This window comes from Xenopus laevis, chromosome 5L, assembly GCF_017654675.1.
Source record: "Xenopus laevis strain J_2021 chromosome 5L, Xenopus_laevis_v10.1, whole genome shotgun sequence".
Classification (NCBI taxonomy): Eukaryota; Metazoa; Chordata; class Amphibia; order Anura; family Pipidae; genus Xenopus; species Xenopus laevis.
This window is the reverse complement of record NC_054379.1, coordinates 163780867-164069224: the sequence shown is the minus strand read 5'-3', so window position 1 is coordinate 164069224 and position 288358 is coordinate 163780867. Positions and strand designations below refer to the sequence as shown.

At 41.3% G+C, this 288358-nt stretch overlaps 3 protein-coding genes across 5 annotated transcripts; 1 reads left to right on the top strand and 2 right to left on the bottom strand.

Annotated features, from left to right (window-relative positions):
* Positions 1-78211: 78211 nt before the first annotated feature.
* elp3.L (elongator acetyltransferase complex subunit 3 L homeolog) lies at positions 78212-142409 on the bottom strand (the record flags this gene model as incomplete). Its single annotated transcript, NM_001095505.1, is given in 15 exon segments — positions 78212-78568; positions 100350-100431; positions 101819-102046; positions 103369-103434; positions 103542-103632; positions 107801-107994; positions 115620-115746; positions 124442-124603; positions 136840-136994; positions 138138-138206; positions 138415-138478; positions 138732-138802; positions 139613-139751; positions 141493-141592; positions 142275-142409. Coding segments are annotated over 15 exon segments (1650 nt in total). The 3' UTR covers positions 78212-78491.
* Positions 142410-151356: 8947 nt separating this feature from the next.
* On the bottom strand, positions 151357-193176 carry fbxo16.L (F-box protein 16 L homeolog). 3 transcript variants are annotated; one of them, XM_018264110.2, is made up of 10 exons: positions 192824-193176; positions 186783-186913; positions 184131-184166; positions 174565-174771; positions 172885-173049; positions 172429-172655; positions 161249-161336; positions 159767-159805; positions 155288-155513; positions 151357-152852 (listed from the first exon to the last, which is right to left on the bottom strand). In XM_018264110.2, the coding sequence occupies exons 2-10, from the start codon at positions 186876-186878 to the stop codon at positions 152785-152787; spliced, it is 1152 nt and encodes a 383-aa protein (XP_018119599.1). In that variant the 5' UTR covers positions 186879-186913; positions 192824-193176; the 3' UTR covers positions 151357-152784. The 3 variants fall into 3 exon arrangements, with proteins under 3 accessions (XP_018119599.1, XP_041419539.1, XP_041419541.1); XM_041563605.1 differs by lacking the exon at positions 192824-193176 and having other exon boundaries at positions 186783-187235; XM_041563607.1 differs by lacking the exons at positions 159767-159805; positions 192824-193176 and having other exon boundaries at positions 186783-187234.
* A 131-nt stretch (positions 193177-193307) lies between these two features.
* On the top strand, positions 193308-251169 carry fzd3.L (frizzled class receptor 3 L homeolog). Its single transcript, NM_001090449.1, is given in 7 exon segments — positions 193308-193393; positions 203851-204336; positions 224684-224880; positions 226834-227851; positions 247592-247740; positions 248322-248555; positions 248829-251169. Coding segments are annotated over 6 exon segments (1995 nt in total). The 5' UTR covers positions 193308-193393; positions 203851-204150; the 3' UTR covers positions 249040-251169.
* Positions 251170-288358: the final 37189 nt, after the last annotated feature.

Below are 288358 nucleotides of genomic sequence, written 5' to 3'. Positions count from 1 at the left end.
ACAAGCGCCGTCGAACTCCCGCCTTGCTCTATCACTTGAGCTTTGTTCTTCTTCGTAGCATATTATGTGCTGAGATTTTGTGTAATTGTGACCATTAGGCCCACTACACATTCTCTCCTTCTTGCCTATTAGGTTCTTCATTGCTCCTGTGCAGCGTTACGGCTCATATCTCATTAGGTTGGCTCTTATCATGTGCATTCATGCTGTTCTTATCGCTTTCCCTCTCTTGCATTTATCACTTTTCTGCTGGGAAGTCAGGATCAGTCATTAGATTCCTCCCTGTGTCTGACACAGGTCACTTATAATGGGATGCGTCAGAGCAAATTCTGTTTGGGAGTGTTAGTTCCTCCTCATTTTCATTCAGCCATGTAACGCTGAATATTTAGATAAGTCAGGGCAATAACTGGCCGCACTTACTGACGTTTCATATGCTTGCCATAAACAGAGACACGAGGCCTGACACGCACAAAACACACTGTCATTGATCTTATAAACAGGAACACTTGGCCTATTTGTTTGAGTTGAACCTTCTTAGCAGCTTAATGACATGAAGGAGGTTATCACCCGGGTTATTTACTAAAACTCAAATGAATCCCATTTTTATTAAAACAAAGTCAACCAAACTCCCTGCCATGAATTGAACTCATTTTTAATCATTTTTCCCGACAAAGTGACAAAATCGAGCGGAAATTCGAATCATATGATTAAGGGGACTTTTCCTCTTCAAAAACCTTGACCAGACAAATTTGAGGTTTAAATAAATGGGCCCCTTAATTATGGGTCAGAAGAGGCACTGCCATGAAATAATATGGATTGCATTCTGTGCATATCTAGGGGTAGATGTATTAAGGGTCGAATATCGAGGGTTAATTAATCCTCTATATTCGACTGGGGAATTTAAATCCTTCGACTTCGAATATCGAAGTCGAAGGATTTTGCTCAATTCGTTCGAACGATCGAAGGGATAATCGTTCGATCGAACGATTCAATCCTTCGAATCGAACGATTCAAAGGATTTTAATCCATCGATTGAAGGATTATCCTTCGACCAAAAAAAGATAGCCAAGCCTATGGGGACCTTCCTCATAGGCTAACATTGACTTCGGTAGCTTTTAGGTGGCGAACTAGGGGGTCGAAGTTTTTTCTTAAAGAGACAGTACTTCGACTATCGAATGGTCGAATAGTCGAACGATTTTTAGTTTGAATCATTCGATTCGAAGTCGTAGTCGAAGTAGCCAAAAAAACACTTCGAAGTTCAAAGTATTTTTTCTTCTATTCCTTCACTTGAACTTAATGAATGGGCCCCCTAGAGTCCAGTCTTATTCTTTACTGGGAATCCAGTCATGGGGCACAAGTGAGCTAATTCCAACACATCACACAAGAATATAGGAACACAGAAATCTGATGGTAAAAAAGACCAAAGGACCTATATTTACAAATAACTTTGTTTTGAAACACTTTATTGTTATCCCTGGCATGTCCTGCCACATTTGTTTCCCCTATCTATGTTGGAAGTAAGCTGTAGGTATCCACTACCCTTTCAGTATTATACTACTTTCAGACATTTATGCCTCTGAGGAAGCTCCAGCGAAACGCGTCAGGCAGGAGGGACTTCACGGTGAGCTGCAGGGAAAAGCCACGAGGGAGAAAGAGACACCGGCAACACTCTTAACCCGGATCCAACTGGTGAAACTTGCTAAAAGAGCTTACTGCTTGATTATATTTATGGAAACAAAATGTGAGTGCATTTTATTTCCATTTTTAAAATTTTAGCAATAAAACAGTATAGCGCTATGGAATCTCTGTACTTTTGAATTGGAGCATAACGGAGCCACTAAGAAGAAGGGAAAATAACGGTTGTTATATGCAACAACAAAGCCTACTATCCTGTAAGTAGGCATTCTAGCCAGAACTGGTGGAAGCTTTTAAAATAAGCACACATGCATGTATGGAAGATCTTTTGGTCCGTTTAAAGGGGAACTTATGCAGGACATTTTCTCACCCTTTGAAGTAGTGAATCGTCATTTAAAGGGGAACTAACTTCAAGCATCACTTTCTTTTCCTATTCCAACACATGGGGATAAACTGAGTTATCCAAAAACGACTACACCATATTTTTGCTCTGTTGTTTGTTTTCTCCATTGCCCTGGGCGCTGATCCAACTTTTTTTTAGGAAATTCTTCTTCATCTACTGACGTGTGAGCATTAGGTCATGGTCCCTTATTTTATTTTTCTCCCGTTTACTAACGAAACCTATTTTTGTTCTTTGTAGTACCCTATGCATCAAGTTTCTCCTCTGTTGTCCTTCCTGGATATTATATATATAAATGGATCATGCACGATTTCTGTAGCCCTTATTTCAATATTCTCTCATTTCTTAATGCCATTCTGTAGATTTTAGCCCTAGATCAAAACCCAGTAGTTTTTCTCTAAATCAGTGGTCCCCAACCAGTGGCTCACAAGCAGCACATTGCTCCCCAACCCCTTGGATGTTGCTCCCAGTGGCCTTAAAGCAGGAGCTTATTTTTAATTCCAGGCTTGGAGACAAGTTTTGGTTGTATAAAAACCAGATGTACTGCCAAACTGAGTCTCCTTTAGCTGTCGGTCCACATAGAGGCTACCAAATAGCCAATCACAGCCCTGATTTTGCACCCTAAAAAAATGTTCATGCTTGTGTTTCTCCCCAACTCTTTTTACAAGTGAATGTGTCTCACAGGGACCCCAGGTCTAATTGCAATGGAATTACAACTGTTTATTCACTACTGACTCCTCCTGTACAACACAGGGCCCTTCTGGCTCCCCTATTCATTGGAGGCACAAGCTGATTTGTATTTGTATTAGTCACAGAAAGAAAAGATAAATTATATATCCATACAAGTCATAAGATGTGGCAGCTTTAAGGAAAACAATGGGGCAGGTTTATGAATGATCATTGTAGAACTTCCAATCCATAACAATCATCATTTATAAATCCAAATCAATATATAATAAACCAGTTTTGTTCTCAATCAATCAACTTTCCTCTGGCAGGAAAGCAGAATCGATCAATATCAATACTGATCTAATATCGAAAGTACTTGGAGAAAAACAGAGCAGCTTAGCGAATTGATGGTTGAAGTTTGAGGTCTGAGATGAAGCCGGATATAAATCTTCCCCATAGTTTTGCCATAGTAGTTTTTACAAATCAATGAAAATGCCCCTTTAAACAAGGCCGAATACAGACAGATCCCTCCAACCCTAAAGGGATTCTGTCATGATTTTTATGTTGTAGTTTTTATTTCTATATAACACTGCAAATAATTCACTCTAGAATATAAAGTTTCATTCCTGAACCAGCAAGTGTATTTAGTTGTAATATTGGTGTGTAGGTGCATCTCAGCTCATTTTGCCTGGTCATGTGATTTCAGAAAGAGCCAGCACTTTAGGATGGAACTGCTTTCTGGCAGGCTTTTGTTTCTCCTACTCAATGTAACTAAATGTGTCTCAGTGGGACCTGGATTTTACTATTGAGTGCTGTTCTTAGATCTACCAGGCAGCTGTTATCTTGTGTTAGGGAGCTGTTATCTGGTTACCTTCCCATTGTTCTGTTGCTAGGCTGCTGGGGGGAAAAAGGGAGGGGGTGATATCACTCCAAGTTGCAGTACAGCAGTAAAGAGTGACTGAAGTTTATCAGAGCACAAGTCACATGACTGGGGCAGCTGGGAAACTGACAATATGGCTAGCCCCATGTCAGATTTCAAAATGAAATTGAAAAAAATCTATTTGCTCTTTTGAGAAACAGATTTCAGTGCAGAATTTTGCTGGAGCAGCACTATTAACTGATGTGTTTTTTTTTCTCCCATGACAGTATCCCTTTAAGGCTAGGGCAATACAGGCAGCAGAAAACCGCTAGCGGAAATCCTCTGGCTTTCAGCCCTATGGGCAATAGCCTCCTCTCATTGAGTTGGCTCGGCGTAAACAAACTTCGGCTCAAAATGCAGAGACTCACGGTTCTTCTCCAAAACCCGCCGAGGAGGCTACTGCCGGCAGTAGGGCAGAAATCAGCCAGTGGATTTCTAATAGCAGTTTTCTGCCTTGGGCTTGGGCCAGATTGGGCAGATATAAGCCTGCCCAAATCCATAAAATCCTTGAAATGCAAGTCTGGAGACACAAGGCTTCCAGACTCGAGCAGACAAGAAGATTTGGCTATCGGTCAGAGACTAAAATCAGCCTGCAGATTTCGGCATGCTGATTTCTGCCTCGTCTGGCCCATGTAACTGAAATAGCGGTTTCTTTAGTCATCCTTGGTCATGATATACTACTTAAAATGGTGCCCCTAAAATTCATTTAGTATTAGCATCACTTTGTGCCGACAGAACATTTCTTAAAAGAGTGAATTATCAGTTCATTGAATCAAAGCATTAGCAGTTTAATGCATTGGCTGAACAGCAGCGTCTGGCAGAGAGTGATGGTACAGATAAGATTCCCCATTGCTGAGGTGTGAGCAGGATTAGAGTGATTGCATTGTGTGGCTGGGGACTGCCTGTCACATGGGAAGCTTATCTGGGAATAAAGTAACTAGATATTTATTTATTGTACAGACGAAGCCCCGTGTTAAACAGGGAAATAAAACAAATGTCTGATTCTCAGAGCAAATTGCTCCCCAAAATCATGGGGAGGTCCAGTTATGAACATTCAAATATTAGTGGTTTTAGATTTTTTGTAAAACTATGATTAAACTCTATCCCCCATATGTAATAAAAGGCACTAAGTTTGCCCAAGAGGTGACAGATGTATTAGAGCTCACTCAAATAACTGATTCCAGTACAAACAAAATCTAACAAAATAACTGCCTTTTGCACAAATCCTGCATGTAGAGAGACATGATGTCTGGTGATTTTAATAGAGTGAGCTCTAATACATCTTCTAGGCAAAAGGAGCCCTCCTATAAGATATATTGGATGTAACTGTCAGTGAATATCTGACACCCAACTGCTGCATGAAGACAGAATGAAGAGAAACAGATGCTGAGAGAGGAATAGTGAAGATAAACTTGATTATTTCAGAAATGATGCAGAATATTTAATTGATTGTATTTAGAAAGTTTCTTATTTCAGCATGATGTTTGTATTACATTTTCATTTTCGCGATAGTTCCCCTTCAAGTAAATATTGCCTTTTTACATCTCTTGTCTTGAACCCCCAATTTGTGATTGTCTGTGTGCTGCCTCAGAGATCACCTGACCAGAAATACTGCAGCTCTAACTGTAACAGAAAGTGATCACCTGACCAGAAATACTGCAGCTCTAACTGTAACAGGAAGAGATCACCTGACCAGAAATACTGCAGCTCTAATTGTAACAGGAAGAGATCACCTGACCAGAAATACTGCAGCTCTAACTGTAACAGGAAGAGATCAGCTGACCAGAAGTACTGCAGCTCTAACTGTAACAGGAAGAGATCACCTGACCAGAAATACTGCAGCTCTAACTGTAACAGGAAGAGATCAGCTGACCAGAAGTACTGCAGCTCTAACTGTAACAGGAAGAGATCACCTGACCAGAAATACTGCAGCTCTAACTGTAACAGGAAGAGATCACCTGACCAGAAATACTGCAGCTCTAACTGTAACAGGAAGAAGTGTGGAAGCAAAAGACACAACTCTGCCTGTTAATTGGCTCATGTGACCGAACATGTATTTGTGTGCACCGTAAATCATAGGATCCCAGGGAGCAGCCCTTATTTTTTAAAATGGCAATTCTCTATTTATGATTACCCAATGGCACATACTACTAAAAATTATATTATTCTGAAAATGGTTTATTTATATGAAGCAGAGTTTTACTTATGAGCTGTTTTATGCAATATATTTTTACAGAGACCTACATTATTCAGGGGTATAGTTTTCCTTTAATAAATAGGAAGAAAGGCAAAACTTAGCCTATAACAATGTCTCTGTGATGAACACCATCTAGTACTACAGGAGGGGTGACTTTGTAATGTCCCAGACATGAGTGCAAGAGCACCAAGGGGAAATGATGGGCGAATTTTGACAAAAAAATGGTGAATTTTCCGCAACATTCACGAAACTCAAATTTTGACCCCCGCATCAATTTTGACTGTTGGGTCAATTTTGACAACGACAATGGGCATCTGAATAGTGTTGCTACTCGACTTTTTCGATGCACATCTTAATTTTTTTGAAGCCGTGCTTGGCGAATTTATTCACCCATCACTACTAAGGGGTACATTTAAAGTCTGTGGGTGAAAATTTTCAATCATCACTAGGTACAACATCTCTGCAAGTTGGGGGGCTGGAAAGGGGATGTCATGTGATTTCTCCCACCTGTCCCTCAAGAATTCAAAGCTGCCTAGAGTAGTACCTTCACCCTTGTGGACCTACCAATTCAGCAGGGTTCTTGAACTTTACACACCACCCATGCATGATAAATAAACCCTGGAGAAGTCTCATGACAGGAGAATGAAGTGCAGATGCTGTAGGTCAGGCATTGTAGAGGAACATAATGGAGTGATGAAGGCAGAATGGATGAAATAATTGAACAAGGCTGGTATGCTGAAAAGGACAAGAGTCTTGAAAACAAATAGTAGTTGTTTTAGTAGTAATTTTAATGGTCAAAACTCTTAAATTTGCAGTCCTTGAACCGTGACTATGTATATTTTCTTTTGTCCTGATTTCCTTGTATTGTTTCTGCAAGTAAAAATAAAAATATATATACAAAAAAAACTCTTAAATTTGACTAGGGAATTATCCAAATTTGATTCAAGAATTAGAATTTGACAATTTGCCACCAAATTACTGTTTAAGTCAATGGGAGAGATCCAGGGATCAATTTGGAGATGTTTGCAGTCTTCCTGACTTTTCTGAGAAAAAACTTGAATCGAGATTGATCAAATTCGAATCGAATTCAATTCGAGTTTTCAGGTAGTTTAAATTATTTCGAGTTTTAAAAAAAATTGTTTAACAAGTTTCAGCCAGTTGAATTTCGAATTCATTTGAATTTGAGGGAGTTTAAAAAAACAACTCTTAATTCTTTGATTAATGTGCCTCCAACTCATTAAGGAGTCATTGCAACTCATCAATCAAATACAAATTAAAAAAACCTTTATTTTAATTTATGATTACATTCTTTCCTTTCATACATAATAAAAAAGGGACTATAAGCAACTTTCCAATATCCACTTTCCAGTTATTTATGTAATTACTATTGGAATTTTTACTTTCTTTCTAACTGACTTTTGCTAAATTGTTTCAGGGGTTGGAACTAGTGATGGGCTAATTTGGGGCGTTTTGCTTCGCCGAAAAATTCGCGAATTTCCCGCTGTGTCTGTTTTTTTGGACAGCTGCGTCTGTTTTTGGCGAAATTGTGCTGGCGTACAAAAAAACGGACTCCATTTTTTTTACATTTTCATGGCGGTTTCGCGAATTTATTCGCCAGCTGTGAATCGCGGGAATCTACGCGAATTCGCACCTGCCAACTAAATTCGCCCATCACTAGTTGGAACCAGTAATGCAGAGAATACGAATCGCCAGACATATACTGTTAAGGATAATACTGTAATTACATTTACATACATACATTTAAAACCAGTAGGGATGCACCGAATCCAGGATTTGGTTCGGGATTCGGCCTTTTTCAGCAGGATTTGGATTCGGCCGAATCCTTCTGCCCAAAAAAAACTGTATTTGGGTTTTTTTTTTTAATATCTGTCCTTAATTATTTCATCATAATGATGTCATGAACTCCTTGACATCATTTATACCAGGTTCTCTCATGTAAACATAAACCAAGGAAAATTCAATAAAAATCAACAGAACTGCACACAATGCTTCCTTTAAAGGGGTGGTTCACATTTAAGTCAACGTATGTTATAGAATGGCTAATTCTAAGCAACTTTTCAGTTGATCTTCTTTATTTATTTTGTATCGTTTTTTGAATTATTTGCCTTATTCCTCTGATGCTTTCCAGCTTTCAAATGGGGGTCACTGACACACACAAATACATACACACAAATACATACACACATACATAAACACACATATACACACCAGCTGCTGATTAGCTCTCATAATATGCAATCAAGATGTAAAGAATTTAATTGCTTGTTTAATGCATGGGAAAAGGGGACTATAATGGGCCTCATTTATTATGGCTCCAGGCAACCCAAAAAATCCCAAATCATGCCCCTTAGTGCTCATTTATACAACACTTGTACCATGAGCAGTGCTGTACTCAATGTACATCAAGTACTTAATGTACTTCAATGGATTAAAAATGGATTAAAAATCATTCTTAAGTTGTTATGGGCGAATTTGGGGAGAATGTCCAGCGAAATTTGCAAAACTGCGAAAATTTTGCGAAACTGTGCCATCTCGTTTTTGACGCCGGCGTCCGTTATTGACACAGGCGTCTGTTTTTTGATGCCAGTGTCTGTTTTTTTGAAGAGTTTTGGCGGCGGTTTTGCAGATTTATTCGCTGGTGGTGAATCGCGGGAATAAATTCGCCCATCACTATTCTGCACTGGTGGGCACAAGGCAGCCCTGTACTTAGGGGCCCATTTATTAAACCTCAAATGTATCTGGTCTGGGTTTTTAAGGAAAAACTAAAATTTTTAGACATTTATCAAACCCCAAAGCTGCTAAAATTCCGAATCCAAAAATAGGCCATCTTAAACTTATCGAGGTCATGTAGAAGTCAATGGTCCCCGAAGTTGTTCCTTGACCTCGTGATCTGCGCTGGATAATCCAATAAAGTCTGGGTTTTCAGAACGTCACTCTAACGCTTCAAAATGACGATCAATTTTGTCGGGACATTTTGTCTCTCCCACTTTTACGAGAAAAAATATTGATAAATGAGTTCAATTCGTGGAAGGGAGTTTGTTTTGGATTAAAGGGCATAATAGCCAATTTAGCCAGGGTCTAAATCCATTGTGCCCTCTTGGAAAAGAATCATAGCAAATTAGTAATCATAGTCAAGTGAGACCAAGTGATGAACTGAAACATCTGGGGTAGATGGATTCATTTCTGCAGACACATATTGTACAGGTATAGGACCTGTTCTCCAGAATGCTCAGGGCCTGGGGATTTCCATAAAATGGATCTTTCTGTAAATTTGGATCTTCATACCTTAAGTCTACTAGAAAATCCTGTAAACATTAAATAAAACCCAATAGGCTGGTTTTGCCTCCAATAAGGATTAATTATATCTTAGTTGGGATCAAGTACAAGCGACTGTTTTATTCTTACACAGAAAAAGGAAATCATTTTTAAAATAAATATTATAATCATTTTAAAAATAAAATGGGAGACAACTTTCCATAATTAGGAGCTTTCTGGATATCAGCTTTCCAGATAATGGATCCCATACCTGTACACTCGTTTTTTTTACAGAACATACTATTGCAGCCATTCTTCGTCTCTCTAGGGAAGGGGGATTGGCACAGACTGTAACTCATCGACTTGTTCACATGGTTCATTGGTGGTTGAGTCTGACCATATCCATGGCACATGGCGATACTGTAAGTGTCTGTTGTCAGGGCCTGGAGCCCAGGGTGGATTAACACATAGACAAGCCTCGGTTATAGTCTAGGGGCCCATAGTAGTCAGGGGCCCATGATTTCTTTTAGCTGATGCTGGCTGGGAGAACATTTATAGGAGAAGGAAAGCTACGGAGGCATTTTATTGCCTATAGATTAGCTGCAATAGTGCAAGCTAGAATGCTATATTTATTCTGTAGAATGTTTTACCATACCTGAGTAAAAAGCTCTAGAAACTCTCTGTTTGTTTAGAATAGGAGCTGCAGTATTAATGTGGTATGACATCACTTCCTGCCTGAGTCTCTCCCTGCTCTGGGCTCAGATTACAGTAGAGAAGGGAGGGGTGGGGGGAGAGGAGCAAACTGAGCATGCTCTTGCCCAGGGCAATGAGGTTTAAGCTGAAGACAGGAAGTCTGATACAGAAGCCCATGAGTACACAATAGAAGGAAAGAAATGCAGTGTTTCTTTTGACAGGGGACTCAGAGCAGCATTACTTTGGGGGTTTACTGGTATATTTAGATGGACCTTTCTGATAAGGCTTACTTAGTTTTAACCTTTCCTTCTCCTTTAAGCAATGTGCTGCATGTCTATAAGTCATGTGCGTGCAAATCTCTCTAAAACTGGGCTGTCTTCGGCAGAATTGGCGAGCACCAGTGGCATCACTGGTGTGCACAGAAGCAAACGCGTCACGCTCATGCGGCTTTGGAGAGTTGAGAGTGCACACCCGGTCCGAGTCTCCGGCAGAAGACACACAATCTAATCCACTTCTTGTCTAAATCTATTTAAATCTTGCCTGAATCCGGCCTAAATTGTCTCCCAGCCAGCTAGAAAGCAGATAACTTAAAAATAAAACTGTTTTTGAAATATCAAGCCAGCTATTTAGCAGCAGGTGCCAGCAGCCATTCAGGGTCTCGGCACGGTCCACACCACGGTTTTCAAAAAAACTGACTGCCGTGTAAATACGCTAGCGTCATGTGCCATTGCCTAAGCTTGAAACGGCTAGCGTATCTACGCGACAGACGGCTTTTTTATAAAAACGTGGTGTGGACCATGCCAAAAAGAACATGGTACCCTAGAAGGGGGCCCTGTGGAAAGTGTAGCCTTGGAGCCTCACGTGTCCTTAAAGGGATCCTGTCATCAGAAAACATATTTTTTTCAAAACACATCAGTTAGTAGTGCTGCTCCAGCAGAATTCTGCACTGAAATCCATTTCTCAAAAGAGCAAACAGATTTTTTTATATTCCATTTTGAAATCTGACATGGGGCTAGACATATTGTCAATTTCCCAGCTGCCCCATGTCATGTGACTTGTGCCTGCACTTTAGGAGAGAAATGCTTTCTGGCAGGCTGCTGTTTTTCCTTCTCAATGTAACTGAATGTGTCTCAGTGGGACGTGGGTTTTTACTATTGAGTGTTGTTCTTAGATCTACCAGGCAGCTGTTATCTTGAGCTGTTATCTGGTTACCTTCCCATTGTTCTTTTGTTTGGCTGCTGGGGGGGGAAGGAGGGGGTGATATCACTCCAACTTGCAGTACAGCAGTAAAGAGTGATTGAAGTTTATCAGAGCACAAGTCACATGACTTGGGGCAGCTGGGAAATTGACAATATGTCTAGCCCCATGTCAGATTTCAAAATTGAATATAAAAAAATCTGTTTGCTCTTTTGAGAAATGGATTTCAGCACAGAATCTTGCTGGAGCAGCACTATTAACTGATTCATTTTGAAAAAAATGTTTTTTCCCATGACAGTCTACCTTTAATCTGTCACTGCTGGGGCCAAAGGGCTGCTGTCTAAGGGCCCCCCACCCTGCCGCAAAGCCCCCTCTGAGTCCCCCACCGTAACCCCCTCCAGTCTGCTCCCCACGCATGTGCCTTTTTTCTCCATGTCCCACCAACAAAGTCGGAACCTGTATGTGGTATAGTCATTGCTGTAAGGGTCTGGCCACACGAGCAGATTCGGAGAGTTTAGTTGCCAGTTGACAAATCTCCTCTTCTTCGTGGCGACTAATCTCCCCGATCTGCCTTCCCCTGCCTTCCGCCAGCAAAAATTTAAATCGCCTGGGAGAAAGAACACAGATCGATTAGCTTTCCAAAATCGCCCGAAGTTTCCTCGTGACGCAAATACAGGCGACTTCAGAAAACGAAGCGCTCCGTGTACCTGTCCCCTGGCGATTTTAATTTTAGCTGGCAGAAGGCAGATCAGGGAGATTAGTCGCCACGAAGAAGAGGAGATTTGTCGCCTGGCGACTAATCTCCCGAATCTGCCCGTGTGGCCAGACCCTAACTGTGCCGCACTGTGACTATTTGTTTAACTAGGGGAGCAACTGTAATTTATTGTTTATGGAATGTAACTGTGTAATATCGATCCATCTAATACTCCATCACTCTCACAGTTCAAAGGCGCTAATTGAAATCGAGATGAGTCACGAGGAGACAGATTCTAAATGAAAAGCAACAACTCAATTACTGCAACACACAAAGAGTAACTTTTCCTATTTCCCAGATAAGATATCACAGCCTGTCAAAGATGTAATTTGTTTCTGTGACGAGTATGGGAGCACTTTCTACGCAGCTGGAAAACCATGAATTTTATTTCTTTATTTTTTTAAACCACTGATTTTACACTGATGTAAAACAAGATCCGTGTTTGTTGCACAGCAGGAAGATCAGGGCTGGGCTGTATGAATGCTATTTCTTTATGGTCCATCACTGTTTAGTATATATATATATATATTTAAAACGTATTTTCTTTGACTGTAAGGCAACTTTCCAGATGAATGTTATCTGCCCGGGTGCCATCTCTGTGACGAATGAAAGGCAGGCTGTGATGTGCATGTCACTCACGAGAAAGCTTGCGAACTGAGAGGGAATATTTCCTTACTTCCATTTACTTTTTTTTTTTCTTTTAATTTTTTGGTTTGTAAGGGCAGAGACACACGCTCAGATTCGGGGAGATTGACAAATCGGCTCGTCTCCGGAGCGACTAATCACCCTGAACTGCCTTCCCGCCGGCTGGAATATAAATCCCCGGCAGTATGGCAATCAGTGTGATTCGTTTTACCAAGTTGCTTCACTAGGAAACTTGGGGCAACTTCAGAAAACGAATCTCTCCAAGTGCCATCCCGCTGGCGATCTAGATTCTAGCCGCCGGGAGGTAGTTCGGGAAGATTAGTCGCTCCGATGAAGAAAAGATTTATCACTGGGCGACTAAATCTCTCCGAATCTTCGCGTCTGCCCTTAAGGTGGCCATAGACGCAAAGATCCTATCAAACAAATCGAGGATTCGTACGATTTTCGGACCGTGTGTGGCGAGTCCCGTCATTTTTCGTCCGGCGGAGATCGGTCGTTTGGTCGGACAGGTTTGATTTTATCCCCATCCATTGCGCTCTCATTGTAATCCGATCGTTTGGACATAGGGCCGAACGTTCAGATTACCCCCGATATATTCATGTCCGTTAGTGGCATATCGGGGAAAGATCGGCTCGATGACGATGCCAAAAGAGCGGATCTTTGCGTCTATGTCCACCTTAACCCTTAAGTGCCCAAAGCCTTTCTTGTTCAAAAAGGAAAAGAGAACTTTTTATAATACTGTCAGTTTGGTAACAACAATACATATAATATACATAATATACATAGTATATAGGGAAGCACAAGATGTTGTTTTACAGTGAGTCACTTCTAAATGACGTAATTATATTGAATATTGCCAAAAGTTAAAGCCTGTTCAATACATAGATCAAATGTAAAGGGACTTCTCATTTTATCAGTGACTCCGTTACATTATATTAGGCTTCTCTTCGGGGCCTTCGAGTGAAGGATTCGAAGTAAAAAAACTTCGACTTTCGAAGTGTTTTTTGGGCTACTTCGACCATCGAATGGGCTACTACGACCTTCGACTACGACTTCGAATCGAACTATTCAAACTAAAAATCGTTCGACTATTCGACCATTCGATACGAAGTACTGTCTCTTTAAGAAAAAACTTCGACCCCCTAGTTCGCCATCTAAAAGCTACCGAACTCAATGTTAGCCTATGGGGAAGGTCCTCATAGGCTTTCCTACGTTTTTTTGATCCAAGGATATTCCTTCGATCATTGGATCAAAATCCTTTGATCGTTCGATCTCACTATTTGCGCTAAAATCCTTCGACTTCAATATTCGAATTCGAAGGATTTTAATGTATTTATGTGAATGAGTCTGTCTTCCAGGTTTATGTTAAAATATTGTTTTCTTTGGTTCATCTGGCTTTGCTTCTCATGCTGAGCAGACTTGATAATGCAAGGCTGTCAGTAAGAGATAATTATCACTGTCACACATAATAATATAATATTGTTAAGTCCAATGCCTACAGGATCCTCCAGAAAATCAATTGTTTTCTCAGCAGAAACAGGTTTCTAGACTCGGCTCAACTGCAATTTTCATCTTGCTCTGCTATGGGAGCATGGATATATATATATTAATAGACGTATAGTGAAAGAGAGATAGAGCATGATGACATGCTACTAGTCAGAAATATTGAATAAAACCGAAATTATGGGGTTTATGTGTAAGGGTCCAAGGGTCTGGTTGGGATTTACAGACCAAGGAGGAAGCAACATTCACCAAACACAGATCGCGGTATCCAAGAGGTAGAGAAATAGCGAAGTCAAGTCCAAGCAAAGGTCAGTTCAGGCAGCAAGGTTCTAGTTCTCGTTCTAGTTCTAATAAAAAGCCGAGGTCAAGATCAGGAAATTAGAGTCAGCATTAGTAATATAGCGCACTCAGGAACACACTAAATAGAACCTATAATCAGGCAAGGTTACTAGCTACTGGTGTCTATTTAAAGGGACATTTTCACGCCGAAATGGACGCGCTGACGTTGATGTTGACCTCTGGAGTCGGAGAGGAGCCACCGGGCGATCCTTGCATTATGGCATTCAATGTGAGTGTGATGGCGAGCAAGCAGCCTTCAATTTGCGATTGTCACATTTAAAAGGCTTATAATAGAGGCTCAATTGCTACTTGAATCATTTCTTTTTTCAAGTATGGACAATCCAACAAAAAATAACGGGTGTCTGCTAACTACTACAAATCAAGGAATTGTCCTACAGGAGAAGAGCTATAGCAGCAGAAAATGTACAAGTTGTCAGTGACCAAAACTGGATCTACTATAGGGATATAGAACAGTTAGATTGTCCAAAAGGTAGAAAGTTCACTCTTGGGAAAGTCTTGAAAGTATCTTCTGTTTTGAAATAGAGAATGGGAACAAATGCACTTTGGGGATTTATACCCAATTAATCGTAATTGTGAGTGAAATCTGATTATGCACAAAGCTGCTCTACTGCTCAGTGGGACCTGCCTGGGGACACACACTGCTTACACTACATATTATTGCTACATATTATTGCTACATATTATTGCTACATATTATTGCTAGATTTAAAAAGGGATTACGATCTCAGCCTGGCAATTATAGGCCAGTAAGATTGACATCTGTGGTGGGCAAATTATTTGAAGGCTTGTTAAGGGATTACATTCAAAATTTTGTCCTAGTGAAAGGCATTATGAGCAACAATCAGCATGGCTTTATGAAGGATAGGTCATGTCAGACTAATTTAGTTGCTTTTAATGATGTGGTAAGTAAGATTCTGGACAGTGGGGGGGCAGTAGATGTGATCTATTTGGATTTTGCCAAAGCGTTTGATACTGTCCCCCACAAACGACTGCTTTCTAAACTAAGGTCTGTTGGGCTTAATGAAGTCGTTTGCACATGGATAGGAAACTGGCTACAGGATCGGGTACAGAGGGTGGTTGTTAATGGGACATTCTCTACTTGGAGTAAGGTTCTTAGTGGGGTCCCCCAGGGCTCAGTATTGGGTCCACTTTTATTTAACTTGTTCATTAATGACTTAGGGGAGGGGATTGTAAGTAATGTATCAGTGTTTGCAGATGACACAAAACTATCAGCCCAATTAATTCCATCCAGGATGTGGCACTTGCAACAGGATCTTGACTAACTGGCAATCTGGGCAGCTAAGTGGCAAATGAGATTCAATGTTGATAAATGTAAAGTCCTGCACCTGGGATGTAACAATATCCACTTATACCCTTAATGGGACTGCACTAGGCAAATCCATAATGGAGACGGAGCTTGGAGTCCTTGTAGATAATAAACTTGTCTGTAGCAAGCAATGCCAGTCAGCAGCATCAAGGGCAAATAAGACTTGAGTTGTATTAAATGGGGCAGAGAGTCACGGGAGGAGGGGGTCCCACTGTATAGAGCACTGGTAAGGCCCCATCTAGAATATGCCGTACAGTTTTGGTCTCCATCACTCAAACAGGACATTATTGTATTAGAGAGGGGACAGAGAAGGGCAACTAAGCTGGTAAAGGGAAAATCTTAGCTATGAGGAAAGACTGGCCAAATTGGGGATGTTCACGCTGGAGAAGAGGTGCTTAAGGGGAGATATGATAACTATGTATAAATATATAAGGGGATCATATAATAATCTCTCTAATGATTTATTTACCAGTAGGTCTTTTTAGCAAATGAGGGAAAACAGGGTTATGGGAAATAGCTCATAGTACAAGTTGATCCAGGGACTAGTCCGATTGCTGATGGAGAGGCTTCAGATGGGTTTTTGCCTTCCTCTGGATCAACTGGCAGATAGGTAGTTAATAAAAAGAAAAAAGAAAAAAAAAGGTTGAACTCGATGGACATGTGTCTTTTTTCAACCTTACTTACTATGTTACTATGTTACATATTATATGCCACCACTACAAGCACTGTGTTCCAGATCATTACAGAAATAGATATTAGAGAGCCATACAGTACTTTAAGTGGTCCACTCCAACGGACTCCATTACAGCCAATGTTCACAATGACGTTTTGCTTCTCAAAGCATCAAGGAAGTGGGTTAAAGTCGCCCAAACACAAATATTTTTAGACTAATGTCAATACACTTTGTTGTCTTTGTGGCACTGATGTGTAGATAACATTCTTGCTGTGGCACAATATCAAAAAAAACATGGAACTGCTGTCAATAAATCCAATCAGACTTTCTGTTTTGGACGACTGACTCCATAAATTATTACTCGGATGCTTAAGTGTTTAAGAGGGTTATTTATTAAAATCCAAATTTATCGATTTTTTTAAATAAAAAAAACCATGACCAAAATCCCATACTTTACTTTACCTTATTTATTATTAAAAAAAAAAGCTTAATATAACCGGTTCTGATAAAATCTAGCAAAAACCATGCACATTTTTTTTCCCGAACCGCTCGGATTTTTCTGATTTTTTAGGATTTTCAGGCTAATCCAGTGCAGACCAAAGAAACTTCAAAATAGGATAGAAACCTCTGCCATTGACTTATACACAACCTAGGCAGATCAAAGATGGCGGATTTTCAGATTCAGGCTATTTGCTGCATTGGACTTTTATAAATCTCCAAAAATTTGAGTTTAAAAAAACCCCAGAGTTTTGCCCCAAAAAGCCTGACCAGAGTTTATATACACCCTATATACACCCTAAATATACAGTAAGGTCCAAAAGTCTCAAACCACCACAAGAAACTGTTTTTAATTCTGCATTAATTTAAAAAAAAACCAATACAAATAGTTACCTATTTATTACTCCAAGATTTAATTATTGAGGAATGTCTGGATTTTTGTAAATTACAAAAATCGAATAAAAAAAAATTGCTTCAAGATTCCTGAGAGTGAGTGACGAGAGGCAACAGTGCATGAAAGCTGAAGTCAAACATGGCCTTAGAAATAATCAGGTTTGGGTATGTTCTACCTACTCAGGGGATAATGAATGACAAAGTATAAACTATCCATTGACCAAATACAAGTGTCACTTTCTTTACATGCGATCCCATCCGACTTACAGCTGAAGGGGGGTTTATTTTCCATCAGGACCAGTGTCAGACTGGGACACCAGGGGCCCACCCAAAAACCTTAGACCAGGGGCCCACCATAAAACCTTAGACCAGGGGCCCACCATAAAACCTTAGACCAGAGGCCCACCATAAAACCTTAGACCAGAGGCCCACCATAAAACCTTAGACCAGAGGCCCACCATAAAACCTTAGACCAGAGGCCCACTCTCAGTTCTAATATTCTTCATCTCCTCAATAAACCTCTATTCTCCTAGTCTGTTTTCTTTATACTATAATCTATTATTCCATCTTTGTAGCCTCTTTGTTCTCATAGAAATAGGAAATGGCCAGGAAATAGGCCAAAAGTTTATCAGCAGGAGGAGCCACTGACACATGGGCCCCCCGGGAATTTTCCTGGTATCCTGGTGGGCCAGTCCGACATTGATCAGGACAAATGATCCTAAACAAACAACAGACTGGGCCAAATCCAAGAAAGAACACGGTGGTCTCACTTTTCCTCTACAGTCACCAGACCTCAACCTCACTCATCATCTTTGGGAAGATTTGGAAAAGAGAAAACTTCAGAAGACACATAACGGCATTCTCTATAAAAATAATATGGATTCTCTGATTCTGCTATTACAATATAACAAGCTTTTCTAATTAGCTAGTTTTAATGTATTTTAATCAAAATAAACATTTAAAAAAAAAAAAAACCACAGCTTGTGTCATATCCAGAATATTCCCTATCTGCATGTTTCTGGCTGCCTTGGATACGTGTCAGTAAAAAACACCCCCACTGATGCCCAAAACAGGAGGATTTATTGGTGTAATTTGCCGAATATGACGCAGTACGAAACACCCTATTGTTTCCATTGTAGTGAATGGTCCCTCTGCAACGTCATCATCATGAATCATCATGCGACACTGAGGCCTGAACATGTCACTGCTTTATTAATGTGTTTGGAGGAAGCCCCTGATAAGAAAATCTATTACTGAATCCCCACTCAAGTGCAAACACTGAGACAAGGAATGTGCCTATGAACAATAAGCTTGATTCTTATATGAGACATTCTAGTTATGGGAAAATAACACTTGTTAGCATAAAATAGGGATTTGTATCAGAAATATGTTTTATTATCTTAAGTCAAGTGTCTAATTGCTGCTAAAACTAAAAAAAAAAAATGCCTGGGAAGCTTTGCTCTTCCTTTGGATAATATATTCACTCAAATTGCTAATATTCATTATACTCGTTCATTAAGCTAAAAGTAGTAAAATAAACCAATTAAAAACTTGTTACATATAAAATTGTAAAAAATACACCTTTTTCATTTCGTCTGTGTTTTACTTGTTTTGTTAATGAGGCTTTTTGTAATAAAAATACCTGTGCGGCGGGGACGCCCGCCGCATGGTCCAGCTCCGGCGCCATCTTGCTCCTCTAAGGGCGCGCGCGCTTCCGCGTTTCTTAAAGGCGCAGGTGCGCTGGCTTGATGACGCCAAGCGCAATAGTGCCAAATTCAAAGAGTTTAAATAGGGTGAAAGGGCTTCCAGAGTTTGCCCGTGATACAATTTGGTTTCTAGTGGTTTCCTGAGCCTTGTGCATCTGATCCTGAATCTGTTTGTTCTGATTATCCGTGTTTGACTCCTGCCTGTTCCTGACTATTCTGCATTCTGTATCCTGACCCTTGCCTGCCTACGACAACTCTCCTGCTTAACCCCTTGATTGACAACCCGGTTTTGACCCTTGCCTGCCTGACGATTCTTATATCCGCCTGCCTCAACCCAGCCTGTCTGACCATCCTTCTGCCTAATCCTCTTGTACTGTGACCATCGGCCCAAAAGACTCTGCTACCAGCCGTGCCCCTTTGCCAGCCAGAACATCTCGCCTTGTACATCTCGTTAAGTCCAGGTGGCACCCAAGTAAGCTGAGGGCTCCTCCCGAAGCCCAACGGTGGTCACACTACTGGTGAAGCCGAGCCGAGACCAGGGTACTTGGCACTTGTTCTGGTATTGGGTGCCGGTCGTGACACTTTTACACCTATAGGGTTAGACACAAACTTGTGCCCTGACTATAAAATACTATTTCCTATTAATATGATAATAATTCCCCAATTGGGCACCTACAAGAGGAATGAAATGACGATTGGCTGAACCAGGGTTGCCAGGTTGGCTGGCTTCCATCCAAATTGGGCTATTAATTTAAAGTCCAGGCGGATTTTGAAAGTAAAACTATCCAAGATACGGATTTGGGCGTTTGCCTTGTTTTTACTTTGGAAACCAACCAGTTTTTCTTGCCCTGATGTGCAGAGCCTGTGTCTACCAATGCATGTTGGGTAATGTAGTTTTTGTTTAACAATTTGCCGACTGCTAAGTTTAATGTAAGACTATAATACCCAGCATGCAATGGGATTGCCTTGTGTAGAAGTTGGGAATTACCAGATTTTGGTTTTCTCGCATTTCCCAGTGACTTTCCTCAATTTCCGACAATTTTGGAGCAAAAATATGCTGGCCACCAAAATATCTAAAGGTTGAATGGTTTTACCAATATTTATTGAAATTGTATATGTATTTGGGCCTCATGGGGCCCCTGTACCTCCTGAGCCCCTGTAGTTACACTCCTGGTGAAGGGGGCAAATCTTTCCCATTTTGCTTTATGGAGAAATGTGGAAATCAGCGTATTCATATATTCATTTATTTTTTAGACTTTTTTCACTGCACATGTTGTGTTATTTTGAAGTGTCTATTGACTAGTTTTGGGCTGGTTTTGTAGCTGACTTTGGCTGGTTTATTATTTATTATTATTAGACTGAGCTTTACTCCATTTTTAAAATGTCGGGAGGAAATGGCATTTAAAATGTTGTTCAAAATGTTGTTTAAAATGTTGTTTGAAAGACAAATAAAAGTTTCTGTAAACTTCCTTTCTTTCACTAAAAAATAAAAAGTGGCGGTTGATACGGAATTTAGTTGGATTTCTGTTTGTGAATATGGAGAAAGAATTTTTTTACACCAGTTTATCACCACTTTTACTCCAAAAATGGTCTCTCTCCAATTTTGTGAATTCCCCCCTTAAGGTCAGATTTATCAAGGGTCGAACTGAATTCAAGGGAATTTTCTAAGTAAAAAAATTCGAAATTTGAAGTAATTTTTTGGATACTTCAACCATCGAATAGGATACTACGACTTCGAATTTACTTCAACTTTGATTCAAAGTAAAAATCGTTTGAATATTCGACCATTCGATAATCGAAGTACTGTCACTTCGACTTCGATACTTCGCCGAAGTGCTATGTTAGCCAAAGGGGACCTTCTACAACCATTTTCTAAGTCTTTACACATTGAAATAAAATCGTTCGATCATACGCTAAAATTGTTCCAATCGTTCGATTCGAACGATTTAATTGTGCGATCGAACGATTTTACTTCAATCTTTCGATGGCCAAATTCGGTAAAAAATACTTCGACTTCGATGTATTTCAATTCGATGATCGAATTTCGAAGTATTTTACACTTCGAAATTCGACCCTTGATAAATCTGCGCCTTAGTCTTTAATACAATGGTACTTTTATTTATTATTGTATGGACCCCTGTTTGTTCTATTAATTTATGGTTCTGCTGTACAGAGCTATGTACATACGTTAATCTATATACTCTATACTCTATATATAATTAAAAATATTCACATGTACAATTGACACACTGAAGACAAAGATAATAAAATTGTCTTATGCATTAACACATAAAAGCTTGATCTTCACTTAGACAATTCTGCCTCATTTCTAAAGAGAATGTAATTTATAAATACCTTGATCTCTGCCCCAAGACACTAATAAGTTATTATCTTGTGCTTCATTCACAGCTAAGGGAATAGAGAAGAAATGGGTGGGTGTTAATGTAATAAACTGTATATAAGATCAGGCTCTCCATATCAAGTCATTAGACTAATGGAGGTTTCCAGCTCTATATATATCATTCTACCTTAAGGAGTCTTGGTTACTAGTGATGGGTGCAATACGCTTTGACGAAAAATTAGTGGATTTGAGCGAAAAATGAGAGAAACTCGAAAATTGACACCCGCATAAATTTTGCCGCTTGTGTCAATTTTGATGCCGGTGTTAAAGTCAATGGGTGTCCACATTTTTTTGACGCCGGCGAATATTCGCAGGTGTTTCACTAATTTATTCGCCGTGGCGAAACGTAGAAATTCGTTGCAAATTTATTCGCCCTTCACTTTTGTTGCCTTTATATTGTTGCGTACTCATATTTGTTGGAGCAGCAATAGTCTTTCTCATGTGAGCTTAGAAGACGGTACAACACAAAATCTTCCAGAAAATGTTTTTTAAGAGCTACCCTAGAGTTGTATAGGCTCAATTAAGCATTCTGCTTTGCTTTTCTCATAAACTATGGGGGCAAATTCACTAAAGGGTGAATTTTCGCCTGCGAAGGCTTCGTCACACTTCGTGCCACTTCGTCAGGTGCTAATTCACTAAAATACAAAGTTGTGTCTAGGCAGCGAAGTTTCGCAAGCGTAAATTCATCAGTGTGAGCATTTCATAGCAAACGTTCTCTAACGTTCATATCTGCCTAGCGAAACGTAAATACAGTTACGCTTAGGTCAATTTGAATAGGGCAGTACATATAGGTCGTACACAGTATATGACTTTATTAGAGATGTTGGTGCAAATGCTTGAAGTGGAAACTAAGGGGGTTATTTATCAAGGTCCGAATTTATCTCAGTATCTCAATTTATCTAATATCCAACTCTGAACAACTCCGAATCCCCAATTGGACCATATTTACGAAGAAAGAAGCACAAAAAAATAGGGTCAGGCAAAACTCTGAAAACTTTGGAGCTTTCCCCGAAAACTCCAAATTGTCCGGAGTTTTCCTCAAAAACTGCACCAAAACCCTGAAATCATTGGATATCGGTACAGACATCAGAGCAGACATTGGGACCTTCCCCATTGACTTATACAGGACCTCAAGAGCTTTTAGATGCCGAGATTTCAGATTTGGAGTTTTTAGATCATTGGACTTTAATAAATCTCAAAAAATTCTTAGTTTTTTTTTTTCTTTGCTCTGAAAACTATAAATTATTCGAGGTTCAGATATTCGGAGCGTGATAAATAACCCCCTTATTATTACAAATGTAAAAGGAAGTAAAATAAAGACAAAAGAGATCCTCTAATGTCCTAGACATGAGTCCACCCTAAAACAAATGTGGCAAGCCCCTCAAATGGTTGGGAAAGAAATGTTAAACCAAATTTTAACAGTCACAACTTTTAAAGACAATGCCACTATAAAATATGAAAAAACGTCAGCATTTTTTTTTTTTATAATTTTTGTGACTCCGTTATACAGGATATGATGTCACTGACATAAGATTGAGGAGGAAGTAGCTTCATCTTATCAGTTCGCCAGGTCTCAGCTGATGAAGGAAACTCTGGTGAAAGGGGTAACGGAATGGAACATTCACACTTTAGTGAATTTGCAGAGAAACGATAGTTCACCTGAGCGAAAATGCGCCTGGCGAAAGGGCGTGAAACTTCGTAATGTACTCATTTGCTAGAGAATTGTCCTCTACGCCTGTTAGTAAATTGTCAATGTTGATTTCTGGCGAATTTTCGCTAGCGACGGCAACTAAACTCTTTAGTAAATCTGCCCCTATGAATGTAACTTACAACAGTCACGATCATGTTATTTACACTTATTTATCCAAGTTGTTATTCTCTACACATTGCAAACCATACACTTCTATCATCCACTATAAGTCTCGGCTATTTTATTTTTTCTTCTTCTTGTTTTTCCAGGTATAGAGGAGCAAAGAGACCGACGCCATCGCCTGATCTTATAGTAAAGCAGAAGACACAAAATGATCAGATTGTAAACGTTCGGCTCAGGAAGGCGCGGGTCATGTAACTCATTTCAGTGTCTGTCACTGGGGAGTTATACGGAGAGTAAGAGATAAAGAGAATGTTACCCTAAGGCTACAAACTACACATCCTTTCATTTGTCATTTCATGCTTAGTAGGCTTCATATTTGCAAGAGGCCAAATCACCTGAGCTGGTTAAAATGATAATATTCTTTTAACACTTTCCTTGCCCTAAATGCTCAGTGCATAAAGGGAATGAAACATTTCAGTGACGGAGGTGGCCAGACTTTGATGCACACACAATTAACTCACTGGACGTCTATTCACAATTCATCTTCATTCACCATGTGAAGTTCATTTCCGTAGGAACTACAGACAGGTGTACTTGTAGAATAAAAAAAAAGCTGTGTGACATTCCAGCACATGACAAAATATATACTGTACATATATAATACACAAGAGCCATGATTACCCTGTAAATTATATCCTTATAAACAGTGTTTAGTGATGTCATCGGTTATAATCAGAGCTTAGTGATGTCATTTGTGTCACATGACTCACTGAAACCTGTGTATTATAATAAATAAAGTTCCCAATGCTGCAAAATATGAGGATATTAGAAGTTACCTCGGAGTTCCATCCTCATGCTTTTATATGGTCATTAAACTCCTTGAAAACATATAATATCCTTATATTTTACAAGAGGGGGTTCTTTATTCACTATATATATACTGTATATATATATATATATATATATATATATATATATATATATATAATGTCCATATAGGTGAACGCAGTCTTACCAGATTAAATGAGAGTGGGTGCGTTGGTCAAAAGATTAATGATACATCATGATAAATGGATCCGCACTCCAAGGTTTTTCATGAAAATCGTGTTGTGTTTTATTCACAAATGCATATCCAACATTTCGATCCCCCCCCCCCCCAGTGTTATACTCTACTCATCCTTGGCTACCCAAAACATAACAAATGGCGACAAGGATGGCTCTTCTACCTCTGCAGCAGCCTGCACCTTTTCATCCAAACCGTGGTGAGCCTACCATACCTTTTATTGCTTTGATCCATATGCTGACCAAGGGGAGATTTCTGCTGATAGAAAACGTGGTGCAAGAGAAGTACACTTTCAGCCTGGATCTTTAGTCAGAATTAAGAAGCCAGGAATACTGAAACAAGGACAATCTAAATTTACTACACCACTTAAAGTGAGACGCCAACGAGGACCATACACATATGAACTGTCTGACGGAGGCATATGGAATATGGAAGTCGTCTTGCTCCTGTTAGATATGACTTTGGAGAAGCTCCATTTAATGAAGAACATTTTCCTACTCCTGAAGTCAACTGCAATGGGCCTGAAGAAAGTGAACCTATAAGGCGTACTGAGAGAATCAGTAAACTACCTGCATGGACCCAGGACTATGTGATGTGAATAATGTATAATATTGCTTTAAGATATATTGTTGTTGTTAAGTACATTTACCAAAATGCTTTCCTACTATAGGGGGAATATGTGGTGTTTATACAAATGGCCTGGAGATGTCACTGTGCTCATACTTATACTGTGCATACTTCCTGGTAGCTTAAAAGTGAAAGCTCACTGATGTGTAATGCCTGCATGACTCTTCTAATAAAGCACTGCTATACTCTACTCATCCTTGGCTACCCAAAACATAACACAGTACGTAAATAAATTTCAATAATCAAATTTTTAAAAATAATTTCAAATTCAAATCGAATTTGGACTATTCCCCAGTCAAAGAACACAAAAATGAGCTTGAAGTTCAAAATTTTTTCATTCGAATTTTCACTTCGACCTATGATAATTTGGCCCCTTAGTATATGATAGAATGGTGATTTCTAGGCAACTTTCCAGTTGGTCTTCATTATTTATTTTTACAGCGATTTAATCGTTTTTTTTTCTGACTCTTTCCAGCTTTCAAATGGGGGTCATTGACCCCATCTAAAAACAAAAGCTCTGTTAGGCTACAAATGTATTTTTATTGCTACTTTTTATTCCTCATCTTTCTTTTCAGGCCTCTCCTATTCATATTCCAGTCTCTTATTTATATTAATGCATGGTTGCTAGGGTAATTTGGACCCTAGCAACCATATGGCTGATACTGCAAACTGGAGAGCTGCTGAATAAAAAGCTAAATAACTCAAAAACCACAAATAATAAAAAATGAGAACCAATTGCAAATTGTCTCAGAATATCCCTCTCTACGTCATACTAACAGTTAATTCAAAGGTGAACAACCCCTTTAAGTTATGAATAGGTTTTTCTATCCCAGATGTGAGTTTTCCCGACACTTGTTGATTGGCTCGATCGAAATTATGTTCTCATTACTTTGCATGCTGGGATGGGAAAAACAAGGCAACAACAATTTATTTTTCCCCGAGGAGCCAATTGTTAATTTAATATCTACAATTAAATTTTTTATTATAATCTCTGTCATAGCAAGTAACATCATAGAACCTTTTCCTTATACACGAGAGCAACTATGAATAATCTCTGCTTGTTGAGGATACACAGAGTCTGTCTCCAGCAGGCAACCAGCATGAGTAGCCGCCGGGCAACTAATCCTACCTGGACTCTCTGCAGATCTACCTTGAAGCACAACAGTTTGCCTGTAAGTATTGTGTATATAAATGCTGTGTAGAAGTAAAGCTGCACAGATATTATATTCTCTCATTAGTAACTAATATGTAATCGCTCTGACGGCCGGGGCTATCGCTGACTTGCCCCATTATATAATAAACATTACAGCAGAAATGTAAAGGACTTGCCTAACAGCGGGATACTGTAATGTGTCCTGAACCTAAATAAATGCATTAAATAGAAATTCTTCATTAAATCCTCCAGTGAGCCTGTGTACATCTAGCTGAGCAATTCGCCAGGATTCCTGCAGTGAACAGCGACGCAGATAATTGAAAGCGTGAGGTTTCCTGCAGTTAAATGACAAGACCTGAGCGTCGGTCTCACAGAACTTCCAGTGACATCTGCACAAAATAACAGCTTTCCTCATGATTTTTCCCAGCGAGAGACCTCCGTGCGTCCAACAGATGGTTTGCTTCCTTGTAATGTGATGTTGTGCATACAGGCAATCAGTTCTGTAGTAGAAAATGAGACAACAGGGCCCATCTTTAAAGGAGAACTAAAGCTTAACTAAAGAAGTAGGTAGAAATGTTGTACATGATGTGTTGTGCTTCTGTACCAGCCCAAGGCAACCACAGCCCTTTAGCAGTAAAGATCTGTGTCTCCAAAGATGCCCCAGTAGCTCCCCATCTTCTTTTCTGCTGATTCACTGCACATGCTCTGTGCTGCTGTCACTTACTGAGCTTAGGGAGCCACTCACAATATACAGTACACATAGAATAGAAATGTCACAATATAAGGCTGATTAGTAATTATTTGAAACTAGATAAAGTTTTTAGGTGGACAGGCTACATATGCCTCCCAGACTTCCAGAAGACAGTTCTGAAGTAGCAAGTGGGGTTCACTATTTCCTGGTGAACAGTGAGGTTTCCCAGTGCCATATACAGTATATATATCTATTTACTATAGATAAGCCACATAAGTACCTATTTATTTCACAAGAATCTAAAAGGATACATATATTATAGAGAACTTTATTCACTAATTCCTGGTGATAACCACTCTGCTTAAAGGAAAACTATACCCCCTAAATGAATACATGAGCAACAATTTTTATATAAAATTAAGTGACATATTCAAGAATCTTATCAAACTGGAATATATATTTAAGTAATTATTGCTTTTTACATCTCTTGCCTTGAGCCACCATTTTGTGATGGTCTGTGTGCTGCCTCAGAGATCACCTGACCAGAAATACTGCAGCTCTAACTGTAACAGGAAGAGATCACATGACCAGAAATGCTGCAGCTCTAACTGTAACAGGAAGAAGTGTGGAAGCAAAAGACACTCTCAGGCCCGGATTTGTGGCGAGGCCACATAGGCCCGGGCCTAGGGCGGCAAAATTTTAGGGGCGGCATGCCGCCCTGCCGCATCCAAGGAAGCGTTTGGTGCTCCAATACTGAATAGTGCACTCACGTGCGCACAGGGGCCGGCACTTTGGACCATGCGTCTGGCGCTAGGACCGCGCAGTGAAGGGAGGGCGCACACACGAAGCGTCAGGGCACTGGCCTCGGGGCGCGGCTTTCAGAAATCCGGCCCTGACAACTCTGTAGGTTAATTGGCTCATGTGACCTAACAAGTATGTTTTGTTTTGTTTGTTTGTGTGCAATGTGAATCATAAGATCCCAGGGGACGGCCCTTATTTTTTTTAAATGGCAATTTTCTATTTATGATTACCCAATGGCACATACTACTAAAAAAAGTGTATTATTATGATAATGGTTCATTTACATGAAGCAGGGTTTTACATATGATCTGTTTTATGCAATATCTTTTTATAGAGACCTACATTGTTTAAGGGGTATAGTTTTCCTTTAACAGGTTCAATACCCATCTCTGACTTTCAGGGACATCTTCACTATTCCACAAATCTGATTTATGTATTTTATGACTACAGTTTAATGTTCAGTTTAAATACTGTGGGGCCCATTTACTTAGCTCGAGTGAAGGAATAGAGGAAAAATAGTTCAAAGGTTTTTTTTGGCTACTTCGACCATCGAATGGGCTACTTCGACCTTCGATTACGACCTTCGACTTCGAATCGAACAATTCGAACTAAAAATCGTTCGACTATTCGGCTATTCGATAGTCGAAGTACTGTCTCTTTTCTTCGACCCCCTAGTTCACCACCTAAAACCTACCGAGGCCAATGTTAGCCTATGGGGAAGGTCTCCATAGGCTTCCTAACAATTTTCCTTCGATCAATGGATTAAAATCCCTCGAATCGTTCAAACGATTATTCCTTCGCTCGTTCGATCGTAGGAATAGCGCTAAATCCTTTGACTTCGATATTCGAAGTCGAAGGATTTTACTTTGACAGTCGAATATCGATATTCGACCCTAGGTAAATGTGCCCCTGTGTGTAGAGGAGCAGTTGGGATAAAGATGACAGAAAGGAACAGGGCAGACATTAGTTAGAAAGGCCAAGACCAACTCAACTGGTTTGATGAGGAAAAGGTTAGTGAATAAACACATGTTTCTAGGGCTGAATGATAAGCAGAAGAATTTCATAGAGACCAGATTACCTATCCTGAACTAATTTAGGGAAAATATCTCCCTCTAATCACTTGTTGCTTAGCTCTAGTATTTGGGGGAGTCAAATAGGAGTCCTGGGAAAACCCAAAGTAGCATTTACGCTAGGGATGAATCGAATCCACTATTTTGGATTCGGCCGAACCCCCTGAATCTTTTGCGAAACATTCGGCCGAATACCGAACCAAATCTGAATCGTAATTTGCATATGCAAATAAGGGGTGGGAATGGGAAAAACATTTTTTACTTCCTTGTTTTGTGACAAAAAATCGTGAGATTTCCCCCCCTAATTTCAATAAGCAAATTAGGATTCGGATTCGGTTCAGCCGGGCAGAAGGATTAAGCAGAATCCTGCTGAAAAAGGCAGAATTCTGGGCGAATCCTGAACCGAATCCTGGATTCTGTGCATCCCTAATTTACGCAAACACATAGGGACACAAGCATAAAGGCCATACAGGCAACTCCCCAATAAATGACCAAAGCTGAAATAGCGTTGAAGTATCCTCATCCTCAGATGGTAAGGGCAGAGACACATGGGAAGATTTGGGAGGATGTAGTCGCCTCTTTTTCGGGCGACTAATCTCTCTGAAAAGCCTTCCCACCGGCTAGAATCTAAATCGATGGCGGGATGGCAATCGGGTCGCTTTGTTTACTGAAGTCGCCCGAAGTGGCATGACAAGGAAACTTTGGGCGACTTCGGAAAATCAACGTGCCATCCCGCTGTTAATAACATTCTAGCCGGCGGGAAGGCTTTCCGGGGGGATTAGTCGCCAGGTGACTAAATCTCTCCCCGAATCTTCCCGTCTGTATTTACCCTAAATATATGCGGCAGTACTGAGCCATGAAGCATTTACTGCACTTTTTTTTGTTCCTCCAGGGGATAAAAACATAATTTTAAAAAAAATCTGTCTCAATAAAATTCCCTTTAGCCTAGAATATCAGACAAAAACAGCTTTGTTCTCCTGTAATGCCGTTGGTGTTATCTCAAAAATATGTAAGAAATTCAAGTTTTACATATTTGAATTTGAACAGTATTTGGACTGCTCTAATTAATAATCGTATAGAAAATTTTAATGGCAACATAAAGGAATGAGAAATTAACAAGCCCATTGATTTACGTATTGTTCTGCCTTTTCGGAAAACACAAAATCATTAAATTGCTCATGCGGAAACCTGAATCAGGGAAGCGTACGTCAATGGGGCAGAAAGACAGGAATATTTTCTTGTTAAATGGGCTCAAATGAAGTATAAAATACAGAAAATGTGTATGTGTTTCACTTTAAAAAGCAATCTGCTGGATCTCTTAGGGGCACATTTACCTAGGGTCGAATAATGAGGGTTAATTAACCCTCGATATTCGACCGTCGAAGTAAAATCCTTCAACTTTGAATATCGAAGTTGAAGGATTTTGCGCTATTCCCACGATCGAACTATCGAAGGAATAATCGCTTGATCGAACGATTAGATCCTTCGAATCGAACGATTCGATGGATTTTAATCCATCGATCGAAGGATATTCCTTTGATCAGAAAATTGTTAGGAAGCCTATGGGGACCTTCCCATAGACTAACATTGGCCTCGGTAGGTTTTAGGTGGCGAACTAGGGGGTCGAAGAATTTTTTAAAGAGACAGTACTTCGACTATCAAATAGTCGAAAGACTTTTTAGTTCGAATCGTTCGATTCGAAGTCGAAGGTCAAAGTAGCCAATTCGATGGTCAAAGTAGCCAAAAAAAAAACATTCGAAATTCGAACTATTTTTCCTCTATTCCTTCACTCGAACTAAGTAAATGGGCCCCTCAGTGTTTTCCAAGAAGAAATAAAACAGGGCATATTGAAGCAGGAGGGTTCTTGGTGATGTATAATTCATATATTCCTACATTAGGGGGCCCATTCACCAAGCTCGAGTGAAGGATTCGAAGTAAAAAAACTTCGAATTTCGAAGTGATTTTTTGGCTACTTCGACCATCGAATGGGCTACTTCGACCTTCGACTACGACTTTGAATCGAATGATTCAAACTAAAAATCGTTCGACTATTCGACCATTCGATCGTCGAAGTACTGTCTCTTTAAGAAAAAACTTTGACCCCCCTAGTTCGCCACCTAAAAGCTACCGAACCCAATGTTAGCCTATGGGGAAGGTCCCCATAGGCTTGGCTAAGTTTTTTTGGTCGAAGGATATTCCTTCGATCGTTGGATTAAAATCCTTCGAATCGTTCGATTCGAAGGATTTAATCGGTTTTGTGCAAAATCCTTTGACTTCGATATTCGAAGTCGAAGGATTTTCATTCCCAGTCGAATATCGAGGGTTAATTAACCCTCGATATTCGACCCTTGATGAATGTGCCCCTAGGTATTCACGTTACATTTAAGTGACATAACAGCATATTTGTAAGAATGAAAACTGCCATTTCTTGACTTTGACCGGCAAAATGCTGAAGTGTCACCAGAATTAGTTGATTAAATCAAGTCTGAGACGGGAGATATAAGCAGAAGTTCATTTTGCTTTATAAATAGCCCATGGAATCGTCCAAGAGACTATAGCAAATTTTAGGTATTGTCAATGAAAAGTCAAGTCCTTTGAGCAAAATTTCATATTAAAAGATAAGTGAGGCGGCTATTACCACAGGTGTGTAATTCTTGGGAAGAATTGCTTTTGACAGTTCAGGAAGGGAATGGTTCTCTCATTTATTAAAAATACTTTTTTTAGACTTTCCTGGAGCAGAAGAAGAATGTTCTTATTTTTCAGTGTCTCGTTTGATCTCGGCTCCCAGACAATGCAATTATTCTAATTGTAGGAATCGATTTCAGGCTTCACGGATTGCTGGTTTTAATTCTGAAAATGGGGCTCAGGAAATATCTACAGGCTCCACGTGCAAATGAAATCAGTATAACGTGCCATTTGTTCTAAGATCTAGGGCAGGGATCCCCAACCTTTAGAACCAGTGAGCAACATTCAGATGAAAAAGGAGTTGGGGAGCAACACAAGCATGAAAAATGTTCCTGGGGTGCCAAATAAGGGCTGTGATTGGCCATTTAGTAGCCCCTATGTGGATTGTCAACCTGCATTGAGGTTCTGTTTGGCAGTACATCTGTTTTTTAAGCAACCAAAACTTAATTTAATAGGAGAAGTCCCGAAGATATCCTGATCTGCGCTGGGTTTCGTTCAAAAATCTGAGTTTTCGGGCGGAAAATCCGGAAAACTCGTACGATTCAAATTTTTGGGCGATATTCGCGATTTTTCCGAGTTTTTTCCTTAACTGGATATTTTTGGGAAAATGTATTGATAAATAAGAGTAAATAACCCATGCGGATTTGGTCAGAGTTTATTTCAGATACTAATGAGATGAATTTGGACTTCGATAAATAACCACCTAAATCAGGGGTCCCCAACTATTTTTTTACCCATGAGCCACATTCAAATATAAAAAGAGTTGGGGAGCAACACTAACATGAAGAAAGTCCACTGGGGTGCCAAATAAGGGCTGTGATTGGATATTGGTAGCCCCTATGTGGAATAGCAGCCTATAGGAGACTCTGCTTGGCACTATACTTAGTTTTTATTCAATTAAAACTTGCCTCCAAGCCTGGAATTCATAAACAAGCAACTGCTTTGAGGCCACTGGGAGCAACATCCAAGGGGTTGGAGAGCAACATGTTACTCACGAGCTACTGGTTGGGGATCGCTGTTTCTAGGTGATCTTTAAATTAAAAATAATGGCTCTTATTGTTACATATATCAGCCTAATATATTCCATTAATCACAGCAACGTAACAAGAAAGGTCAGGTCACAAAGATCAAGACGAGTGCAGGGTAAAAATAATACCCTAATAAACCGTGTAACACTTCATCTTGATTATTATATACCACGCCTACTAAATTGATTGACACTCAGAAACTGTCAGTTGCCAAGTGGAACTTGTGTCTAAGGGGGTTATTTATCATGGGTTAAATACAACTCAACCTTTAATAAATCTGCTCCTAAGCGTTGTATTTATGGCTACAAATCAGCTTGTTTATATAAACTATAGTAGTACTTATCTGTTATCTACTGTGTATCCTGTGCTTGAATGGCTGCCCCCATGGCTACACAGCAGCTTGTTTATATAAACTATAGTAGTACTTATCTGTTATCTACTGTGTATCCTGTGCTTGAATGGCTGCCCCCATGGCTACACAGCAGCTTGTTTATATAAACTATAGTAGTACTTATCTGTTATCTACTGTGTATTCTGTGCTTGAATGGCTGCCCCCATGGTTACACAGCAGCTTGTTTATATAAACTATAGTAGTACTTATCTGTTATCTACTGTGTATCCTGTGCTTGAATGGCTGCCCCCATGGCTACACAACAGCTTGTTTATATAAACTATAGTAGTACTTATCTGTTATCAACTGTGTATCATGTGCTTGAATGGCTGCCCCCATGGCTACACAGCAGCTTGTTTATATAAACTATAGTAGTACTTATCTGTTATCTACTGTGTATCCTGTGCTTGAATGGCTGCCCCCATGGCTACACAGCAGCTTGTTTATATAAACTATAGTAGTGTTTCTGATGTAAACACACCAGTTTTACCAATTCAGGGCAACACTGCATTATATTTTCATTACTTTTATTTTTAGATGTTACTGTTCCTAATTTGAGCAATTCGAGTTTTTTTTTTCTTCGGTAAAAACTATTGCATCGAGTTTTCAAGTTGTTCGAGTTTTTTCCATTCAAGTTTTTTCTTTAATCAGAAAACATTTGAGTTCATTCAAGGTATAAAAAAAAAACTCACAAACCTCTAAAACTCGACCTTTGATAAATAACCCCTTAGACACAAGTTACACTTGACAACCGTCAGTTTCTGGTTTGAGGGTTTTTTGGCAGGAACAAACCAGTATCACTGTTGCTCTAAGATTTGCTTCCACCGGGCTTTTCCTAACATCTTCTGTGCCAAATAGAAGGTAGAATTCATGATCTGTACATCTTACCAAAGAAAAGCCTTGCCCACGCTATTCTGCACTCCGTATTAAGAGAGCAACAATTTTTTGCTATTTCGAAAGCTCAGCTGCTGCAATAGGGATCTCCACTAGAGGATCTGACTTGAGATTCAGTTTAGGATTTTACTATCTCTACTGTAAACTCAGGTTCCAGAAGAATGGCCACAGACCTCACTGGTTATTAACCGTAGTTAGTTCCCAGGAGCAAACTGAACATGAATAGTCAATACAAGAAGTCACAAGGCACCAAACATTATTATCCAGATTCCAGAATGCTCAGGACCTGGGATTTTCCGAATAAGGATTTTTCCGTAATTTGGATCTTCATACCTTAGGTCTACTAGAAAATCATATAAACATTAACGGGCCGATTCACTAACTTCGAGTGAAGGATTCGAAGTAAAAAGACTTCGAATTTCGAAGTGTTTTTTGGGCTACTTCAACCATCGAATGGGCTACTACGACCTTTGACTGCGACTTCGAATCGAACTATTTGAACTAAAAATCGTTCGACCATTCGACCATTCGAAGTACTGTCTCTTTAAGAAAAAACTTCGACCCCCTAGTTCGCCATCTAAAAGCTACCGAACTCAATGTTAGCCTATGGGGAAGGTCCCCATAGGCTTGGCTAACTTTTTTTTTGATCGAAGGATATTCCTTCGATCGTTGGATTATAATTCTTCGATCGTTCAATCGCATTATTTGCGCAAAAATACTTCGACTTCGATATTCGAAGTCGAAGGATTTTAATTCCCAGTTGAATATCGAGGGTTAATTAACCCTCGATATTTGACCCTTTGTGAATCGGCCCCTTCTACAAGGTATTAATAAGTACGCCCTAATAGTAAAAGCAAACACATTTTTGTTGATCAGAAATGATCTACCGTATATACTCGAGTATAAGCCGTCCTGAGTATAAGCCGAGGTACCTAATTTTACCTCCAAAAACTGGGAAAGCTTATTGACTCGAGTATAAGCCGAGGGTGAGAAATGCAGCAGCTTCTGGATAGTTTCAATCAAAAAATTAAGGGTTTCTGCTCCCATTGGAGGTGCCGGCGTCTCGTTTTTGGATACCGGCGACCATTCTTGGAGACTATTCTTGGACACCGGCGACTATTCGTAGGCGCCGGCGACTATTCTTAGACGACGGAGACCGTTTTTGCGCTTGACCCGAGTATAAGCCGAGGTAGCGTTTTTCAGCATATTTTGGGGGCTGAAAAACTCGGCTTATACTCGAGTATATACGGTATTAGGACATAATCCATTTTAATAACAATGCAATGGTACAGCCTTAGCATAGTAATGCTGTCTGTTTAGAAATAACTGAACTACCCCATGGATAAAATTCATAATCGGAGAATAAAAACCTTTCTCTCTGCAGTAGAGTCGTGCTCCTCTCTCCCCAACTCTCCCCAGAGCTTTATATCAGCGCTGTCTGCTGCAAGACCTGGTATTTGTATTTGTTTCTTTTATAAAAGACACAGGTTGTGTTATATAACTTAGTTTTTTCTGTGGCAAAAATATTGAGTTATCCTATGTCATAACAATATTGATGCACAGATAGATGAAGGCCAAGAAGTGCTGTTGGGATAGTGGGGGGGGCTGTCTGGTGGTAGTAGTTAGTGGACTAGTAGCAGTGTCGGACTGGCCCACAGGGATACCAGGAAAACTCCAGGCAGGCCCAAGGGGCCCTCCTGCTTCTAAATATTTGGACTGTTTCATGGTCCTTACCTACTTCTGAATGGGAACAAAGACGCTAATTAGATAGAACAATATAATATAGAATAGAAAGAAAAGAGACTTGGAGAACAGGAGTTAAGTGAGAAGAGGAGGAGAAATAGTTTGGAGAGTGGGCACATGGTCTAAGGTTTCTGGTGGGCCCCTGGTATCCCAGTCCAACACTGACTAGTAGTGTCCATGGCATGGAAGAAAAGCAGGAAAGATGGCTGAACAATCCATGCAAGATGCATAAAAATGTACAAACAGCCTGCAGCCACCCAAAACATGCAGTGGAGTAAAGGTGGCCATAGACACACCAATAATATTGTATGAAACAATTTCTCATAAGATATTCAGTGTGTGTATAGTGGGAGACGAGCCGAACAATATCGGCAGACAACTTGGATATCGTTCGGCTTGTCGATTGGGCTGGCTGGCAAATTTTGAAGGCACCTGAACATTGTCCACTGTTACTGCTGAATGATCAGCTACAGGTAGAATTCTATTGTTTCTATATGTATATCTGACCATTCAGCTCTACACGTGTGTATTGAAACGAACAATCTTTCCTCGAAACATCTTTTCCAGGAAAGATCATAATTGTAACATCTATGGCCACCTAAAACCATGGTCATCTGATTGAGGATCCCAGGCCTGTAAAGATGAAGCCCACCTCTTGTCCCCTCTCCCTCTGCTCCTTAACTTTCCTGCCTGAATTCTTATAACCCCTTCCAGTCTCTCCTATTTTTAAAAGTAAGAGTGTTGCATCTGCTCATACTGTATAGCCTTTGGGCATGTACTAAATTCATCTGGGCATGTACCCAATCTCAACACATTCTCAACCAGGGATCTCCTCCCCATTGACCCCGCCATAATCTCAAATATTTTACAAATGGAAAATTAGAAGTTTTCCATTTCCAAGGGAAAGGCAAATAACTGAAAAACCATAAAAAATGAAAACCAATTGCAAATTCTCTACATCATACTTAGGGGCCGATTTACAATGGGTCGAATATCGAGGGTTAATTAACCCTCGATATTCGACTGGGAATTAAAATAGTGCAATCGAAGGATTATTCCTTCGATCGAACGATAAAATCCTTCGAATCGAACGATTCGAAGGATTTTAATCCAACGATCGAAAGGAATATCCTTCGATCAAAAAAACTTAGGAAAGCCAATGCGGACCTTCCCCATAGGCTAACATTGAGTTCGGTAGCTTTTAGATGGCGAACTAGGGGGTCGAAGTTTTTTCTTAAAGAGACAGTACTTCGATTATCGAATGGTCGAACGATTTTTAGTTCGAATAGTTCGATTCGAGGTCGTAGTCGAAGGTCGTAGTGGCCCATTCGATGGTCGAAGTAGCCCAAAAAACACTTCGAAATTCGAAGTTTTTTTACTTCGAATCCTTCACTCGAAGTTAGTGAATCGGCCCATTAAAGTTAATTTGAAGGTGAACAAGGCCTTTAAAAGCAAACTGATGTCACAATATGATATTTTGCCTCCTGAAAAATCCTAGTAGCTGTATTTTCTTATAACTTGAACAGATTCGGCCTTTTCATCTGTTGCCCAAAAAAGTCCTCATTTTCCAGGGCCAGTGAAAACGCCAATTTGTATAATGATGCCCATCTTGAGATTAAATTACTGTGCATTACATGACAGCCAGTCTTGAAAAATGTTGATTTTCTCTTTTTCATAGAGGAGAACTGATAATTCGTAATTTAAGGCAGCAAAACGAGAAATATGTTTAGTCACATAAAAAAAAAAAAGATCCATTATGGTGTCAATAGAGAGGTGGTTATGCTAATAGCACCTGTAACCTAGAAACACGACAGGTAGAAATTCACTGCAAATTCATTGACTTACAAGAACATGGATTTCTTGTTTCCTTATCTTTATTGAACGGCACCAGTTTAGGAGGGTGTGTGTGTGAGCCTTTCCTACAGAACTGGGTTTTACAATGCTTAAGGGAGGTGACACACACTAAGATTCATGGGAGATTAGTGACAAATCTCCTCTTATTCGGGCGACTAATCTCCCCGAAAAGCCTTCCCGCCAGGGGGACGGCACTCTGATCGCTTTGTTTTCTGAAGACGCCCGAAGTTGCCTTTCGTAGAAACTGTCAGAAAACAAAGCACTCCGATTGCCATCCCATCGGGGATTTACATTTTAGCCAGCGCAAAGGCTTTTTGGGGAGATTAGTCGCCCAAAGAAGAGGAGATTTGTCGCTGGGCAACTAATCTCCCTGGAATCTTAGGGGCCGATTCACTAACTTCGAGTGAAGGATTCGAAGTTAAAAAACTTTGAATTCCAAAGTTTTTTTTGGGCTACTTCGACCATCGAATGGGCTACTTCGACCTTCGACTACGACTACGACTTCGAATTGAAGGACTCGAAGTAAAAATCGTACAACTATTCGACCATTCGATAGTCGAAGTACTGTCTCTTTAAAAAAAAACTTCGACCCCCTAGTTCGCCATCTAAAAGCTACCGAAGTCAATGTTAGCCTATGGGGAAGGTCCCCATAGGCTTGGCTAACTTTTTTTGATCGAAGGATAATTCCTTCGATCGTTGGATTTAAATCCTTCGAATCGTTCGATTCGAAGGATTTAATCGTTCGATCGAAGGAATTATTATTATTAACTATCTGCGCTAAATCCTTCGACTTCGATATTCGAAGTCGAAGGATTTTAATTCCTAGTCGAATATCGAGGGTTAATTAACCCTCGATATTCGACCCTTAGTGAATCGGCTCCTAGCTGTGTGTCGCCACCCTAAAGAGCTGCTACATTTTAGAATTCTCCCACATTGTGCCCCTAACTAAACTCTACTTGTGTTGTGTGCCAAATCACCATTGCATTACAGCTTACAATGCGAGTAGTATATTGAGACTTACTATATGTTGTTTGTAGAACTCAATATTGACCGGACTCTCAGCACTTACTCGGATTGGCCATTTTAAAATGAGCTGGAAGAATATAATCTTCAGTAAGGCAGGTAACCCTACCAATACCATTTTAATTGAAGCTTGTATGTTGAGCAATAACACCCCCCTCATATAGATTTTTAAAATACAACGTAACTAGCTGGAAGGGATTTTTTTTTCTCATTCTAAGCTCAGATCAGAGTGGAAATGGATTTGGATTATTTAAATCAGAAATACCCTATAATTCAAAAAAAAAAAAACCTGCCTGGAAAATGTAAATGTAACATTTTAATTCACATCGCCAAGTAAGATACTTAGAAAACTCTTTAAAACACCTTCCTAATACGCTTGAACCCTCTCTCAGACTAACTGTCACTTTAATTACACGCATCGTAAACCTAATAATATTAAATGTACATTCGCTACTCAGGCACCCAATGGATGAAGAAAATGTCCATAAAACTACTTTAAACCCCCTGCTAACCCTCGAAAGCTTTAAATTGGTTATACTGTACAGTATATATTTATGCCTTGCCAACCAGTGTACAATCATATAAATGATATATCATACCCGATCTAACTGAGTAAATAAAAACATGCCAATTTGCCTATTTGTTACCTTCTTATATTAAAAAGAAATGTTTGTTTTACCTTTTAAGGCCTCAAGCACACGGGCAGATTCGGGGGAAATTTAGTCGCCTGGCGACTAATTGCCTCTTCTGTGGGGAGACAATCTCCCCGAACTTCAGAAGTCGACCAAAGTTTCCTCGTGAAGCAACTTCAGGCGACTTTGGAAATCAAAGCGTCGCGAGTGCATTGGCGCTAGCGTTTTGTCATTATAGCACGGGGAAGGCAGTTCAGGGCGATTTTCACCACGCAGAAGAGGCGTTTAGTCGCCGAATCTGCCCGTGTGCTCGCTCCCTAATTGCCTCCACCCCTTCTTGAACATTCTTTAACATTTCTTTCCTTTCTTAAACATTAAAGAGCTCATTTATTGTGGACAGCGCAAAATGATCCAGGCAGAAGTTCTTTTTGAATGAGTGCTAAGGGGCGAAATTTTGCACACAAGCAGGAGCAGTAACCCATAGCAACCAATCAGCTGGTAGTATTTACTGGTCACCTGTTTAAGAGCAAACATCTTATTGGTTGATAAGGGGGTTATTTATTAAAGTCCAAATGCCAAATACAAGTTTTTTGACTCTAAAATCTGAATTTTTACTGGGAAAGAAAACTCAAATTTTTGGGGATTCATTATACCCCAATGATGGAAAAAAAAAACTCTAATTTTTGGGGATTCATTATACCCCAATGATGGAAAAAGTCACAAAAGTTAATAGGAGAAGTCCCAAAGATATCCTGATCTGTGCTGGGTTTCATTCAAAAATCTGAGTTTTCTGGCGGAAAATCAGGAAAACGCGTACGATTCAAATTTGTGGACGATATTCGCGATTTTTCCGAGTTTTTTTCCTTAACTGGATATTTTTGGGAAAATTTATTGATAAATAAGAGTAAATAACCCATGCGGATTTGGTCAGAGTTTATTTCAGATACTAATGAGATGAATTTGGACTTTGATAAATAACCACCTAAGTCAGGGGTCCCCAACTTTTTTTACCCATAAGCCACATTCAAATGTAAAAAGAGTTGGGGAGCAACACAAGCATGAAGAAAGTCCCTTGGGTGCCAAATAAGGGCTGTGATTGGATATTGGTAGCCCCTATGTGGACTGGCAGTCTACAGGAGACTCTGCTTGGCACTATACTTAGTTTTTATGCAATTAAAATTTGCCTCCAAGTCTGGAATTCAAAAATAAGCACCTGCTTTGAGGCCACTGGGAGCAACATCCAAAGGGTTGCTCATGAGCTACTGGTTGGGGATCACTGATCCAAGTGTTACTGTTCCCGGTCAAGCTTTGTGCATTTTATTGCATATAGGGGTAAGTGTTCTATCATTGTATCCAGGGTCATTGTAAATGATCTCTTAGTTATCTATAGAATTTCTTGTCTTCTTCCTGTGTGAGACCAACTACCGTGGTATTATCTACAAACCCTGGCCTGTTTCTTGGACTTCTTGTTGCCTACTGCCTGCCTTCATCCACTGGCTAATTATATGGTATTTCTGTCTACTTGCCACTTATACTTAATTGTCTATTCATTCTCATTTAAGTTCATTAAATCATTTCTGTTTACTCAATAATTTAGTTCTGTATTTATCAAGACGTCATATAAATTCCCAGGTTTACACAGAACGTAAATTCCTTTCTGCCAGTCACATCCCTGAAGTCTTACCTGACAGCTGCAAACCAGAATCCAGTTCACAAAAACTATAATATTGTATTTATTATAAGGAATATTGCATCTCCTACTGTACTATTTAATGTCATTCAGAAGCTATGTGACCATGTAAAGGCAAACTGCTACAGATCATAATATAGAAGTCACTTGTATACTATGAGAATTTATCCTTTTACCATATAAAGGCACAAGGCTGCAGGCTGAGTTATACAGGGAACTCTGAGTATCACTCATGTATTATAAGGGATAATGAACCCCCTACTGTAAATGATAAGGATATTAGAAGTCACTGAGGGGTTCTGTGACCATATAAAGGCACAAGGCTGCAGGCTGAGTTATACAGGGAACTCTGAGTATCACTCATGTATTATAAGGGATAATGTACCCCCTACTGTAAATGATAAGGATATTAGAAGTCACTGAGGGGTTGTTCTGTGACCATATAAAGGCACAAGGCTGCAGGCTGAGTTATACAGGGAACTCTGAGTATCACTCATGTATTATAAGGGATAATGTACCCCCTACTGTAAATGATAAGGATATTAGAAGTCACTGAGGGGTTGTTCTGTGACCATATAAAGACACAAGGCTGCAGGCTGAGTTATACAGGGAACTCTGAGTATCACTCGTGTATTATAAGAGATAATGTACCCCCTACTGTAAATGATAAGGATATTAGAAGTCACTGAGGGGTGAATGGGGGAACCCCTCACATATTTTAAGTGACTGTGTACCCCTTATATAAATGATATCATTAGAAGTAACTAACTTGCAGTATCACAACACAGAGGCACATGTTATAGATGTTGCAACAGTCTCATTTCTATAAGGGATTACTGTATATAGTATATGCCCCACAGTAAAAGTATATCATAAATAATAAAAATCGAGGGACACTTGCGACTCGACAAACAAAACTTTGTGTGAGCCGCAAGTTACCAGCTCAATATAAAGAGGATGCAGAGCCAGGTCCCCCCCCACAACTGCGGGATCTACTTCTATAGTTAAAGGGATCCTGTCATCGGAAAACATATTTCTTTCAAAATGAATCAGTTAATAGTGCTACTCCAGCAGAATTCTGCACTGAAATCCATTTCTCAAAAGAGCAAACAGATTTTTTTATATTCAATTTTGAAATCTGACATGGGGCTAGACATTTTGTGATTAGTGATATCACCCCTTTCCCCCCCCCCAGCAGCCAAACAAAAGAACAATGGGAAGGTAACCAGATAGCAGCTCCCTAACACAAGATAAAAGCTGCCTGGTAGATCTAAGAACAACACTCACTAGTAAAATCCAGGTCCCACTGAGACACATTCAGTTACATTGAGAAGGAAAAACAGCAGTCTGCCAGAAAGCATTTCTCTCCTAAAGTGCAGGCACAAGTCACATGACTGAGGGCAGCTGGGAAATTGACAATATGTCTAGCCCCATGTCAGATTTCAAAACAGAATATAAAAAAATCAGTTTGCTCTTTTGAGAAATGGATTTCAGTGCAGAATTCTGCTGGAGTAGCACTATTAACTGATGCGTTTTGAAAAAAACATGTTTTCCGATGACAGGATCCCTTTAACTATAGAAGTAGATCCCGCAGTTGTGGGGGGGACCTGGCTCTGCATCCTCTTTATATTGAGCCCACTGGTAACTTGCGACTCACACAAAGTCACAGATGACACAAATTTTTGTTTGTTGAGTCGCAAGAATATAAAAAAATCTGTTTGCTCTTTTGAGAAATGGATTTCAGTGCAGAATTCTGCTGGAGCAGCACTATTAACTGATTCATTTTGAAATTTTTTTTTTTCCCATGACAGAATCCCTTTAAGGAGCTTCCGTAATTATTACAGGCATCAGCTGGAAACCCCTCGTCTCAAGGTTTCTGGAGAACTCATTCCGTACCTGTATCGATAATCATAAACTGGAAGGCACATTTAGAGGCAGATTTTTTAAAGGTTGAGGTGAATTTTCGAATTCAAAAAATTAGAATTTCAATTTCAAGCTATTTTTTTGTGTACTTCGACTAGGGAATAGTCCAAATTCGATTCGAATTTGAAAAAATGTAGAAAATTAGAATTTCTAAATTTATCATGTACTGTCTCTTGAAAAATGTGCTGTCTAAAAATTACTGAATTGCTGTTTTAGCCTATGGGGGTCCTCCTAGAACCTACGTGGAGTCAATTGGTGGACTTTGAAAAATCGATGTTTTTTTTGGGAAAAACTTTGATTCGAATTCGATCGAATGCGCTATTACTACGATTCGTACAATTCTAATTTGGCTGAATACGGACTTGTTCGATTGAAAACTGACCTATTCAGCCAAAAAAAACCTTCGACTTAATTTCGGTTGGTCTTTTTGAATTCGAATTTCGATGTTTTTCAAATTCGAAATTCGACCCTTGATAAATATGCCCCTTAATGCCTGGTAATTAGCAGCCCCGAAGGCTATACCAAAGTCAATGTGATACAATCTACTGCTTTTAGTGATACAAGACAAGGGCGAAATGATGGCTAAATGATTATTGTGTCGGTGAGCGAATTTGTTCCTTACTCACGGAATTATTGATTAGGCTAAATCAGTGTCTACTCAGTCTAGAATGAGACTTGTTCACAGGCCATAAAGTTTCTGTGTAATAAGAATTGTGGGCTGATTCAGCTGGCGACAAGTCATCCCAGAATGTCCTTGGAAAGGCATGAAAAGTAAATAGTGATCACAGAAGAAAAGACTCCCCTTGAATTATTGGTAAATCAGATTTCCTTCACAAGGACATGGTGAGGACCTTTTACTCTCCTGACGATATTCTGTGGATTTACATATTTTCATTACTAACAATTTAAGGACAGACAGAATATCTACCTGGTGCCTCCACCCCGAGAGAGGAATAGAAATAGAATAGTAATAAAATAAAACGTGCAAATGTATGGAACTGTGCCAAGTACATATATATATGGGGGTTATTTATTAAAGTCTGAATGCTAAATACTCAAACCATTTGAATTTTTTTTTTTACTAGAAAATCGGAAATTCTTGGTGGAAAAATTAAATTTTTCAAGATTTATTATGTACCGAGGCTGCAAAAAGTCAGAATCAAAAAATCCGCCATCTCAGACCCGCCGAGGTTTTATATAAGTTAATGGGAGAGGTTCCTATCCTATTTGGAAACTTCTGGGGTCTGTGCTCCATGGAATTAGTCTGAAAAAAATATTTCGGGGGGGAAAAGCGCGAACAATTCTGGAAAAAATTCAGAAAAAAATGTTTTTCGCCGATCAGATTAAATTGCATTTTATATAAGGTCAAATAAATAAGGTCAAATCGTGGATTCTAGGTTGGTCGGACTTTTTTAGATTACAAAAATCAGGCCGATGCACTAAATTCGAGTGAAGGATTCGAAGTAAAAAAACTTTGAATTTCGAAGGTTTTTTTGGGCTACTTCGACCATCGAATGGGCTACTTCGACCTTCGACTACGACTACGACTTCGAATCAAAGGATTCGTAGTAAAAATCATTCGATTGATTTTGAACAATTAGATCGTACTGCTGCCAATACGAACAGATGCGGCCGCGATCCGATGGGATTTTTGAACCTGCCAGATCGACATCTGCCTGACTTTCAGCCACATATAGATCGGGGAAGCCCATAGGAGGGCCCCATGCACGGGTCGATAAGCTGCCGACTCAGTCAGCGGCTTTTATTGGCTCATGTATGGGCAGCTTTAGGTTGGAAAAAGACACATGCTCATCAGTTCAACATTTTGGGAGTTATTTAATAAAGTTATTTTTCTGATTGTACTTTTAAAGGGGAAAAACACATATTTTTCCTTGAAAAAAAAACACGAAGTGGCCGATTTACTTAGTTCGAGTGAAGGAATAGAGGAAAAAAAGTTCAAATTTCGAATGGTCGAATATGGCTACTTCGACTACGACCTTCGAATCGAACGTTTCGAACCAAAAATCGTTTGACTATTCGACCATTCGATAGTCGAAGTACTGTCTCTTTAAAAAAAGGCCAATGTTAGCCTATGGGGAAGGTCCCCATAGGCCTCCTAAAAATTTTCTGATCGAAGGAATATCCTTCGATCGATGGATTAAAATCCTTCGAATCGTTCGATTCTAAGGATTTAATCGTTCAATCGAACGATTATTCCTTCGATCGTTCGATCGGGTTAATTAACCCTCGATATTCAACCCTAGGTAAATGTGCCCCGAATTGTTGATTTATTAAACCACAAAGGGGTTAGAAGTCCTGCACCTGCCGGGTTCATGTAGAAGTCAATGGCAGATATCCTGATTTGCGCTCGTTTTCCAAAAAAGTTGCGGTATTTGTGCATCAAATTGAGTTTATTTCTGTATAAGAAATTTTCTGGAAAATGTATTGATAATAGGGGGAGAAATCTGCGCATTTGGTGCGAGTACTTTTCAGATTTTGATAAATAACCCCCTTTATGACTATATAAACTTGCCTAACTGCCAGTTGATTGAGATAAAGGGGGGAAACCCTATGAAGCCCCTGCAACTTGCTCCAGAGGGGAAAAAATCCTTTCTGGTTTCACAATATGAATTGAACCAGTCCCTGCATGGACTCGTACTAAGAGACATTTTCAATATCAGAAACGGCAGATTTTACAAGTACATTTCAGCAAGAAATAGTATGCGCAATAAACAAAAGATTCCACTCATTTATTCCCTCCGTCCTCCCCAAGCCATATATTAGTACTATCAGGCAGCAAAGTACGGCAATAAACATGCACCATTACACTTCAGCTTCTAACGCATGCCCTTTGGAGCAGAAAGATCTAGAAAGATAAAGTTATTTCATTTTATTAAAGGGCCTGAAACACCATGGGATGAAGATGTCCTACAGGCACAATGTTCACTTCATCAATTCTACAAGAATTCAAATATATAGAAATACTATTATCTATAGGCTACATTGCTCTTGGGTAACACTCACCAAGGAGGTTATTTATCAAAATCCCAAAATATCTCATTATTTTCTGAAAGCTACTCCGAACAAATCCGCACAGGTATTTTCCCCTTATTTATCTATACTATTCCAAAAACTTCCTGTGCGGGAAAAAACTCAAAATAATCGTGAACATTTTTGAATTGTTTCGGATTTGACACCCGATTTTGTTCAGATTTTTGCCCAAAAACCACGAAAATCTTCGGATTATTGCATAACACTCAGCGCAGATCAGGATTTCTTTGGGACTTCTCCCATTGACTTATATACAATCTCGGCAGGTCTGAGATGCCAGATTTTTGGATTCAGACTTTTTCCATTTCCAAAATTTGAGGGTTTTTTTCCACTAAAAAATTCAGATTTTATAGTAAGTCTTTTGGCATTCAGACTTTAATAAATAACCCCCCGAATGTCTTGAAAAAGTGCCAGCCCTTAAAGTGCAGTGGGCATGAATCGGAACTTGATTTGAGCACAGATCTTCAAATACTTAGGGTTATACACTGCAAATATTCCATCATATTCCATCATCTTCTCCTACAGTTAATTACATATATAGGACATATTGAAAATGAACTGTAAAATTCCAGGCTCATTACAAATTACACTTGGGGGGTAAGTTACTACTTATTTAAATAAAATCAGACTTTTTAAAAATCATGAATTTTTCGGAATTTATTAAACCCCGAGGATGGAAAAGTTTGAATCAGAAAATCCGGCATCTCAGACCTTTCGAGGTTGCATATAAGTCAATGGGAGAAGTCCCAATGATTTGTTGATGTGCGCTGGGTTTCATGGAATACCCCAAAGTTTTTCGGGCAAAAATCAGAGTTTTCCGGTGAAAATCCAAAAAAATCATGAAATCTAATTTTTCCCAACAAATTTTCGGGAAAATTTAATAATAAATAAGCGTAAATAACCCGCGCGGATTTGATCGGAGTTTGTAGCAGAAAATGTTGAGATAAAATCAGACTTTGTTAAATAACCCCCTTGAACTACTTGCAAGGTACAAAACAGTGGTGTAACTATAGAGGAAGAAGACCCCACAGTCACGGGAGTGGGGGGACAGGGGCCTGGACAGCAGGGTCTGTTTCCTCTGTAGCGTTCAAATCCCCCTCCCCGTCAATTTCTTCTACATTTAAATGATGTGCTCGCGTCTAAGCGAGTATGCGACAGGGGAAGAGGGTTTCAGAGAGGTGCGAGCAGGAGCAGCTATGTGTGCCGGACCCTCTGATCATTTTTCTGGCGGGGGGCCCGGCAAGCTCTTGTTACACCCCTGGTACAAAGAACACCTTCCTAAGGGCTCTTACACACGGCAGTTTATCCTGCGCTCCTCCTGCGCAGGATTAGATGCAGTCAATTATTGTGAAGGAGGCTGTACTCACACAGACACATGTATGCGCCGGACGCAGGTGAAATGCAGCATACTGCGTCCCACCTGCGTTTGGCGCTTATATGCACCTGTGTGAGTACAGCTTCCTTCACAATAATTGACTGCGTCTAATCCTGCGCTCCCCTGCGGCTGAATGGAAGAAAACGCAACACAGGGGAGCGCAGGTAAAACCGGCCATGTGTAAGAGCCCTTAGGATGCAGTAGAAGTTGCAGGGGGTGCAAGCGGGCCAGGGCCCCCGGCAGCCCGTGCGCCACTGACAAATGCGGCCGTACGGAGGGGGGCGGGCCCGGCTGCGCATCACGCACCGGGGCCCGCCCCCCTCTAGTGACGCTACTGGTTGCACCTACACAAGCAGCTGAATTGCATCTAGTAAATCCCATTCTAAGAAATGCAACCATACAAGGAGGTGCCAGCGCATGAATATATGACTAGAGGTAAATAATAAGGACCACTATATGGGACTTACCTTAACGTGGTATCGTAATTATATCTTTGTAACTAAGATCCCCTGTTTTTGAAAATGTATAAAACTTGGACCAGGGAATGTGAATGACTACTCCCCTCTAAAACTGGTGCTACAAATTACACCCAATGATAAATCACAGCTAAGATGTAGTCCAGGTATAGGATCAGTTATCCAGAAACCCAATTTCCAGAAAGCTCCAAATTATGGAAAGGCGCCTCCCATAGACTCCATTTTATCCAAATTTTTACAAATACATTTCCTTTTTCTGTGTAATAATAAAACAGTAGCTTCTACTTGATCCAAATTAAGATATAATTAATCCTTATTGGAAGCAAAACCAGCCTATTGGCTTTATTTAATGTTTTACATGTTTCTAGTAGGGATGCACCGAATCCACTATTTGGGATTTGGTCGAATCCCCGAATCCTTTGTGAAATGTCTAATATTTGATCGAATGGTTCTGATCCAAAAATTCAAAGTCGATTCATATTCAATACGTACGATATGGAGTTTTACTCCAGAAGAAAACAACTTGAATATCAGGAAGGCTATTAACATCTCTAAATGGCTCAATTGACCTCCGCCATTGATTTGTACATGAACTGGGCAGGTTTTAGGTGGCGGATATTTCAATTTGGACTGTTTCCATGGTCGAGCTGTGATAAATCTCACATTTTACATTCAAATTGGGGGATTAAAAATCAAATGTGTGAATTTTGACACTCGAAAATTCGAATTTACTATTTGACCCTTGATCAATGTGCCCCTGAGCAATGAGTTGCACTTAAAAGAAATACTTTGTAAAAGTGAAAAAGAAATAGTTTATTAAAGGAAAACTATACCCCCAAAATGAACACTTAAGCAACAGATAGCTCATATCATATTAAGAGGCATATTAAAGAATCTTACCAAACTGGAATATATATTTAACTAAATATTGCCCTTTTACATCTCTTGCCTTGAGCCACCATTTCGTGATGGTGTGTGTGCTGTCTCAGAGATCACCTGACCAGAAATACTGCAGCTCTAACTGTAACAGGAATAGATCACCTGACCAGAAATACTTCAACTCTAACTGTAACAGGAAGAGATCACCTGACCAGAAATACTGCAGCTCTAACTGTAACAGGAAGAGATCACCTGACCAGAAATACTACAACTCTAACTGTAACAGGAAGAGATCACCTGACCAGAAATACTGCAGCTCTAACTGTAACAGGAAGAGATCACCTGACCAGAAATACTTCAACTCTAACTGTAACAGGAAGAGATCACCTGACCAGAAATACTGCAGCTCTAACTGTAACAGGAAGAGATCACCTGACCAAAAATACTACAACTCTAACTGTAACAGGAAGAGATCACCTGACCAGAAATACTGCAGCTCTAACTGTAACAGGAAGAGATCACCTGACCAGAAATACTTCAACTCTAACTGTAACAGGAAGAGATCACCTGACCAGAAATACTGCAGCTCTAACTGTAACAGGAAGAGATCACCTGACCAGAAATACTGCAGCTCTAACTGTAACCGGAAGAAGTGTGGAAGCAAAAGACACAACTCTGTCTGTTAATTGGCTCATGTGACCTAACATGTATGGTTTGTTGGTATGTTTGTGAGTACAGTGAATCCTATGATCCCAGAGGGCGGCCCTTATTTTTTAAAATGGCAATTTTCTTTTTTATGATTACCCAATGATTACTACTAGAAAAGTATATTATTATGAAAATGGTTTATTTACATGAAGCAGGGTTTTACATATGAGCCGTTTTATGCAATATCTTTTTATAGAGACCTGCATTGTTTGGGGGGTATAGTTTTCCTTTAAATCGCAGGACACACTGCTGCTACGGAGCCATCACTGCAGATACTCAGATGTTCATTCCAGTCGGCACAAGCCAAAAAAGTGTCATTAAATGACGAAATTATCAGCACAGCTAAATGGTTTTGTCTCCTGCTGCTAAAGCACATAACCCCGTCTCAGCATCAGCTCATTTCATAAATTCATGCTCAGTTAAAATACTTATTTGGTTTATTAATTAGATATTTTATGTGTCATTGAGATTTACATGATGATTTTTGTGCCTGTCCAAAGCAAATTCCCTTTGGAGCAAATTATTGTCATTGTTAATTCAGTGCATGCCCCAAAGATCTCAAATCCAGGGCTGGGTTTCTGGGGTACAGGAGGGCCATTCCCCCTTCTCTAATTCGCTGGTCTAACTAAGAAGCTCATGAATCATTGGGCAAATAGAATTCAGCCCCTGAATAAATCATTAATTGGCCGACACCTTGAACACAAGTAAAAAAAATTTGCATCAATCTAAAAACAGACATGAAAAAGAGAATGGGTGATACTGAATGAGCTGAAACACATGAATTTCGAAGTTAAAAATAATTCACAATTCGACCATCAAATTGAAATACTTTGACTTCGAATATCAAAGTCAAAGTTTTTTTCATCAAATTTGGGTATCCTGCGGTCGAAGTAAAAACGTTTGATCGAACGATTTTACTTCGACTTCCAAAAACGTAGAAAAATTCTCTAGAAGGTCCCCATTGGCTTAAGCTGGCCATAGATGTTGAGATTTTAAAAAGATCAGATCCTCATTGTGAGACCACGATCTTCTCAGAACGATCGTACGAATTGACCATCAACTAAAAAGACCAATTTGGCAGGAAAACAAAGGGGAGCTGCCTGCTTGGCCCTGCAAACATAGATACATTGCACTGGGACCGACAAAGATTCTTTGACCTGGCCAATCAATTTCCTGACAGATGTCGGCCGAAAAATCATAAGATGTACGATCGTTCGAATCCCACTAACCGCACGATTGTTCGGGCTTCCCTAAAATCGGTCGTTCGGCAAGAAGAATCGTCGCGTCTATGGGGAGATTGACGTAGCACTTTAATTTGGCGAAGTATAGAAGTTGAAGTTTTTTTTAAAGAGACAGTACTTCGATTATCGAATGGTCGAATATTAGAACCATTTTACTTCGAATCGAATTTGAATTCGAAGTCGAAGTCGTAGTATCCTATTCGATGGTCGAAGTATCCATAAAATTACTTTGAATTTCGAATTTTTTTACTTCGAAAATTCCCTCGAATTCACTTCGACCCTTGATAAATCTGCCCCTTAGAGTCCTGCAGCAGGTTGGGTACCCTGTGGGTTGCAGGTAGAAATTTCGAGAGCAGGTATAAATGCGGGTCGGCAGTTCTCCGGGTTTGCGGGTCAGACGGCAGGTCTTCTCAATAGCGAGTTTTATTCCTTTTTTCCTGATCACGACCACTTCTAATGATGTCACTTCCGGTTTACAATGACAGCACTTCCTGTTTCTGGATGGTCAGTGGGTCGTGGATCGGGTTGTGGATAAGGTACTTGCGGGTTGGGTAGCGGGTCCAAGCGGGTAAGTATGCGGGTCCCAGATCGGGTTTAACAAATTGGTTCCGCACAGGACTCTAGTTCCCGTAGCTCCCCTATGTAAAGTTATTTAAGGGGTGATTCACCTTCACATGAACTTTTAGTACATTTTAGATTGGCTCAATTCTCAACCACTTTTTTTTTTTACAGTTTTTGTGTTATTTGCCTTCTTCTTCTTCTTCTGACTCTGTCCAGCTTTGAAATGGGGGTCACTGACCCCATCTAAAAAAGAAATGTTCTGTAAGACTACAAATTTATTGTTATTGCTACTTTTTTAAAGGCTTTTATTAATGCATTTTGTAACAACAAAGCAAAGACAATAAACATTGCAGGTTCTATCCGGCATTGATTGTAACAGAGTTATGCAGATCTCATGTTAGTGGATTCACTTAATTATTCCTCATCTTTCTATTCAGGCCTCTCCTATTCATATTCCAGTCTCTTATTCACATCAATGTATGGTTGCTGGGGGAATCTGGACCCTAGCAACATATTGCTGAAATTACAAATTGGAGAGCTGCTGAATAAAAAGCTAAATAACTCAAAAACCACAAATAATAAAAAATGAAAACCAACTGCAAATTTTCTCAGAATATCCCTCTCTTTATCATACTAAAAATTGATTTAAAGGTGAACAAACCCTAAAAGAATTAATGCTATTTCCAGAGTCGTCGCACTTTCAGCCTATCATCAAAAAACATTTTCAAACTTGAAACAGTATATTGACAGAGGTATCAAAAACAATGGAGCATATTTACTAAAGTGTACTTTTTCTCACACCTGTTAAATGCTAAAATAACAAGATAGGGAGGCCTAGTTATCAAAATCCAAACATTGCAGCTTTTACAGCATCTCATTATTTTCTGAAAACGACTCAGACCAAATCTGCATGGGTTTTTTCCCCTTATTTATCAATATATTTTCCCGAAAAACTCCAATTCGAAAAAAAACTCGAAAAATATTGAACATAGTCCGAAAATTCAAATCGTACGATTATTTCGGATTTTTGCCCAAAAAAGACTACAGGGGTTATTTACTAAACTCAGAATGCAATAAAATAGGACTTTTAAAAAAAATCACAATTTTTTTTGGAATTTATTAAACCATGAGCATGGAAAAGTCCGAATCAGAAAATCCGGCATCTCAGACCTGTCGAGGTTTCATATAAGTCAATGGGATGTGCTGGGTTCCGTGCAATACCCTGAAGTTTTTGGAGTTTTCAGGCAAAAAGCATAAGAAATCAGAGTTTTCGGGTGAAAAATCTGAAAAAAAATCAAGAAAATCAGTTTTTTTTCCCGCAAAGCAAATTTTTGGGAAAATGTAATGATAAATAAGTGTAAAAAACCCAGGCGGATTTGATCGGAGTTTGTAGAAGAAAATGTTGAGATAAAATTGGACTTTATAAATAACCCCCTACATCTTTGGACGAAACCCAGTGCAGATCAGGAATATCTTCGGCACTTTTCCCATTGACTTATTTACAACCTCGGCAGGTCTGAGATTCTGGATTTTCCGTTTCTGACTTTTTCCATCCTCTGGGAATAATAAATCACGAAAAATTCGAGTTTATTTTTTTTTTTCACTAAAAATTCAGATTTTATAGTAAAATCAGACTTTACTAAATAACCCCCGTAGTGTGACATACAAAAACGGACCAATTTGAATACAAATACTAAATAAGTATTCTGTACAGAGCGAGTTATAATGTTTTCTTTTCGGCTGGAACATTTATTATTTTATGTAGAGGTGATGCGCAGACCTGTCATCTCTGTACGAGTTAAATACAGCTCATTTGATGCTTAACTGCAGGTAATCTGATTGCTTCCTATAGGTGATTACACCTGATAGCATTCCACTTCATTTAGAGTTGGCAGGGAAACCCTTCTTATTTTTGCAAAAAAAATCACAAATTGTAATTATACACCTGTTGTAGGTTCGGATATATATATATATACACAGTACAGGGCAATTTCCATTTACGTAAATCCAGGGCTTCCCGGGGCCATTGTGCACAAATAGTGCGTCACTCCCTGATTGTCAGGTTAATGCTGAACCTTTGGAACACAATGTGGGCTGTTGTTGCTCATCTCTCACATGTCCAGTGAATGACTAGTGACCAGACTGATATTGGAGAGCAGAATGCTGAAACAGTCCATTGTGGGTAGCTATTAGTTATGTGCAGGTCAGGAGAAACTTAACCCACCCCCGATCCTAACCGCATAAAACCTTAACCCAAACCTGACCCTAATCCGCAAAATGTTGCCATTGTAGAACCTGCGGCCAACCCATACCTGTATCTTCTCAATCTGTAGCTACTTCTGTGCCTGGTCCTAACCTTTCGAAGAAGTGGAGGAGTGAAGTTACCCAGTCTGACCCAACCCTAACCCGCAATGAATGTCCAAATTTCAACCAGAACCCACCCAGCTAGAAACCTATGGGTCACCACAAGACTCAGGTCAACCTGCATATGACTGATACTTGTGTTAGATGGACACAGACACAACCTGATCAAGTTTGGGGAATCCTTTGCATTTGTAAATTGGGTCAGTGATCTGATCATCATTTAGGGGCCCATTTACTTAGCTCGAGTGAAGGAATAGAAAAAAAAAATACTTAGAATTTTGAATGATTGAATATTGCTACTTCGACCATCGAATTGGCTACTTCGACCTTTGACTACTACTACGACTTTGAATCGAAAAAATCGTTCGACTATTCGACCATTCTGTCGAAGTACTGTCTCTCTCTAAAAAATACTTCGACCCCCTAGTTCGTCACCTAAAACCTACCGAGGCCAATGTTAGCCAATGGGGAAGGTCCCCCATAGGCTTCCTAACAATTTTCTGATCGAAGGAATATCCTTCGATCTATGGATTAAAATCCTTTGAATCGTTCGATTCGAGGGATTTAATCGTTCGATCAAACGATTATTCCTTCGATCGTTCGAGCGTAGGAATTGCGGTAAATCCTTCGACTTCGATATTCGAAGTCGAAGGATTTATATTCAGCAGTCGAATATCGAGGGTTAATTAACCCTCGATATTCGACCCCATGTAAATTTGCCCCTAAATGTTTAGATAATCCACACTGCCTGGGTGCACGGCACCAACAGCTCCCTCGATATTCCCATGAAGAAGCCGCACTCTCAGCTTTGAGAAACGTCAGATTGAGATGTAAACCTGTTTGAAAAATAAAAGCAACTTTTTTCACTTCAACAACAGTGAGTGCTGATCCTCACTATATATATATATATATATACACTATACACTATATATATATATGTATATATGTATATATGTATATATATATAGTCCAAGAATGAAAGGCAGCACTCACATCATAAATGTTATTAAGAAGTCCTTTACTAAATCATACAGACATCTACGCGTTTCGGTACCTCAAGGGACTGTCATCAGGATATCTATATAAATATAATAGGTGAAGTCAGGAGCACTCACGGGTATCGTGAAATGAAGTTTTACAAACTACCCCACATCAGTATTTTACAAATACCCCACAATCAGGCATTTAAATAAAGCCTTGGTATGCCTGATTTAAATGGGCAATTAATGATGTGGCACTTTGGAATGTATGCCGTCATATTTGGCGCCAAAAAACAAATATATGTATATCTTTAAGAAACTATACATTCAGGGCAGATTTATCAAGGGTCGAATTTCGAATAAAAAAAAAAACGTCGAAATTTGAAAAAAAAAAAAGACCAACTGAAATTTATTTTAAAAAGTTTTTTTCCCGGATGAATAGGCCGTAAAAAAGAAACTTTGATTTTTCAAATTGACTCCAAATAGGTTCTAGGAGGTCCCCCATAGGCTAAAACAGCAATTCGGCAGGCTGTAGATGGCGAATGGTCGAAGTCTAATTTTATCAGTACATTCGATATTCGATTTTTTTTTCAAATTCGAATCTAATTTGGACTTTTCCTTAGTCGAAGTACTCAAAAAATAGTTGAAAATTTGATTATTTTTTTTTTATTCGAAATTTCACTTCCACTCTTGATAATGTCAATGTGAAATATAAAATAGAATATTAAAAAGAAATTAAAGCATTATTGAAGCCAACAAGATTCTTTGTTTCTGCATAATCCTTATACAGTATGGGGCAGATGCATCAAGGGTCGAATATTGAGGGTTAATTAACCCTCGATATTCGACTGGGAATGAAAATCCTTCGACTTCGAATATCGAAGTCGAAGGATTTTGCGAAAATAGTTCGATTGAATGATCGAAGGAATAATCGTTCGATCGAACGATTAAATCCTTCTGAACGAACGATTCGAAGGATTTTAATCCAACGATCGAAAGATTATCCTTCGACCAAAAAAACTTAGCCAAGCCTATGAGGACCTTCCCCATTGGCTAACATTGGGTTCGGTAGCTTTTATGTGGCGAACTAGGGGGTCGAAGTTTTTTCTTAAAGAGACAGTACTTCGACTATCGAATGGTTGAATAGTCGAACGATTTTTAGTTCGAATCCTCCGATTCGAAGTCGTAGTCGAAGGTCAAAGTAGCCCATTCGATGGTCGAAGTAGCCAAAAAAACACTTCGAAATTCGAAGTTTTTTTTCTTCTATTCCTTCACTCGAAGTTAATGAATTGGCCCCTATGCGTTTCTTCTATACTTTAAAAGCTGTTCTCTGTATTTTTTCTATGTTTCGCCGCTTCAAAATAATTGCACAAGGATTTAAATTGCTGTCAGCAGCCTAATTTACTAACACAAAATCCACAGGCAATTTGTAAGCAACAAATGGAAATTCTGCCTCCTCCGTATGAAATATAATCCAAAAACCAAACAATTTCGTGTTATCTTCTGGCAAAATAGTCCCCCTTCCTTGTGATACATTTGTTTCCCGATGAGTAGCGGCGTTATCAGGAGCAGCGCTGCGGCAATAACGGAGAAGCCGCCTGTCCCTTGTTTAAAGTAATAACTTCAAGCAGAGTTAATCACCTCCTGGCGGGGAGCAATTGGAATCACTGTCATTTAATTTGATTTGCAATTAGAATTTTGCTCCCCCTATTAACAGGAACAGTTCATCTATGGCAGGAAGACAATAAACATTTCCTCGAACCACATTTGAGCACCGCTGAGCGTTACTGTCCATTAAGCTATCTAACAATATTCTAATGTTACAACTACTAATATATCATACGATTAAAGGGCACCTATTACTGAAAATATTGTTTCTTCCACTGCAAATGCGAGTTTACATACATGGCCATACTCCAGATGGGAGGAACAATAGTATTTAAGTTTAAAGATGAATTACTAGCCCCCTGCTAAATACTGTGGCCCACACTGGGTACCTCGACAGGTCTACCTTGACTCGTATTATGATCTGATCATTGCTGCAGATCATTGGTGTGGTCTAGTGATGGGCGAATTTATTCGCCTGGCGCGAATTTATTCGCCAGGCGCGAATTCATATATATATTTCACATTGAGGGGCAGATTCGCCGCCAGCGAATAAATTCGCGAAACGCCCGCGAAAAATCGCGTCAAAAACGGGCGCCGGCGTAAAAAACAGGCGCCGGCGTCAAAAACGGGCGCCGGCGTCAAAAACGAGACGCCGGCGCCGTTTCGCGAATTTCGTGCGAAATTTCGCTAATTTTTCGTCGAAGCGAAACGCCGCAAATTCGCCCATCACTAGTGTGGTCCAATTCGGAAAAGATAGGCTTGTTTGGAAACCTGCCAGTTTAAGGGCTCTTACGCACGAGCGTTTTTACCTGCGCTCCCCTGCGTTCTGTTTTTCGGTGTTCAGCCGCAGGGGAGCGCAGGAATAGACGCATTTCATTATTTCCAATGAGGCTGTACTCACACAGGCGCATGTAGGCACCGAACGCAGGTTGAGACGCAACATGCTGCATTTTTCCTGCGTTCGGCGCCTACACGCACCTGTGTGAGTACAGCCCCATTGGAAATAATGAAATGCGTCTATTCCTGCGCTCCCCTGCGGCTGAACGCCGAAAAACAGAACGCAGGGGAGCGCAGGTAAAAACGCTCATGAGTAAGAGCCCTTAGGCTGATTTGGTGATCCCTTTCCAAACTGAATAGCAGAACCTGCCACTCTATGGCCAATTTCAATCTTTTCGAAGGCAGAGAGAAAAGGGGAATCTGTCAGCCAAATCTCTTTGCTTTACTAGAATTCTCCTGATAAAGGTGTTTTCTCTCTAAGGGAGTTATTTAATGAAACCAGAATTTATCTCATAACATTAAGGGGCCCATTTACTTAGCTCGAGTGAAGGAATAGAATAAAAAAAACTTTGAATTTCGAATGATTTTTTTGGCTACTTCAACCTTCAACTTCGACTTCGAATCGAACGATTCGAACTAAAAATCGTTCGACTATTCGACCATTCGATCGTCGAAGTACTGTCTCTTTAAAAAAAACTTCGACCCCCTAGTTCGCCACCTAAAACCTAACGAAGTCAATGTTAGCCTATGGGGAAGGTCCCCATAGGCTTTCTAAGTATTTTTTGGTCGAAGAAAAATCGTTCAAAGGATTTAATCGTTCGATTGAACGATTTTCCGTTCGATCGATGATCGAAGTCGAAGGATTTCAATTCGGCAGTCGAATATCGAGGGTTAATTAACCCTCGATATTCGACCATAAGTAAATTTGCCCCATATAAAAAAAAAAGAACAACCAAACTCGATTTCATCGGATCATGAAAAAACTCCACAACAAATTGTGGTACGCACAATGAGCACACGGTTTTTAAAATGCACTCACACATTTAAAAAGTGCACACAAAAGAGTTTTGTGCCCATAGAGAAGAAGAAATTCAAGGGAACATCGCTTATGACTGCTTGACATTTGACAGATCTGCACCAAATAAAGTCCAATGTCCAGGGTTTGAGTTAACTGTTAGTATGACGTAGAGAGGAATATTCTGAGACAATTTGCAATTGGTTTTCATTTTTTATAATCTGTGGATTTTGAGTTATTTAGCTTTTTATTCAGCAGCTCTCCAGGCTGCATTTTTTGGCCTACGGAAACTTTATTGTAGCCCAGTACATAAGATAAACTGGTTATTTTTGAAACACACATTGTTCTTCCACTGAAATAGCCTCTTAATTTAATGAGAATAGCCGGATGATTCGCGGATTCAGTTGCAAAGTTTGTAACCCTGGTGTAACTTTATGTAGGTCGCAGACTTGGGTCTCAGTAACGTGCGCCAAGGAAATGTAAATATAAACCAGTTCCGTCTCTCTTCAGCCTGTGGGTCGGGTTTGTACTTGGCACCAGAGGTTTATGAAGGTCGTTACACTACAAAAGCGGATATTTTTTCACTTGGTGTTATTTCTTGGGCTACGATTAAATTCATTACCTTCAGGAAAACAGACTCCTTAAAGGAACTGCTCAGTATGTCAATTGTTTTGAACAGATCTGAAAAAATCCAGGCCAAAATCAGTTCATAATATTTGATTTACACATAAATAGCTCAGTAACTTGCAAATAAGGGATAAAGAATACAATGAAATCCGAGGAACCGCTCACAGGCGATTACAAAGCTTTAAATTTCTCAAGATTGGGGTTTATTCCTGGTCTGCCTTGTGTTTTACACCCTGTAACCATAGCGATCAATGTTTTTGTGCAACTGCTGTGAATTGTTGGACCAGGATGAATTTAGTGCATTCAGTGTCAGTCCAACACAGGCAGGTAAGAGACGTCTGGGGAAAGACAAGGATAAGAACAAAGGGGCAGATTTACTCGAGGGTGAAGAGGCTAACGCTTGCCTCAATTCACCAGGGAAATTGCAATCACTTCGCTAGCGAAATACATAGACGCTAGCGGTCATTCATCACCAGGCGACAATTCTCTCTGGCTAATGGACGTTACTCAATGAAATGCGGATTTTACTGAACGTTAACTCTTTCACCAGATTTGCCTTCTCCAGCTCAGACCAGATGAAGTGCATTGGAGTGTATAAATCTTCCTCAATCTTCTGTTACTTACATCATATTTTTTACTGGAAAAAGCTTCTAAGTCCAAAAAAAGATGGCGTCTTTTCCTTATTTCAGATTGACAGCCTGCAAAAGTCCTTAAAAAGTTTTTTTTGGGTGACCGGGTTCCCCCGTACATTTTCTAACATATGGCACAGAAGCTCATGTGAAGGGCAATATAACAACTTTATTTTATTAAGGTTCCCAGGCTTGTGTAATGTAATGTATTTGCTGCAACATATACGTCCATTCAACTTTAACTTCCCGCCAGTATGTAAATGAATCTGAGCGCAAGACCTGTAGTAAATTTGCGCTAGGCAGAGATGAACGCTAGCGCATCTTCGCTTTCAATTCCTCGCATTGCCCAAGTAACACTAGTGAAAATTCGACAGCGTTAGGTGCCCACAATGAAACTCCGCATTCCAGTGAATTAGCTCTGTCTAAGGGAATTTTCGTCTTGCGAAGTGTAGCGATGAGTGCTAAGCAGACGCTGGCAAATTTTCGCCCTCAAATAAATCTGCCCCCCAAAAGCAATGTTCTGATGCATAGATGCAAGCTGGAAAAAGGAGAAAAGGCACAGGATACACAACAGATAACAGATAAGCTCTGTATTATACAATGGGAGTCTTCAGATAGTATCTGTTATCTACTGTGTATCCTGTGCTTGAATGGCTGTCCCCATGGCTACACAGCAGCTTGTTTATATAAACTATAGTAGTACTTATCTGTTATCTACTGTGTATCCTGTGCTTGAATGGCTGCCCCCATGGCTACACAGCAGCTTGTTTATATAAACTATAGTAGTACTTATCTGTTATCTACTGTGTATCCTGTGCTTGAATGGCTGCCCCCATGGCTACACAGCAGCTTGTTTATATAAACTATAGTAGTACTTATCTGTTATCTACTGTGTATCCTGTGCTTGAATGGCTGCCCCCATGGCTACACAGCAGCTTGTTTATATAAACTATAGTAGTACTTATCTGTTATCTACTGTGTATCCTGTGCTTGAATGGCTGCCCCCATGGCTACACAGCAGCTTGTTTATATAAACTATAGTAGTACTTATCTGTTATCTACTGTGTATCCTGTGCTTGAATGGCTGTCCCCATGGCTACACAGCAGCTTGTTTATATAAACTATAGTAGTACTTATCTGTTATCTACTGTGTATCCTGTGCTTGAATGGCTGCCCCCATGGCTACACAGCAGCTTGTTTATATAAACTATAGTAGTACTTATCTGTTATCTACTGTGTATCCTGTGCTTGAATGGCTGCCCCCATGGCTACACAGCAGCTTGTTTATATAAACTATAGTAGTACTTATCTGTTATCTACTGTGTATCCTGTGCTTGAATGGCTGCCCCCATGGCTACACAGCAGCTTGTTTATATAAACTATAGTAGTACTTATCTGTTATCTACTGTGTATCCTGTGCTTGAATGGCTGCCCCCATGGCTACACAGCAGCTTGTTTATATAAACTATAGTAGTACTTATCTGTTATCTACTGTGTATCCTGTGCTTGAATGGCTGCCCCCATGGCTACACAGCAGCTTGTTTATATAAACTATAGTAGTACTTATCTGTTATCTACTGTGTATTCTGTGCTTGAATGGCTGCCCCCATGGCTACACAGCAGCTTGTTTATATAAACTATAGTAGTACTTATCTGTTATCTACTGTGTATCCTGTGCTTGAATGGCTGCCCCCATGGCTACACAGCAGCTTGTTTATATAAACTATAGTAGTACTTATCTGTTATCTACCGTGTATCCTGTGCTTGAATGGCTGCCCCCATGGCTACACAGCAGCTTGTTTATATAAACTATAGTAGTACTTATCTGTTATCTACTGTGTATCCTGTGCTTGAATGGCTGCCCCCATGGCTACACAGCAGCTTGTTTATATAAACTATAGTAGTGTTTCTGAAGCAAACACAGCAGTTTTACCAGTGCAGCACAACAGTACATTATATGTTCATTACTTTAAAACACTTTCATTTTTCTGGTGTTACTGTTCCTGTAAGTGTTTTACCTGCAGTGATTGGCACTGTCTGTACCATAATTGGTAGTAACACTATTTTAGGTGTATATAGATATATGCCAAGGTAAGAATCCTATTTCTGTTGGAGAACCCTAATGTGGAACTGCAAATACCTTTAAAGAATAAGAAGTCAGTAGCACATGAAGTTTACAAACTTATATTGGACACGTTAACTCTGAATTGCAGAGAGAGACTGGATGCATTCCAACTTGAGATTAGAATTAAACATTTGTCCTACGAAGAAAAACTGCAAAGATCTGGGTCATAGTGTCTCACGTCAGTATCAGACAAATATACTGTTTTTTTTTTACTGGATGTTACTATACCGGTTATTAAATCTGACCAGTGTTGAGAGCGTGGGTAAGTTATGCACCATTGTTATACACTTGTTTGAGTCTAGACACACTACCCTTTGGCTCAAAGTGAGCGGATATTAACTCGGTGGATGAGTCTGACAAGAAATGGCTGAGATTTAAAAAAAGTGGAAACATTTCTCTTAAATTAACATTCAGCGGGAATTGGATTTTAATCTATTAAAATGAATTGAATTCCATCACTGAAACGGCTGTTCATTATTAAGAAATGTGATGGTCAAGGAGAAAAATGAATTACTCTGGATCAGTATTGCGCATGATGGAAATTGAAGATCTATACTAAAGGGTGTGAAGCATTCGTCTTTTAAATTCCTCGTTTTCTCTTCTCGTTCACTTTCAGTCCCGTTATTGCAATTGATGCAACACCCTTTTCAACATGCGTTACAGCTAATGCACTTAAACTAATACTGCGAGAGCCATGCGCCATTGGTTGAATGTTTGTGCTCTGATTGGTGGTGTTTGACATCACAAGAACCAAAAGGTCAGATACATTTTACCAAGAAGTTTCTGGATATTTGATATTCCTTATGAGTCGTCATGCAGTTGTATAGCCTTATCTAATCAAAAACCTATATATATATATATCTCCATCAGTGACAGCACTCCATAATCAACCAAACTGGACAAAGAAAGGTCCCAGTGTGGACCGCAACGTTGGATATGCATCTGTCAATAAAATTCATCACTTTTTTTCACAAAAACATTGGAGTGCGGGTCCATTTAATATTATGTACTAGAAACCTTGACCAACGCACCCACCTTGAAAGAAATCCGGTAAGAGTGCACTCACCAAATTGACTTTGTATGTATATATATATATATATATAAAGAGTCCAAAGAGGTGCACACCTTCCCTGTAAGTAACTGCCCAGGTGCTGGTAAACAAATAGTATTATATTGTAACAAAAAAAACGCACTCACAGGACTTCAAAAGAAAGCTGCAAAGGCTGTGATTTATTGATCCGACGTTTCGGCTACAACTCTAGCCGTCCTCAGGATAAATCACAGCCTTTCCGGCTTTCTTTTGAAGTCCTGTGAGTGCGTTTTTTTTTGTTACAATATATATATATATATATATATATATATATATATATATATATATATATATAGTGAATAAAGTTCCCCCTTTTGTAAAATATAAGGATATTATAAGTTACCGAGGAGTTTCATGATCATATAAAAGTACGAGGCCGAAGGTCATGGTTTTTATACAGGTCATGGAACTCCGAGGTAAATAAACGTTTCAACCCTCAATGGGGTCTTTATCAAGATCTTGATAAAGACCCCATTGAGGGTTGAAACGTCGATTCAATAAAGCTTTTTTATTGCATAAGCCCCTAGAGTGCAACAGCATTTTTTCAAAGTTTATTAACTAATTTACTAACTCTTATTTAGGATCCTTGATAAAGGCCCCAAAGTGGGCCGAAATGTTGGAGACACTGTGATATTTCAATAAATTATCGAGTTTTTGGTCCTCTTTACAATTTTTATATATATATATATATATAACACACATCTTCTAAACACAAAATAAAGCAGGTGCACAAATAATACATTTATTCAGTCCATGTAAAGTTTGCCCAAATTCATCTTAACTGATGATTAAAATTATAAGGGAGAAGTTTACAGGGTCATGGAGCAGAGACAGCTCATTTGGCATCAAGTAATTATGTATTTGGATTAAGTTAATATGCTTAAACCATTGTGTTATATACACAGAGCAGTCAGGGTTCTTCTATAATTCAGCCTCAGGCCCTGGAGTGTAAGGGTTTTAGCACACGTTGCTACATGGGGAGATTAGTCGCCCAGCAAAAATTGCCTCTTCTTCAGGCGACTAATCTCCCCGAAATGTCTTCCAGCTGGCTAAAATGTAAACCACAGGTGGGATGGAACTCAGAATGCTTCTTTTCCGAAGTCGCCCGAAGTTGCCTCATGAGGAAACTTCGGAAAGCCGAAGTGATCCGAGTGCCATCTTGCTGGCGATTCACATTGTAGCTTGTGGGAAGTCATTTTGGGTAGATTTGTCACTGGGCAACTAATCTCACCAAGTAGCAGCGTGTGCCAGCACCCTTAGGGCAGAGACACACCTTGCTATTTCGGGAGATTAGTCGCCCAGCGAAAAATCACTTCTTCTTCGGGCAACTAATCTCTCCAAACTGCTGGCTAGAATTCGTCCGAGGTTCCTCGTGAGTGCTAGAATGTAAATCACCGGGGGGAAGGCACTTCGCCCGAAGAAGAAGCGATTTGTCGATCGGCGACTAATCTTCTGAAATAGCAGCGTGTGTCTCTGCCCTTAGGAATAAAATTATTGTACAATGTTGATTTAAGCAATCAAGCACGGCCATTCCTTGTACTTCAGGTCAGTGTCCTGATGGAACCAGGGGCGCGCCACCAATGAGTTGAGTTGAGAAGCTTGTCTCAGGCGCATGCCAGAGAGGTTTCCAGGGGCACCAAAAAGCCACTCCTGGTCCCTTTAAGAGATAAATTTCTGTTTTCCTTTACTAATGCGAGAGAGTGCAATTGCGCTCTCCACATTAGTGTTCCTGCCCGACAGGTAAGCCGGTGACGGGGGGGGCGGCATTGCAGGAGCCGTCTCAGGTGGCGCTTTCCTTAGAATCGCCGCTGGATGGAACGTCTATGATCTGCAACAGAGACCCGTTTTTTTTGGCACTGGGTTTAATATTAGGTTCTAAAATCACTTTGTAATCTCTTGTTTTAATGGTTCCGAGGACATATTCAAGGCACCCAGTTCCAGGGACCCCAAAGCATCCCAAAAACATCAGCCAACCTCATTCATGTTTGCAGGGATTGTGTTCTGGTTTTTTTTTCTCTCTTCCCTGTAAACAAATGTTGTTGTGCTTAACCAAATTATTTTCTACTAATTCTTCTTGTAATTTACAAATTATCTGTCCACAGGACATTGTTTTGACATTTGTTTTTGCAAATTCTAGTCAGGCTTTTGAAACTATTGTAGCTTGTGCCTAAAGCTGACCTTGAATCTGTCTTGAAGGTTCTTTCATCTCAGTCTGAACACTCAACGTTTCTCTTGCACCAACATCCAGGGAGACTTAAGATCCTGAGCTTGTCCTTGTTTTGCTTTATTACATCATTGTCACCTCCTTACCGTTCTCTTAATATTGATAAAAATTGGTTGAATAAACGAGAATCACATGCAAATTTTTGTTTTGGTTTTGTGTTTCCATTGCAAGCAAAAGAAAGACATCTGTGAATGTCATTGCACTGTTATTTTCTGACAGAACTGCTGCATTTTGAAAGAGCAAATTAACTAAGAGTTTTTGGTACAAGTCTGTAGTCACCTAAGGTTCTGACTGTGGTTTAAGTCATGTCTTGCCTTTATTGCATACTGGTAGCCATGTGCACATGGAAGATACAATTACTGAAGTTGCTGCAATTCCAGGATTCCCACTGTGGGTTGTGTCAATAGCCACAAAGAATCATGTGCCGACGTGCTGGAAATGAGGCAAAACACACAGTTTAACACATGCTAAAGTGCTGATCTCCCTGACCTTCTGTTGACTGTGATATGCTTTGGTGCTTTTATATGCATCATCTGCTCCCCACTAGTGTTCCCGGCTAATTCACTCTCAGTGCAACACCTTTGAAACTTGTGCCTTACTGAGTACGTACTTTTTTCGCACCCACTTCTACTCCAACAAACACAACTCTTGTGACTTCTGAGAAACGGTTTTCAATTCTGCTTCTCTATCTCTGCAGGGGTGGCTCTATAAAATTGCTTCAGCAGACGACTCCATAAAGGATCTCGGAAGGCTATTTATGTCTCTGTTTGGCTGCATCTTTTGTCTTTCTCTGTGTTACTAACTGGGCCAGCATGAAATGGAACCCCACTAAGTCACAACTGCCCATGCGGGGTAAAAAGTAACACCTGGAGCACAGACCCTGCTCCAACTCCTGCCAAAATACCTAGCAAAAGGTCCCTTAAGACCACAATAACATCAAGCCAGAGTTAGATTCACAAACTCCTAAATTGTTCTGGCCTTTTCAAGCACTTCTGATCACTGTCAGCTGCTGTTGGAAAGTCTGCAACCCCATAAACCCCCCACCAACTCACAACAATCTCTGCTGTTCCTCCACAACTCCAGCTGCCCCTTTGGAGGATGAAACCCCTTATTCTTCCACAGAGGAAGGGGCCATGAGAGAAGAAGGTGACTGGGAAAATCTGTTTTGCACTCTCCATATCTAGAAAGACCTGAAAGAGACCAAAAACTTGAATAAGCTTTTTGGGAAGAAGAAGAAGAAGAAGAAGAAGAAGAAGAAGAAGAAGAAGAAGAAGAAGAAGAAGAAGAAGAAGAAGAAAGTTTTTCATGTGCATGAGACAGTAGACGACATTATTAAGAAATATAATGGAAGACTCCAGATCAGAGACTGATCAAGGACAAAAGAATGGATGTCCTCTATCCTTATGATCCTATGGATCAGAAAACATAAAACCTTTTAAAAAATGTGTTTTCATCCTCCACAGCGGCCTTCAAACCCACAATTGCATCAGTGTCTCGCGCCCCGCTGGCTGGAATAAGCCTTTTCCGCATTTTCTGATTCAAGCATATTATATGTGCAACCACCTTACCAAAGTGCTCTTCCTGTGTGATTCTTCTGTGTGAAATCCCCTTTCAGTGGGAGCCAAGTGGTCTTTATGACTAAATTCATGAAGTGTTGACTCTGCCTTCATTTCTTTTTACTTTCTTCTGTTAATTCACTATTTGGCCCTGAGCTGGATGCCTTAATCGGCAATATTACAGAAGGCAAGCCAAAAAGCCCACATCTTCCAACACCCAATCTAAACAGCTCTTTCACTTATCAGGTCACCATGGGGAACAAGACAGCAGATGCCCTACATTAGCTCTTCTAAGAACTTACATCCATCCACGAAATCCAACTGGAACTATTAGAGATGTACTCCCAAGGTGTCCTGGGATACCAGCGTGCTCTCCTACATGGTACCATCATAGCATGCATTCTGACCAACAGGTCTATGTTGTGATGTCACTTTGTTACTAATTCCTTTTGTATCCCTTGCCCAAGCTGGCTCTGTTTACTACAGTTCTGCTTTATTTCTGGTTTCTGATCTCCTGCTTGACTCCTGTATGATCCTGACTCTGCCAGCCCTGATTCCTCACGTGCCTTCATTGCGACTCTTTTTAATCATTCCATCAGGACCACTCCTTGTGTCAGGGGGCCTAACGGCTCCCAGCGGGTGAAGTCCGGACCATGGAGGAAGCACAGGGCCAAAAGTCCAGATCGCAGTAGCCAAAGGGTTAAACAGGAGACTTGGTCAATTCTGAAATAATCAAGTTTATCTTCAATATTCCTTTCTCAGCATCTATTTCTCTTCATTCTCTCTTCATGCAGCAGTTGGGTTTCAGATAATCCAATATATCTTATAGGGGGGCTCCTTTCCTAGCAGATGAATTAGAGCTCACTCAAATAACTGATTCCAGTACAAAGAAATTCTAACTTTTGCACAAATCCTGCATATAGAGAGACATGATGTCTGGTGAGTTTAATAGAGTGAGCTCTAATACACCTTCTAGGCAAAAGGAGACCCCCCTATAAGATATATTGGATCTAACTGTCAGTGAATATCTGACACCCAACTGCTGCATGAAGAGAGAATGAAGAGAAACAGATGCTGAGAGAGGGTTAGTGAAGATAAACTTGATTGTTTCAGAAATGATCTAGAATATTTAATTGATTGTATTTAGAAAGCTTCTTATTTCAGTATGATGGAGCTTATATTACATTTTTATTTTCCCGATAGTTCTCAAGCTCAGAGCCATCTTCCTCTCCCTCACTCACAGAGGACAACCGATAAAGATCAAATTGGACAGAGCCACCATGGCCTACTGGGTGGAAATGAACTGTTGTTACTCAGTGTCGGACTGGGGGTCCTGGGCACACTGGGACTGTTACCTCGGGGGCCCCCTCACAGTGTCGACTGGGAAACCAGGGGCCCACCCAATGACCTTAGACCAGGGGCCAACTCTCAGTACTATTATTCTTCCTCATATTATAATCTATTATTCCATCTATTTATCCTCTTTGTTCTCATAAAAATTGGAAATGACCATGAAATAGGCCAAATGTTTATCAGCAGGAGGGACCACTGACACCTGGGCCCCCGGGAGTTTTCCTGGTATCTCAGTGGGCCAGTCCGACGCTGTTGTTACTTGACGGCATTTTTTATACTGGGACAAACCTTAAAATAAAACCTTACTGCAGTCACAGACAGGGCCGCCATCAGGGGGGGACAGGGGGGACTGTTGTCCCGGGCCCGGATGTTTTGGGGAGTTAAGGGGGGCCCGGCCGTGCTGCACTTACTTGCACAGCCGTTCCCCTGCATCCAAGCTCCGAATGACTTCTTCTTGTGTTCTGATTCGGCAGTGAAATGTAAGTCCCGGTAAAGCCACATGCTGATTGGTTGGGAGAAGTTTGAACCTCCCCTCAACTTTATCCAATCACCATGCGCCTTTACCGGGACTAACATTTCACTGGCGAATCAGAGCACAAGAAACTGAAGATACCGGCATCTGAATTCCCTGGCTAAGGTACGTGCAGTTTTTTTTTTCTTTTAACTTGTGGGAGCCCTGACCAATTGTTTTTTGTGTGTGGGGGCCCTTTGCTGTTTTTTTTTTTTTTAAAGATGTGTGGGGGCCCTGGCTAATAGTTTTTTTTTTTAAATGTGTGGGGGCCCTTTGCTATTTTTTTTTTAAGATGTGTGGGGGCCCTGGCTAATTGCTTTTTTTTTTAAATGTGTGGGGGCCCTTTGCTATTTTTTTTTTTTAAGATGTGTGGGGTCCCTGGCTAATAGTTTTTTTTTTAAAAAAAAATGTGTGAGGGCCCTGGCTAATTGTTTTTTTTTTTAAGATGTGTGGGGTCCCTGGCTAATTGATTTTTTTTTTTAAATGTGTGGGGGCCCTTTGCTATTTTTTTTTTTTTAAGATGTGTGGGGTCCCTGGCTAATAGTTTTTTTTTTAAAAAAAAATGTGTGAGGGCCCTGGCTAATTGTTTTTTTTTTTAAGATGTGTGGGGTCCCTGGCTAATTGATTTTTTTTTTAAATGTGTGGGGGCCATTTGCTATTTTTTTTATTTTTTTAAGATGTGTGGGGACCCTGGCTAATAGTTTTTTTTAAAAAATGTGTGGGGGCCCTGGATAATTGTTTTTTTTTAAATGTGTGGGGGCCCTTTGCTATTTTTTTTTTTTTAAGATGTGTGGGGGCCCTAGCTAATTGGGTTTTTTTTTGGAAAAAAAATGTGTGGGGGCCGTGGCTAATTGTGTTTTTTTTTTAAATGTGTAGGGGCCCTTTGCTATTTTTTTTTCAAGATGTGTGGGGGCCCTGGCTAATTGTTTTTTTTTAAAAAAATGTGTGGGGGCCCTGGCTAATTGTTTTTTATTTTTTAAAGATGCGTGGGGGCCCTGGCTAATTGTTTTTTTTTTTTTTTATGTGTGGGGCCCTGGCCACCAATGTTTTTTTTCTTTAACCACCACCTGACCACCAAAACTTGTAGGAGGGGTCTGGGCACCAAAGTTATTTTTTTAACTTGTAGGGGGGCACTTCATGTTTTAATGCCTGTGTCTTGTGTGGCCTTCATACTGAGGGAGGGGTGGCGAGGGGGGGCCCCAGAAAATTTTGTTGTGCGGGGCCCCGTGATTTCTGATGGCAGCCCTGGTCACAGATAAGATGTACAGTTTACTGCAGCTGTATATTTGTCACAACTATATCAGACTTATCAACTATTAGAGGCAAAGTACAGTTGTAGGAAACATAGTTGAGCCTATGAATAAGTGTTTGTTAACACGAAACGCGTAAGGCTGTGGACACAATAGAACTTTTTCACTTGGAAAACTATACCTGGTGGAAGTTTGCCTTTTTGGAGTTCCTGCTTCAAAGAATTTCCGGTTGTCCGCTCCCTATGCTGAGGGTTTGGGGCAGAGCACCTGGACCACTTCCCATATGTGGTGAGTTATTATTTACACACTTGAAGACCCTTATCTTACATATTCTGTAGTAAACATACAGCCTGGTCTGAATAGGGTTTTTTTTTTGTTTTTTTTGCAGTAGCATTGATTTTTATATGCTGTTTTTATTTATTTATTTTTGCATCCCTCTAAGTAGGTTGCATGAATACAGCCATTATTAAAGCAATTGCCTCCTACTGGCCTGTCCCTATGAGCAGATCTCCCTACTTTGCCTAATGTAGGCTTCAAGCAGAACTCATCATTAAACCAACAGGAGGGTTAGTACACTCTGCCGCCACTCTGCTAATATGTCTCATAAACTGTTCAATGTACTTGAACTGGTGAGTAACACAAGCACAATCATCAGCAGTAAATAGGAGCGTTTTTTTTTTCCAGGAACCTGTGTGCTTCAGGAATAACGAGGGAAAAACAAAAAAAAAACAGATTTGAATGTATTTCAAAAACAAGTTTAATCATTTCTACAGAAATGTACAGGAAGAATTGGTCTGTTATCTGTGTTGAAATCCAGACTCAGTTGAGGATAGACAAGACCCCCATAAAAATCATTTCCATATACAGTTTCCTGTTTAAATCCTGTATCTGCCATTTGCTTATGTCACGGAGACCCCCAACGGCCTTATCGTTTCAATCCCAGACTAGAAAGCTGCAGCATGAAAAGCGAAATCACTTTAAAACAGTACAAACATTAACAAATATACAACACTGTGGGGCAGGTTTATTAAAGGGCATGTAAAGGCAAAAAATTAAAATGCCATTTTTACTTTCTTTAATGAAAAAGAGACCCTTCTCCAAAATACTTTAATTAAAAAATTTGCACCATTTTTATAAGAAACCTGACTGTATGCAGTGAAATTCTCCCTTCATTTACTGCTGTGGATAGGAATTGTCAGACGGTCCCTAACTGCTCTGCAGGGAAACAATCATACTTATGAACAGCAGGGGGAGCCCCCGCCTTACTTCCCAGCCATGCAGAACTCAAGCAGCTTTGTTTGTTTCCCTGTTTTGATCATTTATGACGATCCCTAAGCTGCCCAGACCACACTGAGCATGTGCACAGTCTTGGTCTTGCAAAGATGTATAACAAAGTTACAAGATGGTGACCCCCTGTGGCCAACTTTGAAAGCATAAATCATTTGTTTGATTAGGCTTGTGGTGCAGTAAGTTCATGTTTATATTTAGTATACAAAATACAGCATTTCTAGCCTTATTCTATTTTACACTTTACTTACCCTTTAAGGGTCGAATAGGAAAATTCAAATTTGAATTTTTGTTTGGTAAAAACTCTCAAATTCAAATTGTGAATTATCGAAACTCGATTTGAATTTGAATTAGAATTTTCAGATTTATCAAACCTATACCCTGGGAATGATTCAAATTCAACTATTCGCCACATTAAATCTGCCGAGTTCACGTATAAGTCAGAGAGAGTTTCTGCAACCAGTTTGAAGATGTTATTAGTATTCCTGATATTTGAGTTTTTTTCTCTGAAAAAACTAGAATGTCAGGAATTCTAATAACATCTTCAAATTCGGAGGAAAAAACTTGATTCAAGTTTAGTTGAATTCAATTCGAATTTGATTCAAGTTTACGAGTCGGTAACATTAGTTCAAGTTTTAGATATTCAATTTTTTTCTTAAATAACCTCCCAATTGAATTTCAAGTATATTCAAATTTATTAGAGTTAAAAAAACTCACATGAATTCGAAATTGGTCTGGATTATCTCCTTTCCCTAATTTATTAAAGGTCAGGTATTTTTCCGAGTCAATTTTGACTCCAAATGAGGTTTTCTTTGGATGTTATTTTTTTTCATATTCATGAATTGTGAAAATATTTTTTAAGCATTTATTAGTGATTTTTTTGGGGAAAATAGATGTTTTTGCTCTTTTTTTTTGACCAATATTTTTTACCAGAAGTTGGAGTCTATGGCAAAATTGTTGGACCCCAGTGAAGGTAAAATGTGCAAAAAAAAAATAATAATTTGCAAATGAGAAATTCTTACCAATACTCCAGTGTATGGGAAATGCAGGTTAGCGATTCAGCCGACTGGAGAGAAACTGCACAGTAAATAACTTCTTGCAGACATTGTCATCTGTTTTCTGGGTGACCTGTTTCTGTGCTTATTACAAACGTAATACTCGCTGGTAGGTTCACTGGGCCACGAATCTCTCATTTGGCTCAGCTGAAAAGTCCGGAAAACAAGTCTGATCCAAGGTTGGTTTGTACTGTTCTCCAGCCTGCGGCCATGGAGGCAAACATGGATGAATTGGTAGATGTGATGCACCGCTAGAGCCCATAATCACTAACATCTTTTACTATCCTTCATTGGAACATTCTAACATCCCATTTGTCCTTATTAAACAGAAGAGAAGGACTGGCGTATTAATTCAGGATTTACTAAGGGCAGAGACACACGGTCAGATTCGATGACTAATCTCCCTGAACTGCCTCCCCACTGGCTACAATGTAAATCGTCGGCAGGGTGGCACCTGCGCTTCGTTTTCCTAAGTCGCCTTACTAGATAAATTCAAGCACAGGATACACAGTAGATAACAGATATGTTCTGAAGAATCCCATTGTATACTATACAGCTTATTTGTTGTGTATCATGTGCCTTTTCTTGTTTTAGCTTTGAATGGCTGCCCCCATGGCTACACAGCAGTTTGTTTATATAAACTATAGTAGTACTTATCTGTTATCTACTGTGTATCCTGTGCTTGAATGGCTGCCCCCATGGCTACACAGCAGCTAGTTTATATAAACTATAGTAGTACTTATCTGTTATCTACTGTGTATCCTGTGCTTGAATGGCTGCCCCCATGGCTACACAGCAGCTTGTTTATATAAACTATAGTAGTACTTATCTGTTATCTACTGTGTATCCTGTGCTTGAATGGCTGCCCCCATGGCTACACAGCAGCTTGTTTATATAAACTATAGTAGTACTTATCTGTTATCTACTGTGTATCCTGTGCTTGAATGGCTGCCCCCATGGCTACACAGCAGCTTGTTTATATAAACTATAGTAGTACTTATCTGTTATCTACTGTGTATCCTGTGCTTGAATGGCTGCCCCATTGCTACACAGCAGCTTGTTTATAGAAACTATAGTAGTACTTATCTGTTATCTACTGTGTATCCTGTGCTTGAATGGCAGCCCCCATGGCTACACAGCAGCTTGTTTATATAAACTATAGTAGTACTTATCTGTTATCTACTGTGTATCCTGTGCTTGAATGGCTGCCCCCATGGCTACACAGCAGCTTGTTTATATAAACTATAGTAGTACTTATCTGTTATCTACTGTGTATCCTGTGCTTGAATGGCTGCCCCCATGGCTACACAGCAGCTAGTTTATATAAACTATAGTAGTACTTATCTGTTATCTACTGTGTATCCTGTGCTTGAATGGCTGCCCCATGGCTACACAGCAGTTTGTTTATATAAACTATAGTAGTACTTATCTGTTATCTACTGTGTATCCTGTGCTTGAATGGCTGCCCCCATGGCTACACAGCAGCTAGTTTATATAAACTATAGTAGTACTTATCTGTTATCTACTGTGTATCCTGTGCTTGAATGGCTGCCCCCATGGCTACACAGCAGCTAGTTTATATAAACTATAGTAGTACTTATCTGTTATCTACTGTGTATCCTGTGCTTGAATGGCTGCCCCCATGGCTACACAGCAGCTTGTTTATATAAACTATAGTAGTACTTATCTGTTATCTACTGTGTATCCTGTGCTTGAATGGCTGCCCCCATGGCTACACAGCAGCTTGTTTATATAAACTATAGTAGTACTTATCTGTTATCTACTGTGTATCCTGTGCTTGAATGGCTGCCCCCATGGCTACACAGCAGCTTGTTTATATAAACTATAGTAGTACTTATCTGTTATCTACTGTGTATCCTGTGCTTGAATGGCTGCCCCATTGCTACACAGCAGCTTGTTTATAGAAACTATAGTAGTACTTATCTGTTATCTACTGTGTATCCTGTGCTTGAATGGCAGCCCCCATGGCTACACAGCAGCTTGTTTATATAAACTATAGTAGTACTTATCTGTTATCTACTGTGTATCCTGTGCTTGAATGGCTGCCCCCATGGCTACACAGCAGCTTGTTTATATAAACTATAGTAGTAATTATCTGTTATCTACTGTATATCCTGTGCTTGAATGGCTTTCCCCATGGCTACACAGCGCTTGTTTATATAAACTATAGTAGTACTTATCTGTTATCTACTGTGTATCCTGTGCTTGAATGGCAGCCCCCATGGCTACACAGCAGCTTGTTTATATAAACTATAGTAGTACTTATCTGTTATCTACTGTGTATCCTGTGCTTGAATGGCTGCCCCCATGGCTACACAGCAGCTTGTTTATATAAACTATAGTAGTAATTATCTGTTATCTACTGTATATCCTGTGCTTGAATGGCTGCCCCATTGCTACACAGCGCTTGTTTATATAAACTATAGTAGTACTTATCTGTTATCTACTGTGTATCCTGTGCTTGAATGGCTGCCCCCATGGCTACACAGCAGCTTGTTTATATAAACTATAGTAGTAATTATCTGTTATCTACTGTATATCCTGTGCTTGAATGGCTGCCCCATTGCTACACAGCGCTTGTTTATATAAACTATAGTAGTACTTATCTGTTATCTACTGTGTATCCTGTGCTTGAATGGCAGCCCCCATGGCTACACAGCAGCTTGTTTATATAAACTATAGTAGAGTTTCTAAAGCAAACATCCGTTCCAACAATGCATACAATTATATTTTCATTACTTTACTTTTATTTTTTGCTGTTACTGTTCCTTTGAAGTTCAAGTTGTGTTTTACATGAGTTTCAAGGGTTTAAAAAACTAGAATTTTGATTAAAAAAAAAAAAAGAAAACTAGATTTTTTTCAGATTTATTATACCCCAACCCTGGAAATAGCTAGAATCCGGAAATACATCATGTAAAACCTGTCGATGTCATGTAGGAGTCGATGGCAGAGGTCCCTTGAACCGTTTGAAGATGTCAATAGCCTTCATGATGTTTGAGGGTTTTTTTTTGGAGGGTTATGTCAGAAATTCGAGATTTTTCTCCCCAAAACTCTATCAGTTCGAGTTTTTGGATCATTATCACCAAACTCGCCGACCTTTTTCTTAAATTAGAAACCATTCAAGTTGTAAGAGGTATAAAAAAAAACTCTTAAATGTGACCTTTGATAAATAACACCCTTAGTATTTAACCTGCAGTGTCCTGCTGCTACTGCTTGGTGTGTGTATATATAATACACTAAAGCCATGAATATCCTGTAAATTATATCCTTATAAACGGTGAGTTCTGATGTCATCAGTTATAAACGGTGAGTTCTGATGTCATTTCTGTCACATGACTCACTGAAATTTGTGTATTATAATAAATAAAGTACCCCCAGTTGTAAAATATGAGGATATTAGAAGTTACCTCGGAGTTCCATGACCTGTATAATAACACTCGGCCTTCAGCCTCGTACTTTTATATGGTCATGAAACTCCTCGGTAACATAATATCCTTATATTTTACAAGAGGGGGTACTTTATTCATTATATATTTAGCTTGGTTAATTAGAGACATACCAATTCTAGTCAACCAACAAAGCCTGTGCTTGTGAGAATTTATTCCCTGAGTTCATTTACGTCACTTACATTCCGCACTTAATTCTCATCCCCTGACCTTTCTTCTTCTCAAGGTTATTGATCAAAGCCCATTTATTTAATGCATTTACTGCTCAGTTACTTGGGGATGTGTCCCACTATAAATAGTTTGGTCTATTCACAAAAATATTTCTGGTTATTATTTATTTGAATGCGTCAAACCCACTGAGTCAACTGTATCAAGCACAGGTCACAGTGGGTGAGATCTACAAGTATGTGACCCATTGAGCCAAAACAAGAAACAGCAATAATGCAGGAAATATGTTTTGTGTACAAGGCAAAAAGCAATTCAATACAGTCACCGATGAATGAAAAATGGTGCTAGTTCCACAAGGGACGGTGCAAATGAGGACTTACTATAAATGGGCACATTTATAAAAACATGTAAACACAAAAGCATCCCAAAAATTCAATTTTCTACCTTTTGTTACCCAGGTCGTTGCCATGTAAACCAGTGTGTAAAAAGGTTACTCAACACGCTGTACTACATGATACATTTAATTGGCAAATCTACATTTCACTAACTATTCCAGTTTCTATGCAAGTTTACTAGAATTGGCAGCATAGTATTTTGAAAATAGAAAAAGGGCCAAAAAAAATTTGCCAACTCGGAGCGCAGCAAATGTTTTGACCACGCTCATTTTGTGGCCACACCCCCTAATTACCATGTACATTTTTCAAAAATTGGTAGGTTATCAAGTCTGTTGGGACAGAAGCTGCATTTAATGAATATAAACACTATAATAAATGTTGTAAATTAGCAATCCGGAAGGCAAAGAAAAGAAATGAAGAGTGCATTGCGGCTGAGGCTAAGACTAACCACAAAAAGTTTTTTTAAAGTATATTAATATAAAAAATATGCAGGTTGAGAGTGTTGCTCCTTTAAATAATGGTACCAGGATGGTTGTAACAGATACAGAAATGTGCTAAATCAGTTCTTTTCTTCCGTGTATACAATAGAGGAGTCTGAGTTCCCAGGCTCACTTCATAGCTGCACTAATGGCTCAGCTCAATCTAGTCAGTGGCTGACTCAGGATATGATCCATAAAGCTTTAATAAAAATTAATGTAAACAAGGCTCCAGGGCCTGATGGCATACACCCCCGGGTTCTAAGAGAGCTTAGTTCAGTTTTAAACCAGCTGATTTTCTCAGATTCACTTTCATCTGGTATGTTACCTATGGATTGGAGAAAAGCTGATGTCTTTCCAATATTTAAAAAGGGATTACGATCTCAGCCTGGCAATTATAGGCCAGTGAGCTTGACATCTGTGGTGGGGAAATTATTTGAAGGCTTGTTAAGGGATCACATTCAAAATGCTGTCCTAGTGAATGGCATTATGAGCAACAATCAGCATGGCTTTATGAAGGATAGGTCATGTCAGACTAATTTGATTGCTTTTTATGATGAGGTAAGTAAGATGCTGGACAGTGGGGGGGGGGGGCAGTAGATGTGATCTATTTTGATTTTGCCAAAGCGTTTGATACTGTGCCCCACAAACGACTGCTTTCTAAACTAAGGTCTGTTGGGCTTAATGAAGTCGTTTGCACATGGATAGGAAACTGGCTATAGGATCGGGTACAGAGGGGGGTTGTTAATGGGACATTGGAGTAAGGTTCTTAGTGGGGTCCCCCAGGGCTCAGTACTAGAATATGTCATACAGTTTTGGTCTCCAGCGCTCAAACAGGACATTATTGTATTAGAGAGGGTACAGAGAAGGGCAACTAAGCTGGTAAAGGGAAAATCTTAGCTATGAGGAAAGACTGGCCAAATTGGGGATGTTCACGCTGGAGAAGAGGCGCTTAAGGGGTGATATGATAACTGTGTATAAATATATAAGGGGATCATATAATAATCTCTCTAATGATTTATTTACCAGTAGGTCTTTCCAGCTGACACAAGGTCACCCATTCCGATTAGAAGAAAAGAGGTTCCAGCTAAATATTGGGAAGGGGTTTGTTACAGTGAGAGCTGTGAAGATGTGGAATTGTCTCCCTGAATCAGTGGTACAGGCTGATACATTAGATAGGTACAAGGAAGGGTCGGATGCTTTATTCACCAGTAGCTCCTCCCAGCAGACAGGAGGGAGCCAATGAGATTAGAGGAGGGAAAGGGGTGTTACAGGGAGAGCTGGGAAGTGAATCAGTGGTACAGGCTGATACATTAGATAGGTATAAGAAGGGGTTGGATGGTGTTTAGAAAGTGAGGGAATACAGGGATATGGGAGATAGCTCATAGTACAAGTTGATCCAGGGACTGGTCCCATTGCCATTTTGGAGTCAGGAAGGAATTTTTCCCCCTCTGAGGCAAATTGGAGAGGCTTCAAATGGGGTTTTTTGTCTTCCTCTGGATCAACTGGCAGTTAGGCAGGTTATATACAGACTTAAAAGGTTGAACTTGATGAATGTGTGTCTTTTTTCAACCTAACTTACTTACTATGTTAAAGTTTGACCACATTTCTGTGGTTTTTATGTGTTATTACAGTTTTGCTAATGAAGGTGAATTGCCCTTTAAGCCCTTTTAGTCCAAGTTCTCCCACAAGACCTGCTTATCTTAAATTGTTACAAAAGTATCTAAGTATCTATTCTGGACTCTGATAAGAACCAATTAAGAAACTTTGTATCTTTTTCTGGCTGTTCAGTGCAGCAGATCAAAGAGAAAGTTGGGACATTTCAGTAAAAAACTCGGGACCCGGGTTGAGATGCCAAAATCAGGACTGTCTCGCAAAAAACTGTTGGGAGGTATGGTATAGACATGAGATCTGTTATCCAGAAAGCTTCAAATTATGGGAAGGCCATAGATTCCATTTTAAGCAAATAATTCAAATTTTGAAAAAAGATTACATTTTTCTCTGTAATAATACAGCATTACATTGTACTTGATCCCAACTAAGAAATAATGAATTCTTATTGGGGAAAAACAATCCTATTGGGTATATTTAATGTTTAAATTACTTTTTAGTAGAGTTAAGTTATATAAATCCAAATTAGAGAAAGACCCCTTATTCGGAAAACCCCAGGTCTTAAATGAGCATTCTGGATAACAGGTCCCATTACTTTACACAATTTGAGCCATTAGTTTGTACAGGTATGGGACCCGTTATCCAGAATGCTTTGGACCTGGGGCTTTCCAGATAATTAATTTTTCTGCAATTTGGATCTTACCTTATGTCTACTAGAAAATCATGTAACCATTAAATAAAGCCAATAGGCTGGTTTTGCTTCCAATAAGGATTAATTATATCTTAGTTGGGATCAAGTACGAGCGACTGTTTTATTATTACACAGAAAAGGGGAATCAGTTTTAAACATTTGGATTATTTGCATGTAATGGAATCTATGGGAGACAGGTTTCTGGACTTTACTAGACTTCTGCGTTGTTTCCAAAACCATTATATAAGTTGCACCCTCAGAGCTTTTACATATGTAGTTTACGGGGAAGGAAGAGCTAGGGGTTTTATACAACACAGCTTTATAAATATCCCATTCATTTAATGAAAGTTTTTATTGTTTTATTTTTTTCAATAAAATGACTTATTCTTTATAAATATGCCTTAAATGACCATCCATAGCACTTAGCATCTAGCACTTTGCTGGTTCACACCCTCATTCAAACCCTGTGCCCCCAACACTGCCGTCTAATCAAAGCAAGTGGTACTGCCTGATGTCCCATGATGCCTTGCCCCAATGATGCCTTATAAAAGCTTTAATGTATAGAGATGTTTTATGGGCTGATACATTTTGCAAGTAAACAACCCATCCGAGCACTTTCAGTCCAGTCTCTTCACCATGTACGGCCCTTCTAATTCATAACCAATTTTTCTGTAATAGTTCCTTGTCCCGACACCTAGAGAGAAGTAATAAAACAACATCAGTAGCCAGTTACATTCAGTACAGCAAATGCATCACAAAAGTAAAGGAAAAAGTCAGAGAAATTATTATAATTATTGAATTCACACTGTGGGGAATGTAGCCCTTAAAGGGGCAAAAAAAAAATAAAATCCCATTTTTACTTTGTTTAATGAAAAAGAAACCTAACTCCAAAATACTTTAATTAAAAAACATGTGCCATTTTTATAAGAAACCTGACTGTATGCAGTGAAATTCTCCATTCATTTACTTGCTCTGACTGAGGATTGGGAACTTCAGACAGTCCCCAACTGCTCCGCAGGGAAACTCATCATTCTTTCATACAGCAGGGGGAGCCACTGCAACCTTACGTCCCAGAACTCAAGCAGCTTTGTTTGTTTCCCTGTAGAACAGCCAGCGACTGTGTAGAGATTGGTATCCACAGACCCAGTGCAGTCTGCATTTTATGATTATTATTCAGTCTGGCTGTATAGACTTCTATGGCAGAAATGTTTTGATCATTTATGACCTCCCAACTGAAGCCCAGACCACACTGAGCATGTGCACAGTCTTGGTTTTGCAAAGATGTTTAACAAAGTTACAAGATGGTGACCCCCTGTATAGAGATATCATTAATTAGGCTTGTGGTGCAGTAAGTTCATGTTTAGTATACAAAATTATTCTATTTTAGACTTTTATCCCCTTTAAAGGGGTGGTTCACCGTTAAAGGAATTGCTCGGTATAAAAATAAAAACTAGACTAGATAGGCTGTGCAAAATAAAAAATGTATCTAATATAGTATCTAATATACATTACAAAAATGTATAAAGGCTGGAGTGACTGGATGTGTAACATAATAGTCAGAACACTACTTCCTGCTTTGCAACTTTCTTGGCTTCTACTGATTGGTTACCAGGCAGTAACCAATCAGAGACTTGACAGGGGCACATGGGTCATAACTGTTGCTTTTGAATCAGAGCTGATTGCTGAGGATCAATTACAAACTCACTGAACAGTTATGTCCCATGTGGCCTCCCTTATAGCCACTGACTAACTCAGAGTTAGAGAGCTGAAAAGCAGGAAGTAGTGTTCTGGCTATTATGTTACACATTCAGTCACTCCAGCCTTTATACATTACATTTTCGGCTAACTAACTATATTAGAAATGTTTTTTATTTTGCACAGCCTATTTATTTACCCCATTTTTATTTTTATACTGAACTGTTCCTTTAAGTTAACTTTTAGTATGTTATAGAATAGCTTTTATAGTTTCTGAATTATTCCCCTTCCGACTCTTTCCAGCTTTCAAGTGGGGGTCACTGACCCCATCTAAACACAAATGCTCTGTAAGACTACAAATGTATTGTTATTGCTACTTTTTATTCCTCATCTTTCTATTCAGGCCTCTCCTATTCATATTCCAGTCTCTTATTTCAGATCTTAGGCAGGCGTGGGCCCCCTGGTGTATTGCCTGGTACCGCAAAAGGTATATGCTCAGGGGTGTAAGCACTCTACTATTACTTTTGTGTCTTATTCAGAGCAATGCATGGTTGCTAGGGTAAAAAAATAAATAATTTTAATCTATGTCTGCTTGCTAAATTATAGAAAACTCCCTATCTTAATCTGATCTGCATTGGGAGCCCTGGAAGTACTGGCAGCGAGGCAAGGTGGCAATAGCTCCAGTGTACAATCCGGAACAGGTTGTGGGACAGACTCACTATAAGGAAGAGTAAAGAGCATCTTTGAACAAAAGTACCTGTAATGACGTGTATAATGGCTGCAGCCATTTTTTTTTACTGAGGTTGATGAGCCCTATTGTTTTTGCCCCATACACTGTATAAAAGGCTGCAGTCTCATGAACCCCTCATGTATGAGCAGCGTTTATAAAAACCAACTATAGAAATGCATTGCTGTGTGACATTAGGAGCTGGAATTCATTACAACTGCGGCACACACACAGCGACACACACAGCGGCACACACACAGCGACACACACAGCGGCACACACAGCGGCACACACACAGCGGCACACACAGCGGCACACACAGCGGCACACACAGCGGCACACACAGCGACACACACAGCGACACACACACAGCGGCACACACACAGCGGCACACACACAGCGGCACACACACAGCGGCACACACACAGCGGCACACACACAGCGGCACACACACAGCGGCACACACAGCGGCACACACAGCGGCACACACAGCGGCACACACAGCGACACACACACAGCGGCACACACACAGCGGCACACACACAGCGGCACACACACAGCGGCACACACACAGCGGCACACACACACAGCGGCACACACACAGCGGCACACACACAGCGGCACACACACAGCGGCACACACACAGCGGCACACACAGCGGCACACACATCGACACACACAGCGGCACACACAGCGGCACACACAGCGGCACACACAGCGGCACACACAGCGGCACACACAGCGGCACACACAGCGGCACACACAGCGACACACACACAGCGGCACACACAGCGACACACACAGCGACACACACACAGCGGCACACACACAGCGGCACACACAGCGGCACACACACAGCGACACAAGCACAACAGACTTGTGATACAAATACACACGCAGGGAAAGTGTGTCACACCTGCTGGGAAATCCACATGAGACTAATGAGAGCACAAGAACCACAGCCCCAGTGTAAGTGCTGTACTCTGAGCTGCAATAAATCCCTATTTCATGGTTATTATCAGCTTTCAGCTCTGTGCTGGATGACATTGAGCCAATACATGCAGATTCCTTAAATGCTTTCTGTCTGCTACTGTTTGTAAGCGAGGAGTAAGTCTATGGTATAGCGTCAGGAATCTTTGCTAAAATAGCTGCCACATTATTTTTCATTTCTTTCCCTTTTGTTTTTGTTGTGATGAATCATTTCAGCACCATTTTTCTTATTTTACCATGACATGTATATACTAGGGATGCACCCAAAGCCAGGATATTGGACTTTTTCAGCAGAATTCGGGCGAATCCTTGCGTATGGCTGAACCGAATCAGAATCCTAATTTGCATATGTAAATTAAGGGCGGGGAGGGAAATCACGTGACTTTTCATCACAAAAAAAGGAAGTGAAAAAAAAGGTAAAAGTATGCGATAGAGCAGAATGCAAAGAAAAATGACAAGAAAAAAAAACCACATATATAAAAATATAGAATTGTAACAAAAGTAACAATTTTAGAAAAAAAATGGATGAACTATGTACAGAATTTTTGTTTTTATTTTTTTAGAAAACGGAAGTAAAACAACGAGAATAAATAAATCTATGGTTTAAATGAACACATAATTATGCACTAGCACAGTGATCCCCAACCAGTAGCTCATGGGCAACATGATGCTCTCCAACCACTTGGATGTTGCTCCCAGCGGCCTCAAAGCAGGGGCTTATTTTTAAATTCCAGGATTGGAGGCAAGTTTTAATTGCATAAAAACTAAGTATAGTGCCAAGTAGAGTCTCTTGTAGGCTGCCCGTTCACATAAAGGCTACCAAATAGCCAATTGTAGCCCTTATTTGGCACCCAAGGGACTTGTGTTGCTCCCCAACTCTTTTTAAATTTGAATGTGGCTCACGGGTAAAAAAGGTTGGGGACCCCTGTACTAGCACTTTAAATTTATAAAAAAAAACAAAACCATATGGAACCAAATCATGTTCATTTATTTAATTAATCATATACAGCAATGGGATAAAGTTTTAACAGGCTTACATCTATGTAAACGGAGAATAGAAGGAACCAGGAGAAATATATGTCCAGTAAGAACCATTTTTTATAGGCAGTGAGCGTTTAAAGTTGGAACTGTAAGCTGAAAGGGTTGAGCAAGCTTCAGTTTGAATGGCTGCACAGCTGGGCTGGACTCCACGAGCGTTTTTCATCGGATCAGCGCCTGGCGACAAAACGCAGACGACAAGCCGTACGGAGTCAATAATTGGAGTGAACGAAAAGTCGCAGGTAAAAACTTCATTACATTCGAGTGACACGACTGTCAGATGTGAACGCAGAAAGCAGCGTCTTCATCCGACAGTCTGACAGTCTACCTTTTACCTGCGACTTTTCGTTCAGTCCAATTATATCTTGACGCCTGCGACTCCGTCCGACTTGTCGCCTGCGTTTTGTCGCCAGGTGCCACTCCGACAAAAAAAAAAAAACGCTTGTGGAGTCCGGCCCTTACGCAAACACGGAAGTAGCATAAAGCTTGAAAAGGAACTGTGAGACGCAACCTTGGAACGCATGTGCAAATTATTATTTTGTATTTGGCCAATTCTTTCACAAAAGGTTTCGGGGATTCGGCCGAATCCCAAATAGTGGATTTGGTGCATCCCTAGTATATACCACATACATGTATATATCACACAGTCAAATTTTAATCCCCCAATTCGAATGTAAATTAATATTGTGAGATTTATCACACCTCGACCATGGAAACAGTCCTTATTTTATTCTAATTAAAACCTGCCGAGTTCATGGACAAATTAATTGCAGAGGTCCGTTCAACCATTTCAATATGTTTATTGCCTTCCTGACATTCATGTTTTTTTTCGGAGGAAAATCTTGATTGGAATTCAATTCAAATTCGATTCGAATTTTCGGGTCAAAACTATTCGAAGGATTTTAATCCATCGATCGAAGGATATTCCTTCGATCAGGAAATTGTTAGGTAGCCTATGGGGACCTTAGGTGGGGAACTAGGGGGTCGAAGAAATTTTTAAAGAGACAGTACTTCGACTATCAAATGGTCGAATAGACGAACGATTTTTAGTTCGAATCGTTCGATTCGAAGTCGAAGGTCGTAGTCGTCCATTCAATGGTCGAAGTAGCCATATTCGACCATTTGAAATTCAAACTTTTTTTTCCTCTATTCCTTCACTCAAACTAAGTAAATGGGCCCCTAGACATTCAGATTTTTTCTTAACCTCCCATTCAAGTTGTGAGTATATTCGAATTTATTAATAAAATTTATTAAAAAAATGCACAAATTGAAATTCAGCCTTTGATAAATCCGCCCACAAGTGTTATGCAAGTAAATACCCAGTGTAAGTTTATCAATACAAACATTTTCCTTCTGGACTTCAGGCTACTACGCAAAGCATATGTTTTACATTAATCCCAGTGGGAAGGTAATTCGGCCCACAGCCTTTAGTCTAACCCATGCAGTGTCGGACTGGGCCAGCGGGACACCGGGAAAAAACCTGCTGGGCCCCAGTCTCTTGTGGGCCCTGCCGGCCCAGATCCGCTTCCCAGTGGCCCGCGACCCCTCTTTGTAGGGGGTTGCGGCAAAATCAAAATTTTAGTTGATCCAGTTCTTGTGTTTTTCCCTGTTGAGCAGAATCCCAGAGTTTCATTACAGACAGCTGTTAGACTTGATACAATAGTTACTGATACTCCAGAGATGCTGCTGAGAAATGATCAACTTAATGTTGTAAAATTGTATCAGAATCTGCACCTGCACAGGAACGTTCAACTTTAAACTTAGATTTTGGGAAAACGATAAAAAATAAAAAATGGAAAGTAATTGAAAAAAGTATTTTTGGAATTTGGAAAGTGAACAAGCCCCTTTAGGACACAGTAATACGCAGCAATTAGGGGAGATTAGTCACCCGTCGACAAATCTCCTCTTCTTTGGGGCAACTAATCTCCCCGAACTGCCTTCCCGCCGGCTAGAATGTAAATCGCCAGCGGGATGGTGCCTCATGAGGAAACTTCAGACGACTTCGGAAAACGAATCGCTCAGAGTGCCATTCCGTCTGTGATTTTCATTGTAGCCGGCGGGTTTGGGGAGATTAGTTGCCCCGAAGAAGAGGAGATCTGTCGCCGGGTGACTAATCTACCCGAATCTCAGCGCGTCTCTGCCCCTTAGGTATGGAGGTACCAATTACGGAAATTATCTAGAAAACCCCAGGTCCCAAACATTGTGGATAACAGGTCACAATACCTGTACTGCCATTAAATACCCGAGCATTGACTCTCAGCTGTTATATCTGTAAGGCTCTTGGTATTTCAGACTTGGCAGGGGGAGGATGACAAATCAATATAATGTTAGTACAAGTTATTATCTTAGCAGTAATAGACAATATAAATGAAATATACTAATTATCAAATGCCCTTTGAATAGGTCACAACATAACAGATTATTGCCCTTAATTCTCTGAAGTATCTGTTTTATCATGTCAGTCTCGCTGCTTTGTATTGACAACCCCCTGTGTCTCCTCCCTGGCAAATCACATACTCAATAATACTCATCCATGGCAAGAAAAAAAAATTGGATTTAGGGGGAAATAAATATATATATATACTTTTTCATTAGCCAAAATAAATCTAGGTGATTGTGTGTATAGTGTACGTATACTCTCATGCCTAATGTTACTTCTGCGGAACAGAAATGGTCTGTGTGGTCCAAAAACCCCACTTTTGCAGTTTGTGCTGAAATTCAATAAGCAGGAGCATATTGTACTTTACATGGTGTGGGACGGGGTATTTAAAGGAGAAGGAAAGGTTAAAATGAAGTAAGCTTTATCAGAAAGGTCTATATAAATACACCAGTAACCCCTCAAATTAATGTTGCTCTGAGTCCTCTGTCAAAAGAAAAAACACATTTCTTTCTTTCTATTGTGTACTCATGGGCTTCTGTATCAGACTTCCTGTTTTCAGCTTAAACCTCCTGGGCTAGGGCTTGAGCATGCTCAGTTTGCTCCTCTCTCCCTCCCTCCTCCTATCCCTGCTGTAATCTGAGCTCACAGTTATGAGTGAGCAGGGAGAGACTCAGGCATGAAGTGATGTCATAACAAGCTAATATGGCAGCTGCTATCCTAAACAAACAGAGACAGCATCTAGAGCTGTTTACTCCAGTATGGTAAAGCATTCTGCAGAATAAATAAATAAAGTGTTCTAGCTTGTACTACAGTATTGTGGCTAATCTATTGGCAATAAACTGTGTTGGAGCTTTCCTTCTCCTTTAATTTACAATAAAAATAACAGAATGAAAAAAAAAAACCTCAAGTTTCTCGAGCACCACATAGACTATTGTAGCGCTATAAATACAGCAATTTTGACGTAATGAAGTGCCATCCCCAGGTAATTGGGTCCTTGGTCCGGCACATCAGTATTAGTTGCAAATCGTACAAATGCTGGCCTCATGCAGCCCATGTTGCAATTGTACTGAAAACAATAGGGAAATATATATATATATATTGAATGCATGAAGAGCTCCTACAAGAGCAGGTGCATTAACATGAAGAGTCCCAGGTGTCTCCATTATAAGCATCTCTGCACGGAGAGGAATATACTTATTCTCCAATAAACTCTCAAGAGCAACTTAATATTCCCACTTCATTTTCCGGCAGCAGCAAATGCTCCGAATCGTCTTCCTACAAACATGTTGAGCCTTTAAGAAGCGAAAGGCACAGTGTTTGAGTACAGAGACTCTCAATAAGCGGCTAAAGGTGAGAACAGCTGCCTCTTATCTTTCATTACAAATGGCTGCGCCAAAGCTGAAGCTCCGCTGATTCAGAGCCTTTCAGTGAAGTCGTCTCATCGATCGAGAAAACAACGCTCAGATCTGCAGCCACAGCTCAATGGACTGGACTTCTTGGCATTTTGCAGCTCATTGTTGTTACTACATTAGATCTGACATCACATTGTCTTCTTTTGAAACTCAATAAGTAAATACTAGGGATGCATCGAATCCAATATTTTGGATTCAGCCGAACCCCCGAATCCTTTGCGAATTAGGCTGCATACCGAAGCGAATCCGGTTGGAAGGGGCAAACATTCTTTACCTCCTGGTTTTCTGACAAAAAGTCACACAATTTCCCTCCCTGCCCCTAATTTGCATATGCAAATTAGGATTCGGATTCGGTTCGGCTGGGCATAAGAATTCAGCCGAATCCGAATCCTGCTGAAAAAGGCCCAATCCCGAACCGAATCCTGGATTCGGTGCATCCCTAGTAAATACACAAGATAAGGGAGGTAAAATCAATAAAGGGCAATTTTATACATGTACTGGGAAGCAGGTGAAACTTTTTTCAAGGAATTTCCAAGTTGCAGCAATTTGATTTGAATTCTTATAATGCTCTTCTAGTCATAAAGACTGTCCTGTTAAGAATTGTTTGGCCAAGCTTTTCATAAACAAGTCTCACTCTAATTGGACTTCAGGCTGTGTCCTGTGTTCTTCTGCCTTGTAACTAGGGCTGCACTAAATGTTGGATTCAGTTCAGGATCTGAGCCTTTTTCAACAGGTTTGGCAGAATCCAATGGCTGAACCAATCTGAACTCTTAATATCACATGACTTTAGGTTGTATGATTAAGGAGATGCAATTTTTTCCTTTGCCCCCTTTTGTTCCCTAATTTGTGCAAATTAGGGCTTGAATTTGAAAGTATCCTTCCCGAAAGATCCAGGGTTTGGAAAGATCAATATAATAGGAATTCACCGCATTCCTCTGTTAACCAGTCTGACAGTTTGGGAATTACTACTTATGAAGGATCGCTTATAAACTAGGTTTTAGATGTTACAGCTGGATCCTACTGACCCAATAACATTCTACTAAAGAAGTCTCTGATATCCAACACAAGGTTATAAAAGCCCTGGAAGAACCATATGTGGCCAGTGTGTCTCCAGCCAGACAGCGGATATATCATTTAGTGACTCATCTAATGCCCTGAGGTTTGGCCAGTCACAGAAATGAGTAAAGTTGGCCATACTCGGCAGATTTAGGCAGAGCTCTGTGAATGATCTTATTGTCTTAAAGCGATACCAACACGTTGCAATAAAAATCATAGGAACGTGTCCATATCAAGGACTTGCTGCACCCCCAAAGCCGCCACCAACCCCGCGAACCTTTGTTAAGACGACCCTCTGCCACTGCTAATGGATCTTTTGCATTGTTTCAGGGACGATGGGGGCGGATCGATTCTTCCGTAGACTAATTACAAATGAAAACAGGACTTCAGCCTATGGAAGGATCACTCCGCCCCAGCCCAGCGTCACTGAAATAACGCAAAAGATCCATTAGCAGTTGCAGAGTGTCGGCTTAACGAAGGTTCGCGGGGCTGGGGGCAGCCTTGAGAGGAAAATATACGCCATGCAACACCTCCTTGATATGGACAAGTCCTATGATTTTTATAGGAACGTGTCGGTATCGCTTTAAGGTGGCCATAGACGTAACAATTACGATCTTTCTTGGAAAAGATGTTTCCAGGTAAGATTGTTCCTTTCAATACACGTGTGTAGAGCTCAATCATCAGATATATATATAGAAACAATAGAATTCTACCTGTATCTGACCATTCAGTACTAACAATGGCCAATGTTTGGTGCCTTCAAAGGCGCCCAATCAAAATTTTCCATCCAGCCCAATCGACAAACCGACCGATATCCAAGTCTACTGCCGATATCGGTCGGCTGTTTTCCCACCATACATGCACCGAATATTGTACGAAAATTAGTTTCGTACGATATTATCTGTGTCTCTGTGGCCACCTTTAATGCTTGTTTGATCGAACCATTCGCCCATCCATGGTAAGAGAGATATGAGGAGACTTTGGTTGTATCTTTGTCATGTAGGCACTCACATATATTAACCTTTGTTAATGATTTTGTCAGAAGAGTATGATCTTTTGCACCCAATCAGTGTAATAAGTAGATGGTTTTACACAACTAAATCTGTCTGTGTATGGCTTCCTTAAAGGAATAGTTCAATGTAAAAATAAAAACTGGGTAAATAGTTAATACAGTTAGTTACCTAAAAATGTATTGTATAAAGGCTGGAGTGAGTGGATGTGTAACATAATAGCCAGAACACTACTTCCTGCTTTTCAGCTCTCTAACTCTGAGTTAGTCAGTGACTATAAGGGGGGCCACATGGGACATAACTGTTCAGTGAGTTTGTAATTGATCCTTAGCATTCAGCTCAGATTCAAAAGCAACAGATATGACCCATGTGCCTCCCCCTCAAGTCTCTGATTGGTTACTGCCTGGTAACCAATGGCTAACTAGCTATATTAGACACATTTTTTATTTTGCACAGCATATCTAAGAAGACGAGAAGACCAAGAAGAACAATCCTCCAAGTTTGCTTATACAGAACATATTAAAATTTATAAGCCAAGCTGTTCCCCAATAAAACACACAAACCATGTTATATGGATAATATTATCCCCCCTCCCCAATTTCAAGAGATGTAGATACCAATGACCTGTATAAAAGCAATTACACTGTATCCTTGCACCTTTTTATAGTCATGGGACACTTCGGCCAAAAATCTCTAGGCACAGTCTGAACTCCCGGCTGAGAGAGAAATAAATACATTGCACCTGCTGACCCCATAGACCCCGCACAGCACAATTCAGCACATAAACAATATCAGAGTACACACTACACATCCCTGTGAATTCTTCTGCAGCAACATGTAGTTCTACACCAACTTGAGTAGCAAAGGTTTCCTATCTCTGACACAAAACAACTTGTTTTAACCCAAAACATCCTTGTGAATAAGCTCTAAGAGATCTCAGAATACGGGTCCCCAATATATAGGTGTAAATAGATGATCAGAATTGATGACACAAGACTATAGAAAGCCCACAGAACATTGTGACCTTGAGAGAAGAAAGAGACCCGTCCACAACCCTTTAGGATCTGCTCAGACAAGTGAATTTATCACCTACGAAAGCAAGAAGCACGAGGAAACCATCAGTCATGTGAAAGGCTGCGGAGAAGAGCCACAATCGGATAAAATCGGAACCGCTCAGTTCAAAGTCTACAGATTCCAGGGGCAGATTTCGATCCATTTAATTCCAGCGGCTCTTTGGCTTCTTGTTTAATAACAATGAAACTTCACTCGCGTTCAGGCTCCCATAAAGGCGCAGCAAACACAGATGGGCACGAAACCTTTACAGACAAAATAACATCTATACATTAAACAGTATGTAATTAGGCAGATCCTCAGGAAGAACAGGCTCCCCGACTGGCAGTGAAACACAAAGTTTAAAGGCATAAAGCACTAACTATGTCCATACTAAAAACGTAACGGGTAATGAAAACTACAAGTGGGAATTCTATGAGCATCGTGAGTGACCTGATCACTGAACAGAAGAGAGGCTTTAATACCATGTCCCTAAGCCAAATCAATGTTCAAAAGTCTATCTAATAAACTGCCCAGGCTCCTTTACTGCAAGGCATTAACCAAATCTCCCCAAACTGAAGAAAAAAAGAGACTTCTTTACTCCTTTGGGTTCAGACGTTGCATTTTTTAAATGGATATTTTTTTAATTATGCTTTTGTTTATCAATCCTGGCTCTGGCCTGAAACCTCTTATTTTTGTGTTAAAAAAAGGCTTTAGTTCCTCACATTTTTATGCAATCTTTTTGTTCAACCCACTGAATTAAAGCTGAAAGTCTGCAGTTCAACTGTATCTGAGTTGTTTCATTTAAAATTCATTGTGGTCATGTACAGAACCAAAATTAGAAACAAGTTGTCTCTGTCCTGAGTGCCACTTTATAGCTGCAGAACAAGGCCCAGGCCTCAGTTTCTTATATAATAAATATGCCACAGCCTCCCATAGCTTTTGCTAAACTGCACTGACCCCCTTGTTTAGCCAGTTGCCTGAATGAACCAATTTGCTTATGATCCATTCAGCACTTGCAGGGTTGGGGTCTTGGTTCAATTCCAACCTGGGCACCATCTGCAATGCTTGTGTGAGGTCCCTCTGGGTTTTAAGGTTTCATCCCATACCCCAAAGACATACCAGGCAGGTTTGTTGGCTAAAGATGAAGGTGGTCCTAGTGTATGTAAATGTGAAATGGACCTTTCGCAAAGACACCGCACCTGGGTGATACATTAAACTGCAGGGGTTCAAATAGGTCCCTGTCACTTTAAAGGGATACTGTCATAGGAAAACATGGTTTTTTTTCCAAAACACATCAGTTAATAGTGCTGCTCCAGCAGAATTCTGCACTGAAATCCATTTCTCAAAAGAGCAAACAGATTTTGTTGTATTCAATTTTGAAATCTGACATGGGGACTAGACATATTGTCAGTTTCCCAGCTGCCCGCAGTCATGTGACTTGTGCTCTTCAATCACTCTTTACTGCTGCACTGCAAGTTGCAGTGATATCACCCCCCCCCAGCAGCCAAACAAAAGAACAATGGGAAGGTAACCAGATAACGGCTCACTAACACAAGATAACAGCTGCCTGGTAGATCTAAGAACAGCACTCAATAGTAAAATCCAGGTCCCACTGAGACACAAATAACTGCCTGCCAGAAAGTAATTCCATCCTAAGTGCAGGCACATGTCACATGACTGGGGCAGCTGGGAAACTGACAAAATGTCTAGCCCCATGTCAGATTTCAAAATTGAATATAAAAAAATCAGTTTGCTCTTTTGAGAAATGGATTTCAGTGCAGAATTCTGCTGGAGCAGCACTATTAACTGATGTGTTTTGGAAAAGGCATGTTTTTACATTACAGTATCCCTTTAAAGGAGAAGGAAAGCCCCAGGGCGCAAAACCCCTCCCCTGTGATGCCCCCCTCCCTCCCCCCCCTGGCCTACCTGTCCCCCTGGGCAAATGCCCCTAACTTGTTACTCACCCCTCTGCGCAGGTCCTGTCCACGGAGTTCACAGTCGCCATCTTCTCCCACGCGCGTCTTCTTCCTGCTCTGACCGGCGTCTTCTGGTGCATGCGCAGTAGGAACAGGTACCGGTACAGCTCTATTGCGCATGCGTCGAATGTCACGAAGTGAAATCGGAAAACTTCGTGACATTCGGCGCATGCGCAGTAGAGCTGTACCGGTACCTGTTCCTACTGCGCATGCGCCAGAAGACGCCGGTCAGAGCAGGAAGAAGACGCGCGTGGGAGAAGATGGCGACTGTGAACTCCGTGGACAGAACCTGCGCAGAGGGGTGAGTAACAAGTTAGGGGCATTTGCCCAGGGGGACAGGTAGGCCAGGGGGGAGGAGGGAGGGGGGGCAACACAGGGGAGGGGGGGAGGGGTTTTGCGCCCTGGGGCTTTCCTTCTCCTTTAAGCTTAGAGTGTGCTTTAACATTAATGCTTCTATAGAGGCAATAATTAGAATAACTAAGTCCGCTGCTTGTTTAATTCATGTCTTTGATGACATGGAAGTACAGCAAGATGTATGTGATGCCTACAGGCATTGGAAGCATTCTGTTCAGTAAGTGCAGCTTGATGAGTATAAATGAGGGCAACAAAGAAACGAGGGAAAAAAAATGAATTTATTTTCAAGTTAATTAAATAGTAAATTAGAAAGAAAACTTAACTGCACTAGAAGTAATATTCAGACAGTTGCAGATAAATGATTGGAAGGCCAAACACCTCGTCATACGCAGAGAAAACAGAATTGTTCTAATGACGTTTCCGCAAAAGGAAATAGCGGGGTTTTTTTTAAAGTCCATTAAAATTTACATTAACCCTTTTGGTGGCATATGATTATTGGCTCTCTGTTAGATAACAGCCGATTTCATGAATATGAAATTTCCTAATATGCACAAAAACTAGACATTAAAGGATAAGCAAACTATAAAATAAGTGAATGCAAAATTGATGAGGGGGTTATTCTAAGAACTTTTTCAACGTACATTCATTATTTATTTATTTATTTTTTAATTCCAAGATATTAAAGGGAAACTATCATGGGGAATTTTTTTTTTTTTTAAAAACATCAGTTAATAGTGCTGCTCCAGCAGAATTCTGCACTGAAATCCGTTTTGCAAAAGAGCAAACAGATTTATTTATATTTAATTTTGAAATATGACACGGGGCTAGACATATTGTCAGTTTCCCAGTTGCCCCCAGTCATGTGACTTGTGCTCTGTTAAACTTCAGTCACTCTTTACTGCAAGTTGGAGTGATATTACCCCTCCCTTCCCCCCCAGCAGCCAAACAACAGAACAATGGGAAGGTAAAGAGAGTGGCGCCGTTGTAACAAAATTCATTCATATTAGCAGTACATGTATCCTTTAATATCTTAGAATTAAAAATAAATAAATAATGAGTGTCCATTGCAAAAGTGCTTAGAATAGTCCCCTCATCAATTTTACACTCACTTATTTTTAAGGTTTACTTAAGGGGGTTATTTATCAAAGGTTGAATGTTCATTTTTTTTATACCTCAAATTAATTCACAACTCGAATGGTTTCTTATTTAAGAAAAAACTTGAATGGAAAAAACTCAGTTCAGTGGGGCTCATTTATCAACACTGGGCAAATTTGCCCATGGGCAGTTACCTATAGCAACCAATCAGTGATTAGCTTTTTAAAGCCAGCTGCAAGTAGAACAATGAAAGCAGCAATCTGATTGGTTGCTATGGGTTACTGCCCATGGGCAAATTTGCCCAGTGTTGATAAATGAGCCTCAGTTAGTTCAAATTGCAAAACTTGAAAATTCTAAGTAATCAAGTTTTTGGCAAAAAAAACCTTGAACATCATGAAGGCTATTAACATCTTCAAATGGTTCGAGGAACCCCTGCCATTGACTCCTACATGACCTCGACAGGTTTTATACAGTGTATTTTCAGATTCAATCTATTTCCAGGGTTGGGGTATAATAAATCTCAAAAACTCCAAGTTTTTTTTTTAATCTGAAAATGTGAGTTTTGACCCAAAAAATAATCCTGAAAACTTTTTCATGTAAAAAACAACTGGAACCTTCATAAAAAGTAAATTGAAGGCTTATTAGTAGAAATGCAACACAAGAATAGCAATAAAAAATAATACCAAGCACATAGTGGGATCAGTGCTCAGGATTCCTCTCTAGTCTCACGATATGAACATTTTAGAGGCACTAACAAACCGCTAACGACGATGCAGAACAGAAAATGCAATCAGATTCCATCGCTGAAATTTGGCAGCAATCCAGTCCCCCTGTGTTTGGTTCTGAATTGGGACTGATGTAAGGGTTAATGAAGAAAAGCTTTAAAAATGAAAATACTTCAATGACTTCATTAAAAATGACGCACAAGTCAAAAGGTGCAGATAATGAGTTTAGATGGGAGCAGCCAGTAAATGCAGTTGTGTTATGGGGAGATAGTCATGGATTCTAGTTAACAAAGTCCATTATAGATTGTCTGGATTGAAAGAACCTTCTCTCGCTTTCTCCTGTCCTCAATTAGTTCTCTCTGAGACTTTATCTTGAATAATCTACATTCCCATTTAGTCTTTACATGTCAACTCTTCATTCCAGTACCTTAAAGGGGTTGTTCACCTTTAAAGGGAAACTGTCATGGGAAAAAAAAAATTTCCAAAATGAATCAGTTAATAGTGCTGCTCCAGCAGAATTCTAAACTGAAATCCATTTCTCAAAAGAGTAAACAGATTTTTTTATATTCAATTTTGAAATCTGACATGGGGCTAAACATTTTGTCAATTTCCCAGCTGCCCCTGGTCATGTGACTTGTGCCTGCACTTTAGGAGAGAAATGCTTTCTGGCAGGCTGCTGTTTTTCCTTCTCAATGTAACTGAATGTGTCTCAGTGGGACCTGGGTTTTTACTGTTCTTAGATCTACCAGGCAGCTGTTATCTTGTGTTAGGGTAGGGACACACTGGGCGATTTGGGGAGATTTAGTCGCCTGGCGACTAATCGCAGCGACTTTTCTCCCCGAATGCCTCCCCTCACTCTGCGCCTGGATAAAATGAAAAGTCGCCGGCGCTAATCACACACGGCGATTCGTTTTCCGAAGTCGCCCGAAGTTTCCTCGTGAGGCAACTTCGGGCGATTTCGGAAAACGAATCGCCCGAAGTTGCCTCACGAGGAAACTTCGGGCGACTTCGGAAAACGAATCGCCGCGTGTGATTAGCGCAGGCGATTTTTCATTTTAGCCAGGCGCAGAGCGAGGGGAGGCATTCGGGGAAGATTGGTCGTGGAAAGTCGCGGCGATTAGTCGCCAGGCGACTAAATCTCCCCAAATCGCCCAGTGTGTCCCTACCCTTAGGGAGCTGCTATCTGGTTACCTTCCCATTGTTCTTTTGTTTGGGGGAAAGGGAGGGGGGTGATATCACTCCAACTTGCAGTACAGCAGTAAAGAGTGATTGAAATTTATCAGAGCACAAGTCACATGACTTGGGGCAGCTGGGAAATTGACAAAATGTCTAGCCCCATGTCAGATTTCAAAATTGAATATAAAAAAAACTGTTTGCTCTTTTGAGAAATGGATTTCAGGGCAGAATTCTGCTGGAGCAGCACTATTAACTGATTCATTTTGGAAAATTTTTCCCATGACAGTATCCCTTTAAATTAACTGTCAGTATGTGATATTCTGAGATAATTTTCAATTGGTTTTCATTTTTTATTATTTGTGGTTTTTTGAGTTATTTAGCCAGGGAGCATGATCAGGAGAAGCTGCTAAGATGTTGGAGAAATGGATTGGATTAGAGGGGTGGATAAGAAAGAAATTTATTTAAAAACAGTAAAATAGAAAGCAATTGAGAAGTTGTTTGAAAAATAAAAAATGTGAAATCCCAGCGGCCATTATAGAAGTACGAGAACAATGGAGTACGCTAGAGCAACTGTCATTTCCATGCCTTCATTCAGAGACAATTTATGTAGAATATAATAATGGAGGAAGGAGAATGGAAAGCCAAGAGCAGAGCCAATTTTATTTCAAAACAAATGACAGAATTTATGACCCAATTATTCCATAATCAATTTCTTGTCTTGAATGTAGAAATGACATTCATTATATCGGGAACCTATTTATATTGCTCATAACGGCGGCCCATCTCCAGATGGTGTGATTACATCTCATTGATCTCCCGGAGAGAAGCTAATACTTTGCTAATGAATGAACGGTCGCACCCCGCAATGCCGAGTGTCAGGGGGCAGAGCCGAAACCCGTAAACAGGCCTTTAACTGGAACAGCTGGTCACAAAATGGCTTATTAACCTTGTGGACCTCAAACCCCAAACCACACACTTTCATTTGCCAACAAAAATCAATCCTAATTCTCTACTGAAGAAGAGGAGATTTAGCATGTATAGTTTGTGTAATCTAAGGGACGGTGGAGTTACAGGGGCAAATTCGACAAATCGAAAACTCATTCCCTTCTGCAAATTGATTGACGACTTTGACAAAAATATCAAGTATTGACTTAAGGTGTCGTGTGCCAATTCCTGGCCTGTCTGCAGCAAAATGACTTTCACTGAACAACTGCTATTACTGATGTATTTGCCAAAGCTGGAGATATCGCTGTTCCTACACATTTTGCCATTTCTTCTGAAACATAGAGAGGGAGATGGATTTATCCTATTCATAAAGTCTATGGAATACACACTCCATCTGCCAGAATTTACTTCTACTTATGAGTTTCATTTAAAGCCTATTTGTGACAATTTTATCTCTAAATACAGACTTCCTGGTATTTCTGGAACTATTCTCACCTCAACTGGCAACACTTTACTTGCTTTTTTCTCCTAGGAGGCCACCAAGACCGGGAAATCCTCATGGTGATAAAGCTGAAAGTTCTTCTCTCTCCCTAACCAAACCCTCAGCTCTAAATCCCTTCACTTATTTTAAACTCTGCACCTTACGCTTCTTTTCCCCATGTATATTTGTGTTTCCCTTCATCACCTCCATCTCTATTCAACATAATGGGGTTCAGAGGCGGGCCATGATGGCTGGGCGCCCTAGGCAACCAAGGCCAGCTCGCCCCCTCCTTCCCGTCACTTGTGTGCACGCGCAATGGCGACACGCAATCGAAGTGACGTCATACACGCGAGTGCGAATCAACATCATGCGCGTATGTGCTTGGTAGGGAGAACACGCAAGCTGGATGGCCGGTCTAGGAGTAAGCAGAAGAGGTACCCGCCCCTCAATTGTTACACCCTAGGCACCTGCTTTTTTGCCTACCCCTAGTTACGGCCCTGATGGGGGTTATTAATCAAAGGTCGAGTTTGTGAGGTTTTTTTTTACCTTGAATAGACTCAAAACTCGAATTTTTGCTTATTTATGAAAAAACTGAATATAAAAAAAACTTAATTGAATGCAATTGTGGGGGAAAACTTGAATACTCAAATTGAGTATTGAGTTATCGGCTGAAAAAAACCCTCAAATACCTTAAATTGAAAATCATCGTAAAAAACCTGAAAACTATGAAGGCAAAAAACATCTTCAAATGGTTCAAGGGACCTCTGCCATTGACTTCTACATGACCTCAACAGGTTTAAGCTGGAGTATTTTCGGATTCTGGCTTTTAGCAGCTTCGGGGCATAATAATTTCTGAAAAATTCCTGTTTTTAGTGAAACTAACCTTAAAAAAAACAATTTTTAGGAAAAACACAACTCAGTCTTTAATAAATAACCCCCTTTATGTCCACCCTTCTCACTTCTTCTTCCCCACAACCTGCTTTCTGCTCTTCTCCCCAACTATGAGCACCTGATCCAGAATTGCATCTTCAACTTCATAACCGACCCTCTGCAATCTGGCTTCAACCTAAACACTCCATAAAAATAGACCTTCTCTTAGAAAATGAATGGGTTCTTTCATGTTTATTCTGGCTCTCCTCATTCCCTCTTCTTCTCAAGGGTCTGTAACATAGTAAAGTTAGGCTGAAAAAAAGACACGTCCATCAAGTTCAAACTTTTAACTTTTTTTTAACCTGCCTAACTGCCAGTTGATCCAGAGAAAGACAAAAAAACCCCATCTGAAGCCTCTCCAATTTGCCTCAGAGGGGAAAAATTCCTTCCTGACTCCAAAATGCAATGGGACCAGTCCCTGGATCAACTTGTACTATGAGCTATCTCCCATATCCCTGTATTCCCTCACTTGCTAAACACCATCCAACCACATCTTATACCTATCTAATGTATCAGTCAGTACTACAGATTGAGATCCTTTGTTCTTCACCCATATCTAGGCATTATTTTAGCTTTTTGGATTGAAATTCCATCTTCATGGACAGATAAACTATTGCTAAATCCAAATCTAACTTTGATTGGAATATGTATGACAGACAACATGGAGGATTAAAAAAATGACTGTTTTCACCTAATATCCTAAAGCTTTTCCCCAAGGCTGGTGCTTCTGATCAGGAATAACTTCACCGGCCACAGGAAAAACTATTTCACTGGGAGGAGTCTTCTTCAGGAACAAGGGGCTCTCATGTGAGCCGAAAGAGTTCAATGTAACATTTAATGGCATTAGACTTTATATAAATTTTAACAATGCTCAACTATTTTGGAACTTGTTCAACTAAAACGTCGCAAGGAAATCTCTCGCTCTCTACATCATCCATCTTCTCTTGAAGGTGCCCAGAATCCCTTGGCCGGCAGCCATGATAATTTTCTACTTGAGGACACACAAATGTAAGAGAAGTGATCATCTCAGCACACGTTAATTACTGTAACTCCCAAAGCCTCTGTGCATGGCAGTCAAGTGCAAAGGAGACGAGCCAATGCATTAACGTGCCATAGGGAAAAAACCTGCCTTGCTTCCAGAGGGATGTTAAATAATGGCTAAAAGGCTTGTCATAAATATAAATATACAGTATATATATGTGTGTGTGTGTGTGTGTGAAGCGAGTAGAGACTGGACGCAGCGTAGTTATCTGCATCTTCTGCGTGGGCTGACACTGATAGCATTTTAAACAGCTATTTGAGTTGGCGTGGGTGGGAGAGGATATGCACTTTTAAGCTCAGGATAGAGACGGAATTTTGTAGTTAAGTTTTAATTTAGATATAAAAAGACTCCATTATCAAAGGCCACTTAGCTAAGCAGAATTGAATAAAGTCAGACTTTCTTAAGTTATAGAGAAGGAAAAACAATGAGATGAGTCAGGGGTGTTAAGAAAACGGCACATTAATCGCAAGGAGTTCAAAATATAAAATCGACAAAGAGCAACAATTCATTTAAAGGGGCTCTAGGCTTATAGAAGTATTTGTTTTCTTAACTGTTCCAAATTAAGCGGAATATGATCACTGCCTTTTTTACGTGCTTTTCTCTGTCAGGCTACTGTTTAAGGGATTCTGTCATGATTTTTATGATGTAATTTGTATGTCTAAATGACACTGTTTACACTGCAAATAATTCACTCTACAATATAAATTTCATTCCTGAACCAACAAGTGTATTTAGTTGTAATATTGGTGTGTAGGGGCATCTCAGGTCATTTTGCCTGGTCATGTGATTTCAGAAAGAGCCAGCACTTTAGGATGGAACTGCTTTCTGGCAGGCTGTTGTTTCTCCTACTCAATGTTACTGAATGTGTCTCAGTGGGACCTGGATTTTACCATTGAGACCTGGATTTTACTATTGAGTGTTGTTTTTAGATCTACCAGGCAGCTGTTATCTTGTGTTAGGGAGCTGCTATCTGGTTACCTTCCCATTGTTCTGTTGTTAGGCTGCTGGGGGGGGGGGGAAGGGAGTGGGTGATATCACTCCAACTTGCAGTACAGCAGTAAAGAGTTACTGAAGTTTATCAGAGCACAAGTCACATGACTGGAGGCAGCTGGGAATCTGACAATGTCTAGCCCCATGGCAGATTTCAAAATTAAATATAAAAACATCTGTTTGCTCTTTTGAGAAATGGATTTCAGTGCAGAATTCTGCTGGAGCAGCACTATTAACTGATAGATTTTGAAAAAAATTTTTCTCCGATGACATTATCCCTTTAAGAATGAACTTTATTGACTGTTCAGAACCTACGGTGGTAGACCAGGCCCCAGAGCAGCAAGGTCACGCATCCTTGTGACTTTATGCAACAAGACTACGACAAGAAGGCTACATGAGCCGAGAGAGGACCTGAGACAACAACTCAACACTCTCATAGTAGAATTTAGAATATTGCTTTTGCACCCGCATCCCAACTCACCTCGAAGTGACCAAATCACAGACTAATAATCAAGCATAAGTGGGCTACATTCAACTAAAGGAAATGACTGCATAGGGTGAAATGGATAAATAACCCCACAATAACCCCTACCATCCAAAGATTGGAGTCCCGGCATTCCTGCAGTGTCAGAGGGACCCTCCTTATGTCTGGCCATGTGCACTAAGCACTATTCTAGAGATAAGTATTGGAGTTGTGGGTGGGGGTCGTTGTCTTGTCAGTTTACGTACATGAAGAATAATTATAGATGTCCCAGACATGAATCCGCTCCCAACCCAACCAGGCAAATGCTCTCTATTTATAGACATGCACCTGACCTGTAAAAGGGGGGTGCGCCTATAAATAGAGGCTGCCGGAGGAGGAAGCTGTTGGGGAGAGCAGAACGAAGAACTCAATTCGAACCCACCCTGATATCTCATGCAGAAGTCGGCCTAAACTGTGGGTCCAGCAAATTTTGGGCTAACCCGCACATCACTAGTGGCCACCGACAGGACTCCTGCCTGCCTACTGCAGTCCTGCAAATAATCCCCGGATGACCAAATAATCCTGAGCTCACTGCTGATTTATGGGTTTATTTGTTTAACCCTCTTTCCAAAGCTCCTCCCACTGGCGGCAAAAGGAGGAGATTCTTCTCTTAACACCCCTGTGGTTTAAGTTACCTGCTATAAATTAAGCAGCTGGATGGATGAGCAGATGGAATAATGGGGGCTTTTCCAGTTATGATTGCAGAAATAAATTCCCAGCTCCAGGCTGAGATCTCCAATAGGCCTTGGCATTTTAAGTAAACACAGGCCCAAAACCTCCCCTAGAGACCCAAGAAGTAGTGACTGTGCTGGCATCTCAGGTATCTGCCAAAATCTACAGATATAGCCAGTATATGGGCCTGTACATTCCCTCTTACCTGAAATAACAGCAATTTTCCAGGAACCATGTTCATCTCTTGCTATGCGCTCTGCTTCCTCCATCAGCAACATCCCAAACCCCTGTATGAAGAACAGTTCAATTAATATACTGACCAGCCATGTGAAACCCTGATGGTCTACTTACCAGACAAAGGACAATTCACACTAACTCTCCTTGTCATAATCAGTTGACAAATGGGCTCAACTGATTAGGACTACATTCTTTATTATACAATATTCTAAATTCTAATAGTTCTAGTGAATTCCTGTAGGCATATTCTACAGGAATTGAAGGTTAATTCTTGACTTGGGATTGTATATTCTGCATTAAGTGTTAGAAAAAAGTCATTCAGTTAGTGGTTTCTAAAGTGGGTAATGTATGTTAGAGCTTTGTGTGGGTCTAATCAGGATGGGAACCTGCACTTGGATCAACAACCTAAGTGTTTTCTTGCACAGACTTATTACCCAATCCACAACAGCTTGGTCTGCCAACCCAACCTGCTTATTGCTGCCCTAAAACTACAAGTGGTGTCAACCTATGATGTAAACCAGTGCTCCCCAACCAAACATGTTGCTCTCAGTGGCATCAAAGCAGGTGTTTATTTTTGAATTCCTTGTTTGGAAGTTTTCGGTTGCATAAAAAAAACAGTTGTACTGCCAGTCCACATAGAAGCTACCGTATTTTCAATCACAGCCCTTATTTGGCATCCCCAAGAACATTTTTAATGCTTGTGTTGCTCCCCTACTCATTTGACATCTGAATGCTGCTCACGAGTAAAAAAGGTTGGGGACCCCTAACTTAAAGTGTTATCAAAGGGCAGGTGAAGGCATTTGTTATTTTTGACCTCCAACCAGCAGATCAACCTACGTCTCCATGTACCTACCCTCAATATGTTAAGGAAAATAAAACTAACTCCACCATATTTTTTTATCCACTATCGAGTGATATCCTATGCCTCGCTGGATGGATTACACAGAGCTCCCAGGTTTGTAGAATATGTCTGATGAGTTTCTAGTTTGGAGGCTTGTCCATCCAGTAGAGGTCAAGGTTAAGAGCATACTTATAAGATGGCAACAGGGCATGTCCTATTTGATCTCCTAGTAGTACGGAATCCAATAAGAATCACATTAAATTAATATTATGAATTAGATAAACAATTGTTCTGGTTTTACACGAGTGATGCAGCCGTGGCTCAGCATCATAAAATGGTCCAGGGGATTTATTCAAACCCATAAAAATGGATTGTGGCGTCAAGTTGCAGGAAATATTAAAACAAATCAATTACTTAACTACTAAACAAATAATAGATCCGAGAAATAAGCCCGGCAACATTCAAGGAGAGGCCGTCTGACAAGTCCTAAGGGAACCCGCACCCCACAACCAGTTTCACATATGACTAACTGCATCTTTGGAGGTCCCAGATGGGGTCAAGTGATGATGTCAATGCAACGCATCAGTGGTTTTTACCTGATGTTGGAACTTAGAAGGGTCACGGCTGCTGATGGGAACCACGCTGCCATATACATGGAGTTCCCGTACAATAGACACCCCTCCCTTGAGCTCGGGCCTGAAGGACTCTTCTGAACATTTCCTCAGCCGCAGGAGGCCAATAAGTATGTCTTGCTCAGGATCTTCATAAGATAAAAATGTCTCCCACCCTCCGTTGGCAACATAATCTCTACGAATTAACTCAACCTGTGAACAGAAAACAGAAAAACCCTAAATAAGAAACATAAAACAACTGACCACGGATAAACTAGTAATCCGAGTAGATATGTTGTGTTTTCTATAATGAACTTAATGTAGCAGCCCTATAATAGCTCCCCATCTTGGATCTTGCTAGGCATCTTTTGTGAGTCCATGGCACTGCACATGCTCAGTGTGCTCTGGGCTACTGTTGAGAAGCAACATTTAGGGGGCATGTGAATACATTAGCAGAATGTGAGATGTGAATAAAGATTTTGACTTTTTTTTTTTACAGATTTCGGAATGTGGAACCATCTCTTCTTGCCTTCCATATTGTACAGCGTGGGACGCCGAAAGGAATTCAGCACCCAGTTCTACATTTATAAGCTGCCAAGTCCCTTTTAGCAGAACATGCGCTAAGTCGGAGCGGTTACGCTTCTTATATTACAGACCAACCTCATTTTCTGCTGGATAATTAGTGACGAGCCCTAAGCTTAGCTTCTCAACAGCCAATCAGAGCCCACTGAGCATGTGAGTGTCACAGACACTTTCCAAGATGGTGACCCCCTGTGACAAGTTTGAAGTCCTGGATCATTGCTGCTATTGACAAGCTCAAACTTTATCCTCGTGCAATACGTTTAGTATATAAAATAGGACATTTTTAGATAATAATTTTTAGGGTTTAGTTCTTTAAGAGCTGCCCTTTTCTCCCAACAATGATTATTTGTGTTTCTGTATGAGTACGGCATTCAGCTTCTGTATCCCGGCACCTGCTGTCTGCAGCCCACACCTATTTAATGTCACTCATATCTGGCAAGGAGCATGAATATTCATTAATACACATCCCCAGGTATCCAGGCAATAAAAGGAAAAAACATGCCACATAAATGTGTCTTAAATGCCAAACGCAAAGTAAACATGAAAGTGTTGGGAGCAGCGCCTACTCCGCTCCCTTCCGCCGCTGACAGTTGATTTTATTAAGTGCCGCACATTGATTTATTTAATTAGCTTCCTTCATACAATTCAACTGCCCCCTGAGCGTGGCTCGCTAATGGGACGAGGAAGGAATTTATTTGGAATCTGATTGCTTTTTCATGCTACACTATCACTGCAAATACACTCACGACAGAGCCCCATTTTATGACAAATTCTCATTTATCATGTGGGCTGGAATGGACTCGGAACAAAGAAACATCACTTACCTTTGCAGAATAAAAGGGAACTTTAACATTTACAGTTTTGTGACTAGTGGTGTGAATAATTCTGATGCCATGCACAGGAAACTAAATCTTTACTGTATGGCCACTTCTATTTCTTTGTGTGGAACCCACCTGATAGGGTCTGACTTTGTGATGAATTTCTTGGATTCCCACTTCTCGTGTTCTTACATCCCGACACTAAGATTCCACAGAGATACAATTTCAGTAAAAATGTGTATTTTGGCAAATGGTAGAAAACACCCTCATTGTAATATATTTGTTCATAAAATAACAGAGATCATTACCTCAGTGCCCAAATCTTTCATTCTGGCTAATGCCAATTCCCTCAGGTTACCGTGCTCCACCCCAGAGCTTACTAGTGGCATTGGTATATCCCTACAAAACATAAAGATTATTCCGCAGTTACACATTTGTTGTGCAAAAAACATGGTTAACAAAAGAGAGAAAACGCTTAGATCACTGTATAGTGCAGTGTGAAATCAATTATATACAATTTGTAGTTCAAACCCTCTGTCTGAACATAGTATATCTGTGTTACCTTCCCCTCATTCTGTATGTACCCTCATCTTCCCCTCTGTCTGGGCAGGGTCCTTCTGTGGTTCCCCATTCTGTATGTACCCCTCACCTCCCCTCTATCTGGGCAGGGTCCATCTGTGGTTCCTCATTCTGTATGTGCCCCTCACCTTCCCCTCTGTCTGGGCAGGGTCCATCTGTTGTTCCTCATTCAGTATGTACCCCTCACCTTCCCCTCTGTCTGGGCAGGGTCCATCTGTGGTTCCCCATTCTGTATGTACCCCTCACCTCCCCTCTATCTGGGCAGGGTCCATCTGTGGTTCCTCGTTCTGTATGTGCCCCTCACCTTCCCCTCTGTCTGGGCAGGGTCCATCTGTTGTTCCTCATTCAGTATGTACCCCTCACCTTCCCCTCTGTCTGGGCAGGGTCCATCTGTTGTTCCTCATTCAGTATGTACCCCTCACCTTCCCCTCTGTCTGGGCAGGGTCCATCTGTGATTCCTCGTTCTGTATCTACCCCTCACCTTCCCCTCTGTCTGGGCAGGCTCCATCTCTTGTTCCTTATTCAGTATGTACCCCTCACCTTCCCCTCTGTCTGGGCAGGCTCCATCTGTTGTTTCTCGTTCAGTATGTACCCCTCACCTTCCCCTCTGTCTGGGCAGGCTCCATCTGTTGTTCCTCATTCAGTATGTACCCCTCACCTTCCCCTCTGTCTGGGCAGGCTCCATCTGTTGTTCCTCATTCAGTATGTACCCCTCACCTTCCCCTCTGTCTGGGCAGGGCCCATCTGTGGTTCCTTTATCTTGTATGTGCCCCAGAGGGACACAGAGAGCAATTTGATAATGGAATTTGCCTCTCCCATACACTACAGAGGATTGAAATATCTGGGGGCCAATAAGATCAGATGCTCTAAAAGCACTCATGGAGGGGGGTGAGGCACGAGAACGTGCAGGAACCAAAATGTCCCTAATTAGGAGCCAGGTCACACTGGATTGGGCTCATATATGAAAGAACAAAGGAATAAGGAGCAGGAGGGGGAGATACAATGAACACCTAATTTCCCCCAATAGCAATTAATCAGCAATCTCAATTTACTGGTCTGGTGCAATTAGAGTGCCCTTGATTGGCTGTGGAATTTCAACTCACCCAATTACAATGGTCACATTTTCAAAAGCTGCTCATACAGGTATGGAACCTGTTATCCGGAATGCTCGGGACCTGGGATTTTAAGGATAAGGGGGAGGGGGTATTTGTGTAATTTGGATTCCTATACTATTTAAAAATCATTTAAACATTAATTAAACTCAATAGGATTGTTTGGCACCAATAAAGATTCATTATATCTTTGTCGGATCAAGTACAAGATATACATTTGTTATAACAGAGAAAAGGGGAGTACGTTTTAAAAATGTGAATTATCAGATTAAAAAGGGAGCTGGCCTTCCCATATTTCAGAGCTTTCTGGATAACGGGTTTCTGGATAAAGGATCCTATACCTGTATAAAGATGTGCTTCCACTATCCATACATGTGCTGTTCAACTGAGAGCCTTCTATTATATGGTAAATCTATTCGGGTTCAGCTCTAGATCTCAGCAGACTTGCCTACTACTCATCCCAAGGAAGAGTTAAAGGCACTTTAAATAAGAGCCGCAGTGATTTAGGAAGAGAACGTTGCACTTGAGAAATAATTGATCTTTCCTTTACAAGATTTTCCTCCACTGAGAAGACTGGAGGCACTCAGTATGAGAAAAACGCCCCCCTGGTAGAGGGAAGAGCAAATAAATCTTGTTACGCCGAGCGATGATCAGCATTGCCAACGCAAGTCAATCTGTCTTTACACGGAGCAAAACAAGCAGCGTGGCATCAATGTCTGTGGCACCATCCTGGGGAAAATCTATTCAACCTTCTCTTATCGTTGGGAACAGAAGAACAGAACAAAGAAACGCTCCGGCAAGTGTACGGAGAGCTGGGGCATTGATAAAAGTACTTGCCGCGATCAGTAAAGGGTATCCAGGGGTGCAGAGATAACAGACATTTAGATTAACAGTCCACATTACTGGCAACATATTTGATCCCCTATTTTAAATAATCACAAAGCTTACCGTGTACAGTCATTTGCTGCAGTTTGTTTTCCTAACTTGAGTATAAAAGCACATAGAGTACCAGCAAGTTATGCAGCTCTGTCTTAATAAAAAAAGGACAGTGAAACCCCCCTCAAACTGTGGCCCCTGGATCTGGAGCTGCTCCTAGCCCCTGCCCCAAGGCCAAACCCCTAGGAAACAAGGAACGTTTTGTAGTTGGCTGTGCCCAAGATTAATCATGGGAGACAAAACGTCCCGTCTGTCATTGCCCTTAGTCATAATCCCATTAACATCAAGCTATACATCTCTCAAATTCATCAGCCTCCCCCCCAAACTATCATCCTAGAGCCTCTGCTGCGATAACCTACAATAGGGCAGGCAGAGTATGGCACACACAGGGAGAATAAGACAGGCAGAGTATGGCACACACAGGGAGCATAGGGAAGGCAGAGTATGGCACACACAGGGCACATAGGGAAGGCAGAGTATGGCACACACAGGGAGAATAGGACAGGCAGAGTATGGCTCACACAGGGAGCATAGGGAAGGCAGAGTATGGCGCACACACAGGGAGCATAGGGAAGGCAGAGTATGGCACACACAGGGAGGATAGGACTGGCAGAGTATGACACACGCAGATAGCATAGGGCAGGCAGAGTACAGCAGGCGATAGGAAAACTTGTCAGGACCTGGTGTCCCTTCAGCAGTCTGTCTGAAGTGTAAACAGGTGACCAATGTGGGCAGCTTCAGTCTGGGTCTCAGGTGTGAACAGTACAGGCCTTTAGGGGTGTGAACAAGAGAGGTGTCACAAGTAGGAACAATGCATGGGGATTAAAAGTGTGAATAAAGGCAGGAGTTTATTGTCTGAATTAGATGTGTAAACAATGTAGGGGCCAGTTAATAGCAACACTGATACTTTGTAAATCTTACACAAGGTAAGCAGACACAAGAGGCAGACTTTCATGTGTGGGGCACGGGCCATGGGAGAGCACTGCCCTAAATCATAAACCTGAAAAATGGTTGAACATTTAGTGCATGAGGCTTTTTAATCTATAGGATAAACCCTATTTTAACTCTTTAAATGTGGTTTCAATTCAAAAAGTGCAAGTACCAGTAATGTTTGCAGACATCTCTAACCCAGCCTGGAATTGCAGTAGGATTGTTTCCAATGGGTGAGGCCTGTGTGTTGGCTATGAGAAGGATCTGAGGCCATGGCAAAAGTGTTTGCCTATATCAAAGCGACTGCCATGCTAGGCCTTCTAGATTATGCTTCTGTAACAATGAAAAAGCTAATTGAGGGAAATAATGGGTTTAATGGCTCTCTTTACTCTGTCATTCATTAACAGTGAATGGAATTGTGAGCACAAAGTATATCTGTTTAGCGGTTCAATTATGATTCCTTTTCATAATGCCGGTTTTGGAGCTCCATGGGGGTGGGTCATATTTTCTTGTCAAATCCTTACTCTGCGTTCAATGACAGGATCCACAATAGCATTTCTGTGCGTGGTGCAGACTCACAATATCTGAATGTTACATTCATTCTGTGAGGTTGCAATAAACACAGCGGGAGATTACTGTACAGATACCTGGAGCTTTTCTTTGATACCCATTGCAATGCAGAAAAGCCAGCCAACTGATTAATTTGGCAGCTTTATAAAGCTTCATGGGGCTGTGCTGATGCCTTGCTTGAACATGTGAAAACAATAAGGAGCACAGTGGATTGGAAGCAAGTCATACCGATGCATTGTAGAATTTCAGTAATACTCGATACACAATCACTGGTGTAGCAAAATATAAATAATATGTGAAAGGAATACAGAGGCGAAGGATAGTTGAGGTGGACTTTGGCCGTATGCCATTGTATGGAACCAGGTTGGCTTGATGACTTCTCAAATTCTAAAACCTTGACTCGTTAACATTACTTAAATTGAACAAAACCACGTATTTACCTCTGTACTCTGTAAACTCGTGTCCACGGTGGCACAAGGGCCAAAATCCTTGCCACCAAATCCACCAGGGTGCTCGGGGAGTAACTCCTATATCGTCCTGTTTTCCAGAGCTCGTAAAGACCAGTGCCACGGATCACCAATGTTGGATACAGCTTCATCCCATCTGGGCGGAAAGCAGGGTTTTCAAAGAACTCCTAGAAAATAAGAACAGATGGCATGGTTGGCATATTTACGCGGTAACGAACGCTGCCCCTTTTTTTGCCTGATATTGTCATGAAATGTGTTTTTTTAAACTAGTGTGGCCCCAAATTGATTCAGTAATCTACTTGCATTGTAAGAAAGGTGATGGAGCCGTGTAAGATAAGCTAAGCAAGATATATATAGATAGTTTTGGATATATTTGTACAGAAATATAGGATGAGCAGGGCCGACTGGAGCCAAAAAGTCTCAAACTCTGCAAGAAATTAAGTGAAAGCCTTCTGAAAACAGAAGTTATTCCCATGCCTCACTGCTATAAAAGCCCAAATGAGAGGCTTTAACCCTCAATTAAGCAGTTATTCATTTATTTTCCAGTGCCCAACAGAGCATCCACTGATGATTCAGAGCTATCAATTCCAACTTGTTTCATTCTCTTTAGATCTCACTGGGGCAATGCGAGACATGGAGAACGACTAAACAAAAGAACCACAGAGGTTAAGAGGAGAAAGGCGGAAAGGAGCTAAAAAGTTGTGTACGGCATCTCAAGGACTTCAAGTCAGTGCATTATAGGTTTATCTGGTAAGTACATAGTTTCATTCCAAATTCATGATAACGGGTGAGGGCAACCCTACTGCACAGGCGTACAGGTCTTCATATCTGATGATGTCCTATACAGAAACTTTTCCTTCAAATGTTCAGGCAGGGGTTTGACAAATCTGTGGGTTCTACAGCCAGTTTTTGCCATGGTGTCATCAGTTGCTAAAACATGAATCAACAACATGGAGCAACCTGGGAGGGTCTCCTTGTAGGCCACCTGTTGAGCGGTCTTATTGCCCTCAATGCATTCCACAGCAAATGAATCCTAGCCAAAGACACATTACTGGTATGAGAGGTCACAGTTCCTCTTACACGGCACAATCTTGAGGGAACCTAGTGGACTTGCATGACTGAAACACCTATTAAGCCCATGTACAATAAGGTCTATTTGGGATAGGGGCAGAGACAGGCATGGTGTGGAAGCCGCAGTTGAATGGCTCCATTCTCAGCCCACTGGCTATAATATATAATATAATGTGTTGATATTCATCGGCCACCTACAGCAATCTCTGTCATAAGGAAACGTCTTCCAGCTGAGCAATTTTTTAAAAAATAATTTCATAGTTATACTTTTCTGTCCATCAACGCCTCAACATTACCAGGGTGGAGGAGGGTGTCCCGGTTCTGAATGGCTAAGACCCATCACTCAGACTTCCCTGTATTGTCTGTACTTTCAATCACAGGAGAAATGAAAGCTATGGTCTGTAGGTTTTCTGGGCTTTATTCTTTTCACCGCGAGCCACCAATCATCTGTAAATCTGTATTAAATCACCCGGCCATAGAGGAAACTGCTGAAATTATATTTTAGTTTCCAAGAAATGCTTAGTGTTAGTGCTGACACCAAGCTTCTACTGTGATACTTTCCTTCTGGTACCAAACACACGGATTAAAGAGCTCACAAGACCAATTTAAGCAGAACAGATTGCGGAAATCCTAATGTTGATGCATCATGGGATACGCATATTCAGCATACAGAAATATTGGTTTATCCTCTATTTATTGCCTTCAAACTGTGTTTCCATTCAAGGTCTATTAAAGTTCATGAAGTTGCTGATCATACAGTGCAACTATTCAGTTATATTCTCACGCACGATGAAGAGCTTTGATGGATTGATCATAGCTCAATATGGGAATTCTGCAGGAATGTTCTGTATTGATGGAATCCATCCAACGGGCTGATCAACAGGCCACTTAGATTGTTCATAATCAACATTTATCGTTGTCCGAGTCTTCAGGATTCATTATTCTAGACTAGCCAAATATTGTTTTGAATCAAGGAGTTTACCCCTCACTAAAACTGCAAGTGTGAAAAACACTGGGAAAGCAAACACTAAAATAAGTAAATAATAATATTATTAAATCTGCTAAGGAATCCAGTTTACTTATCAGTTCAGCAGAACTCAGAAGCTCTTATTACGGACACTAGAGAAACTGCAGAAGAGCAGAGCATCCACTAGTCTCAATCAATTCAACAGAAAGAGCTTCTCACTGTCAAGAGGAGGCTTCTCTAGACGGAATTATGAATGTTTGGTTAACATCATCATCAAGTAAAGATTAAAAGTTGTGTACTGTCAGCATGGGAGTATGGGTTTAATAGTTGATTATCTAAAGAAAGATGAGACATGCACTTTATAACGAGGATTAGCTAATTCTCCAGCTAGATCTTTTTTATATGTACAACTAGGTATGCACCGAATCCAGGATTCGGTTCGGGATTCGGGCTTTTTCAGCAAGATTCGGATTCGGCCGAATCCTTCTGCCCAGCCGAAACCGAATCCTAATTTGCATATGCAAATTAGGGGCAGGGAGGTACATTGCGTTACTTTTTGCCACAAAAGAAGGAAGTAAAAAAATGTTTTCCCATTCCCACCCCTAATTAGCATATGCAAATTAGGGTTCGGATTCGGTTCAGTATTCGGCCGAATCTTTCGCAAAGGATTCGGGGGTTCGGCCGAATCCAAAATAGCGGATTCGGTGCATCCCTATGTACAACTGTTATTACTTCCCTGTAGTAACCACTTTGCTGGTCCTTACCAGCAGAACATTTTGAATGGGAACTAGGGATATTTTGGATTCAGCCAAACCCCCGAAGGATTCGGCCGAATACCGAACCGAATCCTAATTTGCATATGCAAATTAGGGGAGGGAAGGGAAAAACATTTTTTACTTCCTTGTTTTGTGACAAAAAGTCACGCAATTTCCCTCTCCGCCCCTAATTTGCATATACAAATTAGGATTCGGATCGGCTGGGTAGAAGGATTCGGCCGAATCCTGCTGAAAAAGGCTGAATCCCGATCCGAATCCTGGATTCAGTGCATCCCTAATGGGATCAGGCTGTAGATGTATCTGGAATATCAATTGCTGCTTTCACACTTATCTCAGACCAAATGCGGCCACACCGCAAGCCTTCATACAATATGGTTGAGAAGGGAGACCTACAGGCCATTATCAAAGGAAGCAGATGATCTAGAACAAGTTTTCCTGGACCATTCCCTTCAGGCAGTGCATTCCAGAAGTTACAATGCCATTCAACATTGAGTTTTACAAATGTGCCATTCAGTGGCCAAACAACAATGTTGACCTACTACTCAGTAATGCTCCGACAATAGTATAGAGTATTTTAACTTTGGATAAGGATAATGGCACGCAGGGACCCATGGGAAATGATGCTCCTCACAGGCAACACACGTCCAATAATAACTTTGAACCGGAAAGCCTTTGAATTTCGTGTTCATAGCCAGATAAATTGCATAGTTGTGCTTCAGTTGGCTAGGAACAGGTGATTTAAAGGGGCAGTTTGTTGCCAACAACATGGTTTCTGTAGACGTCAACTGCTCTGTGTGCCGTTGCCCAAAGGTGAGGTGGAAATAGGGTCTTTTTGGATAAACATTGATTGGCATTTCAAAGGTCAGGCGACCATCTGGGCAAAGTACCACACTAGAATGCTATCAATAACTCAGATTTGACTGCAGATTTGTAAATATTTTTTTAAAATGAATCATAAAACTTGTTCTGACAAATCCATCCTAGCTTCACGTATTTTCTACAGGACTAATATTTAACAGAAGCCATTTTTTACAGCAAAAATGTACACAAATGATTTGCATCCTATATAATTCAACTGAAGTCCAGACTTGCTTGGAGGACACAAGTCTCAGGAGAAGAGAACAACAGGGGTTCAGCAATGGTTCTCCATTACCAAGATCCCTGGGAGATAGTGAGGTAGAGCTTCCACTGTGAGGAGCACACAAAACACAGCTGATCTGGAGCTCTGTGCCCATACCCATAAAAATACCTATCAAGATGGCTGGATAATGAACGCCATGTTCTACAGAAGCAAACCCAAATCTAGACTTTGTATATAGCACAATTATTTGGTGGATAGTTTTTGAAACTTTCATTCAAGTGGAGGTGAAATTGGAGAGAAAATCACTGGGAGATAAGGAAGAATAATATAAATGGCATTTACAATGGCAATGCAGCAGCATATATGCTCTTCACAACATACAGTATATGGAGAAAGCAGAGGGCCAATGGATTTTTATGGTGGTTAAAAACTTGATCAATTCAAGATATTTGAGTTCTTTTAGCCTATAACTCGATCAATTTGAGCTTTTTGAGTTTTTTTTTACAAAGAAACGTTTCCGCATTCATCGGTGCTGTCCAAGACTCCCAAGGAGGACCATGATAATTTCAAAATTGGTTTGTGTGGTACAATCATTGTGCAGTGGGTGCGCTTTGACTCACGCGTTTCTTGCCTGAACTCTCGGCACTTCCTCAGAGTCAATGAGGAGTGTTCAGGCAAGAAATGCGTGAGTCAAAGCGCACCCACTGCACAATGTTTGTATCACACAGTTTGTTTAAATAAAGCCGATTTTGAAATTATCATGGTCCTCCTTGGGCGTCTTGGACAGCACCGATGAATGCAGAAACGTTTCTTTGCAAGTATCAATATCGGCGTGAAGTGGCCGACTTCCCGCGAGAGCAGCGTCCAGACGAGAGGACATATATTGTGGGCGAGCTCTGATGCGAACCGCATCTGTTTTCATATTTGAGTTTTTTTAGCCTATAACTCGATCGATTCAAGGTTTTTTTCTGCGGATTGCATTTATTTGAGGTTTTTTTTTCATAAATAAGCAAACATTCGAGTTGTGAGTTTATTCAAGGTAGACAAAAACTCAAAACTCAACCTTTGATAAATAACCCCCCTAATGTACATTCATATTTTGAAAAGTAGTGTTTTTAGTGTCACTATCACTTTAACACACGTTTATAAAGAATCAATATATTGTGTAGAATGGAGTAGAACGGCTCTGCCCTTTAGAGCTTACTTTCAAGGTTATCACACGTCTAGTGAGTTTATTTGTGTTGTCCGTCTGTCTGTCTGTCTGACAACCTCTAACATTAAACAAAGAGGAGTCTAGTCAATCAATGTGCCTCTAAATGAAGGTTCTCTGTGGCCAATTCTTCAGTATCTGGAATGTTCTCCATTCTCCTGCTATCACTTTGGGATATCAGACAATAACAAATTGTCTGTGGGCCCCTCTTGTAAACAGTTTCCGTTCATTGACTCCTGTCCCTTAACTTCAATTGTGGAGCCTTCACAGGGAAGGTGATTAATGAGGCCCCCACCTTGTGTGCTGGGTCTGTCACCTCGTCCCTCTCAGACTGCAACAAAACAGAAGCGCAGTTTATCGCATCTGCAGAATGAGGTGTCGGGTCTAGCAGGAGCCCCCATTAATCCTGTCTGTGGGAGGCTTTGATTTATTAGAACTATTACTTTAATTATCTTATCTATGGCTTCCCACACATTTCCCTGCCTAACCTCCATTTACACCGGAGAGTGGAAGTCCTGCCTGGATTGCTGACTCAGGAACATTTCCGGAAGGAGAAAGTTTAAGGAAACCAGGACGATAAAGCACAGTGCTCGCTAAATGCCAGTTCTGGACGGCGCATTCTCATCTGACCGTTAAATTCAGCTTTCACAGGTCATCGCTATTTGCAGAAAACACCAGGTTATTTATTAAAGCCATTCTATTTTCTACACTGTCTTAAACATTACTGTATTATCTGTCACATTCCATCAGTAGATTATATTTCACACAAGTGTGGGCTTTAAAAGTTAGGGGTTTGGTTTTGTTGTTGGTCTTGTGAGACTGTATTGCTCTGATGCTGAGTGTATAGCTAGAATCCCTGCCATAAAGCAAAACAGCACTGCAGTAATATCCAGGAAGGAAGTAGAGACTGTCACATGAGTTACAGGAAAAACATTTTACTGACTACGCAAAAAAGGTTAAAGGGATACTGTCATGGGAAAACATTTTTTTTTTTTCAAAATGAATCAGTTAATAGTGCTGCTCCAGCAGAATTCTACACTGAAATCCATTTCTCAAAAGAGCAAACAGATTTTTTTATATTCAATTTTGAAATCTGACACGGTGCTAGACATATTGTCAATTTCCCAGCTGCCACAAGTCATGTGACTTGTGCTCCGATAAACTTCAATCACTCTTTACTGCAAGTTAGAGTGAGAACTTCCCCCCCCCTTTTCTCCCCCAGCAGCCAAACAACAGAACAATGGGAAGGTAACCAGATAACAGCTCCCTAACACAAGATAACAGCTGCCTGGTAGATCTAAGAACAACACTCAATAGTAAAAACCCATGTCCCACTGAGACACATTCAGTTATATTGAAAAGGAAGAACAGCAGCCTGCCAGAAAGCATTTCTCTCCTAATGTGCAGGCACAAGTCACATGACTTGGGGCAGCTGGGAAATTGACAAAATGTCTAGGCCCATGTCAGATTTCAAAATTGAATATAAAAAAATCTGTTTGCTCTTTTGAGAAATGGATTTCAGTGCAGAAGTCTGCTGGAGTAGCACTATTAACTGATGCATTTTGAAAAAAACATGTTTTCCGATGACAGGATCCCTTTAAGCAAAACCTAAAGAGAGGACAAGCTGGCAGTTAGCAATGACAGTTGGTGTGTGCAGGAGAGGAGGACCTGGCAGAAGAAATGGTAGGTGTGTCTGTGAGACAAGAGAAGAAGGCGGGTAGCAGTGACAGTTTGTGTGTTTGCGGAAAAGGAGGAGCAGGCAGAAGACACAGTGGGTGTGTCTGTGGAAGAGGAGGAACAGGCAGTTATCACTGACAGCTGGTGTGTGTGTGGGAGAGGGCAGCAGTTAGCAGAGTCACTTGGCATGTCTGTGGCAAAAGAGGCACTACCACTGGGCAGTAACAGAGAAGTCACTGTCTGGAGCAGAAGAGGAGCTAGCAGGTAGCAGCGATATTTGGCTTGTTTGTGAGAGAAGGAACTGTCAGTTAGCTATAGTACGTGTGTATACGAGTGAGGAGAAGTTGGCAGTCAGATGAGATAGTTGGTATCTCCTGGAGTGGAATAGCTGCCAGTTAGGAGTGACAGTTGTGTGTCTGTGGAAGATGGGGAACAAGCAGTTAGCATTGACAGTTGGTGTGTCTGTAGGAGAGTGGAGGTAAGAGCTATCAGTGCTAGTTGGCTTGTTTATGGGACAGAAGGAGCTGGCAGCAATGGTAGCTGGTGTTTCTGTGGGAGAGGAGGAGCTGGCAGTTAGCAGGGACAGTCGCTGTGTGTTCAAAATAGAAAGAGATGGCAGTAAGTAGTGACAGTTGGTGTGTCTGTGGGAGAGGAGGAGCTAATAGTTAGCGGTGAACACGGCTTGTTAGTGAGAGGGAAGAATCGGGCAAAGTGATAGTTGGTGCGTCTGTGAGGTAGGGTGAGCTGGAAGTAAGCAGGGCAGTTACTATGTGTTTAGGAAAGAAGATGTTGCAGTTAACAGTTACAGTTTGTGTAGAGGCTCTTTGTGAAGAGGGAAATTTATAGTTATATATTTATAGCAAATTCCTCTGAGAAGGCAATCAGTATGGCAGCTAATCCTTTGCATATTAGAAAATATATGTTCTGTAAATGCCTGTACACAAGTCTTACTTCTGCTTGAAATATAGAGTCACTTCTCCCAGAGGAAAAGAAAGTGAAACACTACTCACAATAAACTGCTCAATGTCTCTCTCCAGTCCCATGTTGGGCAGGTCTGGCATCATGTGGGAAACCACTTTAAATCCCGCGTCTTTAGACAGGTGAAAGGACTCGCATACGGCTTTCACTGTGTGGCCCCTAGAGAGGGAAAAATCAAACAAATCTAATTAATGTGATGAGTAATAAAAAGTAACAATAACAAAACATTTGTTGCCTTACAGAGCATTTGATTTTTATATGGGGTCAGTGACCCCCATTTGAAAGCCGGAAAGAGTCAGAAGAAGACGGCAGATAATTAAAAAAACTATATATAAAAAAATAATGAAGACCAATTGAAGAGTTGTTCGGAACTGGCCATTCTATAACATACTAAGGGGGTAATTTATTTAAGTCCAAATGCCAAAACTCGTTTTTTTACTATAAAATCTGAATTTTTTGTGGGAAAAAAACCTAAATTTTTTCAGGATTTATTACACCCAGAGGATGGAAAAAGTCTGAATCCGAAAACCCGGCATTTCAGACCTGCCGAGGTTGTATATAAGTCAATGGGATAAGTCCCTAAGATAAGTCCCTAAGATACGGTCATATGAAAAAGTTTGGGAACCCCTCAGCTGCATAATCATTTACTCCACTTTAAACAAAAAAGATAACAGTGGTATGTCTTTCATTTCCCAGGAACATCTGAGTACTGGGGTGTTTTCTGAACAAAGATTTTTAGTGAAGCAGTATTCAGTTGTATGAAATTAAATCAAATGTGAAAGACTGGCTGTGCAAAAATGTGGGTACCCTTGTAATTTTGCTAATTTGAATGCATGTAACTGCTCAATACTGATTACTGGCAACACCAAATTAGTTGGATCAGCTCGTTATGCCTTGAACTTCATAGGCAGATGTGTCCAATCATGAGAAAAGGTATTTAAGGTGATCAATTGCAAGTTGTGCTTCTGTTTGACTCTCCTCTGAAGAGTGACAGCATGGGATCCTCAAAGCAACGCTCAAAAGATCTGAAAACAAAGATTATTCAGTATCATGGTTTAGGGGAAGGCTACAAAAAGTTATCTCAGAGGTTTAAACTGTCAGTTTCAACTGTAAGGAATGTAATGAGGAAATGGAAGGCCACAGGCACAGTTGCTGTAAAACCCAGGTCTGGCAGGCCAAGAAATATACAGGAGCGGCATATGTGGAGGATTGTGAGAATGTTACAGACAACCCAAAGATCACCTCCAAAGACCTGCAAGAACATCTTGCTGCAGATGCAGGTGTATCTGTACATCGTTCTACAATTCAGCACAATTTGCACAAAGAACATGTGTATGGCAGGGGGATGAGAAGCCCTTTCTGCACTCACACAAACACAGTCGCTTGTTGTATGGAAAAGCTCATTTAGACAAGACACAGGCATTTTGGAACAAAGTGCTTTGGACTGATGAGACAAAAATTTAGTTATTTGGTCATAACAAAAAGCACTTTGCATGGCGGAAGAAGAACACGACATTCCAAGAAAAACACCTGCTACCGACTGTCACATTTGGCGGAGGTCCCATCATGCTGTGGGGCTGTGTGGCTAGTTCAGGGACTACTGGGGCTCTTGTTAAAGTCCAGGGTCGGATGAATTCAACCCAATATCAACAAATTCTTCAGGATAATGTTCAAGCATCAGTCACAAAGTTGAAGTTACGCTGCAGGGGTTGGATATTCCAACAAGACAATGACCCTAAATACACTTGGAAATCTACAAAGACATTTATGCAGAGGGACAAGTACAATATTCTGGAGTCCCCCGACTTGAATATCATGGAAAATCTATGGGATGATTTGAAGCAGACTGTCCATGCTCGGCAGCCATCAAATTTAACTGAACTGGAGAGATTTTGTATGGACCAATGGTCAGAAATAGCCACATCCAGAATCCAGACACTCATCAAAGGCTATAGGAGGCGTCTAGAGGCTGTTACATTTGTAACTAAGTATTGATGGAATATCTCTGTTGGGTGCCCATATTTTTGCACCTGTCTCATTTTGTTATGATGCATATTGTATATTTTCTGTTAATCCAATAAACTTTATGTCACTGCTGAAATACTACTGTTTCCATAAGGCAAGTTGTATATTAAAAGGAAGTCGCTACTTTGAAAGCTCAGCCAATGATAAACAAAACTCCAAAGAATCAAGAGGGGATCCCAAAATTTTTCATATGACTGTATCCTGATCTGCACTTGGTTTCGGGCAGAAAATCCGAAAATCTTGTACGATCCGATATTTTCACGAATTTTTCAACTTTGTTTCCATACACGAAAATGTATTAATAAATAAGGGGAAAAAACCTGTGCGGATTTGGTGTGAGCATATTTCAGAAAATTAGATTTGAGTTTTCTTTAAAGGTGAACCTTTTAGGAATATCTTGCCATATAATCACGGTGTTGCATGTGTTGGCTGGATCTCAGTATGCCGAGTAAAACACAACAGCACAATCTCCTTTATGGACAAACAATGGGAAATTAAACCTGTACCGGGGAAGAATGATTTTGTTTCACAAATTACACCTATTGCATTCACGTTTCTCAAAAATGCTTCTTGGAACACAAAAGCAATGGTATGAGCTGATTGCATGGGCACAGCTATTATATGCAGAACAACCAGTGCCCACAATAACATTATCCGCTCCCACAATGCAATTACTCCCAGCACTCATTCCCTATTGTCTCAATATATAAAAATAACATGAAACAACTTTCCCTCTCTCCTACCCACCTCCGGGGGTTCTCAGGGGAGCGGCATTATTGGGGAGCCCCTTCCTTTTTTCTCAGTTACCCCTAGTAAGTAATCTAATGCTAAACCCACATGTAACATTAATAAATTGAAACAATCGAAGGTCAACAAGGAAACAGCGCAGAGGAGTATCACAAGCTTGGGAGACAGTGATTCAAGGCTGAACTTTAAATACAGATTTAACAGTAAAGAAATCATATGGAAATGTGACAATTTAAGTAACTGTAATAGAAAATGAGTTGAGAAAGGAACAGCTAACAAGAGTTGTTTTGCAAATCTAAGAAGCAATCTCTTCTCATTTACACGTTATATACAAAAAATAATTTTTTTCTCCTATTTGATCCCCATTTTAAGCAGCAGTCCGGTCCTGCTTTATGGCAGCTGAGATTCTAGCTATCTGTATAACAGAGCATTCTGTCCCAGTGGCTGCACAGATCCTATCTGATCCCCATTGTAAGCAGCAGTCCTGTCCTGCTTTATGGCAGCTGAGATTCTAGCTATCTGTATAACAGAACATTCTGTCCCAGTGGCTGCACAGATCCTATCTGATCCCCATTGTAAGCAGCAGTCCTGTCCTGCTTTATGGCAGCTGAGATTCTAGCTATCTGTATAACAGAACATTCTGTCCCAGTGGCTGCACAGATCCTATATGATCCCCATTGTAAGCAGCAGTCCTGTCCTGCTTTATGGCAGCTGAGATTCTAGCTATCTGTATAACAGAACATTCTGTCCCAGTGGCTGCACTGATCCTATCTGATCCCCATTGTAAGCAACAGTCCTGTCCTGCTTTATGGCAGCTGAGATTCTAGCTATCTGTATAACAGAACATTCTGTCCCAGTGGCTGCACAGATCCTATCTGATCCCCATTGTAAGCAACAGTCCTGTCCTGCTTTATGGCAGCTGAGATTCTAGCTATCTGTATAACAGAACATTCTGTCCCAGTGGCTGCACAGATCCTATCTGATCCCCCCCAAGCGGTGCCACTCCTTGCAGCTGAAGTATTTATTCTCAGTAATACTCAGTAACATGTGCCAGTTTAATGCCGTGAGTAAAAAGGAAAGTGACTCAAATGGAATCACAGGTGTCACCACAATCGGGGTTCATGTGCTGTTCAAGGGGCCGAGATCTCGTAGAGCTCTTCTTTTTCTTCTTCTTTTCCCATCTTGCAATTTACTTGAGGGGTACTTGACATTTAAAATGAATGTCTCCCATACTGCGGCAGCAGCACAATGGGGCCCTATCGATCAGCCAGACAAAGAAATTATTTTTGCCCGATGATATAATGATCGCTTCCTCGTCTGAATAAGGGTCACTGATAGCTGCACTTTATGTGTCCCGTGTGTCACTAAAGAAGATGCCAATTCCGGATTAAGAGGGTTTCATTTAGTTCCTTTTGTCAGTTTCAGCAAGTGCCACTTAAACACTTGGACTGATGGGAATGGAATATCTGTGCAAAAATAAAGCTTTCTTTCTATATAGATCTCTCTGTAGTCTTACCTTACATCTGTGCCATAATATACTCTCCCAATGAGACAGGCCTGCGTATATATGGGTATATATATTTATGTTCCATTTGGAACTTTTATCTTTTTCAACCCAAATGAACTACAAAACTATACGTGAAGGTAATTTGGATCCTACTAGAATTGACCCTCGCGAGAAGTGAAATCACTGCTCCAATAATGTTTTTTACTTGTACGAATATGAAAAATTAATATCAAAACCCTTGGCTTCTGTCATTTTGTTTTTTTTTTTATTCTGAATATTCTGCACACAAGTAACTTGATAATTGTGTTTTATTGCTGCTATTTATATTTAACTAAACACCATTTAGAAATGCAGCTAGCATTACGACTAATTCTAGTAAACATCTGAGCCATACTAAAGAGAAAGAGAACTCCAGTCACCCTGCTATAGTTCCAGGGGTACCCAGGGCACAAATAAGCACTCACCCCAAATCTCCCCCTAACTGACCTTCAGACTGGGCCCCCTTAGCTCATAACAAGGTTACAGATATATAGAAACATTGGGGTAACAGTCACCCTGCTATAGTTCCAGGGGTACCCAGGGTACAAATAAGCACTCACCCAAATCTCCCCCTAACTGACCTTCAGACTGGGCCCCCTTAGCTCATAACAAGGTTACAGATATATAGAAACATTGGGGTGTCACCCTGCTATAGTTCCAGGGGTACCCAGGGCACAAATAAACACTCACCCCAAATCTCCCCCTAACTGACCTTCAGGCTGGGCCCCTTAGCTCATAACAAGGTTACAGATATATAGAAACATTGGGGTAACAGTCATCCTGCTATAGTTCCAGGGGTACCTAGGGCACAAATAAGACCTCACCCCAAATCTCCCCCTAACTGACCTTCAGACTGGCCCCCTTAGCTCATAACAAGGTTACAGATATATAGAAACATTGGGGTAACAGTCACCCTGCTATAGTTCCAGGGGTACCCAGGGCACAAATAAGCACTCACCCCAAATCTCCCCCTAACTGACCTTCAGGCTGGGCCCCCTTAGCTCATAACAAGGTTACAGATATATAGAAACATTGGGGTAACAGTCACCCAGCTATAGTTCCAGGGGTACCCAGGGTACAAATAAGCCCGCACCCCAAATCTCCCCCTAACTTGACCTTCAGACTGGGCCCCCCATTGAACATGGAAGCATCCCTTCAGCCAACCAATTATTATTCGATTAATATTTTGGACAAGGCTGTAGCCAATTACCTGACTAAGATTAACCCTTTTAAGGTACAGTACAGGTAATACAGTCTGTTGTGTTGCTCAAAATCTTATCTAACCCTGTCAGTCCTCACTGTGACTTATACAAACTTGGGCTTTGAAAAGAAACACGACACAAAGAAATCAAACCTTAAATCTAGAAAAGAAATAGGAGAATAACGTTTCCTGCTTTATAACCGTTTCTCTGGTAAGATGGGAATGAACTGCTAGGGGTCCCCGCGTCGGCTCAGGGAGGTAGAAATGAGGTTTTATCTCGGCTGCCAAGGACGTCCACACGAATATAATAGAGGTCAAGGGAAGATGGGATTACCATTATTATAGTGAAAAGATTTATTGATTATCCTGTGCGAGATCCTTGGCAGGTTGGTTATCTCCCGCAGCATCCCACCCACCCACCCGCTGACTTGTTAGCGGCTTTCAGAAACCCTTTTGGGTGAAATTATGAAGACTGTCAGCAAAATATACTTTCCTGAAATTGCAGCTGAAGAACAACACCACTGCCCCCTTTTTATTTATTTTTTTAAATTATTTTAGGGGGGAAAAAAACTACTAAAAGGAAGGTTTTTTTTGTTTGTTTTTTACAAAATTATATTGGCAGGGCAAGTACTGTACCTTTGTCATAGAGGCCCATTTATCAAAGGTCGAATTTTGAATTCATGTGAATTTTTTTTTAATATGAATATACTCACAATTAGACTACAAGGTTATTTAAGAAAACAATTCTAAAGTCCAATATTTGATGGAATGGTTCCGACCTGAAAATTTTAATCTTATTCGATTTGTACGAATCGAGTTTGAACCTGGAATGTCGGGAAGGCAATTAACATCTCCAAATGGCTCAAAGGACCTCTGCCATTGACTTGTACATGAACTCGGCAGGTTTTAGGTAGGGCACCAAATCCAAGATTCTTCTGCCTTTTTTAGCTGGATTTGGATTCGGCTGAATCCTTCTGCTCGACCGAACCAAATCCTAATTTGCATATGCAAATAAAGGTGGCCATAGACGTAACAATTACGATCTTTCTTGGAAAAGATCATTCCAAGAAAGATTGTATATTTCAATACACACGTGTAGAGCTGAATGGTCAGATAGACATATAGAAACAATAGAATTCTACCTCTATCTGATCATTCAGCACTAACAATGGCCGATGTTTAGAGCCTTCAACGGCGACCAATCAAAATTTTCTGTCCAACCCAATCAACAAATCGACCAAAAGTCTTCTGCCAATCTCGGTGAGCTCGTTTCCCACCATACACACACCGAATATCGTATCAAAATTTGTTTCGTACGACATTATATGTGAGTCTATGGCCACCTTTAAGGGCCGGGAAAGGGAAATTTTTTGTTTTTGTCACAAAACAAGGAAGTAAGGAATGTTTTTCCCTACCCACCTTTAATTTGCAAATGCAAATTAGGATTCAGATTCGGCTAAATCTTTCGCGAAGGAATCTGGGGTTCAGCCGAATCAAAAATAATGGATTCATTGCATCCCTAGTTTTAGGTGTGGAGTATTCGAATTAGGACTGTTTCCATGGCAGAGGTGTGATAAATCTCATATTCAGATAATTTGAATGTGTGAATTTTGACATTTAAAAATTCGAATTTACTATTCGACCCTTGATAAATCTGCCCCATAGTGTTGCTATTATTGGATTAAGGAAGGAGAGATCCACTTGGAAACCTTAGTCAATAGGTTGGCTCCATCCCTTTATTCCCTTTTTCAATCTCTCTTGCTTTAATATTCTCCTTCTTCCATCCCATTTTTTCCTTTCATTCTCATTGACTGTCTCTTTCCATTCTTATTCTTTTCATCCCTTTCCTTTATATAGCAAGGGGGGTGGTTATTGCAAATGTATAGAGGGCCAAATGTTGGTTTTAAAGATGGGTGCCCTGATGCTGAGCCCCAATTCTTGTTCTCTCTCTCCGCCTACTACTATCAGTTTATGGAGAGAGGCTGTTGTACAAGGCCTTCCTGTGTGCATTGTGTTATTCTTTAAAGGGTTTGTTCATCTTTAAATTAACTCTTAGAAAGATATAGAGCGTGATAGTGTGAGACAATTTGCAATTGGTTTTCATTTATTATTATTTGTGTTTTTTGAGTTATTTAGCTTTTTATTCAGCAGCTCTCCAGTTTGTAATTTCAGCCATCTGATTGCTAGGGTCCAAATTCCCCTAGCAACCATGCATTGATTTGAATAAGAGACTGGAATATGAATGAAATGGTCTGAAGAGAAAGGTGAGTAATTAAAAGTAGGGATACACTGAATCCATTATTTTGGATTCGGCCAAACCCCCGAATCCTTCGCAAAAGATTCAGCCAAATACCAAACCGAATCCGAATTTGCATATGCAAATTAGGAGATGGAAGGGGAAAATGTTTTTACTTCCTTGTTTTTTTACAAAAAATCACGCAATTTCCCTCCCGCCCCTAATTTGCATATGCAAATTCTGATTCGGTTCGGCAGAAGGATTCGGCCGAATTTTAATCCTGCTGAAAAAGGCTGAATCCTGGCTGAATTCAGGATTTGGTGCATCCCTATTTAAAAGTAGCGATAACAATAATGTGTAGCCTTACAGAGCATTTAGTTTTAGATGGGGTCAGTGACCCCCTCCTCCTTTGGAAGCTGGAAATAGTCAGAAGAAGAAGGCAAATAATTCAAAAACTATATAAAAAAAAAAAAAAAGAAGAAATGAAGACCAATTGAAAAGCTGATTAGAAATAGCCATTGTATAACATACTAAAAGTTAACTTAAAGGTGTGCCTCACAAAACACCCCACTATCTGCTACGGATGCACGGATTCCACTATTTTGGATACGGCCAAACCTCTGAATCCTTCGCAAAAGATTCCTCCGAATACTGAACCGAATTTGAATATGCAAATTAGGGGTGGGAAGGGGAAAACTATTTTTACTTCCTAGTTTTGTGACAAAAAGTCACCTGATTAGGATTAGGATTCGGTTTGGCCGGGCAGAAGGATTCGGGTGAATCCGAATCCTGCTGAAAAAGGCAAAATCCCGAACTGAATCCTGGATTCAGTGCATCCCTACTATCTACGTATATTCATTGGGAAAGTGTGGGGGGGAATCACTGAAGAAATTACAGACCAGGACCTGCCATGTAAAGGGGCACAAGATGATTGTGCATCCTATGATGTCATTGTGTCAGTGTTGTGACATCATAGTACAGTGCCATGATGACTTATATAAGGGATAAAGAAATAGTCACTCGGGTTGTAAAAGTCGGATAGATTATTGGAGAACAACCCTATGAAAACAGCCCATGGATCTGATGTTCATCTCCTCACCTGTTTGTATCTCTGGCCACATCTTCATACACACTTTGCACTCCGATCTCAAGTCTGGTGCAACCGTAGCACAACATGTCACTCAGGTGGCGCTTGAGGCAATAATCTGGCCTGGTTTCAATGGTGATGCCCACACACTTGGTATTGCTCCTTTCAGAATATCTAGAATGATAAAAAAAGATACACATCAGATTTAGAAACACTGAAAATTAGATATCAAAAAGACAGGGGCTGAAGGGGCCACAGCAGTGTTCTCTCCAAAGAGGAGGCATTTAATCACTTCCCAAGTTGTTCGGATCAGAGACATAATGAGTAGGAAGTAACTGACTCACCAGACTCCCTATGATCCATAATTACTTGTGACTCTGCAGCGAGGACTTCAGACTTAAAGAAAACAGCAGTGAAAGCAAATGAATCCGGGACTTTTATGTAACGGGATCAAATTACTGACTCTTAAAAAAATAAACACTTCTCCTAACCAGGGATTCGTTAGTCGGAATATGTTTCACAGGTGGTGGTAAAGGAATTGGGAAATTTAATTATAACGGCAAAGAAAGGAAACAGGAATTTATAATAAACCCCTTTAGATACAGCCCATGTGTACTCACTGCTGCATTTGTTGTACTGGAGCACCCAGAGTTCAGAGCATGCACTTCAGTAACAATGGCACCCAATACTTACAGAAAACTAAGCAACCAAGATTGGGATAAAGAAACTTAGTGAGCAGAAAATACTGAGACGTTATTAGTAAAGAGGAAATATGCGGAATAGCAAAGGCAATAACAAGTATGGTCGATACAGTTGAAGCCCATCAGAGGCAGGAAACTAAAGTAGAATGCCAGGACTAGGGATGCACCAAATCCACTATTTTGGATACGGCCGAACCCCTGAATCATCGCGAAAGATTCCACAAAATACCGAACCTAATCCGAATTTGCATATGCAAATTAGGGGTGGAAAGGGGGAAACATTTTTTAATTCCTTGTTTAGTGACAAAAAGTCACACGATTTCATGCCTGCCCCTAATTTACATATGCAAATTAGGGTTCGGATACGTGATTTGGCCGAATCCTGCTGAAAAAGGCTGAATCCCGAACAGAATGCTGGATTCAGTGCATCTCTAGCCAGGACAGCAGGAGAATCTTAGTGAGCCATCGGATTCTATTGAAAATACAGAAATGGCTGGGGAGTAAAGTGGCCATAGATGCACCAATAATATCACACAAAACAAATTTCCAAACAATATTCAGTGCGTTTGGTGGGAGATGAGCCGACTGATATTAGCAGAAGACTTGGCTATTGGTCGGCTCATTGATTGGGCTGGAAAATTTTGATCGGCCATTGTTAGTGCTGAATTGTCAAATCCAGGTAGAATTCTTTTGTTTCTATATGTATATCTGACAATTCAGCTCTACACCGGTGTAGTGAAAGGAACCATCTTTACTGGAAAGATTGTAATTGTTACATCTATGGCCACCTTTACTCACCTCCAGATGGCAGTACATCCCTGTATCCCCAACAACAAGAGGTTCAACTCTGGAGACCGGTTTGTCCAATTATAACCCCGAGGCCACAAAGAAATCCTTCAGATGCTCGCCATGTAAACACAAGCAATTCATCCCCAGATCAAACATTTATCAGGCCCAAAATCCAGGCAAGTATGGATCCCAGCTCAAGATATTCCAAGCTAAGGTGTCCAACAGGTAAGTACAACATGCTTCCAGCTCCATGATCCCATCCACGTTCACTTGAGAGCAAATGATATCATGTTCTGTGCCACCATCGCTGCTCCATCTGTTTTTCGAGGGTAGTTTTCAGTCAAAAACTTGAATTTTCAGTTTATAAAAAAAAAAAAAAAAACTCAAATGTTTTGGGTTTTTATTAAATAACCTCGAATATTTAAAAATGTATTATACCCCAAGCTGAAAATAGCTTGAACCAGAAAACACTCCATCTGTCGAGGTCATGTTGAAGCCAATGGCAGAGGTTCCTTGGACCATTTGAAGATGTTTGTGGGGGGGGGTTTTTTGGTGGGTTTTGCTTGAAAACTCGATTCATTTGAGCAATTTGGGTTTTATCCCCCCCCCAGGAAACTCGATTAATTTGAGCAATCCGAGTTTTATTCCCCCCCCCCCAGAAAACTCGATTAATTTCAGTTTTCGGGTTGTTTACACAGAATTCACATATTCAAATTTTTTCTTAAATTGAAAAATATTCGAGTTGCGAGTTCGTTGGAGGCATAAAAAAAAAACAAAAAAACTCCACAGTTGCCTCGCTAGGTAATTCCAATGTAGGGAGCACTAACATACTTTTGGTATAGCCGCTTTACATGCTATGTCAGTTTGTTTGGTATCAGCTCCCAACAAGTCCTGTTATTCTGGACAGAAGATACACTTTTCCCATAATTCTATGTATTTAAGGGTGGAATGTTGGCAAGTAGGGAAATTCAAATTATTCTTAATCACTCGGGGGTCCACTTCTGATTTGTGTAGATCAATACCAAAGCTAAAGTAGGGAAAGTCAAACATGACAGAGGTGTTTGATTTCTTCCAAGGACAGCAGAACAGACCTGACATGAAGAGAGAAGCATCTCCAACACACATCTACTCAATCACTGAACTTCTCAAGTGTGTTCCTCAGGGGCCACCAACAATGCAGATGTCTCCACTCTCTTAAAAACATCACTCCATGTGACCTATGAGCTGGATCGTTTGTCCCACTTATCCAAAGTTCAAAACTGCCGGTTGTGGGTAAGGCCTTGCTTGTTTTAGGTGGCAGTTAGGGAAGTCTATTAGAATGAGCCATTGTAAAAAGACAACAAGATGAGTGAAAAAGAGGTTTTAGCTGTGATTGTGCTAAAAAAATCAACTTTTGCCAGAAAAGGAGGCGACATCAAAAGAACAGAACATTTTTCTTTATTGTTCAGCGAGTGGAGAGATTCAATTGGAAATCTATATCCTCGGCTCTTCTCTGTACAGTCATTGCTACAAAGGGCCCCAACATTCCCAAGCGTAACAATGGGTGTGATTTATAGACAATGGCACATAATGGGGGCGCATTCTGCTCTGCATGACGGCAGTACAAAAGATCACTACTCATGGCAGTCGCAGCAGCAGCCGATGGGACGACGCGCAATGGAAACTACCGGCTTCTGAATTGGATAATTCATTTTCAATAGAGATTTGCGATCGTGTGCTGTGATTATACTCATTATAGGATGAAACCGTGAGAACGGCCCCAACAAAAGCGACGGTTTTTCTGCGTTTGCAAAGCAATAATGAGGAACTGACAGTCAAAACGGACTCAATGGTCTCTCCGCTTAAAGGGATACTGTCATGGGAAAATCATTGATTTTTCACATCAGTTAATAGTGCTGCTCCAGCAGAATTCTGCATGAAATACATTTCTCAAAAGAGCAAACAGATTTTTTTTTAGATTTCATTTTGAAATCGGACATGGAGCTAGACATAGTGTCAGTTTCCCAGCTGCCCGCAGTCACGTGCTCTGATAAACTTCAGTCACTCTTTACTGCTGTACTGCAAGTTGGAGTGATATCACCTCCTCCCTTTCCATCCCAGCAGCCTAATAACAGAACAATGGGAAGGTAACCAGATAGCAGCTCCCTAACACAAGATAACAGCTGCCTGGTAGATCTAAGAACAACACTCAATAGTAAAATCCATGTCCCACTGAGACACATTCAGTTACATTGAGTAGGAGAAACAACAGCCTGCCAGAAAGCAGTTCCATCCTAAAGTGCTGGCTCTTTCTGAAATCACATGACCAGGCAAAATGAGCTGAGATGCACCTACACACCAATATTACAACTAAATACACTTGCTGGTTCAGGAATGACATTTTATATTGTAGAGAGAATTATTTGCAGTGTAAACAGTGTCATTTAGAAATAAAAACTACACCATAAAAATCATGAGAGAATCCCTTTAAGTTCCGTGGATGAGCAGCATCGATGTGTTGAAGTCTCTCCAGACAAATGCATGACAAGGTATCACAAGTCAGAGTATGAAGAGACCCCCCTCCCCGTGTTTTTATGGGAACATGTATTATTACTGAGGGGCTCGGTACAAATGGCTTTCACATAAAAGGTTTCCATACAAAACCTGAAATATAAATGAAGGATGATTCTAGCGTGTGGGTCTGGTGACCCTGAAATTGCACTTATTCACCAATATCACAGCGGCACGTTGCTCCTGAGTCATCATTCAGACTGGTGGTGCGTGGATGTAAAATGGTTACGACCCCTTTTTATTAAACTGGTCCTGCCCGTGACCCGCAATATTGCTGCTTTCACGGCTCAGTGGTCTCTCTGATACATTCCCGTAGGAGCACAATGATGCCTTGTCTAATACTTGGATGGGAGGTATTTGCCTTGAGTGCCAATACCTGTGGGTCAAACCCAAAGTCCTGTTGTGGTTTCACAGTGTATGGGTTAATTCATCCCGAAACCCATTATCCAGAAAGCTCCAAATTACAGGACGGCTGTCTCCCATAAATTCAATTTTAAGGAAATTATACTATGTTTTTTCTTTATCTATGTACAGAATCCTAACTTGGCTTCATATTTCCACATTGGTGGCAAGACTATCCATATTACAGAAAGAGCCCTTTTCCAAAAAAAACCCAGAAACAGCTCTCATCTTGTAGAAATCTGTATTTCCAGCAGAAAAATTAAGGGAGTGATTAACTAAAGCTCGATATTTTTTTTTTTTGGTCGAGGTAAAAATTTAATTTTTTCATGAAAAAAAAAAAAAAAGAAATTACATTTTTTTATTACACCCCGAAGCTGCAAAAAGTCCAAATATGAAAATTTCCTGCCGAGGTCATGCAGAGGTCAATGTCAGGGTTATTGGTCTATAACCCCAAAAAAAAATATAGAGCAATTTGGGGGTCAAATTCATTCGATTCAAGAATGGAAAATTACATAAAAATCAGCACCTTAAATCTAGAGTTCTGCAGCGGATCGGGGACCCATGGGTTAACCACAGGTAGAAGATTCGGGAGCGGGTATAGACGCGGGTCAGCGGTTCTCTGGCTTTGAGGGTCTTCTCAATAGCCAGTTCTACTCTTTTTTTTTCCTGATCACACCTACTTCTAATGATGTCACTTCCAGTTTACGACAGCACTTCCTGCTTTACTCCTTTTTTTCTGATCACGCCTACTTCTAATGATGTCACTTCTGGTTTACGACAGCACTTCCTGTTTCTTGATGGTCAGCGGGTCACAGATCGGGTAGCGGATGAAGTACTTGCGGGTCAGGTCCAAGCAAGTAAGTATGCGGGTTGCGGGTCCAGGTGTGTGTTGGGTTCGGGTCTAACAAATTGGTTCCACGTAGGACTCTACTCCAATCATCTCTGGCCAAATAGAACAGCAAGTACATCTCCCCATTGCACACTAGGGAGCCGACCTGGTTGCTTCTGCACAGGACCCTGTATCTCCCGCCCTACGTAGTAAAGTCAGGGTGCCCGGTACCTTTATCGTGGAACAGATACACAAGATGAGAAACACGGACACAGGGACACCCAGCACAAAAGTTGCCGGGCAATATGGGCCCCAATAGATTTGCAGGTCCCTGAGAGGGTGGTTTATAAGAGCACAAGCAGCAGAGTTACACTTATAGTTCTGTCCTCTATTACGTTTGTTGTAAACTGAAGTATGAATCAGCCAGGCTCTGGGATAATCCCGTCTGTCCTTCCTCCAAGTTCATCCAGTCTTTCTAACGACAAGGGAATAAATCCGTCACGTAGATAAGCGACTTCTGACGCCCCACAAAGAACCTCTTCCCTGATTTAGAAACCTTCAACAATTGCGGCTTTAACCCTTTGTGCCCGGGAGCTTACTGGCAGCCAATCACCTCGCAAGGACACAGCTCTACACTGTGAGGCTGATGGGTATTTCCAGGAGTTGCCTGGCACTTACACGGGTACAATTTGCAGCTGAATGCAGCCGTTATTTATACATCTGAAATAAAAGGACAAATTAAAAGCCGGGGAGATTTCAAGTGTTTTCTTCCGATTGCTTCTAGTCATTGCCTGTAAGTGCTGGTCCTGCTGAGAGTCTGAGCCAGTCTGTCCAATGGCCACGCAAGGGGGGAATGGCTTAACCCTGCGGGTACCAAGTGATTTCAGTTACTGTCACTGACTATTTCCCTGAAATGCTTATTAAGACAAGCAACCCTATGTTTATATTAATAAATACAGCTATTATAGTGTATTTGATTTGCAGCTCTCTGAGGCTGTGACTGATGTTTTATTTAAAGGAGAAGGAAAGGTTAAAACTAAGTAAGCTTTATCAGAAAGGTCTATATAAATACACCAGTAAACCCTCAAAGTAATGCTGCTCTGAGTCCTCTGTCAAAAGAAACACCACATTTCTTTCCTTCTATTTTGTACTCATGGGCTTCTGTATCAGACTTCCCACCTTCTTAGCCCTGGGCATGAGCATGCTCAGTTTGCTTCTCCCTCCCTTCTCCCTCCTAACTGTAATCTGAGCCCAGAGCTATAAGTGAGGCAGTAAGTGATGTCACACCAAGCTAATATGGCAGCTGCTATCCTAAACAAACAGAGAGCTTCTAGAGTGGTTTACTCAGGTATGATAAAGCATTCTACAGAATAAATATAGTGTTATAGCTTGCACTATTAAGGCTATTGGTAATAAACGGCCTCAGTAGCTTTCCTTCTTCTTTAACTCTCCTTTGCCAAGGAAATCATTATGGCAGCTCATATTCCCAAGCATTAATGCAAATAAACATAGAAGGGGCTGTCTGCTCTGTTAAGCCTATGACTAAGTGCCCTAGTGGCCCAAAACGCGTCAGACGAGAGCCGTTTGTATAATAAAGATTTCCAATTTTTATCTATCCTCTACGTGGCATACCAGAGTGCCTTGCACCAACATTTGTTTGTTTGCGGTCTGCTCCTACACATATACGTATATAAATACAAATACAGGTATGGGACCTGTTATCCAGAATGCTCAGGACCTGGGTTTTTTCAGATAACGGATCTTTCCATAATTTGGATCGTCATACCTTAAGTCTACTAGAAAATCATGTAAACATTAAATAAAGCCAATAAGCTGGTTTTGCCTCCAATAAGGATTAATTATATCTTAGTTGGGATCAAGTACAAGTTACAATTACAGTGCAATATACTCAACCCCTAAATACATAATGTTATATACTCAATCCACCAAACATTATGTATTTAGGGGTTGAGTTTATTACACTTTGCAACTTTAATAAAGGCTGGGGTAACAAATGAATTGTAATTAATCTTCATAACTGTAAGCCCTGTAAGTGCAACTTCTATAATGAGATGTACGTGGATTGGAGTGTGGTATGCACCCAGGCACTGTAAATTATTTAATCGAGAGTGCTGAGACTTATTAAGAATTATTTATATACAGTGTATATATATATATATATATATATATATACACATATGATATGAATGGGTTTTGCTAGGAGAGGTGTGTAACTGTCATTTTAATTGTGACAGGCTCCCAAGAGGACCCCAGGGTTTAATCCGACCTCCGACCTGTCAAATGTACCAACTGCTGCTTTCTATGCGCCCCCCCGTGTGCTTGGCATTTAGCATGTGGCACAGAATGGGTTATTAGGAGCCGTCTCCCCGGGAGCTTGCAGTCGCTCACTGTAGTACAGTCTGTGTTTCCCTTGACAAGAGGAATTGGCACCTTTAGCGGAGAGACTCGTGTGCCAGAGATAAGAGCGCCAGCTTTCTGTTGGACGTAATGAGGAGGCACGGAGATTAGCACTGATTTTATTCTATCCCAAAGCCTCGCCGAGTGGGGCCCGCGTCCAGCCCCGACTAATCCATTCTTTCAGCACAATCAATGGAGATTAGGATTAGTGCACACACTGGAGTCGGGGGACGCGCGCATGTTGTGCCTGATTACAAGCCGGGGGGCGGCAGAAAGCAATCGCCTGTCACAAGCCTGTAACCAAAGCAGGGAGAATATTCTCTGAAATCTTCTCCTTTCTCAGCATCACACGGGAGTAATTACTGCGCAGCCTATAAGGGATTCTACACAGTAACATAGTAAATGAGGTTGGAAAAAAAGACACACGTCCATTGAGTTCAACCTTAACCTGCCTAACTGCCAGTTGATCCAGAGGAAGGCGAAAAAACCCATCTGAAGCCTCTCCAATTTGCCTCAGAGGGGGATAAAATCCTTCCTGACTCCAAGATGCAATGGGACCAGTCCCTGGATCAACTTGTACTATGAGCTATCTCCCATATCCCTGTATTCCCTCACTTGCTAAACACCATCCAACCCCTTCTTATACCTATCTAATGTATCAGCCTGTACCACTGATTCACTTCCCAGCTCTCCCTGTAACACCCCTTTCCCTCCTCTAATCTCATTGGCTCCCTCCTGTCTGCTGGGAGGAGCTACTGGTGAATAAAGCATCCGACCCTTCCTTGTACCTATCTAATGTATCAGCCTGTACCACTGATTCAGGGAGACAATTCCACATCTTCACAGCTCTCACTGTAACAACCCCCTTCTTATACCTGTCTAATGTATCAGCCTGTACCACTGACAGGCCATTATTTATAATCCATGAATATTTCATACATAACCACAAAATGATCTTGGTCCTTCTTGTTATGGAACTGTCCAATCCTCACGCAATTGGATATTTTAAATCAACTGTGGTTTATGTTCCTGTGCAAGCTTAGCGTTCCAGCCTGACTAGTGATTTTCTATTTTTGATCTCTGAGAGGTCTGATGTAAATACCCAGTGGGTAACAGCTCATATTAGGGTTAATAATCCATTTCCTATTCACTTGGATGGTAAATGCACTGCCGACACCAAACCGTTGTGCTGCTAGGCAGTTACTGGGAACTCTCACTTCCATGTTTTCAACACACAAAGCTCATGTGTGCCAGTGAGCCTACAGTCTACAGGGAGTCTATACAACAAAGTGATGACTATAGAAAGTAGGGATTCACTAAATCCACTATTTTGGATTCAGCCGAACCCCCGAATCCTTTGTGAAGGTTTGGCTGAATACCGAACCGATTCCGAATCCTAATTTGCATATGCAAATCGTGCGCAGCTAAAAAAAAAAAAATACTTCCTTATTTTGTGATAAAAGTCACGTGATTTTAAGGATTCGGAATTCGCTTCGGCCAGGCACAAGGATTCGGCCAAATCCGAATCCTGCTGAAAATGGCCGAATCCTGGCCGAACACCGAATCGAATCCTATATTCAGTGCATCCCTAATGAAAAGACAAACAAAACCAAGGCTGTCAGGCAATTCTGAGAAATGTAGTTCAACAGAAGCTGGAGGCAGTTCTGACTTCACCAGGGAAATACTCTTGTTTTTCCCTTAAAGGATAAGTAAACTTTAAAAATAAGTGAATGTAAAATTTATGAGGGGACTATTCTAAGCACTTTTGCAATCTACATTCATTATTTATTTATTTTTTAATTCCAAGATATTAAGGGATACATGTGCTGTTAATATGAATGAATTTAGTTCCAACAGCGCCACCTGCTGGTCAGTTTCCCACCAGCCTGACCAGCAAGTAGTCAAGGAAGTTGTCAGGAGAAAGAAAGAGGCTGCTCTGATGTTCTTCTGCTTAGGAATAAAATTAGTAAACTTTCTTAAATCTTTCCTAAGCAGAAGAACATCAGAGCAGCCTCCATTCATATTAACAGTACACGTTTCCCTTAATAACTTGGAATAAAAAATAAATCTTGAATGTACATTGCAAAAGTGCTTAGAATAGCCCCCTCATACATTGTTTATTCATTAAAGGTTTCCTTATCCTTAAAACTTTTCTGATCTTGCCATGTCATGTGCTGCCAGTAAGAAACTGACAGCAGGGCACAGATCAGAATCGACACAACTGGTAGGTTCGTGCTGGGGCCGCAGATTCTCCAGTGGGAGGCATGTGAAGGGTTAAACCATCCCTGATTCAGAGGTGTATTTGAGTTCCCTGTGTGTTTGCAGCCCGGGTGCATCCCTGGTATTCGGGACTAAACAGCGCCAGCAGCTCTCAGGACTCACACCTATCTGAGCTAGAGACGTGTAAAAGTGACCTTGCACGACTATTTCTCACAATGAAGGAGCACAATGTTTAGTGTCAGGTGTATCAATCACTGGAGCTGTGCAAAGGCTGCAGCTTCTCACTAGTACAGGCACATCAGACCTGGAGATAATTCACCTGCACAACTCTGATTTTATAGAACCCAGGCAACTCTGCAACAGGAACAGGGCAGCGCTTTCATCCCACTTTGACAACTACAGTAATTTTTTTAAAAATCAGGTTTCACGTCCTTTCAGAAGGAACCGGGCATAAATATCATAGGTACACAAAATATACAAATCCATATTCAGTGCTCACTCCATTCAACAGTACGGTGTATACTGCCCTCTAGTGGAGCTCAAGTGCCACATTGAAAAAAAATGGCTATATATATATATATATATATATATATATATATATATATATATATATATATATATATATATCTATATCTATATATCGTGAATAAAGTACCCCCTCTTGTAAATTATAAGGATATTATAAGTTACCGAGGAGTTTCATGATCATATAAAAGTAGGAGGCCGAAGGTTACGTTATTTATTATAATACACAAGTTTCAGTGAGTCATGTGACAGAAATGACATCAGAACTCACCGTTTATAAGGATATAATTTACAGGATATTCATGGCTCTTGTGTATTTTATATATATATATATATATATATATATATATATATATATATATATATATATATATATATATATATATATATATATATATATATATATATATATATACACATACACACACACACACACTGGAAATCTCAATTTTACATCCCCTGATTTTAAGTTTTCCCTCATTTTACATTGTTGTTTTGTGGTCCCACCTATATATTATGTACAATACATTTCCCTGGACTTTTCATAATTTTTTTCTGGTTCCCTGAAAAGCATAAAAGGGGGGTTCTACTGTATATATATATTTTTTAAACTGATGAACTTCACAGAAGAAATCATTGGTCTGTTCCATACAGTTCCTGACATGGGCAGCTTCCGGCACAAAAGCTTAGGTACCACCATGTCCAGGGGCCACTATCAGAATATGCGGGGCCCCCGTACAACAACGTTTTCTGGGCCCCCCTACAAGTAAAAAAAACAAAACAAAAAAACATCAGTGGCCCCAAGTTAAAAAAAAAAAATTAGTTCCCAAAGGTTTAAAAAAAAAAAAAAAATTGGTGTTGGGCATTGGCTCGGCTCCTTCTTTGGTGCAAATCGTCTACTTTGGCGGTTCAAGGGGGCCCGGCTAATCCAGGAAACACAACAAGCCTGAGCCCCCCTTAACATATAGAAGCCATTAGGCCTGGGACAATTGTCCCCCCAGTGCCCCCCTGATGGCAGCCATGACCATGTCCTATAAAGCAACTGGGGTGTTAAAATTTTAATCTAAACAATATGTAAATTAGGGAGCAGCATCCATCAATTAGAGAAACAGTAGATGGTGTGCAGGGTCTGAATTATAATTCATTAGTGAGAGAAAAAAAGAACTAACCCTTGAAATCGCACCTCCCCATCTCACAATCCAAACACTCAGTGAACCATATTAAAACGTAACCTTTAGTAAATAAATTAAAACAAAATCCAGGAAAAACATAAAAATCAGGTAAAGAACAGGAAGATGGAAAGACTAAAAGTAGGTGGTTGGTGTTTAGAGGCTTCAAAATGGGTCTCAGACCGACCATTGTGTTGGCAGCGGGCGGAACCTTGGAAAAGGGAGTATAAAACCTCAAAACAGAATAAATAATTAACTTGTCACCGTTACCCCTTCAGCCCACAGTTAACCAGCCACCCCGTCACCCGCAATCGACCCCTCCCGGTTGTGCAGACAGAAAGGGGCAAATTAAGCGCCATTTGTGGGTATTAACGTATATCTGCCTGGCTGAACTGCTCGGCTCAAACCATGTAAATGGAGAGTTTAACCCCTATGAGCTCCGTCGATCCCATTCATTAACCCCTTCACCCACAGAGCTCCCCTCCTGGTTCAGCGTGTGAAGAACGACCTCTAAAATAAGTTACGTCTGACGCGCGTTTCGCCTGCAGTGATGAGGCTTTGTCAAAGGCAACTGGGATAATATTTTAAGCACCCCTAGAGTACTGAATTGACCCCCCCCCCATAAAATATATTTCAGAAAACACCAAAAATATAACTTTCATCTAGATTTGTGAAGTACTCAGAGGAGCATGCGCTCAATGTATTATTTGGGTTTAGATTCCCTATAAATAAAAGTCTCCTCTGTATCTGGACAGTTGGGTGACTTGTGTTAGAGAAGAGGGGAAGCGACTTGGGGTTCAGACTCACCGGACTGCCTCCGAGACGCTGTTGGACGTGTGACCAGACAAGGCATCGTGCAGATTCCGGATGAAGAAGTCTCTGTAATCCTCAGGTAGGGCCATGAACGTTCCGCCCATAACAATAAACTCCACCTTGTCCACGTTGTGGCCCAATTGCTTCAGCTGGAAGGAAACACGAAGTGAGGTCACAGCCGGTACCGACATCAGGGGCCAGTTAGTCAGTGGGAGGGGCCCAAGCAGTAGTTTAGAGAAGGCGTTCCTCATATCTGTGGTTACTTTGCCTTTAACAATTCAGTTATACCATGTGACACAAACAAACACCATGTTGGTGCAAGTGGGAGGGGCCTTAACAAGAAGTTTCAGCTTTAGGAATGGAGGGTTTTCTTTTCTTCTAAAGCTGCTGAATGTGGATTATCTGAACTCGCCCAACTCAGAAATTACATTTTATGACTCATTAAAATAAATGACCTAAAGAAGCGAAGGAAAACAAGTGTCGCAGTGTGTCATGCCGCCAATTAACCATCATCAGTTCCGATCATCGGGTTCCTTAAATCTCTCCTATTTCTGTTTATTTACGTCTCTGTCTGATTCTCTGTGCAAATGAATCGGAGCTGAACTGACTAAATGGGATCGTATCTCTTAGTCACTTTCATTCTAACCTTCCTACAAACCTAAACTACTTGTCCCCCGAGTTACAATTAACCAGACCCCCCTCTAGATGATCACATCACCCTTCCACCTGCCCAAAACCAAACTAAACCTATTTACCAACTGATATCGGTATGTCTTTATATGGTCACAGAACAACCCCTCAGTGACTTCTAATATCCTTATCATTTACAGTAGGGGGTACATTATCCCTTATAATACATGAGTGATACTCAGAGTTCCCTGTATAACTCAGCCTGCAGCCTTGTGTCTTTATATGGTCACAGAACAACCCCTCAATGACTTCTAATATCCTTATCATTTACAGTAGGGGGTACATTATCTCTTATAATACATGAGTGATACTCAGAGGTCCCTGTATAACTCAGCCTGCAGCCTTGTGTCTTTATATGGTCACAGAACAACCTCACAGTGACTTCTAATATCCTTATCATTTACAGTAGGGGGTACATTATCCCTTATAAGACATGAGTGATACTCAGAGTTCCCTGTATAACTCAGCCTGCAGCCTTGTGCCTTTATATGGTCACAGAACAACCCCTCAGTGACTTCTAATATCCTTATCATTTACAGTAGGGGGTACATTATCCCTTATAATACATGAGTGATACATAGTAAACAAACACAATGATGTACCTGTTCCACTCGATGTCTGGTCTGTAGATAGGGGTCGTACCGAGCACGGATGGCTCTCATTGATGTTGGCTAAGAAAACAAAGAGACACATATCACATAGTAAAGCAACACTGCATCATGGCAGAAGCCTAAACCTGAAATAATCCTGTTAAACTACTATTCCCAGAACCCTTCCGACTTCATTCAAGCAGTCTGTGAAGCCATAGGGCAGGATTTGCTGTTACTGTTCCTTTAACAAGTTTCTCATCTCTATAGAACAATGACTTGGATTCATTACCTCGTATCCTGTATATGATTGTGTAGAGTATTCAAAATCAGAATCAGGCCCCCCGGGGCAGTACCTGGGGAAGAGAAATGGTGCTGTTAATGGGGAGGTGCCTCTGAGTGGGTGTCTCTGTCCTGAGCCGACTTATACCCCCCCCTCACAGCCGCCCATCAACTGGGTAGGCAGTTACTCCCCAGACACAAGCGCAGGCAGTTACTCATCAGACGCAAGCGCAGGCAGTTACTCATCAGACGCAAGCGCAGGCAGTTACTCATCAGACACAAGCGCAGGCAGTTACTCCCCAGATACAAGCGCAGGCAGTTACTCACACGCAGATGTTGCCAGTGAAATTAATGTGGGGGCATCTGTGGGGTTTACACATAACAGCGACCACAGCGATCTGGAAGGGAGCAAAAGATAACGTTAGCAACTCATGTTCAAAACACATTTATCTAGAGAAGGTTGGGAGGCCCGTGTTTAAATTCTGTGGCACCCACTTTGGGTAGTTCCCTTTCTCTCCCTGTGTCTCAGACTATATGGCACAGACTGTAAGCTCTTTGGGGCAGAGGCATGTTTGTGTACACAGCTGAATACAAGTAGCCCTATTTGTCTCCTGGATAATACTGCCCTCTGGTGGGCATCAGGTCATGCTGAGCATTTACAGACACCCACACACCTAAAGATTTGCTTATTTGGGGAGGTCGCAATAGAACTAGATTTTTCCCCATTAAAATGAGTGACATTAGGCTGATTCAATCATGTGGCCCTTGAGGACCACGACTATTCCTGACAGATATCTGGGCATTACTGGACCACTGGCAGTCACATACTCAGTCTGCATGAGTGGGGAACCCCAAGAAAACCTTTTCCCCACCGACTATAAAGGACAGCACTGCCCCAATATATCCGGGACCCTCAGGGTTATACTGTATGGAGCATATGGACAGCGGCAGCTGAAAGCAATGGCAGGGCCCCCCTGATCACTTCAAAGCACAATATGAGATGTGGGGGTACAGTAATATATCCAGGAAACAATTAAAGAGCCAATACCTTTTGTGATGCAGCAAACGGGATGATCCCAAGTTTATTCCAGGGGTTCAACTCAATGATCATGTGCAACGTGGAATAAAGTTGGATCCCCCGGTTTGCTGCATCACAAATGGTACTGGCTCTTCATCGTTCCCCTCTCATCACTAAGGGTCACACTTACCCCGCTGGCAGTTCTGATTGGCTTTGCTTTTAACTTGGGCACCAGTATTTTCCGGTACTGAGGGGGGACGGCGGCGATAATATCCACCAGGCGAGGCTGCGCAGAGAGGCCGTACTTGGCTGAAGTTTTTGTTTTTAACCTGCAAAAAGAGAAAGTCGTGGGAGTTGGCGCAGGGAGGAGGGCTCGGCCAATTATCTCTGTCGTGCCCAGAGCCGCACATCTGGGACTCGTATCCTCCGGGATAAACAAGGAAACCGCTGAGCTGGCGCTCAAATCCAATTACTCAGCAGCAGCTCCCCCACTGTCCCTCATCAAACACACGGGGCTTGAACATATGTACAAAATATTCCCACTCACTCCAGCTGTTCCCCAAGCACCGGCAATTACACATCATTGGCTCACACGCTCTATAGTTTATAAAGAGGTTGTTCTCCTTTAAATTAACTGTTAGTATGATGTAGAGAGTGATACTCAGACAATTCTTAATTGGTTTTCATTTTTTATTATTTGTAGTTTTTGAGTTATTTTGTTTTTTATTCAGCAGTTCTCCAGTTTGTAATTTCAGCAGTCTGGTTGCTAGGGTCCAAATTCCCCTAGCAACCATGCACTGATTTGAATAAGAGACTGGAATATGAATAGGAGAGGCCTGAATAGAAAGAGGAGTAATAAAAAGTAATAATAACAATACATTTGTAGTCTTACAGAGCATTTGTTTTTTAGATGGGGTCACTGATCCCCAGATTTGAAAGGTGGAAAGAGTTATAATAAGAAGGCAAATAATTCAAAAACTATAAAAAAATAAATAATGAAGACCAATTGAAAAGTTTCTTTCAATTGGCCATTTAGTAATATACTAGATGATAACATCAAGGTGAAGCACCCCAAGTTATACAAATGAATGAAGACTAAGTTTGCTCATAGTCTGTACAGAGAGATCCCATAAAACTATGGCAGCATAGGTATTCCCCTGTACTAAGCACAATTCAGCAGGAACAGTCCCCTAAATTTGCTCATAGTCTGTACAGAGAGATCCCATAAAACTATGGCAGCATAGGTATTCCCTGTACTAAGCACAATTCAGCAGGAACAGCCCCTAAGTTTGCTCATAGTCTGTACAGAGAAATTCCATAAAATTATGGCAGCATAGGTATTCCCCTGTACTAAGCACAATTCAGCAGGAACAGTCCCTAAGTTTGCTCATAGTCTGTACAGAGAGATCCCATAAAACTATGACAGCATAGGTATTCCCTGTACTAAGCACAATTCAGCAGGAACAGTCTCCTAAGTTTACTCATAGTCTGTACAGAGAGATCCCATAAAACTATGGCAGCATAGGTATTCCCTGTACTAAGCACAATTCAGCAGGAACAGTCCCTAAGTTTGCTCATAGTCTGTACAGAGAGATCCCATAAAACTATGGCAACATAGGTATTCCCTGTACTAAGCACAATTCAGCAGGAACAGTCCCTAAGTTTACTCATAGTCTGTACAGAGAGATCCCATAAAACTATGACAGCATAAGTATTCCCTGTACTAAGCACAATTCAGCAGGAACAGTCCCCTAAGTTTGCTTTGTGTGAATATATAATTCAGTGTGTGGGAACTGTTCTTGTTGGACTCAACCATTGGGAAGTTGGCTCCAAATATAAATTCCCCCTGTTACTAGGTGCATGTAAGAGGCATTAATACTCACGGGTGCCTCTACTCTCTTTCAGTCATGTGATTGTGACTCATTTTATTTTAGACTCAGTAGTCTGACCTGTTGTCAGTCTGATATTAACCAATGAGCAGCCAATGATCTGTGGCCTAAAAAAAATCTAGGTCGCAGCCTTTATCCACCTCCCGTTTATGTTGCACCTCAGTGACCTCACAGCACCTACTTGTTCAGATTGACGTCCTTCCCCTGCTCATGAGCCTCCACCAGCTGCTTAATGACATCAGCCACCGTCATCATCATCAGCTCGGCCTGACTCATGTTCCCTGGGGAGGAAGGAAGGAACCATTCAGCTGGGGGTGTCTGCGGTTGGACTTAACTGAAGTAGGAAGGGGGGGGTCTGAGGGGAAACATCTTCTGTGGGGAGTGGGAATATATTTATAATATATTTAGTGAAGTTGCAATGGGCAAGTAAAATCAGTCACCTGGGCAAATGGTGAGGAAAGTTACAGCCAATGAGAATTGGAGGGAGGAGGAGCCAATGGAAAGTTATTATAGGGCAGGGGGTGGGGCAATTAAACTGGTGATTTCTGAGGCAGAGACACAGAACTTCCAGTGAATAGATTTATACTGAATGTTTCCATTTGGGGAGAATTCTAAACCATAGGTTTTCACAGACGGCCCCTTTAATTAAGGCGTGTCTGTAATTCAGCTGCTGATTGGCCAGGCAGGAGTGAACTGAAGGTGTGACGAGGGAATCACGTGCTGCCTGGAGGAGATAGAGGAGCAAAACAGCAGCGCCGCCTAGTGATAAAAAGCCGTTCAGATGAGTTGCAATAACAAAGCGCGGCACCGCCTAGCGGCAGGAAAGCGAATTGCAGAATTAACTACGTGGAAAGGCGGTGGCGGTAACCAGGACTAATATCCGGATAACAGACACTTGTCTGGTCAGGAGAGAAGGCGCGTCCCACCCTCAGTAATGACACACTACGTGCAGCGCCCACTCACCCCTCATCCCTCTGTCCGGCTTCATGTTGCCCGATGTTCCGCTAGCGGCTCCCACTGACAGGAGGAACACGAGAGCTCCAGAGCGCGCAGAGATGACGTCAAGGGCACGTCGCTACTACGTCGCCAGGCGGGGACGGAAAACCGAAGGGACCAAAAGACCTAACTGCGGGGACACGTTGAAGAAACAAAGAAAAAAGATGCCGGTGGAGGAGCGGGACACACAGGGATGTAAGGAGATCCGTTTGAGTTTGAAGTGTAATGGGAATAACAGGATTAAATCACGTGGTGTGTGTGTAACGGGCGTGGCCAGTAGATGGCAGCAAAGAGACACGAGATTCTATTTCAGCGGTGTAACTGCGCATGTGCGGGGGAGTGACGTCGTGTCGGAGTCATTGGTTATAAACTGACTGCTAAGCAGATTCATGTGGCTACAATTCAACAATTGAGGCGGCCCTCCAGTTTGCTGGGCTCGGCTATTTATAATAGAAATCAGGGAAATCAAACCTCCCGACATTTTGCAAAAAGAAAGGGACAAGAAGATTTTCACCACGCCTATTTTGTGGCCACACCCCCTAATTACCATTTTCAGGTTACACAATTTGGCAGGTTATAAAAGTTTCAACACATTTCTGTGTTTTTTTCAGTTATTATAGTTCTGCTAATGAAGGTGAGTTGCTCTTTAAGATGCAAGTCACAGTTTCCCCAAGAGACCTGCTTATCTTAAATTGTTACACTTGTTTCTTTGCTTGTCTTAAATTGTTACAAATGTATCTAAGTGCAGCTGCCACGTATTCTGGGCTCTCTGCCAAAAGCCAATTATGTTTTAGAGACTTTATATCTTTTTCTGGCTGTTTAAAAGAGACAAAGCGAGATCAAAGAAAAAGTTGGGACATTTCAGTAACAATCCGGGACTGCGGGTTGAGCTGTCAAGATCGGGACTGTCCTGTAAAAAAACATAACAGTTGGGAGGTGTGTCCATGTGTCTCTCACTCCCCCCCCAGCTACCTGTGTCTGGGGCCTTGGCCAAAGTGTTCAGTGGCCCCGGGGCTGGTAGCCACCTGATGGTTTTTGCTTGCAGGCTCCTCACAGCTCTGGTAAAGGGCTTGTTCACCTTTAAATTAACTGTTAGTATAATGTAGAGAGTGATATTCTGAGATAATTTGCTATTGGTTTTTAATATTTTATTATTTGTGGGTTTTAGCTTTTTATTCAGCAGCAATTTTACCAATCTGGTTGCTATGGTCCAAATTCCCCTAGCAACCATGCATTGATTTGAATAAGAGACTGGAATATGAATAGGAGAGGCCTGAATAGAAAGATGAGTAATAAAAAGCAGCAATAACAATACATTTGTAGCCTTACAGAGCATTTGTTTTTAGCTGGGGTCAGTGACCCCCATTTGAAAGCTGAAAGAGTCAGAAGAAGAAGGCAAATAACTCAGAAACTATAAAAAAAAAAAAACAAAATAAGAAAGACCCATTGGAAAGTTGATTAGAATTAGGAATCCCTCTAATTAAGCAAAAAGTGGGCGGGGCTTCACTGGAGAACAGGAGGGAGACTGCTAAACTGGTGGAACTGACTGAATTTCTGCAGTTTGAAAAGTCAGTAACAATCAGTGAGTCGGGACAGAAGGTGCAGATGCCACGGGGCATTAGCCAATAATGTGCAAGAGTTGCTTGTGTGTCTGTTGTGAGTGTTAAACACTGGGGAGGCTCGCGACACGACATTAGGAGCAGAGACTACTGGGCACAGACCATGGTTGCCAGGTTGGCGGGTTTCCAGCCAAATTGGGCTACTAATTTAAAGCCCAGTCTGGTTTTGAAAGTACAAAGTAGCCAAGGTACATATTTGGGCTACTTTTTGGGCCTTTGGCTGGTTTGTACTTTGTAAAACAAGCTCAAGTTTTTTCATGCCCTAATGTGCCAAGCCTGCGCCTCCCAATGCATGTTGGGCAATGTAGTTTTTATTTAACAATTTGTCAACTGCCAAGTTGAATGTAAGACTAAAATTCCCACAATGCAACGAGGACTGACTTGTGTAGATGTCAGGATTTGGGAGTTACCAGATTTCGGGCTCTGTACCCCAGTCTCCAGTCACGCTAGAGAATTTTTCGGTGACTTTACTCAATTTCAGGCAGTTTTGGGGCAAAAATCTGCTGACCACCAAAATGCCTAGAGGTTGACCTGTTTTACCAATATTTATTGAAATTGTATATGAATTAGGGTCTTATGAGGGGGGGCTCTGTAGTTACGCACCGGGTAAATCTTTGCTTCGTGGAAAAATTTGCAAAATAGTGAAAATTTGAAATAGGTGTATTTTCACATATATTAATTTATTTTTAGACTTTTTTTTATTGCACATATTGGGCTATTTTTGGGCTACGTTTGAAGTGCCTCTTGGCTAGTTTTGGGCTGGTTTTGTAGCCGACTTTGGCTGGTTTTGAAAATTAGACCTGGCAAACCTGGCACAGACATAATTGGGCAGTTAGTGGGGAGTAAAACACTTGTGCCCCGTGTTGCTAAATGAACCCTAAGGTTCCACATTGTACAGGCGACGAGAGCACCAACGTCTGATCATTTACCCGACACTTCAATCAATTAATTAATTAATCAATCAGACCTGACGCATCGGATTATTGGATCCACTCAGGACTTTATCCCGTCTCCAGGGGATGTGACAGAGATTAATGGGGGGGAGGGGAGGAGTAAGACATTTTCACTGTGACTTTCCGCAGGTGATTGATGGACATCAGGAGTCTCAGTGGGAGAGAAGCCCATTCGGCTGCTCTGTGGGACTTACCTGGGGCATATTTTATTTCCACAGACTCCCAGCCATGGCTCTTTGTGTATTTGAATATTGGAGGCATTCTGGGAGTTGTAGTTCTGTGACACTGTGTCTTGTTATCCTTGCGCTGCCCTCGTTATCTGACTGGAACAACTTTATGCAGCAGAGTTTTCTGTCACTATTAAATTTAATCCTATAACCAGACGCGGGCACCAAACAACTCTGTTTCCTTTATCCAGAGATAAGTTTAGGGGGTCCAGGGATTCACACATAGTGGGGCATCTCAGGGCAGCAGTTTGTAGGTAGGAGAAGTAGGGTGTGTATAGTGTTAGCAGAGCAAGATGCCAAGAGTAAAGTAAGATGGGCACAGTAGGGAAAATGGAGACAGGAGAAGATGGAGTCAGTAGGGCAGTGGTTCCAAAACTGGGACTGAAGGTCAGGGTGAGCTTTCAATATCTGTACTAATTTATTGAGCTAAGGGGGGTTCTGACCAAAGGTTGGACCTTCAAGGGGGTCCTTGAACGGAAATAGTTTGACAGCCACAGTAGTTGGGCAGGATGGAGACAGTAACATAGTAAGTTCAAGTTCAACCTTTTTACTTTTTTTTAACCTGCCTAACTGCCAGTTGATCCAGAGGAAGGCAAAAAACCCATTTGAAGCCTCTCCAATTTGCCTCAGAGGGGAAAAATTCCTTCCTGACTCCAAAATGGCAATGGGACCAGTCCCTGGATCAACTTGTACTATGAGCTATCTTCCATATCCCTGTATTCCCTCACTTGCTAAACACCATCCAACCCCTTCTTATACCTATCTAATGTATCAGCCTGTACCACTGATTCAGGGAGACAATTCCACATCTTCACAGCTCTCACTGTAACAAACCCCTTCCCAATATTTAGCTGGAACCTCTTTTCTTCTAATCGGAATGGGTGACCTTGTGTCAGCTGGAAAGACCTACTGGTAAATAAATCATTAGAGAGATTATTATATGATCCCCTTATATATTTATACATAGTCATCATATCTCCCCTTAAGCGCCTCTTCTCCAGTGTGAACATCCCCAATTTGGCCAGTCTTTCCTCATAGCTAAGATTTTCCCTTTACCAGCTTAGTTGCCCTTCTCTGTCCCCTCTCTAATACAATAATGTCCTGTTTGAGTGATGGAGACCAAAACTGTACGGCATATTCTAGATGGGGCCTTACAAGTGCTCTATACAGTGGGACCCCCTCCTCCCGTGACTCTCTGCCCCATTTAATACAAGTCAAGACCTTATTTGCCCTTGATGCTGCTGACTGGCATTGCTTGCTACAGACAAGTTTATTATCTACAAGGACTCCAAGCTCCGTCTCCATTATGGATTTGCCTAGTGCAGTCCCATTAAGGGTATAAGTGGATATTGTTACATCCCAGGTGCATGACTTTACATTTATCAACATTGAATCTCATTTGCCACTTAGCTGCCCAGATTGCCAGTTTGTCAAGATCCTGTTGCAAGTGCCACATCCTGGATGGAATTAATTGGGCTGATAATTTTGTGTCATCTGCAAACACTGATACATTACTTACAATACCCTCCCCTAAGTCATTAATGAACAAGTTAAATAAAAGTGGACCCAATACTGAGCCCTGAGGGACCCCACTAAGAACCTTACTCCAAGTAGAGAATGTCCCATTAACAACCACCCTCTGTACCCGATCCTGTAGCCAGTTTCCTATCCATGTGCAAACGACTTCATTAAGCCCAACAGACCTTAGTTTAGAAAGCAGTCATTTGTGGGGCACAGTATCAAATGCTTTGGCAAAATCCAAATAGATCACATCTACTGCCCCCCCCCCCCACTGTCCAGAATCTTACTTACCACATCATCAAAAGCAATCAAATTAGTCTGACATGACCTATCCGTCATAAAGCCATGCTGATTGTTGCTCATAATGACATTCACTAGGACAAAATTTTGAATGTGATCCCTTAACAAGCCTTCAAATAATTTGCCCACCACAGATGTCAAATTTACTGGCCTATAATTATCAGGCTGAGATCGTAATCCCTTTTTAAATATTGGAAAGACATTAGCTTTTCTCTAATCCATAGGTAACATACCAGATGAAAGCGAATCTGAGAAAATCAGAAATAGGGGCTGGTCTAAAACTGAACTAAGCTCTCTTAGAACCCGGGGGTGTATGCCATCTGGCCCTGGAGCCTTGTTTACATTAATTTTTATTAAAGCTTTATGGATCATTTCCTGAGTCAGCCACTGACTAGATTGAGCTAAGCCATCAGAGCAGCTATGAAGTGAGCCTGGGAACTCACACTCCTCTATTGCATACACGGAAGAAATACTGATTTAGCACATTTGCCTTTTCTGTATTTGTTACAACCATACTGGTACCATTATTTAATGGAGCAACACTCTCAACCTGCATGTTTTTACTATAAATATATTTAAAAAACTTCTTGGGGTTAGTCTTATCCTCCACCGCAATGCACTCTTCATTTCCTTTCTTTGCTTTCCGGATTGCTGATTTACAGCATTTATTACAGTGTTTATATTCATTAAATGCAGCTTCTGTCCCAACAATAATTATTAAATGCCTTTCTCTTCTTTCCTATTAACTTCTTTACTTCTATATTAAGCCACAAAGTTTGATTCTTAGAACTTCTACATTTACTCCTTAAGGGAATAAATTGAGAACAGTAATGATTTAATAACATTTTAAATGACAACAATTTCTGTTCTGTGTTTTTAGCTGAAAACTTAATGCCCCAATCAATACTCTGAAGGGCAGCCTTCAAGACACTAAAATTAGCTTTTCTGAAATTCATGGTTTTTGTTGCCCCAGTGTATATTTGTTTTTTGCACCAGACATTAAATGATATAACATTATGGTCTCTATTACCCAGGGGCTCAATGACTTGCACATTTGCTATAAGTTCTGGGTCATTTGAGATCACTAAATCCAGAATAGCATTTTTCCTGGTTGGCTCAACAACCTGTGCCATAAAATTGGGCAAAATGGAAACGATGGAGATGGCAGGGAAAAATGGAGACAGTAGGACAAAATGGAGAGAGTAAGACAAGATGGAGACAGTAGGGCAAAATGGAGACTGTAGGACAAAATGGAGAGAGTAAGACAAGATGGAGATTGTAAGACAAGATGGAGACAGTAGGACAAGATGGAGACAGTATAACAAGATTGAGATGCTAAGGCAATATGAAGACGGTAGGGCAAGATGGAGACAGTAGGTAGAGACCCCAGAACTGAGAGTGAGTGCAGTGAAGGACATCATTTAGCTCCTCATTAGCTGTTGAAGGAGGTCCTGCAGGGGCTTGGGGCAGTTGAGGGCTGTATGTCTGGTGCTTTCATCTCCTTTTTGACCCCACTTTCTTCACCTATGAACCTCTGACCTCTCTTTCTTCATCATTCTTTCAAAGGAAGAGGAAGGTTTTAGGTACAAAGTCAGGCTGAGTTGGTTTAGAGCCCTTCGGTGGGATCTACTGACTTTGTATAAATAAACATACAATAGGAAGCCTTACCTTAACTCTTCCAGGGGGCACCATGGCTTCCTTTGAGAATTTAGTTCTGGGATTCTCTACCAGTTGCTTTTTTCAAAATTTTATTGGATATCTGTAACCTTGTTATGAGCTAAGGGGGCCCAGTCTGAAGGCCAGTTAGGGGGAGATTTGGGGTGAGTGCTTATTTGTACCCTGGGTACCCCTGGAACTATAGTAGGGTGACTGTTACCCCAATGTTTCTATATATCTGTAACCTTGTTATGAGCTAAGGGGGCCCAGTCTGAAGGACAGTTAGGGGGAGATTTGGGGTGAGTGCTTATTTGTACCCTGGGTACCCCTGGAACTATAGCAGGGTGACTGTTACCCCAATGTTTCTATATATCTGTAACCTTGTTATGAGCTAAGGGGGCCCAGTCTGAAGGACAGTTAGGGGGAGATTTGGGGTGAGTGCTTATTTGTACCCTGGGTACCCCTGGAAGTATTGCAGGGTGACTGTTACCCCAATGTTTCTATATAGCTGTTCTATTATTATTAGACACTGTGCCATCCCCATTGTAAAAAAAGGGAAAGTGCGGGGATAAGGTTGATAATAGGGAGCAGGTTGGAGGCAGAGTGATAAGAAGGTCGATATATAAAGGAACTTGTGTTTCCTCCCCATTAGCCCCAGGGTAGTTGCACGTCGGGGATGTCAGGCCTGAGTTTCAGATCACTATGTGGAATGTCAGTTCTTTATCTGGGATGTCAGAGCTGTGACAGAGTGACTAACGTGTGACATATTAATGTGTGTCTTGCCCCGGGGTCACTGAATCAAATACAAACAAACACTGGCAGCCTGTCAGTCTGGAGCCACCGTCCTTCAGTCCATCTCCCAGTGAAGGACAGGGAATATGGAGGCAGGGGACACCCTACTGACAGGTGTATCACATACTCATGAGGATTCAATGAATGGCACGAGTTATAGGGGTGCCCACCCACGTACATATCTCTTTCATAGATGAACCAAGTGGTGCTTTTTCTTTCAGGGACACAAGTTTTAAGTATTGGGGTGACTTGCACCTCTGAATTCCCCTTCTACTTACTGTATGTGAGGAAAGAACTCAAGATCAGTTCTAGAGCCAGTGGATGGATGCGGTCAGTGGAGTAACTATAGAGGAAGCAGACCCCTCACTCACCCCAAATCCCCCCTAACTGGCCTTCAGGGTGAGCTCATAACAAGGTTACAGATATATAGAAACATTGGGGTAACAATCACTCTGGTATAGTTCCAGGGGTACCCAGTGCACAAATAAACACTCACCCCAAATCTCCCCCTAACTGGCCTTCAGACTGGGCCCCCTTAGCTCATAACAAGGTTACAGATATATAGAAACATTGGGGTAACAGTCACCCTGCTATAGTTCCAAGGGTACCCAGGGCACAAATAAGCACTCACCCCAAATCTCCCCCTAACTGGCCTTCAGACTGGGCCCCCTTAGCTCATAACAAGGTTACAGATATATAGAAACATTGGGGTAACAGTCACCCTGCTATAGTTCCAGGGGTACCCAGGGTACAAATAATCACTCACCCCAAATCTCCCCCTAACTGACCTTCAGACTGGGCCCCCTTAGCTCATAACAAGGTTACAGATATATAGAAACATTGGGGTAACAGTCACCCTGCTATAATTCCAGGTGTACCCAGGACACAAATAAGCACTCACCCCAAATCTCCCCATAACTGACCTTCAGGCTGGGCCCCCTTAGCTCATAACAAGGTTACAGATATATAGAAACATTGGGGTAACAGTCACCCTGCTATAGTTCCAGGGGTACCCAGGGCACAAATAAACATTCACCCCAAATTTCCCCCTAACTGGCCTTCAGACTGGGCCCCCTTGGCTCATAACAAGGTTACAGATATATAGAAACATTCGGGTAACAGTCACCCTGCTATAGTTCCAGGGGTACCCAGGGCACAAATAAACACTCACCCCAAATCTCCCCCTAATTGGCCTTCAGACTGGGCCCCCTTGGCTCATAACAATGTTACAGATATATAGAAACATTGGGGTAACAGTCACCCTGCTATAGTTCCAGGGGTACCCAGGGTACAAATAAACACTCACCCCAAATCTCCCCCTAACTCCCCCATAGCAGCTCTCTTGCCTGTCGCAGGTGAGCAGAAACACTGGGTGGAGAGTGGGCAGAGTGAGGGTGGGAGTGGGCAGAGTCGGGGCAAAACGTGGGCGGGAAGTGGGAGGGAGGATGGGGGTCGGAGTTCGCTGGGTCCAGGGTTGCCACCTTTTAGTTCTGGCCCTACCTGCTGAAAATGTACAGGGTGGGGGCGGGCCAGAGAGGGGCGGGGTTTCAGGGGCGGAGTTGTGACGTTTTGGACGCAGGGTCACTAAGTTTCGATACTGGTTTGGTCAGGAAGGGACTGCAGCGATTGGATTAGGTGAGTAGAGGATCTGAGAGGGGCGGATCTGAGGCGGGCCAGGGGGCAGAACAATAGGGATTAGAAATTAAACAGGCTAATACATTGACTGTGAATTAGAAATACCAGCCAGGTGGCAACCCTAGCTGGGCCCCTCTGAAGATTTTTTTATAGGGGTTCCGGTGCACTTAAGTTACACTACTGGGAGGAATGTTCCGGCAGGTAACGTTGGCTTGTGTATGGTTACATTGAGTTGGTCTTACAATCTCACACCTGGATACAAGCCATAATAAACACTGACACCCCGTATTTACCCCCCCCCCAGCTGCTGGCACCTAATCTGTATTTGGTAGTGGAGACAGGGAACTCACAATATAAATATTTTTATTAGAAAAGAAGCAAATAAAAGAAATCTCATGATATATAAACATATCAGCACACACTGCTATAGACTGAATGCCAAACTGTGGCCCTGAGAGACAAATTCTGCCCAATTTTATGGAACAAGCACAATTCCACTACATGTTGGCAAACTCAAATCTCTCAGCATGCTCAGCCAGATGGTGTGACTTGTCCTGTAGTTCTTCCGGATACACAGTCAGGTACCGGCTACTGATTCAGCCTCAACAGGTGGTCGGCCCATGTCTGGTGCCAAAACAATCACCTTAGTAACCTGTCAGAACCTACAGATACTGATTGGACTGGCCTGAAAATCTAGTTGCACTAAAGCTATATAAATACATGTTAATAATAATAACTGTCCCCCATGTGACCCAAACACAAGGATATTTGTTCTGGTGCCGTCACTTCAATACAGCACTTTGTGTCCCATCTGCACCCACACCCTTCATTTGGGCACAGAAATCAAATTCCAGTGGATCTAAGCTAAAACCCCCTGACCTTTGCCCAAGAGACTCTCACCCTGGGCTGGAATCACTGTTAATGGATTAATTCCAGGAAAACAATAACTGATTTGCAGCCGGCTGATTTTGGCTCATTCCTGGTGTCATATAAAGTGTTGATCTCAGGTTAAAGGACCAGTAAAAGGACCCAGTGCATTTCTATTGGCTCTGGCGGGTCGACCATTTCTATTTGTAATTGAAATAAACCATCCCTGGGAATAATGTGCTTGGGACAGACAGCCCTACTGAATGAAAGGAGAGGTATTAATAAGGAAATATGTCTCACAAGTACCAGGCAGGGCTCTACCATGATGATATTGAATCATCCTTCCGAGTCCTACCCGAAGGCATGGGCTCCGTTGCCCAAGTGTCCCAGGCTACCGCCCGTGAACAGCTTGAACGAATGGGTCCCCCTTCGCCGAAGCTAGGGAGGGCCCACCATCCCCGCCCCCGAAGGGGTTTGGGGTCGTTTGGACTCCCCTCACCAAAGCTAGGGGAGTCCCGTCTTGCCCCAACCAAACCAATTTTACCTGGGGAGGCCAGCTGTTCCTGCCAGTTATGCAGATGGAGTTCAATAATAAAAGCAAATCTTTATATAAGGAGAGAATATGCACAGCAGTGATTCCTGGTGCATTATGGGAAAGCAGATTGGATCAGAACACACAGAGCAGCATTGTGGCCCCTATTGTGTCTCTGCCTGATGGTCTCTCCCATGGTCTCACCTTAAGGCACAGTGACATCATGTGAACATCCAGGGTGGAACAAACCATGTACTGGGGGGGGAAGAAATCCAGAGGGGTGATGGGCATGAAGAAGTCAGAACACAGTAGGAAAATGGATTTGGGGCGTATTAATCCTCTGAGCTTTCTGCCATCGGTGTTGTAAACACAACTCTACTCCTCATCTGATCCGTGATTGGACGATGGCACCTGCCATGGTTGGCTCTCAAATGGCGGCACTGCTGCAAAGTCACATATCAAATGAAAAGCATTAGAGGTTCAATCCTAATCCCCAATCCTTTTTTATTCTCAACACTATTTCTTAAGAATGAAAGGCCTTGCTCTGAACAGGGACCCAGCATGAGACATAATGTGACTCCATATAACCCAGAGCCTCCGTTTAACCCAGCTCCTCTGTATAACCCAGCTCCTCTGTATAACCCAGCCTGTATAACCCAGCTCCTCTGTATAACCCAGCTCCTCTGTATAACCCAGCCTGTATAACCCAGCTCCTCTGTATAACCCAGCTCCTCTGTATAACCCAGCCTGTATAACCCAGAGTCTTTGTATAACCCAGCTCCTCTGTATAACCCAAAGTCCTTGTATAAGACAGCTCGTCTGTATAACCCAGCTCCTCTGTATAACCCAAAACCTTCGTATAACCCAGCTCCTCTGTATAATCCAGCTCCTCTGTATAACCCAGAGCCTTCATATAACCCAGCTCCTCTGTATAACCCATTCTGACACTGTATACAAATAAGTAGGAAATTCCATTTTCCCAAAATACATTTCCTATGTGTATTACATTAGTACACCTGTTTCACCTATCACTGTGGATTAGCCCCAAGTGCAGTGCCCTGTATTTCCAGCTGCTACTGACCAGGCATTAAAGGACAACTAACCCCACAATAGGAAAAGCCCCTACCTACTACGCTAGATAGTCCCTGCTTCCCCCCGCAAAGTTCATTACCCCTGAAAGTGTCAACAGAGTAAGCGCAGTGGAGCTCATGGGCGCCAGAAGATGGAGCCAATGAGCTCTGCTGCTCTTACTCTGCACTGACACGTGAGGAATGTATTCGGGACACTTTCAGGGGTATTGAATTATGTGGGGGTAAGCAGGGACTATCTAGGGTAGTAGGTAGGAGCATTTCTTATTGGCGGGTTCAGTTCTCCTTTAAAGTCCAGGGTTCACTTTTCATGTACTTTTTTAGAGGGTGTGTAAAGGAATGTCACATTTTCACCCAAATTAATCCAAATGTAACTTGTGCAAAATTGAGCAAAATCCATGTGCCTGCATTCAACCATTGTAACGATCATAAAGTGAGCCTGGCTAGCCCAATGCAAAGTGAGTCTGCCTAGTACAATGCTGTGTGACACTGGAATAGTGAGAGGGAATGCACACAGAGCCTGCAGTAAGGCTCAGCATATTGAGGGGACATTGGGAGAGGGATTACTGGGTAACATAGAATTAAGCTGGCCATGGACACAAAGATAATAGTTGTACAAAAAGGAAGTTCATACGATTTTCAGACAGTGTGTGGATCATCCTGACATTTTCGTGCCTTGTTGATCGGTTGTTCAGTCAGTCGGACAGGTTAGAAGAGTCCTGCCAGCCAATAATAATATCTCTGCATGTATTGCCTGTCTGATGATATCAATGTGTGACGGTCACTACTATTATTATACGATTGTCTGTCAATTCATGGCCAGAACATCGTCTGATTTGTTCTTTTTATTACTTTATTTCATCTGAATGGTCAGTGGTAGGTCAGGAGATTGCACCGCATGATCATTCATGGGGCATAGAATTAAATCTGCATGTCTATGGCCAGGTTAATGGGAACAATCTCAAAAATGATATAAATTTGATATAAGCTTCAGCATACTGACTGCATGAAGAGGGAATGAAGAGAAACAGATGCTGAGAGAGGAATAAAGATAAACTTGATTATTTCAGAAATAATGCAGAATTATTTAATTGATTGTATATACAAAGTTTCTTATTTCAATATGCTGAAGCTTATATTTCATTTCCGTGATAGTTCCCCTTTAAAGGGGAAGGAAACCTAGTCGGCGCAAACCCCCCCCCACCCATTTGTTGCCCACCCTTCTTCCTCCCCCCTGGCCTACCCGTCCCGCTGGGCAAATGCCCCTAACTTGTTACTTACCCTTCTGCGCAGGTCCAGTCCAGGGAGTTCACCGACGACATCTTCTTCCACGCGATCTTCTTCCTGCTGTGAACGGCGTTTTGGCGCATGCACAGTAGGATCATTTTGCCGGTACAGATCTACTGCGCATGCGCCAAAAGTCACGCGCATGCGCAGTAGATCATACCGGCGAAATGATCCTACTGCGCATGCACCGTTCACAGCAGGAAGAAGATCGCATGGAAGAAGATGTCGTCTGTGAACTCCCTGGACTGGACCTGCGCACAAGGGTAAGTAACAAGTTAGGGGCATTTGCCCAGCGGGACGGGTAGGCCAGGGGGGAGGAGGGAGGGTGGGCAACAAACGGGTGGGGGGTTTGCGCCGACTAGGTTTCCTTCCCCTTTAAGTAATACCTGTAACTTGTTACTATGGCAAGAATTTCTGTTGGTTCTTTAGTAAATAAGCCCCAGCAAGGATGAGATGACTCGAGTACTAATAAAAGGGGTGTGAGCCATTTGGAAAACACTTACTTGGGGAACTCTGTGACCTGTGGGTTAAAGTCTTCCTTCCACGTTCCCACATTCTGGGCACTGGTGGGCGGACAGGTGAGGGGCGTATCCCTGCGTTCCACTCTGTGCTCTGTGCCAGGGACTTGGCTGTGCCCTTATTCACGGGGTACTCTGCCAACTGATGAGCCGCCCAGCTCGGCCTGGATGATGACTTTGGGCTATTGCAAATCTCTGCAGAAAGGGAAATCTAAGGGAACACATGGATAGAACTGATAAACTCCTTGGTGCATATGGCCAATTACATCTGAACATATATATATATATATATATATATATATATATATATATATATATATATATATATATATATATATATATATACCTATATCACTGATATACTGACTCATGAATGGACAGAGATGGGAGACATGTCGATACTGAGTGCAGGGATGTATGATGCCTTGTGATATAAATACTCATTTTATTAGTTCTACATATGTGTCGGTATGATCCCACTGGATCCTGCATCATGTGATCTCTCTGACTGAGAAAACTTAAGGGACGACTGTTCCTGCTGAATTGTGCTTAGTACAGGGAATACCTATGCTGACATAGTTTTATGGGATCTCTCTGTACAGACTATGAGCAAACTTAGGGGCTGTTCCTGCTGAATTGTGCTTAGTACAGGGAATACCTATGCTGCCATAGTTTTATGGGATCTCTCTGTACAGACTATGAGCAAACTTAGGGGACTGTTCCTGCTGAATTGTGCTAAGTACAGGGGAATACCTATGCTGCCATAGTTTTATGGGATCTCTCTGTACAGACTATGAGCAAACTTAGGGACTGTTCCTGCTGAATTGTGCTTAGTACAGGGGAATACCTATGCTGCCATAGTTTTATGGGATCTCTCTGTACAGACTATGAGCAAACTTAGGGGACTGTTCCTGCTGAATTGTGCTTAGTACAGGGAATACCTATGCTGCCATAGTTTTATGGGATCTCTCTGTACAGACTATGAGCAAACAGGGGCTGTTCCTGCTGAATTGTGCTTAGTACAGGGAATACCTATGCTGCCAAAGTTTTATGGGATCTCTCTGTACAGACTATGAGCAAACTTAGGGGACTGTTTCTGCTGAATTGTGCTTAGTAGAGGGAATACCTATGCTGCCATAGTTTTATGGGATCTCTCTGTACATGCTATGAGCAAAATTAGGGGCTGTTTCTGCTGAATTGTGTTATTACAAGGGAATAAATGTGCTGCCTTTTTAAAAAGGGGATTATAACAAAACAGAAGGGCTATGGAAACAAGGATTATGAGGCACCGCTCGCACACCCTGACCTCCTGGAATGGATGCCTGGTGCACGGTGATGGAGGGATCAGCACTCTCCTAATCAGACAACTCCAAAAGATTCACTGGCACTCAAAGGCTGGAGCAAGAAGGGATGGACCCTTTCGAGTTTATTTGCAGTTATGCAGCGTTTCAGGGGTGTTAATCACAATTGTGTATGCTTGACAAAGAGGTACAACCCTGAAACGTTGAATAACTGCAAATAAACACACAAGGGTTCGTCCCTGCTTGCTCCAGCCTTGTGGAGTTATGAAACATGTGGCCAGCCAGCTTCACTAATGAAGGTTTAGGCAACAGTAGTCAGTAAAAGACTGGCAGGACGTAGGGAAAGAAAAGGGCAAATGACTTCTCTTTATTTTTGGTAAATACAATGTGGCTGAGCCAAACCCTGGGAGCAGTGCATTAAATGAGGGAACTGCTGGCCCAGCCGGTTGTATCACCTGTATTTGCACCAGGCAGGGGGAGTGTAAAGCAAATATGTTTTATTACCATGTTGCATATTTGGAATTTAAAGGCACATAATCCTCTCTAGCCATTGGCTTGCTGTGTAATGCTCAATGTGTCAGCGAATGGGTGAATGTCATGCTGCTGATCTCATGATTCCTGTCTGAAGTTTATATGGGAACTGCTATGCATTGTGGGCTTTATTCTCACCCCTCATAACCCATTGATTCATTTATAGGCATGCAGGTTGCCTTGCTGCCCAGGAGCCAGTGCAGTCTGCAGCGAAATGAACTGCTAATTAGTCATGCAATATCGGGGGTCGGGGCATTGATCGTGGGGTTCAGTCAGTAGCAAAAGAAAAGGTAAAACAGTGAGCAGGGGTTGCTATGTTTACATTGTCTTTTTGTCATCAATTCCAAAGCTCATTCCCTTAAATAATTCTCACAAAGGCACCAAGTGTGAAGCACCAACACCCACTATGGAGTTTAACGGGTTAATTATATTTCCTATTCAAAATGATGTATCATACATCTTTATGTAAAGCTTTTCAGTCACAGTTTCATATTACATGAGGGATACATGGACTTTATCTGCTTTCTTTATTCACACAATATTAGTCTTTTATGATTTGCTTTAGTGTAGCTTTGCAACAGGAGGCCATGAACAGCTTCATTCTATTTATATCAGGAAGGGAAAAGAGTGAAAGAGTGAGAGGTTTGGTTTTATAGTTTTCTCCTACTATACCTGCTATTCCACACTATTGTCCCACTGTTACTATAGGCACCATCTCTCCCTACTATACCTGCTATCCCACAGTTACACTCCCTTCCCAGAGACTATTATCCCACTGTTACTATAGACACCATCTCTCCCTACTATACCTGCTATCCCACAGTCACACTCCCTTCCCACAGACTATTATCCACTGTTACTATAGGCACCATCTCTCCCTACTATACCTGCTATCCCACAGTCACACTCCCTTCCCACAGACTATTATCCACTGTTACTATAGGCACCATCTCTCCCTACTATACCTGCTATCCCACAGTCACACTCCCTTCCCACAGACTATTATCCACTGTTACTATAGGCACCATCTCTCCCTACTATACCTGCTATCCACAGTCACACTCCCTTCCCACAGACTATTATCCCACTGTTACTATAGACACCATCTCTCCCTACTATACCTGCTATCCCACAGTCACACTCCCTTCCCAGAGACTATTATCCCACTGTTACTATAGACACCATCTCTCCCTACTATACCTGCTATCCCACAGTCACACTCCCTTCCCAGAGACTATTATCCACTGTTACTATAGGCACCATCTCTCCTACTATACCTGCTATCCCACAGTCACACTCCCTTCCCAGAGACTATTATCCACTGTTACTATAGACACCATCTCTCCCTACTATACCTGCTATCCCACAGTCACACTCCCTTCCCAGAGACTATTATCCACTGTTACTATAGGCACCATCTCTCCCTACTGTACCTGCTATCCCACAGTCACACTCCCTTCCCAGAGACTATTATCCACTGTTACTATAGACACCATCTCTCCCTATTATACCTGCTATCCCACAGTCACACTCCCTTCCCAGAGACTATTATCCCACTGTTACTATAGGCACCATCTCTCCCTACTATACCTGCTATCCCACAGTCACACTCCCTTCCCAGAGACTATTATCCACTGTTACTATAGGCACTATCTCTCCCTACTATACCTGCTATCCCACAGTCACACTCCCTTCCCAGAGACTATTATCCCACTGTTACTATAGACACCATCTCTCCCTACTATACCTGCTATCCCACAGTCACACTCCCTTCCCAGAGACTATTATCCACTGTTACTATAGGCACCATCTCTCCCTACTATACCTGCTATCCCACAGTCGCACTCCCTTCCCAGAGACTATTATCCACTGTTACTATAGACACCATCTCTCCCTACTATACCTGCTATCCCACAGTCACACTCCCTTCCCAGAGACTATTATCCACTGTTACTATAGGCACCATCTCTCCCTACTATACCTGCTATCCCACAGTCACACTCCCTTCCCAGAGACTATTATCCCACTGTTACTATAGGCACCATCTCTCCCTACTATACCTGCTATCCCACAGTCACACTCCCTTCCCAGAGACTATTATCCACTGTTACTATAGGCACCATCTCTCCCTACTATACCTGCTATCCCACAGTCACACTCCCTTCCCAGAGACTATTATCCCACTGTTACTATAGGCACCATCTCTCCCTACTATACCTGCTATCCCATAGCCACACTCCCTTCCCAGAGGTGATTATACATAACTTTACTGAATTTCTAAAGTCAAAATGAAGCCTTCACCCACTTCTCAGCACCAGCAGCTCTGTTGATTTAGAATGTGAATGTAATGATTAAATAAGCCCAAAGCCCTTTGCCTCATAGTTGTACTATTTGCACATGGAGAAGAATGTGGTGTTGGATATCAGTGGGCTCATTCAGCGCAGGTAATAAAGGTGTTTAACTGTGACAGGCTTAATCCTTATTAATAAAAGGTGCTGAACAGGTGTGTTTGGCCCAGTAGAGGAGGACAGACCAAGCCATTGTCTCCACATTACATGGAATGCAGGTGATCCATTGCTGAATGGATGAGAATGAGCAGGTTATGAGACACATCCGCCTGCTCCCACTGTACCTGCACATTAGTGTGTCTCTTCCCCGGCAAACTGTCAGACTGATTAAGAAAAGGGAGAAACAATTACATTAAAGGACACACGCCATGCAATGCTCCCTTTAATCCCACCACTGTTGTTTCCTGTTAAATAAGAGATCTCATATATATGAATGCAATAAACATCATGTTGTTTTGTTTACTCTGCTTCAGCTCACCTTTCTTATCCCTCCCTCTCATCTTCTTAATTACAGGTCTTGCCAGGCTGTGAATGACACACTACCAATGGATATCCTCCATTCTCATACAGAACTTTCACTTAAAATACAATGTATTTATTTAAAGTCGTTGTCACCTTTGAGTTAACTTTTAGTATGACGCAGAGAGTGATATTCTGAGACAATTTGCAATTGGTTTTCATTTTTTGTGGTTTTTGAGTTATTTAGCTTTTTATTCAACAGCTATCCAGTTTGCAATTTCAGCTGTCTGGTTGCTAGAGTCCCAATTACCCTAGCAACCCTGCACTGATTTGAATAAGAGTCTGGAATTGGAATAGAAGAGGCCTGAATAGAAAGATGAGTATAAAAAAGTAGTGATAACAATATATTTGTAGCCTTACAGAGCATTTGTTTTAAGGTGGGGTCAGTGACCCCTCATTTGAAAGCTGGAATGCATCAGAAGGAGGCAAATAATTAAAAAACTATGCTTATAATTAGCCATTATATTAAATACTAAAAGCTAATTTAAAGGCAACCCAACCCCTTTAATATTAGATCTCTCCCTATGTTATTTACACATGACTGCCAGTTACTAACCCTATGAAATTGCTCTGTGCTATTGAGGCTTCATGTTTATTAATGAACCCAGTTGCCCCCACTTAGTTAATCTTACATTTGTTTCCTGCCTAAAATGATCAATAACCCCAGGGTCATCAGAAAGTTTTAAATCCCCACCCCATCCCTATTGCTTATTAATTAGGGCCTCAAAGGGCCCCCCTAAACTTGTGGGCTGCAGGGTCTGCTCTCTATAGTTTCACCCCTGAGACTCATTCACTATAGGGGGGGGGGGCAGAAGAAGTGCAAGGGTTGTGTGTAACCTTGTATAAAGTAGGATCATAGATGGCGGTAATATTTAATTTCCTATTCCAGATAATGTATCTTTTCTAAAGAAAAATAAATGTTTAAATTCCAGACACTTTAACCCTTTATGCCTGGGAGATCCCAGTATCTACGATGTCACCAAAAAAGCACCAGTGCTGCAGATTCTACATTTCTGGCTTTCACTTTGCTCAATGTTGACTGTGGCAAGAAAGGGTTAACCAATGGGGATCCAATCTAAGGGTGCGTATAAATGTAAGGCAGTACAGTGCCAAAAGTTTTAACCCCACGCTGCCAAGTATAGAGAGAATAAGTCAAATTCTAAATATCTTGTGCTCTACTATTGTCAGATGTGATTTCTGCACTATGCGCTATGTTGTGTTTCTTTATAAGAGAGAGAAGAATTTACCAGTGAATTTGCTTTGCGCAGTTTGTATGAAGCTGACGTCGGCCTCTTCTTTCTCTCTGTGTTCTGCTGGCTGACATTCACCTTCCGTCTGTAGTTTGGAAACAGGAGAAATGGAACCATGTTAGGATTAATTAATTTATAAATTAATTTACTGAATGGAGCAGACCCATATACACAATAACATGTAATATACAGGCAGCAACTGTACCACCATAGGTATTCCCCTGTACTAAGGGGGACAGCCCTAAGTTTGCTCATAGTCTGTACAGAGAGATCCCATAAAACTATGGCAGCATAGGTATTCCCTGTACTAAGCACAATTCAGCAGGACCAGCCCCCTAAGTTTGCTCATAGTCTGTACAGAGAGATCCCATAAAACTATGGCAGCATAGGTATTCCCTGTACTAAGCACAATTCAGCAGGAACAGTCCCCTAAGTTTGCTCATAGTCTGTACAGAGAGATCCCATAAAACTATGGCAGCATAGGTATTCCCTGTACTAAGCACAATTCAGCAGGAACAGTCCCTTAAGTTTGCTCATAGTCTGTACAGAGAGATCCCATAAAACTATGGCAGCATAGGTATTCCCTGTACTAAGCACAATTCAGCAGGAACAGTCCCCTAAGTTTGCTCATAGTCTGTACAGAGAGATCCCATAAAACTATGGCAGCATAGGTATTCCCTGTACTAAGCACAATTAAGCAGGAACAGTCCCTTAAGTTTGCTCATAGTCTGTACAGAGAGATCCCATAAAACTATGGCAGCATAGGTATTCCCTGTACTAAGCACAATTCAGCAGGAACAGTCCCCTAAGTTTGCTCATAGTCTGTACAGAGAGATCCCATAAAACTATGGCAGCATAGGTATTCCCTGTACTAAGCACAATTCAGCAGGAACAGTCCCTTAAGTTTGCTCATAGTCTGTACAGAGAGATCCCATAAAACTATGGCAGCATAGGTATTCCCTGTACTAAGCACAATTCAGCAGGAACAGTCCCCTAAGTTTGCTCATAGTCTGTACAGAGAGATCCCATAAAACTATGGCAGCATAGGTATTCCCTGTACTAAGCACAATTCAGCAGGAACAGTCCCCTAAGTTTGCTCATAGTCCTGTACAGAGAGATCCCATAAAACTATGGCAGCATAGGTATTCCCTGTACTAAGCACAATTCAGCAGGAACAGTCCTCTAAGTTTGCTCATAGTCTGTACAGAGAGATCCCATAAAACTATGACAGCATAGGTATTCCCTGTACTAAGCACAATTCAGCAGGAACAGTCCCCTAAGTTTGCTCATAGTCTGTACAGAGAGATCCCATAAAACTATGGCAGCATAGGTATTCCTCTGTACTAAGCACAATTCAGCAGGAACAGTCCCCTAAGTTTGCTTATAGTCTGTACAGAGAGATCCCATAAAACTATGGCAGTATAGGTATTCCCTGTACTAAGCACAATTCAGCAGGAACAGCCCCTAAGTTTGCTCATAGTCTGTACAGAGAGATCCCATAAAACTATGGCAGCATAGGTATTCCCCTGTACTAAGCACAATTCAGCAGGAACAGTCCCCTAAGTTTGCTCATAGTCTGTACAGAGAGATCCCATAAAACTATGGCAGTATAGGTATTCCCCTGTACTAAGCACAATTCAGCAGAAACAGCCCCCTAAGTTTGCTTGCTCTAGCCGGTGGGAAGGCAGGGGAGGCAGTTTGAGGAGATTAGTCGCCCGAAGAAGAGGAGATTTGTCATCGGACGACTAATCTCCCCGAATCTGCCTGTGTGCCCTGACCCTAAAGCTGGCCATAGACGTGCAGATTTACCTGCAATATCGGACAAATGAACGGACGTCCCCATCTCCCGATCTGCCACTAATATTCAGTTTAAATAAAGTAGTAAAAGAACAGCTCAGACAATGTTCTGCCCCTACAGCAATCATAAGTAAGTTATGTCTGACAAAAGCTGGTCTCCCAATGAAAATCGTCAGATCGGCAATACATGCAGAGATATTATCGGCAGCCAACAGAAATTTTCTAACCTGTACGATCATCTAAACGACCGATCGCCATGGCATGAAACCGCCCGAAAATTGTACGAATCGAGGATTCGTACGACTATATCTGTACGCCTATGGCCAGCATTGGTGAGCTGCTTATAAGAGCCTCAGATATAACACACCCTGTGCTAAAAGTTAAGGGTGAACTTCCCCTTTAATGAATTGCTATGTTTTTGTGAAGGTGTTACAATAAGGATGACATGCTAGCTCAGTGTGTTTGAAGCAGAGAGCTGTTTATACAAGTAGTGCTGTACAAATACGTATGTACATAGGTGATTTATGGGAGGCTATGGGTTTAGCGTATGATAATAAATGGATTCAGTGCATGCATGACGGCCATCAGAGCTGCTGCTTTTCTACTTCTTCCAGCAGCCTGACACAGACAAATGGCCCCTTGCAAGATCCCATCAATTACCCGCAATGAAAAGGATTTTAGCAGCGCTACACAGGCTTCCCTTTGAACAGCAGATATTATCTGAGTCGTGTAATATTTATGGGTACATTCTCCCCAAAACAAGCCCAGAGCAGTCTCTTCCACACACCCAACTGACTGCTTTGCACCCAGCCTGCTGCGGGGCATTGAGGAAAGACAATGCAAGTCATTCTATCCTCCTCTGATACACCAGCCACTTAACTGGGCCAAGTCCAAAAATCTTGATGGGCACCACATTGATTTGTTTAGCCAAAAACATGGCTGGCCAAGTCAGGCAACAATCCATTTGTTTGCAAGAACTTAGAAAATAGGCCAGTAGGATTTATAGGTGAAGTTCAGCTTTAAAGGGGTTGTTCGCCTTTAAATTACCTGTTAGTATGATGTAGTAGAGAGTGATATTCTGAGACAATTTGCAATTGTTTTTTTTTTTAATATTTTATTATTTGTGGTTTTTGAGTTATTTAGCTTTTTATTCAGCGGCTCCCCGGTTTTGAATTTGAATAAGAGACTGGAATATGAATAGGAGAGGCCTGAATAGAAAGAGGAGTAATAAAAAGCAGCAATAACAACAAAGGTATATCCTTACAGAACATTTGTTTTTAGAGGGGTTCACTGACCACCCCCATATGAAATTTGGGAAGAGTCAGAAGAAGAAGGGAAATAATTCAAAAACGATAAAAAAATAAATAATGAAGACCAATCGAAAAGTTGTTTTTATAATTCTATAACATACTAAAAGTTAACTTGAAGGTGAACCACCCCTTTAATGCTGAGTCCAATGGCAAACCAGAAATTTGTTCCACTGGGATATTTTATTCTCAGGCTGCCTTCCAGTCACGTGAATGGTTAGGGTGGTGGCAGACGGGGAGATTAGTAGCCAAGCGACAAATCGTCTCTACTTTGGCCGACTAATCTCCCCAAATGCCTTCCCAATGGTTAGAAAACGAATCACAGACGGGATGGCATACAAATCGCTTTGGATTTCCGAAGTCACTTGAAGTTTCCTTATGAGGCAACTGGGCAACTTCCAAAATCGACTTCAAAAGCGATTTGAGAATCGTTGGTGGGAAGGTATTTTGGGGAGATTTGTCAGGTCTGGTCTGGTGTGATTAGTGGCTATCGGTTACAAGCACTGAGCAAAAATTCACAATACCACCATGAAACTCTGAGAAAATTATAGAACTGAATTTAGCCATTTTGCCTTGTTATAACCTGGGAACCGGCACCTCCTCTAGCCATGCACAAAGGAATTTTAGGAATTTGTTGCAGCAATATCTGCGTGTTTTATTTCCCGGCACATAAAGAGATCCGCAGCCAACTCACTGACCTATTATCATAGCAATGTTATTCTGCTGAAACACTGAAATGAAAACTAAAGTAATTAGACACGCTATAAAGGCAATGGGACTGATTTATAAACATAGGGGCTAAATTGCACCAGTGTGGTTGCCAAAAGCAACCAAGCAGCAATACGCTTCAAACAGGCTTCTACAAGTTAGAAAATAAACACAATATTCTCTTGTAAATCAGCCGGTTTGACACATTGTACGTTAAAGGTTAAATTTACCTAAAATTTGTGGTTTTGAATGTGAAGTGAATCAGTCTCACGCAACAATTATTATAACTTGTAATTGTGTACTATATAATTAGTTATAGTAACACTGAATAGTTATAGTAACACTGAAACCTTGAAACCTAGGATTTGGTTTGGGATTGGGCCTTTTTAAGCAGGATTCGGATTTGGCCGAATACTTCTGCCTGGCCGAACTGAATCCGAATCCAAATTTGCATAAGCAAATTAGGGGCGGGGAGGGAAATTGCGTGACTTTTTGTCACAAAACAAAGAAGTAAAAAATGTTTTTCCTTCCCACTCCTAAGTTGCATATGCAATGGTTCGGTATTCGGCTGAATCTTTCGCGAAGGATTCGGGGGTTTGGCCGAATCCAAAATAGTGGATTCGGTGCATCCCTAATATATAAGGAAATCAATTTCATTCTGCCCCCTCCCAGCAATAGGATTGGCAACTGTAATGCAGACACTTCAGCAGGGTCACTGATCTTTATCTAAACCTGTAATTATGTTAAGCCTGGGAAGATATGATAAAGTAAAGGGATGCTATAATTACATGTTTGTTTGTTTGTTTTTCTTATCTCCCCCACTTTGGATGAGCAAACAAACAAACAGGCCGCTGTGTTCTGATAGAAAGCTTCCCATACACATACACGCTGGACCTTTTCCTGATGGAAACGTGGTGGTGGATCAGATTTGGCCAATTTAATTTTTTGGCCCCTTTACCCAACTACCAACACTCCAACATATTCTGGAGATAATAGAATGACAGCGTAGCAACTGGTTCTCCATGGATCCCAGTAACAGCCATTAAATGCTGTTTTCACACACATATATATATATATATATATATATATATATATATATACAGTATATAGTGAATAAAGTACCCCCTCTTGTAAAATATAAGGATATTATAAGTTACCGAGGAGTTTCATGACCATATAAAAACACGACGCCAAAGGCAGAGTGTTATTATACAGGTCATGGAACTGCTCGGTAACTTATAATATCCTCCTATTTTGCAACTGGGGGTACTTTATTTATTATAATACACAAGTTTCAGTTAGTCATGTGACAGAAATGACATCAGAACTCACCGTTTATAACGGATGACATCAGAACATGTATTATATGTATATAAATATATATGGAGATACTGATTAAGATGCTAATACCCTCCCAGCTCACTGCACTCTATTGATGGCTCTGTGGCTTATGATAAATGACGTGACAAGTTTTGTTGGCACAACAAATATGGATGTGAAGCTTTAAATTCCTTTGCATCATTTCCTGTTCTGCTACAAGATATAATCCCCTGATAGGAGTGTATGCATTCACTGGTTGCCCTGGGTTCTGTGTACATAGAAATGCTCTGCCCCTATGCAGAGCCTGATTAAAGTGTACTTGTCATTGGGAATTGTGATGATCAGATTTGGTCATAAAGGAACTAAAGCCGGGACATGTCTGTGATAAGACTGATAGATGGGAGACAGGCTTCCACTCTAGATTCATTAGAAAGTTTTAAATGGGTTGTTCAGCTTTGTGTTAACTTAGTATGATGTAGAGCAGTCTGTCCAACTCCTGTGGTACAGAGGGCCAACATTTTACTGGCCTATGTGGTGGAGGGCTGATAATAGAAGTCAGTTTTGGCCACTCCCCCTTTTAAACCACACCCACTGTAAACCACACCCATGTTACCACAAGAACTTTTAAGATCATATCCACATTAAAAAAAACAAATGGTTGGCGCTCACTGCAGGGAAATCCCTCATCACTCATTTGTGAAAAATTGAAGTCATGTTAAAACATACCCTTAAATCCATATGCCTCATCCTCCCCTGTGGATAATAAAACAACCCCCCCACATGATTAAACACCTTAGGGGCCCTTAACAACAATTTCCAAATGCTAACAAACCACTAACAGGCTTACATTCCACAGGTAGCATAGGGCAAGCAGAGAATGGCACACACAAGCAGTACTGGGCAAGCAGAGAATGGCACACACAAGCTGCACTAGGCAAGCAGAGAATGGCACACACAAGCAGCACTAAGTAAGCAGAGAATGACACACACAAGCTGCACTAAGTAAGCAGAGAATGGCACACACAAGCTGCACTAAGTAAGCAGAGAATGGCACACACAAGCTGCACTAGGCAAGCAGAGAATGGCACACACAAGCAGCACTAAGTAAGCAGAGAATGGCACACACAAGCAGCACTAAGTAAGCAGAGAATGGCACACGCAAGCAGCACTAAGTAAGCAGAGAATGGCACACGCAAGCAGCACTAAGTAAGCAGAGAATGGCACACGCAAGCAGCACTAAGTAAGCAGAGAATGGCACACACAAGCTGCACTAAGTAAGCAGAGAATGGCACACGCAAGCAGCACTAAGTAAGCAGAGAATGGCACACACAAGCTGCACTAAGTAAGCAGAGAATGGCACACGCAAGCAGCACTAAGTAAGCAGAGAATGGCACACACAAGCTGCACTAGGCAAGCAGAGAATGGCACACACAAGCAGCACTAAGTAAGCAGAGAATGGCACACACAAGCTGCACTAGGCAAGCAGAGAATGGCACACACAAGCTGCACTAAGTAAGCAGAGAATGGCACACACAAGCTGCACTAGGCAAGCAGAGAATGGCACACACAAGCTGCACTAAGTAAGCAGAGAATGGCACACACAAGCTGCACTAGGCAAGCAGAGAATGGCACACACAAGCAGCACTAAGTAAGCAGAGAATGACACACACAAGCTGCACTAAGTAAGCAGAGAATGGCACACACAAGCTGCACTAGGCAAGCAGAGAATGACACACACAAGCTGCACTAAGTAAGCAGAGAATGGCACACGCAAGCAGCACTAAGTAAGCAGAGAATGGCACACACAAGCTGCACTAGGCAAGCAGAGAATGGCACACACAAGCAGCACTTGGCAAGCAGAGAATGGCACACACAAGCAGCACTGGGCAAGCAGAGAATGGAACACACAAGCAGCACTAAGTAAGCAGAGAATGGCACACACAAGCAGCACTGGGCAAGCAGAGAATGGCACACACAAGCAGTGTCGGACTGGGATGCCAGGGGCCCACCAGAAAACCTTAGGCTGAGGGCCCACTTTCTAAATTATTATACCTCCTCTCCTCGCTCAACCTCTTTATTCTCCTAGGCTCTTTTCGCTACATATTCTATTCTTCCATTATTAAGCCTCTTTGTTCCCATAAAGATATAGGGAATGACATGAAAAAGGCCAAAATGTTAGAAGCAAGAGGTCCACTGTCACCTGGGCCCACCGGGCGTTTTCCTGGAATCCCTGTGGGCCAGTCCGACACTGCACACAAGCAGCACTGGGTAGGCAGAGAATGGCAAACACAGAGAGGGAAGGCAGAACAGAGCAGGAGACAGGGAAACCTATCATCCTAAAATTTTCTTCATACAGTGACACAGTGCTGGGGCCCCATTGGCATTTTTAAATAAGGTGTGAACAGGTGAACAATGTGGCAGTTTCAGTCTGGGTCTCAGGTGGAACAGTACAGGCCTTTAGGATATAAACAATAGAGGTGTCACAAGTGTGAACAATACAGGGGATTAGTCTGAATTTGAGGTTTAGACAATGCAGGGGCCAGTTAATCTCTGTAGTGATACCTTTTAAAATTTACATATGGTAAACAGACACAGCATGTGAGGGGCCACAGAAGGGGGGGCTGCAGGTCGCCAGTTGGACAACCAGATGTAGAACAGTGATCCCCAACCAGTAGCTCATGAGTAACATGTTGCTCTCCAACCCCTTGGATGTTGCTCCCAGTGATCTCAAAGCAGGTGCTTATTTTTGAATTCCAGGCTTGGAATTTGGCTGCACTAAAAACAGGTGTACTGCCAAACAAAGTCTCAATGTAGTTTGACAATCCACATAGGGGCTACCAAATGGCCAATGACAGCCCTTATTTGGCACCCCAAGAACATTTTTCATGCTAGTGTTGCTCCCCAACTCCTTTTACTTCTGAATGTTGCTCACGGGTTCTAAAGGTTGGGGTTCCCTGATGTAGAGAGTTAAATTCTGAGACAATTTGCAATTGGTTTTAATTTTTTATTATTTGTGTTTTTTGAGTTATTTATCTTTTTATTCAGCAGCTCTCCAGTTTGCTATTTCAGAAATCTGGTTGCTAGGATCCACATTAACCTAACGACCATGCATTGATTTTAATAAGAGACTGGAATATGAATAGGAGAGGAGCTGAATAGAAAGATCAGTAATAAAATAATGTTACAATACATTTGTAGCCTTACAGAAAATTTGTTTTTTAGTAGGGAGTCAGCGACGCCCATTTGAAATCTGCAAAGTGTCAAAAGAGAAAGGCAAATAACTATAAAAAATAAATAATGAAGACCAATTGAAAATTTGCTTAGAATTGGCCATTCTATAACATAATAAAAGATAACTTAAAGGTGAACCACCCCTTTAAAGAACATTTGTTTTATAGCTGGTGTCAGTGAACCCCATTTGAAAGCTGGAAAGAGTCAGAAGACAACAATAAAAAATAAATAATGAAGACCGATTGAAAAGTTGCTTAGAACTGGTAATTCTTAAAGATACTTAAAATTAACTTAAAGGTGAACCGCTTGCTTGGAAACATCTTTACTCAGGACCTTGCCAAGCAAGATGAATCAATCTTTAGCCCTAATGGGATCCTAAGAAGACAGTCAAGAGAAGACTGTATCAACATGCCCATATGGCCCTTACCCAAGGGGATTTTCTAACTTGGCCAGATATTGCAAGCGTAGGCTGTCGAAAGGGTACAGGCCAATAATCTGCTGACTCTGTGTGGGATGAGTTGTCAGCTTTTATTGACCTATGTAGGGCAAGCTTTAGTGTCATTTGCATAGCACTTCTCATTGGCTTGTAAGTTTAGGGTCAGGGCACACAAGGACATTTAGTTGCCACATCTGGGAGGGTTATGTGAGATAAGATGGCTTGGGCTATTTAACTGGAGACAGTGTACGAATACAACTGTAGTCTATGCCAATAATACCCCCATAGAAGCTAGAGAAAATAAAACAAGCAATACAATTATATATTCTGATATTAAAATGTTCATTAGACAAATAAAAGGGGAGGATAAAAAAAGGGGTGGTGGCACACGGGGAGATTTAGTCGTCTACGAAGTTGCCTCACAAGGAAACTTCAGGCGAATTCGGAAAACCGAAGCAACACATATGCCATCCTACCAGCCATTCACATTCTTGCCAGTGGGAAAACATTTCAGGGAGATTAGTCACCCGCAGTAGTGAAGATTTATCGTAGGCAACTAAATTTTCCCTTGTGCCACCACACTTAAAGGGAATGTTCAGTATAAAAATAAAAACTGGATAAATAGACAGGCTGTGCAAAATAAAAAATGTTATCTTATATAGTGGGATGACACTAGGAGCGCTTCGTTTTCCGAAGTGCCTTCCCGCCATCGATTTAGATTCTAGCCGGCAGGGAGGCAGTTCGGGGAGATTAGTCGCCGGGTGACTAAATCTCCCTCAATCTTCTCATCTGTCTCTGACCTGAGATCAGAATGTATAATTATATTGCTTGTTTTATTTGCTCTAGCTTCCATGGGCAAAGACTGCAGTTGTAGTCCAACACTGTCTCCAGTTACCAGGAGACTCTGTTTGGCAGTACACCTGGTTTTTATGCAACTAAAACGTGTCTCCAAGCCTGGAATTTAAAAAATAATCACCTGCTTTGAGGCCACTGGGAGCAACATCCAAGGTGTTGGTGTGCAACATGTTGTCCAAGAGCCATTGGTTTGGGATCACTGATCTAACCTATAGCCTTATATGGTATATGTTTTAGCTTCTGATGAAGTGACATTGGGTCACGAAACGTGTTAAGCTGTTCCCCTGCCTGCTCCCACAGTGCGTTTTAACATTGAACAATAAAGATTTGGCTTTTTAATGAGTTTGGTTTCCCTGGAGCCTGCTTGCCGATGCCGTCCACACAACCTAACTTGTTTTGCATTTGCGCTTCCACAGCCAGAGCGGCCTTGGACGGATCGCTTTGAACACAGGCCCAGCAGCTCTCTCGCATTTCCACTTGCAGGGATGGCGTCCGCCTATGTATCTCTGTGCAACATGTTGTCCAAGAGCCATTGGTTTGGGATCACTGATCTAACCTATAGCCTTTTAGGGTTTTAGGGTTTTAGGGCCGCCATCAGGAGGGGACAGGGGGTACAAGTGTAAACAGGCCTGGGCCTGAAGGGGGGCCCGGCAGTGCTGAACTTTTTTGAAAGAGCCTGGCCCCCTTTGACAGCGTTGGAGCCGTTTCGCCTCTCTTCCATAGTCGCGAACAGGCGAAATGCGGAAGTGCCGAACAGCCGAAGTCCAGAAGCGGCAAAAAGACTCGAAGTCACAAAAACAGCTGAAATTGAAGTCCTGAAGCCACAAGTTCAATTCCTCTCAACACCAATGTGCTTTTTTATTTTTTTTAATCCCCTGGCCACCAATGTATTATTTTAATACTCTATAGGCCCCTGCCACAAATGTTTTTTTAAAAAAATATTCTTTGGGGCCCCAATTTTTTTTAATTGTAAGGGAGGCCCTGGCACCAATGCTTTTTGAAAAAAAAACTTATATGGGGGGCCATGGTAGCGGGGTTACCTTTTTTAGCGCTGATGTCTGTGTGGTCTTTTAACTGTGATATGGAGTGGGCGGGATTTTGTTGTACAAGGCCCCGTGATCTCTAACGGCGGCCCTGTACACTCATCTCTTTCTTACCATTCTCAAAACAATTACGATCTTTCTTGGAAAAGATGTTTCCAATAAAGATCGTTCATTTTAACACACGTGTAGAGCTGAATCATCAGATATACATATAGAAACAATAGAATTCTACCTGTATCTGACCATTCAGTACTAACAATGGCGATTCAAATTTTCCTGCCAGCCTGATCAATGAGCCGACCGATATCCAAGTCTTCTGCTGATATCAGTCGGGTTGTCTTCCACAATACACACAGAATAATCGTCCGAAAAATTTTTTGTATGATATTATCGGTGCGTCTCTGGCCACCTTTAATCTGTAAGGTATAAGCAGCTTCTCAACCAATTGCAAAATAATAAAATAATACATCTCTTACTTACGCTAGGCGTGCTTGCTCCACTGGGTCATAATTGTCCAAGTAGTTGAATCGTACAGTGTCCGTTGGGTGCTTGTCAGAGGAACGCCACGGTGGGAGGTCCTTCTTGCCTTTGTCCTGTGATTTGCTGGACTTGTAATAGTGAGTGAATGAGGTGGAAAGCTTGGGATCTGCTGCTTCTTTGGCAATTGGTTGAACATCAATAATCACAAACTCATCCTTTGGTGGAGTCTAAAGACAGACAAGATGATCCAGTTTAGAAGCATGTGGAACATAAACAACTGAATATAGTTAAGTGATGCTGACAATGTCCAACACAATTGCCTAAAATAATGGTGGATCTCTTTATCCTGATGAGGGTAACCATATAGGAGAAGATGAATAAAAGTAAAGGTGATCTATGAATGGAGCATATTTCAGATGACAAGAGACAATCTTCTCTCCCAGGAAGCCTACTTACCTTTGGGCGTGTGATATGCAGCTCCTTCACCATCTCTATGTACTGTCTCTTCCAGATACACTGCTCAAAAGGAGTGGGTGAGAAGTTGATGTACCAGCCGAAGCGCAGGCACTTAGGCATCCATAACTGATCTAGTTCCGTGAGGCTCTTCCAGTGCCAACTCACCTAAATCATACACTGGGCATCAGTCATTTTGTGGCAATGTCATTTATATTCTGTGCAAGAATCACTGAAGAGCTAAAGCTGGGCACCTGGCTGATTTTTAATTTAGGGCAGTGGCACACAAAATATATCGACAGATCTCCCGAAAAACGCCTCTCCATAGTCTGATCAACACATATCTTACCATGTGCCACTGGCATTAAACAAATGGGCTTTACCTGTATATGGACCTGAAATAACTTGATTAGTGTTGAGTGAATCTGAAATTTTGCGAAACGCTTTGAAGTCAATGGGTGTTTTTATGCAAGACCAATTTTTTGGAACCCAACAATTTCTCGCTCCAATTGCATTAAAGTTAATGGGCGTTTTTTCTTATGGCGACTTTTTCCTCCTTATGCATTAAAGTCAATTGGCGTTTTTACTGGAGACAATTTTTATGCAAGCAACAAATTTTCTCACTCCAATTGCATTAAAGTCACTGGGCGTTTTATATTATGGCCACTTTTTTGTCCTAATGCATTAAAGTCAATGGGCGTTTTTTCTTGTCCTAATGCATTAAAGTCCCTAGGTGTTTTTTCTTATGGCGACTTTTTTGTCCTAATGCATTAAAGTCATTGGGCGTTTTTTTGTATGGAGACTTTTTTGTCCTAATTCATTAAAGTTAATGGCCATTTTTTCTTGTCCTAATGCATTAAAGTCAATGGGCGTTTTTTCTTATGGTGACTTTTTTTGTCCTAATGCATTAGAGTGGTGGCAAACATGAAGATTAGGGTGAGATTTGTCGCGATTAGTCTTCAAGCGACTAATCTCCCCAAATGCCTTCCTGCCGGCAAGAATACGAATCGCCGGTGAGGTGGCATACATTCCCGAAGTTGCCTCACGAGGAAACTTTGGCCGACTTCTGAAATCCGAAGCAGTTCGTATGCCATCCCGCCGGCATATCTGTATTTTTGCCGACGGAAAGGCATTTGGGGAGATTAGTCGCCAGAAGAAGAGAAGATTTGTCGATGAGCAATTAATCTCCCCCGAATCTTCACATGTGCCACCACCCTTAAAGTCAATCTTTTCAAAGTTAAAGTTTTTCTTATGGCGACTTTTTTTCTCCAAATGCATTAAAGTCAATGAGAGTTTTTCTTATGGCAACTTTTTTTCTCCTAATGCATTAAAGTCAATGGGCGTTTTTTCTTATGGCAACTTTTTTTTCTCCAAATGCATTAAAGTCAATGGGCATTTTTTCTTATGGTGACTTTTTTTCCCCAAACGTATTAGTCAATGGGTGTTTTTCCTTATGGCCTTTTTTTGCGGCAAACATTCTGCGCAGTTTTGCGAAAAAATATGCACATGGCGAAATTCGGAATTTGATCGCGAATCCATGGCTGGTTGATAAATTCGCTCATCACTGGACTTGATCTTTAACATGGAAACAATCTTATAATGATGGTAACTGGTACTAAATGTACTCTGCAGGTACTCACATAAACAGACCCACAGTGAGCAGCATATCCCAACAGCACAAACCTGAGCACATCGACAGAGGCTCCGTGGATCCAGGAAAGAGAATAAGTACAGGGACAGGACTCTGGGAAGGATGGAAGTGAAATCCAGAGACTCCCTTGGCACTTTTCCTTGCAAATGAATGTTACAGAACTTTAGCTGGGATAGGGAACATCTCTCCAACAGGTCGCTGAGTATCCTTCTCCTCTGGGCATCTGACCACTTGTCAAACTGCAATATTAAAAATTACAAATAAGTCCTGCACACTCTATTTATTAGCATAAAATTATATTACATATCTGTATTCACTGAAAGAGGTTCTGCAGGTGGTGCCCTCAAGCACATTTGGGGTAGTCCTCTCAGTCAGGACAGCAGCGAAAAACATGCCCTTTCTGGCCACGTACTGCCCCTTTTGGTCAATGATTCCCTTTGATATCCTACATCAAATCAGTGTTCCATAATGGCAATGCCTTAAAGGGGTTGTTCACCTTTCAACACTTTTTTCAGTCCAGTTGGATTCAGATAGTTCTCTAGAAATAAAGACTTTTTCCAATTACTTTCTATATTCTATGTGTGACTGTTTTTCTATTATTGTAGTGTAAGTCTAATTTTCCACCTTCTACAGCAGCTCTGGGGGGGGGGTCACCGACCCTGTATACTGTTCTAAATTGATACATTTAGTTGATCCATTTCTTATCTTTGTCCCTGCTGAGCAGAATCCCTGGGTTTCATTACAGGCAGCTGTTAGACTTGATACAATAGTTGCTAATACTCCAGAGATGCTGCATGAGAAATGGATCAACTAAATGTTGCAAAACCTGAATTAGAGTCCTGCAGTCTCTAATTCAGTCTGGTACCCGCGGGTTACCCGCAAAAAAAGCGTGCACCCTGCAGCATGATTTGAGGATTTTCAGGTGCGGGTATAGATGCGGGACTGTGGGTCGCGGGTCGGGTTGCGGGTCTCATCTAAATTTCTTATCTTATGTACTATTGTTCATATTTTATTTTTTGCCTTTTAAAGTTTCACAAAACTTGTTTCTGCCCCGCCCACTTTTGATGATGTCACTTCCAGTTTGCAGCAACATCACTTCCTGTTTGATGGTGGTCAGCGGGTTGCGGATTAGGCAGTTGCGGGTCGGGTAACAGATTAAAGTGGGTAAATACGCGGGTTGCGGTTTGGGTAGGTGCTGCGGGTTTGTGTCTGGTCTGGGTCTTAGAAATTGGTTCCACGCAGGACTCTAACCTGAATTACTGAGCTGCCAGACTGAAACACCAGAGACAGGGACATTCAACTTTAAACTTAGATTTTGGAAAAATGGTAAAAAGTAAAAAATGGAAAGTAATTGAAAAATAGTCTTTATTTCTATGGAACAATCTGAAAACAACTGAACTGAAAAAAGTGTTTGGAAGGTGAACAACCCCTCTTATGCACGAGAATGGGTAGATGAAAAAAGATATTTTGAGAGCCATGTTGTGTATGTATATTTTTATTTGTATAGCGCTCCTTGAGGGAAAAGCACTGTAGGCTGTTGGAAACACTCACACCAAGACGACAGATTCATACATTTCCGATGGTATGTGTAGAGAAATGCCTGTAATTGATGTTTCCTTTCATACACAATCCATTGTTCATAAATATACGACATTCCCCAACACTGTGTATTTATTAGAAAGCAAGGAATGTCAATATGACTCCCAAAGGAATAAGTGTGAGGTAAGGCAAATAAATGCTTTTATACAGACTATATTACTATATTATATTACATTAGTAAGTGCACCCCCAGAAACTGTGTGCTTAGGGAGGACAGAGAAGTGATCAGTGTATGCACAGGTGAATATGAATATCTCATAATAAAGCTCAGTATGACATATATATATTATTGTAGAACCTTGATGAAATACTTGCTTAGACATGAATTTATTCCCCATGCTTCTGCTGTGCCCCATGATACTGGAATCCTTTAGTCAAATCTTCCATCAGTTTAATGGGAGCTGTCACTTGCATGCATGTCGTAAAGCTATGTAGTTGTCGCTACTCTACCTCTTCCAGAACTACATCTCCCAGCATCCCTTCCCCTAGCCCTTCTTCAATGCCTCAGGGGACAAAGAGAAACATTTGCAGCAATTACAAAAAAATCTGCAGTAATTATAGAAAAATTTGCAGCAATTGAATCTGGTTTCAAGGTGTTTAACCTTTGTGAAGATAAGATATTGGCCGATGGCTGGAGCAATTAGGAGTGCTTAAGGATATCTCTGCTCATAAATACCCCTAATTGGTTATCTTAGCTTTATGTGTCAGCAAATATCCAGGGCAGTAGCAAAGAGCAGCTTCTCACCTGCCCTAAATAGTCTGAATGCTTTATAGGAAACCTTGTAATGAGCACTCATCCTTCCCTGTATCCCTATGTTCCCCTCAAGCGTGAAACAGTAGGGAGACTGTTATAGGGTGTGACTAGGCAACATATAGCTAGAATCTCAGTTTATAAAACAGGACAGGACTGCATCCAATAGGGATTAGATAGGATCTGTGCAGCCACTGGGACAGAATGCTCTGTTATACAGATAGCTAGAATCTCAGCTGCCATAAAGCAGGACAGAACTGCTGCTTACAATGGGGATTAGATAGGATCTGTGCAGCCACTGGGACAGAATGCTCTGTTATACAGATAGCTAGAATCTCAGCTGCCATAAAGCAGGACAGGACTGCTGCTTACAATGGGGTCCCGTAGGATCTGTGCAGCCACTGGGACAGAATGTTCTGTTATACAGAGAGCTAGAATCTCAGCTGCCATAAAGCAGGACAGGACTGCTGCTTACAATGGGGATCAGATAGGATCTGTGCAGCCTCTGGGACAGAATGCTCTGTTATACAGATAGCTAGAATCTCAGCTGCCATAAAGCAGGACAGGACTGCTGCTTACAATGTGGATCAGATAGGATCTGTGCAGCCTCTGGGACAGAATGCTCTGTTATACAGATAGCTAGAATCTCAGCTGCCATAAAGCAGGACAGGACTGCTGCTTACAATGTGGATCAGATAGGATCTGTGCAGCCACTGGGACAGAATGCTCTGTTATACAGATAGCTAGAATCTCGGCCATAAAGCAGGACAGGACTGCTGCTTACAATGGGGATCAGATAGGATCTGTGCAGCCACTGGGACAGAATGCTCTGTTATACAGATAGCTAGAATCTCGGCCATAAAGCAGGACAGGACTGCTGCTTACAATGGGGATCAGATAGGATCTGTGCAGCCACTGGGACAGAATGCTCTGTTATACAGATAGCTAGAATCTCAGCTGCCATAAAGCAGGACAGGTCTGCTGCTTACAATGGGGATCAGATAGGATCTGTGCAGCCACTGGGACAGAATGTTCTGTTATACAGATAGCTAGAATCTCAGCTGCCATAAAGCAGGACAGGACTACTGCTTACAATGGGGATCAGATAGGATCTGTGCAGCCACTGGGACAGAATGCTCTGTTATACAGACTGTTTAACAATCTGATTATCTTATCGATGAAAGCACAAAACTAAGTATAAACTTTTCAGACACAAAATACAAACATAATTAACAATGCCAATCCATCTAATTATCCTGAGGACGAAGGGTAAAGGCAAAAAAGGGAAAGTTGCTATGGTGTCCAGCATGCTGCACTCCCTCCAGTGCACTACCCGTTGCTATCAGTTCCTGGGTAACAGCCAATTTAAGTCTTTCTGTACACGTACAAAGGAACATTAGAAGGAAGAAAACTGAAGACAAAGCGACCTGCAAGCCATAGGGGCAATCATATCATTAAGTGCTCATTTACACAGGCCAGAATGACACCTGCGGCAGGACATGAAGGACACCTTTCACCTTTCTAGTTAAAGACTGGGATAAACTTACTGGGCAAATGTTTGCTTCTTTTAATGAAGCTGCAGGCAAACAATCCATCTGGGAATATTTGACATGTAACAGTAGAACCTGACTGTGTCTGGGGTGAGAGGCAAATAGTACATAACCTTACACCACAACAGAGGCTCTAGGGTAAAGCTATATGACTGCACCTCAATACTGATCCATCTCCAGCTGCACCTCAATACTGATCCATCTCCAGCTGTACCTCAATACTGATCCATCTCCAGCTGCACCTCAATACTGATCCATCTCCAACTGCACCTCAATACTGATCCATCTCCAGCTGCACCTCAATACTGATCCATCTCCAACTGCACCTCAATACTAATTCATCTCCAGCTGCACCATAATACTGATCCATCTCAAGCTGCACCTTAATAGTGATCCATCTCCAGCTGCACCTCAATACTGATCCATCTCCAGCTGTACCATAATACTGATCCATCTCTAGCTGCACCTTAATAGTGATCCATCTCCAGCTGCACCTCAATACTGATCCATCTCCAGCTGTACCATAATACTGATCCATCTCTAGCTGTAACTCAATACTGATTCATCTCCAGCTGCACCTTAATACTGATCCATCTCCAGCTGCACCTCAATACTGATCCATCCCAACTGCACCTCAATACTAATTCATCTCCAGCTGCACCATAATACTGATCCATCACCAGCTGCACCTTAATAGTGATCCATCTCCAGCTGCACCTCAATACTGATCCATCTCCAGCTGTACCATAATACTGATCCATCTCTAGCTGTAACTCAATACTGATTCATCTCCAGCTGCACCTTAATACTGATCCATCACCAGCTGCACCTTAATAGCGATTCATGTCCAGCTGCACCATAATACTGATCCATCTCTAGCTGCACCTTAATAGTGATCCATCTCCAGCTGCACCTCAATACTGATCCATCTCCAGCTGTACCTCAATACTGATCCATCTCTAGCTGTAACTCAATACTGATTCATCTCCAGCTGCACCTTAATACTGATCCATCTCCAGCTGCACCATAATACTGATCCATCTTCAGTTGCACCTCAATACTGATCCATCTCCAGCTGCACCATAATACTGATCTATCTCCAGGTGCACCTCCATACTGATCCATCTCCAGCTGCATCATAATACTGATCCATCTCTAGTTGCACCTCAATAGGGATCCATCTCCAGCTGCACCTCAATACTGATCCATCTCCAGCTGCACCTCAATATGGATCCATCTCCATCTGTACCTCAATGCTGATCCATCTCCAGCTGCACCTTAATAGTGATCCATCTCCAGCTGCACCTCAATACTGATCCATCTCTAGCTGTAACTCAATACTGATTCATCTCCAGCTGCACCTTAATACTGATCCATCTCCAGCTGCACCATAATACTGATCCATCTTCAGTTGCACCTCAATACTGATCCATCTCCAGCTGCACCATAATACTGATCTATCTCCAGGTGCACCTCCATACTGATCCATCTCCAGCTGCATCATAATACTGATCCATCTCCAGCTGTACCTCAATACTGATCCATCTCTAGCTGTAACTCAATACTGATTCATCTCCAGCTGCACCTTAATACTGATCCATCTCCAGCTGCACCATAATACTGATCCATCTTCAGTTGCACCTCAATACTGATCCATCTCCAGCTGCACCATAATACTGATCTATCTCCAGGTGCACCTCCATACTGATCCATCTCCAGCTGCATCATAATACTGATCCATCTCTAGTTGCACCTCAATATGGATCCATCTCCAGCTGCACCTCAATACTGATCCATCTCCAGCTGCACCTCAATATGGATCCATCTCCATCTGTACCTCAATGCTGATCCATCTCCAGCTGCACCTTAATAGTGATCCATCTCCAGCTGCACCTCAATACTGATCCATCTCTAGCTGTAACTCAATACTGATTCATCTCCAGCTGCACCTTAATACTGATCCATCTCCAGCTGCACCATAATACTGATCCATCTTCAGTTGCACCTCAATACTGATCCATCTCCAGCTGCACCATAATACTGATCTATCTCCAGGTGCACCTCCATACTGATCCATCTCCAGCTGCATCATAATACTGATCCATCTCTAGTTGCACCTCAATATGGATCCATCTCCAGCTGCACCTCAATACTGATCCATCTCCAGCTGCACCTCAATATGGATCCATCTCCACCTGTACCTCAATGCTGATCCATCTCCAGTTGCACTATAATACTGATCCATCTCCAGCTGAACCTCAATACTGATCTATCTCTAGCTGCGCCTCAATACTGATCTATCTCTAGCTGCACCTAAATACTGATCCAGCTTGGTCTTCACCACTGGTGGGACCCCTCTGTTTTATTGAGTGAGTTAACTCTTTTTAAAAGGGAAACCTAAACTTGCAAACTATGCTGCAAATATTGTGTGTTAAGCAGCAACTACAATGGTAGCCTCCTAATACTGCAAAGAGATGGGACAAAAGTTTCTTCCTTATCTGCAATGCACCTTGGGCTGGCTGACATGGGGTTTGTAAGGCTACGTAGCAGAAACATTTTGAACAGCACCAACAAACTCTTCTTGTAGTTAAAAAGCCTTTAGTAATGCTTTTGTGGGCATCACAGCAACGATTCACTCCATGTGGCCTTTTATCAAGAAGCTTGATCAAAGGCCACATGCCCCGAAACGTTGCTGCGATGCCCACAAAAGCATTACTAAAGGCTTTTTAACTACAAGAAGAGTTTGTTGGTGCTATTGACAATGTTTCTGCTACACAGTATTGCCAATGGAAAGGGGCCATTGCAGAACATGTACCATTTCTACATAAAAGTGAGAATCGATGTGCTGACTAATCCTCCATTGCAGGATTGCAAGGCTACGGAGACACATGCGGATTCCTGCTGCGTTTTCTGCGCGGTTCGCGCCCCTAGCTGACCGCAGCATAAATGCGCTAGCGTAGCATGCCATTGCTGAAAGTTGGAACCGCAAGCGTATTTACGCAGCGGTCAGCTTTTTTAAGAAAACCATGGCGCGGACTCAACTCACTGATGCAAACGCATCCATCAGGAAAGTCTGACCAGCATACAGGTACAAGAATAGTGCAAAACAGATTTTATCAGTGTATGTCCAGCTTTAGCTACCATGAGGGACTGCTATGGAACACTTAAATGTTACTGAGTGAATTCTGTGTGTCCACAAAAGTGTAAGATGCAGATTACACCTTTTTCATTAGGCAAATAGAAAGCACCAAGTAGGCACAGCTATTTGAATGCCACTGTCTTTTCTGGGAGGTCTGGAGCAGTGATTTGCAGCAGTGATTTGCAGCAGTGATTGTGCTCACATATAGTCTGCCTAGCCTGCGGGAGGCGCTATCTGCAGAGCAGAAAGCAGCAAACAGAAGCTCCTTAGATCAGGAAGAGAACCTCTGTGTTCTTGCATTTCTAGAGTGCACTAAATATTATCAAGTGTAGAAATATCTATTACACAGCCCTCATGCTGTCATCCCAGTGATATCATCTTTCTGGCCAGACTTGGGGCCGCCAGCACCCTCACACCTGTCAGAATGAGAATCAGCACACAGCAGCCAACAATGGAAGCCTGAAGTAATAAGGGAGAGGTTTGTCAAGAAATTTGTCTTCTATTATTTTACAGTGAGATAAAGATCTGAATGAGACAATGGATAGAACATCTAAGGGCTAAATAGGAAGATAATTGATTCTTTTTACTTTACTGTGTCCATTACAAACATCCAGTGGGTAATATGCCATTATAAGAAGAAGAGGATGAGGGAAGCTGGGAGTTACAGTTAATAAAAGGTATCTGCTATAAATAATAAGATCTCAAATAAGCACAAAGTATTTTTCCGCAGAAGCCACCACCATAGGCCAGGGCCAGACGATGGCGAATTGGCCAAGAATCCGCTGCCCTTCCACTCCTGGTCTGTCTGCACACGGTAGGATTGTTTCCACTTGGGTACAGGCAGATGCTGTGGATTTCAATGCAGGAACACAACATTTATCGCCAAATCTGCCTGCCATTGAAATGCAAGGGGAGCAGCAGGGCATTACTAAACATCATCTGGCCCCAGCCTAAAGGCAAAGAAACAAGTGCAGATTTAGTTGCCGGTGACAAATCGCCTCTTCTTCGAGCGACTAATCTCCCCGAACTGCCTTCCCGCCGGCTACAATCTAAATCGCACTCAGAGCGCTTTGTTTTCCGAAGTCGCCCCAAAGTTGCCTCGACTTTGGAAAACAATGTGACCCGAGTGCCATCCCACCGGCAATTAAGATTCTAGCTGGCGGGAAGGCAGTTCGGGGAGATAAGTCGCCTGAAGAAAAGGCGATTTGTCGCCAGGTGACTAATCTCCCCGAATCTACACGTGTGTCTCTGCCCTACACGTGTGTCTCTGGAGCTAACAGTGGTGGCACACAGGGAGATTAGTCGCCAAGCGACAAATCTTCCCTACTGCAGACGACTAATCTCCTCCAGAAAAACCTACCTGCCGGCAAGAATGCCTCACGAGAAAACATTGGGCGACTTTGGAAAAAGAAGCAACACAAATGCCACCCCGCTGGCGATTCACATTCTTGCCGGTGGAAAGGCATTTCAGGGAAATTAGTCACCCACAGTAGCGAAGATCTGTCGCTTTCTGAGTATTCTCTCCGTGTGCCATAGCTACAGCCTTTTAACAAGAAAGATCTGTGCCTCTGAAGATGCCCCAGTAGCTCCCCATCTTTTCTTCTGATTCACAGCACATGCTCTGGGTTACTATCTGAGCTAAGGGATTGACTCACAATATATAAAGTATATATAAAATATAACAGTCACAATACAAGGTTGACTAGTAATTAATTCAGATTCACGTTACATGGCAGCATAGAAACTAGTTCATTCTGCATCTGAATTAATTAATAATTAGCCATGCAGCATCAGCTTTTATGACAAATTAACCCTGCTTTCAGATAATGTTGTAATGTAGAAATGTTGTACGTTATGTTTTGGGCTTTTTTACCAGCCCAAGGCTACCACAGGGCCCTTTAGCAGGGAAGATCTGTGTCTCCAAAGATGCCCCAGTAGCTCCCCATCTTCTTTTCTGCTGATTCACTGCACATGCTCTGTGCTGCTGTCACTTACTGAGCTTAGGGACCCACTCACAATATACAGTACACATAGAATAGAAATGTCACAATATAAGGCTGATTAGTAATTAATACACATAATTACTACATGGCAGCACACAAACCAGTGCAATTAGCATCAGAATTGAATAATCAGCAAACCTGTAGCATCAGCTTATATTACAGCCAGGGAAGCTCATTTTCTGCTGGATAATTAGTGACGAGCCCTAAGCTTAGCTTCTCAACAGCCAATCAGAGCCCACTGAGCATGTGAGTGTCACAGACACTTTCCAAGATGGTGACCCCCTGTGACAAGTTTGAAGTCCTGGATCATTGCTGCTATTGACAAACTGAAACTTTAGGCTGGTGCAATAAGTTCAGCATATAAAATATGCAATTTTTAGCTATATTAATTTTTAGGGGTTAGTTCTCCTTTTAGCTCTCAATTCAGTGTATATTTTTTAAAATTCAATAAAAACATTATGGAAAAATACAGCATTTCTAGCCATATTAATTTTTTAGGATTTGGTTTCCTTTAAGACTTGACCCACGTGTCCTAAAGATTCAAGTCAGAACTTACCCATTTGCCGAGCAGGGAACATCTTTCTTCAAACACCTATGGAAATAAAAATATTCACAGTGTTAAATAAGCTTTTCTTTTGCTTATTGGACAAAAGAGATGTTTAGAAGAAAATGATTATCTGCTGGGTTATTGTCCATGGCCATCTAGATTCGGGGCTTTTCCTGGCTTTTTACCTGAAACTGCACAACACTTACTATCCATGTCTCTGTTACTGTTTTCTCTGTCTGCTCCACTCTTTGACTGCAAAGGATTGACTCCCATCTTGCTTAATTATTTCACCAAAACTCTCTAGTAATGACTATGAAGATTTTCATTCATCCAGATCATGGTTGACCTGAAGAAGCTGCTCGGATGAGTAGTGAAACGTCTTCAATGATTACTCAGCAATCCAGTTGTTTTAGACTCTCTAGTAATATTTTTCACAATCACTTTCCTTTGGGTCTTCATCCTCACCTATTTCATTTTATACAGTAAAGTACCCGCAGAAGCGAGTATATAGCTACATGCTGCACACACTATGGGGCAGATTTATCAAGGGTCGAAGTGAATTTGAGGGAATTTTATAAGTAAAAAAATTCGAAATTCAAAGTAATTTTTTGGATACTTCGACCATCGAATAGGATACTATGACTTCGAATTTACTTTGATAATCGAAGTACTGTCTCTTTAAAAAAAACGTCGACTTCAATACTTCGCCAAATTAAACCTGCCGAAGTGCTATGTTAGCCTATGGGGAACTTCTACAACCATTTTCTAAGTCTTTACACATCGAAGTAAAATCGTTCGATCGTACGCTAAAATCGTTTGAATCGTTTGATTCGAAAGATTTAATCGTTCGATTGAATGATTTTACTTCGATCGTTCGATGGCGAAATTCGGTGAAAAATACTTCGACTTTGATATTCGAAAAAGTATTTTACACTTCGAAAATCGACCCTTGATAAATCTGCCCCTATGTGTAAATGCCACCTACATCAATGGAAAATAAATCCTACTTATAAAATGTAATTTCCCTTTTGAATTAGGGCAGAGCCTAAAATAATGTCATTATGATTTTACTTCGATCGTTCGATGGCCAAATTTGGTGAAAAATACTTTGACTTTTATATTTGAAAAAGTATTTTACACTTCGAAAAATCGACCCTTGATAAATCTGCCCCTATGTGTAAATGCCACCTAGATCAATTGAAAATAAATCCTACTTATAAAATGTAATTTCCCTTTAGAATTAGTGCAGAGCCTAAAATAATGTCATTGCTTTATACCTTGCTGCCACTAGGGGTCAGAGTTTCAAAATCTTATACTTTTCCTTAAATAATTATCATAACATATATTATCCCCGCTTCAACCTTCTCTGAGTCCAAGTGAGATAAGAAAGAGGGGGACCATATTTGGGTGGCAGCAGACAAAATCCATGATTTCCAAATGGGCCAATGGGAATCTCTCCTAAATATGCCTGGAATCAATAGGATCAATGAGTTGGTTACACTCAGGCCATCATGTGTAGGGCATAACTGATATCTGAATAATTCCCAGTCACATACTGAAAGTAAAGGCAATATATTTTGGTCCCATAGATGGATAATGAGAGGCCACAACAGTATCTTGTGTCTCAAATAATGGTAATATATGTTTTTGCTGTATATATTATGGGTAAGGTTGCCACATTTTCTGGAAAAAAAATACCGGCCTTCCTATATATTTACCTTTTTCCCCTATAAATAACATTGGGATCAGCCATCATTTTTACCAGCCAGGCCGGTAAAATACCGGCCAGGTGGCAACTCAGCTTACTGGTCTAGTTTCTAGCTGTGAATACCCTGGAGGTAGTGGGAATAAAGAGTCAGTGACCCCAGTTGTGGCTGTTTCTGCTCAATAAATAAAACTGAGTATCAACCAAATATAAACTGCTGCCTTAAAGGAGGCGTATTATGTAAAACACAAGAATATGCCAGTGCATTAAACTTTCTTACATATAGAAAGAATGTGCTTTAAAAAGTTGTGTTTCTGTTTACTTCAATGAAAATTTCTGTAAAACCCCTTCTAGTCCCGCCCATCTGTTCCACTTCCTGCTGTTTCCTTTCCCAGGATGTGCAGGGGAGCTGGTGGCACTCAGCACTGTAGGACAGGAACCAATCAGCAGCTAGGCTGACCTGATAGGGAACTGAAGTCTGTCTTTGCTTGTGTGACTGCAGGGCTGTGATTGGCTGCCCCCTCCTACTGTGCCTCTGACAGGGACCTTAGCAGATCTATGGGAAGCTCAAATAAAGGGGCCTTTTTTTAAAGAAAATATAGTATACATTAGTGCCTACAAAATTAGAGGGGGGTTTAATTTATCCTATACAGGTATGTCTCCTTTAAATGATATACCAATTGGAATCAATTTGCTCAAAACAAATGGGTAAATTGAATTTTACTGAGAAGTCATTTAACAAGGAAACTCTGGTGTATATTTGAGTGCAATAAAATAAACACAATATTAAAAACTTCTGTGTTTGTTTTCAGGAGCAACTAACTTGCTCAGGGTTAGGTACAGTCCTGCAATGCACAATCTCAATCCCTCTTGTTGTGGTTCTGTGTGTTTCGTCTCCATCACAGACTCTCACAATCCACACAATCCTCTGTCATGTAAAGGCTGATTAAACTTACCTTGTCATTCATGAGCTGGTGGTTTAATGGGGTCCAGGTACTCATTTTGGTTTGTAATTTCGGGCCCTCCATGTGCTTAGGGGCTGCAAAAGCCATGATTCCTAAATGGCACACAGGGAGGCTGCAGTTATCTGAAAAGAAATAGAGTTTTAGTACAAAAGCCATTGTTCTGCAGTGTCACACACCAGTGGGCACCAGTGATGTGCAGGTCGGCCTCTGGTCGGACGGGTTTAGGCGACTCCTGCATAAAATCTTCGGGTCGTGGCTGGGTCCAGGTCGAGCTCTTCTCTTGCTCTCCCCGACCTAGCAGTTCTGGCTTCCGGGGCTGCAGTGGCGTAACTACCGGGGGAGCAGGGGGTGCAATTGGGCCGGGGCCCGCACCCCCGCAGGGCCCCCTGGCAGTCACGCACGCCACTGGATTCGGCAGCAGTCGCACGGACGATGGTGGGGGCAGGGCCCGGCTGCACGGCCCGCCCCCACCTAGTTCCGTCACTGCGGGGCTGGAATTTATAGACTTCTGCCCGTCCCACTCCTTATGTGACATCACTGTGGGGCTGGTGCGGGTCTATAAATAGAGGGCAGCAGCGGGCCCGGGCTGGGTGTGGATTGGGAGGGTTAGGGTCGGGTCGAGAAATTCTAAATCCGCACAGCACTAGTGGGCACATTTATCAATGGTCAAATTTCAAGTGAGTTTTTAAAAACTCCCATAAACTTGAAATTCGACCAATCGAAAATAATTAAAAAAATCTAATTTTCAAAACTCAGGTGAATAGGATCGACCTGAAAATTCGAGTTTTAAAAACTCCATTCGAGTTTTTCCTCCAAATAAAATTGGAATGTCAGCAAACAACTCCAAATTGATCCCAGGACGTCTTCCATTGACTAAAACAGCAATTCGGCAGGTTTTAGGCAGCAAATAGTCAAATTTTAGATCCTAAGGGGCCAGTGTATGATAATTATCGAAAATCACATTTGAATTTTTAAAAAAGCTTGAATCCAATTGTACCAATTCCCTAGTTGAATTTGACAGTTTTGAAAAATTTGAAATTCGAATTTCCACTTTGACCCTTGATAAATTGGCCCCCAGGGGTCAATACTGCCCCAAAGTTCCCAAGGGGCCCTTGAATTTTAATGGCAGTCCTGACTGTCAGCCTGACTTCACCCAGTCTCCTGTTTGTTTAACATCTGCACAAGACACAAATGGAATCTGCCTCATTCCATAGTGTAATTAAAGCATGTCTGACTTCTGAAACAGTTGCTTTAACCTATAATGACTGACATGTTTGCACAAATTTTGACATATTATGGGCTGAGGTAATGTAACTTCACTTTTATGTAGTCATTTAAGAAACGGCATGACAACAGAAATATAACTATATTCTTTCAAAATTAAAAAAGATTCTACAGTCATATAAAGTCGTCCAAGCAATGAGGCTTGAGAAACATTTATCAAGGCCTGTCGCAGAACCCGTCAGTGACTTCTAATATCCTTATCATTTACAGTAGGAGGTACATTATCCCTTATAATACATGAGTGATACTCAGAGTTCCCTGTATAACTCAGCCTGCAGCCTTGTGCCTTTATATGGTCACAGAACAACCCCTCAGTGACTTCTAATATCCTTATCATTTACAGTAGGGGGTACATTATCCCTTATAATACATGAGTGATACTCAGAGTTCCCTATAAAACTCAGCCTGCAGCCTTGTGCCTTTATATGGTCACAGAACCCCTCAGTGACTTCTAATATCCTTATCATTTACAGTAGGGGGTACATTATCCCTTATAATACATGAGTGATACTCAGAGTTCCCTGTATAAATCAGCCTGCAGCCTTGTGCCTTTATATGGTCACAGAACAACCCCTCAGTGACTTCTAATATCCTTATCATTTACAGTAGGGGGTACATTATCCCTTATAATATATGAGTGATACTCAGAGTTCCCTGTATAACTCAGCCTGCAGCCTTGTGCCTTTATATGGTCACAGAACAACCCCTCAGTGACTTCTAATATCCTTATCATTTACAGTAGGGGGTACATTAGCCCTTATAATACATGAGTGATACTCAGAGTTCCCTGTATAACTCAGCCTGCAGCCTTGTGCCTTTATATGGTCACAGAACAACCCCTCAGTGACTTCTAATATCCTTATCATTTACAGTAGGGGGTACATTTTCCCTTATAATACATGAGTGATACTCAGAATTCCCTGTATAACTCAGCCTGCAGCCTTGTGCCTTTATATGGTCACAGAACAACCCCTCAGTGACTTCTAATATCCTTATCATTTACAGTAGGGGGTACATTTTCCCTTATAATACATGAGTGATACTCAGAATTCCCTGTATAACTCAGCCTGCAGCCTTGTGCCTTTATATGGTCACAGAACAACCCCTCAGTGACTTCTAATATCCTTATCATTTACAGTAGGGGGTACATTTTCCCTTATAATACATGAGTGATACTCAGAATTCCCTGTATAACTCAGCCTGCAGCCTTGTGCCTTTATATGGTCACAGAACAACCCCTCAGTGACTTCTAATATCCTTATCATTTACAGTAGGGGGTACATTATCCCTTATAATACATGAGTGATACTCAGAGTTCCCTGTATAACTCAGCCTGCAGCCTTGTGCCTTTATATGGTCACACAACCCGTCAGTGACTTCAGATATGCTCAGAATATAATTTACAGTATGGCAGCCCCCATGAGTACTTTAGGTTTCACTGGATGCTATAAAATTCTGTTTCTAGCTCTTTGGGACACAAAATATTTTTGTCCAAACAGTTTGTATATTGAAATACCTTTAATCATAGTCAAGTACATTGCTGCACTTTTATTACTCATTTACCATTAGAAATCGATTATAACAGAAAGGGATTTTTGTATAAATTCCAAAATATTTGATCCCTGGAGGAAAGAGCAAATTGATTAATCACACTGCAGTTATAGTGACCTGCCTGGGAACGTAATGAGTACAAATATGCCGAAACCATAGCGAGACCTTGACATCAAAGGAAACACAGGTTTTGAAGTGGACTTCAAAGTAAAACGCAGGCTGCACTGGAGATAAAGTCACGATGACATAGGTAAGTGTAAGTTTCATTGACCGCACAAAGCAAGTGCAAGATTTACACCCACCGCATCTGTACAGATGTGACCTCCAGAACTGCAAAACCTTCATAAACAAATATTTCATGTCATAAATTCTGCAAAGAATTTCCTGAAAATGTCTGAAGCACCTTTTAGCCTTTAGGGCAATGTCACAAGTGTTGATTTGTGTGTATTTTGGGGAAAAGATCTGCAGGTTTGAGGAAAGTTGCTTCTTACTACTGTGGGAATTGTTAAATTGGAGCCTTTGTGGCCCCAAAATCCAAATTCCCACAAGCGGTGGTTCACCTTTACATTAACTTTTAGTATGTTATAGAATGCCCAATTCTAAGAAACTTTTCAATTGGTCTTCATTATGTATTTTTTTATTGTTGTTTTATTTATTTGCCTTCTTCTTCTGACTCTTTCCAACATTCAATCAGGGTCACTGACCCCATCTTAAAAAACAAATGCTCTGTAAAGCTATGGATTTATTATTGCTACTTTTTATTACTCATCTTTCTATTCAGGAATCTTCTATTCATATTCCAGTCTCTTATTCGAATCAGTGCATGGTTGCTAGGGGAATTTGGACCCTAGCAACCAGATGGCTGAAATTGCAAACTGGAGAGCTGCTGAATAAGAAGCTAAATACCTCAAATTTCACAAATAATAAAAAATGAAAACCAATTGCAAATTGTCTCAGAATATCTCTCTCTATGTCATAATTAATTCAAAGGTGAACAACCCCTTTAATGCTAACACTATCCTGAATGTGGTGATAATTCCAGGGTCCCCAAGTGCAATAGTGGAAATTTCAGGGGACTTTTCGATATGTTGGTTTTACCACCAGAGGTTCCAATGGAGATGCAATTTCAGGAGAGTGGCACACTTTTGCACCCCTTAGTGCTCAGGTGAGTTACTAAATAGTAAACAGACCCTGCTAATGCCAAGGGGCCCAGGAGCTAAAGGGGCCCTTTGGGCACTGTTTGAGCATGCTTTTATTATATGTTTATGAAGATAAGTGGGGCCCTAAAATGATTTTGCTGTGGGACCCATTAAAGGGGTGGTTCACCTTTAAGGTAACTTTTATTATATAGAAAGGCCAATTCTAGGCAACATTTTTTTATTACAGGTTGAAGAGCTGCTGAATAAAAAGCTAAATAAGTCAAAAACCACAAATAATAAAAAATGAAATCCAATTGCAAATTGTCTCAGAATATCCCTCTCTACATCATACTGACAGTTATCTCAAAGGTGAACAACCCCTTTAAGGGAGAAGGAAAGTCATATCGCTCTTGGGGGTGCCAAATGTTAAGCACCCCAAATGGATGTATTTACTTACCTGAAACCACTGGTGCTCCTATCAGCACTGCACCTGCCCAGGGTTATTCAAGCGAGCACCATGGAGCGATCCTCTTCCAGCCAGGGGTTTTAGGTAAGTAAATACAATCAGATATTACTTGTCCCCACAGCAAATTATTTTTAAGGTCCCCAAAATGTCTAGAAGTATTTATTAAAATTGTGTATAAATTAGGGCCTCATGGGGCCCCTATACCTCCTGCCCCCCCCTGCAGCCGCAGGGTCTGCTTCCTCTATAGTTATGCCCCTGGTTGGGTGCATTCTGCATGGCTGCAGGGAATTCAGCACAGTCTGCAGCAAGCATACACCTTAAAGGAACAGTTCAGTGTTAAAATAAAAACTACGTAAATCGATAGGCTGTGCAAAATAAAACATGTTTCTAATATAGTTAGTTAGGCAAAAATGTAATATATAAAGGCTGGAGTGACTGGATGTGTAACATAATAGCCAGAAAACTACTTCCTGCTTTTCAGCTCTCTAATTCTGAGTTAGTCAATGACTATAAGGGGGGCCACATGGGACATAACTGTTCAGTGAGTTTGCAATTGATCCTCAGCATTCAGCTCAGATTCAAAAGCAACAGTTATGACCCATGTGGTCCCCCCTCAAGTCTCTGATTGGTTACTGCCTGGTAACCAATCAGTGGAAAGCAAGAGAGCTGAAAAGCAGGAAGTAGTGTTCTGGCTATTATGTTACACATCCACTCACTGCAGTCTTTATACATTCCATATTTGGCTAACTAACTATATTAGATACATTTTTTATTTTGCACAGCATGTCTATTTACCCAGTTTTTATTTTTTACACTGAACAATTCCTTTAAAGGGGTGGTTCAACTTTAAGTTAACTTTTACCATATTATAGAATGGATAATTCTATGCAACTAATCCTATGTTATCGTTTTTTTAATTATATGGGGGGTCAAATAAAAAACAAATACTCTGTAAGGCACATTTATTGTTATTGCTGCTTTTTATTACTCATCTTTCTATTCAGGCCTCTCCTATTCATATTCCAGTCTCTTATTCCAATCAATGCATGGTTGCTAGGGGAATGTGGACCCTAGCAACTAGATTAGTGAAATTACAAACCCAGGAGCTGCTGAATAAAAAGCTAAATAAGTAAAAAACCACAATAAAAAAAATGAAAACCAATTGCAAATTGTCTCAGAATATCCCTCTGTACATCATACTAAGAGTTAATTTAAAGGAGAACAACTCATTTAACGCTGCATTATCCCACATGTTGAAGTGTAAAGGGGTGAGGGCCCCTCAGTTTAGGCACAGGTTGCCCCCGTGGCTGTTTTATATCACATGAGCGTGTGGCATGATGGGAAATCACAGAATTATGGGGGGAAGGGCACTTGTTTGGAGGTGTGGCCCCTCAGTACTAAGGGCCCCGTTGAGTCAGTGTTGCAGCAGAGCAGCTGACAAGAGCCTGTATAAATGTAGCAGCAAGTATCAAGCGTTTCCACAAAGATCTCTACATGTGTAATAGAAATAATAGCTATAACATTTCATACAGAATATTATATTATTATATAATAATGTACAATAGCAACGCCCCGGACACCATCACAATTACCTTTCGCAGAAGCCTCAGCACCACAGAGCAGCACAGCACGTTACTATAGAAACTGCACTAGCCCCACCCCACCGTCACAGTCTCCAACCAATCACCGTACGTCTTAGGTCCGTGTTTACTAGCGTTTCGCGGTTGCTGCGGCAACCCCTATCCCGAGATCTGATTGGTCAGCTCGCACGCACTTGCCCTCTCTGTAGCCTTTCTATTTCTTATCATTAAAAGGTTATGCTCATCTCTGTAATCTCCTGAAGCAGGTTATCGTTAGTGGAAGAAGTAATTAGACATAAAAACACAAAGACTGGGCGAAAGGGGTGGAGTAGGGTTTTCGGCCTCCCCTTTGCTTGAAGTGAATGGAATCGCTGGTAGGGCGGGGCGTAGTGGTGGGCGTGCTGGGAACTCAGAGCGCAACGCCTTCTGTGTGGGCGGAGCTTGGACAGCTCTGCGAGTGGGTGGGACGATGCGTTCCAGTAGGGAGAGAGTCTGTGGCCGGTGCGTGTGGTGTCTCCGCTGCTCCGTGTGAGAGGGAGAACCTGTCAGCGATAAGCGAAGGGAGGAAACGAGCGCAGCACGGTAAGTGCGGTTGTAACAGGCGCAGGACAGCGGCAGTATAAGGGACAATGAATAGAAAAGAGGAGACGGTGTGCGGACAGTGCGGGTGAGGGGCTGCTGGAATCATGGCAGCTGCTCACAGGGATGAGGAACAGGGGACAAAGCCCGACCCCTTTCCATTATCCACACAACGTATCACCCTCATTCCACCCAATACTCCGCTTTTTACTCACTATCCCGCCTGTGTGAGTGCAGAGCCGGTACCGGGGCAGTGTGGGAAATGAGCCGGTACCGAGGCATTGTGGGAAATGAGCCGGTACCGAGGCATTGTGGGAAATGAGCCGGTACCGGGGCATTGTGGGAAACTGATGGGACTCTGTCTGCTGCCTGACACTTTTATATTCCTATTGTATGTGTCATTTGTGTCTATTGTAATTGCATGTCATATTAATGTGCTTTGGAATTATAGTTTATATTATTTAGCATTTTATATTATTGTGCATTGGAATTGCACTTTATATAATTGTGCATTGGAATTGCACTTTATATAATTGTGCATTGGAATTGCACTTTATATAATTGTGCATTGGAATTGCACTTTATATAATTGTGCATTGGAATTGCACTTTATATAATTGTGCATTGGAATTGCACTTTATATAATTGTGCATTGGAATTGCACTTTATATAATTGTGCATTGGAATTGCACTTTATATAATTGTGCATTGGAATTGCACTTTATATAATTGTGCATTGGAATTGCACTTTATATAATTGTGCATTGGAATTGCACTTTATATAATTGTGCATTGGAATTGCACTTTATATAATTGTGCATTGGAATTGCACTTTATATAATTGTGCATTGGAATTGCACTTTATATAATTGTGCATTGGAATTGCACTTTATATAATTGTGCATTGGAATTGCACTTTATATAATTGTGCATTGGAATTGCACTTTATATAATTGTGCATTGGAATTGCACTTTATATAATTGTGCATTGGAATTGCACTTTATATAATTGTGCATTGGAATTGCACTTTATATAATTGTGCATTGGAATTGCACTTTATATAATTGTGCATTGGAATTGCACTTTATATAATTGTGCATTGGAATTGCATTTTATATAATTGTGCATTGGAATTGCATTTTATATAATTGTGCATTGGAATTGCATTCTATATTATTGTGCATTGGAATTGCATTCTTTATTATTGTGCATTGGAATTGCATTCTATATTATTGTGCATTGGAATTGCATTCTATATTATTGTGCATTGGAATTGCATTCTACTGTATATTATTGTGCATTAGGAATTGCATTTGATGTTATTGTTCATTGCATTTGATAATAGTGTGCATTGCATTTGATAATAGTGTGCATTGCAATTGCATGTGACATTATTTGCACACTGGCACTGCATTTGGCATTATTTGGGCATTGCAATTGCACATGCCTTTTGTTGAGTATTAAAATTCCATGTAGTAAAAGGAGGCATTGAAATCTGCATCTGGCATTACTGAATACAAGCGATTGCACTGGGCATTAATGGGCTCTGGAAGTCCATGTGTCATTATAGGCTGTTAGCATTGCATGTGGCATTACTGGGCATGCATGTGGCATTATGGCAGAACTTGGCATTGTGATGCACTTGCACGTGTGCAGTTTCCTTATGGGTCCTCCAAGCCCTTTTGAGAGCCAATGAATAACTACATATGGTTTTACAGGATGGAAGTGTTTGCATATAGAGAGTATTTCCACTGATACAAAGCAGGCAGTGATGTGTAACAGAATTAATAGTAACATAGTAAATTAGGTTGAAAAAAACACATCCATCAAGTTCCGCCTTTTTAAGTCTATATATATAACCTGCCTAACTGCCAGTTGATCCAGAGGAAGGCGAAAACCCCCATTTAAATTCTCTCCAATTTGCTTCAGAGGGGGAAAAGTTCCTTCCTGACTCCAAGATCAACTTGTACTATGAGCTATCTCCCATATCCCTGTATTCCCTCACTTGCTAAACACCATCCAACCCTTTCCTAAAGCTAAATGGTCAAGTTAATGTGCACTGTTGGTTGTGAAAACGACTCCCAAATCCAGGAATAACAACTGTGCCTTATGGTACATCATTGATGAGACAGATCTAATTGCATGTGAGATCAGTAGGTGTGTGTGTGATACTGATATAATTACTAGGATTTCCGGGTCTGTCCCTTAACTTTCAATTTAACCACAATGTCATTGTCATTGCTCCCATTATGGTATCACATCCTGCTGTTGTCAGTCATTGCTGCTGCTATTGGGTCTGATATCATCTCCAGGAATTGTCCCTAACAATGTATCATGATGTATATAAGGGCATGTGACACTATGTAGATGTTCATGCCGGATATATCAATGTACATTGCTTGGGGAAGTATTGAGCTCTGTAGTTTATTGCAATAGGCATTGCACATATAAAAAAAAAAACTTTTGCAAAATACATATATATATCCACACTAAGGGGCAGATTTATCAAGGGTCGAATTGAAAATTCGAATTTTCAAAACTTTCAAATTTGACTAAAGAGTTATCCAAACTCAATTTGAGTTTTTTTTTAAAAAATTTGAATTATATTTTTGAGATTTATCATAGTCTGGCCCTAGACTATTCGCCACCTAAAACCTGCCGAATTACTATTTAAAGGGATCCTGTCATCGGAAAACATTTCTCAAAAGAGCAAACAGATTTTTTTTTATATTCAATTTTGAAATCAAACCTTAACTTTTAGTATGATGTAGAGACTGCTATTCTGAGACAATTTGCAATTGGTTTTCATTTTTTATGATTTGTGGTTTTTGTGTTAATTAGCTTTTTATTCAGCAGTTTTCCAGTTTGCAATTTCAGCCATTTGGTTGCTAAGGTCCAAATTAACCTAGCAACCATGCATTGGATTGAATACAAAACTGGAATTTGAATAGTAGAAGGCCTGAATGGAAAGATAAGTAATAAAAGGTAGCAATAACAATACATTTGTAGCCTTACAGAGCATTTGCTTTTTAGAAGGGGTCAGCGACTCCCATTTGAAAGCTGCAAAGAGTCAAAAGAAAAAGGCAAATAACTAAAAGAAAAAAAAATGAAGACCAATTGAAAAGTTGATTGGAATTTGTCATTCTATAACATACTAAAAGTTACCGTAAAAGTGTACCACCCCTTTAAATGTAGACGAATTTATGGCAGTTTTAAAAAAAAAAAAATACTTGCATGAATTTGAAATTCGACCCTTATAATTGTGCCTTCCCGCGTCTATCGTGTAAATTGTAACTTCCTTTATTTAAATCTGAGGACAACCTGGCCATGCCAGATACATAGGGGCACATTTACTAAGGGTCGAATATCGCATTCGACCCTTGAAGTAAAATACTCGAATTCGAAGGATTTAGCGCAGATCCTACGATCAAACGATTCGAACGAGTTGAAGCGATTGATAGAAAGCTTAGAAAAGTGATGGGGAAGGTCCCCATAGGCTAACATTGTACCTCGGTAGGTTTAAACTTCCGAAGTATGAGTCCTGTGGAGTGCGTGCCAAGCAGTTGTCTTTTTATTCCGAAGTATGTAGTCAAAGTTTTTTTTAAAGAGACAGTACTTCTACTACCGAATAGTCAAACGATTTTTACGATTTTCGAAGGTCGTAGTAGCCTATTCGATGGTCCAAGTACCCAAAAAAATACTTCGAAATTCGAAGTTTTTTTCATTCGAATCCTTCACTCGAGCTTAGTAAATGTGCCCCATAGTATCTACAGAAATGTATGTGTAAAAGCATTGAATGCTTCTGAGGCCTTGCCTTCTTTCTCAGGCCCGTGTTGTGTGCATATCCTGCTGCTGTGTTTATTGCAGTCTGAGTGATTGGGATGCAGGATCAGAGGGCCGCCAACCTAAATGCATTGCACCATTGCAGCTGTACCTTTATTTAAACCGTCAAACTGCAAAAGGATACAAAACGCTGTCAGCCGAGCCTCCTGTTGTGTTATTATTGCACAGCTCGATGAAAGTTGATTTTATGTGCACGACTACTTGGCTACTGGGCTGTAGTTGGGGGGCCTCACCTCTATTCTCAGCTATAAAAAAAATACAACAAGTCTTCCTTTGTGCACACTCATTACACTACAGGGCCAATTCATTAACTTCGAGTGAAGGAATAGAAGAAAAAATACTTCGAATTTCGAAGTGTTTTCTTTGGCTACTTCGACCATCGAATGGGCTACTTCGACGTTCGACTACGACTTAGAATCGAAGGATTCTAACTAAAAGTCGTTCGACCATTCGATAGTCGAAGTACTGTCTCTTTAAGAAAAAACTTCGACCCCCTAGTTCGCCACCTAAAAGCTACCGAACCCAATGTTAGCCTATGGGGAAGGTCCCCATAGGCTTGGCTAAGTTTTTTTGGTCGAAGGATAATCCTTCGATCGTTGGATTGAAATCCTTCGAATCGTTCAATCGAAGTATTTGCGCAAAATCCTTCGACTTCGATATTCGGAGTCGAAGGATTTTCATTCCCAGTCGAATATCGAGGGTTAATTAACCCTCGATATTCGACCCTTGATGAATTTGCCCCTACATGTTTGATTACCAGATGAATTTAGGGGATTTATGGTTTTCTTTTATAAAGTGTTGACCTAGTTCTTGGCATATAATATGCCCATAATGTCTTGGGGTCTCTTTTAGTCCACGTTCTTGTCAAGATCATCCAGTCTCATCATTTCATATGTTTGTCTGATGTGGCAGTTTTTGTAGCTGAATTAGTTGACAGTTTGTGGTCCAACTACATGACCTTGGCCATCAGCTTTAGGGCTGAATTGCAAATCTGTCCAGTTTGACCAGGTCTTGGACTTGTAGATTCTCAATTAAAACCTCCAGCGACCACCAATATATTTTATATGCGCCTGGTGTTTTGGGTAGTATGAACAGCACAAGACTATATAGCTGTATATATTTATTGTGTTAAAATACAGGTATGGGACCTATTATCCAGGGGGTTTTCAGGATCAGGGGTCTTTCCATAATGTAATCCACACACTTATAAATCTCCTAAAAATAATTTAAACATTACATTCACCCAATAGGATTGTTTTTCCTCCAGTAAGCATGCATTATTTCCTAGTTGGGATCAAGTTCAAGCTACTGTTTTATTATTACACAGAAAAAGGAAATCATTGTTATAAAATTTGAATTATTTGATTAAATAATTAAAATGGAGTCGGCGAGCTTTCTAGATAATGGGTTTCCGGATATTAGATCCCATACCTGTAGTCGATAACTAGTGTCTCTACATTTTCACCCCCCAAATTACAGGTGTTGTAATTCAGGTCTTCAGAACTCATTGACCTGTAATCCTATCACTAATTTTTGTGTCAAATACGGGTCTTACTCTGTCACAGGATAACCATGATCCTGGGCTGTAGCTGTCAGTCTTTAGAGTGTTCTTATGTTAAGGGAGATCCTCTCGTTTGGCGACTTTGCTAAACAAGTAGGGATGCACCGAATACAGAATTCAGCCTTTTTCATCAGGATTCGGCCGAATCCTTCTGCCCGGCCGAACCGAATTTGCATATGCAAATTAGGGGTGGGATAATCGCATGACTTTTTGTCACAAAACAAGGAAGTTAAAAATGCTTTCCCCTTCCCACCCCTAATATGCATATGCAAATTAGGATTCGGTTCGGTATTCGGCTGAATCTTTCGCGATGGATTCGGGGGTTCGGCCGAATCCAAAATAGTGGATTCGATGCATCCCTATAAACAAGTAGATCTCTCCAATATGCCTACCTTGAGGTGGGTGATATCGGGGTTATCTGATTGTGAGCCCTTGGGCCCTATAATCAGATCACAATGAGAAGAATACGGGTGGTTGGCTTTCCCCAATAGATATCTGGTCAAAAGTTGGCCAGATGTTGATCGGTGGTAGGGATTTATTTTTATTAACATTTATATATATACCGCCAGCATATTTTGCAGCGCTGTAAAGTAAATGTGTTTATATAACTAGGAATATACCAAATCCACTATTTTGGATTTGACCGAACCCCCGAATCCTTTGCAAAAGATTCGACCGAATACCTATCCGAATCCTAATTTGCATATGCAAATTGGGGATGGGAAGGGGAAAACATTTTTTACTTCCTTGTTTTGTGACAAAAAGTCACACAATTTACCTCTGCAACCCTAATTTGCATATGCAAATTCGGATTTGGCTTCTGCCGGACAGAAAGAGCCCCTTGAAAAAGGCCGAATCCTTGATTCGGTGCATCATTAATCGGTGGCCTTAAAAATTTCGATCGAGGAATGCATTGGTTCGTTCATACGGTCCTCGATCCATACACTGCCCAATAAGCTGCCGACGTAATCTGTCTGCAACTTATATATGTTCGTGTATGGGGACCTTTAATGTGTCAACCAACATAACCAAGTACATGTATGGGATCCGTTATCTGGAAACCCGTTATCCAGAAAGTTCCCAATTCCGGAAAGGCTATCTGCCATATACTCCATTATAATAAAATAATCCAAATTTTTAAGAATTGTTTCCTTTGTCTCAGTAATAATAAAACAGTAGCGTGTATTTGATTCAAACCAAGATAGAATTACGGTAATCCTTATTGGAAGCAAACCCAGCCTATTGGGTTTATTTTATGTTTATATGATTTTCTAGTAGACTTAAAGTATGAAGATCCAGATTACAGAAAGAGATGTTATCTGTAAAACCCCAGGTCCTGAGCATTCTGGATAACCGGTCCCATACCTGTACTGTATGGGAAGATATGTTGGATTGCAAGCTCTTGGAACACATTTTTCTACTTTTTTCCCTCCAACTAATGCACAGGATTTGATTCTGATGTTTGTGTGGCTAGGGCAGTACACACAGTATGTTGCCTGGAGAATGTGTCAGGTTTTATGGTTTAAAAGAACACAGGTAACCTTAGATGGTTGGAATTGTAGCCCTTGGCTCACTGACAAGACCTCATACAGAGGTATAGCTTTTCCTTAAAGATTCAAACAGGGCTGCCGCATGTAATTACCAGCAACATACAGCAGACAAAAATTATATACGCTACAAATTACTTTCTGACATGCCTTTTGTTGTCTTAGACTCTCTTCTACCACCTGTCAGACATTGATGGGCTTCTCGTTGGAGTAAAAATGGCACTTTGGTCCAGTTTTTGTTTCACCAGCTGCCATTTTCTTTAACGGATATTTACACTCCAGTAGGCAGCACAAAGCAGAAGGCCAAGTACATACGAGCAAAAAAAATCCCATTTTAAAGGGTTTGTTCACCTTTAAATTAATGTTTAGTATGATGTAGAGAGGGATATTCTTAGACAATTTACAATTGGTTTTTATTTTTTGTGGTTTTTGGGTTATTTAGCTTTTTATGCAGCTGCTTTCCAGTTTGCAATGTTAAAAATCTAGTTGCTAGGGTCCAAATTACCCTAGCAACCATGCATTGATTTTAATAAGAGACTAGGATATGAATAGGAGAGGTCCGAGTAGAAAGACGAGTAATAAATACAGGTATAGGATCCCTTATCCGGAAACCCGATATCCAGAAAGCTCCGAATTACGGAATGGCTGTCTCCCATAGACTCCATTTTATCCAAATAATCTAAATTTTTAAAAATGATTTTCTTTTTCTGTGTAATAATAAAACAGTAGCTTGTACTTGATCCCAACTAAGATAATTAATCCTTATTGGAAGCAAAACCAGCCTATTGGGTTTATCTAATGTTTACATGAATTTCTTGTAGACTTAAGGCATGAAGACCCAAATTACGGAAAGATCCGTTATCCGGAAAACCCCAGGTCCCGAGCATTCTGGATAACAGGTCCCATACCTGTAGTAGCAATAACAATACATCTGTCGCCTTATGAAAGATTTGTTTTTTGATAAAAATTAAAGATCAATTGAAAAGTTGCTTATAATTGGCCATTCTATAACATACTAAAAGTTAACTTAAAGGTGAACCACCCCTTTAAACCTGCGTAACACTTGATGCCTTGCTAAGAATATAATGGCACTGAGTGCTGGTGAATTAATTGAAGTCTTTTCATGGGAATCCTATCATTGACCTACACTATCTCCAGCCATTGAGGAGCAACCAGAGGGCTGCAGGTGCTGGTTCTGTATCGGCATTGAATCCACATACTTATTCCTTATGGGCTGATATAGCAACCTCTAGTTTGTGTGTTTTTAAATTTTTTTATTTAAGGGATACTGTCATGGGAAAGCATGTTTTTTTAAACACATCAGTTAATAGTGCTGCTCCAGCAGAATTCTGCACTGAAATCTGTCATGGGGCTAGACATATTGTTAGTTTCCCAGCTGCCTCCAGTCATGTGACTTGTGCTCTGATAAACTTCAGTCACTCTTTACTGCTGTACTGCAAGTTAGAGTGATATCACCCCCTCCCTTTCCCCCCTAAGCAGCCTAACGACAGAACAATGGGAAAGTAGCCAGATAGCAGCTCCCTAACACAAGATAACAGCTGCCTGGTAGATCTAAGAACAGCACTCAGTGGTAAAAATCCAGGTCCCACTGCGACTCCTTCAGTTACATTGCGTAGGAGAAACAGCCTGCCAGAAAGCAGTTCCATAGTGCAGCGCTGGCTCTAAAAGCACATGACCAGGCAAAATGACCTGAGATGCACCTACACACCATTATTACAACTAAATACTGTACACTTGCTGGTTCAGGAATGAAATTTTATATTTTGTAGAGTGAATTATTTGCAGTGTAATTTAGGAGTTAAAACAACACCATAAAAATTATGACAGAATCCCTTTAACTGTTTCACATGGTTGTCACATTCCTTTACACAGCCCTCTGGCACTTAAATAGATTTTTCATGGATGTATATTCATCATCTTTCACCCTTTGTTGCTCTGCTTCCAAATCACATCTTTTTGTAACATGTATGTACAAGTTTGCAAAAAAAAAATAAATCTAATTTTTTGTTCATATGCAGTAGTTTCTATCCATTGCAAGAACATAGAATATGCTGTTCTCAGCTTGGGTCTTGCACTGCCTATTTTATTTGTTTGCCTTGTGTTCTAGAACACAGAATCAGAATGAACATCAATGTTCAAAATACACAGAAAATAAGAGTGAAGGTGCTGGGAGATGCACAAATGAGCCGTAATTCAGACATGGAGCCGATTATTAAACAGACAGTTGAGCCCAAGGTTTCCTGTAATACAGATATGCCCCTTAGCATTTAAATGGACAGATAAGCCTAAAGCTTGGGCCACACCAGGCCGAAATCTGCTATCTGAAATCTCCTGGCTAATTTCAGTAGCCTCTTTCTGCATTCAGAAGCATCAGCGTGAACAGACTTCAGCGGATTTCAACTCAAAATGCAAAGACTCCAGGTTCTACGTCGAAATCCGCCAAATTTGTTAGCGCTGAAATCGATTCAACACTACTGATTGCGGGAAAGAGAGGAGGCTACTGCCTATGGTAGGGCTGAAATCAGACAGCATATTTCAGCTAGCTGATTCCAACCCCCGTGTGGCCCTAGCTTAAGGTCTAGACCAAATGTGGTCAGTTGTGTCAACATATGGGTAACATGTTCACTTAAAGGAGAAATAAAACTTAACCAAAGAAGTAGCTAGAAATGTTGTACATTATGTTTTGTGCTTCTGTACCAGCCCAAGGCAACCACAGCCCTTTAGCAGTAAAGATCTGTGTCTCCAAAGATGCCCCAGTAGCTCCCCATCTTCTTTTCTGCTGATGCACTGCACATGCTCTGTGCTGCTGTCACTTACTGAGCTTAGGGACCCACTCACAATATACAGTACACATAGAATAGAAATGTCACAATATAAGGCTGATTAGTAATTAATACACATAATTACTACATGGCAGCACAGAAACCAGTGCAATTAGCATCAGAATTTAATAATCAGCAAACCTGTAGCATCAGCTTATATTACAGCCAGGGAAGCTCATTTTCTGCTGGATAATTAGTGACGAGCCCTAAGCTTAGCTTCTCAACAGCCAATCAGAGCCCACTGAGCATGTGAGTGTCACAGACACTTTCCAAGATGGTGACCCCCTGTGACAAGTTTGAAGTCCTGGATCATTGCTGCTATTGACAAGCTCAAACTTTAGCCTCGTGCAATAAGTTCACTATATAAAATATGCCATTTTAGCCGTTTAGTTCTCCTTTTACAAGATGACCTTGTGTCACTCATTGGTGAAACATAACCAGTGGGATTTATTAGAAAACCAGTGATTCACAGGTGACTCCTAACCTTTAGGGGACATGAGTTCATCTTGGAGCCTTAGGGTTATAAGAGAGATTCCCATTTTTAAGATGCTCATTATGTATAATGCACATTCGTTCTGTGAATAAAGCACAACAAAAGGAACCTTTTGTTTTTAAGTTGTCATTTTAGTGTAGTAAGTTAATTTTTGTATTTTATGTTTTTACAGCTTAAAAGGCTTTTGGACTTTACAATGGAGACAGTTGTTTGGGAGTACGGTTAAAGGAACAGGCAATGGAGCTTACATTCAGTTCTCTGGCTGCTGTTTAGCATCAAGATGAAGCCTATTGCATTGAAGAAAAAGAAAGAAGACATGTGTTCATTCTTAATGTCCCTTCTCCTGCACAGGGGTAACCAAAATCTTGGTAGTCAATGAAACTTGGAAACCTCGTCGGTTTTAGAGCAATTGGTGCTTTGGACGCAAGGCATCGGAATTCAAGAGGTGCATGTGGCTTTGCGTGTGTTTATCATGGCTGCCTATTTAATTTCCTTCATCTGGGTATCTGTGATACTGGCCCAGAAAAGCATGGGGCACAGTCTGTTCGCCTGTGAACCAATTACACTAAGGATGTGTCAGGACCTTCCTTATAATTCCACCTTCATGCCGAACCTTCTGAATCATTATGACCAGCAAACTGCGGCGTTAGCAATGGAGGTAAGTGCCTGTCCTTTGTAATCGTTCTCATTTACAAATTCTCTTTTAGCTTTATCTTGTTTCCGATGTATTCACATACATCTGAGTATACCACAGCATATTATTTCTTAAATTAGCGTTCTTTTGTGTGCTTTTCAAATAGCCAACAGCAGCAACACGGATAATAAGAATGATATATATATGTATATATGTGTGTATATATGTGTGTATCTATATATATATATATATATATATATATATATATATATATATATATATATATATATATATATATTCCACTGTTTTCACTTTTTCAAGACCTTGGAGTGCAGTTTTATATTTTTTGGATTATTATACTATGCTATAACCTGCACCCAGGCAGTTGCTTGTATTGCGAGTGCACCACTATAGTCTCTGTCTCTCTCTCTGTCTCTCTCTGTCTCTCTCTCTCTCTCTCTCTCTCTCTCTCCATTTAGAAAATGTTTTTATCTTGTATGATCTCTGACGTCTTTGAGAACCAAAGTGAATTGTCTTAAGAAGTGTTCGGAAACTCATCAGATTTAATTTCAGGTGTTGCTCTAGGCTTGAAGGAGGGGACGGCACATCCTGAAACTCCATCTATTGCAAATTAATGTTGGCCCAATGTAACCCAGTATCATTTACCAGCGTGCAGACAATCGTGCTCTATCCTGCACCTTGGCAGATAACATGTTTATCCTCAAGATTAGACTAAAGCCTTTGATTCCAGTTTGTAGCTTTTAAAGTGGCCATTTTTTATTTAGACAAAAAGAACCAGTAGATAGAACTTTTGTGAGGCAGGAAGGTAAAATATAGGGAAAGTATTATGTAGCAGCTTCATGGCTGACAAACTTAGCATCAAGTACTGGTATGGGACCTGTTATCCAGAATGCTTGGAACCTGGGGTCTTTCCGTAATTTGGATCTTCATACCTTAAGTCTAAGATATTAAGTGAAGGCTGGTTCTGCTTCCAATAAGGATTCGTACAAGCGACTGTTTTATTATTACACAGAAAAAGGAAATAATTTTTTACATTTCTGATAATCTGGATAAATTGGAGTCTACGGGTGAAGGTAGTGATGTGCGGGCCGACCCGATACCCGCGGGTCTGGCAGGTTCGGGCCGACCTCGCACGCTCTTTTCCGGTGCAGGTTGATCTCTTCTTACTGCTCTCCCCGCCCACGACCTTCCAAATGCCGACTTCCGGGTTGAGTTTTTATAGACGCGCACCTCTTGCTCCTCTCGCGCACTGGTCGGGGCGCGTCTATAAAAGAGACCCGGAAGTCGGGCACGGGTGGTGGGAGGTCGGGTTGCGGACAGGTGTGGGTCGGGAAAAGCCGACCCGCGCATCACTAGGAGACGGTCTTTCCATAATTCGGAGCTTTCTGGATAATGGGTTTCCGGATAATAGATCCTATACCTGTAGTCAATATACATATCCCATACCCAGTTATCAAACTAATATTGCAATCTTTCCCATGACCATTGGTCGTACGAAATATCTCTCGTCCACTCTATTAACATTAAAAGCTGAATCATCAGATATGCAGGTAAAAACAAAGAGAATTATTTAGCTCTAATCTGATGATTCAGCATTAACTGACGATGTTCAGGCACCGATCAAAATTTTCAGTCCTGCCCGATCAACGAGATGAGCGATATCCAAGGCTTTTTACTGATATTGGTCGTCCCTTGTCTCCCAACACACATGCACAGATTATCATACAAAAGATCTTCCGTACAATATATATTGGTGTGTGTTTGACCACCTTACTCTTTGTCGTGCCTTTCTGCCTTTCTTAATGCAAAGAACAATATCTGAAACCTTTTAATTTCACTAGACTGGCTTTGGAGCCCAGACTTTCTAAAATATGACTCTTTTTTTTGCAAATAATTTTTGCAGAGTTACGTATCTCCACCGATTGTCTATCCCCTCTGGCCATTAAAGTGTTAATGAAACCTGTCAGGTGACATTTTTGAAGCCAGTCTGCTGTTGATTGTCAGACCTTTGGTGAAACCGGCATGAGGGCGTCTGTGCTTTGAAGCTGGACACTCATGTACATATTTTTTTCTGTTATAGCCTTTTATAGTCTTTTTTTGGGTTAAACACATTCCATGTTAAACCGACTGATATCTTGTTTTGCGACGTAGTTGATCTGCTACTTTTTGCTGTTGCTTCAGGGGAGGAATTGCCCTGCTGTTAACTTCTGTAGTGACCAAGCCTGGCATGCTGCTATATCTATATAAATATAGGGACATGGATATATATGGTATGTGGTTGTATTGAATTATCTTAAGTTATCTTAAAGGAGAACTAACCATATTTTATATACTGTACTTATTGCACCAGTCTAAAGTTTGAGCTTGTCAATAGCAGCAAAGATCCAGGACTTCAAACTTGTCACAGGGGGTCACCATCTTGGAAACTGTCTGTGACACTCACATGCTCAGTGGGCTCTGATTGGCTGTTGAGAAGCTAAGCTTAGGGCTCGTCACTAATTATCCAGCAGAAAATGAGCTTCCCTGGCTGTAATATAAGCTGATGCTACAGGTTTGCTGATTATTCAATTCTGATGCTAATTGCACTGGTTTCTGTACTGCCATGTAGTAATTATGTGTATTAATTACTAATCAGCCTTATATTGTGACATTTCTATTCTATGTGTACTGTATATTGTGAGTGGGTCCCTAAACTCAGTAAGTGACAGCAGCACAGAGCATGTGCAGTGAATCAGCAGAAAAGAAGATGGGGAGCTACTGGGGCATCTTTGGAGACACAGATCTCTACTGCTAAAGGGTTGTGGTTGCCTTGGGCTGGTACAGAAGCCTAACACATAATGTTAAACATTTCTTGCTACTTCTTTAGTTAGGCTTTAGTTCTCCTTTAAGCATTCTTCTCTTGCACCGATTGATAAGGTATATTCCAATTGGCTTGACTCCCAACTGTATTTAAGAAATATCACAAATGAGTTGATCTCACATTCAAATAAATATAATCTAACCAAGGCTTTGCGGTAGATATCTCCAGTTCCTGCATTGCTTTCAGTCTCCACCCCACCCATTTAACAGGGAACATCTTGAAAAGACCAAGATTAGGATGTTGTCCCATTCCCATTGATTTCAATAGTATCTCAGAAGACCGGTACTGAAGAGATTAACTACTGGTCCATATGACATAAATCTTGAAAATTGGGACTTCATGATTGTGAAAACTCAAATTGTACGCCACATTGATCTCCAACCTCAACCTTTGATAAATACTTACTGTTAAGTGATGCATAGAAAGCATTGTGTTTGCATAACCCCAACCAGGGTGCCGCTATCAAGTGCATAAACTTCTTATTAGTCAAGACAGCGGGCGAAATTAACTTTATGATCCCAAGGGATACATAGAAAGCTTTTTGTTTGCTCAACCATCAACTAGGGTGCAGTTTACGGACCAGGTCACCCAATGCTAAACTTGGTCATAATGCACCAAATACACTATTTTGGATTTGGCCTAACCCCCAAATCCTAAGTGAAAGAATCGGCCGAATACCGATCCAAATTAAAACCATAATTTGTCTATACAAATCAGGGTGGGGAAGGAAAACATTATTTATTTCCTTGTTTTGTGACAAAAAGTCACACTTTAAGGATAGGCCGAATACCGAACCGAATCCTGGATTATAGCCCCGCCAATGACGTCACAAAAGGGGCTGGGTGAGCAGGCGCACGGCTATAAAGCCGGTCGGTCCCGCGGGCCGGCCCGCACATTAGAGTCTAGTTAAACCGGACCCGCATACTTACCCACAACACGACCCGCGACCCGCTGACTATCAAGAAACAGGAAGTGCTGTCATTGTAAACTGGAAGTGACATCATTAGAAACAGGCATGATCAGAAAGAAAGGAGTAAAACAGGAAGTGCTGTCATTGTAAACCAGAAGTGACATCATTAGAAGTAGGCGTGATCAGGGGAAAAAAGAAGTAAAACTTGCTATTGAGAAGACCCACAAACCTGGAGAACCGCCGACCCGTGTCTATACCTGCTCCTGAATGCATGGTACTGCAGGTCTTTGCGGGTAACCCGCGGAAAATGTAGTAGAGCTCAGATCCCCAGTTCTGTTAATCAGTTGGCTTCTGCTACATTGTTTCAGGAATCAGAACCAACACTGAACAGAATATAACCAGCTTTTGGAAGCACTTAGCATGTATACTTATTATTATTATTATTATTATTTTCCCTTGCTAATATGTAAAAGATCTTCTTTTTTTTTTTTTTGCAAATTTCAACTGGGTGAAACCGAGCCTGCTCATAATGCCTGTGCTCATAATTGCATGAAGAGGCAGAGGGATTCTGTTCAGTGCTTGCAGTATTATAGGCCTTCGTATTTGCCAGCTTGCATTGTTCCCAGGGGAGGGGAAACCAGGCTAATGGAAATCTGAGCATCCCTGCACCTGTGCTGGTGGGAACACTGAGCTGGGTGTGGTCATGCAGAAACCGCCAGCGAGTGGCACATCATAATGGAGAGCATTGAATCCCCACTGGACAGGGATGTCGGAGCTTAATATGATATTATTATGCAGATAGTGTGATATGTACCGGAGAGGAAAGAACATATTCCACCTCCTCGCAAGATCAAAGAGGTGGGGATGGCCAGTTCCGGATCACTAGTTGCCTTTAAGGGCTTTAGACAGCATTATGCCAGATCTTAAATTGTTTGCCCCTTAATAAAAAAAGATACAAAGTAGTGATGTGTGGGTTGAGAAAAACTCGACCCGCACCCAACTTCCTCCTTCCACTTATAGACACGCCAGCCCGCCACGCCGATGACATCACAAAAGGGGCAGGGCATGCATGCGCCTATAAAATCGGAAGCCGGCAGTGTATGGTCGAGAAACAGCACAGCGACGTCGACCCGAACCCAACTGACCTGCGGGTCCCCCAGATGAATATCTGCTTTTCGTTTACCAGATATTTTTCAGAAATGACTGCCAGCTTGGTCCGGAAGGGCAGCTTTTATTGCTCTGGGTGTCACTGCCCTAAAGTGAGATTATGGCGGGCCCTTATTTTTTAAATAAGGCAATTTTCTATTTATGATTTCTCAATGGCACATACTATTAGAAAAGTATATTATTATGAAAATGGTTTTTACAGGGTTTTACGTATGAGCTGTTTATGCAATATCTTTTTATAGAGACCTACATTGTTTGAAGGGTATAGTTTTCCTTTAAAGGGGTTGTTCACCTTTAAATTAACTTTTAGTGTGATGCAGTGTGTGATATTCTGAGACAATTTGCAATTGGTTTTCATTTTTTATTATTTGTGGTTTTTGACTTATTTAGCTTTTTATTCACAAATCTTCAGTTTGCCAGCAATCTGGTTACTAGGGTCCAAATTACCCTAGCAACCATGCATTGATTTGAATGAGAATATGGAATATTAATAGGGGGGGGACCTGAATAGAAAGAAGAGTAATAAAAAGCTATAGCTATAACAATAAGTTTGAATCCCTTACAGAGCATTTGTTTTTAGATAGGGTCAGTGGGGCCATTTGAAAGCTTGAAAGAGTCAGAAGAAAAAGGCAAATAATTCAAAAACAATAACAAATAAATAATGAAGACCAATGGAAAAGTTGCTTAGAATTCTGTAATATACTAAAAGTTAACTTAAAGGTGAATCACCACTTTAAGTTATGATTGTGTGGAGTTCCCCTTTAAATATTAAGAGGCAGAGTGACTTTTTAGTGAACACCCCAGTAATCTCTCCCTTGCACTGCTGTGTGTGTTTTAACCTGAAGGAAATTAGGTAATTTATTATAAATGACTAAACCACCCCAATTTTCTTTCTCTAGCTCCCAACAAATTCCCACATCTCAGGCTTATTCTTACACGACTGTTTGGAAATAGGGGGGTTTACTCTTTTTAATGCTTCAGCGAACCGTGACAATGTGGATTGTAACCACGTTGAACATAATTAATTGCATTTTTTTCCCCCTGTGCCGTGCCGTGTGAAGGAGAACTTTCGACAAACTCGATTTCTTCAAGGGATTTATCATAGAGGTTGGAGTTGCCATCTTGGTAAACGTTTATTCTTCAATTATGTTATTGTTTACCTTTTAACTTACCCAAGCTTGCTGGGGATAGTGTTGTAGCTACAGGGTCACCAGTGGACAAAAGTAGCATTTGAAATGCAGCAACAATAGGAAGCTTCTTTATTCAGCTTGTTCTGAATGGGATGTTCCATGCAAATAAAAACACTAATGATACATCGGTGCGTTTAATTGACAGTTTCACAGGAAAGAGAATATTTCTGTTGTCGGACAGTGTTGGGCACAGCCTCCGAACCGGAAATTTGAGATGATATTTCCTTTAAAAAAAAAAAAAAAGGTATTGTCCAATTCATTATGTGAACTTATCACTCACCACAAATATTTCCATAATCTCTTGCTGGCAAATACACCAAATGCCATTGCACAGCGGGTCTTATTATAACTGAGTACATTCTACTGACTATTCAACATTTTTGCCCTGTAGACCTAGTCAGACTTTGTGTACACAGAGCTGTGAAATTGCTATTAAAGGGGAACTAAAGCCTAACTAAAGAAGTAGCTAGAAATGTTGTACTTTGTTTTGTTCTTCTGTACCAGCCCAAGGCAACCACAGCCCTTTAGCAGCAAAGATCTGTGTCTTCAAAGATGCCCCAGTAGCTTCCCATCTTCTTTTCTGCTGATTCACTGCACATGCTCTGTGCTGCTGTCACTTACTGAGCTTAGGGACCCACTCACAATATACAGTACACATAGAATAGAAATGTCACAATATAAGGCTGATTAGTAATTAATACAGATAATTACTACATGGCAGCACAGAAACCAGTGCAATTAGCATCATAATTGAATAATCAGCAAAGCTGTAGCATCAGCTTATATTACAGCCAGGGAAGCTCATTTTCTGCTGGATAATTAGTGACGAGCCCTAAGCTTAGCTTCTCAACAGCCAATCAGAGCCCACTGAGCATGTGAGTGTCACAGACACTTTCCAAGATGGTGACCCCCTGTGACAAGTTTGAAGTCCTGGATCATTGCTGCTATTGACAAGCTCAAACTTTAGCCTCGTGCAATAAGTTCACTATATAGATGACATTTTTAGGCATATTAATTATTTAGGGTTTAGTTCTCCTTTAAATAGAAAGTGAATTCCTAGGCCATATCCTATGGCTCAGACAAGCTATATGGCACATGAGTATAGACAAATGGAAATTTTCTGTGAACACAATGGATTGTGTGGTTTATAGTTTACAGTAGGGGGCTAAAGCTTATTTAAGAAAAATCTATTCCTTTTACCGGAAATGGGGACGTTCCCTTGAACACAGATAAAGTGGGTTCTTTCTGCGTTGGATTTTTCATGGGACAACAATGGGTTTATTAAGCTCTTATGCCTTTATTCTGGCGGAATTTAGACTTGTACAAAGCAAGACTCCGTTAAGAGTGAAAGGCCTGAGAGTGCTGGAAGGAAGGCTTTTGTTCCCCTTTTCCTCCCTACAGGGTGGACAGATTTGAGCAATCCTGCTGTGCCTAGTCGGGGGTCTCTCTTTCAGTGGGAGTGAGGATTCATGTCTTTTTAGGTGGTAGAATAAGGCTTTGTATCCAGAGCATTCCTCGGTTAAATAAGTCACTCTTTTGTCAAGAATCAATACCCCTTGTTTTGGTCAAATGTGAAGAAAAGGAAAGTTGTTTTTTCCCCCGACAGAGACAGCAGAGATGGGAGATATATCACATAAAAGGTGTCTTTCACCTATCGTTTTACCTTGTTGCCTCTATAGTGAATGATTATGCCAAATGCTGTTTCACTAAGGTTTTTAAAAACACACGGTCAAGAATGAAACCACACACTCATGATAATATGCGTTTTTCAGCCTGTAGTTTTATTTCCTTAACATGCGTTTCTGTTTTTTCTTGTTCCACACAATTCCGCACTAAAGAATTTTAGTAAACTTATGTGAATAAAAAGACAAGTGGAAAAAGCAATTTACGTGAAAATTTACTGATCATCAGTAGGCAATGTAATTCGGCATCAGCATGCAACGCCTCAAAAGCGTAACTGCGCAATCCATCTCGCGAGAGTTTGGCCGCCATATTGAAAATACGCAACGTATTTCCAAACCTGCAGATCCCATAGAGTTAAATAAAGTTTACGTATTTGTAGGGTTGCCGCCTTCTCTCCATTGGAACTCCGGGCATTGGGACGAGGCCGCTACTTAATGGGGTGGGACTGTGATGCAATGGGGGCAGGTCCATGGCAACAGGGGCGGAGCTATGATGTGGCAATTGGCTGATCACCACGTCAATCATAGGAAATGCTGCACAGTTTTCCTAATTTGAAAATACGGGCAGGCAGTTTTGACCCGGGCAGCTTTTCATAAAATGGGCTGTCCGGGTCAAAACCAAACAGATGGCAACCCTATGTATTTGCGGGGAAAAAAGAGGTGTTCATGGCGGTTGTTGGCTCCCAAGGGCCCAGTGGGAATTGCTTTAGTGCGTATTCCATTATTTTCAATAGGGTTTTATATTGTGCTTACGTATGCTCGGCTGCACGTTTTTTTTAAACGACCTTGCCCTTAAAGTCTCTATTCTAGCAATAATTTCCTTTTGTTATTCTACTAATCCCAGAACAAGAAAATCATCATTTGGCCTTATTTACTGAGCTGCTGTGTCATTATCTCATGACACTACACCGAAGAAATTCTCACTTCAAAGGCTAATGACAATGTTTATATTGGTCAGCATTTCCTTTTGTATCTGCCCTACAAGTACGACAAGTCTGAAAGCCAATACAGCCTGTATTTATAAATGCCCATTGGCCTCCGCTGAATCTAGTCTTCTACACACAAACATGTCATTATTTTTTGGGTATAACCGTTATCTCCCAGTCAGCCGTCTGGTCTGTTCATTCGCTTCCAGCAAAGGTTGGGGCAATAAAAAGTTTTTCTACTGTATTTGGATAAAGCCATAAAACAATTTGCACAGGTAATGCTTTTGAAAACATCAATGACCTGTTTAGTACCTTGTGAATCATTCACACTGACATCTATTTTGAAAGTAAATATCATATTCCATTGGCCGTTTTAGCTTTTTCAACTGGATTTTAACTTTGAAAAACCTTTGCTTTCAGGTAGAAGATATTAAAGGACAACTAAAGATTCTGTGTAGCATGCACTATTATTATTTGACCACAACAGCTTTGCATATTCCTACTGTTCCTTCATTCCTACCCATCCGGCAGGTGCATGTGCATTATGGAGCACTGGGGCTGCATCACCCCAGAAATTTAGGTCACACCTACTCCCAATGTGCTTCTGCTCAGTGAATTGTGATTGTGCATGTGCACTCTCTATGGTGACCTTTGTTCACTTTTGTGACATGCACTAAGAGGCACGCAGGCAGACCACCTGTCCCATGATTTTCCCATAGTGCCCATGCACAGCCTACATTGGCTGCTGACATAGCTTATCTTGATTACATTAGTAGTTTAATTGTATGGGCCAAAAAAAGGCCTTCCCTACTTCCAATTTTCAATAATTGCATTGGTCTCTGACAGTCCATTGTTTATAGTTCAGATGGCCATATATGTGAAGATCCTGCTGATCCGATCGTGGACCCTAGCACCCAATGATGGGATTGGAATGTCGGTGGTCAATCAATCGATTTGGTCCTCGATCCGATGGGATTTTTAAACCTGACTTTATTTTATGGTAGCTTTTATCGGCCTGTGTATAACCACCTTTAGAGCTAAATATTTGAATAGCCTAGATTTACCCTGCAACACTAGCAGATCTTGATCTGTACGGCCTCCTGTACATACTTAAAGGAGAAAAATGAAAATTTTATATTAGCTTCGGCATACTGAAATAAGAAACTTTTTAAATACAATCAATTAAAAATTCTGTACCGTTTCTGAAATAATCAAGTTTATCTTCTCTAATTTTCTCTCAGCATCTGTTTCTCCTCATTCTGTCTTCATTCAGGAGTTGGGTGTCAGATGAACGATCCGATATATATTATGGGGGTGCTCCTTTTGCCTAGAAGATGTACTAGAGCTCACTCTACATGCATAAGTTGTGTAAAAGACAGTTATTTTGTTAAATAACTGATTCCAGTACAAACAAAATCTGAGTGAGCTACATCTGCTAGGAAAGGAAGCCCCCCTATAAGATATATTGGATCTAACTGTCAATGAATATCTGACACCCAACTGCTGCATGAAGAGAGAAGGTGCTGAGAGAGGAATAGTGAAGATAGACTTGATTATTTCAGAAACGGTACAGAATTTTTAATTGGTTGTATTTAGAAAGTTTCTTATTTCAGTATGAGGAAGCTTATATTAAATTTTCATTTTCAAGATAGTTTCCCTTTAAGGTGGCCATGGTTGATCTAGAACAGTATGCCTTAGTAGGGGTATGAATGTATACCATATGAGTGGCCATATACGTTGTGACTACTTATCTCCCTTGTTCTTTCCTGTGGCTCTTCTTCGGTTTCTTAGTGGCTTACCGACATGTTGCATCTGCAATTGAACCTACCCAATCAACTGTCCAATATCCATAGTCGCATAGTTTCTTTGGGTTGGAAATAAGACCAAAATCCATTAAGTTCAACCTCTCCAAACAATCCCAAGTTCATGTAGGTACATAGATATTGTTTGGCCGGCCAACACACATGTACGGAATATCGTAACAACCATAGTAAGTGTAAGGCCAGCTTTATACTAACTTCACATTATGTTTTCAGCCAGAGACCTAAGATACACATTTTGTCACTTGATTCTCCTCTTTATCAATGAAAGACTTCCTTCTTTCTCCGATCTGGCTTTGTTCACCCATTATTATGTAAATTGACATCCCCCGAGTTCCTTTTTTTGGTCCCACTTTATCTAAAATCTGTTGTACCGCCCTGAAACATGTTGAATGGAAGCAGAAACTACATCGTCTGGAAGGTACAGACATCAAAGGTCTATCGGGGCAAAATCATGAGCGAGAGAGTCTCTTTACGGGACTACTTTTCCTACCGTGTTAAGGGCAGAGACACACGTGGAGATTTAGTCGCACAACGACAAATCTCCTCTCCTTCGGGGGACTAATCTCCCCAAACTACCCGCCGGGTAGGATCTAAATCGCCAGTGGGATGGCACTTGGAGCGTGCGACTTTGGAAAATAAGAGACACGTGGAGATTCGGGGAGATTAGTCGCCTCTTCTTTGGGTACTAATCTCCCCAAACTGCCTTCCTGACGGCTAGAATCAAAATCGCCGGCGGGATAGCACTCGGAGCGTGCAACTTCGGGCGACTTCGGAAAACGACGTGCTCTGAGTGCCATACCGCCAGCGATTTAGATTCTAGTCGGCAGGAAGGCAGTTTGGGGAGATTTAGTCCCCAAAGAAGAGGCGATTTGTTGCCGGACGACTAATCTCCCCAAATCTCCACATGTGTCTCTAATTGTATAATTATTTGGAGGGGAAAAAAATCTCTCCTAGCTCCCATATATATTGCACTATATCAGTACCAGTAGGCTTGTGTATTCTTTAAAGGAATCCAACCCTTTCTTAAACTTTTCTATTGTATCCACCAATAAATATATCTGCAAGTGTGTTATTGTGCATGAGTCGATCATTATTTCTACTATCCCATTAAATTACTGCATTGATACAAAGGAAAGGACGTTTACAGGCAACTAGCGCTACATGCATAAAAAGAAAAGGGCCCATTGATGTTGTTTTGTGTTACGCCCCTGAGTGTGTGTACTGACAGCAGAGTCCTTTGTATATTCCCTTAGATTTATGACCTTGTTCTTCAACAGACAAATGACCCAAGCTATATTTGTGTACCTGTCCAACACCTTAGTTGCCCACCCGTCCATACACCTGCTGATGACTAATTAGATTGCAGGCCTTTGCGGTGTGAGTGTAGACCATTGGACTGACTCAGGGCTGTGTAAAGTAAAGGCTTTGGCCCCCGGGCAACCATTGTGTTTATTAATATCGTTAGAATGTGGTTGGTGATAACACTGAAGACTAACACCCACCTTTTCCAGACAGTGTACCTCTTCCCCATGTGTCTACGGGTGCGGATCTACCCAAACCTGTTTTCTGGCTAGAGAAAAAAAAAACATTTAAAAGAATTTGGCATTATTTTTATGACCTAGTTTTTATTACCTAGTTTTTATTACTAAATTACACTGTGTACACTGCAAATAATTCTCTCTACTGTATATCATTTCATTCCTGAACCAGCAAGTGTATTTTATGTAGTTGTACAGGTATGGGATCCGTTATCCGGAAACCCGTTATCCAGAAAGCTCCGAATTATGGAAAGGCCGTCTCCAATAGACTCCATTATAGTCATATAATCAAAAGTTTTAAAAATTACTTTATTTTTCTGTGTAATAATAAAACAGTAGCTTGTACTTTATCCCAACTAAGATATAATTAATCCTTATTGGAGGCAAAACCAGCCTATTGGGGTTATTTAATGTGTACATGATTTTCTAGTTGAAGAAGATCTAAATTATGGAAAGATCCATTATCTGGAAAACCCCAGGTCCTGAGCATTCTGGATAACACGGCCCATACCTGTAGTATGATAAACCCCAAAGATCAAGAACCTTTTTGGCCATTAATATGGTTCTCCCTTGGCAGGTCTGGAGACCAACACATGGGTGGCCAAATTTGCCAAAGTTCTGCTCATTGTGGTTATCTCCTGTTTCAGTGTAGAATATAGAATTGCTGCTGCTTTGCTGAATGGGTTGGTACCGCAATAAACAACATGGACTGATCTCATTAGGAATGTGGAGTTGGACATAAAAACATTAAAGGGGTGGTTCACCTTTAAATTAACTTTAAGAATGTTATAGAATGGCCAATTCTAAGCCCCTTTTCAATTGGCTTTCATTGTTTTTTTTATATATATAGTTTTTTAGCTATTAGCTTTTTTCTTTAGATTCTTCTCAGCTTTCTGATGGGGGTCACTGACCCCATCTAATAACCAATGCTATACATTTATTGTTATTGCTAATTTTTATTACTCCTCTATTTAGGCCTCTCCTACTCATATTCCAGTCTCTTATTCAAATCAATGCATGGTTGCTAGGGTAATTTGGACCTTAGCAACCCAACCCGATTGCTGAAATTACAAACTGGAGAGCTGCTGAATAAAAAGCAAAATAATGCAGAAACCACAAATAATAAAAAATGGAAACCAATTGCAAATAATCTCAGAATATCCCTCTCTACATCATACTAAAAGTTAATTTAAAGGTGAACAACCCCTTTAAACAGACATCGGAACTGTACTCTGTTTTTTTAAACCTATTCAGATATTTTTGAAAGGGATGTTTGCGTGGTCATCTGCTGTGTAAATATTAACCCTGAACATTGAATAAAAATAGCTGTTCATGGTTTAACAAAAGAGGTAACTATAATTTTAAAGGAGACATTTTGTGTAAAAAAAAATAAGAACGTACCAGTGAGTTACTCATTTGGATATAGAAGAATTGTGCTTAAAAAAAGTAGTGTTTCAGGCTGATTTATTGAATATTTCTGCAAAAACCCTAATAATCCCTCCCTTCCCTTCTCCAACCAATCGGCAGCTGGCTGGACCTGATCGGGAACTAAAGCCTGTCTGTGCTTGTGTGACTGCAGGGCTCTGATTGGCTGTCCCCCTCCTACTGTGCTACTGGCAGGGACTGTTAGGACACACCCACCCCACATTTGAAACATGGACAGGGACCAGAGAACATCTATAGGGAGCTTTAACAAAGGGGCCATTTTTAAAGATAATATACATTTTTAGCACCATGGAAAAGCAACGCCAAATATTACTCATAACTAGGGGTTTTTTTTTTCCATTTATCCTATATGTCTCGTTTAAAGGGCCAGAAACACCATGAAATGGAAACCCAGTGAAGACAAGTATTCACTACAGCACTGGTTTTTACAGTAGGGATTTTGTAGACCGTTCATGAAATATTTAATATTCTGCAACTAAGATGCAGATAAAAATTGCTACCTACAACATAGGTCTTGTCACCCAGGGAGATTAGTAATGGTGACTTATAGCTGACTAGCAATACATACTAAGTAGCTCTTCCCATTTAAATAGCCCACCAGCTCATGTATTTTTCATGGGGTGCCCCCTCCTCCACCATTATACATTTTATATTAACGCAGTTCTACTAATATCCCAGTTCTCATCTGCCAGGAATGTTTGGATGTAAAAGCTTAATTCCATGGAATATAAAAGCTTAAAATGATAAAATGTTGTATATTCCCAAATTAAAGTTTCCAGATGACACAAAAGCAGCTGAGCCCCCGGACAGTTGTAAAGGGGGGGAATCCTTTTGTGCCGTGAATCTTTTCAGGTCCCCCCAACAGAAAGGGGTTACCATGGTTACCAACTCTTTTGTGGCCTGACAAAGGCTGCCATTTGGATTCTCAGGAGCCAAATCTGCCCTTTTGACTTGGTACCCTTTTCACACCCTCGGCTAAGCTTGGCCTGCTGCTACGCTTGAAGGGGTGTCAGCGGGGGGGGGGGGGTTTCCCATGGTTACCAAGATAGAAATGTAAGAGGAGGAGGCAAGCGGAGGAACAAAGACCCCTGTTAATTTGAATTTGAACACTCCCAGCGCTGGCTCCATGTCCCTTAGCCTTTCTGCAAACCAAAATTCTAGAGTGGAAAATTAGACGAGCTTGTTTCAGCAATGGCCGCTCTTTCCGCTAAAAGACAAAAGTGGACAAGATTAAGGCGTTGGAAAACAAGAAACCTTTCTCTGTGCATTTTCATACAAGTCATTTTTTTCCCCCCTCTACCCCAATTTTATTGTCCGTGAGTAAATCCTCGCTGTCAGCCCGGTTATGCCCGCTGGCTGCTGAGTTTTCTTTCCCTTTATACCCCTTAGAATGGCCAAGGCTTGTTTAATATTCTGGGCCAATATTTACCCTGTGCTTGTGTGAAGGGGAGTGTCTCTTTAAAGGGGTTGTTCACCTTCCAAACACTTTTTTTTTCAATTCAGTTGTTTCCCAGAAATAAAGACTTTTTTCAATTACTTTCCATTATTTATTTTTTACTGTTTTTCCAAAATCTAAGGTTAAAGTTGAATGTTGGTGTCTCTGGTGTTTGAGTCTGACAGCTCAGTAATTCAGGTCCAGACTCTACAATTTTGCACCATTGAGTTGATCCATTTCTCAGCAGCATCTCTGGAGTATTAGTAACTATTGTATCAAGTCTAAAGCTGGCCATAGATGTTGAGATTTTTAAAAGATCAGATCCTGATCGTGAGACCACGATCTTCTCAGAACGATCGTACGATCGTACGAATTTACCATCAACTAAAAAGACCAATTTACCAGGAAAACAAAGGGGAGCTGCCTGCTTGGCCCTGCAAACATAGAGAGATTGCACTGGGACCGACAAAGATTTTTTGACCTGGCCGATCAATTTCCCGACAGATGTCGGCCAAAAAAATCGTAAGATGTACGATTGTTCGAATACCACTAACCACACGATAATTGGTCGGGCTTCCCTAAAATCGGTCGTTCGGCAAGAAGAATCGTCGCGTCTATGGGGAGCATTACAGCTGCCTGTAATGAAACCCAGAGATTCTGCTCAGCGGGGACAAAGAAAAGTATCAACTAAATGTATCTATTTAGAACAGTTTACAGGGTCGGCGACCCCCCTCCTCCCAGAGCTGCTTCAGAAGGTGAAAAATAACACTTTACATTTCAATATTAGAAAAACACACAGAAAATAGAGAGTCATTGGAAAAAGTCATTATTTCAGGTGATCTATCTGAAAACAACTAGTTGTTTGAAGGTAAACCACCCCTTTAAGAACCTGGGTATTTGAAAAGATTCATTAAAGGACCAGTTCAGTGTAAAAATAAAAACTGGGTAAATAGGCTGTGCAAAATAAAGAATGTTTCTAATATAGTTAGTTAGCCAAATATGTAATGTATAAAGACTGGAATGACTGGATGTCTAACATAAAAGAACATAGCCCAACTTGCTGCTTTTCAACTCTCTTGGTTTCCACTAACTGGTTACCCTGGTTACCAGGCAGTAACCAATCAGAGACTTGAAGGGGGGCTCCATGGGTCATGTCTGTTGCTTTTGAATCTGAGCTGCATGCTGAAGGTCAATTGCAAACTCACTGAACAGATATGTACCATGTGGCCACCCTTAAAGGAAAAGGAAATTCCCTGGGCGCAAAACCCCTCCCCCCTCCCCTGTGTTGCCCCTCCTCCCACCTGGCCTACCTGTCCAGCCGGGCAATTGCCCCTAACTTGTTGCTCACCCCTCTGCGCAGGTCCAGTCCACGGAGTTCACAGGCGCCATCTTCTCCCAAGGGATCTTCTTCCTGCTTTGACCTGCGTTTTTGGAGCATGCCCAGTAGGAGCATTTCACCGGTACGGATCTACTGCGCATGTGCCAAAAGTCACAACGTGAAATAGGAAAACTTTGTGACTTTTGGGGCATGGGCAGTAGATCAGATTACGATGTGCCATGAGCTTCGGCGGGATCGGTCGGATCAAAATCAAACCTGACCGATCGACCAAACGACCAATCTCCGGCGGGCGAAAGATGTCGGCACACGCCACACACGATCTGAAAATCGGACGAATCCTCGATTCGTACGATCGGATCTGTGTGTCTATGGCCACCTTAACTCAGAGTTAGAGAGCTGGAAAGCAGGAAGTAGTGTTCTGGCTATTATGTTACACATCCAGTCACTCCAGTCTTTATACATTACATTTTCGCCTAACTAACTATATTAGAAACATGTTTTATTTTGCACAGCATATCTATTTACACAGTTTTTATTTTCACGCTGAACTATTCCTTTAAGGTACTGCCAAAACAGTCTCCTGTAGGCTGCCAGTCCACTTATGGCCTAACAAATGGCAAATTACAGCTCTTACTTGGCACCCACAGGAATATTTTTTATGTTTGTGTTGTCCCCCAACTCTTTTTAGAATTGAATGTTGCTCACGTGTAAATAAGGTTGGGGATCCCCGATGTAGAGCTTAAGGCTGGACATCTATGCCTTGCCAGAAGTGACAGGAGGTGGACAGGGGCTCCCCGCTTTCTCAAGTATTTGTTCCTTATATCTAGGTGTATTTTCGGCCATATGACTACTTTCATGGTGAGGTGCAAGCACTTTGACTGTACCTTTAACCAATAATCCCTTGGGATCCTCAGGCTCTCTTGTCTATGAGCACTGCTCCTTAAAGGTGAACTAAAGCCTAACTAAAGAAGTAGGTAGAAATGTTGTACATTATGATTTGTGCTTCTGTACCAGCCCAAGGCAACCACAGACCTTTAGCAGTAAATATCTGTGTCTCCAAAGATGCCCCAGTAGCTCCCCATCTTCTTTTCTGCTGATTCACTGCACATGCTCTGTGCTGCTGTCACTTACTGAGCTTAGGGACCCACTCACAATATACAGTACACATAGAATAGAAATGTCACAATATAAGGCTGATTAGTAATTAATACAGCACAGAAACCAGTGCAGTTAGCATCAGAATTTAATAATCCGCAAACCTGTAGCATCATCTTATATTACAGCCAGGGAAGCTCATTTTCTGCTGGATAATTAGTGACGAGCCCTAAGCTTAGCTTCTCAACAGCCAATCAGAGCCCACTGAGCATGTGAGTGTCACAGACACTTTCCAAGATGGTGACCCCCTGTGACAAGTTTGAAGTCCTGGATCATTGCTGCTATTGACAAGCTCAAACTTTAGCCTCGTGCAATAAGTTCAGTGTATACAAATTCATTTTTAGGGGTTAGTTCGCCTTTTAGCTAGATTTTCACTCTGGTGCAAGGCCTTGTATTCAGTTTTAGGCCACTTCGTTCTCCAGCATTTGCACGCATAGGACTTGAGCTCTATAGACCTTTAATGCTCTGCCCCTGCTTTATGTCTCTTTCCATTCACTTTGCTTGTGTCGGCTTTTCCCTTTCACCCCCCTTATTCTGCTCCTTGCTATTCTTTCCCACCACTCACTTCTCATCCATCCCGTTTGTCGCTTGGGTACTCCCCTACTGATATGATCTATTTAACGGCTTCTGAAAGGGAGCTCAATCAGTGTGATTGATATTTTTTTATTGGATCAGATTCTGGGCATGTTCTTTATACATATCTGTGATCGTCTTAACTTGCCCTTTCACGTGAGACCCACTTGACTGCAAGCATTGCTCTTAGCACTAACTGAAAGTAAATGTATTACGGTTGGCAGAGCATGTATTTGCTTTGACAAGCACAAAGAAAGGTGCCTGTATACCCTGAAGGCAGCGACACACACAAGGCCTTCTTTAGTAGTGCCTGAGGCAAAACAGACTTTGTAGGACCACATTATTCACATGATGTAGCACTGTCTAACCTATGGGCATGCCTGCTATTAGGTGGGTTACTGCAGTTAGGTGCCCAGTGCCATAGAGGGGCCCTGAGTTGGAAATCTTGATTAATTGGTTCACTAAAGAGATGTGACTTCAGGTGGCCATAGACATAACAATCACAGTCTTTTCCTGGGAAAGATTGTTCTTTTCAATACAGATGTGTAGAGCTGAATCATCAGATATACAGCTGGTAGAAACAATAGAATTCTACCTGGATCTGACCATTCACTAAAGTTGGCCATACACGGGCAGATAAAAGCTGTCAACATACCCTCTGACGGGCTTCCCAGATCGATTATTTGGCCGACCATTGGGCAATCAGGCAGAGGTAAAAATCCCGTTGGATCGCGGGCCGCATATGTGCATTGATTCGGTCCTGCGATCCGTCCGCCCATATGATCTGATTGTTGGGCCCTAGGGTCCGTGATCAGAATAGCCCAATATCACCAACCTCACGGTGGGCATATCGTGGAGAGATCCGATTGTTTGGCGAAATTGCCGAACAAGCGGATCTCTATGTGTATGGCCACCTTAACCGGCACCTTAAAGGCGCTAGATCGACAAGCCGACCGATATCCAAGCCGTCTGCCGATATTGGTCTACTCTTCTCCCGCCATACACGCACCAAATATCGTATGGAAATGAGTACGCAAGGTAATGGGTGGCGTTTTGGCATAATTGCAGAGTGATTGGGACATGACCATACCTACAAAAGTATATTTGTTCGTTTGTTTGGAGCTTTGGACGCCCAAGGTAGAGTCCTGCGCGGAACCAATTTATAAAACATGAACCTCAACACGCATACTGTATTTGCCCATTTTGATCCACTTCCCGACCCTGACCCGCAACTGCCTTACCCGCCGACCACCAGTGATGTTGCTGCAAACCCAAAGTGACATCAGAAGTGGGCGGGGACAGAAAAAAGGAGTAAAATATAGACCATATTCCGACCCCCTGCAGGACTCTAACCAGTGGGTTAATAATTGGGGCCATACTATGTGCCGGACCCTAGTCAGTCACTGTTCTATGGCTCTCTGAAAGCAGCCCAGTACACACAATTCCCTTCCTAAAAGTAACTGATCCCAAGGTGAGCGTCTATGTACAAATATGCTGCTGGAAAGCCTCTCTTTGGGCCCAGGCACCTGCAAAACTGGTTACATCATAAATAGTTCAGTTCTGGCCAGAAACGTTTTCCACATTTCCTTGTTTGTCAACAGACGTGAAGAGATCCACATTGCATTTTACCTCCTCCTCACCTCTGTCAACACCCGCATGTCAGGAGTTAATTTGAGGTTCTGCATTCCTCTCGGGGGGGGGGGGGGGTAAGCATTTTAGGGTTTGTCTGTCATTTTCTAACAAAACTTCAAAAATATCCCTCCAAGTTCTCCCATACAGTCACCGAAAAGGTCTTTAGAAAATACATGCAGTATACAAATAATGATCATTTACTGTGTAGGCAGCATATTATTTCTTGCTTCATGTTTCGATTATGACATTCCTCTGGTTCATACACCAAGAAGAAGTGCATGCCCTTGTTCATATACTCAGAATAAATTGGTTCAACCTTTGCATTGACTTGACATTGACACGGCTTCCTTGAGGTTCCATAAGTCATTACCGTGATGCTGTTTGATTTACATTGTTTTATTACATTAATTACTCGCTCTGTAAGCTTCGGAATTATACCCTGAGGCCACTTATTTCACCACTTCAACTGCGAGTCCTACTATTTATCTTTGGGGTTGGAATTATGGTAGATTTTAACCTTTCTGAATCTGTATTGTGTAGTTGGAGAGACAAATTACTCCTTGCGGCCATGTTGTTCATATATAAATGTTGAGTGTGTGTAAGGGTGTAAAAGGGAGCAGTTCATTTATAACATCACTAAAAAGTCATTTTTTTTCTTATATGGGTTATCGCAGCCTTTCCACCCCATGGTGAACCTGGAATGTTCTCGAGATTTACGCCCGTTCCTGTGTGCTCTTTATGCACCCGTGTGCATGGAATACGGACGCGTGACACTGCCCTGTCGCAAGTTATGTCAGAGAGCCTATAATGAATGCTTCAAACTTATGGAGATGTTTGGCGTGCCGTGGCCGGAAGAGATGGAATGTAGCCGGTGAGTTGCCATTTAATCCTGTTCATGTCATGTTATTTTACAGAAGAAGTCAGAGTGGCCAAAGAGCTATATCTTTGGCTTTCAAATAGTTGCTAATAATGCAGAGATGCTGCTGAGAAATGTATCCAATAAATGTTAAAAAAAATTGTAATTAAATTGTAATTAAAATTGTGTTTAGATTCTGCACCTGAATTTCTGAGCTGCCAGACTGAAACACCAGAGACGGACAATAAACTTTAAACTTAGATTTTAGCAAAATGGTAAAATAAAAATGGAAAGTAATTGAAAAAATCTTTATTTCTGGGGGACAATCTGAAAACAACTGAACTGAAAAAGTGTTTCGAAGGTGAACAACCCCTTTAATGTTTGTGTTCTAAGTTGTTAGTTTAGCTTGCAAAGTGTTATGGGCCGGCTCCTGCACAAAATCTTTGGCCTAGCACTGCCAGCTTCTGGCCCCTAAATTTATTGACTTGCGCCCACCCCAGCCCTTTCGTGACGTCACTGCGGGGTGGTCACACCTGGGTCTATAAATAGAAGGGGAACGGTGGGCCAGGGGCTGGTTGGGAAGGGGGCGGGTTAGGGTCTGGTGTGGGTCGAGAATTTCTTGACCCGCACACCACTAATTACCTCATAGTAATATTTTTAGATTCAGTAAGTATTTGTAGTCACAAGTTAAATCCAATTTTTTAGAGAGAGATTTGTAGTTAAAGGAACAGTAATGTCAAAAAATAAAAGTGCTTTAAAGTAATGAAAATATAATGCAGTGTTGCCCTGCACTGGTAAAACTGGTGTGTTTGCTTAAGAAAAACTACTATTGTTTTTATAAATAAGCTGCTGTGTAGCAATGGGGGCAGCCATTCAAAGGAGAAAAGGCTCAGTTTACACAGCAGATGGCAAATAAGCTCTGTCTGTCTAATGGTGTTATCTGTTATCCATTAGTTAACCTGTGACATATAGCCATTTTTCAATTTCCGCCATTGCTCCACAGCAGCTTTTTTATATGAACTATAGTAGTGTTTCTGAAGCAAACAGATCCGTTTTACCGGTGCAGGGCAACAGTACGTATTTTCATTACTTTAAAACACTTACATTTTTTGGTGTTACTGTTCCTTTAAATAGCTATTTATCAAAGGTATATGTCCCATAACTCATCCATAAAAAGTCCAAAATTCAATTAACATATTAAAAGTTAGTACATACTAACCCCATATAACCCATATGATAGGTGGGTCATATGGGGTCAGTATATACTAACTTTTAATGTGTTAATTGAATACATTTATGGATTATGAGTCTTTGATAAATAGCTATTTAATGGTGCCTTGGGAACTGGGGCAAGTTCCTGGTACGCTAATGTCCAATACGGACTGGCAGTATAGACCCCCTCAATTATATTTTTTAGATATTTGTAGTTGCCTAGTTTGGATGTGGACTGATGCTCCCCATTCAGTGGTAATTTTTCAGCTCCTCCTTATTACCTAGCATTACAGCTGTTGGGGCTTTCAACCCAAAAGAACAGAACGATGGAATGAGACCTTCCAGGTTTATGGCCAGTTGCATGGTACTCTTTCCATTTGACCCCCAGTGTTACAGTGTATGGCCATCTTTAGGGCTCACATTGTTTATTTGCTGCAACCTGAGTGGGGGGGATTAGTTCAATGAAAAAATTGGTTCCTATTGGACTGATTGGATCCTTTGGTCCCCAGCGGTGCTCCTTATGTATGGCTTGATGCAGTCATGACCGAGAGGACTTTCCAGACTTCCTGAATAATATCTTAGTGAGCCATAATCACATTTTGATTCGGGAGGCAATGTTTTTAGCTACCTATGTAGTCTAGTAAGATGCCAACTTTGTCATTGTCATCCTATGAGTATTTGTGTGATTTAACATACTTTGTGTGCAGGTGTTCAGATATGGGTTTTACAGTTCATATTTTTTTTCATTTCAAACAGCTTTCCGGACTGTGATGAGCCATATCCCCGAATAGTGGACATCAGCCTGTCTGGAGAACCATCCGAAGAAACCCCTTTAGCAGTGCAAAGAGACTATGGCTTCTGGTGCCCCAGGGAACTCAAAATTGACCCTGATTTAGGCTACTCCTTTCTGGGAGTACGAGACTGTTCTCCACCCTGCCCGCACATGTACTTCCGTAGAGAAGAGCTCTCCTTTGCCAGATACTTCATTGGAGTCATTTCCATAGTTTGCCTCTCTGCCACATTATTTACTTTCCTGACGTTTCTTATCGATGTCACAAGATTCCGTTACCCAGAGCGGCCGATCATATTCTATGCTGTCTGTTACATGATGGTGTCCTTGATTTTCTTTATTGGGTTTTTACTAGAAGACAAAGTGGCATGCAATGGTGCAAACCCCAGCCAGTATAAGGCTTCCACCGTAACCCAAGGGTCTCATAACAAAGCCTGTACGATGCTCTTTATGGTGCTTTACTTCTTTACCATGGCTGGCAGTGTGTGGTGGGTTATCCTTACCATTACTTGGTTCCTAGCAGCAGTTCCAAAATGGGGTAGTGAAGCCATTGAGAAGAAGGCTTTACTGTTTCATGCCAGTGCATGGGGCATTCCTGGGACCTTAACAATCATCCTGCTCGCTATGAACAAAATTGAAGGAGACAACATAAGCGGTGTGTGCTTTGTGGGCCTCTATGATGTCCATGCCTTGAGGTACTTTGTCCTTGCCCCTCTCTGCCTGGATGTTGTTGTTGGTGTTTCTCTCTTGCTCGCCGGGATTATTTCCTTGAACAGAGTCCGGATTGAAATCCCCTTGGAGAAGGAAAACCAAGACAAACTAGTGAAGTTCATGATCCGCATTGGAGTATTTAGCATTCTTTATCTTGTGCCACTCTTGGTGGTGATCGGCTGCTATTTCTACGAGCAAGCCTACCGAGGGGTGTGGGAGACAACTTGGGTACAAGAGCGCTGCCGAGAATATCACATTCCGTGTCCATATAAGGTGAGTGTTTTCTTTTTTTTTTACCCAATAACAGACAATTCCATGCTTATCCACTCTTTCTTCTAACACTGCATAATGCTAGTAGGCTACTTAGAAACCTTCAACTGTAGTGGGTTTGGTCATCTTGTAAATATTTATACAAAAATTACTCTTTGAGCTGGTCATACATGCCCAGATTTGAACTGGTAGTTTGCTCGGCCATCTGGAAGTGTATGACCAGTTCGGGGATGTTTAAAATCAATAATCCTGCAGTCCTGGTGGGTCAAGAAATATCCATCCTGACAGAAAACTTCCATCTGCCAAAAAAAAGTGAAAGGGAACCGGAGCTCTGCAATCAGCACAAACAACACATAAAAATGCAAAGGTGATCATAAAAGCTTATTTCCAATTGTATGGTATCTTTACATTTGGCCTGCAGGCCGATCGGTCAGATTTCCATATGGTTCTGCCTGTGTACAGCCAGCCGCCTTTAATCACCTTTGGGTTTAATGAGTGCAAGAATAGACTCAACTACATAAACATCTCATGTAAGTACTTCTTAAAGGCACAGTCAGCATCAGTAAACAGCATCTTATACTACAAAGTTAGCAGGGTCCTCACTTCCAAGGGGTCCCTCATTTTTAGCCCATACGTCACCTGGGTCATGTCATGGCAACAAGTAGAATTGGCCCCAATGAAAATAAATGGTTTCCTCATCACCGACCCTATTATATTAAAACCTTCACCATAGTCTACCGAACAAGCCCCATCCCCATAGCAGCCTATGAATCACATTTTGCATCTCAGGACCATCTCTGACATGGGGTCTACAAATGGGGTCCCATCTATAACTACCCCCCTGATGATCGTCCCACCCACTTACCAATCATTATATTTATATGTGTCACTTGGACACATACCTGAATCTATGAAGGCAGAGTGCACCTATATATGAGGAGCAGCTCCCATTGCGTTTAGTTCCCATCTGCAAATAACCTCCTCAGCCTTCCAGTTACTTTTTATGGAACACAAATCCTGCCGTGTAACAAAATACCCAGCGGGCTCTTAATAGATTTGGCCAGTTCCCTGCATCTAGGAGGTAAAGTAAGTAGAAAGGAAGGATTGTTTCCGTGCCCAGTTGCTGGACGGCATTTTGTTTAAAAGGATTTGGCAGAGAACAGTGTAACTGAACCAGAGAGAGATTAAAGAAACCCCCACTTTATGCAGCGAGCAAGAAAAATTGTGATGCCATTGAACTGAGCCAGCCTCATTCCTTTCATGGTTAATTATCCATCATTCATAACTATCTGTGTGCTGCTTACATTGTACAGTTAGCTTCCCCTTTGAAATGATGCTTGCTGTTTCTTTTGGGAAGTTATTGTTCCCAGGGCAGTTGCATGGCAATTATGAATTATAGTTAAAAACAACCACAATTCAATGGTATAATATCTATAAAAGCCCTTGCAGCCTGACCATGATATTCTGCTCACCCTCTATATAACCTCTAGTAATTCCACCAGCACACCCTGTGTCAGTAACATAGTAAGTTAGGTTAAAAATAGACACATGTCAAGTTCAAGTTCAAATTTTTAAGTCTATATACAGTATAACCTGCCTAACTGCCAGTTGATTCAGAGGAAGGAGAAAAAGCCAATTTGATACCTCTCCAATTTGCCTCAGAGGGGGATAAAATCCTTCCTGACTCCAAGATGCAATGGGACCAGTCCCTGGATCAACTTGTACTATGAGCTATCTCCCATATCCCTGTATTCCCTCACTTGCTAAAAAGCCATCCAACCCCTTCTTAAAGCTATCTAATGTATCAGCCTGTACCACTGATTCAGGGAGAGAATTACACATCTTCACACTCTCACTGTAACAAACCCCCTCTGAATATTTAGCTGGAACCTCTTTTCTTCTAATCGGAATGGGTGCCCATGTGTCGGCTGGAGACCATCATCTTTTTCACTCCCTAAGGAAGGCATGGACAAGTGAAGGACCTAGAGGTGTTGTTAAACTAACTATCCCCACTACAGATGAAGCATGATAGTGTGTGATAAAGCAATATAATATCAAATCCATTCCACCCATATGGGTTCATAGAAGCTGCTTTAGGCTACTGCCACACTGGGTAGTTTCTTGGCCTACAAATAAGCACAAGTCGAGAAACTGCCCTTCTACTCCGATCTGCCTTCTGGGGAACAATTAGACCTGTCAGTTGTCACTTGGGGCTAAGGTTGCCACCTGGCCGGTATTTTACTGACCACTCAGGTAAAAATGATGGTTGATCTCAATGTTATTAATAGGGAAAAAAGATAAATATATAGGAAGATCAGTGATCCCAATGTTATTAATAGGGAATAAAGATAAATATATAGGAAGGTCAGTGATCCCAATGTTATTAATAGGGAATAAAGATAAATATATAGGCAGGTCAGTGATCCCAATGTTATTAATAGGGAATAAAGATAAATATATAGGAAGGCCAGTGATCCCAATGTTATTAATAGGGAATAAAGATAAATATATAGGAAGGTCAGTGATCCCAATGTTATTAATAGGGAATAAAGATAAATATATAGGAAGGTCAGTGATCCCAATGTTATTAATAGGGAATAAAGATAAATATATAGGAAGGTCAGTGATCCCAAATTTATTAATAGGGAATAAAGATAAATATATAGGAAGGTCAGTGATCCCAATGTTATTAATAGGGAATAAAGATAAATATATAGGAAGGTCAGTGATCCCAATGTTATTAATAGGGAATAAAGATAAATATATAGGAAGGTCAGTGATCCCAAATTTATTAATAGGGAATAAAGATAAATATATAGGAAGGTCAGTGATCCCAATGTTATTAATAGGGAATAAAGATAAATATATAGGAAGGTCAGTGATCCCAATGTTATTAATAGGGAATAAAGATAAATATATAGGAAGGCCAGTGATCCCAATGTTATTAATAGGGAATAAAGATAAATATATAGGAAGGCCAGTGATCCCAAATTTATTAATAGGGAATAAAGATAAATATATAGGAAGGTCAGTGATCCCAATGTTATTAATAGGGAATAAAGATAAATATATAGGAAGGCCAGTGATGCCAATGTTATTAATAGGGAATAAAGATAAATATATAGGAAGGTCAGTGATCCAAATGTTATTAATAGGGAGAAAAGATAAATATATAGGAAGGTTGATATTTTTTCCAGAAAACGTGGCAACCCTACTTGGGGCGAATGTCGTCTAAAAAACCTGCAAGTGTGCAATCCACACTTGCATGTTTTTTGGGCAAAATCTGCCCCATGCGAACAAGTGTAACATTAACTTTAACATTTTTAATTCCTGTAAATTGCAGTCAGGTAGGTGATATACCTGAGCGATGTTGGAGCTTTGGGAGAAGTTAGTGTTGTGGAGAAAGGTAGAACATAGACGAATGGAAACTGGTTGGGTAGAGCAGAGACACGGTTGGAGGGGGTGGGTTGGGCAAAAAGTCGCCTCTAATAACATCAAGAACTGGTTTAGCTTTTCTATTTACCAGGGGATAGTAGATCAGAGACTCAGTGGAGCTGGGGATACGGATACATCTGAGATACATCCTTTGAACTTTATTGTGTTTGAAATGTGGCTGGTCTGTCCCTTTATGACTCTATGCTTCTAAAGGAGAAGGAAAGCTACGGAGGCATTTTATTGACAATAGATTAGCTGCAATAGTGCAAGCTAGAATGCTATATTTATTCTGTAGAATGCTTTATCATACCTGAGTAAAAAGCTCTCTCTGTTTGTTTAGGATAGCAGCTGCAGTATTAGCTTGGTGTGACATCACTTCCTGCCTGAGTCTCTCCCTACTCACTTATAGCTCTGGGCTCAGATTACAGCAGAGGAGGGGGAGAGAGGAGCAAACTGAGCATGCTCAAGCCCTAGCCCTGGAGATCTAACAGGAAGTCTGATACAGAAGCCTATGAGTACACAATAGAAGGAAAGAAATGTGGTGTTTCTTTTGACAGAGGACTCAGAGCAGCATTACTTTGAGGGTTTACTGGTGTATTTATATAGACCTTTCTGATAAAGTTGACTTACTTTTAACCTTTCCTTGTCTTTTAAGCTTTCTTACAAAGAACAGTTATTTTTACATTCATATCGATTTCTCTGAAGTAGTAGAATCTGCCATCTTGATTTGTTGCAGAAGAGTGAGCTTCCCTTTACACTGAATGTGTAACGAGTGGGAAACATCGACCCAGGAGATTTCCCAAATCAGATTCAGCAGGAAATGAAATGTGCCGGTGACTTCCCACCCCCTGCGTATCCGATAGAAGGAAAAACCACTATAGCTGAAATGCCACACAGGCCGTAATCCTACTTTATGTCAATATATCTGCTACTATTTCATCATCTTTCACAATACTGTCTGAGGATTAATGTGGGTAAATATAATGGAGATTCAGTTTCTAAATAAATCTCTCTTTCAAAAGAGCTAAAAGGCAAAAGTACCCCCGTGAGCAGCTATTGGTGTCTCTGCAGGGAAATACTCAGGACCCATTGCAGTTTGTGGGAATCCAGGCAGCTTGTTTGTTCTTCCATAAGAATATCCCAAAGGAGGAGGCAGGTGTAAAGTGAGAGAATGTCATTAGTATTTGGTCTATTGGTTCTTGCCAGGATGAGATCTGATTTAATTTCTCACTGTAATGAGCAATAGATTGATGCCGAATTGGGAAGAAATATCTGCAAATGATTTGGCTTTTATTGCCTGCAAATGTCATTATATGTCTCATATGTCCTGTGCTTGTGGAATGAGCTGGAATGGAATTATAGGCTCGTCCTACTGACATGTGCTTCTGGCCCAGGGCTAATGTGACTCTGACTTATAATAATATCATAAGCACAAAGCAATACATGGAGACATTGATCTTATTATATGTATGGAAACACAATATATATATATATATATATATATATATATATATATATATATATATATATATATATATATATATATATATATATATATATATATATATATATATATATATATATATATATATATTACACCAAAGCTATGAATATCCTGTAAATGATATCCTTATAAACAGTGAGTTCTGATGTCATCAGTTATAAACGGTGAGTTCTGATGTCATTTGTGTCACATGACTCACTGAAACGTGTGTATTATAATAAATAAAGTACCCCCAGTTGTAAAATATGAGGATATTAGAAGTTACCTCGGAGTTCCATGAGCTGTATAAAAACACTCGGCCTTCAGCCTCGTACTTTTATATGGTCATGAAACTCCTCGGTAACTTATAATATCCTTATATTTTACAAGAGGGGTACTTTATTCACTCTATAATATATACACACACCAGTATGGGAACTGTTATCTAGAATGCTCAGAACCTGAGGTTTCCTGGATAATGGACTAGAAAATCATGTAAACATTAAGGGGCATATTTATCAAGGGTCGAATTTTAAAAACTTCGAAATCTGAATTCAAAAAGACCAACCGAAATTAAGTAGAAGTTTTTTTTGCCGAATAGATCAGTTTTCGATCTAATAGGTCCGTATTTGTCCGACTTTGAATCGTACGAATTGAAGTAATCGATCATTCAATCTAATTTGGATCTAATTTTTTCCCAGGTCCACCAATTGACTCCTAATAGGTTCTATGAGGTCCCCCATAGGCTAAAACAGCAATTCGGCAGGTTTTAGATGGCGATTGGTCAAAGTCTAATTTTTAAAGAGAGATAAATTTAGATATTCACATTTTTTTTCAACTTCGAATCGAATTTGGACTATTCCCTATTCGAAGTACACAAAAAATAGCTTGAAATTCGAATTTTTTGAATTTGAAAATTCACCTCGACCGTTGATAAATCTGCCCCTAGATAAAGGAAATAAAATAAAGTAATAAAATAAATCTTTTTTTTTTTTAAAAAAAAAAAAAAATAACTCAAATTTATTATACCCCAACCGTGGAAATAGCTAGAAATAGCTAGAATCCAAATATATACCATCTTAGCCTGTTGAGGTAATGTATAAGTCAATGCAGAGGTCCCTTGAACCATTTGAAGATGTTAATAGCCTGCATGATGTAAGAGTTTTGTTTGGTGTGTTTCACTCAAAAACTCGGTCAATTCAAGCGATTCAAGTTTTTTCCTGTGGAAAACTCGATGAGCTTGAGTTTTTCGTATGTTAACCCTTCGCGTTGTGAGCTCATTCGAGTTTGAGGTTTTAAAAAAACATAAGCTTAATTATTAAATAACTAGAATCTGGAAAACTGATACTGAGTACAAACATGAAAAAAACACCAAGTTGCATTCTACTCTTTTTTTCAATATGTCTACATATATATAATTTTTTTATTTTTTTTATTTTTTTTTTGTTACTGAATTTAAGAAAATCTGTTCAATTCTTCCTAGGACAATTGCAATTAACTTGCCGGCTTTTAGATGCTGACTTTTTCAATTAAAGTTTTGTCGCTTAATAAATCTCGAACATTTGAGTTTAGGAAATTTGAATCCCAAATTTTGAATTTTAACTTTTTTTTTTTTTTTTAGAGAGCATGATATTTAAATTTAAAAAATATTCGTAGTTTTTGTAGTTGATGAAGTTGATGAATAAGTATCATTGAAAGGACCACTGAACCCAATAGTTTTCTTTAGACTAGAGGTAAAAGATGGAGGAACACTGCAGGCAAATGTAAAAATTTTTTGTTGTTGATGGAACTTGTTGGTAATCTGGTGAGAAGGGAAATTGTCACCAAAATACAGTTGCACAGTTTTTCTTTAGTTCCATAAACCGATCGCAACCAATCAGCAGGTAGATTTTAGTTTGACAAATGTTAAACTAAACTTGGAGCGCTTCGTTTTCTGAAGTCGCCCAAAGTTGCCTCACAAGGAAACTTCGGAAAACGAAGCGCTCCGAGTGCCAACCCGGCCGTCGATATAGATTCTAACCGGCAGGAAGGCAGTTTGGGGAGATTAGTCGCCCAAAGAAGAGTTGATTTGTCGCCGGGCGACTAAATCTCCCCGAATCTCCATGTATGCCCTTATGTTCAGTTCTAGTCTATTAGATCTAGTTGGCAGGTTGTAAAGGTAGTGTGGTGGGTTTGTCAGTGTTGTGTATTTATGAGAGGTGAGTGGGTTGGATGTTCTTTAGATCTAGTTGACTGTTTGAGGAGGTAGTGAGTGAATCGGTGAATGATCTTCATGTATGAGAGGTGAGTGAGTGGTATGTGTGTTCCTTAGATCTGGTTGGAAAGAAAATATGTGAATGATGTTTATGTATGAGAGGTAAGTTTCTATGAGTGAGTGGCGTGTTATTGTGTAAGAGTTAGGGGGTTATATATCAAAGGTCGAATTTTAGAGCTATGTGAGCTTTTTTAGACCTCATTTGAACTCACAACTGGAATGGTTCATAATTTATCGAAAAAACTTGAATGTAAATAATGTTTTAGTTGTCTGCAAAATAAACCTCAAATCGCTCAAATTATTTGAGTTTTTGATCGAGTGTTCGAGCAAAACTTGCCGAAAAAAACTCGAACATCATGAAGGCTACAAACATCTTCAAATGGTTGAAGGGACCTCTGCCAATGACTTCTACATGACCTTGACAGGTTTTAGACGGTGTATTTTCGGATTCGAGCCATTTCCAGCTTTGTGGTATAATCTCTTTCTTTTTTAAACACAAAAATTCTAGTTTTGACTGAAAAATACCCTCAAAAACTCACATTTTTCATGGAAAAAACAACTGGACCTTTGATAAATAACCCTCTTAGTGCTGCACAAGTGACTTTATCAGTAAAAGAGGTTTGTTTGTACTTGTATGAAGGGTTGCATGTGCGTGTATCACATTGTGTGTCTGTGTGTGAGTGCCTATGTGTGTGTTTAGTAGCAACAGAGAGTCTTTGAGATGGTGGAGACAGGATGGGCAGATTAAGTGGTTTAAAGAGTGGTGTGTGTGTGTGAGTGCCTGTATGTGTGTGTTAGAAAATGAGAGTCTTTCAGATGGGGATAGAGGGAGGGCAGACAGAGCAGTTATTAGGGAGTCTGTTGTCCCTCGGCCGGTGTAATTTTAATGAGTTTGGACAGCAGCCAGCCTAGGAGGTTGTGCAGAGCTGATCTGATCCTTTGATGGCAAGATAAGAACGTACATTAAGTCGGTATAATAATCCTTTAAATCATCCCCTGACAAGTGCCAGGAACACACTGCTTTGTATAGATCTAATGAATGTTTTCATTAATAAAAATAAAAATACTTCTGGTGACAACATGGGGATTATTATTATTACTCTTTATATAGAGTAGTATAGAGTGCTTTGCAGAAGAATTTAGACTCTTTAACAATTCTCTCATATTACTGAATAACAAATCCGAAATTTTGTACTTTGAAATAGTTGTTTTTTTGTTTTTTTTTTAGTCTGACTTTTTGTTTTATATTAGGAAAAAAGTCTTGAGAAAAAAGAAAAAGATAGTAATTGTGATGTTTGCAAAGGCATTCAAACTTCAGGCTAAACACACAGACACGAGGGGCTATCATTTGGACTGAAGGACGAAGTATCCGGACAGTAGTGATGTGTGGGTCAGGGTTTCCCCGACCCTAACCCGCCCTGCTACAACCCGCGCCCGCCCGCACCCGTGCTTCTGGGGTCCTTTTATAGACGCCCCGCCGATGACGTCACAAAAGGTGCAGGGTGAGCAGACGCGAGACTATAAAACCGGAAGCCGGCTACCAGTGAGGAGCACTGCGAGGTCGACCTGAACCCGCGGGAATCGGGTCGGCCCGCACATCACTACCAGACAGCATGAAGTGAATAGATATGGTGGTTCTTTGTCACTTCAGCTGTCCGTACGCCTAACAGTCTACTCGTTTGGTGAGGTTGCCAAGCAAGTAGATCTTTTCCCTGATGTGCCCACCTTGAGATGGATGATATTGGGTCTATATTGAATGGCCCTTGGGCCAACAATCATATTATAATATCCACTAATGCAGACTATAAGGAGAGGAACACATTAACACGCTGGTGAAAAAATCATAAATGCCCAATTTTCAGCTGTCGGCCAGACCGAAACACGGGCCAAGACGCTGCTTACTTTTACTAATAAAGCTGCTTGGCCAATCCAGATTGTCTATGGCCACCTTAACTCATCTACCAATGTACTGCTCAACATGGTGCATTGCCAGATGACGTTTTTAAACCTACCCAATTTATGAACGGACCAGTGTTCCTTCATAGATATATGTTGGGATGATTCGGCCACCATAAATGTTCTGAGAATCATATGAAACTTCTATGGCCAGCTTTAGCCTGATGACGCTCAATATGTTTTTTGAGATCATTGTTCTCTAAAAGATGAGCTTTGGTACAAGCTTGTGGTTTGCATGTGGCTTTTTGCTGATGCAGCTGACCAAAAGCAATGAAATATTAATTAAGCATTGGATGTTCTCTGAATTTGCCCATTGTCTAGGCTGCCGTCCATGCCACATAAAGCCCCATTACAGTTCTGTAACCTGAAGACCTTCTCCAGCTGAAAGTGAACAGATGCTCCGATGATGAGATACCGTTCCTTTGGGTGTTTGTGAGAAAGCACTTGGGAAAAACTATTTTATCATGGTTTCCCCTTATGTGCAGGTTCCATTTTTAGGCTTAACATAAATCAAAATGAAGGGTTTATTAAAATCCAAAATGCATTTAGGATGATGCATATTTTAAGGGATTTGTACCATATATATGTATATATAGATATAGATAGATATATATAGATATATATAGATATAGGTTTTTTTCGTGCCTATTTTGTTGACAGGAAACCTTTAAAAGCAAAGTATTGATTTCTAGCCGGACACTCCCTTCCAAGAGTTACAATAGCTTTTAGCACTGATTAATGAATCCCTTTTGTTGCTTCTGAGGAAAACAAATTTGTCTTTAGAGAATGAGAATCATCTGGTAGTGATCCCCCCCCCCATCTAGGGATGGGCCACGTTGCTCGGAAGAGTGTCTGCATTTGAATTTATGTCCTTCCCATTCCTAAATATGTACCTTTAGTATGTGCAGATTTCAGGATTCAGTTCATCCTGATGTCCCTGACCTCCCTGTACCCACCCCCACCAAAATAAAAGCACTCCCCAAGATGAATTTAACGATCAGTGTTGTGCTTGAAATATCTTTCTTTTTTTAAATAATTATTTTAAGATATTTTATTTCATACCTAAATTCTTGCCACTTTTTGTGACAAAAAAAAAACCCCATGGACGTCACAATTTTAAGTCGGCTTTGTTAAGCCTGTAAAGGAGAACCAAGCCCTACAGGACTGGAATGCTTTATTCACATATTTCCATAAATGTGACGCTTTGTCACATGTCTGTTTTGTCTGTATACAAATAAATATTTTTATTTTTATACATGGTCGAAAACCCTGAGAAATCACAACATTACACAGTTCACATATATGCTTACTCCTACTAAACAGTGGACGTAAGCGGACAATACCACAGTACCAATGCACCAAAGTTGGCCCTAGGCAAGCAGGCATTGGTTACCAACTCATCCTTTGTTTATTGAGTCAACAGTTTATCAGAGTAACCACCATAACCCCAGATATGAGCTGGCACTCGTGCAGAGGACCTTGAGCTGGCACTCGCTCAGAGGCCCATGGGCAGGCGCTCATATAGGCCCATGATCGGGCACTCACAGAGGCCCATGAGCTGGCACATGCAGAAGCCAATGGGCTGGCACTCGCAGAGGCCCATGGGCTGGCACTCGCAGAGGCCCATGGGCTGGCACTCGCAGAGGCCCATGGGCTGGCACTCGCAGAGGCCCATGGGCTGGCACTCGCAGAGGCCCATGGGCTGGCACTCGCAGAGGCCCATGGGCTGGCACTCGCAGAGGCCCATGGGCTGGCACTCGCAGAGGCCCATGGGCTGGCACTCGCAGAGGCCCATGGGCTGGCACTCGCAGAGGCCCATGGGCTGGCACTCGCAGAGGCCCATGGGCTGGCACTCGCAGAGGCCCATGGGCTGGCACTCGCAGAGGCCCATGGGCTGGCACTCGCAGAGGCCCATGAGCTGGCACTCGCAGAGGCCCATGAGCTGGCACTCGCAGAGGCCCATGAGCAGGCACTCGCAGAGGCCCATGAGCAGTGTTGTACATGAAACGTGGACCCATGGGCTGGCACTCGCAGAGGCCCATGAGCTGGCACTCGCAGAGGCCCATAAGCTGGCACTCGCAGAGGCCCATGAGCAGTGTTGTACATGAAACGTGGATTTATTACAGGAGAATATCACAATAGAAAAAAACCTCATACATTTTGTGCCAAAAAGGCTCTTATTGTGAGTTATGGTTCTCACGCTCAAGCTTTGGTTCTTGTGTATCCAGGCCCCACATGTCTGCTTTTTTTTCTTTTAATAGCAGTACCACTAGTTATGTGCTGGTTGACCACCAGTTGGGCAGGTTCAGGTTGAAGTTTGCCCAATTATTGGGGGTTAGGGTTGGGTGCGGGTGAGACTATGGAACTACACCCCTCCACTGCTCCCGAATATTCCCTGTCTCGGAACCGGGATTAGGGTCAGGTGCAGGTTCAATTATTCCCTGACCCGCACATCACTAAGTACCTCTTGGCCTGTGTAAAAACACAAAGCTATCCTACTGTCTGGTTGATATCTGTTTGGAACTCCTTCCCATATTGAACGGGTGGTTTGAAACATGTGGTTTGAACAGTAAATCTGCACTTCCCTGAATTTGATCTGATCATTGACCCAAGTGACAAAGAACTGGATCACGTCAGTTTGGACCTCTACTTGCCAGCCTAGTTCAACAGGTGGATCTTTTGTGTATGTCCAACTTAATTGTCCCACTAGTGCTCTTCTATTTCCACCACCACCCTCTCCTTCTCTACCATATGTCTATTTCTTGCAATATCTTCTGCAGAGATCATTTTGAGAGAACAACAGATATGTAACAATGCCAGTCTGACCCAATGTATATTTTACAGCATATACACAAGACACTAGTGTTACAGGGGTCAGGCAGGTTTGGGCCAGTGCAATTCTTTTTAAAGTGGCGGGGGGCCTGACTCTACCCATGGCCCATCTCCTATATACTCCTATATACTTGTGACTGTATTGCCCTGTCCCCACCAGCCATAGTCGGGTTGGGTATGGATATTGTGTGATGATGGGGGATTGGATTTGAGTTGGGAAAATACAGGTGAGGGTTGAACCTTGAGCAACTATTTATTGATACATTAAAAGAAAGAAATTCCCAATGAAAGGCCAATCAATTTGTAATCTCACAGTAGTTTGTGGCGTCTAGGTGCACATGCCCGAGACCTACAGCTCAAGGTGAAGGTATCCAACCAAACAGAAAAACAGCATGCACTCACAGATCCCTCAAACAGGCTTGTAAAAGAACTGAGAACTTTATTTCAGGCCACAAAGTAAATGAATACATAGCCTTACACGTTTCATGCACTTAGGCATTTAATCATAGGCTGTTTGTTGAACCACGCATCACTAATAGACATGTCTAATGAATTACAGATAGAAAGCCTTCCAGGTAGTGAGGATTTGTCTAGCTTTCTAAACTGGGAGCAAACCCACAAAATGCCACAATTTTGCCACAAGGTTGTTGGAGGTTGAAGAATTGTCTGTACTGTACAGAATCTTATGCAGTTTGCGTTTAGGTGATTCTGAGGTCAGTCACAAACCTGTAATTCCTGTTCTAGAAAAAAGTCATTTCTATTCATTCCAGCAGAGTACATTTCCCCTGGAGATAGTGCTCTCTGCAATCCGATATTGAGGGATTATTTTCAATCAAGAACTCGTTTTACGTGAGGGCCCTCAGACTGTTTCACCCACTGTCAGAAACGCTTATTTACAGACCATAATGGTTTGTATAGGTGAAAGGCTTAGCTGCCCTGTAAATTACATCTCTTCAAGGGGTTTGGTTACAACCTGGTCCGACCCCCGCGCTTGGGAAGCTCTTCCCCTCGTGCCCCCGATAGATATAACATTTAATTCATCATTGTCTCTGGCGCGGGTGGAACAATGGCCTCTTTCTGCGTGTCTCCTGCTGAAAGTGCAGTTCACAGCCAGGTCACTTTTCTTTGATTGCAAATAATGGAAATGCGTTGCTCCGATTGAATGGAACCAGCTCAGTTTAGAAGCTGAACCCTCTTTCTATGGAAAGATCTTCTTCCATTCATCTTCCTGTAAGCCAGTCATCATTAACGGTGAACAAACCCAAACATTATCCATAGATCCCTCTGTGCCTCCATGAGTGGAGATGGATAGCCGCCATGTCTGGTCAGTTGACTTTATGTCCCCTGCTCTCTGGTGACCACCACCTATCAGAAGAATGTGCACATGAAGCCGATATGTTCCTTGTTTAATGTGCACATGTTCCTTGTCTCTTAGGGCACACGCTGCAATTCGTCCGGTGACAAATCTCTTCTTCAGGGGGACTCATCTCCCCAAACTGCCTTCCCACTGGCTAGAATGAAAATCACACTGACGAGGAAATTTTGAGGAAACTTCGGGTGACTTCGGAAAACGAATCGCTATGAGTGCCACCCCCGCCGCGGTTTTCATTCTAGTCAGTGGGGAGGCAGTTCGGGGAGATTAGTCGCCCCAAGGAAGAGGAGATTTGTCGCTGGGCGAATTGTAGTGTGGGTCTCTGCCCTTCTAGTGAGTGGGTGCCGTTGATGTGTTAGGTGAGTCTGTTAAACATCACCATCCTCTTTAAAATGATGCTGGCTGTCCCCTTCTGTATTTTAACTGGACCTGTCAATTTACGTGGTCCAGTGGTATCTTCATCCCTAAAATGAACCCCCTGCGTCTGCACAGCAGGGCAGAGACACGCTGCAATTCGGGGAGATTAGTCGTCCAGCGACAAATCTCCTCTTCTTCGGGGCGACTAATCTTCCCGCCCTCTAGAATGAAAATCGCTGGCAGTGATGGCACTCACAAGGAAACTTCGGGCGACTTCTGAAAACGAAGTGCTCCGAGTGCCATCCTGCTGGCGATTTTCATTCTAGCCGGTGGGAGGCAGTTTGGGGAGATTAGTCTCACCGAAGAAGAGGAGATTTGTCGCCGGGCGACTAATCTCCCCGATTTGCAGCGTGTGTCTCTGCCCTTATAGTGAGTTGGTGCCGGCGATGTGTTGGGTGAGGCTGCTAAACATCACCATCCTCTTTAAAATGATGCTGTCCCCTTCTGTATTTTAACTGGACCTGTCAATTTACGTGGCCCAGTGGTATCTTCATCCCTAAAATGAACCCCCCCCTGCACAGCCCCCTTGTTACTTATCTCTGTCTGACCTGATTGTTCGTCCCCCAGATCTATCTCAGGAGTGGCGTTGGGATTGGTTAGTGGAAAAAGATCTGATTGGCCACGGGACAGATTTAAGGTGGCCATACATGGAGAGTGCCCCAGCCAATCAAAATCCAAAGCACTGCGGCACACTTGACAAGCATTTATTGTCCCACAAGGAGCAGCATTGTCTAGTTAAAGGAGAAGTAAAGGTAAAATACACTATGTATTGCCCCTTCACTCAAGAGCTACTTACAGTAATGCTGCCTCTATACGAGTTCTCCTTCAGCTGTATGCAAAGATCGATTTTATTGAAAAAAATATTGAAAAGTGCATGAAATATTGTTGACATCCCTCTGTCGATTGAAAACGGCAAAATAAGGGCTTGCACATGCGCAGATTAAATCTTCCAAGCCTTGCGCATGAGCAAAAGATCATTTTGCTTCCCCCACGCCAGCAACGAGGTTCTAGTCACGTGGTAAAGGCAAACGCCCTCTGCTTCTCCTCCTCTTCAATAGCGACGATCGAGACGGGTTTCTACAACAATGTGATTGTTCTTTCGCATTTCTTCTTTCTTAAGCTGGGTAGCGTCTCCTCAGTAGATCCCCAATAGTAAAGCCAAAGCGGCGCATGCGCACTTTAGGTCCGGGAGACGGAGGAAGTGATGTGCGCTTCAGAAAAATAACGGCTGCAAACTCCACCCCGGGATTTTTTCCAGGGTGCCTGTACAACAAAACTATAGCGATTTGAGAAATTACAGTGTTGTTTCAGTAGAAGGGCACTCAACCTACATTTAGGAATATAATTTGACAAATGCTTTTCGTACTCCTTTAAAGCGGACCTGTCACCCAGACATAAAAATCTGTATAATAAATGTCCATTACAAATTAAATATGAAATCCAAATTCTTTTTTTTTTTTACGAAAGCATTCATAGCTATTAAACTCATTTAAAAATCTCAGCTGTCAATCAAATATTGCCTGCCCCTCCTCTATGCCTTAGACAATTACTTTCACTTTCCATTCAGCACTTCCTACATGTCACTGCTCTCCCCACATTCCCCCTTTCTCTTAACCCAGTGATCCCCAACCAGTAGCTCGTGAGCAACATGTTACTCTCCAACCCCTTGGATGTTGCTCCCAGTGGCCTCAAAGCAGGTGCTTATTTATGAATTTCAGGCTTGGAGGCAAGTTTTGGTTGTATAAAAACCAGGTGCACTGCCAAATAGAGCCTCTATGTAGGTTGACAATCCACAGAGGGGCTACCAAATGACCAATCACAACACTTATATGGCAGCCCAAGAATATTTTTCATGCTAGTGTTGCTCCCCAACTCCTTTAGCTTCTCAATGTTGCTCACGGGGTTGAAAAGGTTGGGAATCCCTGCTCTTCACCATTTAATTGTGTAGCCAGGACATGGGGATGGACATCAGGTCCCCCATTCTGGTGCACAAACAAGATTCTGAGATGATACAAGACTTGTCTTAATAACAGTGTCCACGAAATGGCTCCTGCCTGCTTGTTATAATTATTAAGTTCCCAAACTTATGGAAAAAAAAGATTGAAATAATTTAAACAGTGTAATTAAAGTTAATTTTGCTTGTCTGACGTGATAAAATAGAATTTGGAATAATTTTTTTGGGTGACGGGTCCCCTTTAAATGATTTAAAATTCTACGCAACTTTTCAATTGGTCTTCATTATTTATTTTTCATCGTTTTTTAATTATTTGCCTTTTTCTTCTGTTTCCAACTTTTAAATGGGAGTCACTGACCCCATCTAAAAAACAAATGCTCTGTAAGGCTACAAATGTATTGTTATTGTTACTTTGTATTCCTCATCTTTCTATTCAGGCCTCTCCTATTCATATTCCAGTCTCTTATTCAAATCAATGCATGGTTACTAGGGGAATTGGGACCCTAGCAACCAGCTTGCTGAAATTGCAAACTGGAGAGCTGCTGAATAAAAAGCTAAATAACTCAAAAAACACAAATAATGAAAAATGAAAACCAATTGCAAATTGTCTCAGAATATCCCTCTCTACATCATACTAAAATTTAATTTACAGGTGAGCGGTACACTGGTTTAGGATTCGCACCTCAGTTTGTGCGTCTCTACATGCCGACAGCAGCCAGGCACATTGCTTGACCAGGGTTCACTTTCAGAGGGAGACAGCATGAGTCGTTTGGTTGCACAGTGTTTAAGCAAAGGAATAAAGCCTTATGTCAAGAAATACTCATAACCAAACAATAATACTAGTTGCTTACTGAGAAGGAGTGAGGTTATTCTGTATCGCGTGCCACTGCTTGCTGTGCCAGTACTTACCTGTGCCAGGACAGGCTTACACTACATTACCTCACCTGTTTGCTTTATAGAGAAATAACATTTAAATATCGCTTTCTGTTTGCACAAATATTACAACAAGCCAATTCTTTTCTATAAATCGACGTGTCGATGTAACGAGTTCAGGATGGTCATGTTTTTTCTTTCATTTAAGACGATCATTTCAACTATGCCAAACCATATGTACACACAGGAAAAGTATAACTTCAACTCATGTAGTTTCCCTCGGTTACCTATGAGGTTATAGTGATTTTGTAAGAATAGAATCTGCATGTCTGCATCTCACCAAGGCATTCTTCATAGACACCCCCGGAACTTAGCAGGGTGACAGTTACCCCAATGTTTCTATATATCTGTAACCTTGTTATGAGCTAAGGGGGCCCAGTCTGAAGGTCAGTTAGGGGGAGATTTGGGGTGAGTGTTTATTTGGGCCCTGGGTACCCCTGGAACTATAGCAGGGTGACTGTTACCCCAATGTTTCTATATATCTGTAACCTTGTTATGAGCTAAGGGGGCCCAGACTGAAGGTCAGTTAGGGGGAGATTTGGGGTGAGTGCTTATTTGTGCCCTGGGTACCCCTGGAACTATAGCAGGGTGACTGTTACCCCAATGTTTCTATATATCTGTAACCTTGTTATGAGCTAAGGGGGCCCAGTCTGAAGGTCAGTTAGGGGGAGATTTGGGGTGAGTGCTTATTTGTGCCCTGGGTACCCCTGGAACTATAGCAGGGTGACTGTTACCCCAATGTTTCTATATATCTGTAACCTTGTTATGAGCTAAGGGGGCCCAGTCTGAAGGTCAGTTAGGGGGAAATTTGGGGTGAGTGCTTATATACTACTATCCCTGTAAGATGAAACATTAAGGAAATATTATCCCTTTTAAAATAACAACTGAATGTGCTGCAGAAGGAAATGATGATTCGCACTACATGGCTGATACAACTGTATTCTTGGCAACAATTTTTAAGTATTTAATAACATTGTGTTTACAGGTTTGTACGGCTCTACCAGTAAGTGCACAATAGCTGAATGAAGAGCATGTTGTGTACTTTGGAATAATTCCTTTTAAATAAGAGTAACACTCCACTGGGTTCTATCTATATTCAATGTCTATATCATAGCTCAAGTAAATCCAAAGAAATTGTTACTCAAAAAGGTAATTCCGCCCAAAAATGACTTGCATAATAACAGCTGTAATTCTACTCAACATTGGTCAATTGAATTAAAGTTATTCAATTAAGGTCGTTTGTAAACGTAATGACAATTGAAAGCAGTATCTGCATGAGCATTTTTACATTCTCTTGCTCTGACTCCGGAAACAATGATTAACAGTCCTGGAGGGAGAACTGACTTCTGCAACCAACATTGTCCGTCCGATTTAGAGAACAGAAAAGAGACACACACACTGCTTTCAGTATCAGTGACCTTTACAAATATAAAAATTTAATAAACGTGTATTTGGGAAGTCAATAAGAATGACATTTTATTTAATTAGGCAATAAGTTCCCATTTGGAGGGGGTAAGAAGTCATGATTGTTTTGAGGAGCAAATATTATTCAAAAACTTTCTGTGGCCAAATAAAAATTTGGAATCCTTGCCTGCCACAACCAAAGACATATATTGCCAAGTCCAATGTCCACTGAACCCTACCCCTAGTTTCCCTTTAATTGGGGATTCTGCAAAGAGGAAAGGGACACACATATTTGTTAGGTGATAAATGTGCCAATGGGAAGATTATAAACTTAAATTAATTTGTTGGGTAAATACAATTGTGCTGAAGCAGAAGGGACATCGTTTGTGCTCTTCCCATGGGCGTTCTTCAGCAAATGCCATAAAATTCTTGTTTTCTCATCTGAATTGTAACTCTACCAGCTGCAATAGCAAATCAGCCAAGTAGCTGCTGCCATTGAGGGTTGGGTGGTCAAAGCAACACCTTTGGGAGTGTCTCAGAAGGTTTTTTAAGATGGCCATACATTTGGCGAGGTCATCAAACAGAAACAAGAGAAAACAGAGGAAAGGAGTTTTGAGGTGTCTTAATTTGAGGTCATCAAACAAGCAGATCCCTCCTCAATATGCCCACCTTGATCATAACGGGTGGTCGGATCGTGGAACGCATCTACGAACCCATGTCCTCGATCCAATGGGATTTTTAACCTGACCAATCAACACCTGCCCGAAAGTCAGCCAGATATCCATTGGGGAAACCCATTGGAGGGCCCCCATACACTTAATCTGTTGGCAGTTTATAGCTGACAGTGAATGGGGGCATTCATTTCTTCTAAAGGCCCCCCATACACGGGCCGATAAAAGCTGCCGACAGACCGAGTGTGCGTCCCCTATCGATATCTGACCGAAAGTCGGGCAGATGCCGATCGGGCAGGGTAAAAAATTCCGTCGGATCGCGGACGCATCTGTTCGTTGATGCCATCCCGTGATCCAACCACCCATATTGCCTTCATTCTGATAGGGCCACTATCAGATCAGCCCGATATCGCCCTTCTCAATCTGGGCATATCCGCTTGTTTGGCGACATCAACAAAACAAGCGGATCTCTCTGTGTATGGCCACCTTAAGACCAGTGCACTGTTGCAGCTTTCGCTTTAGATATAAATTGTAAGGGGGGTGCTTTGTCATTTTTTGGTCCAACATTGGTTGGGCTCCCCCCTCCTATATTTCCAAGGAACCTTCAAGGATGTGAAAGCGGAATTTGCTAATTTCAAGGCTCGCAAACAGATTCCGTTCCAAGAGAACTCGGACCAAACATCAGCGAGACATTGTGTCTCCCTTTTTTTGCCAAAGCTTTTAACTTCATCTTTGCTGTTATGTTTAAACAATAACATTTGGTTTCTCTGCCGTGCCATCTTCTCCTGTCATCAGAACCTGTGTGTGCAGTTTGGGACACGTTGTGTGTCTTGTGTAAAGAGGATGCCCCAAAGCTGTGTGTGCTTTGTCGTTTCCAGCCGACTTACTCTTCTCTGTTGTGCTTTCATTCATGCAATCTTCTCTAATCCCTTACAAAAAGAAAACCACTTACAGCTCTGTATTAGTGAGACAAAGGCCTCTACATTTAGACTTTTTTCATGAGAATCTAACAGATATTTTTATTTGGCGCAGGTGACACAAACAAGTCGACCGGACCTTATTCTCTTTTTGATGAAATACCTCATGTTGCTTGTGGTTGGAATACCTTCTGTGTTCTGGGTCGGAAGCAAGAAGACCTGTTTCGAATGGGCCAGCTTTTTCCATGGCCGTAAGAAAAAGGCGTAAGTACAAGTGTTTAGCTAATCACATCAGGCCAAAGATATATTGTCTATTGGGTTTTGTTTCCCTCTGTGGCCTAGTATTTAGTCTGAACCCTTATTATAACCCTGTGCATTCAATTAAAATACCTGTAGCAGATCCAACTTTGAGATAAATGTCATTTTGGAAAAAGCTTCCCTGTAACTGAGCAGCAATCCAACCAATGAGCAGAGTTGATGTTGGCTGGTTAAAAATTGCTTGTAACTAAAGAGAAGGGCAAGCTATATAGAGTGCTGTCGGGCGCAAATAGTAAATATATGCTATGATGGAGCTGGATGTATACACATTGGGTAAAGAAATTGGGAGACTGTGATAGGACTGAAATAGTAAAGTTGGTCAAGTCGCTGGTAGAGTATTACTGTTGGCTTAGTGGTAGGTAGTAACTGGAGAATGGTAAGCTGTTACATATAAAATTGTATAAAATACACTTTTTTGTTAAATCAGTGTTTTACTTTTGTGTTCTGTACTAAGTGGCAGTTGGTTACACATCGGTCTTAAGAGCATTAGCCTCATTGGTGAGTTGTTATCCTCTTTATACTTTTAGTGGTGTGAACGAGAGTCGCCAAGTGCTTCAAGAGCCTGATTTTGCCCAGTCGCTCCTCCGGGATCCAAATACCCCCATCGTCAGGAAATCTCGAGGGACCTCCACTCAGGGAACCTCTACTCATGCTTCATCCACTCAGCTGGCTATGTTGGACGACCAGAGGAGCAAAGCGGGCAGCGTCCACAGTAAAGTGAGCAGTTATCATGGCAGCTTGCACCGCTCGCGGGATGGACGGTAAGATCTGCTATTGTTTATCTAGATCTAAATCATCCATGCTTTTGAAATAACAGGCTTCTCCGGACTAAAGGAATTATAGAGGCCATAATGTGTCCGGCAACAAAGCATTAGTCTGATTAGGACCTCCAATATGCAGAATCCTTTCTAAGATAGGGCTTCCATTGTTGAATACCATGTGTATATGTGGGCAGTTATAATGTGTTGGGGGCTGCAGCGTACCTAATCTCCTAATATTGAGCTGGTTGATGCTAATAGCCTTTCTGCTGGCAGGTATACCCCGTGCAGTTACAGAGGAATAGAAGAACGCCTCCCTCATGGCAGCATGTCCCATTTGACCGACCACTCGAGGCACAGTAGCACTCACCGACTGAATGAGCAGTCACACCAAGGCAGCATTAGAGACTTGAGCAATCCCCTCGCTCACATTTCCCATGGAACCAGCATGAACCGAGTCATCGAGGAGGACGCAACAAGTGCCTGATGGGACGGAATGTAGAAGAAACTGAGAGCTTGAGAAGATCTGACATCACTTGGCCTTGACATCTAGGACAGCTGACATGTTTATTGGAAAATCCTTGGTTGGGATCCTGGAATGCGTACAATCTACTGATTTTTTTCATGTTTTCTTTACTATTGTGATGGTCCATGAATATGGTTGTTATGATGGATGCCAAACCTTGATCAAACACAACATGAGCAGAGACTGAAGAAGATACTGAAGGCCTTAGCCCCAGTTTGCATAATGGATTCCCATTTCTAAAGCAAATAGAGATATTTTGTATATGGAGCAACTCAATGATCTGTAGATCTATTTTCATTCCCTGTCCAGCACCGGAATTTACGGGCAACTCGCTTCCCCAATAGCTGCCGTTTATCTACAACTCTCAGCTTCCATTGACTGGGAGGTTGGGCGTTTAGTTTAATAGCAGCAGATGGGACACATTTTAGAAATGGATATAGTTGCACCCTGTGCATATATAGTGTACTCTCTCCTGCAGGGGGGGGGCGCAAGACTAAAAGCCTCTTACATTCTATTAATGTGAGTTGTGTAAGCTCTTAACTAGCATTGATCCTCACTTATTACCTAAAACGAGGGAAGTTAAGGAATAAAAGGCTATTTCTTCTTCCACGCATTGTACGGCTACAGATCAGATGATAAAACGTCCTTGTCCTCTCCTGTGTAGATAGAATGACGAATCCAGAGACCAGTAGAAAAAAGCAGGGACACCAATGTTGTCCATTGAAGCTTTTCTTGATCTTCAGACTTCCTAGTTACCCTCCCAGGCAGTTTATTTGGCTGCCGTCTGGAACTTCTCCAATCAATCCAAGGACTTGCACAGACATTGCCCGGGAATTGGACTGGTCAAAGAACCAGGCATCTAGAAATACTGTATCGTACTATGGACTGGAATGCCTCTTATTTTTCTTTTCAATAGCAACGGCCGATAATTCCTATGGAATAGCCGTGCTTGGTAAATGTGGCCTGATGATGGGTCTGTACAGGAATAAATGTTTTGTAAATATGATGTTTATAAGGATATTGATCATGCATAGACACTGGACAGTTTGCCCATAAATATGCCCCACTGGCAACTTACTAATATGACTACTGGCAACTTATTGTACTGTAATGGTGGCTTTCATTCATGCACACATAAAAGGGAATGTAGGCTCAGTCCCCTATAATGGGCTGTTCCGCTTAATTAAAGGCATTGAGCGCTTTTTAATCAGATTCCAAAAGGTCAATGGGAAATCCAAGAGGGGGGAGACTGGCAATTTGGGAGCATCAGGAGGCACAGCAGCCAGTTTGAGTGCTAGTTCTGGTGCAGAGAGCAGCGACCCCAAAGGAGCAAGTGCTTGGGGGCGCCCCGAGAATTGAATTCTGTTTGTTTCCCATCCCACTGTCTCTAAGTATACTTAATACTTAGTAGTTGAATTTTTTGCTGATTATTATTAGTTGTTTTAACTACTGATTTTGTAGCACAATTAAACCACTTCTTCTGCCAAAGGGAAAACTCCCTGCTGAGCTGTTGCGTAGACCCTGTGTTACTGTTACACAAGAAGCTCTTTATTTTAAAACACTGGAACAATTGAACATATTGACTTGTTTACAATATTGATTTTGTATTTTTTTTTTTTTACCGTGTATTTGTAATTGTTACCCCATCATTAAAGTGACAACTAAAGACCTGACCAAACATTGGCACCTTCAGAAGATACACGTTACATGGAGCTTGTATGGACCCCGAATCCTACCGCATACAGAATATGGCTTCTGTATATCGCTGGTTTACACTAGGAAGCATACAGCAGCTCTACATTATTTGTACCTTCTGATCTCTGCAGTGTTGTCCCCAGAGCTTCAATTGCCACTTCACTCGTCTGTGCATAGGATAAAGTGATTTTTTTTTCATTTGCACTCTGTTTGTAGACTATACTGTAACTGTTTACAGTAGAGCAGCCTCTGTATCTGTACAATAATACAAGGAACAGCATTTGGTAGCACTTTAACAATGAGTGTAAAGAGGAATTTAGATCATCTGTAGACATTTCATTTTAGAGAGAGAGGTTGATGTTTTTTTTTTAATAAAATTAAAAATATGTGAAATTATCTGCTGTTATGGACTGTTATTACTTGTAATATGTATATCTATGTATGTAATAGGGATGCACGGAATCCACTATTTTGGATTCGGCCGAACCCCCGAATCCTTAGCTAAAGATTCGGCCGAATACCGAACCGATGCAAATTAGGGGTGGGAAGGGGAAAACAGTTTTTATTTCCTTGTTTTCTGACAAAAAGTCACACAATTTCCCTCCCCGCCCCTAATTGCATATGCAAATTAGGATTTGGTTTGGCTGGGCAGAAGGATTCGGCCAAATCCGAATCCTGCTGAAAAAGGCCGAATCCCGAACCGAATCCTGGATTCAGTGCATCCCTAGTATGTAATGCTTAGTGATATATAATCACCCCAAGATAAATTACAATCATCTGGAATTATTATGGCCCGAACTTTGCTAGATAGCATTCCCCAATGCAGTGATTTAAAACTCCTGCCTCCTATGTGTTCTCCTGTCATTATTAGCCTTACAGGGTGGGTGTAACCCACTTAGTTCTTTGGCCAGGATCCATTGGGAGCCTTTATATCATTATCCAACACAATCCCTTTGATTTCATCACAGCCAGAAGAGGAATAAAGACTATTGGCAGGAAAAGGGAACGACTCTGTGTTACTACTAGAGATACACTGAATTTGGGATTCGGTCAGGATTCCTCCTTTTTTCAGCAGAATTTAGCCGAATCCTTGCGCCTGGCTGAACCGAATCCACATCATAGTTTGCATATGTAAATTAGGGGTGAGGAGGCAATCACGTGACTTTTCGTCACAAAACAAGGAAGTAAAAAGAAATTCCCTCTTTTTCCTTTCTGCCCCTAATTTGCATATGCAAAATATGATTTGGTTGGGTAGTTGGCTGAATCTTTCACAAAAGATTCTGCCGAATTCCAAATAGTGGATTCAGTGCATCCCTAGTTACTGCTCAACCACCTACATGTCACCTGCTTAGTGTTCTCCAATAAGCGGAGATGAACTCTATTGGCAAGGCTCACTCTTATTGGCTGTCATGGGAAAGCATGTTTTTTTCAAAACACATCAGTTAATAGAGCTGCTCCAGCAGAATTCTGCACTGAAATCCATTTTTCAAAAGAGCAAACAGAGTTTCCCAGCTACCCTCAGTGATGTGACTTGTGCCTGCACTTTAGGATTGAACTGCTTTCTGGCAGGCTGTTATTTCTCCTACTTAATGTAACTGAATGTGTCTCAGTGGGACAGACTCAGGAGTAGAGAAATGGCCAGACAGACACTGCTTTCAGTAGCAATTACATGGGCACATTACCTTAAAACCAATTAAAACTTTTAATGAATGTACTTTGGGAAGTTGGTTAGAATTATATTTTCTTTCATTAAGTTACATTTGGATTTGTAGGTCACATCCCCTTTAATCCTGCTATAAACCTATCCCAGTAATGAGCATAATTACTGCAATAAAATCCAGATTTCTGAGCCTCTGCCGCACACCCTGAACATGATAAAGAGAACACGGAATTGCACTCATTTCTCTATTATATCCTTATTGGGAAATCTAATCCCGTACAATACACACACATATAAACAATACCATCCCAGCTCATTTCCAGGCGCCGTGGATATTTTTTCACTACAGGTTGGTTTATAAGTAGCGCTGTGCAATTAATAAGCTCTAAGTTTCCACTTTCCATTAAGACTTAAATTAACCTGTTTAAGGTTCAGTGAGTCCTGTAACTGCTGCTTATCCCCTAAGCTCCTTACAGAGCTGCTGCTTCACATGCTAAGCCCATAACTACTGTAGGGTGTGCTGTGCTACTAATCCCTTAGCGGCCTACTCGAAATGTCCCAGGCAGCTTCTTCCTGTCAGCTTCTCCTTTATATACATATATATGATAATGGCCCTAATGTGGGCTGAAACGTTGGATACCCATGTATGATTAATAAATAAGAGAAATAAGTTTGAATCACTGTACGGGTCCTTCTGAGTTTAAAAAAAAAAATATATATATATATATATATATATATATATATATATATATATATATATATATATATATAATCCTGGCCGAATCCCGGCCCAAATCCTGGATTCGATGCATCCCTAGTAACATTTAGGTTGAAAAAAAGACACACGTCCATCAAGTTCAACCGTTTAAGTCTGTATATAACCTGCCTAACTGCCAGTTGATCCAGAGGAAGGAGAAAAACTCCATAGGGGCACAAATAAACACTCACCCCAAATCTCCCCCTAACTGACCTTCAGACTGGGCCCCTTAGCTCATAAGGTTACAGATATATAGAAACATTGGGGTAACAGTCACCCTGCTATAGTTCCAGGGGTACCCAGGGCACAAATAAGCACTCACCCCAAATCTCCCCTAAACTGACCTTCAGACTGGGCCCCTTAGCTCATAACAAGGTTACAGATATATAGAAACATTGGGGTAACAGTCACCCTGCTATAGTTCCAGGGGTACCCAGGACACAAATAAGCACTCACCCCAAATCTCCCCCTAACTGGCCTTCAGACTGGGCCCCCTAAGCTCATAACAAGGTTACAGATATATAGAAACATTGGGGTAACAGTCACCCTGCTATAGTTCCAGGGGTACCCAGGACACAAATAAGCACTCACCCCAAATCTCCCCCTAACTGATCTTCAGACTGGGCCCCCTAAGATCATAACAAGGTTACAGATATATAGAAACATTGGGGTGTCACCCTGCTATAGTTCCAGGGGTACCCAGGACACAAATAAGCACTCACCCCAAATCTCACCCTAACTGGCCTTCAGACTGGGCCCCCTAAGCTCATAACAAGGTTACAGATATATAGAAACATTGGGGTGTCACCCTGCTATAGTTCCAGGGGTACCCAGGGTACAAATAAGCACTCACCCCAAATCTCCCCCTAACTGACCTTCAGACTGGGCCCCCTTAGCTCATAACAAGGTTACAGATATATAGAAACATTGGGGTAACAGTCACCCTGCTATAGTTCCAGGGGTACCCAGGGTACAAATAAACACTCACCCCAAATCTCCCCCTAACTGACCTTCAGACTGGGCCCCCTTAGCTCATAACAAGGTTACAGATATATAGAAACATTGGGGTAACAGTCACCCTGCTATAGTTCCAGGGGTACCCAGGGCACAAATAAACACTCACCCCAAATCTCCCCCTAACTGGCCTTCAGGCTGGGCCCCCTTAGCTCATAACAAGGTTACAGATATATAGAAACATTGGGGTAACAGTCACCCTGCTATAGTTCCAGGGGTACCCAGGGCACAAATAAACACTCACCCCAAATCTCCCCCTAACTGGCCTTCAGACTGGGCCCCCTTAGCTCATAACAAGGTTACAGATATATAGAAACATTGGGGTGTCACCCTGCTATAGTTCCAGGGGTACCCAGGGTACAAATAAGCACTCACCCCAAATCTCCCCCTAACTGACCTTCAGACTGGGCCCCCTTAGCTCATAACAAGGTTACAGATATATAGAAACATTGGGGTAACATTCACCCTGCTATTCCAGGGGAATTACATGCACATAGAAGTATATCTTGTGTTCTCTGTACATGTGTATTTATAGGCTAAAGCTGCCATATTGCTTGACTCCGTTGAGGAGGTCTCCATCATAATATGATGCCGCTGTTGTAATAAAGAAAATGCCTTGTGGAATTTTCAATAGTAACAATAAGCAATAACTTACTACTGGCAGCTCCCAACCATAAGTTTAAATGGAAACAAAGAAAAAAGAAGGAAAGAAAAGGTGTAGGGGCTCATTTATTGATGGATAAGATAAGTACGTGAGAGCAACAATATCAGGGCCTTATTCCAGAGTTATGTGCCGGATTAGAAATCAGATACAAGGGAGCCTCATATATAACTGTTTATATACCATAGAATAAATGTTTCAGAGAGAGATAAAGTGTAATATAGACTCTGATTTAACACAATATGGCACTGGATTTGCCTCTGGACTGATCCCATAATAATTTAATCCCAATAAAGGGCTTTTATCCATCTGACAAATTACAAGTGACGGACTAAAGTGAAAGGGTGAGAAATCCACGGATGTTCAATTCCACTGAATATGAGAATGAATCCCGGGTCCCATCCCCCTGTCCTTATATTGATTCCTGGCCGGGACCCCCCCTCCGTAATCCCACAGCAAACACTCAGTGATGTATAATGTGCGGGATGTGACAGGTTGTTTCCATCACTCGCTGTTGTGTGTTTGTAGGACAAACGGGATGTGCCGTGTAAAGGAATCCCTAGGGGCACAGCATGAAAACACACAATGCAAGCGCCAAATGCAACTGCCAACTGACATCTTTTATGTTCCTGATGGACATTTCTTTTTTTCTTCAAATATTTCTTTCATTGAAGATCAGAGTGGTAATAGCATGTAAACATTGGGTATTGTTTGTATTTGTAAGATTGTTACGAGGACCATAAGACAACAGAAACATTTGGTCGGCTTTTCTCTGGGAAATCTCCTCCACGTGGTCGACAAACAACACAGTTGGGTCTAAGGGAACTGGTGCGTCTGTTTTGTTTTGTATTAATAATGTTTAGTTGGACCAGAACCTCTGGATTAGGGGACAGGTCCACTCTGATGGACATTTGTACTTCTAGTACAGTGTGTGTGGGGCAGGCCCGGACTGGCAAAATGTGGGTTCTGGCAAATGCCAGAGGGGCTGCTATACGGTCCCATTGAAAGTCAGTATTTAGTGGGCTGGTGGGGACTGATTGGGCCTCTATGGGGGCTGATTGGGCCTCTATGTGGGCTGATTGGGCCTCTGTGTACCTGAAATGCCAGGGCCTATTTTAATTCTCAGTCCGGACCTGGTGTGGGGGTCGCGGAGAACATTGGGTGTAGGAAAAGTCAACGTTTCCTTAGTGCTGAATCGATAGCAACCAACCGATTAGTGAACTGCACAAGACTAGAGATAATACATAGACCCAAACCTCAGTAGCTTTATCTGCAGCCTCACACACTACCCACCACCCGCCATGAAGAAGTGACCACAAGTGAAATGATCCAAGGGCAGGCAGAAGGTGCGACGAGAGAAGAACAAGTCCTGCCCCACCACCCCTAACTATATCTGCATTTGCCAACCTGCTACCCATCAAATACCCGCAGGTACCAAACCCACTGCAGGACTCTTCTAACTGTAGCTTGCTATGAGTTAGACCAAGGGAAAGCTTTCCTTGTCGTGCTTATATGACTTTTAAAGGGACGCTGTCGTGGGAAAACATGGGGTTTTTTTTCAAATGCCTCAGTTAAAGTTCTGCTCCAGCAGAATTCTGCATTGAAATCCATTTCTCAAAAGAGCAAACAGATTTTTTTATATTTAATTTTGAAATCTGACATGTGGCTAGACATATTGTCAGTTTCCCAGCTGCCCCCAGTCACGTGACTTGTGCTCTGATAAACTTCAGTCACTCTTTACTGCTGTACTGCAAGTTGGAGTGATATCACCCCTCCCTCCCCTCCCCCCCCCCCACAGCAACAACAGAACAGTGGGAAGGTAACCAGATAGCAGCTCCCTAACACAAGATAACAGCTGCCTGGTAGATTTAAAAACAGCACTTTATAGTAAAATCCAAGTCCCACTGCAACACCTTCAATTACATTGAGTAGGAGAAACAACAGCCTGCCAGACTGCAGTTCCATCTTAAAGTGCTGGCTCTTTCTGAAATCACATGACCAGGCAAAATGACCTGAGATGCACCTACACACCAATATTACAACTAAATACACTTGCTGGTTCAGGAATGAAACTTTATATTGTAGAGTGAATTATTTGCAGTGTAAACAGTGTCATTTAGAAATAAAAAAACTACATCATAAAAATCATGACAGTATACCTTTAAGGTGTCCAGACACAGAGAGAAAATGACTGGAGACCCAGCTGGCATTTTGTCAGCCTGGGTTTTGGACCAAAATGACAGTTTCACAGTATGTATCTGGTGAAAATCCAATGAACCCCCTCAGGCAATTGATGCAATCTGCTGCTGGTGTCTATACACTGACCCCTTGTGATCTAAACAATTGGATTATCTACCACCAATTTGAGCACCCTAGTAGTGTATATCACATGGGTGGGCAGTAGCTCCACTCATTTGGTGACCCTTCTTAAAGGGGTTGTTCAACTTTAAATTAACTGTTAGTATGATGAAGTGAGTGATATTCTGAGACAATTTTCTATTGGCTTTCATTTTTTATTATTTTTAGTTTTTGATTTATTTAGCTTTTTATTCAGCAGCTCTCCCTTTTGCAGTTTCAGCTGTCTGGTAGGTAGGGTCCAATTTCCCCTAGCAACCATGCATTGATTTGAATACGAGACTGGAATATGAATAGTAGAGGGCTGAATAGAAAGATGAGTAATAAAAAGTAACAATGACAATACATTTGTAGCCTTACAGAGCATTTGTTTTTAGATGGGGTCAGTGACCCCCAATTGAAAGCTGGAAAGAGTCAGAAGAAGAAGGCAAATAATTCAAAAACTATAAAAAAAAAGACAAAATGAAGACCAATTGAAAAGGTGCTTAGAATTAGCCATTCTATGACATATTAAAAGTTAATTTAAATGTGAATCACGTCTTTAACAAGATCCTTTCCATGTTTGAGCAACTTCACAAAAGCTTTGCCACCATATACTGTATAACTGAGATGTTCTTTCCAGTCCTATATTCCATGCAGGCCACGCCATGGTCCATAAATGGAGTCTTAAGGATAAATACCCAGAGAAGAATGGCACTGCACACCACGCATTTCACAAAAAATAATTTTCCCCCAATAAGGTCTTTCAAAAGCATTGCAAGGCTCTGCAAGTATTAGCAGGAACGTGTAATTATCTCTTTGAGTTTGACGTTTACCCTCAGGCACCTTCAAGGGTTACTGGTCATGTGATAAACTGGGGGCAGATGAGAGCGAAAGCTTTCAGAGGTTTTTGCCCCAAATAAAAAGATACTCCCAAAAGTGTCAAGGTGAATGAGGATGGGTCACTGTACCTGAGCAATTACAGTTCAAGGAAATTTGTAGGGGTAACATTATCCTTTATAATACATGAGTGATACTCAGTTCCCTGTATAACTCAGCCTGCAGCCTTGTGTCTTTATATGGTCACAGAACAACCCCTCAGTGACTTCTAATATCCTTATCATTTACAGTAGGGGGTACATTATCCTTTATAATACATGAGTGATACTCAGAGTTCCCTGTATAACTCAGCCTGCAGCCTTGTGCCTTTATATGGTCACCGAACAACCCCTCAGTGACTTCTAATATCCTTATCATTTACAGTAGGGGGTACATTATCCCTTATAATACACGAGTGATACTCAGAGTTCCCTGTATAACTCAGCCTGCAGCCTTGTGCCTTTATATGGTCACAGAACAACCCCTCAGTGACTTCTAATATCCTTATCATTTACAGTAGGGGTAACATTATCCTTTATAATACATGAGTGATACTCAGTTACCTGTATAACTCAGCCTGCAGCCTTGTGCCTTTATATGGTCACAGAACAACCCCTCAGTCACTCCTAATATCCTTATCATTTACAGTAGGGGGTACATTATCCCTTATAATACATGAGTGATACTCAGAGTTCCCTGTATAACTCAGCCTGCAGCCTTGTGCCTTTATATGGTCACAGAACAACCCCTCAGTGACTTCTAATATCCTTATCATTTACAGTAGGGGGTACATTATCCCTTATAATACATGAGTGATACTCAGAGTTCCCTGTATAACTCAGCCTGCAGCCTTGTGCCTTTATATGGTCACAGAATAACCCCTCAGTGACTTCTAATATCCTTATCATTTACAGTAGGGGGTACATTATCCCTTATAATACACGAGTGATACTCAGAGTTCCCTGTATAACTCAGTCTGCAGCCTTGTGCCTTTATATGGTCACAGAACCCCTCAGTGACTTCTAATATCCTTATCATTTACAGTAGGAGGTACATTATCCCTTATAATACATGAGTGATACTCAGAGTTCCCTGTATAACTCAGCCTGCAGCCTTGTGCCTTTATATGGTCACAGAACAACCCCTCAGTGACTTCTAATATCCTTATCATTTACAGTAGGGGGTACATTATCCCTTATAATACATGAGGGATACTCAGAGTTCCCTGTATAACTCAGCCTGCAGCCTTGTGCCTTTATATGGTCACAGAATAACCCCTCAGTGACTTCTAATATCCTTATCATTTACAGTAGGGGGTACATTATCCTTTATAATACATGAGGGGTACTCAGCCTGAGAAAGTCATTATGTGTGCTGATTTCTATGTTTGCACATTACTTGCTCAGGCAGGAATTCCCTGTATAGTCAGGTAGGGAGTTACTGTACAACTGGCTCCCATCCCTCATTCAGAAGGAGCTGACCTCTGGCATTTAGGTGCTCACCTGAGCTGGGCTGCACTGGAAACCAGTTGGAAACCTACATAAATCTTCCACACTTCAAATGGGAGCAGATGAAAGAGAAGGTTGGGAGATAACCCAGGGAGAATTCCTCTGTCAGTTGTTTGTCATCATTACAGCACAAGGGGTCTTGTTGGTACATGGAAACTTTGTGTAATGGGAGTTAGTTCTTGTGCTCTTTATGGTCATTTCAGTTGGCTGTAAAAAAAATGGTATAGAGGTGCATTAAAGTGTTTTATACTGTATATACCATCTATATCAGGGATCCCCAACCTTTTGAACCCACGAGCAACATTCAGAAGTAAAAGGAGTTGGGGAGCAACACAAGCATGAAAAAGGTTCTTGGGGTGCCAAATAAGTGATGTGATTGGCTATTTGGTAGCCCCTGTGTCTGTGTGGACTGTCAATTTACATTAAGGCTCTGTTTGGCAGTACACCTGGTTTTTATGAAACCAAAACTTGCCTCCAAGCCTGGAATTAAAAAATAAGCTCCTGCTTTGAGGCCCCTGAGAGCAACATCCAAGGAGTTGAAGAGCAACATGTTACTCACGAGCTACTGGTTGGGGATCACTGATCTATATGAATACATACAGGGCTATATGAATAAATACATGGCTATATGAATACATACAGGGCTATATGAATACATACAGGGCTATTTGAATACATACAGGACTATATGAATAAATACATGGCTATATGAATACATACAGGGCTATATGAATACATACAGGGCTATATGAATACGTACAGGGCTATTTGAATACATACAGGGCTATATGAATACATACAGGGCTATATGAATACTTACAGGGCTATATGAATACTTACAGGGCTATATGAATACATACAGGGCTATATGAATACATACAGGGCTATATGAATACATACAGGGCTATATGAATACTTACAGGGCTATATGAATACTTACAGGGCTATATGAATACATACAGGGCTATATGAATACATACAGGGCTACGTGAATACATACAGGGCTATATGAATACGTACAGGGCTATATGAATACGTACAGAACTATATGAATACGTACAGGGCTACGTGAATACATACAGGGCTATATGAATACATACAGGGATACATGAATATATACAGGGCTTTGTGAATACATACAAGGCAATATGAATATCTACAGGGCAATATGAATATGTACAGGGCTATATGAATTCGTACAGGGCTATATGAATACGTACAGGGCTATATGAATACGTACAGGGCTACGTGAATACATACAGGGCTACGTGAATACATACAGGGCTTTGTGAATACATACAGGGCTATATGAATACATACAGGGCTACGTGATACAGGGCTACCTGAATACATACAGGGCTTTGTGAAAACATGCAGGGCTATATGAATACATACAGGGCTTTGTGAATACATACAGGGCTATATGAATACATACAGGGCTACGTGATACAGGGCTACCTGAATACATACAGGGCTTTGTGAAAACATACAGGGCTATATGAATACATACAGGGCTATATGAATACATACAGGGCTATATGAATACATACAGGGCTATATGAATACATACAGGGCTATATGAATACATACAGGACTATATGAATACATACGGGGCTATATGAATACATACGGGGCTATATGAATACATACTGGGCTATATGAATACGTACAGGGCTATATGAATACATACGGGGCTATATGAATACATACAGGGCTATATGAATACATACGGGGCTATATGAATACATACAGGGCTATATGAATACATACGGGGCTATATGAATACATACAGGGCTATATGAATACGTACAGGGCTATATGAATACATACAGGGCTACATGAATACATACAGGGCTATATGAATACATACAGGGCTATTTGAATATGTACAGGGCTACATGAATACGTACAGGGCTACATGAATACATACAGGGCTATATGAATACATACAGGGCTTTGTGAAAACATACAGGGCTATATGAATACATACAGGGCTATATGAATACATACAGGTCTATATGAATACATGCAGGGCTATATGAATACATACAGGGCTATTTGAATATGTACAGGGCTACATGAATACGTACAGGGCTACATGAATACATACAGGGCTATATGAATACATACAGGGCTTTGTGAAAACATACAGGGCTATATGAATACATACAGGGCTATATGAATACATACAGGACTATAAGAAAAGATACGGGGCTATATGAATACATACAGGGCTATATGAATCATACAGGGCTACATGAATACATACAGGGCTATTTGAATATGTACAGGGCTATATGAATACATACAGGGCTATATGAATACATACAGGGCTACATGAATACATACAGGGCTATTTGAATATGTACAGGGCTATATGAATACATACAGGGCTACATGAATACATACAGGGCTATTTGAATATGTACAGGGCTATATGAATACATACAGGGCTATATGAATACATACAGGCCTATATGAATACATACAGGACTATATGAATACATACAGGGCTATATGAATACATACAGGGCTATTTGAATATGTACAGGGCTATATGAATACATACAGGACTATATGAATACATACAGGACTATATGAATACATACAGGACTATATGAATACGTACAGGGCTATATGAATACATACAGGGCTATATGAATACATACAGGCCTATATGAATACATACAGGGCTATATGAATACATACAGGGCTATTTGAATATGTACAGGGCTATATGAATACATACAGGACTATATGAATACATACAGGACTATATGAATACATACAGGACTATATGAATACGTACAGGGCTATATGAATACATACAGGGCTATATGAATACATACAGGCCTATATGAATACATACAGGACTATATGAATACATACAGGACTATATGAATACGTACAGGGCTATATGAATACATACAGGGCTATATGAATACATACAGGACTATATGAATACATACAGGGCTATATGAATACATACAGGACTATACAAATAAAGAATAATGGTGCAGTGGGAAAGTCAACGTTATTAGAGGTATCTCCTGCATAAACAATCCTGGGGGTTGAAAAAGAGGTGACCCAGTATGAAAGCAGCCTATTGTAAAGAGAGATCTGGATATACCTGTAATGTACAGTTGTTATTCTGTGTGTGTATTGTGTGTATATTGTGTGTGTATATTGTATGAGGGTGGATCACTGACAGGCTGAAAGCTCCAGGCAACATCAGGGCTGGGCCCCCAGGAGCAGAGCAGCTTGTGCTGCTGAATGACAAACAGTTCAGAGGTCGAGTAGCTAAAAACCAGCAATAAATCCCTAAAATAACAACTTTCCACCCCAAAAAAATGTTCTCATTATGATTGTAAAAATATCCAGGCAATGACACAATCCTTTTATCCCTTTTTGTCAGGCATCAAGGTTCCTACATGAGCAGAACAAGATTCCGAGCTTAAACTCCTCGATGACTGATGGACGAACGACACAAACATCTCTGTCATTGTGAGCTCACGCGACATTTACACACATTGCAGGTCATCCACCAATCCGTGGAGGGAGCCTTCATTTTTGTGTGTGTGGGGGGGGGGGGGGGCGAGGCAGTCCTCATCCAATAAACCTGCCCAATAAATACCCAGTGTCTTTGATGACACTCACTAGAAGGGGACAATTTACTCATTTTTTATTACCAAAATACTCTTTACCAAAATATTTTATTACCAAAATACTCTTTACCACGAAAAATGTAATATTCATTAAGTGTAAAAAAACACAAAAAACTCTTAAAGGGGTGGTTCACCTATACGTTAGCATTTATTATGTTATACAGTGGCCAATTCTAAGCAACGTTTTGATTGGCCTTCATTTTTTATTTTTTTATAGTTGTTGAATTATTTACCTTCTTCTTCTGACTCTTTCCAGCTTTCAAATGGGGGGGGGGGGTCACTGACCCCATCTAACAAAACAAATGCCCCTTAAGGCTACAAATTTATTGTTATTGCTCCTTTTTTATTAGGGATGCACTGAATCCATTATTTTGGATTTGTCTAAAGCCCCGAATCCATGAAAGATTAGGCCAAATACTGAACCAAATCCGAACCCTAATTAGCATATGTAAATCAGTGAGAGGGAGGGTAAAAGCGAGCCGCACGTGAATTGCGTGGCAAAAAAATGTTTTACTTCCTTGTTTTGTGATGAAAAGTCACATGATTTTAAGCATACCTCCCAACCGTCCCGTTTTCAGCAGGACAGTCCCTCTTTTGACAGTTCAACCCACAGTCCCGCATTGGAAAGTCCTGACTTTCTCTGCACTGAACAGCCAGTTAAAAAAAAACAAAGTTTCTAACTTAATTGGCTTTTGGCAGAGAGCCAAGAACAGCCACCAGGTGCAAATAAGATACTTTGTAACAATGTTGAGATGGAGGTCCCTTGGGAGAAGTTAGACTTGCAATTCACCTTCATTAACAAAACTGTAAGGGCAGGACTCGATGATGCATCGAGTCCTGCCCTAATAACTGGAAAAAAAACAGAATTATGTTCAAACTTTCATGACTTTGTAAATTTTGTAAAATTAACATGGTAATAGGGGGTGTGGCCACCAAAATGGGCGTAGTGGGAAAAAAATTGCCACGATACGCGCAGCAAATTTTTTCGTCTTACTTTTAATTTCCAAAATGTTGGGAGGTATATTTTAAGTATTCTTATTATTTCTATTTAGGCCTCTCATATTCCTATTCCAGTCTCTTTTACAAATCAGTGCATGGTTGCTAGGGTAATTTGGACCCTAGCAACCAGATTGCTGAATTGTAAACTGGAGAGCTGCTGAATAAAAAGCTAAAAACTTAGAACCCACAAATAATGAAAAAAATGAAAGCCTATTGCAAATTGTCTCAGAATTTCACTCTCTATAGCAGTGGTCCCCAACCAGTGGCTCACAAGCAACATGTTGCTCCCCAACACCTTATATGTTGCTCCCAGTGGCCTCAAGCAGGTGCTTATTTTTGAATTCCAGGCTTGGAGACAAGTTTTGGTTGTATAAAACCCAGATGTACTGCCAAACAGTCTCCTGTAGGCTGCCAGTCAAATACCCAAATAACCTCACAGCCCTTATTTGGCACCCCATGAAGTCACGTAGAAGTAGGGGTGCACCAAATCCACTATTTTGGGGTTCAAACAAATCCTTTGTGAAAGATTTGGCTGAATACCAAACTGAATCCGAGTCCTAATTTGCATATTCAAATAAGGGGAGGAAGGGCAAAAAGAGAGTCATGTGATTCTAAGGATTTGGATTTGATCCAAACTCTGCTGAAAAAGGCCAAATCCTGGCCAAACACCAAACTGAGTCCTGCATTTGGTGCATCCCTACGTAGAAGTTGTAGAAGTCAATGAGAACTGTCCTTTTAGCACGAAATTTCTTCAGAAAATTTATGATTTTGAGCTTTTTATTTTTTTTGGGATTCATTCCAAATTCAAATTCGTTCATGCTGTTTATATTCGGTCAAGCACATTCGTGCTTTTTTCAATGTGAGTTTAGTCATGGTTGAAAAAAAACCTCTAAAACGACACAAATTAGAATTTTGATAAATCGGCCTTGAAGTGTCAGGAAATATATTCAAGGCTTCACTTGCTCTTGAGCTCTTGATCCAGGTAAGGATTAACTGCTTGAAATGGATATGATTAAAGGGAACTAAGGAATGTGCTGTCTTTTACGTTACTGGAACCAGAGAACCAGAATCTCCAAATAGTCACTGACACACTTCTCCATCAACTCCATTATGGTGCCAACATCAACAATGCATTGTAACTGCTGCACTCACTTTTTCCCATTGTTTCCGTATCGGTAAAAACATATTTGTGATCTCAGGATAAAGCAGCGAAATGTGCTTATATGGAAGCCAGATCTGCAGGGTATGATGGGTATTTCTTCCTCTTATTAAAGAATGGGGTGCGGCCTGTTATGCCTAGAACATTCCTCAGCAAAATATATATTTGCATTTATACATGTGCTGTTGCATTGATTTGCCTTGACTGGCTCATTCTCCACAGGAAAGTGAATATTAAAAAAATATTTAACCCTTTTAAAGCCAGCTAAGTTCTGCGCTTTATTTCTGTTCAGTTCCAGTTTTTTTTTATCCTTTCAGAATGTCTAACTATATCTTTATATTCCAAGGTTTTGCAAAAATTAGTGCTTTGTAAGAAATCATTAAAAACCACCTAAAAGCTTGCAGTTTACAGCATCTTATCTACCATATGGCATTTCATACAAAGATTAAACATCACAAACATAAATGCCAGGGGTCTCCTGAACAGTTTGATGTCCAATATGCATAGGTTGGCCAAAGTATGTGGTATGTTGATACCCAAAAATAAAATTATGCATATGAATTTTCATGTCTAACACTCGCCTACAGCAAAATCAATACATATCCTGCATTTTATGTATTACAAGAGAGCCTAAAATTTAATTGACCTCAGAAACTATCTGAGGAAAGAACGCATTATAATGAATTCAAAATGGGTAACTAGATCTCTCTGCTCAAATGACCAAACTGCAACTTTATGCGGAAATTTGTGGTTTTTATAAAATATCCAAATTTTGTCTCAAAACTTTCAGTTTATAGCATCTTATATCCTATGTGTAATTTGATAACGTTATGAAATATCATAAATATTAATGGTAGGGGTCTTCTGAACAGTTTGATGCCCAGTATGCATAGGATTCTCAAAGTATATGGCATATAAATACTCCATAGTTAAAATAGTGCTTATGAATATTCACAGCTGACATCAAGTCTCTAAAGTAATACAATGCATGTGTTTTATGTATCATAAGAGACTTTAAATTCTCTTATGATACATAAAGTATCCAAGTAGAACCAAAAACATCATATATTTTTAGAAAGAGCACTATAAATTCTAAACGGTTAAATGGGTATTTTCTATTACAAACTACCAAACCACAAATCTACAATATGTTGAATCTATGTTGAATATATGAATACAATTGCACTTTACAGCATCTTATCTCCCGGATGTCATTAGGTACTAAAATAAAAAGTCCTAATTATGAATGCCAGAGACGCTCCAAAGTTAAAATAGTACATATGAATGTTAATGGCTGACACTTTGTCTTCTACAAAACCCAATACAATGTCTGTGTTTTATATGATTTGAAAAAACTTAAAAGTACAGTGATCATGCCCCAAAGGCCAATTGTCTAACGATGTCCGAACGAGGGAGGACTGTGGAATGTTTTAAATGCCTCCCCACTACTTGACTGTGAAGTGCTGCAGAATGTAAAACAAGGGCCAAGTTCCCCTTTCTCTCATAACCCCCCCTCCCCCCTGGCCCAGTTACTTTGCTGGACTAACCAACCCCTTGGTCTGGGCCTTTATAACATTCCCACAAATGCAGAACCTGCATAGAATCTCCAACCTGTGGCACTTTTACAGTATCTAAAGAGAGTACATTCATGGGGAGGTTGCACTTTATTTGCGGTCTAAAGAAAATGGCAACTCCCGGTAGCATACATGAATGCAAAAACATAGAGAATAAGATAGGTTTCCATACTGGACTTTCTCATTAGGCTCTTGGCACGCAGGGCGTATTCACCGGTGGTATTTCCCAGATGATGGAGAGGAGCTTGAACCTGGCAGAGAAGGTTGCCATTAGTACTCATGGAAAGTTGTAAAGACGTAGTGTTAGCAATGGCCATTATAAACCTCCCAGGAAAATGAAATTACCTTGGGCTTAATTCCTGGCACTCATTTTAGTGCCTACCTGTCAAAGTCCTCTCTCCATCAAAGCCGCCCCTTCTTCTCCGAAATTAATGGGCAACTGCTGTAAATCACCCTAATGTATCAGTCAGGATCCCCTCCTACCTACCCAGCCCAGGGGCACCCAGTCCCATGCTAACACTAGACATTTAATTGGCTGCTCCAAGAAAAGGACACCTGCATTCGGCTTAAGGATTTGCCTTCCCGACAAATGTATCTATATGCTGAGCTGTGACCTTATAATAACAGCCATTAACCTTTACAGTTGCTCTCAAGTCTCTTTGATCCCCCCCCCCCACCAAAATGGAATAGTCTTCAAAAGCAGCAGCCTTTTTTTAAAACATATCCCGTCTCTCATTGCTACGTGGAGCCCGTCTAGTCCAAACATTATGTCTACAGTGGATAGTAAGTGAAAGGTACCTACCTAATAAAATGCAGTTTAAAATATCAAAGGTCGAAAATTCAAATTCAAATTTATTTTATTTTTTTAATAGTCAAAACCGTCAAATTCGACTAGGGAGTTATTCAAATTCAATTCAAGTTTTTTTAAAAAAAAATCAAATTAGATTTTCAAGATTCATACTCTGGCCCTTTAAGAACTCAAATTAGACTATTTGCTACCAAAAACCTTTCCAATTGCTGTTTAAGTCAATGGGAGAGGTCCAGGGATCAATTTGGACTTTTTTTTGCAGCCTTTCTGATATTCAGAGGAAAAAAACTCAAATCTAGTTTTTAAAATTTTGCGTTCGATTCGAGTCTTCTGGTCGAATTCCGTTCATCCGAGTTTAAAAAATTCAATTTTATTTATAAATTTTAAATTTATGGGAGTTTAGGGGAGCTTTTAAAAACCCATGTGAATTCGAAATTCGACATTTGATAAATGTGCCTCCCTCTGTTAATATTATATGTATTATGGGGCAGATTTATCAAGGGTCAAAAAGAAAATTAGAAGTAAAAAAATTAGAATTTCAAGCTATTTTTGTGTACTTCGACTAGGGAATAGTCCAAATGTGATTTGAATTTGAAAAGAATTCTAAAATTCGAATATCGAAATTTATCATGTATTGTCGCTTTGAAACTTCAACTTCGACCATTCGCCGTCTAAAACCTGCTGAATTGCTGTTTTAGCCTACGGGGAACCTCCTAGAACCCATTTGGAGTCAATTGGTGGACTTTGAAAAATCAAAGGTTTTTTTTGGAAAATACTTCGAATTGAATTCGATCGAATACGATCTTACTTCGATTCGACCAATCAAAAACAGCCGATTCACCCGCAGAACAAAACTTCGTTTTTTTTAATATATTTCAGTTGGTCTTTTTTTATTAGAATTTTGAAGTTATGGGAGTTCAAAAAAACTGCCATTACTTCGAAATTCGACCCTTTATAAATCTGCCCCTATATGTATTGATGTCCCCTTTAGCTGATGATGGTATTCCCTATGGCAGCAGGACGCAGTTCCCCAAGTGTGCTTCTACTATTTTAATGGAACCCTAAATGGGCAATTTAAAGGGAATATTAATCCCCTATTATAAGCTATAAGGATATAAGAAGTACTGATATATCATCCAACAACCAAGAAGGGTCAGTTTCAGTTTGAACAAAGAACATGTGATCAATAGAATTGCAAAATGGTCTTTCAAAATTGCCATCCCCCCATGATGATAAAAATGCCCAGATAGTTAAGTAGTATGTTCAAAACAAACCAAACTGCCCAACAAAAACTCTGGGCATGAATGGGTTACTTTACAATGGTATGGTCACAATATATTGGATGGCCTGGGCACAGAGCTAAAGCCTTCGAGTTCAGGCGATGTATTATGCAGAAATCGTTAAATGCTACTTGTGTTCTATAAAACATGAAATTAAACTGTCACTTTGGTAAATCATGGAAGGTGACATTTTGACATGAGAAAATACATAATTCATGAACTCGTGTGAAGAGGGATTTTAAAGAATATAAATTGGATGATCGTTTTCAGCTTGAGTGCTTATTCCTCCGGCACAAAAGGCAACCCTTGCACCACGAGGCATCGAAGGGTCGAAATAAGGGGAAAAAAAGAAGAATATTGGTTCAGTAATGGGCCAAATTCAGGTTCAAATTTGCCTAGAAATCATACATCTAGGGGCAGATTTACATAGGGTCGAATATCGAGGGTTAATTAACCCTCGATATTCGACTGCCGAATGTAAATCCTTCGACTTCGAATATCGAAGTCGAAGGATTTAGCGCTATTCCTACGATCGAATGATCAAAGGAATAATTGTTCGATCAAACGATTAAATCCTTCCAATCGAACGATTCGAAGGATTTTAATCCATCGATCGAAGGATATTCCTTCGATCAGAAAATTTTTAGGAAGCCTATGGGGACCTTCCCATAGGCTAACATTGGCCTCGGTAGGTTTTAGGTGGCGAACTAGGGGGTTGAAGTATTTTTCAAAGAGACAGTACTTCGACTATGGAATGGTCGAAAAGTCAATCGATTTTTAGTTCGAATCGTTCGATTCGAAGTCGTAGTCGAAGGTCGAAGTAGCCTATTCGATGGTCGAAGTAGCCATATTCGAAATTCGAAATTCAAAGTATTTTTTCTTCTATTCCTTCACTCGAGCTAAGTAAATGGTCCGTTTTTGATCGAATAGGTCCGTATTCGGCTGATTTAGAATAAAAAGGAATATCGCATTCGATCAAATTCGATTCAACGTTTTTCCCTGAAAAAACTTAGATTTTTCAAAGTCCACCAATTGACTCCAAATTGGTTCTTGGAGGTCCCCCATAGGCTAAAACAGCAATTCTGCACGTTTTAGATGGCGAATGGTCGAAGTTGAATTTTTAAAGAGACAGTACATATATTCAAATTTTTGCATTTTTTCAAATTCAAATTCCCTAGTCGAAGTACACAAAAAATAGCTCAAAATTAGATTTTTTTTTCATTCGAAAATTCACCTCGACCTTTGATAAATCTGCCCTTTGTAGAATTTCTTTACCAACTCTCTAAAAGCAAATATTCCATAACTTGAGGCCAGACAAATGCTGACCATCCCATCAGGAGACATGGGACTGGATCAGTACAGGACCAGAAAGCAGAACAGGTGAGAAGAGCTTCAAGTATGTACAGCGCTGCGAAATATGTTGGCACTATATAAATACATGTTAAAAAAGTAGGAGAGCAAAGAAGTCCACCGTCTGGAACCAAAATCTCCCCGGCTCCTCGGCCACACTCCTTGCTCTTTCCCCATCAGACGGTATAAATACAAGTGATGTAGGAGGGTAGTTTGGTTGAATCCATCTTTAAAAAGCCATATTACTATTAATTTATGCACAGCAGGTGGCCAATAGGAGTGGAACAATCCAGTATTTTGGAATGGAATGGATGGCATTTACTGGAAAAAAAATAATCTTAGTTTATATATTTAGTTACTATAGTTTATATAAACAAGCTGCTGTGTAGCCATGGGGGCAGCCATTCAAGCACAGGATACACAGTAGATAACAGATAAGTACTACTATAGTTTATATAAACAAGCTGCTGTGTAGCCATGGGGGCAGCCATTCAAGCACAGGATACACAGTAGATAACAGATAAGTACTACTATAGCTTATATAAACAAGCTACTGTGTAGCCATGGGGGCAGCCATTCAAGCACAGGATACACAGTAGATAACAGATAAGTACTACTATAGTTTATATAAACAAGCTGCTGTGTAGCCATGGGGGCAGCCATTCAAGCACAGGATACACAGTAGATAACAGATAAGTACTACTATAGTTTTTATAAACAAGCTGCTGTGTAGCCATGGGGGCAGCCATTATAGCACAGGATACACAGTAGATAACAGATAAGTACTACTATAGTTTATATAAACAAGCTGCTGTGTAGCCATGGGGGCAGCCATTCAAGCACAGGATACACAGTAGATAACAGATAAGTACTACTATAGTTTTTATAAACAAGCTGCTGTGTAGCCATGGGGGCAGCCATTCAAGCACAGGATACACAGTAGATAACAGATAAGTACTACTATAGTTTATATAAACAAGCTGCTGTGTAGCCATGGGGGCAGCCATTCAAGCACAGGATACACAGTAGATAACAGATAAGTACTACTATAGTTTATATAAACAAGCTGCTGTGTAGCCATGGGGGCAGCCATTCAAGCACAGGATACACAGTAGATAACAGATAAGTACTACTATAGTTTATATAAACAAGCTGCTGTGTAGCCATAGGGGCAGCCATTCAAGCACAGGATACACAGTAGATAACAGATAAGTACTACTATAGTTTATATAAACAAGCTGCTGTGTAGCCATAGGGGCAGCCATTCAAGCACAGGATACACAATAGATAACAGATAAGTACTAATATAGTTTATATAAACAAGCTGCTGTGTAGCCATGGGGGCAGCCATTCAAGCACAGGATACACAGTAGATAACAGATAAGTACTACTATAGTTTATATAAACACGCTGCTGTGTAGCCATGGGGGCAGCCATTCAAGCACAGGATACACAGTAGATAACAGATAAGTACTACTATAGTTTATATAAGCTGCTGTGTAGCCATGGGGGCAGCCATTCAAGCACAGGATACACAGTAGATAACAGATAAGTACTACTATAGTTTATATAAACAAGCTGCTGTGTAGCCATGGGGGCAGCTATTCAAGCACAGGATGCACAGTAGATAACGGATACACTCTGAAGAATCCAATTGTATACTACAGAGCTTATCTACTGTGTATCCTGTGCTTGAATGGCTGTCCCCATGGCTACACAGCAGCTTGTTTATATAAACTATAGTAGTACTTATCAGGTTATCTACTGTGTATCCTGTGCTTGAATGGCTGCCCCCATGGCTACACAGCAGCCTGTTTATATAAACTATAGTAGTACTTATCTGTTATCTACTGTGCATCCTGTGCTTGAATGGCTGCCCCCATGGCTACACAGCAGCTTGTTTATATAAACTATAGTAGTACTTATCTGTTATCTACTGTGTATCCTGTGCTTGAATGGCTGCCCCCATGGCTACACAGCAGATTGTTTATATAAACTATAGTAGTACTTATCTGTTATCTACTGTGTATCCTGTGCTTGAATAGCTTCCCCATGGCTACACAGCAGCTTGTTTATATAAACTATAGTAGTACTTATCTGTTATCTACTGTGTATCCTGTGCTTGAATGGCTGCCCCCATGGCTACACAGCAGCTTATATAAACTATAGTAGTACTTATCTGTTATCTAATGTGTATCCTGTGCTTGAATGGCTGCCCCCATGGCTACACAGCAGCGTGTTTATATAAACTATAGTAGTACTTATCTGTTATCTACTGTGTATCCTGTGCTTGAATGGCTGCCCCCATGGCTACACAGCAGCTTGTTTATATAAACTATATTAGTACTTATCTGTTATCTATTGTGTATCCTGTGCTTGAATGGCTGCCCCTATGGCTACACCGCAGCTTGTTTATATAAACTATAGTAGTACTTATCTGTTATCTACTGTGTATCCTGTGCTTGAATGGCTGCCCCTATGGCTACACAGCAGCTTGTTTATATAAACTATAGTAGTACTTATCTGTTATCTACTGTGTATCCTGTGCTTGAATGGCTGCCCCCATGGCTACACAGCAGCTTGTTTATATAAACTATAGTAGTACTTATCTGTTATCTACTGTGTATCCTGTGCTTGAATGGCTGCCCCCATGGCTACACAGCAGCTTGTTTATATAAACTATAGTAGTACTTATCTGTTATCTACTGTGTATCCTGTGCTTGAATGGCTGCCCCCATGGCTACACAGCAGATTGTTTATATAAACTATAGTAGTACTTATCTGTTATCTACTGTGTATCCTGTGCTTGAATAGCTTCCCCATGGCTACACAGCAGCTTGTTTATATAAACTATAGTAGTACTTATCTGTTATCTACTGTGTATCCTGTGCTTGAATGGCTGCCCCCATGGCTACACAGCAGCTTATATAAACTATAGTAGTACTTATCTGTTATCTACTGTGTATCCTGTGCTTGAATGGCTGCCCCCATGGCTACACAGCAGCGTGTTTATATAAACTATAGTAGTACTTATCTGTTATCTACTGTGTATCCTGTGCTTAAATGGCTGCCCCCATGGCTACACAGCAGCTTGTTTATATAAACTATATTAGTACTTATCTGTTATCTATTGTGTATCCTGTGCTTGAATGGCTGCCCCTATGGCTACACCGCAGCTTGTTTATATAAACTATAGTAGTACTTATCTGTTATCTACTGTGTATCCTGTGCTTGAATGGCTGCCCCTATGGCTACACAGCAGCTTGTTTATATAAACTATAGTAGTACTTATCTGTTATCTACTGTGTATCCTGTGCTTGAATGGCTGCCCCCATGGCTACACAGCAGCTTGTTTATATAAACTATAGTAGTACTTATCTGTTATCTACTGTGTATCCTGTGCTTGAATGGCTGCCCCCATGGCTACACAGCAGCTTGTTTATATAAACTATAGTAGTACTTATCTGTTATCTACTGTGTATCCTGTGCTTGAATGGCTGCCCCCATGGCTACACAGCAGATTGTTTATATAAACTATAGTAGTACTTATCTGTTATCTACTGTGTATCCTGTGCTTGAATAGCTTCCCCCATGGCTACACAGCAGCTTGTTTACACTGCTCCCTGCTGGGAATGAAGATGTTCTGTTCAAGTCCAAGTTATAGATTGAGTCTTTGGTGACCTGACTCCTGATGCTGATTTTGCCGCACTCTTCTCCCCAGCAGGTAGTGACATCTGTATCCTCCTCCATCACACAGGCAGCTGCTTTCCAGCAAAGAGAAATTCAACATTCTTGACATTAAGGATTAAAAAGTGATGACAGCTTCCTCTTTAATTGGAGATCTGTTTCCCAGACTGGGTGCTGCTCAAGGCTACAGGGAGAGGAGGGGTGAGATGTGAGAGGCCTGGGATCAAGGCAAGTAGCAAGAAGAAGGGGCACCCTGTGGCAGCAACACCTTCTCTTTTCAGGGTGGGGTAGAAAAGGAACCTTTATCTGAGTGTACTATGGTGTGGGGTGGGATTTGGGGCAGGGCTGTGGTGGCCCCCGAAAATGTTGTTGTACTTGGCCCAGTGATTTCTGATGGCAGCCCTGCCCTCCTCTCCTCTGAGTCTTTTTTGGTTTCCTCCGTAGTCCAAAACTATATTTATAGTGTCATTGGCTTCTGCTAAAAAGGGTGGTATAGGGAAATCAGACTGTAAGCTTTACCAAGGGGGTTCCCAAACTTAAGTGGGGGGGAGAGTGGGGGTGAGAGCTGTGGCTGGGGAGCCCTGGCCTGTAGCCAAACTTTGGGCAAAAGTTTTTACCCCATTTTCAACAAACTGAAAACTAGGCAGAAATCCAGCCAATTGCACGAGAGCAGCGCAGTTACCCCTGATGTCATAGCCCCACTCCAATATGTCATAACCCCTCCTCAATACGTAATGACCCGCCCCCTGACATCACTGCGCCCACCTTCCAACATCAACGACACGCCCTTCTATTCATCATCAGTCTAGTGTCATGGACTGAACAAGTGTAACCACTTACCTCCCAACATTTGAAAAATGGAAAGAGCGAGAAAAAGTTGTGCTGCCGGGAAAGTGCCGCGAAAATCTTTTGGCAACACCCCCTAATTAACAAATTAATTTTTACAAAATTTGTCAGGTTATGACATTTTTAACACATTTCTGGGAGTTTTAGTGCCGTGTTTTATGTGTTATTACAGTTTTGCTAATGAAGGTGAATTGCCCTTTAAGCTGCAAGTCACAGTTTCCTCAAGAGACCTACTTATCTTAAATGGTTACAATTGTTTCTTTGCTTATCTTAAATTGTTACAATGGTTCCTTTGCTTATCTTAAATTGTTACAAAAGTATCTAACTGCACCTGTCACATATTCTGAATTCTGTGCCAAAAGCCAGCTAAGTTAGAAACTTTGTATCTTTTTCTGGCTGTTCAGTGCAGGAGATCAAAGAGAAAGTCGGGACATTTCAGTAACAATCCAGGACTGTGGGGCTGAGCTGTCAAAATTGGGACTGTCCTGCAGAAAATGGAACAATTAGGGGGTATGTATCTGTGCTATATAAATATAAATAATAGATAATGAATATCAATATAGTCATTTGATCTGGAGTCTGTGCTCTGTATGAATTAAAAGCACCTGTTACCCTGCAGCGCCACCTGCTGATCAACCTCTTCATTACTCACCTGTCTGTCATTGGGTTTCTAAAGTGGTTCAGATGATAAAGTGGAAAGATTATTAAAGGAAAAGTAAAGATACAATTCCTAGAGCTAATAGGCATCCCCTACACCCACTGAAGCTGGGCACATCCGTCCTCAGTAAACACCAATTCTGTTCTGCACATGCACTCGTCCCTTTTCTATATTTATATATATATATATATATATATATATATATATATATATATATATATATATATATATATATATATATATATATATATATGCACACTAGTAAAGGTGTTTTTATTAGTAACACAGCATATAAATATATGTCAGTTTCTTGTAAAATGAGACAATGGGGGGGGTGCACATTGTTATTGCACTTTCTGCCAAAATTTTACATTTTAAAATTAGAATTTTGCTCTTGAAGTTCCCAGGAGTGGCTTTTTTTTCCAGCCACCCTGCCAACTTGTGAGCTGCTGATGCCTGAGGCGAGTTTCTCAAATTTCTCCCAAAAATAATAGATTTTACCGTATTTCATATAATTTCTTTGTCTAAAATCCAAATAATCAGCCATTAAACATGTTCATACCTCCCTACTGTCCCTTTTTTAATGGGACAGTCCCGCTTTTGACAGCTCAGCCCGCAGTCCTGGGTTTCTTACTCACCCAAATTTCTCTTTGATCTCCTGCACTGACGCCAGAGAAAGATACAAAGTTTCTGAAACTTAATTAAAATAAGAGGCTTTTTGGCAGAAAACCCAGAATACATGACAACTGCCCTTAGATACTTTTGTAACAATTTAAGATAAGCAAAGAAACAACTGTAACAATTTAAGATAAGCAGGTCTTTTGGGAGAACTGAGACTTGCAGCTTAAAGGGCAATTCGCTTTCATTAGCAAAACTGTTATAACACATAAAACATTGCACTAAAACTCCCAAAAATGTATTCAAAGTTTCATAACCTGCAGGTAGAACCTTGCAGGTTCATCTACATAAGCTGCTGTTGTGTCCCTGCAGTGTGACATGATTACTGACAGGAGCAATGTATATAATGACTGAGCAATATGGGCTCAAGAGGATTCTGCCAGAGGCTTTTGCCAGGGCTATTTGCCTGACCCTCTCCCAAATGTATTGGAGCCTCCCGTGGAGTCATCATTAGTCAGGACTAGTAAAGAGTAGCCAGATCCTGTAATCATCTCTCTAGGAGTGCCAGACAGATTAAGGCTACCTATATAGAACAGCTTTGGCTCCACCAAGGAGAGATAGAAGGGATTTGATCCCAAGGGCATTGTTGCCCAGTCATGGAACCAGAGACAGGTAATAGGGGTTCCACATAAGAGGTGTCCGTTGAGGAAACAGGAGGAACTCTGGGTAGACTAATATTCCCCTCTCAAGCACTACTAGAGGAAAGACTCTACAACTGGTCTGTATGGTGAGTATATGTTGACTATTATACCATGGTTGCCTTCGGTATTGTTGTACTATTCTCTCCTGTGGATCTGTGTCAATAAATCAGTTCACTTATTGTTCAACAACCACTGGCCCCCAATTCCTGTGCACTGCATACAGTTACAGTTGTACAACCCCCTGCCTCCACACTGTTCAGAGGGCTCAACCCCTGAGGAATATAGGTCTCATTCGGAGCCATTATTGGGTTAAAACTACAATTTACTATAGACTTACATTAGCTTTTCCAAATGACAGTCATCTGTAGTACCTCTGTGTCCCCCCATGCTCCCTGGTAGTGATGTGAGGGCCGGCCTGATACCTGCGGGTTGGTCGAGTTCAGGCTGACCTCTCATCCCCCTGGCTGGGTTTCGACTTCTGGCTTCATAACCACGTGCCTGCTCGCCCCGCCCCTTTTGTGATGTCATCGACTGGGTGGGTCAATGCAGGTCTAAAAAGTGAAGCCGGAAGTCTGGTTCGGGCCGGTGCGGATCAGGTGCGGGTTGGGAAAAACCCAACCCCCACATCACTACTCCCCAGCCTGTCTGAGCCACGCAAACCATAATAACACTTCAACATATTCAGTGTTGGACTAGGGGGCCACTGGCCACCATTGAGGGAGGGGGTTCAGCTGCCCTGGGCCTGGATGATTTTGGGTGTCAAGGGGGCCACGTCATGCTGCACTTACTTGGATTAGCTGTGCCCCCCGCTATCAGTGAGCTGCACACTTCAGCACACCTCCCAACATTTTGGAAAGAGGGACAAAAAAGTTGCCGTGCGTAGAGCGTCAAACCTTTTTGACCACACCTATTTTTTGACCACACCCCCTAATTACCATGCTCATTTTACAAAATTTGGCAGGTTATGAAAGTTTGAACATATTTCTGTGTTTTTTTTCCCAGTTATTACAGTTTTGCTAATGAAGGTGAATTGTCCTTTAAGCTGTGAGTCTAACTTTTCCCAAGGGACCTGTTATCTTATATTGTTACAATTACTTATTTGCTTATCTCAAAATTATTACAAAAGTATCTTATCTTCTGCTGTGGCTGTTCTGGGCTCTCTGCCAAAAGCCAATTGAGTTAGAAACTTTGTTTCTTTTTCTGGCTGTTCAGAGAAAAACTGGACTTTCCAGTACAAAAGAGGGACTGCGGGTTGAGCTGTCAAAAGCGCGACTGTCCCACTCAAAACGGGACAGTTGGCAGGTATGACTTCAAAAGGATGTGGGGGGGACCTGAGTGCTTGCATCTTTTTTTTTTAACAATTTTCTGTGCTCTCATTTGCCAGTGAAGTGTAAGTCCCGGTAAAGCCGCATGGGGATTGGATAGGTGACGTTTGAAGCTCCCCTCCAGCTCATACAATGTCCATGTGCCTCTTACTGGGACTTCACTGACAAATGAGAGAACAGAAAGCTGAAAGGAAGGAACAGTCAGATTTATATTCTACTCTCTAGAATTTTTTTATTCAGTTTTTATTCAGCTCAGATCCACTAGGTGGCAGTATGGTTACAATAAAGAATGAAACATGAGATTCTAATAGCGAATCAAACATTTGGCCTGTCTGGTCTGAATTCTCCAAAGGGGAATATAAATGGAGGTGGAATTAATTTTCATTATGTAGGAATGAACCATCCCTGGAGCTTGTGAGGATGCTGGGTAACTTGCACCCCCCTCATTGTTAGGGCTTTGTATCCTCCTGATCTGTAACTGCACTCACCAAACATATTGATCTATTCTTCAGCCAAAATGTCATTTATTTCCAAATATCAGTGGTTTGTTTACTCTGCCTTATCTTTAGTTCCTTCCCCCACTCCAAATACAAACAGACAGGTTAATAAAACTGTAAGTCCTCCTGCAGGCCCAGGGGATTGTCATTGAAATGAATGGAAGGTATTTTGTTCCCCTCACCCACCAAGGTGCAATATAACACCCTGATTTTCCCCATCTGCCAACATGATTAAAGGATAAGTTAACTTTAAAAACATGTGAATGTAAAATTGATGAGAGGGATATTCTAAGCACTTTTGCAATGTACATTCATTATTTATTTATTTTTAATTCCAGGATATTAATGGATACATGTACTGTTAATATGAATGAATTTTGTTACAACAGCGCCACCTGCTGGTCATTTTCCCACCAGTCTGACCAGCAAGTAGTCAAGGAAGTTGTCAGGAGAAAGAAAGAGGTTGATGTTCTTCTGCTTAGGAAAGATGTGAGAAAGGTTTCTAATTTTATTCCTAAACAGAAGAACATCAGAGCAGCCTCTTTCTTAATCCCTTAATATCTTGGAATGAAAAAAGAATAAATAATGAATGTACATTGCGAAAGTGCCCAGAATAGCCCCCTCATCAATATTGCATTCACTTATTTTTAAGGTTTACTTATCCTTTAAGGCAGTGGTCCCCAACCAGTGGGTCGTGAGCAGCATGTTGCTCTCCGACACCTTGAATGTTGCTCCCCGTGGCTTAAAAGCAGGTTCTTGATTTTTTTCATTCCAGGTTTGGAGGCAAGTTTTGGTTGCATAAAAAACAGGTGCACTGCAAAATGAGCCTCCTGGCAACCAGATTGAATAAGTTGCAAAATGTGAGCTGCTGAATAAAAAGCTAAATAACTCAAAAATCACAAATAATAAAAAATTAAAACCAATAGTAAATTGTCTCCAAATACCCCTCTCTACAACATACGAACAGTTAAGTAAAAACACCTTTCATCCCCGATGCCCCATAATGCTTTGATATTAAGCAGATCCTCCGCCAGTGGTACAACAGGTTATAATATAGAGGCAAAAGCATATCAGTAATTTATCTGTTACATTGAGAGTATTCTTGGCATGAGATCAAGGGCATTAGGAGATGGCAGCTAAAGGCAGGGGCATCAGTGAGGAACAGCCACTATGCTGCCATTAGGACCCAGTTACCAATGAGTTAATGGATCTGCAGCTTCAGACCAGCTGTGTAACTAGAAGTGTTTGGGTCCCACAGCAAAATCATTTTAGCCCCCCCAAACATTAGGAATAAGACATTTACTGCATATTGCCACTGCTTATCATTCAGTGCCCCACTGGGCCCCCTATATCTCCTGGGCCCCCTATATCTCCCAGGCCCCCTATATCTCCCGGACCCCCTATATCTCCCGGGTCCCCTATATCTCCCGGGCCCCCTATGTCTCCCAGGTCCCCTATATCTCCCGGGTACCCTACATCTCCTGTGTCCCCTGTATCTCCTGGGCCCCCTGTATTCCTGGGTCCCCTATATCTCCTGGGTCCCCTATATCTCTTGGGCCCCCTATATCTCCTGGGTCCCCTATATCTCCTGGGCCCCCTGTATCTCCTGGGTCCCCTATATCTCCTGGACCCCCTATATCTCCTGTGTCCCCTATATCTCCTGGGCCCCCTTGTATCTCCTGGGTCCCCTGTATCTCCTGGGCCCCCCTACAGTCACACGGCATGCTTGTGCAGTATTTCCACCCCAGCACTAGTTGCAGTAAATGCAAACAAGCCTTGCACCAGCTGCATTATATTGTGACCAGCAGAGGGCAGTGTTCTGTTACAGTTTATGGCTGAGATTAACATTGATAATAAGTATCTGCTTCTGTTCTCAGACTCATCTCACGGATCAGAGGTGGCACCGCAACGCCAGATTTTATTTCCCCTGCCATCAATTAAGTGATTAGCTGAATGAGCATTTAATCAGATTCCCCATCCAAAATGCTTCCTAAGCATCTGTTCCGCTCCGCCTGCTACTCCCATGGCCCTCGGCCAATCACAACATGGGATATTGAGTTGCGGCTCTTGCACGTCACTGACCCCCGGCTGGAAGGTTTGGACTTGCCAATATCCCTATTATTTATGTCTCTGCCATTGATGATCATGAAGATAAAGTGACAGTTACAGCCCTGATTTCTACCTCCGTTTCAAACCTTTAGAAACTTAAAGGGCAACTCCACCTAATGGTCAATGAAACAAAGGGTCATTTTATGCAACTTCCCAATATACATTCATGAAATATTTCTTATGGTATAAAATGTATTTGTGATTGCTATTTCACTGCTGGTTCTGACTCCCAAAACAATATACTGTAACTGAAACCAGCTACAGACGTGTAGTAGCACAGATTTCTGCTACATTTTTTTCAGAGTCAGAACCAGAGAATGGAAAGGGACTGACCCCTCCTACTTTAGGGCCAGTCTTTTGTCTTCTTTTGCCAGTCTCTTTCAGTGGCAGTTCCCCAATGCCAGTCTCCCAGTTCCAGGCTTGTGTGCCAGTCTCTCAGTTCGAGTCCCCCAGTGCCAGTCTCTCTGTGCCAGTCTCCCAGCGCCAGTCCTCTGATGCCAGTCTCCCAGTGTCAGTCTACAAGTTCCAGTCCGCTGTGCCAGTCTCCTAGCGCCAATCTCTCAGTGCTAGTCCCCTGGTACTAGTCTCCCAATGGCAGTCACCTGGTGCCATTCTCCCAGTTCCAGTACTTTGTGCCAGTCTCCTAGTGCTAGTCCCCTGGTGCTAGTCTTCCAGTGGCAGTCCCCCTGATGCCAGTTTCCCAGTGCCAGTCCTCTATGCTAGTCTCCTAGTGCCAGTCTCGCAGTGCCAGTCCCCCAGTGCCAGTTGGCCAGGCCCAATGCCAGTTACCCAGTGCCAGTCTCCTAGTGCCAGTCTGAAAATTCCAGGCCTCTGTGCCAGTCTCCTAGTGCCAGTCTCTCAGTGCCAGGCCCAATGCCAGTCACCAAGCACCAGTCTCCCAGTCAGTGTCTCACTGCTGTTCTATGAGAACCATCACACACCTGAATCTTTTACTTCTCATACAAAGTCTGAGGCCTGAAGGAGCCTTTTGACTTGACTTTAAACACTTGGCCTGCGGTGCCCCCTCACCTACTACTCACCCTGGGCTTCACCTGAGAACTGTCAGTTCTGGAGAAATAAAGTCCTTTTAGCTTTCAGAGGTTCGCCTGTGCCTGTGGGCACAACAGCTGAGCTGCTATATTAGTAATGTAGGAGCGGCAATGCCCGGAGGAAACTGGGCAGCAAGAAGATAAAAGAATAAAGGGAAACAAACGTCTTATTCTGTATTTGCCATTGGCACCACAGGCTTATAGAATGGTTTGTTTACACCCCCACTGGCCACAGTTACCTAATTGGAGGAGTCTACAAGGTGGGAGATAGGGATGTAGCGAACGGCGGAAAAAATGTTCGCGAACATATTCGCGAACTTGCGACAAAACATGCGAATAGTTCGCGAACGTCGCGAACCCCATAGACTTCAATGGGAAGGCGAATTTTAAAAGCTAGAAAAGACATTTCTGGCCAGAAAAATGATTTTAAAGTTGTTTAAAGGGTGCAACGACCTGGACAGTGGCATGCCAGAGGGGGATCAAGGGCAAAAATGTATCTGAAAAATCCATTGTTGACACAGCGCTGCGTTTTGTGCTGTAAAGGGCAGAAATCACACTACGTCACTCAGGTGATGTTTCTGGACACGGAATGTGAAAAAGCTCACACAGCTAGGTGGCACTTGGTTAAAGACTGGGCAAATAATGCCTGCAAGGTCAACGTATACACTACAGCCGTTGGATACGGAATATATTATTGCTGCTTGAAAAACGTCACTCGGGTGGTGTTTCTGGAGACGGTATTATTATTGATATTTAGACAGCTAGGTGGCAGTTGTTTGAAGAACAGATGCAGATGAGAGATCAGCAGCAGGACAGCTGCCCACAGCAGCTACATACAGAGCACTGCAGTAGAAGGTAGATTACTAGCCAGCAAAGCTACCTAAGCTTAAATGTCCCTCAAATCCCTGCAGAGTTCTGTCCCTACAATACAGAGCAGTATCAAGTAGATTACTAGCCAGCAAAGTTACTATCAACTGTCCCTCAAATCACTAACAGCTCTCTCCCTACACTAGCTCTTCCAAGCACACACAGGCAGAATGAAAAAACGCTGCAGGGCTTCAGTTTATATATGGAAGGGGAGTGGTCCAGGGGGTGTGGGGTGGTCCAGGAGGGAGAGCTTCCTGATTGGCTGCCATGTATCTGCTGGTCTGGGGTGAGAGGGCAAAAATAAGCGCCAGCTAAGGCGAACCCAAATTGGCGAACGTCGCGCGACGTTCGCGAACATTCGCCGAACGCGAATAGTCGATGTTCGCGCGAATTAGTTCGCGGGCGAACAGTCCGCGACATCCCTAGTGGGAGAAACTGTGCAAGAAGGGGTGCTGGTGTTGATCCACAAAACTGAACCCCGTATGGTCAAGCATTCAGAGTAAAAGCCATATTCCAGGTGATTACAAGCAACTATTCCTCCTGCACTGGCAAATACCAGAACCTCTGATATTCAGTATTAGGAGTCCGAGGTGTCCGGGTTAATGTACTGTATGGAGTAACATGTAACATTGCTTAAAGGAGCACTCCAAGTTATCTCTGCCTCTGACCCTTGAAAGAATGAAACAGGACTCAGATCTTCTTGTGGTCTGTTAATCAGCTGGCTTGGCACCATGTTTCATGAGTCAGAGCCAGCAGTGCCAGCAGTTTTTGTACATGTGTGTGCCATACTCTGCCTGCCCTATGCTCCCTATGTGTGTCATACTCTGCTTGCCCTATGCTCCCTGTGTGTGTCATACTCTGCCTGCCCTATGCTCCCTATGTGTGCCATACTCTGCCTGCCCTATGCTCCCTGTGTGTGTCATACTCTGCCTGCCCTATGCTCCCTGTGTGTGTCATACTCTGCCTGCCCTATGCTCCCTGTGTGTGCCATACTCTGCCTGCCCTATGCTCTCTGTGTGTGCCAAACTCTGCCTGCCCTATGCTCCGTGTGTGTCATACTCTGCCTGCCCTATGCTCCCTGTGTGTGCCATACTCTGCCTGCCCTATGCTCTCTGTGTGTGCCATACTCTGCCTGCCCTATGCTCCCTGTGTGTGTCATACTCTGCCTGCCCTATGCTTTCTGTGTGTGCCATACTCTGCCTTCCCTATGTGCCCTGTGTGTGTCATACTCTGTCTGCCCTATGCTCCCTGTGTGTGCCAGTCTCCCAGTGCCCCCTGATGCCATACCTCCCAGTTGGGCAGGACCGTCCCTGTTTTTTATTCTCAAAAGGGACATAATTAACCAGAATGTGGGTGGAATAAGGGGTGGGCTGGATGAAGACTATACTTAGCGTAGCGTGCAGCTCCCAGAATCCTCAACGTGCCATTGATGGAAGGAGAATGCTGGCAACTTTAGACTTGAGGGGACTTCTAGCTTCAGAGTAAATATCTCTCCCCAAAAACTCTAACCTGGCAGAATCCTGTCTGAAAATCAAAAACTTTTTGGGGTGTGTTTTGGGGGTGTACCAGGGAGTGACCAGATTTGAGGCATACCTTTGTGTAATTAAGTATGCCATTTTTTTATTGGGGCCCCATTCTACTTAGTTATCAGAGCCCACCCCCATGTAGCCCAGATGGGCATGGGGCTAATAACTGGGGAGAGCCCTTCTAACTAAACAGTATGGAGTCCATGATTTCTGATGCTGGTCCTGCCCATAACTATTGTCTGTGAGTCCCTGGGAATTAATCTCTGCCTGGGTCAGAGTCGGACTGGGGGGGTCGGGCCCACTGGGGCTACCACACCAGAGGCACACAAACCCCCCTCTGCCACTTCCATGGGCCCAACACCCCAGCTGCAACTCTGTGTACCTGCTTTTAATTTATCAATCAGAGCTGGGGGGGGTCAGGGACTACACAGAATCAGGAGGCCTGGGGAGAGGGTCTGGGCCGGCAGGGCCACTGGCTTTTTTCTTGGTGTCCCTCCAGTCTGACCCGGGCTTGGACCCAGTTACTGCCTGTAGAACAGAATAATGGGTGCTGCACCCTCTGCTTTCAGAGCAAACATAGGAAGCCGCAGGTATTGATAGTGACGCAGAGCAGAACCCAAAATAAATGTGGCTAATGTGAAATAATGTGCAGATCTCTGGCTGATAATGTGAATCTCCTTCTGGCTCCGCCGTGTTCCCTGAATGACGGATCTCACTCCCCGGACAGACTGACTGTATAAAGGACAAGGCGAGTGCAGCAATAAAACAATATCTCTGCCTCCATAAATACATTGATTCTCCCGACTCATCCCAAGAACAACCAGGGGAATTCAGAGGTTTCTGGGAATAAACTATGAGCATCAATCATGTGCCCCAAATCCAGTTGTCTCTGTATCAGCCCTGAGTGGGATCATATTAATAATGTCTTTATCCTACACCCCCCCCCCCCAGGGGCACCCGAAATGCTACATTATAAATAATAGAAAGGGAAAGGAGAATATTTAAAAAAATATATATTTTACAGTTATTTAAGATCACTGCAGAAATGACCAATGAGCACTCTCTGTTAACCCCAGACTTGCCAGTAAGATCACTGCAGAAATGACCAATGAGCACTCTCTGTTAACCCCAGACTTGCCAGTAAGATCACTGCAGAAATGACCAATAAGCACTCTCTGTTAACCCCAATCTTGCCAGTAAGATCACTGAAAAAAAGACCCATGGGCACTCTCCATTAACCCCAGACTTGCCAGTAAGATCACTGCAGAAATGGTCATTGAGTACTCTCTATTAACCCCAAACTTGCCAATAAGATCACTGCAGGAATGGGCACTCCATTAACCCCAGACTTGCCAGCAAGATCACTGCAGGAATGGATAGATTGAAACATTAACTCAGCCAAACAGAATACCACAAACGTTTCTTCTTTCCCAATCCTGTCTGTCTCTCTCTGCCTCCTCTTGAGTGTAACTCAATAAACAAAATCAAAGATGGACGTGCATTCCACAGTAGGACACACAGCCATCTTTGATTTATTCCAGCTGAATGGGAAGCTGGGAGCATTGTTGTTTGCAGGCAGGTCAGGCACTGTAAGGTCCCTTCTGATTCCGGTGGCCACGAGGGGCCCATTCTGCACTGCAGGGTCTGCACGCCCCTTATTTATGCCAATCAATAACAGAACATGCAATGCATTGTGGGAAATGGAGTCTTGGCTGGGGGAGAGCTAAGTACCCTACAAGCAGAGGAGGGAATTGTAAGTGACGGACAGAAACTGTTAATATGCTGTTCAGAAAACAGTTTTTGGGTAGGGTGTCCCTTTCAATGCAGTTTTTCCTATCCCTTGCACTAATCAGGGCAGAACAGGAGCACAGATCAGAAAATGAGAATTCAGCAAAGGAAACAACGCGACATATGTACAGGTATTGCTAATTTGCATGTATTCAGAATATGGGAGGAGCTTTGGTCAGTGAGTGGTGGTGCTAAAGCTCAGTAATGGGAGCACAGTGGTACATAGGCTAATAAGGAACAGTGGAAGTGCTCGCAGGGATCAGCAGTGGCCGGCAACTAAATAGGCACCAAAGAGATATCGGGGAATGAGGCTTTAGATAAAAGACAGAGCCAGTGAATGAACAATAAGCAATTAGACTGTGTCTGACAATCTCCCGCTGTGCAGAACCAGGTGAGAGTCGCCTTCTCCTTCCCTTTGCTTTGCCTTTGTGCAGACAGGGAATGAGGCGGCAGATGAAAAGCACTTCAATGTCCCAAAATCCAGCTGTGCCTCCCTGGTTTAACCCTCTGTGGTGCCCTCCAAGGTTGAGTTGAGGTTGGAAAAGACATGTCCATTGAGTTCAGCTTTTTTGTGCAGATAAAACCTGCCCAACTGCTGCAAATAAAACCTCAGGGGTAAGTCCGACCCTTCCTTGAAGCTAATGTATCTGCCAGTACAGCCACTGAGGGAAAAAATAAATCAGTATATATAATATATAGTAAATAAAAGTACCCCGTCTTTTATAAGTTACTGAGGAGTTCCATGATCATATAAAAACTCTGATTATAACCGATGACATCACTAAGGACCGTTTATAAGCTTATGATTTACAGGATATTCATGGCTCTTGTGTACTATAAAATAATATACAGTTTAATACACACAGTTCAGATAGTGGTTATGCACCTACAAACCTGTCCTCATCTTCTTTGTGAAAGGCCTAATGTCCCAAGATGGAGACAGTAGGGCAAGATGGAGACAGTAATGCAAGATGGAGACAGTAAGGCAAGATGGAGACAGTAGAGTAAGATGGAAACGGTAGGGCAAGATGGAGAGAGTAGTGTAAGATGGAGAAAGTAGGGCAAGATGGAGAGAGTAGTGTAAGATGGAGATGGTAGAACAAGATAGAGACAGTAATGTAAGATGGAGACAGTAGGGCAAGATCCCTTTTTAAATAGCGGCAATTTGCCAGTCTCTCAGCACGGTAGAACAAGATGGAGACAATAGAGTAAGATGGAGACTGTAGAACAAGATGGAGACAGTAGAGTAAGATGGAGACAGTAGGACAAGATGGAGACAGTAGGGCAAGATGGAGACAGTAGGGCAAGATGGAGACAGTAGGGCAAGATGGAGACAGTAGGGCAAGATGGAGACAGTAGAGTAAGATGGAAACGGTAGGGCAAGATGGAGAGAGTAGTGTAAGATGGAGACAGTAGGGCAAGATGGAGAGAGTAGTGTAAGATGGAGACAGTAGGGCAAGATGGAGAGAGTAGTGTAAGATGGAGACAGTAGGGCAAGATGGAGAGAGTAGTGTAAGATGGAGATGGTAGAACAAGATAGAGACAGTAATGTAAGATGGAGACAGTAGGGCAAGATCCCTTTTTAAATAGCGGCCATTCGCCAGTCTCTCAGCACTATGCCAGACCTCAATGAATCCTGAAAAATTAATTAGAGGTTTGGCAATCACAGAGCTAAGCTCGCTAAGTACCCTGGGATGAATACCATCTGGCCTAGACCTTTGTTTATCTTAACTTGTTCTAGTCTCTTTTGAATTTCCTCATGTGTGAACCATACATCATTAATTGTATTCAGGGCCGGGCCAAGCCACCTGGGTGCCCGAGGCAACTCGGCAGCCCTCTTTGCCCCCTTGTGCACAGGACTTAGAGTGCGCATGCACGCATGGCCGGAAGTTCGCATGCGTGTGTCAGGAACTGCGTGTGGCATAAACTACGCATGCGTGTGCATCCCGGAAATATTTTAATTTGTGAAGGGGGAAGAGAGTGCCGGTGGGAGAGAAAGGGTCTGGACAAGGGGTAGGCTGAAGAAAGAGGTACGTGCGCCCCCACTTGATTGCGCCCTAGGCACTTGCCTCTTCTGCCGACCCCTAGTTCCGGCCCTGGTTGTATTACTAGAATTGGGACTATTAAGAAGGAAACCTTCATTAACTGGTTCCTCATTTGTGTAGACAGGAAAAATAACAGTTCAGATTCTCATCTTTTCATCAACCAGCTGACCCGTCACCCCCTCTGAAATTGAGGGTCCCCCCTTCCTGCTTCATTTATTACT

Coding starts and splice junctions, on each gene's coding strand:
- fbxo16.L (XM_041563605.1), bottom strand. CDS start 186,947: ATGGCTTTTGTACTAAAACTCTATTTCTTTTCAGATAACTGCAGCCTC. Junction 159,806..161,248: donor TGCGCAAAGCAAATTCACTG/GTAAATTCTTCT, acceptor TTTCTTAATCAG/TCTGACAGTTTGCCGGGGAA. Junction 152,853..155,287: donor CAGGTCACAGAGTTCCCCAA/GTAAGTGTTTTC, acceptor GTGACTTTGCAG/CAGTGCCGCCATTTGAGAGC.